The 288,358-nt window shown below is 46.7% G+C and overlaps 2 protein-coding genes and 3 long non-coding RNA genes across 9 annotated transcripts; 2 read left to right on the plus strand and 3 right to left on the minus strand.

Annotated features, from left to right (window-relative positions):
• Positions 1-35,208: 35,208 nt before the first annotated feature.
• Positions 35,209-36,672, minus strand: LOC144104453 (uncharacterized). Of its 2 annotated transcripts, XM_077637467.1 has the most exons (3): positions 36,289-36,672; positions 36,047-36,217; positions 35,209-35,963 (listed from the first exon to the last, which is right to left on the minus strand). In XM_077637467.1, the coding sequence occupies exons 2-3, from the start codon at positions 36,083-36,085 to the stop codon at positions 35,706-35,708; spliced, it is 297 nt and encodes a 98-aa protein (XP_077493593.1). In that variant the 5' UTR covers positions 36,086-36,217; positions 36,289-36,672; the 3' UTR covers positions 35,209-35,705. The 2 variants fall into 2 exon arrangements, with proteins under 2 accessions (XP_077493593.1, XP_077493584.1); XM_077637458.1 differs by having other exon boundaries at positions 36,047-36,672.
• Positions 36,673-46,653: 9,981 nt separating this feature from the next.
• Positions 46,654-56,350, minus strand: LOC144116016 (uncharacterized). Its single transcript, XR_013311679.1, has 3 exons — positions 56,261-56,350; positions 48,113-52,512; positions 46,654-47,063 (listed from the first exon to the last, which is right to left on the minus strand). It is a non-coding gene; the product is annotated as an uncharacterized LOC144116016 (long non-coding RNA).
• Positions 56,351-85,385: 29,035 nt separating this feature from the next.
• On the plus strand, positions 85,386-96,095 carry LOC144116018 (uncharacterized). The gene is made up of 2 exons (XR_013311680.1): positions 85,386-85,657; positions 95,838-96,095. It is a non-coding gene; the product is annotated as an uncharacterized LOC144116018 (long non-coding RNA).
• Positions 96,096-97,532: 1,437 nt separating this feature from the next.
• LOC144116017 (uncharacterized) lies at positions 97,533-240,302 on the minus strand. 4 transcript variants are annotated; one of them, XM_077650676.1, is made up of 15 exons: positions 240,177-240,300; positions 236,363-236,397; positions 235,786-235,920; positions 233,807-233,875; positions 213,497-213,696; positions 187,063-187,177; positions 184,642-184,734; positions 171,441-171,512; positions 162,718-162,824; positions 157,427-157,496; positions 145,587-145,675; positions 134,631-134,691; positions 112,142-112,224; positions 108,343-108,421; positions 97,533-98,410 (listed from the first exon to the last, which is right to left on the minus strand). In XM_077650676.1, the coding sequence occupies exons 2-15, from the start codon at positions 236,369-236,371 to the stop codon at positions 98,240-98,242; spliced, it is 1,353 nt and encodes a 450-aa protein (XP_077506802.1). In that variant the 5' UTR covers positions 236,372-236,397; positions 240,177-240,300; the 3' UTR covers positions 97,533-98,239. The 4 variants fall into 4 exon arrangements, with proteins under 4 accessions (XP_077506802.1, XP_077506804.1, XP_077506803.1 ...); XM_077650678.1 differs by lacking the exon at positions 108,343-108,421 and having other exon boundaries at positions 240,177-240,302; XM_077650677.1 differs by lacking the exons at positions 236,363-236,397; positions 240,177-240,300 and having other exon boundaries at positions 235,786-236,250.
• LOC144104460 (uncharacterized) lies at positions 120,284-121,752 on the plus strand. Its single transcript, XR_013308544.1, has 2 exons — positions 120,284-120,472; positions 121,343-121,752. It is a non-coding gene; the product is annotated as an uncharacterized LOC144104460 (long non-coding RNA).
• Positions 240,303-288,358: the final 48,056 nt, after the last annotated feature.

A 288,358-nucleotide genomic window follows, 5' to 3' on the forward strand; every position in this document is an offset into this window, starting at 1 on the left:
GCTGGTCAATACATGCTGCTTCTGCAGTGCACAGGCTTGAAGCAGCCGCCGGTAGCTGCGGCAGCTGCGGTAGGCACGGCATGCGGAACCTGTTTTGCCTACCATGCGAGCCCCGCCGCGGTGGCTCAGTGGTTAGGGCGCTCGACTACTGATCCGGAGTTCCCGGGTTCGAACCCGACCGCGGCGGCTGCGTTTTTATGGAGGAAAAACGCTAAGGCGCCCGTGTGCTGTGCGATGTCAGTGCACGTTAAAGATCCCCAGGTGGTCGAAATTATTCCGGAGCCCTCCACTACGGCACCTATTCTTCCTTTCTTTCAGTCCCTCCTTTATCCCTTCCCTTACGGCGCTGTTCAGGTGTCCAAAGATATATGAGACAGATACTGCGCCATTTCCTTTCCCCAAAAAACCAATTATTACTACCATGCGAAAGTCACTGCTAACATCAGCGCCACCGCATCTTCGTGACGTAGCGGGGTGAAGGAGGTCCATACTCTCAAGGCCTGCGCCCAAAGTGTCGTGACGTCAGCGACGTCACGGGGCGGCGGCCGAACCGCTCCCGCTCGCCCGAGCGCGGTGCGTGCCGAACCGCCGAATACGCGATAGTGCCCCGTTTCAGAAAGTGTCCTCTTGCTCTTTACACGCAATTCAGTTTCCTAGTTGCTAACATTTAATTAAAAGTATTGCACGCTAGCATTGAGGATGCCTGAACGGTCTGGAACATTAAATTATCAGAACTGCAAAGCACAATACGCACTACTTCCTTCAAAATCGACGCAGTAGACCTAGGCTTGTTTTCTTAGCGGTGGTCACTGAACTAGCGGAGATATCAACCCAAATGTTACAAAACATACAGAAACCGCAATGCGCAGCGTTTATTTGAAAAGATTCACAAAGCTTTAGTGACACAGCATTAACACATTGTAAGAGGGGCATACAAGAGGGTAGTTTGCAAAATAAGCACAAAAGAACAAGTACCGTGAACTGTAATGCCTCTGAAATTCAAATTATTGCAATGTGTAACCCATACATACAAGGCAGTTAAAATAGAGTGTGGGGATATCACCAAAGAATACTCACAAGTATGTACAGCATAAATTAGGTATGCAAAAGTTTTTTTATTGCAATATAGTCAATTATTGCTCTTCTTGTGATTAATTGAATTCACCAGATCTTTAAACACTACACTGACATTGAAATTCACAAGAAGCGTATAAATTTGGAGCAGAAAAAGAAAATAGTGTATACAAAGTTAAAATAAAAGGGTGCTCGTTTGCACAAAATAGGCCGGTTTATTTACAAGCAGCAGCTCACAATACACAATGTGCATGGCACATGAAAACAACTCAGAAGCAGTGCATACATAACATTCAGAATCATTCATTTTGAATAGCCAACAGAATGGAAAGACATCAGTGTAGTACTAAAGCACAAATGCTCATTTCTCAGTAAAGATACGAGGTTTCCTTTTTTTTCATTTTCTTTTGCAACACGTGCAAGGTCATTTTTCTGCTTGCAGAGGTTATTCAAAAGTATGTTTGTTGCACAGTTTGCTAGCAAACTGGTTAACTGTTCATATGTGTGCCCTTTCATGCATGTTATCATTTCCTCACTTTCCGGAAGAGATTCCACTATGAGTTTGCTGACCAGCTTCTTTTGGTTAGAACCACTCAGGAACTCTGCACAATTTTCTTTCTCAGCAAGCTTCTTCACTATGACTTCTGCATGCATTACAAGGGCGACAACAAATGGTGATGGAAATTTTAAACCACCTCGACCCAATTGTCTGATTAATGAATTAGTGTCATCATCATCATCCTCTGCTTGAGCCTGCTCTCTGGCAGTGACCAGATTTTCCCGGCGAGTGTCGCACTTGAGTGCTTTCAATGCAGCATGCGCACAGTATCCCGCAACGTAGGCAACAACAGGCATGCGAGAACTTAGAGCATTTAGGTCACTCCCAGTGACAGAAATAGAGAAAGTGCTCTCCACGCTGCTCGAAGTACTGCTTTCTATGTTCTGCAAGTCATCAGCAGTTATTACAGGCAGTGTGTTCTGCAGACGTATTCTCCCCTCACTTTCATAGAGCTGCCGCACTGATATATGATACTGGCTGCCTGCCAGCTGTCTATATTGCCCGAAGCGGCTCTCCAGCAGTCGGTCTGAATTTTGCCGAGCAACACATATCTGTTTTCAAGCTCCTGCAAACAGTACTTTGCAAACTCCGAAAGTAAGTACACGGATAACCTCAATGCACTGAGCGTTTCTTTGGTGAGAATTCCTGCGTCATGTTTAAGGAATTCCCAAACATCCAGCCATGTGATCATGGCATTCAGAAAAAGAATTTTTGGATCATTCTCAGTTCTTGAAATTGGCTCTTCAAAAATGTTGCGGTGGTGGATGCCCTTCAAAGGTGTCTTTACATTAACGATGCTCCACCACCGAACAATAATCGTGATGAAGTCTGCTGTTGATTCCGCGTGGTGTAAAGCTGGTTCACTCTTATTAGCCCTCAAGGCTTCCGCTACAAATGGGCTGAAAACCTGCAATGCCAACTTGACATTTTGGCGCTCCAAACTGCTGGGATTTAGTGCCCTAGAGGTTAATCCATATCCACACTTCAAAAGTTCTGCTGCTTCTTGTTTATACAGCTCTCTTACATCCTTAAATGATGCCCAATCGATACGATCAGGATGGATGCTGTTGTTGGACAGGTCAAAAGGGGGGTAAAAAAGACATGTGCCTGGGTTTTTTTTATTGATCCAATTATTCCGAATGCTTTTCAAAAGGTGTACCGAATCAACCACATAAAAAAGTGGTCGTGAAGGGTCTGCAGGATGTGGGTAAAGAATTCTTAATTTATATGGTTTTGAAAACATCATCATATTTTTTCTGTTCAGTGAATTGTTGTCAGAGACAACTGCCAAAACCTTGTAGCCTATATGCTCCAAGCGTAGAATAACCTTCTTTAGAATGTCATGCAGCTGGTCAGCAGTCATCGTTTTCACAGGAACAATGTGTGCCACTTCTTTAAAACAACTGAGAAGACTTTGAATCATGAATACATGAGCAGACGTTGCAGCATCACTAGAATGGACTGCAGCACCACAAATGTTTCCGCCTTTATAATCTAGCCAAGGTTTAATATGTATTTCGTCTAGCATCAAGATGACCTGGTGTTCATGGGGCTTCAGCTGCTTGAATCTCTGCGCCACATACTGTAGAAAAGTATTGTCTGATGACTAAGCTTCAGGAGACATTTGGAATGAGGAGCAAACCTTCCTTATGGTGCTCGGATGGGGCAATGTCAGTGCGCTTGTACTTCTGAAGAACTTATAAGCATGAGCTGATATTGTGTACAGAATGCACGCAGACACCATCAGCTGTGCATTGTACTGAATGCGACTTGTACTAAGCAGCAAAAACTGATCTTTTAAAACTTTTATAGTCTCTTTTTTTTATGTGCAATACTAATCTCCAGCTTCTCAAGAAGCGCACTTATAGCAGTGAATAAGTGCTCACAGCTTTGGTTTTCAGCGGCCTGGTTTTCAGCGGATAACAAGCAAAGATTTTCCAAAATCAACAGCAGTGAATGTACATCATGAACCTTTTCGGGTACAACACTGCTCCCAAGCCTCGAGATAGAAGCTCCTTGAAAACATGCGGAAACGCGGAGATCATCAAACACTGTCACAGAAGCTTTCAGGCACGGTTCACTTCTGTCCACTATGTTCAAAAACATTGCACACTTTCTCTCATAGATTACAGTCCAGGGTTCTGGCACTGATTGTGCTAGAAGGCATGTTTTCATTTCTTCAAGTGTTGAAAAACAAAACTTTTTCTTCTCGGCTGCGAACGAAGCAAGAGAGTCTTGAAGCTCACGAGAGAGATGATAAGCTTCCTCCCTGCTTCTTTTCACATCGGGCGCCTCTCTCTACGTCTGCTGCGCCTTCGAAAAATACGAAGGGCAGCCCGGAAATATAGTGGGTACAGAACCATGGCGTAAACGCGGCACCGGCAACGACACTTCAATCACCTTCCCAGTCGTTGAATCAGTGTACGCTGTCGTTTGCTCGATGCATTTCGAGTCGAAATGATCAGCGCACACCTGCATAGAAAAAATATGGTTTTCAGAAATACATTCGTCTTGGATAAATAAAAGCATCGGCTAGCTATTTTTAAGGCGATGTCAGCAATGCGATAAATTCACAGCACGTCCGACTGTTTGCAGACTGCACGCACAAGCATGACATTCTCCAACAAACAGTGCGTGTAGAAGAACAGCCGCATAAATACTAATGAAAGAGTTTTACCTTGGTGTACGTAGTTGGCGTGAAGTCTTTTCGAGGAATGGCACGCATCCACTTTTTCAGCGTGCACTCATCTTTGGGGAACGAAAAAACTTGCACTTTTTTCCCAGTAACGTAATTGCCGGTGCATCCCTGCACACAACACTTGTTCGGCATCGTACATGCAGTCGAGGACACAACAATGCGAACAATTATCCACCTCAGCTGCAGCCGACGAAGCACAAAACACAAAACAAGGAACCACGTTTTCAGCGACAGCGGCGAAGCCCAGGCAGGCAGGCAGGCAGGCAGGCAGGCAGGCAGGCAGGCAGGCAGGCAGGCAGGCAGGCAGGCAGGCAGGCAGGCAGGCAGGCAGGCAGGCAGGCAGGCAGGCAGGCAGGCAGGCAGGCAGGCAGGCAGGCAGGCAGGCAGGCAGGCAGGCAGGCAGGCAGGCAGGCAGGCAGGCAGGCAGGCAGGCAGGCAGGCAGGCAGGCAGGCAGGCAGGCAGGCAGGCAGGCAGGCAGGCAGGCAGGCAGGCAGGCAGGCAGGCAGGCAGGCAGGCAGGCAGGCAGGCAGGCAGGCAGGCAGGCAGGCAGGCAGGCAGGCAGGCAGGCAGGCAGGCAGGCAGGCAGGCAGGCAGGCAGGCAGGCAGGCAGGCAGGCAGGCAGGCAGGCAGGCAGGCAGGCAGGCAGGCAGGCAGGCAGGCAGGCAGGCAGGCAGGCAGGCAGGCAGGCAGGCAGGCAGGCAGGCAGGCAGGCAGGCAGGCAGGCAGGCAGGCAGGCAGGCAGGCAGGCAGGCAGGCAGGCAGGCAGGCAGGCAGGCAGGCAGGCAGGCAGGCAGGCAGGCAGGCAGGCAGGCAGGCAGGCAGGCAGGCAGGCAGGCAGGCAGGCAGGCAGGCAGGCAGGCAGGCAGGCAGGCAGGCAGGCAGGCAGGCAGGCAGGCAGGCAGGCAGGCAGGCAGGCAGGCAGGCAGGCAGGCAGGCAGGCAGGCAGGCAGGCAGGCAGGCAGGCAGGCAGGCAGGCAGGCAGGCAGGCAGGCAGGCAGGCAGGCAGGCAGGCAGGCAGGCAGGCAGGCAGGCAGGCAGGCAGGCAGGCAGGCAGGCAGGCAGGCAGGCAGGCAGGCAGGCAGGCAGGCAGGCAGGCAGGCAGGCAGGCAGGCAGGCAGGCAGGCAGGCAGGCAGGCAGGCAGGCAGGCAGGCAGGCAGGCAGGCAGGCAGGCAGGCAGGCAGGCAGGCAGGCAGGCAGGCAGGCAGGCAGGCAGGCAGGCAGGCAGGCAGGCAGGCAGGCAGGCAGGCAGGCAGGCAGGCAGGCAGGCAGGCAGGCAGGCAGGCAGGCAGGCAGGCAGGCAGGCAGGCAGGCAGGCAGGCAGGCAGGCAGGCAGGCAGGCAGGCAGGCAGGCAGGCAGGCAGGCAGGCAGGCAGGCAGGCAGGCAGGCAGGCAGGCAGGCAGGCAGGCAGGCAGGCAGGCAGGCAGGCAGGCAGGCAGGCAGGCAGGCAGGCAGGCAGGCAGGCAGGCAGGCAGGCAGGCAGGCAGGCAGGCAGGCAGGCAGGCAGGCAGGCAGGCAGGCAGGCAGGCAGGCAGGCAGGCAGGCAGGCAGGCAGGCAGGCAGATAGATAGATAGATAGATAGATAGATAGATAGATAGATAGATAGATAGATAGATAGATAGATAGATAGATAGATAGATAGATAGATAGATAGATAGATAGATAGATACTTGAGGCCTTGCCCTTTGTAACGGGTGGGCACCACTAGGTTGGGCACCCGGCCAAAAAAACAAAAAAAACAAGAAGATGGAAGCACACAAGGAGAGAGAGTGGTTTTTGCTGATTGTTTCTTGGTTAAATGTTATGAGCCAAAGCCAGGCAATAAAGAAAAAAAGATAAAACGCACAAAAAATGGAAAAAGAAGAAAAAAGAAAAAAACACGCAAAGGCTAAAGTCAGGAGGTGGGTGGGGGGGGGGGGGGGGGTTCGCTCATCGAGCTCGTTCACTTCCGACTCTGCGGCTTCGCGCTTTTAAACACAGTGCTCCACCAACTAACAGCCGGGGCCCTATTCTCGACATTTCGCCATTTTGTTCAAATTGTGACGTAGGCGTGACGTAACCATCAAGGCGGTGCCAGGTTACGTACCCAGAGAATCTGATTACGTGAAGAGAGAAAAAAAGTAAAAACTGATCTAGAAATAAATACCGTCGTCTGCTACTATTGGCGCCAAGTACGGAACAGAACGCCGCTTCGGGAGCTTGCGCTGAGCCTCTGCGTTGCAATCTTCGGTGCATACGCGTAGAGGGGCAGTGCGAAGAAGTGAAATATGTTGCGGCCTCTTGAGTATCATTGCGGATGTCCGGCAGCAGCTAAGGGCAGACAGGCTACTCAGTGCGAAAGACTCGCACGTCGGTTGTCAAAGGATTCATCGAGTTCGATGCGGTGGTGCGAGCGAGGTCGCAGCCTAGACGACTTTCCAGTCGAGGTGAACTGATGGCGTACCCGCGAGTCACGATCGAGCGGCGCCACACGCGTGCGTACTGTTGCCCAGAGAAGCTGGCGGACTTCAGGAACGGGGCCAGGGTATTCGTAATGGCGTACGTGCGGAATGGGAGCGGAAAGTGAAAGCTTTGGCCGGCATGATGCCTTTGTGGCATTGCTCCTTATAACGATCGACGACAGCTTCGCACATTTGCTTACCAGCCACAGTTGAATGCAGGAACTGAGACTAAGGCAGTCTTCTGGGGGAAAAGTCATCTCGTCCGGGCCAGGAAAGGAAGCAACGAGAGCTATATTTTTGGTACCGCCACTGCTGAAAAGGCGCCCGAAACGGCGCCTAAATACGCGCAGGCCAGCAGTCCCTGTCTGAGGACAACGCTCGCATACTTAGCGTTGTAAACTCTGCGGAAACCCACTGTTTCCTAGGCGATGCGTCAGCTACCATAAGGTCAGCAAAGGTGATAAAGCTTTTAATCGCTACGTATCGGCTTTAACAGAGAGCGGGGTGCAGCGGAGTTGTATCTGTGTGCGCTTGGAAGGCCTCCAAGATGTGTTTAGTGCTGAAATGCATGCTTGGCAAGGCAAGCCGATGTGCACATTTTAGGCAACGCGTTGCACCAGACTCTGTTGTTAGTCATGTTTACATGCACCCGCGCACGAAACGAAACTGCAAAGCGCGGAATATCGGAGTAAATCTCGTCAAGGAGAACACACCGAGTGCGCATCCCTTATTATCAACTTAAATGTGCAAAGCCGGGGAAAAAAGATTCTTTTCTGGCATTAATAACAAACAACATAAAACAAAGCAACCCCCCCCACACACACACACAACATAATTTGAATAGAGCGTACCCTCACAAAATTCAGTGATGTACTCATATTTTGCTTCGCAAGCCTGCACGCATGCACTTTTGTGATGTAAGTGGCACATATATTACTTCATAAAAATTACAAATGCTGTCAGCAATTTTGCTTGTTTTTCCCTTCCTAGAAAGGCATAAATTTTTTCTACTTGTTCAAGTGAATGCGTAACACTCACGACCACCACACAGAAGCAGCTACACTATATGTGCGATGCAAGTAAGCACAACATTCTGTGAGGTGGGCCAAATTATTTTCTTGAGCACTTACAGGCCGCCTCACCTCCCTTGCTGTCCACACAAGCAACACGAGTAAGGCAGCGTCTTGAAGTTTCTTCGTTGTAGAATAGCAGTTATGCACCTACCATAAAATCAAGCAGCTCCTTTAGATGCCTGATCAAGTACAGTACAGCAAGCTTCCAAGTAAGAGAGAAAGATATATGCCAGAAAAGGTGGAGAGGTCGGATAAGGAAAAGTTCCTTCACCTGTTATTCCACAAAGGGGGAGGGGAGGAACATAGAGGTAGAGAGTAAATATCGGTGACGACACCATATTACAGTAAGACACATGCAATGCGCACGATACATGCTTTATTTTCTTTGTTTTATGGGGTTTATGATCCCAAAGCGACTCAAGCTATGAGAGATGCTGTAGTAAAGAGCTCTCGATAATTTCGACCCCCTCGGGTTCTTTGCCGTGAACTGGCATCGCACAGTACACGGGCCTCTACCGCTGCGGCCGGGATTGAACCTGCGTCTTTCGGGTCAGCAGCCAACCACCATAACCACTGAGCCACCGCGGCAGCTTTATTTGTATGATGCAAGAAACTTAATTTAATGTTCATGTATGCACACTCATTGCCTAGTACATGTCACACAAAGCCCGAACATGTGTTTTGGGGCCAAGCATTCCGGTTGGTCTTGCACGCAGTATTTAAAGAGACAACTAAGTGGCACCATGAGCCGAAGAGCTGAAGGAGAACAAAAACATGACAGTAAACTTAAGAGCACTACAGACAAGGAGGAAATTAATTTATTTCCATACTCTGAAGGCCCGGAAGTATACAAAGATGAGTGGGGGAACACATAAAATTGGTAACCGCTTTTTTGAATTTAATACAGCCAAATATTGCAGCAATAGAGGCAGGAACATGGCAGGAAAAACAAAAGCGCAAGATTAGACAGAAAATAGGCAAGACATTCAATGTTGATGTCACCCTCAGGACAACATATGGGAGGCACCAATACAGACAGCGGTAGTGTTCTGGCTAGGGTACTATTAAGATAAAAGTCTCCAGGATGCACAAAAAGCAATCTAGCCAGTGCCGGCAGCCACTGGCTTATGGTAGGTTTTTTAATGTGTGCACCACCTAGGATGTATTCATGATAATTAATAAACCACAGGAGATTGTTCAACACGAAATAAATTATCCTCACAGCACCATACAATACACAGCTAAAAGGAGAAGTCAGCAGTAGGAATTGCACCGATACGGTGCATGTAGACCCCTACGTGAAGACTTCACGCCACAGGGTTCACTTTTTAGCTGTGTAGTGGAGTATTCAAGGCACCCATCATGCTATAAACTTCTGCAAGGTGAGGAAAACCCTTGTTTTAGCCTTTCAAGGCCCTTTAAGCTGCAAGAATACTGAGTTTTGCACTTCGGGGATCAAAAGCAGACCATGTGGCCTGAAGACTTGACTACAACCCTGCAATTCATTACAATTGAAGACAGCTGGCGCACCATTAAAAACCAAAACAGAAATGCCAAATAAAAAGCAGAACAAGCATTCCAATTTTTGATCTAGGCATTGTTTACAAACATACATACTGGAGCAGTTGCTAGGCTGTTGTATTCTGCCAGAAAAATATGTGCTGCAACCATAAAAAGCCCCCTATTTAGAGGACGATGGATGCTAAAAGGGATTGAAATGATTAAATCAGTAACAACTAAAGTAAACCACGAGAAAAATTATTTCGCAATGTACGCAGTTGTGTACAAAGTGCCCTAAAGGGTTGAATGCAATTTTCTCATGCATTTAGTCATTTGCATCTTTGTTTTGCCGAACATCAGCACAGCCACGCATGCATAGATAATTTTACATAGAGGTGGGATTAGACATTGGTGGCACTGACACAGTTAATCGCAAGGGAAGGCCTGAGTACTGGGTAAAGTAGACAATAAACTGGTGATCAGGATAGATGTAAGTGAAACTTGTGCATTTTATTGACTAAACAAATCAGCTGTGATACAAAGGCAGAGAAAACTGCAATATGTTAGTGGAAATTGAGTGCACTGGAAGATATATTGCACAAAATTTGAGCCCCCTGAAATATTAGCTTGTTTTAAAAAAATCAATTGCTTTGCTTCCAATTTTCTTTTGAAGCTCAAGCAAAATTTCGGAGCAAGGAACAAACTTCCTTTCTGCAAAGTATCACAACAAACACATTTGTTTTTGATACAAAAGAAAATTTCATGACTGCTGCAGGACATGTGATGGCAATGACAGTAATGAGCCGATTGCTGCTGCCACACAGCAAAAGTGGTAAAATCCCGCACACATCAGGGTCACAGAGGCAGATTTCTCCGGTAACAAGACAAGTTGCAATGTGTGAAAGAAGTGTGATGCGGTATATGTGCACATTGATAATGCCCATTTCACGAAGTGCCAAATCCAGCAGATTCCTGTGTTGAATCAAAAAATAGCAATGCGTCCATTGATGCCCCAGTTTTACCAAAGAAACATAGGTTGAACAGATTGTCTGAAATTTTTGTCAAATTCGCCTAACAGCATTAGCAGCAGCCAAGAAGCAAAGTGCCAGCAACAAGGTTGGTAAAAGCGGGGCGTTACACAGCGAAACTGGTCGAACTAGCAGACAGCTGCCTTGTCTTTCATTCATACAAGCTTGGCAGATGGCAAACATGAAAGAGTTGCCTCACTTTTTGCTCAGAGGAAAACTAGTGGATTGCTGTATCACTACACATAGCATTTAAAAGCAACAGTAGAAAACAGGCACAGAGGCAAAGAAATGTCGGGAGACAAAGCTTGCTTTGCTCTGTGAGCACACACAGATGACACATTAGGGACCTCCTATCGGACGAACAGTTGCCTACAAAATCAGACTGTGCCCTGAGCAAGATGTGATAAATGACTGCGTACATATCCCTATGTTTCGTGCATGTCAAGAAATTTCAGTGAAGCAGTAATCACGTCATGGAGCACAAACTTTTAACAGGAATCAAAGAGAAGTACTGGTTCAAAGCTCTGCTGGCAGGAGAAAAACATTTTGGTGACTTCCTCTGTTTCACTGCACTAAAGCACCAACATGCACATTCTGCATAAAGAGAGCACACAGCATTGCAGTACGTTAAGAATTAGCAACTGTTCAGTAGCGTTAAAGCATGTGTTTAAGCACACATCCGGCCAATTTGCAGGTGGTAGGATTAAAGTTTCTTCTACGCTTCCTGTCACGTGAAGAACTGCAGCATTAGAGAAAAGCCTAGTCTGCACATCAAACACACCTGTCATTACACACTCTAGTGACAAACTGAAAGCAAAATTTGGTCGTGTTTAAAGAGCAGCACAAAAATCACAGACTTGAACAGCTTTCTTGCTGTGTGCAATGAAACTTGAAGCACAAAAAATGTTTACATAGACTGATCATAGCATGACTACAGGTGAAAACTATGGCAGCGAGTCCTGCAGCTAAGTGCGGATGCATGCAATGTGTCGCACAGTGCAAGTTGTGATTGCCTTTGAAAAGAATCCTGTTCCATATTTACAGCACTTGACACCTGTGAAGACATCCAATGCAACCCTTCCAAAGAATGATTCTTTGCTTGAGAAGCACTCTAGCTGAGAGGTGAATGATGTTGAACCTTGCAGCAGCATTCCTCAGCACATGACGTCCTAGGATAGCAGTGATGCATCAAAGAGGCACATTATACACATGTCACCTGGAAGGCAATCAACACTGTCTTTAGTGCGTGAGCTTGAGTGCAATGCAAGTTTCATACACACAAGAGAAAAGACTTTCAAATACGAGACATCACAGGGCTGTAATTATTAAACTAAAGTTTCATGTATGACCGTAACTACTACTCAAATAAACTGCTTTTGTAACAGTTATATTTTATTGGTCATCTCTATCAAAATGATGGAGGAAGTAAAACAAAACTGTGAAAACAGCTTGACTACAGCCAGACTGATGGGTATAAATAATTATTACATATTTATTTTTATTGTGTTGCAGTGAAGGCAACTGCTACAAGGCACATTGTAGGGGAAGTCCAAGGTTAACTTTACCTCAGAATATTGAACTGCACTAAAATCTCACTACACGAATGCTTTTGCAACTGCATTTATCAAAATGCAGATGCCAAGCCATTGCGTTTGTGTGCAATGAAAGAAAACCATAGACATGCAGACGCCCTACGAGTCACCCACATCCGCATATTGTAGTAATCTGAAAACTCGTTGTGCGTTTTACTTTACAGACAAGACTATTTTGAAATGCTGTTTTTATTTGCGCAGGGCTTCCTCGCTTAATAGGCTACAAATAAATGTGCCATGAGATTCATAGCTGTTTGCATGCGACCAAAAAAGGGTAGGAACATAAGGGACTTGTTATTACACACCCGAAGAAAGCCACCAGCCATCAATATGAACTTTGCATGCAGCCATCTGAAGAAAGTCAACAGCAATTTTTCGTTCCTGTTTCCCTTACCTCATCGATGCTCGAGACGATGTACCCGGCACATGTACGCTGCCTTGCTGACACCGCTGTCTTCAGATACTGCCCTTATGCACAAAGACACTGATGCACACAAATTAAGCACACAGATGATGCACTGATGACCACAGTCCCGCCGACAAGCCGAGCACATTCTGGAAGCATGTTGCTCAGCCGGCAGACAACCCTTTGTGCCACCCTCTCATCACACACGCCGTTGAATATCAGGTCAGCGACAGTGTGTAAATAGAGGCAAACACTGAACTAATTGGTGTCCAGACGTTCACAGCTACCGATCGCGCCTTGAAACACAGGATCAGAGTAACGGCCGGAGCACCTACAATCCCATGTTTAAGGCAGACCAAGGTGCTCACGCGCTGCCTCTTGCCGCAAAGCTTCTTGCAAAGCCACCACACCATATATCACTGGCCAGGCCGTCAAACTCACGAACCGTGCAGTCCTTCGAAAACCCTGAGGCGCACTCACGAATCCTTCGCTTCTCGCAGCCCGTGACAACAAACGGCAGCTACGGACGCCGCCATATCCGCGCTGTAGCAACCGCGACCGCGCGGACCGATAATTTCTTAGCATGAGAGAACCGTTTGAAACGGGAGCGCAGCTAGAGTCCTCACGCGGGTGTAAAATTACGCTGTGATACTTAAGGCTCTAAAAGGCTGCTTAATTAAGAGGTACCATTATAACGCCGTTTCAATGCTTCTACATTCAAAACAACCATGTTTCTGAACAGTTTATTACTTGAAATAAGCGCCTACCAAACTACGGTGAGCTAACAGCCGTATAAATCAGTGTGGTCATAATTCGACTATGTCCACCATAATTCGACCATCTTGCGGCCGTCTCAAATTATGGCGGCCAAATGGGGCATTTTTCAACAATGGCATCATTTCTTTTGCGTCACTAAACGTCATTTTGACCTCACTGAATTATGCTTGAGTATCAAGTGAATCACGTGACATTCCTCCAGCCAATCACATTCTAGGAAGCAACCCTCACAGTACGAACTTGTTTTTCTCAAAATTGCTAAAACGAGCCAAGTGTTTTCTTCCATGCCAGCTCTAGCTTCGTTTCTCCTCCACAGACATTTAAATTTACCAACCCGGCACAAAATATAACTGTGCTAAAAATCAGTCTTCAATTACACGTCATTTTGACGTCACGGCAGAAAGCTATTTCGAAGCCTGATGGTTTCGCGCCCCAGATTTAAAACTCGTGACTTGCACGTGATCGCCCAATGAGCCAATCAGAGAGACAATATGGCGGCGAACGGCGGCCATGCGTGTCGAGAAACAAGCGTTTCGGTGCAGGCGGGCTGGAAACGCTGATTGGTCAAACAAAATGTGACGTCACGCATAAAACGTCACGTGACGTCATAATCACGTGACTTTTAATGACGTCGTGTCCGGTTGGGAAGAGACATATTTTCCCTAGGTTTTTCTCGGAATTCCCCACGTTTTTGACAGCGCGCGCGGGTTCAAAAAGCGCACCTGATGCGCCGCGCTTTCACACACTGCATGCGCGTTTCTGTCCAGAATGGCGTCAGTGTTTCCAAACCAGAGTGAACGTCAACCTGAGCACGGTGATCATGATCGACGTTGCGGCGTCTGCGACAAAGTCTTCACTCAGCGGAAAAACATGCTGCAGCATATGAGGATGGTGCACAAGTTGGAGACGAAAGGAGCCTTTCTCCACTGCGACCAGTGCAGCAGCCTGCTATCAACACTCGAAAATTTGGTTCATCACTACAACGTGGCGCACAAATTCCCAGCCGAAAATCTGCAACTGTCCTTTGGGAACGACAAAGGTAAGGAGACATGTTTGCAACGCGACGTGCATGAATTTTCCTGCGCTGCCTCTTTGGCTTTTTTTTTGTTTGTTTTGCTTTAACGTTCTTAGCAAGTCTGTGCGAATGCATCTATATATGTGTGCAGCGGGCGAATTTACAGCTTTTTGCAGCGAGCTAAATCCCGCATTTTATTTTTATTATATATGATATCCTTGAACTGCTGGTGTATTATTTTAGTGCGCTCGAACGGCGCGCTTCGTTGTGCATTTATTATAATCGCCACTGCCTGGCGGACCCGATACAGCTTTTGCAGACCTGAGAGGTTAAACACGTGCTATCCATGCAAAGCCACGCAAATGCGCCTACGGGTGACCACGCCCGTCTATCAGCGCTCCGTCGAGTGCCTGCATTTACAATCGAGTGCTGTAGGACTATGAACCTGACCTAGAGCATACATATTATAATTTTTCCTTGTATTCTACATTCTCTACATGCAGGAGACTACACTCATAGCTTTCGTTAGTGCAGAAATTTCGTACAACCGTGTCAAAATTTGGCGGTCCGGTTTTGTTCTACACGACGTTTTGGAGGAGAAAAGCATTGGGTTTTTGAAGGACGACAGTCTATATAAACTCCTATTCACTGTGTCGTCGTACCTATCGTAATTAATGACGACATAAAAGGCTTTTGATACAACTCTCGTGATTTAAAACAAAACTGTTCGTTTCACTAACCCGCGAAAAAATATTGCGCGCAATCATTCGCCACAGCCCGTTGCTGCGTAATTTTTGTTTTGTGCGGATTTTCTTTTATAATATGACAGCTGCACGCGATAGCTTATATATATAGTTGCGCAGCCGACCACTGCAGGTACCAGTAAACACGTACCCCGTTAAAAATGAATTTAAAAACGCGGTCGGGAGTTGGAATTATTTGTCCGGGACGCTGCGGTCAAAGTTCGCAGTTTTGAAAATTGAAACACGGAAATTTTTGCGCATAGCTAGTCACTCTTGCATAAGTAAATATCTTATTCCTACCCATCATCCCTTTGTCAGAACACATATATTAATGAGAAAAACGACCCATTTGATGCAATTAAGTTCACAGTCCTACAGGGTGGGTTCCACAACAAAGAGAGCAACGGGAGTCGTACTTTATTTACAAATTTGTAACAATTCCTCACGGCATTAATGAAAGTCCGGGTTTATTGACCTCCATCGCCCCTTTCAGAGCCAGTGCTGACCTTAGGAGTGCCGGCGCGTCAAACCTCGGTCGTCTGCCGCCAGCGGCATCTTTTTCAAGCTTCGCTGCCCGTCCGCTTACACAAAGCTCATAATTCATCCCCCACCCCTGTCTTCCCAGTTCGACGTACCACCTTGTCGAGCGGGGTGCAATTGAAGAACCAAGAACCCTTGATTAAATGCTCCTGCCATTCACCTTTACCCCCCCACAGGACACTTTCGCGAACTCGTATGTTTTGCCGCCTTTTTTTTTCTTTTGTGTGTGTGTTTCATGCACAGTGCACGTGTGTGTAGTTAAGCTAACTGCGCCGCTGATTCCGCCTTCACTATTCGTACCGAAGACGCTCCTGGAACGTCTCCTGCCCTGTCTGAATTTAATGTTTATTTGTTTGCTCGTTTTGGCCGGCGGCACGGGCAGTACATGCATCTATGATTCTTATCTGCTCCGGGACTCCGCCAAAGTCTGTCATTGTTGCTTTGAGGGCCCGGATGCCCTCCCTCCCCTCGTTATTCCTTTTTTCCCCCGTGCTGGCCTCCCGCGCAAGCTCGCTGGGCGGCAGGGGACAAAGCGTTTTTCTTTTTCTCTTTATTTCTTTCTCCTTTTTCTAGTATTTTTCTTTTGTGCCCATCAAGGGTTCTTGGTTCTTCAATTGCACCCCGCTCGGCAAGGTGGTGCGTCGAACTGGCAAGACAGGGGTGGGGGATGAATTCAGAGCTTTGTGTAAGCGGGCAGCGAAGCTTGAAAAAGATGCCGCTGGCGACAAACGACCGAGGTTTGTCCCGCCGGAATTCCTAAGGTCAGCATTGGCTCTGCAAGGGGCGATGGAGGTCAATACACCCGGACTTTCATTAATGCCGTGAGGAATTGTTATTAAATTTGTAAATAAAGTACGACTCGCGTTGCTCGAGATCTCTTTGTTGTGGAACCCACCCTGTAGGACTGTTAACTTAATTGCATCAAATGGGTCGTTTTTCTCATTAATATATGTGTTTTAACAAGGGGAGGTAGGGATAAAATATGCGCGCGGTGGTTATTAAAGCGAATTCGTATAAAGTTAACGGCCTGCCCAATGTACTGCGTACTGCACACACTGCATCCTAGGAGGTATATTACGTTGCAGAAATCCCAATCAGAGTTGTCATTCATTTTCCATTTGAATCCTGAAGCTGTCCTTATTTCACAGCTTGATGTTTGTAATGTGTTTGCAGACGTGGAATCTACTTTTTCCACAAGGTCGACACCCCAAAACCGGCTCTTTATGTGACTGAGTGTATTAGAATGTTTCGAATGTTTTTCGGTCGTCTGTAGACTGCATGAGGGAGAGCAGTGAAAATTTTGGCGAGGCGCTAGCTCGCTTTGTTTGAGAATGTTGAAATGTTTTTTTGAAGATTTTGTTTACGTACGTTAGGCGGCTGGGTTACTGGTGAAGGGAAGTACGAGATTTGCCTGATGGTCTGTTTGCTCGCTGTATCGACGTCACTCCAGTATTTGCTCTCGGTTGGGTTTAGATGTCCTTTGAATGGCATCGTCGGCAATGGCGACGGGTATCGCTGCTTAATGAGGACTTCTTGCATGCGTTTGGAATTTTTTACGAAGTCTTCATCTTGGGAACATGTTCCTTTAGATCGATGTGCCTGAGAGTATGGGATGCTTGTTTTAGAGTGACGAGGATGGCAGCTTTGGAAGTGTACGTATTGTTGACGGTCCGTCGGTTTTCTATATACACTGGTGGTGAGTGAGCTTTCGTTTACCAAAATCTCAACATCTAGGAAGTTAATTGTGGTGTGGGCGCACGTGTAAGTGAAAGATATGTTGGGGTGGACGAGGTGTGTCAGTCCAAATTAAAAAGATATCATCCAAGTAGCGTTTGTATAGGGTGGGCTTAATGGGACAATCTTTCAAAAATTTAGACTTATTACTATGCATGAAGATGTTGACGTAGGTGTGGGCCATCCTTGTACCCATGGCTGTGCCGTTAATTTGTGAATAGTGTTGATTGATGAATTCGAAGTTTTTATATTCGAGTACGATTTTCAACAGTGTTTATAAAACACGTGGAGCAGGGGAGCATCAAATCACTGATCGAAGCATATGAACAAAACAGAAAGGAGGAATCCCCTGCTGCACGTGTATTAGATATGTTGTTCACAGCAACATCTTGCATGAAGCTGCAGGGAAGAGAAAAGTCGATGAGACGTAGCCAGTTGTACTTGAGCCGTCTACATCGAAGGAATCACCACCGATCCTCTCACCAGGTTTCGTGAAGCTTGCGCTTTATCGTGCCGGTTTACCACTGTCCTTCTTGCTAATGAAGCGATTATTTTTTTAATGTTCTCTTTTTGCCCCATTTGCCATCTGCCATTTTTGATCGTGCCATCTTCTGGGCAAGTACTACGTTTGAGGTTCGAAAAAGGTGCATAAGCGATCACGACCTATGCAAACAATAACAAAGACGAAACACGCTACAAGAGCACCACTAGCTGCATATCTGCTATAAAAGTAAATATTTCCAACAATACATTATCTTTTAGTATGCACCGTTTACTTGCCATACATACACACACACAAGCAAAAAAAACACGCCATAATGAAGAAAACCACGAAAAACAACGATAAACAAACCGGCCTCCGAACTCCACTTGCCACTTTTACACGCCAGGGCACGTGGCACATTTCGGCGCGACATCTGAACCGCGCTGTGTGTGTCTTGTGTGTCCCTCCTGTGTCCGTGTCTTTTGCGCTGTTTAAAACAAGTATGCAGCACCAACTAGCCCGCACGTCTACCCTTGTAGCCTTCATTTAAACCGCTTTGAGCGGGCGCTCGAGGCCGCGCTTCCGCAGGACTGTTCCGCATAGTGTAGTCGATTTTTCTGTGCCAAAATTCCAAATTTGATTTTTGGTGGAGGGTTACCCTACCATACTCCCTTAAAAACGCACTGATATCATTGCCTTCAATACCTTTGATATTACTTTATTCATCGGGCGCACACGTCCACAAGACAATAACGATAACACGAGGGGATCGCATTCCAGGATTCCACCACGCAATTGCATGCTTCAGCGTTAAAGTGGGTATTACGAGATAGTAACTAGGGCCACATAGCAAACACGCGTGCAGATATTGAGCAAGGTGATGGCAACAGAAGCATATAGCGCAAGTATCGCAAACCTTCGTGATATTGTTGAATTGGGCATTTGAATGCTGTATTTTCTGCAAGGTACAAAGTTCCGCTTTTTGGTATGTACAGTGTATACATGAAATTATGGTGCACATAATCCTCCATGTTTTTCGAATATTTTTCAAGCATTGTTCATTCGTCACTGACAATGACAGTGCCTTCAGTTTTAACACCTTTCTACACAATATTTTCTAAAGTATTTTTATGCATTTTACAGAGTTCCATGATTGGAAAGGACAGGAGGAAGCGAGCCAGGTGTGCAAGTTCGTAATATCCACAGGTGAAAAAAGGCTCACCAACGGATGTACGAGGACCTACTACGCTTGCAACAGGTCAGGAGTGGCACGACCAGGTCGAGGCAACAAGACTCGTGCGATGAAAAGTCAGGGAAGCTGCAGGAGCGGCAGGACATGCCTTTCTTTTCTGATCGTTACTAGAGACGAGGGTACTGTCAAGGTATCGTACCAAAGGACGCATTATGGGCATGATGCAGATGTTGAACACCTGAGTATGACTGACCAGGAAAGGGCAAGCATTGCGGATGACCTTTCGAAAGGAGTGCCCATGAGGACAATATTGAAGAAAATAAGGGAATCGGTGACAAGCAAGCTAACTCCTCTGCATTTGACAAATCGCATGGACTTGCACAACATCAAGCGGCAATATAACCTCACAGTTCCTGAAAGATGTCATGATAATGATGCTGTGAGTGTAAGCATATGGGTGCAAAGCATGAGGAACAAGGGGCAACCTGTTGTTCGCTTGTACAAAGAGCAGGAAGTTGTTGACCCAACGAATACCTTTAGTACAAAAGACTTTGCTCTTGCCTTAATGACGGAGCCACAGGAAGAGCTGCTGAAAGTTCTAGGTACAGGAACAGTCTGTGTTGATTCCACACATGGAACAACAGGGTACCAATTTGAACTGGTGACTGTTCTGGTGCTGGATGAATATGGAGCAGGATTGCCTATGGCTTACTTCATCTGCAGCACGATTAATGAGAAAACCCTATCAGCATTCTTTGAATCCCTGAAGTCCTCCACAGGAGCCCTGTCAGCTAGAACTTTCATGACAGATGATGCATCCGAATACTTCAAGGCCTGGTCAACAGTCATGGGCCCACCTCAACATCGACTACTCTGCACATGGCATGTGGACAAAAACTGGAAGCGAAGGATTTCTGAGAAGATAAAAGGAAAAGAACTCGCAGTAGATGTTTACCATGCTGTTCGTACACTGCTAGAGTGCCCAAAAAAAGACGAAGTGGCTGAGCTTCTCGAGTCATTTCTTGCCAACAAAGATCCCAGGCTTCAGGAGTTTATTCAGTACTTCAGAGGAAATTATGCTCACCGCCTGGAGATGTGGGCCTACAGTTTTCGAACTGGACTTGGCATCAACACAAACATGTATCTTGAAAGGATGCACAGGACTTTAAAGCATAGTTTCCTGGAAGGTAAGAAGAATCATCGTGTTGACAGGCTCATCACTGCACTGATGGACATGACATACGAGTCTTTGATGAAGAGGGTACAACACATTGTGAAAGCAAAGAGAACGGGCAAGATGAGCCGGATCGAGAAGAACCACAGATCTGCTGTGGCAATTACTACGCCTGCCAAGAGGAATGAAGATGGAACATGGACTGTGCAATCCCAGTCCACAAGAGGCCTCACATACAGGATTTCAAAAGAGAAAGGTAGTGCCTGCTGCCCTCTGAAGTGCAGCGAGTGCATGGTGTGTGTGCATAGCTATTCATGTGATTGTGAGGAGCACCGAATGAGCTTGACGATCTGCAAACACATTCACTGTGTGGTCATCGCTGGCGCACCTGAAGGAAGAGATCAGAAGATCCTGAAAGCTACTGAAGCAGTGTCATCCAATTCAAAGGCAAGCGAGGCTTTCCACATTTTGGAAAGTGTTCAAACAGCAGAAGCCTCTACAAGCATGACAAAATCTGACTTGGTCTTGGCCAAGATGGAATTGCTCAAAGAGTATGTCGCAGAGCAAGAAATTCCTCAAGAAGTGCACAACAAGGCCAGCAAGCTTTTGGACCCTGTACTGAAGATTTATGAAGGCACTAAGAAGCAAGAAATGCCCCACACATCAAGGGAGCCTGCAAACAAGAAAATCGAACACCAAGTCAGGTTTCATTCCACTAAGAAGCAGAGGCTGTCCAGCTCAGGTACAAGTTTTTCAAAGCCAACTGAGCTTCAGAAGGAGAACATAAAAAAGCAAATCCTTAACAGCAATGATGAGGCAACTGTTATAATAACATCTCCAGGACACAACTACATATGAAAGATGAGATCGACTCTATGGCCCTCTCTTCTGGTTTACAACCCGTCTACAAGTTCATCTGTGTACTTATAGACCTCGCCTATGAGGTGTGCAGCTGTCTCGAACCAGATGGATGGTGTGTGCGTTAGAGCGCGAGAGGCACCTCCATACTGGCCATATATGCTGCAGGTAAGTATATTTTCCTTTCAGCAGCAGCTTTGTGGTACCAGTAGGATGGTGTGTGCGTTAGAGCGCGAGAGGCACCTCCATACTGGCCATATATGCTGCAGGTAAGTATATTTTCCTTTCAGCTCAGTGTGTTGCACACTTAAACAACTGAAGCGAAACCTACAGCACAATGGTTTCTCTGCATCTAGCTTAGCCAGACCATTTTTTTCTCTCGGCAGAACCTGACTGCTAGAGAGCGCGTCTCCCAGGTGGCGGATAGGGAGGCTCTTACCAAGCACCTGAAGTGTGCAGCTTGCAAAAGGCACAATAAGTTTGATTAAATGAGGGAACCTTCTGGCATGGTGTGTCTTATAAGTACAGAGTGCTCGGTAAGAGTGGTGCGTGCACCCGCGGACCAACAGGGGTTTCACTGCCTTGACACATTCCCCACCTGTACATGCTTCCTTTTTCCTCAGGTCCATGGCTACACATTGCTGGCAATTCACAAAGTTGCTGTTAGGGTGCAACTTGATGCAGACATTTTCTGAACAACTCTGCTAAGTGGCACATGGTACTATTATGCGCTGTCAAATAAGAGTTCGGTGTGTGCAGAGCTAAAAGCGACGACTGTTCTAATTTGCGCTGTTGTGATTGTCTTTCAGGTGACAAACAACCAAAGAGACGTGAAGACAACTTTGATGGTCTTTCATGATTGTACTGAAGATGTCATTAGCATCAGTTATTGAAATACTTGGAAGATCGCAACTTATACTATGCCTTACCTTTCCTTCAGATTCTAGTATATTGCAATCTGCCTGTCATAGCACAGAAATAAACCTATATTTATTTTGTTCCTGCAACTACGTTGTCGTCCAATCTCTTTGCAGGTACATGCATCCAGAGATTTGAATTCATTACCAGCATTGTCTGGCGTGCAGTGCAGAAATAAACAAAGCTGCAACACTTTTTAAAGATGCATTGTCACCACAAGCAATCGTAAATTATTTTTCCAATAAAAACAATCTATACATTGTAGATTGTTTACATATTTTCTTAAGCACCCACATAAATTAAAGTAGATAAACTGAGGTGTGACAACTGAACAGATGTGTGAATTGAGATATGGTTAAGTGAGTGCACAAAATAGACAAAGGGACCACAATAACACTGTTCATAACACTGCTCAAAATGCTATACTGTTGCAGTACTGTAGAATCTGCAGAAAGGGCCACACAGCATTTCACTGAGTTAATAGGTAAGATAGATTAGCCTGAATTCATAGTGACAGTCATTAGAACAGCTGCATGGCAAACTCTTTAAGAATGCATCCAAGTCATCAGAGCCTTTTTTTATTAAATAATTATTGCATTAGCACTGCACAAATATTTACTGTTTACATTACAATAGACTACATTGGTAACAATAGCTTGGATTATCATCTCCTGATATGCGTATACAGTTGAGCTTAAAGTGGTATAGACACAAAATTTTTGCTTACATCTTTTTTAAAATGATGCATCAAACATTAGTATAGACGGGTCATCACTTGACATTTGCCTACGGCCGCTAAATAATTTGTAACAATGTCACTAATTAGGTTACATTGTTCACGATACAAAATGTGTGATGCATGTTCTAGGTTTGGGCTAGGATTAGTGTAATGTATGCAAGTCATTTTTCATTTACAGGAGCTTATTCTAGATGTTCAATAAAGCCCAGGAAGGTGTTAGCAGAACACACAGTTATTCTTTTGATTACATGACAGGTATGACTTAAGATGAACACCAAGATATTTATATCTTGTGATAAGCACGCTAATAGCTGTTATCTGGAAACTATCTGGAGGATATTCGGGTACTCTGTGAATGATGAATTCAGCATTAGAGACATTAAGGAGCAAGAAATTGTTTCATCGAGATGTGACCTTTAATATTAGCAGTCCATATGAGCAATCACACTGAGGTAAATCAAAGCATCATCAGTGAATAATCTAGTCATGCAGACAATCTTATATTACGTGTCGATCAACGACTGGTTCCATGTGATGAGTATAGGGTAAACTGTGCTTGATGACCTGCTTCAATTCGAACTTCCTCCCCCATGAAAAGTAATGCTGATATTCATATGCCCATACACACGCCCATGCCAATATTCATATGCCCATACACAGAGTGTTTAGCGTGGGAGAGTTGAGATGCAAATATGCAGCAGTATGCAGGCCTCCATTACATTTCTGCTACAAAACAGCTCGAATGAGTTCTGCACCAATTGCGTGAATTAATTATCAACTCTTGCAGGAGAAAATATACAATTTAGATTTCAACAACATATATCATACAAATGCTCACACTGAATTCGAAAATTTTGCTGAGGCTCTTGAGTCTGCCATATCGAAATGCACATTATGCACTACCCGTAGGTACGAACAATTCTTTGTGCCTGTGGATGAATCAGAACATACTTGAGGCTATACAAGAGAAGGATCAATGGTATCGTAAGTGGAAACGTCAAAAAGAAAACATTTGTTATTCAAACAAGTTCAGATCCTCCAGAAACTATGGAGTGGCATTAATACAGATGAGAAAGAAAGAATACAACTGTATGCTAATACAGAAAGCAGAAGGAAACTCCTGAAAAATGTGGGATGTGGGAAATAGCGTAATCGGTAGACAGTTAAAACAGCGCGTAGTTCCTGAACACATTGATGAAAACACAGTTGATAGGTTTGATAATTCCTTCACAAACATTGGCCCTGAGTTTGTAGCTCATATCCCTAATCTACCATGCTCTGTTAATGACCCTTGTGTTCATGACACCTTCTTACCGCAAGCTGTTGCCGATTGTGACATCACAGCAATCAAGAAAACTCGTTGCAAACAAGGCAACCAGACATGACGGGATTACTTTGAGAGCATTAAAGAGAACATCCACCAACTTGCTCCACTCCTATCAATAATAATGGATCATGCAGTTTACGAAGGTATTTATGCAAATATTTTGAGGATCGCTGCAGCTATACCAGTTCACAAACAAGGATAGTAATGATTCAGGCAGTTACCGTCCAATCTCGGTTTTGAGTATCATTAACACTGTGTTCGAAAAACTTGTCGGAAAGCAACTAAATTACTACTTGGAGAGAACTAGAATCATATCTCACTGTCAACAAGGCTTCAGAAATAACAGGTCTACATCTACAGCAGTAATGGCATTGTCTCAAGAGTTATGTTCATCTTTGCATAATTATGAAATGTCTGCAGCCTTGTTCCTAGACTTAAAGAAAGCATTTGATACTGTTAATCATAACATTTTAATTCACAAGCTAATGAAATATCTGCAGCCTTGTTCCTAGACTTAAAGAAAGCATTTGATACTGTTAATCATAACATTTTAATTCACAAGCTAGAGCACTATGGTTTTAGGGATTCCACTCTTGATTTCTTTACAAGCTACATTACTAACAGAAAACAATTTTTCCACATAAAACACTTAAAATCATCTCGACAGCCTGTGTGTGCTGGAGTGCCTCCAGGGGTCAGTCTTAGGCCCTGTGCTGTTGAGTGTTGCTTGCTAATACTTTGTTCACTGATCATTTATAACCAAGTTTCATGTTGGCATCTTCTGTTGCTGTAATAACAAATGTGTACATTGGGCCTATACTAGCTTCGGCTATTGACCCAGCAGTTTTTGCAAACGTTTTGTAGTATCTGAAGTTAAAAGAAAGTACATGCTCTGAATTAAGCATCTGTGATCACGACCAGTGGTAGAGCCGGATCAAACAAGTGCATTACGTCACAAGTTGAAAGTAGTTACTTCACTTCATGAAAGCTTTGAACTGCCTCAGAGTCCCAAGCGAAAGCAACGTAGTGTCACAAGAGCCTGCGCAGAGGCTCAACAACACCTGCATAGTGAGACCACAATTGGGACCACTTGTTAAAACCACTTGTTTTGAGGTGGCACCACTTGAAAACAAGTGGGACCATTTGGAATCCCACTTCATATTTGGAATCATTGTCTATAAAGTGGGGACATTTGGAATCCCACTTCATAGACACCTCGAATTGCCATGAACTACTTAAGCGCACACTCCAAGGGAATGTTGAAAATCCGCTGCAGCACGAAGAGGCTCATGACTGAAAAAATGCAGATGCAGGAACCATTGGAAGCAAGCTGTTGTCAATGCACAGTGTTTAGAGTAAATGGTACCACAGGCCCACAAAGCGCAGATTTTGTTTAAAAAATCGGCCGTCTTGTTAGCATCAATGCCGCAGTGTCCAGGTATCCAGTGAAAGCGCATTTCTTTAACATGTAGTGGAATGAAAAATCTTAGAGAATGGCCCAGAAGAGCGTCCTTCGAGCCTTCGAGTGAGTCAGGACAGAAAGGCTGTCAGCAAGTATAATGACATCAGTAACGATGCAAGAGACCTTATCTATAGGGCCAACTGAACCCCTAGAAAATGAACAGCGAATATAGGTGTATAATCAGGGGCCCGAAACGAATAACTGCAATCTAGAGCCAATAGCTGCCTATAGGCGACTTCATGCAAACATTTAAAGCGAAAGCCTTTAATGGCTCTCGTTATCCATCCGTCCGCGAAATCTGTCACACTATGACGTCATCAATGGTATAATAATTGATATAACCCATATAGTCTTAGCAATTAAGAAGTAATTGGTGATTAGAAATTGCGCATTAGTTTGTAATTACACATTAATTTGTGAAGTAAATTAATAGCTCAACACGAAACGTTAAAAATAAAAATAAATAACAATTTTAAAGAAACAAAAATAAAAAGGAAAAATTAACTTATGTGACAATGCAGTTTCAGAAGCGAAAAATTAAAAATAATTAAATAAAAATTAAAAGAAGCAGCCACAGTGGGCGCAGAAAGGCTTTCGCCTCGCGCACTTTACATCGCCAAAGTGACCACTGAATTTTAAAAAAAAGTGCCTCTTCGTACAAGCGATTAATCGCCTTTTCCCGGTTCGCCCTGCACCTTCGAGCAACAATTCCATCCTATGAAGTTGTCCGACGCAACGCCAGAAACGAGCTGATCACGAACAACAGTGTTCACGGAATTGTCGAAGTCGCAGTTCTACGCAGGTTCGCGTAACTGAGCAATGTAAACCTGCAGCTGACAGGCTCGCCAGGGTTCTGTAAACATATCTTGAACCGCGGTAGCGTTCCGTCGTGGCTGAGGACAGACGGTTGCAAGTGCTGAGCGCGGTTTGAAACGTATCTTCGCCTTTCGTAACTTCACTTATGGCGAATTCCACTGCTGGATCTGAAGTGAGGCGCTCGAATCGCAAAAGAGCGCCCCAAACCGCCTCGGAGCAGATCCGCCACTGGTCGGCGTATCAACCTTGTGAGCTCCGTTGGAACGGAGTTGCTCCAATCGACCAGCGGAATTCGCGCGGTCGGTCCAGGTCGACCAGTTGAACTCGAATTCGTCGTCGCGGAGCAAGAAAAGCTGCTCCAGCACGACCAGTGGAAATCGCCATTAATTTAGGTCCCTGCTCCTTCATTTTGCGCTCGTGGCAGGAGGCGTTAATTGCGGAACGACGCTGACCTTCGACGCCGCGCGACTGCAAAGGCATGGCTTTGCGCCGGGTTGCAGCAAACTCAGGCCAGACGCCTCCTGAAAGTAGGTAGAAAACAGTGCCTTCCACTGGTTCCATGGTACTGGTGACTGGCCCGGTGTTTCTAGGAATGTACGAGGGGGCGTAAGATCCCGTGCAACTCATAGGTTTACCTCGTCGACACGTTGTTGTATTGTAGATGCAAGATCGAACGACACACCGGAGCGAGCGATGTCATGATGACGCCAAGTTTCCGCCGAACCCCCCCCCCCCTCTACTTTTCTTGCGTCACGTATACGTGGTGTCAAGAGACATGCATGTGACTGAAACTCTGAAGAAGCGAAACTGAAAGTAAGACAACCGAAACTGAAAATAAGAGAAGAGAAACTGAAACTGCCGCACAGTTCATTGCGTGATGGACACATGCAGTATCACGTATTATTTAACGTCTTCATAAAACCGCTGTTTGTTCTTCTATAGGATTAGCAGCATTAGTATATGTTTCCTATTAATGACACCCAGGTAATGAACATGATTTACCAACTTAAGTAGTGTTGGTTCTGGTGTAACGCACGAATAATTTATAGACATGCCTTTGTGTATACGCCAGAAATGAAATTGTGAAGCAAGCCTTGAAACTGCCTGTGCATTTCTCATAAAAAAAAAGAAAAACATTATCTTGTTTTCAAAGCATGCGTGTCATCTATATCAGATGTGACTAATGTTGAGCTATAACTTTAAATGGCTCATGCTGGCTGCCATCAAAAATCACTTTTTTTTATTCAACAAACCTCATAACTCATTTCTGTCACGAAAGCAACGAAATGCTTCACTTATATCTCATTGCTTTGGTGCAGTCATGGTTCATTATGCAATGTAAAATCTGATTCACGAATATTTTTGTTACTTGTAGCACGATACGTTTGTTCCTGAAATTCAGCACATCCACCAGTATTGCGTTCCCGCGCGGCTTTCTTTTTTTTAACTGAGTACAGGTGAATAGCCACCGGATTCTTGGCTGATCGCCCAGTGTAGGTATGTGCCATCTTTTGATAGGCTAACAACATCAACAAAATTCGTCTTTCACTTCCAATCATGTGTGCTGCGGTATACTTTTTCTTCGACTTTGTATTGATTCCATCCGTAGTAGGCATGGGAGGCATTGGCCACGCTATCAGCTTCCGCAAGTTAGGTTCACGCAGAATTTGTTAGCTCCGCTTCAAGTTGATCTGATCTCCTTGCAACGAGTTGCTGAAGAAAACGGGTGGACGGGGCAGTGCGGGAAGAAGAGTCGTCGAAGGAAGACATTTGTAATGTTTCTTGAATATAGCCAAAGTTTCTGTTACCGTTATTCAGTTTTTGTCCCCCTGTGATTTATCAGCTATTATTCGAACCCCCAAAGTTTAAAGTTCAAAGTAGTAGCATTACTTTTAAATTCAGAAGAAGCTACTAAACATTACAATTGGGATATATTCGCAGGATCTGGCTTGGAGCTATTCTGTTTGTATCCCTGATTATACTCCTATATTCTTCGTAGAGTTTTTGGTTATTTTGGCTCTTCTCTTAATTCCCAGGCATGTAGCTTGAGTTCTCATTCTTGCAGACTGCCTTTCAGTTCTAGTCTCCAAAATTCCGGAAAATCGTTATTGAATTGGTCGCTTAGGTTTTATGTTCCGTGCACAGTGCGTGAGATCCACTTGGTCTGAGTACCTGCCTATTCGGGTGTTTATTTTAACGAGGTGGCTGATTTATTGGCAAGGTCAGCTCTCAGCGCTCCTGTAATCTTTCCTGTCCTTCACCTCATTATGTTGGAAACTTCACGTTTCCAGCGGTTCCAACATATTTCAGCCAGCTTGAGTGATCCGTTGCTGAATACCGTGGATTTTCACCACTTAAATTACCCATGGAATGTCCAGTGGTGTAAATCAAGGCGTTGCGGGGTGTCAGTGACGCTTCTGCGATGCAAAATCCCTCACTTAAATTTATACTTGCGCCGATGCGGGTTCGCTGCGACAAACCTTTGTGTCTCATGTGGGCAAGTTGAAACAATAGGTCATTTTCTCCTCTCTCGCCGGCGGTTCGCAGTTCAAGGAAAGCAGTATTTGGAGGTCCCTCTTTCGAGGTTAGGACTCCCTCTGTCTCTTCCAGTTCTTCTCTCGTTCGGTGCGAGCGCCAAGGAATTCCCGTTAAGCAGTGTTTGTGGCTACCTTCATGATTACATAAGTGCGACTGATCGGTCACCTTGTCAGCTGCATACAAAATTCTGTTGCATGTCTAAAATGCTTGATTCTATTCTCGGTAATTCATATTTCTTAAATTTTATTGAATTTTCCAATTTTTATCCTGATTCAGTCTTCTACGCCGCCGCCTCACGTCTTTTTTTCCCCCGTGCAAATATTTCATTGGCAATCTCCACTGTACCTTGGCAAATCCCCCCGCGTGGGTATGTGCCATATATATTTACTGACGTGAAGAAGAAGAGTGTGGGCTACAAACACTGTCTGTACTTGTGCTCTTCCTTTTATTTGTTGTCTGTTTGCATTGTAAGGCATTAATAGGTAGAAAGGCATGCACGTAATGGGCATACCCTGTACGCATGAATGCGGAAGATGGTCATGGTTGTCCAAGCATTGCCATCAAAGCAACGGGACCTTCAAGAAACAGCTAGGATATGGTTGTGACCCCTCACATGCAGTGATGCTCACAAAATTTGAAAATGTTGCAAGTTACAGCAGTCCCGTGGTTATATTGCTGCAAAACAATTAAGCTAGCCCATTCATGCGGAAATATTTTTAGAGGCTGCCAAAAAGGAACATGTCAAAAAGTTACACGTCCTGTTTCATTGTGTTTGAAATGAGGCTTAAGATTAAATTAATGTTACAAATACGCGCTGAAGAAATGAAACGATTAAACTCTCATGTGAAGGAAATACAAAAGGGTATATTTACGAAAACTTATTTACAAGCTAAAATAGCATCGCACACACACTCTCACGGGTTCCTTGTCGTCTGTCACTTGACTGAGTCGCCTCCAAGCGCTGCAGGTTACCGCGCACCTGCAGTGCACCGGAAGCGCACACACACACAAACACACACACTCTCACCCGCACACGTGCATGGGTCCACTTGAAAGGAGACGCCGCACGGCTCTCCGGTTCGTACTTCTGGCAGCGGCGGCATTTCCCGCGGCCCTAACGACCACACCAATAAGCTAACGAAGCGGGCGCCCATCGGTCCGTTCGCAGAACGGAGGGTGCCGCCAAGGACGCCCTCCCGCACCGAAAGCACACATGCGGGCACAAAAGAACGCTCGCTGCGCAGAACGACACTCGCAGAGAAACACATGTATATGAGAAATGGCCCCTTCTTACAAATGATGGTGGTAAACGAAATGAACAAGCAACTGCTGTGCAATCCATGCACTGTCATGCAGTACTTACACAATCACAGTCCAGTGACTGCAGAGCGGTCTGCAACCAGTAACTTGCAAAAAAACTATACTATGCAGCGAGCTTGTTTGCACGGTATTTGTTACATTTATCGAACGATCACATGAAATTGGTATGGCTATTTCTACACAGTGCATTTCCTAAAGATTCCTTTCTGCCATACTGTACTTTTTACCCAAAATGCTTCTTACAGAGTCATAAATTGTTACGTACGCGTATAAAGATGTTTGTAGCAGGTGTGTGAGCGTGAACAAAAAAAAACTTTTTATTTTCCTTAATTCTTCAGTATTCCTGATTATGACGACATATGGGCATTTATAAGTTAGTACAATTTTTTTCACGCATCACAATTAACTGATGCACCGATGTGTTTGGTACACATTCATCTTCAGACATTTCATGTCTGTTTGGTCAAAAAAATACGAAATAATAGTTGACTGCATTAGTTTTGACTAGCATCACACAGCATGCTCTTGAAATTCCTCTAGCTGTTGTACAGAAGTCTGTAATTGGCTTCATTGCATAGCTTCATACTTGAACCATTTAAACTCTGCAAACTGTTCTTTTTACCGCACATGGCGACATGGCATGCGAAGCCGCGTGGGAACGGGCGAGGAGGATTCGGAGGTACAGCTGCAACTTCGCTGGAATCCAAAGACAGCTAGGCACTTGTCACGGTTAATTTCGGAAAGGCGGCTATGCCCCAGTAAAGTTGCGTAAGGTCTTTCCTTGCAGACCTTACTAAGTCCCTTGACTTCGCACCAGAAATGCTCACCGCCCGAGACGGTTACTTGGTTGGATGACCAAAGGCTTCTTGGCACCAAAGGTGCTCCGTCAGAGACGATATTGCGACTTTGCAGAATGCAGGTATTTCAGGGGAGTATAACTTGACTGTATTTACACAAATATTTACATTGCAAGCAGATTGATACACATGAAAGACAAGTTAAAAGTGGCAAAAAGGTTAGAAAGGTTAAACAGCAGAAAAGTGGAACTGGCTACCACTAGGGGAGGCCCCTACTCGGCATAGCCGAAGATGCATCACATCAGACCGTAGCCCAGAACCCTTTTCCATGGCTCCGGGCCCTGGTTTTAAAGACCTAAAGGCCCGGCCCATCCCTTGCATCACCCAATCACAATATACCACATGATTGGTTCATGAGCCGCGTGGCACGCCTTCAAGTTTCAGCAAATTTCCAAATCTGCTCTCAAAAATATATAGCATGAAAAAACATCAAAACTACTATGAGCAATTGAATTCCGAGAATGGACCCTCGGAATCATTGGCCCACCAGGTTTGCATGCCGTGCCCCCTACATCCACAGCATTGCGGGACTCTCTCCCCAGGTAGTACCGAACATTAGAATAGTGTTATAAAAATGTTATCCAAGTTGCAGTAACGTTACATGTTTCATTGTAATACGTTAAAAATTAACATATAACGTGTGTTATGCAGAAAACTCTATTTTAACGCTCTAAAGAAGCGTTTTAATATAGTCTTCAACAAAAATGTAACATTATTGCAACGTTTCGGTGCTACCTGGGTCCCTCAGGAGAAGGCAAGCAAATACCACCCGGCGTCGTGTCCGCATGTGCACTCGGTTAGCTCTCCTCTCGGAAGGAAAGCAAAAACAAGTGCGGTTGGTTTCGTCTTTCTCGGGAGACGAAAGCACCAACGCTTCGCGCGCGCACACGTGCGACTGATTTTCGCTGACGATCGGCCGCTCCCGCTGTATTCAATTAGCTGTGTCGCCAGATCGTCTGTCGCGAGGCGCTTTCGCTGTGCCCGCATGACCGCTTGTCTTGACCTTCCAGGGGAATTGCGCGTTGCTCGCGCGCGGCTTAGCCCGAAGCCGGTAAATCGGCTGGCCACCGCCACATCTGGACCTGGTTTGACTCAAATTGGTCTCAGCCGCGCGCCGCGTCTTGTTCGGTTCGGGCGCGAACAATACGCGAGATTCAAAGCGCTCGGCCGTCTCTGTCTCTATGGGGGGGCACTTGACCCCAAGGGCGCTCCTTTTCAACACCACCCCGCCGTCGCCCGCCTCCGATTGAACAGGCGGGGGGTGGTTCAAAGGGGAGCTGCCGCGGAGAGGCCGGGCAGCTCGTCCTAATGACAGCGCAGAACATGCGTCACTGACAGCCCCCTTCCTTTCGCCGTCTTGTCCATCGTGCGTCGCGCCGAGCCCGACAAAGAAAAGGCCGTCACCCCCCCCCTTCCCCTTCTGAATCGGGGGGCGGGGGGGGGGGGCGGAAATTCCGCAAATAGTTTCCCAGAGGCATCCCAGAGATAAACAAAGGCGCACTGGAGCTGGGTATGTGTCATGTTTAACTGCGCAAAGAAACGAAGACAGAGAACAAGAAGGCACGACACGAGCGCAGACTATCAACCGATTTTTTATTCAAGGAAAAAAGGTCTATATATGCATCTTCATCCCGCGAAAAACATGCTAAAAAACCCGAAAGCGCAAACCCTATCACACACCATCTTGGCACATGTAACGTGATGCCACTGATCACAACCTAAAAGCAATCTCCGCATCGTCAGAGACAAGATACAAAACAAACAGCGAACTCACAGGCACACTCCTGCCAAGCTAGCGCTCCACACCGCCTGCTTGCGCTAAAGAAACTGCGCAAAAAAGGCATCGCCCCATCAATGAGGCCTACAGATGGTGATGCTACACAGTCATCTGATTCCTTCTTGATCTGGTACGCTTCCACCAACTCCCTGCAAACCTGATCCCTGTGTTTAAACAAGACGCTGGTCATGTTCAATCGTGGGAAGCAATCTTTGCACTCTTTGCAGTGCAAGGCGAGATTAGAGGAAGGTGCGCCCTTCAACGACCTGCGATGCTCTGCTAACATCTCGTTAATACATCGACCCGTCTGGCCGATGTACTTCTTCCCACACGAGAGGGGGACTTCGTATACGACTCCAGTCTTACACTCTGTGAGCCTGGTTTTCTGTCTGTGCGCTATCGAGCACTCAGCTCCAGCACGATTGCTCTCAGGCTCGAGCTTCTTTCGCACAGCACTACAAGTCCTTGAAAGCTTATTCTTTGCCATGAAAATCACGTCCGCCCCGTATCTCGCCCCAACTTTTTTGAGCCGGTGTGAAATTCCATTCCCTGAACGTTCAGGACAATCATATCCGAGCGCAACACTTGGCAGCATGTTGTGTCGGGATTTCTACGGCGACATTTGAGCTCACTCAAGCTTTCGGATCCTTTCTTGGTGAACAATTCCGCAAGTGTGGTTAAGTACCTGTCTGGGCTGGATAAGAAAAAGTACTCTACCTTCAGCATCGATGTGGAGGACTTATTTTATTCGCTACCCCATGCTCAGCTCATGCAGAGAGTGAAAGACTGCATTGTAAAAGACAATGACGAGTTGGTGTTCGTGGCGGGGTGCGGGGGTTTCCATAGAAAGTTTCCTGGAGCTGCTATCATTTTACCTAGAGTCAACCGTTGTTGGGCGGGGCGAAAAGGTGTACGTCCAAAAATCGGGTGTGTGCATCGGCTCCCGTGTGGCACCCGTTTTGAGCGATATTTACTTGAGCAGGATGGATCAAGAACTGGCACAAAATCTTGCTGACCTCGCGCTAAAAGTGTTCCGTTACGTCGATGATTTTTTAATCATTCTTAAGTCGAACTCTCCCAGGGCAGTTCCGGACGTCGTCAAAATCTTCAAAGATACAGGTAGTGGCCTGCGATTCACCTTCGAACTACCCAGCTCAGCTACCCTACAGTTTTTAGACCGACCGCAGCGGTGGCCAAGTGGTTGAGCATCCGCCTCGCATGCGGGAGGTGCGGGGTTCGATCCCCAGTGCCGGGGATACAATGGGTACAAGCTTTTCTCTGGTCTGGTGCTCGGCTTATTTAGGGTGAAATGCTTGGGAAATGGGTCTTTGACCCCACCTTGAGAAAAAGAAAATACCTTGTGTCAAGGCGTATTTGGCCATAGATGCCCTTGCGCCATAAAAAAAATTTTATACCTCCGGATCCATTATCTAGAGAGCAGGGTCTGTTGCGAATATCACCATAGGACAAAAAAAAACCTCTCTTGAACGTCAGTTAGGGGCATTCCACACTCGTCAAGGCGGGTATAGCGACTTCATGCTTAAAAGAGCTCTTGGGAAATCCTGTACACACAGAGCGGAGGCTAGCTTCCTGGGGCAGGTAGAGAGGCTGAAAGAAGCCGGGTATCCTGATCTGAGTTGGCTCAGATCTCCGAAAGGATCCTGTTCAAAGGAGGGAGGCCCATGCTAGTAAAAAGAGGACGGTGGACGTAGACAAGTGGTGTGGGCATTCCATACATCCATTGAATTTCACACCGGCTCAAAAAAATTGGGGCGAGATACGGGGAGGACGTGATTTTCACGGCAATGAATAAGCTTGCAAGGAATGTTATCGGCGGTCGCACGTGCATGACAATCCTTTCGACATGCGTGACGATGCCCACCGAAGGCATTTCAGGCTGTCGAAGGGACTTGTACGCTGGCTAAGCGAAGAGCGCGGAACATGCGTCACTGACAGCCCCCTTCCTTTCGCCGTCTTGTCCATCGTGCGTCGCGCCGAGCCCGACAAAGAGGAGGCCGTCACCCCCCCCCCACCCACCCTTCCCTCCTGAATGGGGGGGGGGCGCGGAGATTCCGCAAATAGTTTCCCAGAGGCATCCTGTTTTTTTTTTTTTTCATGGGGTCAAGGAAGGTGGCCCAAGCAGTGTGAGGCAACGTTCTCTGTTCATTCTAGAGAAGCAAGCTTACACTGCAAAATTCAACCTTGTCTTTCTCTTCCAAATGCAATTAACTAGGAGTCCTGTCCAAAACCATTTCAGGTTGTTATGTGGGCACCCCCAACCTTTTTTATTTCCGTGTAACTCCAGCACTTCTTCACCTTTGTCATTGTAGCCGCTATTGTTCAAGTACCATGCAACATCTTGTTATTAAAGGACCTTTTTAATTGGAAATGAGAGCATGTGCACAGGGTGGAAAGCGCGTGATCTGCCAGGAAACACTAAAGCGGCCCCGAGAAGGGATCTTTATTAAGGATGCCAGCCATCTTGGGCCTCTCCACTTGGCAACGACGACAAAGCGTGTGCGGTCCCTATGGTTAGGCCCCAGCTGTGGAAGCCATCCTCGGACACGACCATGACCTTCGACATCTGATGTTTTTATTTAAAAACACAGGGACCAAAGTCGTGCTGTATGCAGTGCAATCGCCATGTGGTTCCATAATCATCCATTTAGCCCGGCTCTTTGGACGGATTCAGGAAACGACTGAAAAGAACAAAAGTAACGAGCAAACAAAGGTGCGCTGCATAAAAGTTAGAACGTAAAGAGACGAAGGCACGCTGCGCTAATGCTGTAGCGAGGTCTAACATGTAAAATTTCGCGGCTGGCGTCGATTTCTACAAAGCGCGAGTAGTGCCTACGGAAATAAACAAAGGCGCACTGGAGATGGGTAAGTCTGTATACAAGCACGAGTTTTTGTCTCTACCAGCGATTTACTAGCTCACACCACGCGATTTTGATGTCTGGCGTCGATTTCGACAGAGAGGGAATACGGGCACGAAACGGGACGCTCGCGATCTGCCAGGAAACAATGAGGTGGCCCTAAAAAGGGCCGTTTGCAGGAGCACTTCAACCGCGACCTGCAGCGGCGTGGCGGCGCGGTGAGCAGTAGGCCCAGCAGTGGTCCGTCTTGTGCCCTTTGGCTCCGCACCGACGACACCGGTGCACGACGTACACCTCTCCTGGTCTTGCCCTTGAATCCGACGCTATCCCTGGTCCGTAGATCTTGACGAGGGCCGCGACGATAATCTTTGACATCTGGTCGATGCCCCGGTCTGCGGCAAACAAGGACAGCATCGGCTCGCCAGAAGCATCCAGGAAACGATGCTGCAAAAAAAGTTACGTTACAAGCGCCGCAATTTGGCGAGTTCTGCACGAGAAAACTTGCGAAAACGTTGTTCAACCCTTACCTCGTGATTGAGAACGTGCACGCCCGACAAGCGCTTCATCGTGGCTGTCAGACGGCGGTTCAGATGGCGACGCCGGCGGTCCTCAAACCGCACCTTATGTGGGTCGTCGTAATGGAGTTGCAAAATTTTGAACACCAGCACGACGTGCTCCTGCAGCAGGAAAACGAGGTCCTGGAATGCGCAAGGCATGTAGGTAAGCGGTACAGCACTTCATGAAGCGAAATTTGAGATAAAATGCGTACCTTTATGTCGCTGGCGATTTCTCGCGGGTCAGCGCCTTTTGGGGGTCGTCGCAATGTCGTGGAAGCAAGAACTGTACAGAAATTTCAGCTGGCTGCGCCGACGAGCGCACCACGCAAAAAAAAAAAGCCATACCTGGACAGCTTCCGAAACGCGCGCGCCGCCGCCTACGCTCACGAAGAGAATGCCCGCAGACCACGCACGCCCGGCGGCCGGCCAGCCGGCCCTAGCGATTCCCTAGGCACTCTAGGGACAGGCCGAGAGAGGCGCGGCGAACCCACGTCCGGTTGAGAACGAGGGAGAAGCAGAAAAACGTCACGGAGAAGCGCATCCCATCGACCAATCAGCGTTTCCAGCCCACCTGCACCGAAACGCTTCTGTCGAGAATAGGGGCGTAGGGCTAAACGGAGGAACCTGATCCTCATGTCACGTGGTTTTTAATGACGTCATTTCAAAATGGCGTTTATCTCGGTACTTTTTTGGACACTTTTTGTCGCAAAATTAGGTAAAAATGGCGCTGAAAACTTTTGAAACGTCCCTAGCCACAGTTCCTAGGTCGCTGGCGTCTCCATGGTTGCCACGGGGACCATCGCTGCCATCCCCACGGTGGTTTGTTTACATGGTTGTTTAGCGCGCGGTGCATTGACGTGTGAAAGAAGTGGTGCCGTCAAAGGCATGGAAGGTTAGCGCAAAGGCGAGTGATATTGACCGCGCTAACGTCCGGACTTGTGCCCTAGTGCTGTCTTTATTATGTAAGCTTGCAGTGCGACCGGTTCCAGCTAGTGGTATGATATGGGAAGCTCGTAAAGACTACATTTTGCAAGGCGGTGCCTGCATTGAATGAGTGTGTCGAGAATTATGGTTTCCTTGGGTTCCGCGTAACTGATTCTGACCTGTACGTACTGATACGGCAACCTCGCATGCATAATGCCATCTCTATGCCCTGTGCGATGTCTGTATTCTGTCATCCCATTTGTCAGTTGTGGTATTTACCATGTTCCTATAGTCCTGCATATGTGCCCACCGGCGGCAAGCTATGCGCAAAAAAGGCACTTGTGTACCGAAGGAAGGCGGACAAGAAGTACTGCACTAGCCTGTGAAAGGACATATCTTCCGTCTTACATGTTTGATATGCCTGCAAAGTCTAACCACCAACTAGCCAAGCTGTAATGGATTACTTCGCATCACGACCGGCTTTAAAGCCGGTCGTGCTTCGCATTGACGCCCATGTTGCGCAAAGCACACGGTAGGCCACAGCTGCTTTGCACGACGCCGCAGCGTTTCCCGCGGAGAGACCTCACGCAACGCGACGCATCGTGCCACATATGAGCTGTGGTCCCTACGCCGCTTTCTTCACTGATAGGCTTTTAGCGAATTTTGTAGTATGGTCACACCACCTAACCTTGTAATATCTGTGAAAGCTGTTGGTGAAGTGTTTTTATAACCTATAAGTAGAACTTGTGAAAGTAACATGGTTCTTGGTGTATTTTTTCTAACGTTCAGCATTGGAATGAAGCCAGACAAGGCTAAAACTTGTTTTGCTGGCTCTGTCATTCCTGTAGTGGTTTGTGATAATGTGGGAGGCATGACAGGCTTTCAGAATCTGCGTAGCCAGAGTCAGTACAATGTGGCCTTAGGGTTCGCTTGGAAACGTTGGGTTATTGCATGGTAAGTAAAACATAATACAGAGAGAAAAGTAAACACTCTGAATGAGCAGTCTCTTGCACCTTCTGTGTGTAACATTTTCTGAGCTTAAATTCCTAGACACCATGAATGCATTCCAAATTTCACAGCTGTTGTTTCTGCTGCTGCAGTTAGTAAAAACGCCGACTGATAGGCTAGTTAGTATGGCATAATAAGGATAAAACAGCACACCTGTACAAGGACGAGACTGTGTCTTGTCTTATCTTCCTTTGTCCTTGTGGAGGTGCGCCGTTTTAGCCTTATTAGTAAAAGTATGCTGTACATATGGACGTTGGATGCCATGCATGCTGTAATCTGTTGCATGAACTTTGTGCTAGCATTTGTAGCTAGAAGGGTTTCTTTTTGACGTTAGCGCTGTATAAGTGAATATAATTTATGCACGTACGTGAACAACATGCTGGCTTGGCCTTATGTAGGTCAATGGATCATTACGATGTGCATGAGGTGTCACATTAATTGCATGCCTGGTATTACAGCATGTTGCCACCTTTGAGGGGAAAATCTGTTTTTTGGAATGGGTACACAGAAGTGACTAGGCAAGCTACCTTTAACTTCAAATGAGCTTGCACCTTAGATGGCAGCTCTATGGGGCAATGGACGCTAAAAAAAAGAGTAGCCATGATCTTTTAATATAAAGTGAAGAACCAGCATAAACCAATATCAACACATCATACATGTGACATGCTTCTGTGCACATAGTGAAGAGCTTAAAAATGCATGAAAATGTAAGCATGGCTTGTCTACTTATATTTGGTTATTCCTTGTAGAAGGAAGCATGTTGACAAATTTTTCTATGGTTTAAGGCAAACGTCTAGACTGGAGTGCAATTTCAATAAGGAAACAGTTACAATTGGCCACATATGAGTATGAAGTCTTCAACTTGGAAGGTCTGAAAAAACTGTGTGCCTTTCCTTTCTATCTGCATTCTATTTTTACTTCCTCACTTGACATGCTGCTGAATGGATGGACCTGCTGGTTTCTGAATTACTGGTTCTGTAACATGCACAGTCAGAACATATGCACACCACAAGTATGAGGCAACATGGTTAAAAGTGCAATGAGAAAAGAGCTTATCGATACATTTTTGAAGGTAGACAGCTCAGTTTGCTGATATGTTTAGGTGCGTTTTATATTGTTAAGGCCCAGTAGGTATTAAAGGAGCAGAGGCACCAAAATTTTAGTTGTTTTCTTTCAGTTAGAATGATTCGCAGTAGCTTGGAAAACCTAGACAACTGCATGGATTGCTCCAACAAGAGACAGTATATTTATAACTGTATTTTTCTCTCACACTGTTTAGCTTAAACAACCGAACGACGACTATGAAGTCAGCGGTCCGTTCAGGTCACGTGAGGCATGCAAAGACTGCAGTATTGTCACAACTTTGTTCGTTGTTATTTATATCAACTCGTACACAAACCTGCGAAGAGTTGGAATGACATAAAGTGAACTGGCAACGATTATATCTCAATTTTTTGCATGCCTCACGGGACCTGAACTGACGAAAAATTAAAAGGCTCAAGTGTGTAGCAAACCAAGAGCAATGGAAACCAAGGAGGGCTTTGGGCAATTGTAATAATTTAAATGAAGTGGGGAAATTGCCTTTTGTTAATTTTTACATTGCAGGTATAGTAAAAGTACACTATGTCGCCACCGTCGTGCCGCCACAGTGGCTGAATGGTTAGGGTGCCTGACAACTGAGCCCAAGGACACGGGCTCAATCCCAATTGCGGCAGCCGTGTTTCAGTGGAGGTGAAATGCAAGGCGCCTGTGTACTGAGTGATATCAGTGCACGATAAAGAGCCCCATGTGGTCAAAACTAATCCGTAACCCTGCACTATGGTATCCCTTATAACCCTGTTGCCTTGGGGCATTAAACCTCATATTCCATACCATACCATAACTTTGGTGTGTGTTCTGTGTGCTTGACCATTTAAGCTGCAGTAATTGCTAGCACTCTTGAATTTTGACGCCATCAGATGTGCGTACACGTACTCTCACCTCTCTTCTCACCAGATCGGCACCCATCAGGACCCTCTTTCTTCTCCTCCTCCCCTTCCTGAGTGCAGAGAAGCAGGCCAGATATCAATCTTTCTGGCTGACCTCTTTGCCCTCGTTTCATTAAATTTACCTATCTTAAATTTTCATGAGTATTTGTGTGTGGAAATGCACAATATGTGGTGTTGACGAGGTGCATATCAACTATTACATATGCATGCCACCCATGCTATGATTGGCATGCATGTGTGCATTCATGCCTGTCATGTAAATAAATGTAAGTAGCACAGGCTCCATACAGTGGCCAGAGAGCGCTGCGGAGCAGCACTGCTTTCAGCACTACCGTGGCAGGTATGACGATACTGGGAAGGCGAACACGCTGGCTGCACTACTTGCTCTCAAGTCCTTGCTGCGTTTTGTACATGACCGCCGGCCGTGTTCTTGCTGCATCATGCGCTGTGCTTTCCAATGTCGCAAGTGGCCTTTTCTGGTTTTATGCCTATTAAAGGCTTTTAACAATGCGTTGTTCCCACCGCTCTGAAGGGCTTAATTCAGTTGCGCTTTATTTTATTGCGGAAATTCACTCTTTGGCATCAGTGGAATGTAGGACTCCAATGAGTAGTGCATACCATGGTTGTTAAGGGACGATTATGGTGTATGAAACATGTCAGATACCTATCATCTCTTGAAGGTCTCTTGGTTGCATAGACTCGGCTAACTGTAGTAATTGGCATGCGTTCAAATTGCACTTTTTTGCATATTTTCACGAGGTGGTTAGTGTAGATGCTTGTTGACTAATTCGACACAAATTTGCAGCCATCGCTCTGAATATAAAATAAGATGAAATAAAGCGACAACAGCTAATTTGCACTATGGCGCGGTATGCGTAAGCCGCGCAACACAGGCAAACACTAAAGTTTATGGGACATACAGATTTAAAAAAAGCCCAATTGCTTGGCACTCGATCTAAGCATGCAGCCACAAACTGGAACATGTTCGTTACACTTCCCTGCACGAACTGCACAGTGCACCCCTCCTCCAGCAGGCGAGGAAATCCAGCTTTTTCGTGATTTCGATATTCAGAAAACTTGTGGGCGTCAGTACGTGCTATTGGCAGCAAAGGTTACAGGACGCAAGTTCTCGGATTTAAAAAGAAGTTGTAGCGCTACCTCTTACCCAGTCGCTAGGTAGTATTACCAGTGGAAGGAACGCCCCGTCATGCATTTGTACATTTCAGGTGATATGCTTGCGTGCTGAAATAATCCCACAGTGCTGAAATAATCCCACCCCCTCCTCGCATTACGTTAGCTTCTGATTCCGACAGCACGTACGTGTTTGATATGATCACAAACATCAAAGAAACTAAAGCACGGTGAGAAGCCACACAAACGCCGAAAGTGCGGTTAGATGCCCACAATTAGAAAGTAGCTCTAGCGCTATCAAAATTCTAAATGCATGTTGCAGGAGTTGTAACGTGTATGCAATTTGAAAATGTAGCTTTAAATGCGCGGCAGTATGACTGACGTTGAACTTGACAGAGGTTGTTGACTTGACTCTCCGTACTGCTACAGTCCACCTCTCGGTTGTGCAGCCTACCAGAAAACTTGCACATTTTGATGCCAAGCTTCCTGCCCGGCTGTAATAATTCTGGACGCTGCATAACCGGCAGTAGTGTATTTTGCTTCCTGAAATTTCTTAGGTCGTTTCCGCTAGTACTCGCAATAGTTGCAGTGCCGTGAAAGCATCTGAGAGAGTGCTGCAGCACACGGCGCTTCCGCTCCCCCGCCCCACAGTTTTGTGAAAGCTGCGCTAGTTGGCGCAGGGCTCGTGACCAAACTTTACTGTACGGAGCCTATAAGCAGTGAACTAGGCGTGGTGTCAAAATGTGTGTGAAGCAAAAAATTCTCGTGTTTACATGTGCTGATGAGTCATTTTCATTGTAATGGCAAGCATGATTATGTTGAAGATTGCAGCAATATATCAGCACACTATGATTTTGAATGGTCAAATCTTTTGACTTGCATCTGTTGCAGTGTAAAGTACACATTACTGCCAATTAACGTGATTAGTGTGAGTGGTTTTATTGTACACTGTTGGGAGTGAGGCTTCCAGTCCATCCGAAGTGCTCTGATGAAAAGTACCTTTTATAATGGTACTTGTGGTTGCTTCATGTCATTGAAACTAAACTCGAATAACAAATAATGTGATTTTGAGCCATATAAGTGAAAATTATGTGACCGCTTTGTTCATGACACTACATTTGGTTTGGTTCTATCCGCTACAATGATAGAAGACTGTGCTGCTTTGAAACAGCAAAGAGACATGCACTGAAGCCTTGGATGCGCAGCAAGAGACAAAGCGTGCATATTGTTGACCATGCAATGTTGACCCTTTTGTGTCGTACGTTTCCAGCTCCTATTACAGTTTTTTTGCTTAATTTTCTTATGCGCCGATTTAGAAATCTGCTAAACATGGTCGCACGTCTCAGCTTTAGTCTAACCAGGCAGCTTTGGAGAAAGCGCACATATTTATAATGTTTTGGTTTTATTTTCGTGAATGACACTGATGTATCAATTTTATTGGCGCTTCCTTTCAATGAGTGTGTTGATTATCGACAGCTGCATAAGTGACTATCTTATTTATAATGTAAATTCTAACTCAGTTTTTTTTTCTAGTTTATTCCCAATATAGGCTATTTTTATTTGCGCCTCTTTGAGGAAGATCGCGATGATGATGATGGTAGCGCTCTTAAAGCGCCCCCTACAGTCAGTGAGCTAAGAAGAAAAAAAAACAACATGGCGCTTGTTTACGTGCTTCGAATCGCGGTCGGCGGTCGTTGCGAGTGAAGAATTCGCCGGCGTCGCGTCTTTGTGGCCTGTGTAGATATTTAAATTTGCCCTTTTTGTTTGTGACCAGCAGACCGCCCGTAGAATGCGTGTTTACCTCCCATGCGCCCCTAAAGGTGAGTGAACAGGATGCAAGCGCGTGCCGTCCAGTATTGGCGTCCCAGATCTGGGTGTTTCAAGCTCATTGCGGAAAAGATCTGTACATATAGCTCTTGTTATAATCATCACGATGCAGTGTGTAGGCTGTGATACGTCATCGCCGTGACTATCTCATGGAGCAAGGGTTGGAGAACGTTGCAGCATGTCTTTTCTAGCCCGCCCTCTAACAGTCCAAGGCACTGATCTGGACACCAAATGGCGACAGTACCGATTGACGACTGTTGTGGGTGCTTGTGTGCGAAATTGCATTGATCTGCCAGATCGCAGAGTGAAGCAATTGTCGGCAGAACAATCGCAAGGCTTACCCGACTGTAGCTTGCAACCACCTCAGCGGTCCCAATGCTTGGGACAGAGCGAAGAAATAAAGCTGCACAGTGCGAACGCTGGATTATCGAAAACCGTGCTTACGTCTCGTATAGTAGCTATTGGAATTGAGTATTCTGGAATGCACTGGCAATGCGTACTTCTGCTCTTGGGGCCGAGTGACCCGTCTTCCTTCATGGCGCAGGCAGAGTGTACTGAACGCGTGTGCACACGCTGAGTGGCGCATCTGAAAAAGTGAAAAGTGTTTCCATGTTCACTGCACGCTTTCATCGACGTAGGAGTTCTAAGGTAATCCTGTGAGTTCACGTTCTGTTGGTATACAGTCATATTTGGTTTGTGCAATCAGTAACTGCCCACATACTGTTGAAAAGCGAGATTTTTATTGTCTGCCAAAGATGATGTGGTGGCATGTATAAATTAATATAGCATAGTAACAATGTGACACTGAACACTTTTGTTAAGATGTAATAGCAAGTAATTTCGATGTTTGTGTAAGCCAGTGTGTTTGCCTTCATTGCTAAAGAGACTGAAGCAAGTGTTTGGGTGTTTATGAGTGGGGACAGAACTGGTGTATCAAGTAGGTGATAGACAGGTGCCCAGACCATGCATACTCTGATGCTATGTACAAGTGTCGCATTTTGTCAGACTTCAGCTGCGAGTGATTCTTCGTGTCCTGCATCTTTTTGTTCAATGTAAAGAAAGTTGGTAATAACAAAGCAGAGTAGCTCAGAATGGAATAGGCTTGGGCAGGTTGGTAATTCATTGTAACACAGTGAGCATAGCACGGGAAGAACGAGAGGGGACAAGCACTATTCTTGTCCTGTTTCCTCTTCGTCCTGCGTTCTTTCCGCGCTATGCTTACTGCGTTAGAGCAGCTCAGTGCGGCCAGACTTCACGGGATACCAAGGAGGACACATTAGAGTTGGGTCATAGCGATGATAGGTTACGTCATTCTAATGAAAAGGGGCTGCTTTTGCTGAGGATGAAGCTTTTATAGGCTATAATAGGCCAAAAGGTGAAATGGAAGTGTCATCATCCTGGCCGTTTTTACAAGCAACCTGTGCCAAGTTTTTGAGCGCAGTGCACCAAAGCCAGACAACATTGCTATTCACTTTCTAACAGTAATCACGGAGCCCTTCTCTATGTTTATATCACGAGTTTGAATCGAGTGCTCGGAAAAATTTGTAAATCTGATTTTATTTTTGGTGAATGCAGCAAACATCAACATAACCAGAAGACCAGACGTTAGATGGAGTTGTGCTGGCATGGTCATACTTGCCAGCCTAATTTAGAAGACTCAAAAAATGGTCGCGCATCTTAGGGTTTAGTTGTAATCAAGCAGAGTAAGGAGGAAAAGAATCTGGAGTCGTTTTTGCTGTGAATTTCGTGACTAGAGGAAAGGGGAAAAGAGGGAAGGTAGTGCTGAAATTAACTAGTGTTCAGCGTTAGTAAGGCAAGTCAGGAGGCATGCTGCTGACGCATAGCACTGACCATCGAAGAGTTGAGTCAGTGCTGTGTGTTCGGTTCTCGTGTTTGTGCTGTCTTTATTCGTTGCAATGTGATCAACCTTAGCTTCAAAAGCAGTCTTCACACTCTGTACAGGGGGAGTGCACATGCAACTGCTGCACAAAAAAGGCCTTAATAAGGTAATAAACATTGTCCATTTCGCGCTCGTGTCTGTGTACAGCACCTGGTGCTAACTGCTCGCTACACTGCACATTTCAATTTAGGCGCCAAATGTACTTCCTTGTGATGCATGGTGTAGCGTGTACTTTTCTACTTGGCATGTAACAAACTGTAGCTGTGATTCAAAAATATCATTGTAATGCGTCAGCATCAGAACCCCCATGTTGGAATAATTCGTCCATCCATCCGTCTGAAGCCTCAGGGGGCAAAGTGGAGAGAGTGGAAAGAGAAGAGAGGGTAGGTGGAGATGGTTGGCAAGCGGTTGACAATCACAGTCGAGGGGTGGGGAGAGTGGATGTGTCACAGATAGCTGGATTTCATTAGGTGAGTGGAGTGGGCGTGTCACGTGGTGATTGATGGGACCCATTCGTAGTCTGAACCTGTCAGCAGCTGCTGCGCTCCGTCTGGCAGGAACATAATGCTGACGCATACTGTGCCGCATGAGTCACATTGATGGTCTGTGATTTATTTTTAGCCTTAATTGATCAGCATTTAACACATGTACCATTCGTGATTAAATTTTATCGGTTTTCATGCGGCACTGCAGGGACCAGCTTCGCGACATTCATGCGTATGCCATCTTCACGTTTGCTACAAGTAACAAGCTCATGCATTTTGTACTATATTTCATGATTAATTTCAAAAAAAACCTAATTAATGTAACAGTCCTTATTTTGACATCACCTTATACTGACACCACAGGCTGATTGTGACCATTTAGATTGAACTAGCGAGAAACTATTTTCTGCAAAAGATGTGAGATACTACTACACGTGAACAATATTGACAAAGGCTTTGACCCTACAGGCACGTTTTGTTCAAATGAAAGAAACTTTTCTAATCTTCAAGTATTCCCATCATTATTGTGTTCGGACAATAACTGGAAGTTGCAGCAAAAATGCTGTTAATGAACATGCATTGAACACCTTGTCAGTTATGCCCATGTGATGTGGGTATTGCAATTAATAGACAAGTTGGTTGTTTGGTTTATGAGGTTTAACGCCCCAAAGCGAATCAGGCTACGAGGGGCGTCGTAGTCGAGGGCTCCGGTAATGTCGACCACCAGTGGTTTCGCACAGCACACGGACCTTTAGCATTTTGCCACCATCAAAATTAAATCACCGCAGCTGGGATCGAAGCGGCGTCTAATGGAATCTATTGAATTTCAACGTTACACACACAGATTAGTTTTTGCTATGTGCAAGTTGTATTTAATGTCTGTACTAGGAAGGGTAGCTTTCTAAAGCCACAGATGGGCTTATAGGGCATCGTAAACATCCATTAGAATCAATGTTTTTGTACAGTGATCACACAATGGCAGCGTATCTATGACTGCAAATGTTTAAATCAAGCGTAGTATCTTGAAGCTTATTAAAAATAGATCATATGTAAAATTAACATTCGTGGAGAAATGCAATTGAAAATTGCCAAAATGCCTAGGAAAAGAAATTTTGGCAGCCAAGAAAGGAAAAGGAGCACTTTATGCGAGGACTGTGGAAGGATGAGTTGCACCCAATTGTGGAAAACGATGAACCCTAAGAAATGATATGTGAAGGTGTTGCAATTCACATTTCGTGCATACTGGGCTGCCTTGCATTACGACAACTTGTCCAGGTTGACTGCCACAAGTCAAGGAAAACCCCTGATACATACAACCGCAGCTTTCTGTTACATTTTATTTGCAACATTCGTTATCTAGCTGACAGGTTATCAATATCCCGAGGTGAATGTGAGGTGCAGGATGAAACGGGTGCCATGTCTGGATACTGGAGAAAATGTGGTGTGATGAGCCTTGGGAGCCTTCCTCTTCACGTGGCTCCAGGCAGTTTTGCGGCCACATATTACGGTTGACAGTGCTTCATTCTGTAACCTAATACCACAGTTACTTGCATAATGGATGCAGTCTGTGGGAAAAAATTTGAATGGTAATTTTGGTGCATTTATTACATGCTGTAAAACTTGGTGTGGTCAATTAAACTTCCCCAAATTTTGGCGACTGAAGTAGGCAAGGCATTTATTATGCAAGTGCATCCATTATGTAAGTAAATATGGTGTACGAAAGCCTGAAACAAAAATAGAAATAAGTATCTGCATGAGTGGAACAAATTCCTAGCAACTTTGCCACAGCACCATACCTATGACTGCCAAGCACATTCATTTATGAAGTGCTTTACTATTGTGAGGGAAGGCCATTCTCAACTAGTTCTACCACGGCAATATAAGTCCGTGTGACACATTGCACCAGCAATGTTCCGAAAAATGAGTAATACTGTTTGTCTGCTGCAGCAGTATTGTCTTTGTTAAATAAGATGAATGGTAGTTATGTGCTCCACGATAACTGCATATTCTCAACTGTCCTCTAAAAGGGCAGTTCACTGTGACATCACGACATGACAAAGAGGTATGTATGCAGCATGGAGTGCCACTTGATACTGCTTTTCCTGAAGTGCACCACATGCAAACAAAAATGATAGTGAATGCAAGGCAGGTATGAACAAGCAACAGAGTGCACTAATTGCCTAAAGATGAGAAATGCTTGCTAATTGTCAAGAGGTTCTCTGTTGAGCAGCACCAGAGAAAATTTACTCACACATGCAGATTCTGAGTGGGGAATGAGGGGCCTGAAATATCTTATTTTTAAACTGTGGGGTTTATATTTGAGAGCGACACATGGGCTATGAGGGACACCATAATGGAGGTCTCCGGATTAATTTGCACCCCCTGGGGCTTTTTAACGTGCGCTGACTTTGCACAACATATTGGCATTCTTGTATTTTTCCTCCACTGAAATACAGCCGCCACGGCCAGGATCAAACCCTGGGGTAAGCAGTCTAAAGACGCCAGAGCCACTGAGGTGCCATAGCGGGATGAGTTCTCCATTCCTAGGAGGAAAATGTCGGGAAGAAAGAATGACTAGAAAGGAATTACTTGAGGCCTGTAGTGTACCCTTACTGGTGCTGCTTGACATGGGATATCAGTTCCCTTGTTATGACCATGCGGGCTTCAAGAAAATTAGCAAATGGCACTCCTCTTCCCTGCTGTGTTTTGAGCTTGCTATGCTGAAGAACTTTGTCAAAGCAGCCCAGCAACTACCTCACAAAATAATCCTCACCTGAAATCTGCCATCTTCAGTTGGCAGGGTCTACAAACAGCCAGCACATTCAGGTGCTACTTTCTGCATTAAATATTTTCCCTCATCAAATCTGCAAAAAACAAACACAAGCAAGGCAAGCACACAACTTGTGAAAAAGCTACATTTTCTCTAGTCAAGGACAAGTGAGCACCTGTCCCTATGACCAGTGTGGTTCAGCCTAAAATTTGGATGGCTAGTCTGGTGTAAAAATTTAGTTCTCTATAAAAACGTTTTGCAGCCTATTCTGCTCTGCACACAAAGATACAGCAAGCTTCCTGCAATGCAAGCATGACAAGGACTATGTATTGCTGGACTGTATCAACAATGCCTAGGATTAGAATGCCTCCTTATAGTTAGTGGAGGTGCTGGCTTCCCTCAACCTGAACCCGCAGCTCTGCAGCTGTACATTGCCCCAGATGTTAGCATGGCTCAAGTCAGCAACCTGCAAGCCCGTAGCATTAAATGGAGTTGTACTCAGGATCATTGATATTGCCACTTGAATGACAAGGTAGGCTCACCATAATTCAGGGCACCAGGGTTCTTCCGTTACCTGACTGCACTTTATACAAACAGCCCGCTTTGGCCTGCTACATTAGAATTTTATAAGTTCCACCCAAATACTGTCTGGCATTGCACAAACCTTTTGCTTAAATAGTTTTTACCAAGTGAGAATGAAACATACAGTTAGGAAAGAGTTAGGCAAATACTTCAGTACATTACCAGCAATGCATTCATATGCACTTAGGCTAAGTCTTTACTGTAAGCTTGCCTATGCCACAGCAACTGGTCCATCAAAACAACAATATGGCATTTGCTGCACTTTCCTTGGAAATTGTTCAGTGCAGTCATGCTGCGAAAATAAAATTCAGACTCTTTGAGAACAGCCATACACATCACTGGTGCTCCCTCAGTAATGGCATCTCTGGTGTCCGAGTCATCATCGGCAGCTTGTGAGCATGTCTAATGGACATTTTCAGCCAGTTTTTTTTAATCTTAGTTCCCTTTGTGCTGTCCAAATCATCAACAGCTTGTGAGCTGAAAACAGTGATGAAACATGCTAACACTTCATTTGCTGCACTTTCCTTGGAAAGTGTTCAGTGCAGTCATGCTGCGAAAATAAAATTCAGACTCTTTGAGAACAGCTATACACATCACTGGTGCTCCCTCAGTAACGGCATCTCTGGTGTCTGAGTCATCATCGGCAGCTTGTGAGCATGTCTCATGGACATTTTCAGCCAGTTTTTTTTTAAATCTTAGTTCCCTTTGTGCTGTCCAAATCGTCAACAGCTTGTGAGCATGTTTCATCGCTGTTTTGAGCTAACACATCTGCTGTCCTGTGCTTTTTGACCTTAATGGCATGTTATACCTGGGCAGAAGTATTGCAACAATGTGTATTGTGAAAGTTCTGGTTAACAGAAAAGTGACAGCTGAGTTTAATTTGCACATGCTTCCTTAGACTGCATATATATGCAACCAAAAGACTGTTTTCTCACTTCAACATATTCTAGAATTTAACTGGGCTTGCATTGAGAGCTTGCTATATACTTTATGTCAGCTCCACCTGTGGCACTGTTGGAGATGCCTCTCATGCTCTTCAACACACACACCATCCAAGCCACTGCCACACCGCTGTACACTATGTTACACATCTATGTACACTCCATGCACACACTTACCAGCAGCACACGTGACAAGGTTGGAGGTGCCTCTCGCGCTCTAACGCACACACCATCCAAGCCACCGCCACGTGGCTGCACACCATAGCACACATCTATGTACACTCCATGCACACACTTACCAGCAGCACACGTGACAAGGTTGGAGGTGCCTCTCTCTCACACACCATCCAAGCCACCGCCACGTGGCTGCACACCATACCACACATCTATGTACACTCCATGCACACATACTTACCAGCAGCACACGTGACAAGGTTGGAGGTGCCTCTCGCGCTCTAACGCACACACCATCCAAGCCACCGCCACGTGGCTGCACACCATACCACACATCTATGTACGCTCCATGCACACATACTTACCAGCAGCACACGTGACAAGGTTGGAGGTGCCTCTCGCGCTCTAACGCACACACCATCCAAGCCACTGCCACATGGCTGCACACCATACCACATCTATGTACAAGTGCAGGCAGTACAAAAAGGAACATGTGGTCAAGAACAGTTATTCCAATTTATCAATTCAGTGAGCACTGCTGTTCCGCTTTTCATGGAAGACAACTGAAAAGCATGACATACTTGTTTTTTTAAGACATGTTGGGTAAAGCACTGGCTCGCTTTGGGGCATGCTTGCGTGTTCCCTTTCATAATGGTTGCACTTGTATGTTACACAAGCAACAGCACAAATTAAGTTCGAGATGCCTCTTATGTTATAACAGATGCACTATCTATGACTTCCCTTATTTATGCTTGCTATTTACTGTTTTCAGTCAATGCACTCCATGAACATTTTGCTACACAGGGATAAACTGCACATTTCTCAGCTTTGGACAAAGTTCAATCCGCAAGGAAGCATTATTTTACTTTTTTACTTTACAGTAATCGTGGTCATTTCCGGTATGAATAATCAAGACTTCTTCGTCCAGTCCATGAGAGAGAAGCTGCCGTTTTACTGTTTCCTGCTGCAGCATAGTGGGAGGACGGCCCAATGCAGGCTTGATTTTGCCATATTTCAGTGCTCCATACCGCGGCTGCTTTTCAACGTTCTTATTTGCAGGCACCAGCCGTGGTTTTTTTTCTGTTGGCTGCTTTGCGGTTGCAAGGCTATGCTTTGCATCAAACTTTGTCAGGTCTTCGTCTATCATCTTTTGCTCCTCGGCAGTTTTCTCTGGAAGCTGGTTAATCAGCATTTGGAAGGTAGACCCAGCTTTCAATTTCAGCACATTAGTTCTTTCTGGTGATATTTTTAGTGTGGAGCCTTGCTGAGTGCTCTGCATAATATGTTGAGCACTGGCCATTAAGGAGCCTGCATCATCGATAGCATAGTCTTGGATGCCATCTTTGGAAGGACAATTGGAACAGGTGGCCTGGCTGCTCTGCAACTTGCGCAACTGCAGCTCCATTAAAGCAACAGCATGTATGTGCTTGCACATGTGCGCATGCATTGCATGGTCAACACATGTGCATGTGAACATGTTGTGGCAAGCCTCACACTGCTTGCAATGAAGCTCACAGCCACTGCATGATTTGCTAGTCCTTTGCACTGTGTGCTTGAAGTTCACCAAGCTTTGTGACTTTACATGCCACTGGCCATCTCCCACTCTCTCAGTACTGGTCTTACAAAGCTCAATCCCCACTTTATGCCTCCCAAATAGGGCAGATTTGCGGTGGTCTGCTCCTCCTTTCATAAGTGCAATAGCCCTGTTGTAAAGCTTGTCAGACGTCAAATAAAAAAGTACTTGATTATCCAGTCGCCCATTTATCTTGCCACCAAAGTGAGAGTACTTCAGTGTCTTGTGCATTGACTCCAAGTGATTATTTGTTGTTAATCCAATGTACTGCCGATAGCAGTAAGCCCACTGACATGCCCTCTTTGCGTATGTTTTTTCAAAATATCTGATGAAGCCATCCAGCTCTTCCAGCTCCTTTGGAGCAAGGCGATTAAGCTGCTGCTCTTTGGAATAAATGCTAAGAAACGCAGGGAGCAACTGTTGAAACTCTGTCTCATCTGTGCACTTCATCAGAGTGTGTAGCATGTCCCTTATTGTATCCCTGCAGTCCTTGTTTGTGACCGTATTCAGGCGCGCGCCCCAGTTGTGCAGCACGTGCCAGCTGCAAAGCAGTCGACTCTTCAGGGTACCCATCACCTGCTCCCATGCATTGCCATAAACAGGGGCATCATCAGACATAAATGCCTGACACTGTACTGTGTTTGTTTTTTCTTTGATGGCCTCGAAAAACCTCACCATGGTGCCCATGTTCACCCTTTTTGAAATCACATAGGCACACGGGATACCAGATCCGTCTTCAGAAATTGTGAGCAGGGTTGTCAGTTGAAATTTGTACTTATTTGTGCCATGGGTGGAGTCAATGCACAGTTTCTCTGTCCCCAATTTAGAAAGTAACTCTCGTTGTGGGAATGTCATTAACGCTAGCTCAAAGTCACCATCATGACTGTTGGGGTCACCCTTCTTCATGTAATACAACAGTGGTGACTCGTTTTCCGCCCTCATTTCTTCGACCCATAAGTCAACACTTTTAAAATCGTCTGGATCTCTCTGCTCTTCTTTGCCAATCCTAAACTTATCTGCAATGTTGCGGAGGTCCTTAGTGGTCACAAGTTGCATCCGTGGGCTTGATCTACTTGTGCCTGCTCGGATGTTGTGCACAACGGTTTTTGCGGGCACTCCTTCTGCTAACCGACCTGAAAATTGTACAGAAAAAAAAACCTGTTAGCATCTCTGGTACATTTGCTTACTGCCATGTAATAAAGTGACAGATACTTCTTGTCAGATTCCTTTGTCTTCAGCCTTGTTCCTTTTTTACAGATGACACAAATTACATCATAACTTTAATTTCACTTTTGTGGCACTGCACAGCACACGACAAAATGCTTGTTTCACAGCCAGATGGTATTCATTTTATGTGCTTGAGTGTTTAAACATGCATAGAATGCAAAACAGGAAAGTTATATACAGCCTGTTATAAATGCAGGATATAAAAGCTCTGAAAATGTGGACAAGAAAAGAAGAAGGACATCTGGTTCTCATTCAGTCCCGTTTCATTCTACATATTCAGAAAGTGCACCAATTGACCTGACTGCACCTTTAAAGGAGTAGACAAACCAAATTTCTGAATGCGTTCTTTGTTTCTTTGGACTGGAGCACAATACTGTGCATGAGGCGCAATGTAAAATCCTGAATAATTTCTAAGTGAATATTTTTCTCAAGCTGTTTCGGCTTCAGCAACCGAATGACTGCTGCTAAGTAAGAGACTATTTAAGGGTGTGCAAGTTACGCATAAACTGCAATATAATCTGCTTGTTCTTTTTTTTGTGATTTGAACTCTTGTCCAGGCTTGTGTTTAGTGGTTTTTGAGGAATGGAAATGGCACTGTGGGCACCTGAACGTGCCATGAGGGAAGGCAGGAACGTGGGAGTGAACGAAGCAAGGGAAAGCCGTAGTGGAGGGCTCCGCAATAATTCCAACCATCTTGGAATCTTTGGGCACTGACAATGTGCAGCACATGGGCACCTCTTGCATTTCGCCTCCATCGAAACGCAGCTGTTGCGGCCGCGTTCGAACCCGGGTATTCCGGCTCAGTAGCATTCAAACCACTGAACCACTTCAGCGGGTTAGGCTTGCATAACAAATGCTGCGAATTAAAACGACGAAAGCAGTGACCATCAAATCATCTGTGACGTCACAGCCACCGTTCAGCTGTTGAAACCGTAACGGCATAAGAGAAAAACATTCAGTTATTGTCGCTTGTTGGCACAATTCACATGGTTGTCAATATCTTCTCATGTGCTGTGCATCGTTGCAAAGACTGAACGTACAGCTAAAATTTGGTATCTCTACTGCTTTAATGCAGCCTGTTATGAGTACTCTAAACGGCTTATTAACATGGGTTCACGAAACAAAAATTTTCTGCACGTAGTACAAAATTTGGAGAGGATAGAAATGCAGTTATGGTCACGCAAAGTAATACATGAAAAAACTAAACCTTTAACTGATACCATAATCTTTAACTATTTATGTGGCAACAGCGGACACTGGTGTCTCCCACCTGCACAACTTTACAATTTGTGTATAGCTCGTGAGATGGCCATTGCCACTCTAGGACCGGAAATTCCTCATATGAACACTGCACTGAACTATAAATGTATTATTTTTCTTTTGTGTCATGGTGAAAGCAATATCAGCAGTTAAACTTCGTGCTCATTTCTGACGAGTGATGTTTCCAGCTGGCATTTTTTGGAAGCGACACAATCTTGATCCGGGCTTCCAAGAACATTTTTGTTATATTCCGCATGTCAACAGGAATGTCGGGACCCTGTTTGTGAGTGGATTTCGTAACTGGATGCACACTACTCTGTTTTATGTTTGAAAGTGTGGGCGTCAGTGAGGAATTATTACGATTAGCATTGACTCTGTTCCAGGCATACATTTTTAATGCAACGAAACTCTGCAGCGGCGTTAACCAGCAGTGATCCCAAAAATCCCAGATGATGTCTCTGTGACATCAAATAAAAATAAAATTTCGAAGGTGCAGGGAATTGAGCCCAGGACTTCCAGATTGCAAAGCGAGCGGGGAACCCACAGGCCACAAAACCATGTTGCGTCTGGGCGAGCAGAGGTGAACCAAGTTTATGCGTTACCTTACAAATGTATGCTAATGAGTAGGTGTGTAAATAGAAAGAGAAAAATTTGAAATGAAAAGGAACTGAAATAAAAATGCTTTCACACTCATGTAAGTAGTTTAAGCGCCCTTAGTAATTTTTTTTGGTATTGCATTCACCTAGTGACCTAACAGGTTTTCATTGTTCATAGTTAAGGGGGATCCGATAACTGAGGAGACCTTAGAACTGTTCTTCAGCTTTCTAGACGATTAAAAGCAAGGCACTGAATGATTTGGGCAGTGGTTTTCGAGCACCCTCCACTTTGGTTCTCACGGAGACATTAGATTGTGCAAAGCCAACACCAAAGGAAGCTGCAGGATCTCTAAATGCATGCTCAACCAGTTGGCGATGGTAGGGAAAATGACAATGGGATGGGCTGCTGTAAAGCTTACTGACATTCCTGCGAGCATTAGTAATGAAGTGACAACACAGTGAAATAGTCCGAATTAATGAAAGTTCACTGCAGACGAACCTGTCTTGTGAGAAAAAACATGCCCCTTATACAACCGTTAGCCTGGTAGCGTTGTTGCTCTTAACAGAACAAAATGCCTACGCTTTCGACAGGCGGCCAAAATGGGGGCTAGCATTTAATTTTTTATTTGGCTCTTGATGCTGCAATTGTCATTCAAGACGCATTTCATGGAGCTCAAGCCAAATTCTTGTGGCTGAAGTTTAATGTCAGCCGTCTGAGAGACAAACCTAGGATAGTCAATGAAACCAGCAGAAAAAAATTGGCGGTGGTTTAGCTCTGGTTAAACCTGGTGTGACGCGATAGCTACAGCTGGCCGAGTGGAACTCGCTTAGTCGAATTGCAAAGTCAGTCTTTCGCCGCTCCGTTTTGCTGGGCGTTTCATCTTCACCTTCGTCCCACTTGACATGGCGCATGCGCACAAATGTTGCAGCTCGGTTTCGCCTGCTCTGCACCATGTGGCTGGTCACGTGACGAACCACGTGGCCATGTTGCGGTGGCCATGGTCACGTGCCACCACCACGCTAAAGGCTCGAAATGCTACCGTAATGTAGCTATCGCTACAAAAGAAAACAGACACTGCAGTGGTTCAGTTCTAGACGGCATTCCTAATCATGTTAAATTCGAAAGACTGGACCACTTCCACAAAGCATCTCTAAACTAAACAGCATGAAGTTCGTACGCGCAATGCGCCTGCAATGTGCCATTGTGGATCAATTGTTTTTCACCCTTCCATGCGACCAAGCAAGCTCAAGTGTATTGCACTATAGTCAGATACAGCTCAAGAACAAAGTGGCGCATGGCCCTCAAAGAAGACCCTCCATTCAATGGTATCAGCTGATTTTCATGACCCAGCAGTTAAGCCGCAACTAATCCCCGTTCATCTGCCACCATCCTGCAATGCTACTCCTTAGGATTAACGTGACATCATAAGAATTGGTCGACACCACTGCCTAGAAGGCTTCCTTTGAGGGGCATTGGTCACTTGGTTCTTAAGTTGTATCCTACTATAACTTATTCTGCCCCCTCGTTTTGTGGGACATACCTTTTCCCACTTTACAATAGGTGTTTTCATGTGTCGTACCACCTCTTTTGTGCCATGAGTGCATTGCAGGAGAATGAAAATTCATTGTAATGATCACTCTTCAGTTCAATGAACAAATTATTTCCCTAAATTTCTAGTAATGCACTTTTGTCTCACACCATATGAAGGGTTGATAGAGTGTAGCCTCTAAATGTTTTTACATTCTGGTACAGTGAACACTGCATGCACAAACGCTTTGTACAAGAGGAGTGGCTAACCTGCAAGCACTCTGGCCTCATCCTGGGACAGCCTCTGGTGGCAGACTTCATTGAAGTGTCCGTAGTGTTTCTTTTGAAACAGTACATATACTTTGCTGTCTTTCTCCGTAACCTCTAGAGTTGCAAAGCAATGCTTGCCAATTCTGCAGCTTCCTTGCCCCTTTTTCTGCCTTTGGCGCTGTTCTATAGGAAGCTCTTTGTGCGTGCCGGAACGGTGGCAATGCAGGTAGCGTTTGAAAACGCTTCATGCGCTTTCTTTCCTTCCTGTTGAAGCTATGAAATGACAGCAAGTTCTGCTTTCTTCTCCATCTTTCCAGGTGCAAAATTCTGAAATGAAAAAATTAAAAATATAACTAAGCACTCCACACAGTAGAAGTTAATTATTGGTGCAAGAGCACTATTCTGATGCGTAAACACCCGAGCAAGATTTTGTGAAGTATGTGGGTCTGTGCCAAGAGCATAGCAACGGCAACATAGCAACCACAGTGTCATAGCAGCATTACAGCATAGTTATGACGTGATCAAAGTCCATGACTAAAAAAGTAAAAGAAAAAACAGGCCTGAACATACATGTGCTTCATTTTGATAAAAATGTACACAATGACAGTGCATGAAAAACGGCATAAGGCAACATTAGAAAGCCAACAGTGAAGTAACAAGACAAGGCAACGTTCATGCAATTCTGCTTTTGCATGTTTATAGAATTTTGGCAAAAATTCTCTTTTTTTTGTGCATCACACCACTTTCATTTTTTTGAAAGGCAAGTGCAAAGTGAAGTTTGCTCTTTTTACATAGACTAACCCGACCGCGGCGGCTGCGTTTTTATGGAGGAAAAACGCTAAGGCGCCCGTGTGCTGTGCGATGTCAGTGCACGTTAAAGATCCCCAGGTGGTCGAAATTATTCCGGAGCCCTCCACTACGGTACCTATTCTTCCTTTCTTCTTTCACTCCCTCCTTTATCCCTTCCCTTACGGCGCGGTTCAGGTGTCCAACGATATATGAGACAGATACTGCGCCATTTCCTTTCCCCCAAAGAAACCAATTATTATTTTACATAGACTAATGAAAAATGCAAGCACTATGGATTGGGAACACGGGCAATACTCCCGCGCTACTACTGGCGCTCTGCTTGTGCCAAGTGCACATGACAATCACGGATTTAGTTGACCATTTTTTGCCTTTTGCCAGTAGTGCCGAACTGCGTTTCCCAGCTTATTTTTACTATTAAAAAATTGATCAGTCATTCACTTACGGTTTTTTCATGCTACTGGTGCATGAGCAACAATTTCTGGAGAATATTGTTTAATATACTAGGTTAACTGATTACACGAACTGTTACATAGTCTACTTCTGCAAAGCTCATTCCTGCATGGCAACCTTTTACGTGGCCCTGTCCTTGGACCACAAATTCAGGGCAGCTTTGTTGACTTCCAGAGGCTAGAATAACACTGGGCATTCCTCCTGCACACTTCTGTGTGTTGCAACTGCGATGGCTACAGCACTGCCAAGCCAGTGCATGCCGCGACAATGTCCTGTGTCCTGTATGTGTGTACCTCTGTCACATTGCGGTTGTGATGGAGATATGAAGTGCAGTTCGGTCAAGACATCGCAGGTGCAACAGAGCATAAGCAAGGCCTGTAGCACCGAGTCTTGCTGCTAGGATAGGCTGCACGAGCAGTTTTTTTTCCTGCAGTGGCTAATTTAAATATGAAAGAGAGCCCCTTATGGAGGACCTAGGATACCAAAAAAAAATCTGCAAACACACTTAAGCGAGAATGCGAAATCATTGAGTCACGGCTACGTAGCATGACTAAGCAAACTTTGTACAACCTCTGTACACATTGCATTACTTAAGTGCTGAGTCATGCTATGCTTCATAACCATTATGAGTCGCGGCTATGACTACGCATACTATGTAAATTTCATTACGTCGCTTGTATGATGATTATCGATTTTTATGGCGCAAAGGCATCTATGGCCAAGGAGCGCCATGACACAAGGAATTTTTGACTTCTCAGGGTGGGGTCAAAGACCCCGTTTCCAAGCAGTTCACCCCAGATAAGGCGAGCACCAGGCCAGGGGAAAACTTGTACCCATTGTATCACCGGTGAGTGCCCGGCGGCACTGGGGATCGAGCCCCGCACCTCCCGCATGCGAGGCGGATGCTCAACCACTTGGCCACCGCGGCGGTCATTACGTCGCTTGTAAAGTGCCGAGTCATGATACATTGCAGAATGACTGACTACAATCATGACTTCCATAGGTCATAGTACGCTGCGTTCCAAATTTGACTAAAACGCGCATGTCATCGCGAAGTTTTTATGCGCAAAACCACGTGCACGTTTCCCCGGGTGAGTGTAAGCCCGTAAATAAAAATAAAAAACGAACGGGCTTTGTATTAACACACTTCAAAAGCGCGCACTCGAAAGGTCAGTAAACTGCAACTTTTAAAACAGTAATCGAAGCTATAACGAGCGTCCGACTGCCTCCCGCTCTGCCCCTTTGTTGTCGTGACCACTGCGTGCATGCATGCAATAGCATCGACTTCGTTTCTTACCTGTATTAGAGTCGAAGACTAGATTCTCCACTTCTTCCTCGAAGTTGTGTTCGTCCACATGGTGCCGCCGCAGGTCACGAAGAATGACAAAATGCTTCGGACACAAGTCGCACGAGAACGACCGTACCTTCATCGTCAGCGCTTCCTCGTCTTTTACATGCTGCAAAGCTCCTTCCCCGTGAACGTTCTTTACGTGTTTTCTTAAATTACTAGTGTTGGAGAACGCCTTGTCGCAAAACTTGCACCACTTCCGTTCGGAATTCTTGCCGGTGGTCGCTGAAGCAGCACCAGCGCTCACGTCCGTCTGCATGCTTGAGGCGAAAGGAAATGGCAGGAGAGAGAGAGATGCACCTTGGGATATGGGCACCTATCGTACCAAGGAACGCGGCGCAAGCAAGGATTTTCGCAGAGTTGAAATTCTCCCTATCGGTTGAAGCACAATGCTCCCCAAAAGTCCCCACAGAGTGACGTAGCGCAGAGCAGTGACGTCTGTTTTCAGTTGGCCAATCGCAACGAGGATCATCTTCCTCTGAATAGCCGCTCCGAGAATAGGGCCCCCGGACGAACACAAGCGTTTGCGGGCAGGTGGGCTGGAAACGCTGATTGGTCAAACAAAATGTGACGTCAAACCTAAAACGTCACGTGACGTCATGGTCACGTGACTTTTATTGACGTCATGTTCGGTTGGGAAGAGACATATTTTCCCTAGATTTTTCTCGGAATTCCCCACGTTTTTGACAGCGCGCGCGGGTTCAAAAAGCGCACCTGATGCGCCGCGCTTTCACACACTGCATGCGCGTTTCTATATTTTTATTATATATGATATCCTTGAACTGCTGGTGTATTATTTTAGTGCGCTCGAACGGCGCGCTTCGTTGTGCATTTATTATAATCGCCACTGCCTGGCGGACCCGATACAGCTTTTGCAGACCTGAGAGGTTAAACACGTACTATCCATGCAAAGCCACGCAAATGCGCCTACAGGTGACCACGCCCGTCTATCAGCGCTCCGTCGAGTGCCTGCATTTACAATCGAGTGCTGTAGGACTATGAACCTGACCTAGAGCATACATATTATAATTTTTCCTTGTATTCTACATTCTCTACATGCAGGAGACTACACTCATAGCTTTCGTTAGTGCAGAAATTTCGTACAACCGTGTCAAAATTTGGCGGTCCGGTTTTTTTCTGCACGACGTTTTGGAGGAGAAAAGCATTGGGTCTTTGAAGGACGACAGTCTATATAAACTCCTATTCACTGTGTCGTCGTACCTATCGTAATTAATGACGACAATATAAAGGCTTTTGATACAACTCTCGTGATTTAAAACAAAACTGTTCGTTTCACTAACCCGCGAAAAAATATTGCGCGCAATCATTCGCCACAGCCCGTTGCTGCGTAATTTTTGTTGTGTGCGGATTTTCTTTTATAATATGACAGCTGCGCGCGATAGCTTATATATATAGTTGCGCAGCCGACCACTGCAGGTACCAGTAAACACGTACCCCCGTTTAGAATGAATTTAAAAACGCGGTCGGGAGTTGGAATTATTTGTCCGGGACGCTGCGGTCAAAGTTCGCAGTTTTGAAAATTGAAACTCGGAAATTTTTGCGCATAGCTAGTCACTCTTGCATAAGTAAATATCTTATTCCTACCCATCATCCCCTTGACAAAACACATATATTAATGAGAAAAACGACCCATTTGATGCAATTAAGTTCACAGTCCTACAGGGTGGGTTCCACAACAAAGAGAGCAACGGGAGTCGTACTTTATTTACAAATTTGTAACAATTCCTCGCGAAATTAATGAAAGTCCGGGTTTATTGACCTCCATCGCCCCTTTCAGAGCCAGTGCTGACCTTAGGAGTGCCGGCGCGTCAAACCTCGGTCGTTTGTCGCCAGCGGCATCTTTTTCAAGCTTCGCTGCCCGTCCGCTTACACAAAGCTCCTAATTCATCCCCCACCCCTGTCTTCCCAGTTCGACGTACCACCTTGTCGAGCGGGGTGCAATTGAAGAACCAAGAACCCTTGATTAAATGCTCCTGCCATTCACCTTTACCCCCCCACAGGACACTTTCGCGAACTCGTATGTTTTGCCGCCTTTTTTCTTTTTATTTTGTGTGTGTGTTTCATGCACAGTGCACGTGTGTGTAGTTAAGCTAACTGCGCCGCTGATTCCGCCTTCACTATTCGTACCGAAGACGCTCCTGGAACGTCTCCTGCCCTGTCTGAATTTATTGTTTATTTGTTTGCTCGGTTTGGCCGGCGGCACGGGCAGTACATGCATCTATGATTCTTATCTGCTCCGGGACTCCGCCAAAGTCTGTTATTGTTGCTTTGAGGGCCCGGATGCCCTCCCTCCCCTCGTTATTCCTTTTTTCCCCCGGGCTGGCCTCCCGCGCAAGCTCGCTGGGCGGCAGGGGACAAAGCGTTTTTCTTTTTCTCTTTATTTCTTTCTCCTTTTTCTAGTATTTTTCTTTTGTGCCCATCAAGGGTTCTTGGTTCTTCAATTGCACCCCGCTCGGCAAGGTGGTGCGTCGAACTGGCAAGACAGGGGTGGGGCATTATGATACATCGTTCTGGCGCACGAAAAACACGGACGAAGGAAGAACAGACACACAATCGCCGGACATCAACTGAAGTTTATTAACAGAAACCAGTCCTATATGTACACATGTGACCACCAGGTAACTGATATCAAAAGCACAAAATCGGGAAAACCAAAAGGCAATCAACCAGAGCCACAGGTTCCATATCGGGGGATGAATTCAGAGCTTTGTGTAAGCGGACGGGCAGCGAAGCTTGAAAAAGATGCCGCTGGCGACAAACGACCGAGGTTTGACGCGCCGGCACTCCTAAGGTCAGCACTGGCTCTGAAAGGGGCGATGGAGGTCAATAAACCCGGACTTTCATTAATTTCGTGAGGAATTGTTACAAATTTGTAAATAAAGTACGACTCCCGTTGCTCTCTTTGTTGTGGAACCCACCCTGTAGGACTGTGAACTTAATTGCATCAAATGGGTCGTTTTTCTCATTAATATATGTGTTTTGACAAGGGAAGGTAGAGATAAAATATGCGCGCGGTGGTTATTAAAGCGAATTCGTATAAAGTTAACGGTCTGCCCAATGTACTGCGTACTGCACACACTGCATCCTAGGAGGTATATTACGTTGCAGAAATCCCAATCAGAGTTGTCATTAATTTTCCATTTGAATCCTGAAGCTGTGCTTATTTCACAGCTTGATGTTTGTAATGTGTATGCAGACCTGGAATCTACTTTTTCCACAAGGTCGACACCCCAAAACCGGCTCTTTATGTGACTGAGTGTATTAGAATGTTTCGAATGTTTTTCGGTCGTCTGTAGACTACATGAGGCAGAGCAGTGAAAATTTTGGCGAGGCGCTAGCTCGCTTTGTTTGAGAATGTTGAAATGTTTTTTTGAAGATTTTGTTTACGTACGTTAGGCGGCTGGGTTACTGGTGAAGGGAAGTACGCGATTTGCCTGATGGTCTGTTTGCTCGCTGTATCGACGTCACTCCAGTATTTGCTCTCGGTTGGGTTTAGATGTCCTTTGAATGGCATCGTCGGCAATGGCGACGGGTATCGCTGCTTAATGAGGACTTCTTGCATGCGTTTGGAATTTTTTACGAAGTCTTCATCTTGGGAACATATTCCTTTAGATCGATGTGCCTGAGAGTATGGGATGCTTGTTTTAGAGTGACGAGGATGGCAGCTTTGGAAGTGTACGTATTGTTGACGGTCCGTCGGTTTTCTATATACACTGGTGGTGAGTGAGCTTTCGTTTACCAAAATCTCAACATCTAGGAAGTTAATTGTGGTGTGGGCGCACGTGTAAGTGAAAGATATGTTGGGGTGGACGAGGTGTGTCAGTCCAAATTAAAAAGATGTCATCCAAGTAGCGTTTGTATAGGGTGGGCTTAATAGGACAATCTCAAAAATTTACTTATTACTATGCATGAAGATGTTGACGTAGGTGTGGGCCATCCTTGTACCCATGGCTGTGCCGTTAATTTGTGAATAGTGTTGATTGATGAATTCGAAGTTGTTATATTCGAGTACGATTTTCGACAGTATTTATAAAACACGTGGAGCAGGGGAGCATCAAATCACTGATCGAAGCGTATGAACAAAACAGAAAGGAGGAATCCCCTGCTGCACGTGTATTAGATATGTTGTTCACAGCAACATCTTGCATGAAGCTGCAGGGAAGAGAAAAGTCGATGAGACGTGGCCAGTTGTACTTGAGCCGTCTACATCGAAGGATTCACCACCGATCCTCTCACCAGGTTTCGTGAAGCTTGCGCTTTATCGTGCCGGTTTACCACTGTCCTTCTTGCTAGTGAAGCGATTATTTTTTTAATGTTCTCTTTTTGCCCCATTTGCCATCTGCCATTTTTGATCGTGCCATCTTCTGGGCAAGTACTACGTTTGAGGTTCGAAAAAGATGCATAAGCGATCACGACCTATGCAAACAATAACAAAGACGAAAAACGCTACAAGAGCACCACTAGCTGCATATCTGCATATCGCGCGCACACGTGCGACTGATTTTCGCTGACGATCGGCCGCTCCCGCTGTATTCAATTAGCTGTGTCGCCAGATCGTCTGTCGCGAGGCGCTTTCGCTGTGCCCGCATGACCGCTTGTCTTGACCTTCCAGGGGAATTGCGCGTTGCTCGCGCGCGGCTTAGCCCGAAGTATAGTGAACTAGAATACTTTCTAGTGGCGCGACCGGTGGCTGCTGGGGCCAGCTCGGCTGAAGCGAGTTGACACTGACGGCCGCCAGGGGCGCTGCTGCGCCTTTTCCTAGCCTCCGGCGCGCGCGTTGGCAGCACATGGCAATGCGGTGTGTGATTTAGCTCGCTTCGCGCGCGCGCTGTAACGCAGTTAATTTTACTTTAGCGTTCGTATCTTGCTGTTAAGTAGGGATAGCAGTGAGCAGGAACTATGTAGCATCAGTGTCAGGGAATTTAACGAAGTTATGGCGAAAAGAAGAACTGATTCCCACTGTTTTGCGCCAGGCTGCCGCACCGGCTCTTGCAGGATCATTCATGGTGTTATACAAGTCATGACGTCACGCTTTCCAGCTGAAGCACTGCGTCCCAACTCTGCATCGGCCGACAAGATGAATTCTTTTCTGTCGTTTCTGTCAGAGTGGGAACGCCACGCAAATGGGCAGCGGGGCTTTCTAAGCCAGTCCACAGTAACTGGACTGCGTGTAACTCTATGCAGTACCTTGTCGCCGTTGAAGTACTTGACTCAACACATTGGTTTCAAGTAAGTAATGACAAGCAGGGTGAGCCAAGACCCCGTGGAACATCTTTTTGGCATCATCAGACAGTCATCGGGATGCAGTACTCATCCTACACCTCAGCAGTTCATTGCTACAGTGAACTGTCTCAGCTTCAGCAATCTTGCACACTCTGTGTCAAGAGGAAACTGCGAGCCTGCTGTTTTAAGTTCACTCTTGAATGCAGATGCTGGTGAGCAGGACACTTGCACTGGGAGGGAGAAACTCATTGACAGATTTCTCGATGCCGGAAACTTGGATGCAGCCGACGCCCTGCTCACAAAAGCTGTGCCTGACCATTCTTCCATTGTTGTGGCATCAAGCGACTGCAGGCTAACCTTTTACATTGCTGGTTACGTCGCGCGAAAATGCGTTCTAAAAACGGGTTGTGAAAGGTGTCTTAACCTTCTTTTGCTCACCAAGGAGGCAGCGGACAATTTAAACATGGCCGAGCTTGTCCGTTTAAAGGACAATGGTGGGTTACTTTACCCTTCAAGCAAGTTGTTTAAATTTGTGGCTGACCTCGAAGAGTCATTCACAACCTGCTTTAGCCTTTCAGAGCTGCACTCTGAAAGTGTGCTTGATGTTTTGGACCTTGCTAAGCAAAAGCAGCAAACTAAGCTTGGATGCCCTGAGCACGCTCATACCATAGCTGCAGAAATAACTGCATTTTACCTAACTACTCGTCTGCATTTTTTCACGAAGAGCATTAATCGAGCCAGCGACAGCAAGCGGCAGGCGTCAAAGCACCTTAAATTGAGTAGGTGCTGAACAAGGCAATGGCAGGGAAGTTGTGGATTTTTGCAAACAAGATTTTTTTCTGATCATTTCTGCACTGAAGTCAGTTGTAAATAAAAGCTTCATATGGTGTTCATGTGTACATAGCTGTGACATCAATTTTATAATTATTACTACATCAAAAACAACACCAAAACTCACACCATAGCGGCAAATCGATCATATTTACAAGGCCATTGACTTCTCTGAGCCATATATGAGCTCAAAATGCCGCATAATATTTAGCTTAAATGGTTTACTTCTGAAAGTGTGTGGACAATAAATGGCTGTGAGTCTTTCGGGTCTTGATCTTCAAACCACAGCAATGGTCGCGCAAATAATTTGCTCTGTATGTCATGCTGACCGCTTGTCATTCTGCGATGGTGTTTTGCGCCAAAAAATCACTCTGCAAGTCGGAGTTTAGCAGACGACGCGACAGTAGGAATATTGTATCCTTGCTTAGGTACGTGGTTTTCGGACGCGTTTCAATAATTAACAAGCCTAGTCACTGTAACTGACAGGCGGAGAACAGCAAGAAGTAATAAATGAGCGATTCTTATTAGTAAATGAGATGAAAAACGCAAGATGACAGACGACCTTTTCAAAACTACGCGAATTCCTGTGCCTATGAAAAGTTGCGGTGGCGCCATCTCATGGCGTCTGTTAGAAAACGGCTCGCCTGCGCCTCGCCGCTCGCGCCACTAGAGAGTATTCTAGTACACTATAGCCCGAAGCCGGTAAACCGGCTGGCCACCGCCACATCTGGACCTGGTTTGACTCAAATTGGTCTCAGCCGCGCGACGCGTCTTGTTCGGTTCGGGCGCGAACAATACGCGAGATTCAAAGCGCTCGGCCGTCTCTGTCTCTATGGAGGGGGGGGGGGGGGCACTTGACCCCAAGGGCGCTCCTTTTCAGCACCACCCCGCCGTCGCCCGCCTCCGATTGAACAGGCGGGGGGTTCAAAGGGGAGCTGCCGCGGAGAGGCCGGGCAGCTCGTCCTAATGACAGCGCAGAACATGCGTAACTGACAGCCCCCTTCCTTTCGCCGATTTGTCCATCGTGCGTCGCGCCGAGCCCGACAAAGAAAAGGCCGTCACCCCCCCCCCTTCCCCTTCTGAATCGGGGGGCGGGGGGGCGGAAATTCCGCAAATAGTTTCCCAGAGGCATCCTGTTTTTTTTTTCATGGGGTCAAAGAAGGTGGCCCAAACAGTGCGAGGCAACGTTCTCTGTTCATTCTAGAGAAGCAAGCTTACACTGCAAAATTAAACCTTGTCTTTCTCTTCCAAATGCAATTAACTAGGAGTCCTGTCCAAAACCATTTCAGGTTGTTATGTGGGCACCCCCCAACCTTTTTTATTTCCGTGTAACTCCAGCACTTCACCTTTGTCATTGTAGCCGCTATTGTTCAAGTACCATGCAACATCTTGTTATTAGCACTTGCTAATTCATGCCTTCTGCAGGGTTTAAAGGACCTTTTTAATTGGAAATGAGAGCATGTGCACAGGGTGGAAAGCGCGTGATCTGCCAGGAAACACTAAAGCGGCCCCGAGAAGGGATCTTTATTAAGGATGCCAGCCATCTTGGGCCTCTCCACTTGGCAACGACGACAAAGTGTGTGCGGTCCCTATGGTTAGGCCCCAGCTGTGGAAGCCATCCTCGGACACGACCATGACCTTCGACATCTGATGTTTTTATTTAAAAACACAGGGACCAAAGTCGTGCTGTATGCAGTGCAATCGCCATGTGGTTCCATAATCATCCATTTAGCCCGGCTCTTTGGACGGATTCAGGAAACGACTGAAAAGAACAAAAGTAACGAGCAAACAAAGGTGCGCTGCATAAAAGTTAGAACGTAAAGAGACGAAGGCACGCTGCGCTAATGCTGTAGCGAGGTCTAACATGTAAAATTTCGCGGCTGGCGTCGATTTCTACAAAGCGCGAGTAGTGCCTACGGAAATAAAGGCGCACTGGAGATGGGTAAGTCTGTATACAAGCACGAGTTTTTGTCTCTACCAGCGATTTACTAGCTCACACTGCGCGATTTTGATGTCTGGCGTCGATTTCGACAGAGAGGGAATACGGGCACGAAACGGGACGCTCGCGATCTGCCAGGAAACAATGAGGTGGCCCTAAAAAGGGCCGTTTGCAGGAGCACTTCAACCGCGACCTGCAGCGGCGTGGCGGCGCGGTGAGCAGTAGGCCCAGCAGTGGTCCGTCTTGTGCCCTTTGGCTCCGCACAGACGACACCGGTGCACGACGTACACCTCTCCTGGTCTTGCCCTTGAAGCCGACGCTATCCCTGGTCCGTAGATCTTGACGAGGGCCGCGACGATAATCTTTGACATCTGGTCGATGCCCCGGTCTCTCGCCACGTGATATCGGTCTGCGGCAAACAAGGACAGCATCGGCTTGCCAGAAGCATCCAGGAAACGATGCTGCAAAAAAAGTTACGTTACAAGCGCCGATATTTGGTGAGTTCTGCTCGAGAAAACTTGCGAAAATGTTGTTCAACCCTTACCTCGGGGTTGAGAATGCGCACGCTCGACAAGCGCTTCAGCGTGGCTGACAGACGGCGGTTCAGCTGGCGACGCCGGCGGTCCTCAAATTGCGCCTCACGTGGCTCATCGAAATGGCGTGGCAAGACTTTGAAGACCAGCACGACACTGGCCACGTTCTCCTGCAGCAGCAAACCGAGGTCCTGGAATGCGCAAGACATGTAGGTAAGCGGTACAGCACTTCATGAAGCGAAATTTGAGATAAAATGCCTACCTTTATGTGGCTGGAAGCGAAATTTGAGATAAAATGCGTACCTTTATGTGGCTGGCGATTTCTCGCGGGTCATCCCCTCTGTCGAGATCGTTGCCGCCAACATATAGGACAACAAAATCGGCGTGCCGAAAGCATGTCTCTCGAATCATTTCAGCTAGGCTGATTGCGTCGTGGCCGCTAAAGCTGAAAGTGCATGTTCTCACTAACGGCGAAAGCCGTAAGCGAGAACTGCACAGAAATTTCAGCTGGCTGTCGCCGACGAGCGCACCACGCAAAAAAGCCATACCTGGACAGCTCCCGAAACGCGCCCGCCGCCGCCTAGGTTCACGGAGCGAATGCCCGCGCACCACGCAAGCACGGCGGACGGCCGGACCTAGCGATTCCCTAGGCCGTCTAGGGACAGGCCGAGAGAGGCGCGGCGACCCCACATCCGGTTGAGAACGAGGGAGCAGAAAAACGTCACGGAGAAGCGCATCCCATCGACCAATCAGCGTTTCCAGCCCACCTGCACCCAAACGCTTCTGGACGAACACGCCGCGGCGGAAGCAAGCAGAGTGATGGCGCTGCCGCTGGGGCTGCGCTGCTGGGCAGGCAGGTCTAGGCCGGCGGCTAGTGACGTCAGAGGTGAAGGCGCAGGCCTTGACAAGTATATAGGAGGTGTTGCCTCCGCTCGCTTCACTGGAAAATATTCTAGTTCACTGTACCCTGGTGTGGGAAAGTCACGTGGACAGCGTGTTCGCGCCAAGTGATAAGGGCGGTTCACATGCAAGCGAATTGGCGAACAGCGGCGCGGCGCTGCGAAGCGGTTCGCGAGCTTTCGTTTCACATGCATCGCCGCTGCGCGTTTCCCACCGCTGCGAAAACCAACGTTGCTGGCAAAAGATATGCGCCTGCAACCGGTTTTGGTGGCCTACAAGCACAAAAAAGCGTAATATAAAAGCATTATTTTGTCAATTCTTTTCACAGTTTCTTTAAATAAATATAATTCTTTCGTTTTAAGCATTAAACAGCACTTTATACAATTTATTTTTAAACAAAAGTTCGCACGTGCGGCGTACAAACTCGCGTGGCAACGCCGGGCCGTCATTGGTTGAGATGCGGTGCTGCTGCGTCGCCGCCGCGAAAATTTCCAACTTGCCCGAACCGCTCCAGCCGCGAGCGGTTCGCTTGCATGTGAAACAGGCAATATGGTGTGGTCGCCAAATCCGGCAGGGCAACGTTTGTTATGTGTACTACGTGCGGAATAAAGTAATTCTCAGTACGTAACATTCGCGACGAGGCGGATCACCCGTGGCAGGGAAGCCCAAAGGGCATCGTGGAGCATCCAGTGAGTCATGGCTGAGCGCCAGCGTGATTTTTCTGCACGTTTGGAGGAGTTTGCTGGCTCCAACTGGGCATCGTGGTTCGGCCGGCTACAATTTTTCTTCGAGGTCAACGATGTGACTCCACCTGTCAAGCAACGAGCACACTTGCTTACACTGTGCGGTGCTCAAATTTACGACGTGGTTTGTGCGCTGCTTCAACCGAAGACGCCCGACCAAGTGAGCTATGCTGAGATCGTGGCCGCACTTCAGGCACACTACGACCCTCGTCCGTCCGAAGTCTACAATCGTGCGATGTTCCAAAGGCGAGACCAGCTCCCAGGTGGGTCGGTAAACTATGCTACGAGCTGCAATTTCGGCATGCTACCGACGGCAACAACAGCTACGGCGACGCCAGCTGAGGGAACGGCATCACCAACAGAGCAGGGAGCTACGGGCTGCAATCCAACGCTTCTGCTATTAGATGTGATGTTGCGCAATCGCTTCGTGTGTGGTCTCCGCGACCAGAATCTTCAACAGCGACTATTTGCAGAGAAGGACCTGACCTTTTCAAAGGCTTATGATTTCCCTATTCGAGCGGAAAGCGCCGTCCAGCAGCAACGACAAATATAAGCTGATCACGCGGAAGTCAACAAGGTGGCTACACGCGCCGGCGACAGCGTTTCGATTTCCAAGACGCATTCTCACCAAGGGCAACGCTGCTGGCGTTGCGACAGTTCGCACAGTCCCAAGACGTGTAAGTTCAGCACAACTATTTGCAATTACTGCCGGAAAAAAGGGCACATTGCCAAGGCTTGTAATTTCCAGGAAGAAGGCTGAGAAAAAGACATACCAGCGTAGCATCTCCTTAGAAACTTCACGGCCTGCGAAAGTGACTAACGAAACCAAACATGACGTTTCAACGTTGCATGACCTCTGTGCAGTGACAGACGGATTCAGCGCCCCGAAGTTTACTCTGACGCTTACAGTGCAGGGCAAACCTGTTACTTTTAAGGTCGACTCTGATGCAGCGTGCACCATGGTTAGCAGAGACACATTGCAAACCATATGGCGTGCACACCCACCCTCTCTGAGGCAACATACATCTGCGCACCAGGTCAGCAACTGCAGGTTGTCGGATCGGCGACAGTAATGGTTCGTCACAAGAACACAGCTTGCAAGCTACCACTTCTCGTTGTTGAGGGCACTGGATTCAGCTTGTTGGGACGCAACTGGTTTGACAGGCTGGGCATTGAGCTTCACGGCATTCACCAGACAACGGAGGAAGGCAGTTTGACCGAGTTGCTACAGAAGCATGACGACATTTTTCGTGAAGACACCACAGGACACACGGGTGCACCAGTAAATCTGGAACTGAAGGAGGGGGCAAGCCCCCAGTTTTTGAAGGCACTGCCTGTACCCTTTGCCATGCGTGCATCCTCAGAGGCGCAGATTGACAAGTACGTAGAAGACGGTATTTGGGAGCCGGTGCAACACTCAGACTGGGCTACACCATGGGTGCGGAAAAAAGACGGAAGCTTGAGCGCCTGCGGTGACTACCGCTGTACAGTAAATGAGGCTGCGAAAAAGGCTTCATACCCCCTGCCCACAACAGAGGAAGTGTTTAGCACTTTGAAAGGTGGCCGGGTTTTCAGCATCTTGGACTTGGCTCAAGCTTACACTCAAGTTCATGTGACTCCAGCGACAGCAGATTCTCACAGTAAACACTACAAAGGGGCTGTACAAGGTAAACAGTCTTCCATTTGGTGTTTCAGCCGCCCCAGCAATTTTCCAGCGGTTTATGGAGAACACCTTGAGCGGCTTGCCGGCAGTTTGTGTTTACCTGGACGATATCATCGTGAGTGGAGCAACATCAAAAGAGCACAAGGACCGCCTAGCGTCAGTTCTCCAGCGGCTGACTCAGGCAAACCTTCGATTGTGCAAATCCAAGTGTCAGTTTCGAGTAGCGGAGGTTAAATTCCTGGGTCACAAGATTGATGCAGCAGGGATTCACACATCTGAGGAAAAAGTGGAAGCTATCGTGAAGGCACCAGCGCCCACAAGTAAGCAGACACTGCAGTCATTTTTAGGCATGTTGGCCTTCTATGATCGCTTTCTGGAGCGCCGTGCTACAGTGGCAGCAACCCTGTATGAACTTCTGGGAAAGGATAAGACTTCGAAGTGAGAGCAACGGCATCAAAATGTGTTTGATGAGCTCAAACAGTGCTTGTTGTCGAGGGCTGTCCTGTCACACTATGACGAAAACAAGGCCCTCTTGATTTCATGTGATGCTTCACCTTATGGTGTAGGTGCCGTGCTTGCTCAGCTGGACAGCCAAGGCAGAGGCACCGATTGCGTTTGCATCCCGGACATAGGGTGCTGCCGAACGTAACTATGCACAACTTGACCGTGAAGGACTCGCTGTAGTTTTTGCAACCACCCACTTCCACAAGTACACTGTGGGTCGAGAAGTCACGTTCGTGACTGACCACCAGCCGTTACTGGGGATTCTCGGACCACGGAAGCCGGTACCGGAAATGCTATCGCCCCGAATGAAAAGGTGGTGCCTTAAACTGTCAGCATACAACTACAACCTCCAGTATCGTGCCGGTAGTCATCAGAATGCAGATGCGCTGAGTAGACCGTCTCTGTCAGACCGCATTGTAGAGCCTAACCCACCTGGAGTCGTGCTAACGTTCGAGGCGTTACCACGACCACAGTTGACAGCTGAGGTTGTGGCCACACTAATGCAAGAGGATCCAATTCTAGCAGAGGTCTTTTCAGCAATACAGAATGGCACCGTGCAGCGTCTGCAGGGAGACAGTTTCACCCCATACCGCAGAAGAGCCACCAAACTTGCTATCCATCGAGGATGCATCAGCTGGGGCTCAAGAATTGTCATACCGGCAGGAGCACGAGAACAGGCCATTTCATTAGTGCACGCAGGCCATTGCGGAATTATAGCCATGAAGGCTTGTGCACGCAGTTATCTTTGGTGGCCTGGCTTGGATTCCGAGATCGAAACAACTGTCCAGTCATGTGCCCAGTGCCAGTGCACCCAGAACGATCCAAAAAAGGCTCCAGTTCCAAATTGGACGCAGCCAACGACACCATGGAACACATAGCACGTGGACTTCGCAGGTCCAGTAGAGGGACATACCTTTTTGGTTGTCGAAGCTTTCACCAAGTGGGTGGAAGTGCAACCGATGAACAGCCCGACATCAACAGCAGTCATTAGTGTGCTGCGCTCTTTGCCACATTTGACATATCACGCAAGGTTGTGTCGGACAATGGGGCTGCATTTGTGTCTTTCGAGGTACAAGACTTCTACCAGAGAAATGGCATTCGAAGCGTAACGTCCGCCCCTTACCACCCTGCTACAAATAGGCAAGCAGAACGTTATGTTGGAGAACTGAAGAAGGCACTGGCCAGAGAACCGTCCGGTTCGCTCTGTGTTCGCTTGTCATATTTTCTGTTTCGGCAGCATACCACTGTGCATCAGTCAACCGGGCTAACACCGGCTAAAGCCATGTTTGGGCGGGAGCTGCCAAACCAGTTGGACCTCATCATTGCTTCGGAAGGACTGCACAACCTGACCCACCTAGGAGTCGTCAACTCATGCAAAGAGAAGCCGTATGGGTAAAACAATTCAGCAAGGGGCCAGATTGGACAGAAGAAACTGTGGTTAAGAGGATGGGCCACAGATCGTGGCTTATGAAATGCGCAGGAAGAATTGCGAGACGCCATCTAAACCAGCTCAGGAAGCGTACCGGCGAAGTTAAGGTGGACAGACAAGCCTCAGCAATGCTCACGAATGGCATGGACAGTATTCCAGCAGAAAGCACGCCAGCTATGCTGTCTTCACATCCACTCGAATCCGAATCGAGCATAGCGAAACGACCAGCACGTATCAGACGGCAGCCTACTTGGTACCAGGCATCCTTCTAAGGGGGAAAAGTGTTGTGTCCGTGATTAAGTCAACACCCTCTCAATGCTAAGGCCTCTCCACCGGCCGCGTGACGTCACGCCAAGGGACCGTGCAGGCCCCGCGCTCCGCGATTTCAGCGCGCCGCGCCCGTCTGCACTATTCGGGTACTGCCGTACGTAGCTGCCTTATAAGTGATTCCTTCATTTTCATTTTTGTCGTTGCTGCAGAAAAGAAATTCGCTAGTTTGTGCGCGCCTTAGGCTATCATTTTATCTGCTTTATATATTTTTTTTATTGCAGAACACCTTATTGTCAAGAAAGTTCGAGCTGCTAATACAGTTTTTTATAATAAACAATTTAGCATACGGCCGCCAATTTCGCATTATTGGTCATTATAATAAAAAATTGATTAGTTAATTTCAATTAATCATCTAATTATTAGGTTCTATCACGTACATGATGTCTGCCGTGCGGTAAAATCCATCCGCACAGACCGCACATGCGTATATCTAGTTGTTAAAGTAGAAGTTCGTGAACATTGAAAAAAAAAACACCGTCTACTGCGCATTGTGTTAGTTTTATTCTGTATTGTGTTTTGCTTAAAGCTTTCACACACAGCAATAATGACACTCACAATAATGTTGCGCTGTTGAGTATTTGTACAGCTAATCTGACCCTTACAATAAAAAACGACGAGACACCAGCAATGAAGTGTGCGCAAAGCATTTTTATTGCTTGGGAATAAAACTTACTTCTTCTTAAGCGTTGCTGCTTTCCGGGCTGCGGCCTTCTGCTGCGCATTGTCTTGTATGGCATCATTTCTTAGTTTGCAAAAGTTGTTTAGAACAACGTTGGTTGCAACGCGTACTACCAAGCGCAGGAGAGTTTGTGCAGTGTGGCCATTTTCACATGTCTCAATGTCGTGTTCGTCCAGGAGGGAAATCGTCTGTGAAATCACGACACCACGTTGATTTCTACAGGAGAGAAAATCTTCCGCGGTTGCTCCAAAAGACAACTTCTCTGCAACTAGTTTAGTCATCAGTACCATGTGAACTGTGCATGGCTGGGGAAACTTCAGCCCTCCTCTCGACAGGTTAGCTATCATGGCAGTATTTTCCGCTTCGATCTCTCGATTTTCAATCACCAATGTGCTGAAGCAAGCAGAACATGAAAGCTTCTTTAAAGCAGCATGAGCAGCGTATCCTGCAATGTAGACAATAGCATCCATGTCAGAGTGGGCGTGTGTAATATCGTCGTCGCTGACAGCCACAGAAAAGTTGCATGGGACAAGATCCTCACTTACGTCTTCAAACTCTGTTTCCTCGCGTGGAAATGTCAAAAGTTTTTGAAGACGAAGCTTCTTCTCACATTCGTAGAGCTGACGCACGGAAATGTGGTACTGTGATCCTGCCAGCTGGCGGTAACGGCCGAACCGGTCTTCTAGCGCATCCGTCTGAAATTTGCCCAGCAGTACGTACTTGAAGTGAAGTTCTTCTAAGCAGTAGCGCGAGAGTTCTACCAGAGAATAGCATGTCAGTCGCAAAGCACTGTGAGTCTCTTTCGTCAGCGAGCCACTGGTGATGTTTATTCTTGCCCAAGCGTCCAACCAGTCCACAACGCCGCTCAGGAAAGCTAACTGTGTGTCATCAACAGACCTTACAGGGTCTTGCATGCTGTCCCTTAGCCTCTGGCCTTTGCAAGGGGTCTTAACATTGACTATTTGCCACCATGTGAGGATAACGTCAATGAAAAGAGCAGTCGACTCAGCTTGAGGAATCTTGAACGCGGAACCATGTGTCCTGAGGGCATTTGAAACAAACTGATTAATGACGTCGAGAGCGAGCTTTACATTTTGCCGCTCCATTGAGGTTGGATTCACGGCTTTTGCGTTCAGTCTGTAAGCAGCCTTCACAAGCGACGTCTTCTCTGAAGAATAAAGCTGCCGCACAGCTGCGAAAGAAGCAGCTTTCATACGAGGAGGCCCTTCGGGCATTGCTCCACTCAAGTCCATTTCAGGGAAATAGAGGCATGTTCCAGGGTTTTTCTGGTTAATCCAATTGTTCCTAATGCACTTCAAGAGATGCACAGGATCGACCACGTAGAAAAGAGGGCGAGCGTTATCGGCTGGATGGGGATAGACAATGCTCACCTGAGGACTTGTAGCAAATAACGACATCATCTTGCGGTTCAGAGCATTGTTGTCCGTTATCACAGCGATAATTTTGAGCCCCATTTTCTCAACATTAATGATTATGTTCTTAGCATGCTCGTGCAAAATTTCTGCGCTCAGTTTGCTCACAGGTAATATGTGAATGACGTCCTTGTTTGCAGAAAGGAGTGATTGTACCATGAACACATGGGCTGTTGTTGCTGGTTCCGTTGAATGAACCGACGATCCTACTATTGTGCCCCCTTTGTAGTCGAAGTATGGTTTTATGTGGATCTCATCGATCATCAGGGTCACTGTCTTCTCGTGGTCTTTCATTGATTTGACTCGTTCTCGGATGTAGGAGAGACAGTGCGGTTGATTTTGCTCCACAAGAGGGTCAGCTTTGTAATTTGAGCAAACACGGCGCAGTGTGGAAGGATGGGGCAGAATGATTCTTGATGCAGCTCTTGTGAAGTGATATGCGTGAGGAGAAATTGAATTCAAAATACTGGCGAATACCAGCAGCTCTGCGCTATACACATGCTGTTTCGCGAGGAGAAGCTCTATCTGCTCAACCAGAAATTTCAGCAAAGAAGACTGTTCTTTCGTCGTATCACTGTCCTCAATGAGGTCTGCAAGCAGTGAACCGACAAACTGCAATACTTTAGTATGTTTCGACTCTTTCGTCACCTCAGGTATATTATGCAAGCCTATCTCGAGTTCTTCTAGCAGCAAGGACAGGCTGGAGGTGTCGCATACTTGAGCTGGCAGAATCCTGCCTGAAGGAAGCGACAGAAGCTTCACTCCATTCAAGAAAACAGAAAGTGACAGATCAGGGAGAACTACCAAGGCGCATTTCACATTAGGTGAAGGATCATTCTCGATGAGAAGGAACCTAACGCACTGCTCATCGACAGAAACGGTCCAGAATTTCGTGTTGCAGATTCCAGGCAACTTAGATTTGAACTCCTCGTAAGATGAAACTTTGTTTCTTTTCTGTTCAAGCTCATTAGACTGAAGTGACTTCCTCATAGCCTCCTGCAAAGCAGCGTTTTCCCTTCTTGCTTTTTTCGTCTCTGGCGATTCACTCCGTCCAGGCGTTGAGGACAAGTATTTTGGGCAGTTTGGAAAAACAGAAGGCGCAGCATCAATCTTCAACTGTAGCCTGTCACGCTTCACCTCTATTATTTTCCCTGTCAGTTCATCTTGGTGTGACAACGTCGTAATGAAGTCGCCTGCGTGGAAGTGCAGTTCACACACCTGCACGAGAAAATGAAGCAAGGCCATTCGCCATGACTCTCCATTGCCTAAAACACTAAGTAAAAAGAGTCTGAATAGTGAACAGCTTTTACATATTTACACAGCTTTTACACAAGCCTTATGCACATCCACAGAACTAAATGCTTCCTGGACAATTCATACATAAGTGTAAGAAGTGATATCATTGCCTACAAAGACAGCATGCCTTTCCGGGAGCGACAGCTCACAACTAAGATAATTACCAGCGCCTATTAAGCAATATTTCAGAGTCTTACCCTCGAATGCTCTGTAGGTGTGAAATCCTTCCGTGGAATGGCTCGCAACCAGGCTTTTCTTCGTACTTCGTCTCTTGGGAAGCAATAAACACGTACTTTGGGACCATTCTGGTAGTTCCCGCGGCACCCGGGAACACAGCACCGGCCCATGTTTCACGAAGTTGCACTCGCTACACGGCAGGCAATCAGTTTCCCATTCGTGCGCTAGCACAGGTACGCACGCCACACAAGAAACGGCCACACGAAACAGACACAGCCGTGCGAGGAGCGAACGGAAATGCACCCAACGCCAGGCTGAAAGACTCAAGCAGCAGCTAGACGCTCACTGCAAGACTGCGTTCGTGTCTGTGCTTGCCCGGGCAAGCGCGAGCACATCGAGGGAGACAACCGAGCGGAGCGGAGCCGCGCTTGGTGAGCAGCCTGACCGGACACTTGGCGTGACGTAGCGCGTGTGGAAAGGAGGGCCTGGAGAGGCCTGAAGAAAGTATTTAGAGGGTGTTGATTAAGTTCGGGTTTCGGTCTTCGGATGCGGACGGGTGCAGCCACGTAGTGGGAGTGTCTGGAACTACACGTGAACGCTCCCCACTGTGTCGATGGGTGGCGCCACATCCCTGGCAAGCCTAGGCAAGCCCTGGTGTGGGACAGTCACGTGGACAGCGTGTTCGCGCGAAGTGATATAGTGTGGTCGCCATTCCGGCAGGGCTACGTTCGTTATGTGTACTATGCGGAATAAAGTAATTCTCAGTACGTAACACTTTATAATCTGCATCATCACCATATAAACCACAGATGTCAATGTTATGGGACGGTATTCGCTTATGTCAGCCTTTTCCCCCTTTCCCTTATACATCATGTTCATTCTACTTGATCGCCATTCATTGGGGGCTTTGCCATCCACTACCATTTTGTTCACTACCTCTATTAATGTTTGCTTGGATTTTGGTCCAAGCTTCTCTATTAATATAATCGGAATACCATCTGGTCCTGTCGACATGTCACAAGCAACCTTCTCTTGTAACGCGAGCGCATGGTTGCGCTCTCTGGAGGGCCACTGCGTCCGACACGGCTGCGCATCGAAGCGAAGTGGCAGATAACGCGAAGCGCCACGCCCAGGCCCAACTTCTGCGCCACTCGGCTGCGATGAGTGGCCGTGTCGGACGCAGTGGCCCTGCAGAGAGTGCAGCCACGCACTCGCGTGTTCGGGGTGGACGACCCTGTACGTATGGGACCGCTGCTCGCTTCGACCGACGGAAGCCTGGGTGCTGCAGAACCACCGTGCCTGATCGTATTTCTGACCATTGCAACACGTTGTAAAGAATTCACATTACTAACTTGCCTATACTCTGCGCAAATCAAGATGAAAGTTCTAAACGGATGAGCGCACATATGCCCACTCGACCAACCCATAAATTACGCGAAATCAAAGCGTATTTTCATAAGGTCAATTAATTACGACAAGGCACAGGCACCACACAAGTGCGAGCACACAAGCGTCTTTTCACAACGAATGTGCCCACCCCACACGTCCAGAGCATCCAGAGGCCGATCAAACAAGCAAGTGATGCAAAACGCACGCACGACCGCGATCCACAAATCACAAATGACGCCAAGCAAATCCATATTCCATTGGTGAAAATAACGCTTTCGTTATTACGACCAGGTCGGAATAACGATTTGGCTTGGCTTTCAGATATTACGACCAGGTGGAAATAACGCCGGCCGTTTGGTTCGTTGTGAGCGGACACCATCTCAAAGGCTTTTAGAGTCACGGGGCTGTAAAACGCCATGGACGGCACAGAGGACGGCCAGCGTTGGGAGCACGCCAATGAGGCGGGCTCGTCCGACAGCGCTGGGAGTGCCGACGAGCTGAGGTCGTCCGACGGTGATTAGCACGAAAGTGGCGATGAGTGGTGAAATAAAATGTTCGTATCTCTTGCCAGCTTTTTAACTACCTGAGAAAGTAGCCGCAGTGGCACTACAGTGTGTTAATGTGTAGCTTGTGGGGATACACATGAATCCCTTGTCCCATAGTAACGGCCACACGTAATTATCACGCAGCGTTAAGCGCGCCGTTAGGGAGGTTTGCGAGGGAGGGCACTCACGTCGCCCCGTTCCTTTCGGGCCCCGCGGGGACGTTGCCGTGGAGACTATCCCTCTTTCCCCTTATAGAACGGTGAGACCTCCTCTCCACAGCCCTGGAGAATGCGCGTTTCTCCCGAGGCTCGCTCGTCTTCTCGCGGGAGCTGTGCACACGCACGGACGCAGATCTACGACGTAGACCGCTGCCATTATCGCCCGGCCACCGCGTGTGAACTGACCGCCGCGGGCCGTGAGCGAGGAGCCACGCGAGGTGAGCGGAACCTTCCTCGCCCACCATTTTGCGTGCGTTCCACCCTTCTGTGATTTTCACCCACGTACGCGAGCGGAACACTCCCTCGTTGTGGCGGTTGCTTTGTTGCTTGCTGCTACTTGTATTCCTCGGGAGCAATAAACGCTCATCCGAGTTGAATACTCGTGTTTGTCCCCTCTGGCCCGAACCGACCGTGGTGGCGACTTAACACACTGTGGTTTGGGGGTCACAGCTCTGACTGCTAGGTCTGGCTTGCTGGTGCTAGAGAGCGACTACTGCTTCTAGCCCTTTGACCGTTATTACAAGAATAACCTCCGTAAAATTGTCAATTAAAGCGACGACGGCGTCAAGCAGGCCACGTCGTCGCTTTCGAGAAAGAAAAATTGCAATGCAGAAAGCTCGTTTCTTTCAACAGTTTTATGCTTTTTTCCTTGTTTTTCGATACATGTATTTATTGGGAGGGTTGCAATAAAACGGTATTGTTCTTTGTTACTGCTCCACGTATTGCATTCTCTTTGTCTAGGATTTGATATTTTACGCTGCAGTATCGGAGGCTGAAGCTAACCAACAGCACGACTTATAATCCTCCATTAGTGTATATTTATCGGTTGTTGTTATTTACTTGCTGGCCCTAGCTTTCTTTCCGTCACTCTTCATGATCCTGAAAACCGTTCGGGAAATCCTTCTAACAACTATATATCTGCGTAAAAATCCTCCCTGCAAGGAGCCAAGGATGCATAGTCCCTGGGATTGCACCGAGAGCCCCCCAGCTGACACGAGACAAAGCATGCACCAGCTAGCTCGTGGTCCTCCAGCCCGAAAGCGAATCGGAAACGCATGTCCGGGAGGGGAGTGCTTTAGCAGGAATCGTCAGGAAACAAGCTCCCGTGAAAGCAGCCAGCCGAGTAAAGACGCATCTATATGTATGCATTTTTTATGATTTTTACCACACAAAAAAAAAAGATGAGAGGAGGCTTTAGCGCTGTTCTGAACTCTATCATGTTGGAGCTTGTGGGAACAAATAGAAATCGGAGGAGCAATAACCTTCATTTCAATGGCGGAAGGGAACCTGCCAACAATGCGAGCATCGTGGTGTAAAAGTAAACATCTCATCTGGAGAATATGAAACGAAACTTGTATCACCGCCAACACAAGACATGTTACATTACGTGTTGGTTTTTCCTCTTAATAAAATAAACTGAATATTTTAGGAGGCGTGCCTGATAACCTTTCGCCATACACACACGGACTCCACCAATTAATGTATGAAGAGTGCGATTTCCGTATATGAATGAGTCCTCAAGAAAGAAGAGCATGTTTTCAATCGTGACAATAATCATTTGTATTCATCTTCGCGCGTATCTAAAGAAGGCAATGTGAAAACCTAGGACGCAAACGAGGTCAAGTCATTTCAAGAGTTGTTTTTTAGCGCTTATAATTGCCAGCATACTGTGCACTGCCTCCGGTACAATCACAGCCGTCCTGCTGCCAACTAGAATGTACTGATGTTATAATAAATTAACGACAAATTAATGATGTATTGGTTGCTGAAACAGAGTAGGAAGCTTCTGTTCTGAAATGCGAAGCTGAAACTCTGATTGCCCGGTGCCCAAAGCTTTAGCTAAATTCTAAAGTACTTTTAGGTTGCTACTAGAATCGACGAATGCCGCTGATAATGGGGTGGTTGCCAGCCGAACTTCGGTGTTGGTGCGTGTAACACGGTCACATGATTACCCGGAGCGTTCCCCACGCGCATGTGCCCGCTTAGACTTCATTGCGGCTGCAAGCGTAGGAATACCTAACATGCTAACAATCTAGTTCGAATTGAAGAGCTTTGATGGAACGTTGCATGACAATTAGAGTAAATAAGCTTTCATTTCACAGACGACAAGGCGACTCTAAACTCTAAAGAATACTGCCAAAAACGAAGACATGCTTCAAGTCTTGCGAAAAAAATTGATAAGAAACAAAACATAAAACATGGGCATTGTGTGAATAAAATGTCCTAAATATATCTAGTCGCAATTGAAAACATAACAGAACTATTTCATTCACTGGCAGCATTCGAGAACAACATTTGTGTTTGATTTAAGTGAAAAATGAATGAACAATCAATTAAGTTCTTGTAGGATAAAACGACGTTTCGAAGCCTACTCTGTTCCTTCTTTAACGTGTAACTGCGGGCGAGTAGCAGCTTGGCCTTTTAGCCAAAGTATTTCCATCTGCCGGGTCATTGAACGCAAACCATGATTGTAAGAATTGGGAGCGATTAACGTTCCCATGCGTGTGCTGAATGTACCATAACTCATGTATACGAGCCTCCCACGCGAGTTTGGCTGGGTGTTCCGCACAGTGGTTCTGTCAAAGTCCGTCCTGTGGTTGCATGCATGCCTGGTAGTGCTCGGTCAGCGCGCTTCCTTTTCTGCTCTTTTGTCCGACATTAGCTTTTTTACTGCTTCATTCCTTCCGTCAAACTCCTAGTTTCCCCAACCAACCGCCTCAACATGCGACGGCGAGCGCTCGGCGCAGGCGATTTTGAGTGCCTCGCTTCAGGCCTTCCCTTTAAGGTGCCGGTATGTGGCGCGGGGGACGAGGCGGCGACGGTGGTTGTCGTCGTTTGTGTTGTTTCGTTGGGCTCTATTTCTCACTTCAAATTTTGCTTCCCCAACTAGACAGACTTCTGTCGAATGTTTTCCTATAGTCAACAGCTGTGCTGCAGTAACGCATTAGTGAGTATCATGTTCGTCCTGCGATTTTTTTTTGTCGCAGCCGGAGTGAAATCAGCGCTTCAGAAAATTTCTGATCATAAATGGTTGAGTAGTTGATGTTAGGATTCAGTTAATTACCGCGTTTACTCTCGTAATGAACGCAACCACTACATTGGCTGTCAAAAAGTAGTTTTTCTCCTCTCGCGTGATAAAAGCACCCCTGTCTTGTGCCGCGCTGATTGCCAATAATGATAGTGAATGCAAGCAGGTGCAATTTTTTAACACCGAAACAACTACGCCATATTATCAAGCACCATCTCTCGAAAGTTAAGCCTGTTATACGTCATCCTACAAGACTATAATGATAGTAAATTTTTATGGCGCAAGGGCGCCTGCGGCTATAGCATGGCACAAGGTGTTTTCGTCTGTTTATGGTGGGGCCAAATAATCATTTTCCAAGCATTCTAGCTTAAATAAGACGAGCACCAAGCCAGGGGAAGCTTGTATCCATTGTATCACCGCGCCGGGCGCCACTGGGGATCGAACCCCGCAGCTCCCGCATGTGAGACGGATGTTCAACCGCTAGGCCACCGCTGCGGTGTGTCCTACAAGACGAATAGATAAAAATGCTACACTCCCCGATCGGCTAAATTAAGGTGTAGCACACTCAGAGAACCGCCAATAAAATACACCAGTTTCAAGAGAGTAGACTTCACTTATATCAATTCTCAGCTAGAGAAGGTTTTTTAGTACTCCTGACTATCGTCTTCGAATCGAACATTGGAACGAAACTGGCTGCTCTATAAAAACAAAATACCCTCACTCGTTGACGCGTATGTTCCCCTCATACGTATTCGCACTGACGCTGGAGGAGCGTGGTATTCTAACGCGTGTGTTGCTTTCCAGCATGCACATACCAGCTGTACAAAATGCGCTGCAGAGGCTGGATTTGTTGAATTCAGTGCTTGCAGCTGTCCAATAGCTGGCACAACGCATCCTCCAGCCTCATCCTTCCGAGAGGAAGTCCGATGCTTACGTTGTCATCAACATTATCAGCCTCAACGGCAAGCAGCCTTTCTTGACACTAAAACGTCTGCGCTGCCTTGTGAGGGAGGGCCCTCGATCTGTTCCACTCAGGTCGCAGCAGTCGGCAGCCCTCAGGGTGTGCAGGCTACAGCTGCGGCGGCCTGTGACTTGCAGTGCTTGTGTCATTGCCTGTCGTGCTTGCTACGGAACGCATATCTCTACTGCTTATCCTTTTAGGCCCCCTCATCCCTCTCCCCCAGTGCAGGGTAGCCAACCGGAACATTTTACTGGTTAACCTCCCTGCCTCTACCACTTCTCTCTCTCTCTCTCTAAGGCGCTAAGGAGACTATCGCAACGAAAAAACTCCTCTATCCTTGGGCTAAAAATTCCGCTTTTGGTTGTAAATAGAAAAATTATTTATATTTCTTTAAGGACGCACAGGTTCAATAACGCGCGCTAAAAATAATTTCTTTCACCACGACTTGCCGAGTATTTCTCTCAGTAACCATAAGAAATGTTGGACCCTCTGACGCTGAGCATAAACCGTTCACACAAAACATTACCTGACCTATCAAGATGTTTCATCTGTTCACACCGAACAGTGTTCAGGCGTCATGAATTCATATTTTTCGCCAGTCTTCACTCAAAAACTCACCCCAAAACCTTCCATCATTTCCTCATTAATTTTTTTCTCGGATGCCCTCAATTTACATTGCAACGGAAGGTGTTATAAAAATAATTGATAATTTTAATAATCTAGCACGCCTGGGCCTGACGGATTAACTGCTAAATCACTAAAGAGCAGTCAGGACATTTCTCGTCAGTTCCTACAAGTAATTTTCGAAGTCTATATCGAATGCATCGCCACCAAAAGGATATAAAGTAAAGAAAGTTGTGCCAGTATTCAAGGCAGGCAAGCGATCAGACCCATCCAATTATCGCCCCATTTCCCTAATATACATTGCCTGCCTGCAAGTTTCTGGAGCACGTAATATATTCACAAATCACATCGCAGCACGATCATAACCATATCTTTTTTTACTAAGCAAGCAAGGCTTTCGTTGCGGTCTCTTCTGTGAAACTTACTTTATTTGCAGTAGTCGGCAGTAATTCTTTTGGTGCTGCTAAAGTAACCTTTCGTGTACACCACGGCTCAGTTCTTGGCCCGCTTCTTTTCCTCGTCTTCATTAAAGGGGCTCTGAAAGGGGCGCTCAATAATGTTGCAGCATGCCTAGGATGTCAAAAGACGCCTCTTCACACATATCCTCCGACAAGAATTTTTTTAATGTGTTTTGTGGAGGCTTAGTTATCTGAAGTTAAAATTTGAATTTCCGCGCTTTCGGGCCTTTCTGTCCTCTCTGATCACTTTTTCACAGAGAAATGTCGGCGCTCCCCGACATTTCTCGGTCGGTCGGTCGGTCGGTCGGATGGATGGATGGATGGATGGATGGATGGATGGATGGATGGATGGATGGATGGATGGATGGATGGATGGATGGATGGATGGATGGATGGTGGGTGGGTGGGTGGGTGGATGGATGGATGGATGGATGGGGTGGGTGGATGGATGGATGGATGGACGGACGGACGGACGGACGGACGGATGGATGGATGGAAGGTAGGAGCGTCCCCTTGGAAACAGGGCGGTGGTAGTTGCCACCATGCTGTTTTTTTCCTTTACTTTTGTTCAAATCTGGTGTAAGTTGTTAATAAAATTCGCCATTTTCTTTAAGATACGTCTTCCAACACTTTTAAACTTATGTCACCTCTCTGCTTTAGAGCCACCAACCCTCCAATCGCTTTTTGCCAATTTCCACCGCAGATTTATTTACATGACTATTGCTATCTCTAAACTCTAGGGCCTCAGGAAGAGTGACCGTGCCTGCATCGACATCGGAATGGATACAATCGCATTTTAGAATGAGGTGTTCTATTGTTTCTACAGATTTACCACACACAGCACATGTGTCATCTTCGTTAAATTTCTTTTTGTAGCTGAGCGTTTTAAGACACCCTGACCTAGCTTCAAAAAGGAGGCACTGCCTCTTGAGTTATAAAACGTTTCCTTCCTGATCTGCCTTTTCCAGTATCGATATGGTTCTACACTATGCTTCTCTTCCTTGAATCTATCCAATTTTTACCTTCGACGTTTTTAATCTGTCGTTTAATGCTCTTTCTTTTTCCTTCCTCGTGTCTGGCAAACTGACTGGGCAGCTTTCTAGTTCTTTTCCGCCAGTGTAAGTCAAGCTCTTTCTGTATAAGTATTTAAATATTTTAGCTGCCCACCTGTTATCGTTCAGTTTCCTCAGGCGTTCTTCGTATAGTATTTTACTCTGAGCTTCCCGTGCTTCGAACGATGCCCAGCCCATATCCCCATGTACTGCCTCGTTTGTGGTTTTCCCGTGGGCACCTAGTGCTAATCTTCCAACAACTCTTATTTACTTCGTCTCGACTGAACTTCTGCCCTTAAGCACAGAGCCGCATTCTCGAAAGTAAGCACCGGCACCATTATTATTTTCCAAATACCTCTCAGTACATCATACATGTACCCCCACAATGCCCTATGTTTCATTATCCCGGCATCTCTTCGGCCGTTTGCTGAGAGACTGCTCGTGCTTTTCCGGACCCACCCACTCGCCCCCTCGATCGGCTGCCGACGCACACGGGAGTATCCGGGGGGTGGGGGGGGGGGGGGAAGGTTTCGGCAGCGGCCATGGTAGCCGAGTGACGTCAGAAAGAGCTGGAACGGCGAACAAATGATAGCCCTCCGCTGCTGATGCAACGAGAGCTGCATGACGCGTTGCGCGCGGATTTGGGCAAAAGCCAGGAACCGATGCTCGCACTAAGGCATGGAGGCGCGAAAGCGCCTGCACAACTCCCGGTTCAACACCATTCGACCAGCCACGGATCAACGAGGCAGCGTGCGCCAGCCTGCGGGACGGCTCCGTCGTCATCCTCCAGTCGTCGGACTGCCGCAGTGCCGGGTAAACAAATTGTGTTTTGTTTTTATGTCTCGCTCTTGTGTTAGTGCACTTTAGGAGCGAGACTTTTTGGTTGTATTGTAGTCTCTCTCTAGTGTTACTTTGCACGATTTGAATTGTAATGAAGATCGCTTTGTATGTGCTCGTACAAGTGATTAGGAAATTCCTCTGTATCGTCTCTTCCCTGTATAAACTTTGTTTTGTTTTGTGAACCTTTGGCTCCGACCCACTCTCTGGCTTGCGACCGGCGAAAGCTGGGCACCAAACGATCAACCCCCTTGTAACTTGGTAGCTGGTCTCCGGATGAGCTTGCCACGCTGAGTCGAGGGCATCGCCTTTGTGACCGAGACCGGCGCGCAACACCCCCCCCCCCCCCCTCCCGCGCTCTAAGGATGCCTGGGAGTGCACGCATAAGTGCGCGAAAATGTGACAATGTTAAAGAACCCCAGGTAGTCGAAATTTCCGGTGCCCTTCAGTACGGCGTCCCTCACAGCCGGGTCGCTTTGGGACGTTAAACCCCCATAAACAAAACCAAACCTAACACCCCTCTCGTCACTCAGGCCATTTCTGTAAATTTGATCAGTGTTCTCAAAATTTTCCTCTAAGGTCATTCTAAGCTTTGTGCTGAAAAACGCGCCCGAAGTACGTAAATCCTTGTCGCATTGCTTCAACAAAGGGTAGCAAAATTCTTGGCTCGAGTTCACTTGCTACGATAGCAAGGCGGGCGAGTTGGTGATACATATTTGAAAAATTACAGCGCGGAAGACGCTTGTCCTGTGTTTTCTACCCTTGAAGTCCCCGTCTTCCGCGCTGCAATTTTTTACTTGCTACCACTGGGGTTACTTTTCGATTCGAATGCCTGCTGAAGTGGAACAGTCAACTCCACTCTGCGACAATGACGGCACCGAGCTATTAGAAGACCCACCAAGCAGAGCCTGTTCTCAGGCTTCAGCAGTCTCCCTGCACTTACCAGCATTCGCAGTCAGTGGGGGACAACGCGCTGCCTATGGACTAGACGAACCTGTTACTGAGCAGCACGCGATCATCATCAGTGTTTCTGAAGCCTCAGAAAGTGAAAGAGAAGAGGAGGAAGACAATGTTATCTTGTCAGACACCTCCTGAGAAGCGCTCTTTAAACTGCAGCCTACTCGCATGGAGAGCCCAGAGGCCAGCTGGTCGAGCAGCTATGGCACGAGAATCAGGAAATCTGAGACACCACTGGCCGAGCTCAGTAACATGCAGCCGTCGCCGTCAGTGGAACCACTGGAAGTGGCGCGTGAGCTCTCAGTAGGGTTGATGACGCCAGCAGCCGATGCAAAACACCTGCAGGTTGAGTGGTCTCTTCCCAACGATGCTCTCTACCCTGTGGAAGGGGAAGGCCTGTCCGCAAGATCTGACGGTCTCCACACAGAAGGTGCACTGATGATCCCAGCAACAGAAACACACTTCCAAGACAAATCTGTACCAGCCAACGACTCTTTGTGGACAGTCCTCTAGTTGAAGCTGGGGGAGGAGTCCTCGTCACGGCCGAAAAGGAGCCACCCTGGTGCTTCTGGTGTTTCTTTTCCTGTGATTCAGATCCCCCCCTTTGGATCGCTCCCCATCACCGGCTGATGCCAGAAGGATGCAGGAGATGCCTGCGAAGCCATCTCTGCCAGCAGCAAGCTCAGGACAGTCAGCTCCAAAACGCACTGCACCTGAAGCTAAGCATGATGAAAGCAGAGCGGAGAAGGCTGTAAAGATACCTGAGCGTTCAGGTGAGCCACTCTGGTGGCATAAAGTTGTGACCTCTTCCTACAACCTCAGGGAAATGCAGAAGACCGCTTCGAATCAGGAGTAACGCGGTTTGGCAACAGTGACAAGTGCATCACATAGGAAAAGTGGTTCTGTGCCACCATCTCACAGGTGGCCAGCTACTCTCTCAAGACTGGGCACAGCAGGGTTGTCGAAAGTAAGCCCCACAAACAAGGCGTCACCAGTGCTCAAGACAAGGGCTGCCAGCGAGGAACCAGTGTCAGCACAAAGCCGCACTGAGAGGGAGCCATCGCAGGGCTGTTAGAAGCACATGGGCAGCCAGCAAGAGGGCAGGTACACCCAGCACCAAGCATCCCAGACAGCCATTTCAGATCCAGATGCAAATGGCAGTGTTCCTACCAAAATATTTATTGTACTGACGATGTTTTTAACGTCCAGACTTTGCCCATTCTATGTTTAGATAATGTCCCTATTCCCTCGGTATGGACATCTACGAAATATAACCAAAAACTTTTCGCACAAGAAAATGTGTTAGCAGTTAGGCGGTGTCGTCCTCTTTGTATATTCTGCAAAGGTGAAGCGGAAAGGTTTTTGAAATGCAGTAAGCTGACCGCAAGGAAAATAAATGGTTCGCCGGTACAGGTGTTGATGTTTTCACAGTTGAATAATGTAATGCGTATAAAACATTAACTTGGCTATCCAGTCAAGTAATCAGTATACACGGAACTCTGCGTCACAGTTACTATGAGACAGAACGCCATGCAATATATCGACATGCTGCGCGCACATGCACCTGCTAGTTTAACAGGCTTATATATCCCCCACATAAAGCCCTTCTGTTAGAGCCAGTGGCGCTTGCAGTGAAGCGAAGTTATTTCAATCAATTACGAAGTTGTGATGGTAAAAACGAGAAATCCAAGTAAGAACATCATACTGCTAATACCTTTTGTTATAAAGCCCATAATAGTCTGCTCTGTTATCTTTGTGTGACATAACGCAAATGCAGTAGGTAGAAACAAACATACTTCTAAACAAGCTGCCTTTCCGAGCCCGATTCCAGGATCTTCTTTAGTACATATATTGCAGCATAAACCGTTTGAAAAGCTTTACGAGCCACATGAAGTTGAGTTCTTATTGATGGCAGAGCGAGCCTGTCTAATTTAAATGTCTACTTGTGAATGTTCACAAAACGTCACCTGTTGGAATCTCAGCAGTGTGTATAAAATGACATTCTGATCATATCACGAAACGGGAGTCAAGTGGTCACCAATTAACAGATGATCTCTTGCAAATACTCGCGTGGATGTTTCATGCATTCCCAAAATGATGTTTGATAGTGGGGTCATTTGTACAAATCCTCTAAATATTTCTGGTTCTTTGGGAGTAACATCAAGTCTAAGGCGGACTTCGGAGACGCCAAGTTTTAGACGAAGAAGCAACATGAAAGCCACCTTGGCCTCTCCACGGAGTGCAGGGAAGAGTTAGTTAGTTAGTTATATTGATTTTAATGGCGCAAAAGCAACTGAGGCTATGATGCGCCAAACACACGGTAAGAGCTTTTGTTAAAGGTTACGCTTTTTATATCTAAAGTTTGTATAAAACATTGGCTTCTCTGAGAAATTTAAAAATGCTTGAAAAATCAACCAGTGCTTGATCTCCTAAAAGTAACATGAGGTGTAGTGGGATGTATTCATTGTACAATGTTGTGAAATATTTTTTCCTCAGTTGTTCCAGTTTTTTGCATACAATTAAAATGTGGTTTACCGTGAGTTCATCGCCACACATTTCGCAGAGAGGTTTGTCTTTTTTTGTCAGTAAGAAGTTGTGAGTAAGGTGTGTGTGTCCAATGCGTAGTCGACACAAAATAACTTCTATGAAACGCTCCTAATGTGTACATGATCTCCATTCTCCCAAAACAGGTTTTATAGAATGTAGTTTGTTGTTTGTTTGTTCGTCCCATGCAATCTGCCACTTATTCCTGAGTTTACTGTGCAGTAATTTAGAAAAATCCCTCTGTGGTATGTTAACTTGTTTTATATGGCCAATTCTAGCTTGTGCTGCACAAGCATCTGCTCTCTCATTACCTATAATTCCAACATGACTAGGGACCCAGCAGAATATAATATGTTTTTGCTTTGTAATTTTAACTATGTTATGTATGATTTTTCCTATTATGGGTTCAGCAGCGTTTGTAGAATGCAGCGCTTTTAGCATACTCAGTGAATCAGTGTAAATGATGCTATTTTTTATGTTTTGTTTTACTATTTGTTCTACAGCTACAAAGATGGCATAACACTCCGCAGTAAATACCGATGCATACTGTGGCAATCGTATCATTTTTTCATTTGTTCCTTGAATTACTGCACTTCCGACATGACTTTCTGTTTTTGAGCCATCAGTGTAAAATTCAGTGTAGTGGCGTGTACAGGACCTCCCAATGGAAAAGGTTGCATGACTCATCGATGGCCCACCTCTGGAGCCAAGCAGGCCTTCCATGGCCCGAGCTTGGCAAACCAGCTCGGGCGGTGGTTGGGGATTGACAATGGCCTTACTAGAGCCGATCAGCTCTTGCAGACCCGGGCCATGCTCAGCCCAACGGCGGCCAAACAATAAATTACATGTTATACTAGAGAGTATACTAAAATGGCAGCTGCACAGAATACACAAAAACGTCTGCAAAGCCTAACTTGCATCTTCCGTATTTTAGACGTGAAAATGAAAGGTCAGCCGCTTATCACAATGAACGAGTCGTTTGGCCCAGTGCCGACATATCCAAAGGAGAAATCTGAGTTGTAATTTTATTACGCTGTCACAAAGACGAATGCCTAACGACAAGCAGACGCGACATGCAGATCAAGCTATAGGCCGTTTTCGCGGCGAGGAGGAAAATAGCCTCGAACTTGGCACGCGCACCACCGCTCCTCCTCACCGGTATGTGCTAGCGACAGGGGCACTAAAGCGTGGTGCACTCCAAATCTAAGACCCTGCTGCGAAGCCAGTGGCTCTTGCACGTTAAGCAATACTATTACATTCAGTTCTAATTCTGTGGTGACACCAACGAGAAATGCAAAAGTGCAGACTACATACGTTGAAAATACCTTCTATTAGAAAAATCTTAACAGCCCACTCTGCAATCGTCGTTGCGAACATTATGCAACAAATATGCAAACGTGATGACGCTAGATTTTCTCAGGCACCACGACTGCGTGACAGGTGCGTGTCATGGGCGTCATATTTTCGTACATTTCAAAAACTTCCTACCAGTTGTTACATGCACGATCAAGACATGTAGCGTTTGACCAGCAGCTGTGCCCTAATTACGCACAATTGTCTCATAAATTACCCCTAGTGGTTGGTGGCCAGCGGTGGCCCGATGTCGGCCTGTGTTTGCTTGCCTACGCGTCAGCGGCCAACTATTATCAGGCGCCTGCCAGAGGACAACTGCTTGCCTTTTGCCACCATAGGCCGACACAACAGTTGGCCAGCCGTTGCCCCACGCTGGCCTGAGCTAAGTCGGCCGAGCACATTAGCTATTAACTCGAGACCAGCGGGTTACCAACCATCGGCCATTGGCCAATTTCTCTTGGGAGCTGTCGGCAGAGCGTGTCTGCACGAAAATGACCATTGAAAAAAGAAAATCGCCTGCATTGCGGTTCAAACATATGCCCTCTGTGCGTCAGGCAGGCACGCAACGCATACGCCAGGAAGGGTCGATTGGTTCAAGCGTGTTAGATCTAGGGGCGCGAAGTGAATGCGTTGTGGTGTGTACGACGGTAAAGAGTGTCGAGGATGTGTACTAATGTTATCCAACGATGACTTGCAAAAAGTTGCTGACATCATCCAAAGGTCACGTGATACTTTCAAAAAGTTCCCAACATCACCCAAGGGTCACGTGGCAACGATGACTTGCAAAAAAAAGGTGCCGACGTTCTAATGAAAATGCTTTCGCATTTCTTCAATGCATCACACTGGAGTGCTCTCCAATTTTTTTATATAACTTCTCGCAATGCCAGTTATCATGTTTACAGCTGTAGCAGTCATTACTGTTCTGATCAGATTTTGAACAATGCAGCTGAAAAGGCCTGCCATCTATGCCCCCTCTGCTGAAACTGCCCAGGAAAACAAACGAAAGAACTCCTTCATAAGACATTAAAGAGGACTTCCTGATGCATGCGATACATATGGCACAAAGAGTGGCAGGAGACAAATCGTGTCTGCGACGTGCGACATTCTCTATTCTAAAAAAATGTGCTACTTACTAAAAAAGTAGTAACAACAGTAGTTACCTCTCCCTGTAGTTACTAGCTCGCTAACTGTTTATAACCGCAAATTCAGCGCAGGTAGCAAATGTGTTGCTTACTAATACAACCCAAGGGTTTTGCTCCTAAGCCGTATGTATAGCAAGGCTCTCAAGCACATTTGTCAGTCCTGAGCTTGGGAGAGTTGACGACGTGAGGTGAGAGATTATCGTCACTGAGGATGCAAAGTGAGCCGCTTTGCAGGACTCAGAAGCAAACCCCTTGAGCTGTATATTTTTGACAGACGCTGCACTCGACATACTAACAATTACTAATTCAACGAGAAAATAGCAAGTAGCTGCTTAGCCAGAACTCTGAAAAGGAATATTCAGTGCAGTAAATAATTTGGTTATAGAAGTCCTCCTTTGTTTTGGCACTTGATGAGTGAGTCTCATGACAGCACAAAGAGTTGGGCTTCCTAATAACTTGAAACTTTGCGCAAAGCACATGCTTTCGGAAAGAACTCTATTTTTTTCCGTACCCTTTCTGCGCTCAGCCACCTCATCCAAACAGCGCATACAGCACACCTCACCTGCCTTGCCGCCGCCATTTATCTTCAGCTTACACAAATTTCCTCTTCCTTGGGCTACATAAGGGTTAACGACGTCCTTCCCGCTCGTGTTGCTAAGATTGCAGACTACTGCCGTTCTAAACCGATTGTCAATGACGACCATGGCCATCCATAATCATGTGTTCTGAAGCCACGTCTTCAATACCTGCCCCTCGTGTATAGCCACGTGACGGGCCCATAGAGAAAACACATGCAGAGATAATTGCAGGGCAGTGAAAAAAAAGACTGTCATAGTTCAGCCAAATGTGAATTAGGTACGCTATCATTTCGGTTTCACTTCTGTTCCGGATTTCGGATCAATTGTTCACGGTTGGAAGTTGTTAGGATAGCGATAATGATTGCTTTATTGGTGTTTAACGTCCCAAAGCAACTCAGGCTATGAGGGACGGCATATAGTGAAGGGCTCCTGAAATTTTGACCACCTGAGGTTATTTAACGTGCACTGACATCGCACAGTACATGGGCGTCAAGAATTTCGCCTCCATCGAAATTCGACCGCCGCGGCCGGGATCAAACCCACGTCCTTCGGATCAGCAGCCGAGCGCCATAACCAATGAGCAGCGGCTTGATAGCGATAATGCGTTAATGCTCATATATGCAGACTTGGTCATTCTCTACTTTACATTCATAGGTCCCTGGGAGTCCTCATACCACTCCTGGCGCAGTGGTGCAGCGGTTAAGCGACATGCCATTCCTCTGCAATGGCAGGGGCTGCCATTGATGGGGCTCTTGAGCTCCATGTACTTCCCGGGCAACCTCTCGCGACCAGTCATTAAATGAACTGCCACCTGCCATGGTGGGCAGTTTGCCCACAACCTGGTGGGCATTGGCAAGTGGACAACCTGCCAGGTGTATATGCTTATGCACACACACACCTGTTCACGTTGGCCACAACCCGATGGGCAGGTGGGCAGCCACAAAGCAGGCTTCAGACACACAGGCGGACAAAAACACGCGATAGCTAAATGCAAGGAATAGCCACTATAAGTGCTAGCAAACTAAAAAAAATCTGAGGGGACACTGAAGGTCCACCTTAAGAGTATGACGCGATAGCACTTATTTAGAACAGGGTGGCCCTAAAGGTTACGGGAATAGCGGGGTGCCAGTGTGCAGGCGCAGGATAATGACGCCCCTCTAGTTATTGTCCTGCACATGCGCACTGGCACCCCACTATTCTAGAAGTTCCCGAGGCCCTTTGAGCAGTTTGAAGTCTTATTTGCATATCACTTCGCAGACATGGATACTGTTCTTTGGAGTATGCAATACGATATACTATTAGAGATCCCTCCTCTGTGACCTAGCATTCTGCCTACATGAAAGCAGAATGGGTAATTCTCTACATTCATGGGCCACGGGGAGTCCTCATACCACTCCTGGCGCAGAGGCGCAGCGGTTATGTGGTTCGTCACTGCCCTGGAAGGTGGCTGTTTCAAACACAGCTACCAGTGGAGCTAGAGAACCAGGTTGCTCTCCTCGAGCAACCTCTCGTGACCAATCATTAATTAACCTGCCACCTGTCAAAGCAGGCAGTTCGCTCACAATCCGGTGGACAGGTTGCCACCTGCCATATGGTGGGCTGGTTGTGATGTCACAAGATCACGTGACCTAAGTGTCAGCTTGGCCACATTCTTTTCTGCTGATGCCGCTGCTGTCAGATTTCATTAAGGCAAAAGCCTTCAATGGCTCATACTCGCTCGCGTACGTCCATTACATCCTAGGTCACGTGGCCGTGTCCTTCCGTTACATCTGTCCTTCCGTAAACTTGGGACCTTGGGACGTGCCGGAAGTCTTAACTAGGGAACTAAAAAAGTTAGGAGAAAAACCGCTGAAGAATGGTTGCTTCAGATAGAGGAGGACCGCCCCAACCCGCAACCCGGCGAGGGAGCCAGTGTCCAGTTACTGTCAGTCTTTCGGTAGGGTACGTGGAATGCCAACCTAGAGTGCATCGCATGTGGCACTGCACAGAATTCCAACACACCTGCTACCGCCCACGCATATGCCGACCTATCTTAATCACTACGACAAGCTCTGGTGCTGGTACAGGGTTTAGTTTTAATTAAGATTTATATACAGTAATGGTAATGACTTCTAGCGCGGCATATTCAAATCAGTGCAATGAGTCGCAAACAGCTTTCGCCTTCCAGCACTTAACAGATATCTGTGCCTCCAACGAATTTTTTTTTATTTATTTATGAACACCTTACAGGCCTCCACGGAAGCAATGAGCAAGGAAGGTAAAGACATATATATATATATATATATATATATATATATATATATATATATATATATATATATAATAGCAGTTCTTAGAAAAACAATGCCTAAATCTGTTAGTACAAACACTGTTAAGGTCAAATAACTGACTGCATTTATCACAACTGAACAAAAGGCATGCACAAAAAACAATGGATCATGAAAGAAAAGTAAAAATACAAGCATACAAAAAGGAACCGGGCACAAAAACACGAAGATATCTACAGAAAAAGCAATAAAGATGGTAGCCACACAGGAGAATGAAAAAAAAGAAAAGTCATGCCTCATTGGTACAGAAGTAATGTGCTAGGTGTTATAAATAAAATGTTCGACTAGATGATCATGACATGTACCATGGTTGTGCTCCAAGGCAATGGAGTTTGGAAGATCATTCGATCTCCCATTCTGCACAACGGGAGCCTTAATGCTTTCAATAAAAATGTTTTATTTATTCGGCCATTGTGATTCATGACGCCTTGTATACTATCGAAAAGCTACATTGCACTAATCTTAGTGAAAAGAAGAAATCTGAAGCAACTCCTGAATGCATTTAGTGCTTCAACTTACCAAAAATATGTGGCACTTCTTTTAACAAAGTTTTTCCTCCCAATACATATATTTTGCAATGCAGGCAACAGAACGACATGACGAAGATATTTAACGAGAAGCCATGAAAGCTCTTCCGAAAGTTGCTCAAGCTATGAGCAACCGTCTAGCAAACGAACACTAAATAATTTCCTACTGGCATCTGTAATGCTCTTGTTTTTAATTTATAAACTTTAATCAGAATTAATAGCTTATTCAGGTACTCATAGGTCATTTCTGACCAAATTTATTTGACCAATGTAATTATGCCTAGAAGACTGAATTGGGTGGCTGCTGAAGTACGGTAAGAATTTTCCCACCAGACTGCTTTATTTCTGAGGCCTGTGCAAGAGCAGCCCCTAAAATGGCCACAATCTAAGTCACAAGTTGCACTCGCATTCAGCTAGTTCCTCTGAAACAGCAATCTGCATGGACCATGCCCATGTCTGGCCCACAGGGAATTGAAACAAAAATCACCCATTACGGGCCTGTCTTATACTTCACCTCTTACACTGATAAGACCTTGCATTAGTTAATAAAGTCACACTGGAATCATTCGGTTTCTTTCTAAGAGTTCCTTTTTTGTGCTCACCCCGCAGTAAATGGTTCTTCCATATGCACTCCTTCCCTATGCACACACACATTCTATAATTTTGCAGTTTTCTCAATACTGCATGGTAGCAAAATGCGCCGTTATCTGCCATGTCTTCTTTTGCAGTTAACATCACTATCCTGTGCTACAAGTCCGGGCAAAACATATGGAATGTGAGCGAACCAGTACGCCTCCAGAGGAAAAAATCATCTGGGATGAGAATGCCCATTGGGCAGAGTTGCAAGGCTGGGAGAGCTTGTTGAACAGCTGCATCAGAGCACATGACAGCATATACTTCACCTCACAAGTGTTTGAAGCACAGTGAAAGCCAGAGCTCTCTCGTCCAGTCAGGCCCAAGGAAGACAATAAATAGTTCCTCAAACATTCGAGCAGCGTTGTGACTATTTTTCAAACAACTGCAGAAATTTAAAAGGTAGTTCAGGATGGTGTTCTGAAAGCACAACGGGCACTTCATTCACGGGTTAATTAGCAGAGAAAGTCTGCACGAACCCGGCACTGTGGAGGCCCTGCTGTGAGGCGACTCACCGCTGTTCGTAAACCCAGCGCCCGCTCAGTTGGCCAGGTCACCTGCATGCAGCAGCACACTGGTGCTTTCCTTCCCAGCGGTGTAGCCACTCGTCGCAGGATGCGAAACGCGGAGAAACCCATTTTGCAGCGCACGCCGTTCTGACTGGCTCGGATCGCCGCAGCCTTCCCAGCGCTGTAATTGACTTGTGTGATGGAGTATAGAAAAGATAGGAGGCTATGGCACAGGTCAGAAACTTATTGTGGGCACTGCTAGACAGCACGGGACGTATTAAGAGCCATGCATATTCCAGTGTTTGCATTTAATTCTGGCCCGATACTACTATCGTGCTCAATGTGACTTGCGATGCATCCAGAGTGAACCAGCTCAGGATTTCGCCTTATAGTAAAAATAATGCACCCTTACACAGAGCACCAAAGGAGCACAAACATTCAGTGTACTTTGTTCCTTGCATCAACGGCTGTGTACACACATTTCCAGCAGCCCTGACCTCGCACTACTTCAAGAAATGGCCTCTGACCACAGCTCATATGCTGCATCTCATATTGAGTGCAATAGGATTATCTACTTTGATGCCACTGCTCTACAACGCGCATGCGATCAGTAATGCCGAGGCCATGGAGGAGTGGACCGACACAGTGACAAAGCATCAACAACTTGCCTAAAAGCTAACACAGTTTCACACATTATGCAGTAAGTGGGAACGTTAATTCTTTTCTAGCCTTAGATACAGATGAAAAGTGAAAACAATGAGGTCGCCCCTTTCTGCACACAGTATTCTCGGGGCAATTAAGCGCACCGTAATGCTTTCAGTTTGTTCGCAAGTAGTGTATGGAAAGCATGCAGTGAATGCGAGGCCACTATGGAGGCCTGCAATTACAGAGGAAGTTCTGACGAAAAGACCACATTTGAAATGTGCCTGTCAGTAATGTGTGCTCAGCGATGTTCCCTAACAGCGCTGCATATTTACATAGCTACTTCTAGTCCAGGCAACTAATCTTTTATTTATTTATTACAGAGACCTGCAGTGCCCGAAGGCATTATTGCAGTATATAGGCTAGGCGTCTAATAAGAACTGTGCTGTTCCTGCAAATGTGCCACTACAACTTCAATAAATCCTCTTTGCATGCTCTCAGCATTGTTGGCACCAGACAAATGATGCAATGACACTTAGCAGTTCTTCTATCTCGTTAGCTTGCAGACATCCATGTAAGCAAAACTCAGACAATGCCTGAACAGGCCAGCAAACCCCTCAGGCAACAAAGCAAATGGCGTCATCTCCACAGCATGGCATTTATTTTGTGAATATTGCCAGTACTGTGAATGAAGGGCATTGTAAGGACCCATTATTTGAGCAACAATTCCGGTGGTTAGGTTTTGAAAATGAGCAAAAAAAGCATCACAGTGCTAATGGCATGATACTTTACATCCAGATCAACGTGGTCACTTTTTATCACAGCTGGAAGAGATGTTTGCTCGAGGAAGTGGAGGCAGCCAACACAGTTTTTCATTAAAATCCTGCATTCAGTGGATGACTGAAGAAGAATGTGATCTATGTGGCTATGTAGGCCAGAAAGTGGATGCTCTGGCAAAGGTACCCCCTGTGCTAGTGTGATCACAGCAGGTCTGCAAATAGGTGCACTCAAAGAATGGGTACAGCATAGATTACACTGCTACAGGGGTAAGCAGACAGTGGGAGCTTAAGAGCCTGGAGCTTGTACACTTTAACCCCACTGAGTGTGCCTGAAAAAAGATAGCGTTATGGTTGGAGTGAGTCATTACAAAATACTTTCATTAGGTACTTGCATATACTAACGCTCTATTAAGCACAATTTCAACATGCCAAATAAGCTTAGGAAAGACCAATCTTAGTCTCCACTGAGGTGCACAAGACTGATCACAGAGAAAACGTTATTCAATGCCATTACAAACTGGAACATCCCACAGAGGCTTACTCCACTTGCTAGCAGTCGTCTATAAGCTAGGCATCCTCATTCTCTAGTTTTATGGATGACTCCGGAGTATCCTTGAAGACAGCAGCATAGCTTTGACGCAGGCTAGCAATGTATGATGTCAAATTCCTGTTGCGGGCCTCGGCACGGTTCAGCTGCTCTTGAAGATCACTGATCTGCTTGCGTAGTTGCTCTTTCTCCTGGTCACAAAAAAACAAGAACAGCATGCACATGACTGATAAACACAGCTAAATTTTAGGCCTGCATGAGAGAAAAAAATTTTCTGTGCTCGCATATTCAAGTTAGTCCCGCAACGTTTTATTTTTGTAGCGTTTCTAGTATATCGCCATCTTTGGTCACTTACTTTTCGCCTATAAAAATAAATTACCTACATATCCTTGTACGAGAGATCAGGAGAGCACATTAACTAGTGTTTATTATAACAAGAAAGCACTAAAGACAAAGCACATAAATGCATCAGTAAAGACTAAGTTTGGGCAAGTCGATATTGCATCAGAAAGCAGTTGCGCTGTGGCACAGAAGAACTTAGACAGGAGGTACTAGGGAAGTCCAAATATAGGACATGGAGTGAAAACTAATGACTGATCATTATTCTGCCTAAAAACAATGCACACAAACTTATATGACAGTCACCTGGGGGGGAACATTATTAACAATGCACATAAAGGCATAAAGATAAGACCTAAAATAGACAAAGACAAGAGACCTAAAAACAAAATGAACGCACGCATCCATCAGCATTAGCACTTTTCTGCGTGCTATCAAAACAAGCAGGGAAGACTTGCCTGTCGCATTGGAATCCTATAATTGTGGGTACATTACAAGTGTTATCATGCAGAGAAATAGTATGTGCCAAAAAATAGCCATCTCCTTTTTACTCAGGGCCATTGATGACATACTGAAGCACGTACCATTTTTTCCCAGAACTGTGGGGCCCCTTTGAAGCAGGTTTCATGTTCACGTCTCACACACTCATAGCTGGTGGCAGGTGTTTCTATGCTCCCTCAGCCTCTCACTCAAGCAGTAACTCGTTTTCCCAACATACATCTGCCCGCTGGACAACGGAGTCTTGTAGATGACACCACCGAAGCATTACGAATTTTGCAAGATGCCTGACACAGCACCCTTGTGATTGAAGCTTTGTCTGACCATTCATTGCTTTGCATATCTTTGCAGCTTGCAAAGCCCAGACATTGCCACAGTGACACTGTATCTACTAGCCAATTTTATTTCTTTAGTGATTAAGGTCACAAAACTATAATAACACCACCACGGCTTTCTTTTCCTTACTTTCTGCTTGCTTGCTCTTTCTTTAGCTTAGTCTCCTCAGGCACTTTTTGGTAACTGAGGTAAGCAGTGTGTTCTGGCAACCACTCCTGTAGAGCTACATCCTCTAGAAAACCAAGCCCTTTTCAGCAGTGTGGCTGCAAGGGCTCTTAATCTGATGTGACATGAACTGTAAGTAGTATAGCCTTTCTATTCGCTGTTTTATACATCCCGTATACGTGGTTCTTGGAGAATTCTGGCTGCATGTAAACATTGTAGTCAACCTTCTGCTGGCAAATCATATGTGCAGCTTCGATCTTCATGTGCACTGTGGAAAACTAGCATTTACTGCATTGTGCCTTCCGAGTGCCTTTCTGCCAGAATGCAAACCCATATACCGGAAGAACTGAAAACAAATTTCTTTAAGAAATAGTGCAAGGATGCACTTGCTCGTTGTCAAGTACTATTCTGTTGACACTGGCTCAATGCAAAAGCCTATGCGTATTCTGCCTTTCTGTGCGACTATATGGCCATCAGACTGCCCAAAAATTGAATTATGGGTGTGTGCAATTCCAGAATGAATGCAGTGTGTTTATTCAAGACTCTAAGGACCTTTTAAAGTTTTGCAGTGATATAACTGCTCGAACTTGCAAATTCTCATGGGTGAAAACATTTGAAGGTGAAGCCATTTAGCTTTCTAGACAGCAGACAAAGTCAACACGTTCATGTTATGTATACACAAGAGAATGTGCTTCCTTTTTTACTTTCTCCATCTCTGCAAAACTGATTGAAAATTTTTACATACAACCATGTGGGACTGGCAAACAGAGTGACCTTTGCAGAGTAAAGTAAAAAAAAATTATTTATCCAAGCACAACAAATGAAGGCCATTTTCTGCCCAAGTGACCATTCAAAGAGCCCAGGCGTTCAGGATTACACAGTCTACCTTCAATCTGCACGGATGCTTCATGTGCTAAGTTGCATACCTTAGTCACACTTCCATGTGAAACAAGGACAGAATTGACCTTGACATACACAGCTTCACAACATGGGACGGTGAGGAATCGTAAAAAAACTTAAGACCCAACCTTAGCACTTCCAAAATCAAGTATCGTTACCTGAAGTCTGCAATAGTCTGGTGGAACAACTGTTTGTAGGTTTAACACTTCGGTGTTAAACAAGATAAGGGCACTTCACCTGCTAAGCTTTTCAACACTGATCTTTTTCTGTGAATAGCCCCGAAGTTACGAAAGCCAAACAAGGCATCTGTCCTATGCCCTCTATTTTTCTATGCTTGTAAAGTTTGCACCTACAAATTTCATCATGAACACCCTGCAACTTGCCCAGCTTTCTATCCTGCTAATTGGAAATGGTTGCATTCACGCACAATAAACTTCTATTACCTCTAAATTTTCATTCAGTCATTTTTTACGGCCCACGATGTATAGATATTAAAACTTCCTCAAAGCCAAGGCAATGACATTTTTTTTTTCATAACCATAATTTCGCAGGTTGAATTCATGAATACACTGGCCATGTTCCTATGGAAGCGAAAGCAAAAGCACCTATTGTATTTACTCACGTATAGCCCGCCCCTGCGTATAACCCACACCACTAACTTTAAACTCCACGAAAAAAAAGAACACATAACCCGCACATTTACCTGAAAAAAAATATGAGCGCTAGAAAGATACAACTGCACACTCAGTGATCATTTCATTTTCAGAACATTTATTCAAATGACAACCACCACATTACTGGTTATCCAATTCTCAATCATCGCCACTCTCACTGTTGCCATCCGAGGCTTCACCACCACTCTCAAAGACATAGTCGTCCTCAGAACCATCCAAGCTGTTACTGATGGCACATTTTTTAAAGCTTTTACGTAGCAAGCCGGCCGGTATCGCTTTCCATGCATACCCGATCCACTAGCACAGCAATAGAATATCGGGCCTTTGCATGCATCTCATTGGCGTGAGGGCCATCCACTGGGCACACGGCCGATTCACGTGTGCCTCTTTCAAGCACACGTCTTATTCAGGCTTATTCAGGCACACGCCGAGCGGCTGTAGCATGGACGTCATGCCACCAGGTACTATAACGATGTCGGTGCCGGTGTCGGTGAGGAGAGCCTTCACCGCATCAGTGCAGCGGCTTCGGAAAGAATCCAGTACGAGCATCGAGCATCCAGTACGAACAGCAACTTTATTGCCAATTTGTTCGGCAGTGGCTATAATATTTAGCTTCTCTTTCGCTGTGAAACACTGCCGCCGAGCCGCACTCATGACGCCAAAACCAAGCACGCAAACAGTGCAAACTGGGGTGTAGTGCACAAAACAGTGCCTGACTCTAGGCTGAACAATGCTGGCTGAAGAAAACGTGGCCAATGGCGTGGGGAAGAATAAACAGACTATGAATGTGGATTTGGCTATGCCTTTCATTGGCCCCTCATCGGCTTGGGAGGCCGATGAGTCTCCCTTGCAGTCTATACACAGCTTCCAACACCTGAGGTCCTGGAAGTGGTTTGAAAATGCTTCTTTTAACAGGGCTGTCAGCTTCTTTGTCGTGGCGCCTTGAATGGCCTCCACGCTCCCCATCCGGCGACTTTTTAGGGCTCTCTTCACACGAGGAAATAGGAAAAAATCGCATGGGGAAAGGTCAGCAGAGTATGGCGGATGGGGAAGTACAGTAATGCAGTGCTTGGCGAGAAATTTTGTCACGCTGAGAGCAGTGTGCGGCCTTGCGTTATCATGGAGAAGGCTCCATTGTCCAGATGCCCATAAGTCAGGGCGACGGCATCGCAGTGCATCATGCATGTGTTGGAGCACGCGGATATAAAACTCCTGATTCACAGTCTGCCCTTGTGGGACGAACTCGTGGTGTATGACACTTCTGGAATCGAAAAAACTATAAGCATAGTCTTTTCCTGGCGGTTGGCAAGCCTTGAGCCATCTCGGGGCTAGATGCTTCGTCTTCTTCATCTCTCGTGCGGCCTGCTGCCTTGTGCGTTCCAACGTCTTGCGCGTCTAATTAAAGCAAGTAAACCAGCCCTGCTTACGCCAACCGTTTCTCAGTGACATATTTGGTGGAGGTGCGGGGTAACGGCCCATGTACGCTGACCTCGAGGACACCTTTGACATCAGCTCTCAACGCGTGGCTACAACACCAGTCCACAAGGCGAGCTGCCGCCTGCGAGGCCTACAACCCGAGTTCGGCCAACTGACAGCGCCGGTAAGGGCCATGACATCCATCGCGGCTAGCCAGACAAGTCAGCACTCCGGGAGTGCCCCGCCATTTGTCCTTCACGCACCTCGATCGCCGCCACCGTTCCACGGGGACAGGTTCGAGGACGTCGAAGACTGGTTGGCCAGCTTTGACCGAGTGGCGGGTTTCAATGAGTGGGACAGCGAGCGCAAGCTGCGCAACGTCTACTTTGCGCTGCAGGACTCGGCCAAAACGTGGTTTGAGAACCACGAAGCTTCCTTTACCACCTGGGAGGCTTTTCGTCGAGAGCTGCTAGCGACATTTACCAGCAGCGAAAGAAAAGAGAAAGCTGAAATCGCCCTGCGCTCGAGATCACAGCAGCCGAACGAGGGCGTCGCGATGTTCATCGAGGACATGACCCGACTGTTCAATCGGGCCGACCCTGCTATGCCCGAAGCCCAGAAGGTACGCCACTTAATGCGTGGTGGCGTAAAAGAGCAGCTGTTTGCCGGGCTGGTCCGTGACTTGCCACGAACAGTGTTCGACTTCAGCAAGGAGGCAATGAGTATCGAGCGCTCTTTACAGGAACGGGGCGCCCACTACGGACGTCAGGCTACTCTAGCAGCCGCTTCCCAGTCCCAGTACACGCCTACGTTGCTGCCCGCCGAGGACCTTCGGGAGCTTTTAAGAAGCCTGGTGCGCGAGGAACTGGCGAAACTTCGCTTTGAAGCTCCACAGGTCAGCGTCGCTGCCGTTACGGACGTGGTCCGCGAAGAAATCCGACGAGTTGTGCAGCCACCCCCCGCTCCACACCCGGCGCCCTCTGTTATGACGTACAGCGAGGCACTACGAAGTCCCGGGCCAGCGATGCGAGCCTTTTCCCCCATCGCTCCTGTACCATACCTGCAGGAGCCAATCACAACAGCACCCTCCGTGCCGCAGGAGTTCAGGCCCCCCGTGAGCAAAGCGCACGTTTGGCGTACGCGAAACAATCGGCCGCTCTGTTACCACTGCGGAGAGCATGGCCACATCCTCCGCCACTGCCCCTACCGCAGGATGGGTTTAAAGGGGTTTTCACCTGACGCACCTCGACCACGCTACGGTGAAAGACCACGGGATATCGAACAGTACTTGGATGATAACGTGCAATCTTCGACCTCGCAGCGACGCCAGTCCCGATCGCCATCCCCAAGGCCCGGCCGCCCGTCATCCTCTGGCCAGTTCAGAGGTACGTCCCCACGTCGGGAAAACTGAAGACGGCGTCCTCCGGGGGTAGGGCTGCCGCTACTGGACCGAGTCAAGAGCCTCCACCCGACGATTCGCCGCGACGCTCCGACGACCTGACCCGACGACCTCGACGACGCGCTGCGACCGACTGGCCTCCGCCGAAATTCCGGTATCCGCCGACAACCACGACGTTACCACACTCGTGGATACCGGCGCCGATTTTTCGGTAATGAGCAGACGGTTAGCCACGGTCTTGAGGAAGGTTCTGACCCCTTGGTCTGGGTCGCAGATCCGGACAGCTGGTGGCCACGTGGTAATTCCGATCGGTGTCTGCACTTCGCGAATCCAGATCCGCGGTGTTACTTTCCCTGGCTGCTTTGCTGTTTTACCCGAGTGCTCCAAAGACCTCATACTCGGTTTGGATTTCCTTCAAGAGTACGGCGCCGTTATCAACCTCCAGGAGCTAATCGTGTCGTTTTCCACCCAAGGTCCTGTCGACGACGATACCGAGCCACGCAGGGCTAAGTTATGCGTCTGTGACGACCACGTTTTGATCCCATCAAGATCCAGCATGTTTGTTACTGTAGAGTGCGATAACAGCACCAAAATTCGTGGCATTGCTGAAACCAACATGTCACTGCTCCTTGGTCGGCAAGTCTGTGTTGCTCGAGGAATTGTTGAACTGGACAAGGGCCGAACCGAACTCTTGGTGGCCAATTTTGGTTGTGAACCTCAGTGTTTGCCTGGCAGAACAGCTATTGCGTATTTCGAGGAACTCAGCGAATTCGCGGGACAGCACGCTTTGTCCGGAGCCCCGGCATCAGTGGAGGAACCGACCACTCCCATAAACACTGACGTGAACCCAAACCTCCCAACTAACCAGAAATGCTGCTTGGAAAGCGTTATCCAGTCTTTCTGCGACTGCTTTGCCTCGACCTCCAAGGTTAGGCAGACACCGCTCACAAAGCACCGAATTATAGTTGACGCCAACCAACGGCCGTTATGTCAGCCGCCCTACGACATCTCTTCGAAGGAGCGCGATGCCATTCGCCGCCAAGTTCAAGAAATGCTCAAGGACGACGTGATACAGCCGTCGACGAGCCCGTGGGCGTCGCCTGTTGTTCTAGTGGCAAAGAAAGATGGAACCCTACGGTTCTGCGTTGATTACAGACGTTTAAACAAAGTCACTAAAAAGGATGTTTATCCTCTCCCGCGTATTGATGACTCCCTGGACCGGCTGCGCCACGCCAAGTACTTCTGATCGCTAGATTTACGAAGCGGCTATTGGCAAATCGAGGTGGACGAACGCGACCGGGAAAAGACCGCCTTTATTGCACCGGACGGTCTGTATGAATTACGGGTGCTCCCTTTCGGCCTGTGCTCGGCTCCAGCAACCTTCCAGAGGATGATGGGCACCGTTCTTGCCGATCTCAAATGGCAGTCCTGTCTCGTGTACTTGGATGACGTCATCTTTTCTGACACGTTCGAAGAGCACCTGAGACGCCTGCGCGCTGTGTTTGAAGCAATTTGGTCGGCCGGTCTTTCCCTGAAGCCCGAAAAGTGTCACTTCGCTTTCGAAGAGTTGAAGTTTCTGGGCCACATCGTGAGCGCTAAAGGGGTTAGCCCAGACCCCGATAAGGCTGCTGCCGTGGCTGCTTTTCCTGTGCCCACCGATAAGCGCAGTGTGCGCCGCTTTCTGGGTCTCTGCGCCTATTATCGGCGTTTTGTGCAGAACTTCTCCCAGATCGCTGAGCCCCTCACGCGACTCACGAAAGATTCCGAACCATTCTTCTGGGGCCTGGAGCAACAGCAAGCCCTTGAAGACCTCCGCACTCGTCTCCAAAGTACGCCCATCCTTGGACACTTCGACGAGTCAGCCGACGCTGAACTACACACAGACGCCAGCAACATCGGCCTCGGTGCGGTCCTTGTGCAGAGGCAGGATGGTCTCGAACGCGTAATCGCATACGCGAGCCACACATTGTCACGATCTGAGGCGAACTATTCCACCACCGAAAAAGAATGTCTGGCCATTGTGTGGGCAGTAACAAAATTTCGCCCGTACCTATATGGCCGCCCTTTCAGGGTCGTCAGCGACCACCACTCGCTGTGTTGGCTGGTGAACCTCAAAGATCCCTCGTGACGGTTTGCACGCTGGAGCCTTCGACTTCAGGAATTCGATGTCACCATCATCTATAAGTCTGGTAGGAAGCACAGTTATGCCGACTGTTTGTCTCGTGCTCCTATCGAGAACAACCGAGCTGACCCCGACGACGATTCTGTTTTTCTTGGTGCCATCTCCACGTCCATCCTCATTCAACACCAAAGGGACGACAGCGAACTCCGGCCCCTCATTGAGTATCTAGAAGGAAGCGCTCAGTCTCCCCCGCGAATCTTTTCGCGCGGGCTGTCGTCGTTCTGTTTACGTGACGGCGTCCTGTATAAGAAAAACTACAGTCCAACAGAAGCTGTCTATCTACTCGTCGTGCCTACGGCCCTTCGCGACGAAGTCCTGCAGGCGAGCCATGATAACCCATCTTCTGGTCACCTGGGTTTTTGTCGAACATTGGCACGAATACAGCAAAAATACTACTGGCCAAGGGTTGCTGCAGTTGTGAAATGTTACGTAAGAACTTGCCGCGAGTGCCAGCGTCGCAAGACGCCGCTGACTAAGCCAGCCGGCCTACTCCAGCCTATTGATCAGCCTCAGGTTCCCTTCCAGCAAGTTGGCATGGACATACTCGGCCCATTTCTGGAGTCCTCGCTGGGCAACCGCTACATTGTGGTCGCCACCGACTACCTCAGCCGATACTGTTTGACTAAAGTTCTTCCCCGTGGTACTGCTGACGAAATTGCGAACTTTTTCATTCAAAACATTGTGCTTCGTCACGGTGCACCCACCATCGTTTTAACTGACAGGGGAACAGCATTCACCTCGGCCCTTACGCAGGAGGTTATGCGCCTAAGCGGCACCAGTCACCGCAAAACAACCGCTTACCACCCTCAAACGGCCTCACCAAACGGCTCAACAAGATGATCGCCGACATGATTCCTATGTATGTCGACGCAGACCACCGGAACTGGGACGCCATACTCCCTTACGTCACCTTTGCTTATAATACTGCGGTCCAGGAAACGACACGCTTCACTCCATTTCGTTTAGTACATGGTCGCGAAGCCACAACCATGCTGGATGCAGTGCTGCTTCCAGCTAGCGCTACCCCCTCTGTTATGGGTGCTGCCCAATTTGTTCATTACGCTGAGGCCGCCCGCCAACTCGCTCGACAGCGCATCCGGCACCAGCAAGTTCACGACGCTCAGCGATACAACCTCCGCCACCGAAATGTGCGTTACCTGCCCGGCGAACAAGTCTGGGTGTGGAGCCCAATCCGCATGAGGGGACGCTCCGAGAAGCTTCTACGCAGATACTTTGGCCCCTACGAGGTGCTCCGCCAGCTCAGTCAAGTTACCTACGAAGTTCTCCCCCAAGGAACAGTTCGCTCTTCTAGACCGCCGACCTCCGAAGTTGTTCACGTCGCTCGGATGAAGCCGTACCACGCCCGCTAGCCCCTCGCGCGTGTCTGCACCACACGCCAGACACGTGCGACTACCCTTGTGGTCCTGCCTGCAATTGCTACCACACCGAGTCGGTGTCTTCAAGAGAGGGGGAGCAATGCTACGCTACTAACTACTCTAGTGGCGCCATAAAGCGGCTAAACTGCATTTCCTGGCAGTTGGCAAGCCTTCAGCCATCTCGGGGCTAGATGCTTCGTCTTCTTCATCTCTCGTGCGGCCTGCTGCCTTGCGCGTTCCAACGTCTTGCGCGTCTAATTAAAGCAAGTAAACCAGCCCTGCTTACGCCAACCGTTTCTCACTGACAATATGCACCAACATTTGTTTTGAGAAATCATTTCTAGGGAAGAAAATAAATCAGTCTCGAAACTTTATGGACAAAGGTTGTATTATATGGGAAGGTACTAATCAGAAGAAAAACAGTTTTTACTGCTCACGATTTTGAGCATATGAACCAGGAAATAAAATGAACAAGGAACATATTAACAAGGTTCTTCACACTGGAAACAGCCATAATAGTCCTACTTTACCAGTGTGTGAACGTCTTCAGTTACATAACAAATGTGCAAAGACTGTCACGAGCATAGCATTGTGAATTGAAGCAAGTCTAGTGTGCAAACATATTTCTGTAGCATACTTTTATACTAGGCTCACCTCCATTTACAACGCTACTTCACCACACCACTTCTCCACTTCAGCCACAAAGCAGTTTCCTGCCGTCTCTGTGCAGCTGTCAGTGAGAATTGATAAAGCTACCTGCTAAAGGGTTCTATCCCACTTTCGTGCAACATGCAAAGTCTGCTTGATGTGCAAGTACCAGCCAAATTCTTTTTCTTACTTTATCTGAGCCATCGCCAGCATTCCTTGGGTGAATACCAGAGGCCTCAATGTTCCATCCTTCTCCATCAAGCTGCTTTCTGAAAGGCAATGTCATTCTGAAAGGCCATGCCAGCAATGTACAGGCCATGCAGCCACCTCTCACTCCCGACAGAATTCATAAGAACATCGTAGTTGAAGAAAAATTCGTCCTGGTCCGAGGTTACAGCGAGCATGACCGAGAACGAGCTCCGTGAAATGGAGGTATCAGCTGTAACACATACAAAACCTTACTCGTGGGAAAACATTTACCCTACGGGAAAGGGGATGGTGCTGCGTCACCACTATGTAAGGATCTTCAAAAACACTTTTTTTTTGCATGTGCACTCACTGCGTTTGTTTCGAACAATGTTGGGCAGCATCGCTGAGGCAGATATGCAATGTGCATGCATGCCGTGCAAACAGTAGGCAGTAAAGGGCAAAAAGTGAAACGGGGGGCGGGCTTGGACTCTGTAGTTCATCTTTCCCATTATACGTTAAGAGAATAAACCAGACTCATGCCTGTGCATATTAAGCGGTTACCTGCGCCACCTCGGATTCGCCGAGGTTCTTGGTTGCTAGAATGGTATTGCAGTGCAGCATTAGCACAATTTCACCAAAAATCATTGATTTGTAGCAGCATGTAGCAGGTTTAATTAAATGGTGCAGGTTGGTGCAATCGGTACAGCATTCCCACCACTGAGCTTTAGAACAGGTTTTAGTTGAGAATTAGTGCTCATTGTGCAATCATTCCCTTCCCTACGTGCTCCCTGCTAGCTACTTTTATGGTAGAATTTGCAAACTTCATTGGCTGGAATTTGCATTTTGCCAACCCATTTATATTAACCAACGAATCAACATGGTCATCTAACAGTACTGCAAAGGCCCTTGACTCAATTGTCACCCCTTGAGCCATAATACTTCCTTGTTAATGATGTACCTGCCTGGTTAGAATGACCACCTGACGCTCTTTACAGATCAAACTTTCTGTACTGAAGTCCAAACCATAAGCTAAATTCCTTCAGTTACTTCAACAAGACTAACTTATAACCAATTATTGCTAGGCTCTCTAAATTTTTCCAACCAATTCTGATGAATTAGAATAAATTGAGCATTTTAAGAAAACAGGAAAACCTCATGTGTTAACCGATTAACACATTCAAAAAGAAAATTATTTCTAATCCACCAGTACCTCGGTAGACTATGAGTGAACAATACATAACCTAAAAAAGAAATAACTATAACAACATGAAGCAATGTCCCTCTTCACTCACAGGGGTGTGAGTGTGCCAAGTGTGACTGAAAAATGCCAGAAAAAAAAATTTTTACAGAACGCCTCATCATGTATGTTTCGCAAAAACAAAAAATTTCAGTGCACTGTTAATCCCTTCCATAAAGACACTATCCATTTAATTAATCACAACAATGGTTCTGTCATTCAAATAAATTAACCATCATTCTTCTCGACAACACTTTCTAAACCAATTTCAGTACTTCTTCCAATGCAAATTATCATTCACACGACCTTTTTGGTTACCTTCCCATAGATACTCTTTTCATTGACGGTATGGCACTGCAAAACTTGACCGACCTTTAAAGCCCTCTAGGAGTCCACAATTTGACCTAATGAATAAAAATTTTGCATTATTATTAGCACTTATTTTTCACTCATTTAAGTAAAATTTTTCACCAGTCCATAAATCGCTATTGTATTCCTTCCAGAATGGGCTGGTAACAGGCTGCTCACAAACACAATTAAATAGGGCTAGCTAAGTAGCATTCTGCATAAAATTCTTGAATTCAACTTGTACTTGCACATCCCTCATTTTCTAGAACCTATGCCTTTTTCCCCCCTTCACATATCTCGGCTTCAGCAAAAAGTTATCTTGCGAACCTAAGCCATTATCTCTCACTTATTAGTTTCACCTAATTCTCGACCATTACTCCATATACCATTGTATTTTTTTTAATTTTTGAAAACTTTTCAACAAAATGAAATTAAAAAACTTCTGAAGCTAAGCAGACTTAAACTTGATCCTAATCTTCCAACCTGGCACAGATGCTTTATTCGTTACTGCCCACAAATTTACACTGCATTCTAGTAAACCTGGGAGTGCCAAAAGGCTTGGTAATAGGTCCATCATTCTTCCCTATACAATTAGTGACTAACCTCCTTGCACATCACCTAGTATCCACCTTTCTACTGATGACTGTGTAGCATTCTTCGAGATCACCAATCATAGCAACATTAGAATTCTGCAAAACGTTCCTAAAGTTGCTTCTACATGAGGCATGTAATGGCTAATCAGAATACACTGGAGTATATGTTGTCTATTCCCTAAAATATTTGCTAAAAACTAACATTGAAGACATCACAGATACTTTCCATGTTATTTGTCAACACACTTTTCATTCTTTATTCCATAAAATATTCTGTAACCCTGAACTGCATAATTAAACCATTCCAGAGAAATCCTAAATTGCACCGCAAAATGAGCTCAGCCACAAAGTAAGCATTACTATATCGCACATTACAGCTTGTTTTCAGAGTTTTATCCCCAAATGGAACTGCCTTCCCAGACCAATCGCCACCATCCAAGACTGTCTGTACTTATATAATGCTATACAGTCATTACCCTTGGTAACACACATTTACTCCCACCGGCACTTGTTTTCTCCTGCTCTTATGTTACACTCCCTACCTGCAAAAATGCAAAGCGCTGCGTAAAGTCAGTGCACAATGAAGAACCCCAGAAGGCTTAACACATTCTGCAGCCCTCCACTACAACGTCCCTCCATAGCCAAAGTGTCGCTTAAATGAGAGTAAAACAAGTAGTCGTCTCAAACGTGTGGAGCCGTCAGAAAATTGTATGGCAGTACGCTAGTTCGATGCTGCTAAAAAGTGTGTCAAATACCAATACAAAGAGAAGTGGCAAGAGAGTCTTTTCGAGTGCAATAGCAAAACCAAGCTTTCCATGCACCCAAAGCGGGTTAATGCCGTTAGCGCGTGACATCGGCAGCATTGTGGGCGTCAAAGGTGTTTGTCAAAATTTAACAGTATGTATCAAAGTTGACAAAAGTCTATATGTCTCGGGTGTTCTATCGATACTTTTTCGAAATGAAGCGGTGAATTTGCACTTTGTGTGCAATGCACTATCTTCGATGAGGTGTTCTTTACTGCTCTGCTGCTACTGCAACATGTGATGCCTAGTGCTCATCGCCTTAATCCTTGCGTCGGAGCTTCCAATGGTTGACCTATAGGACATTCTTTTGTTTCCGTTTCCCTTTTCATTTCTCGAAGCTGGGGGCCGACTTGCATGGCACACGGCAGAGTGTTTTTGTCTCTGCATAATATGTGATTATTGTGCAAAAGGTGGCGGCTTTGATTCCATTTCTGGTTAAAAAAAATGCTACATTAGAGTAAATAAGGTATGCATTTATCTGTATAACGAATGAATGAACATTTTAAGTATTATTGTCTGCTAGCACAGGGACACCAGAGAGAAGAAATCGTAGACGCCACCATGCACTGAGATATCTTGGTGGAAAACGCCAGAATAACTGGCAGCGTGCTTCTGGCCCATGGCACTGAAAACAGCACTCAAAATATATACCATTCCTACCAAGTAGAGCTCACCTGTTAATGTCACAAAAAAAGCCAGCTTTTATTAGCAAAACCTGTTTATGTTTACCGTTTATTGGAGCAGAACTACACAAAACATCTTACATCCAATCAAATGGTACATATAAGCACAAAGGAACAACTCGACATCTGCACCTACCTTTCAAACTGCTGATGCAGACTCTGAGTGGCATCATGCTTGTCTGCCCTGCCACCACTGCACTGCTTCAAGTCTCTTTCAGCCTGTCAGTCAGCACAGATAAAAGAGTTATCACTTCTCTACTTAAGGACTTGAAAAACAATTTTGTCTTCTGCTGAAGTTTGTGAAAGAGCTGATGCTGATAAGGCTAAGTATAAGTTTCATTTTTATCTAGTCATCACAGTCACATTTAATGAGGAATTAAAACAGCAGCAAAAATAATACGGCAAATTCACTTTGCCAACCAGGCACTTGAATTATCTTCCAAAAATGCATTACATTGAAGAGTGGGGGTACCCTGACATGATCATCACAAATTAGTTAAAAATGCTGGTTTAAAATTAACTACACACAAGAGAAAAATTAAGCTCAGTACACACAGTAACACAAGAATCAAGGTAGATCCAGGGCCAGTTGGTGTCCCTCTTTCACACAGACACACACATGCACACACACACGCACGCTGAGAAAGTAGCTCTTGAATCAAAGAGGAGACAAGGACAGGGCAGGCGCTACACTTACAACTGAACAAAATAAAAATTCGCCTCAAGCATGTGCAATAACTGCACACGCACCAACACTAAAAGGTCAAAGGAACAGGCACAGTAATAAAGTCAAATAGAAACCACAGGTGAAACCGTACAAGGTTAAACAATGGATGCATGAAAAAGATGATTACTAGGCGACTTTAAGCTTCTTTCAAAACATGTTCCTTTTTCAAAAGGTAATGCATGTGCCACTATTGCATACCTCTACTACAGAAATGCAACTGGTGACCCTTTCTCCTTTTTCACTGATATTTTCGCATAAACAGTTATTCCTCATAAAAGGAGTGAATCCTGTTTTTATTCAGCTGTGTGGCAACCAATCTCTCCTTGACTCTTCTTTGTCTCATTTTAATGCTACTTTTTTCATTCAACATAAGTAGCAGTGCACATGCAAGAAGATAATAACAAAACTTACTAACAACGGCTATTTCACGATTTTATCACAAGACTAGTTTTTAGAGACACGAGGGTTCTGGGACAGAACAGGCTGAAACTAAAACAAAGAGAAGAAACAAACAAGTTTAATGTAGGGCAGTATTACCACCCAACCACTTAAAATATTGACCAATCATTCTCCAAATTTCTCATTGTTCTTTGCGGAAACTATGGTGATGGTAGCATGAGAAAAATGGCTGCCTGCTCACCACGAGGAAATTGTGCAAATTAAGGTTTTACCCTTCTTAAAACCAGTTTTCAGGCACACACTTTGACAGATGGACCAGCCATTTGGTCCTGCAGCTACTGCTGGCAACACATTTCCCATTTCGTGAAACTCCCAAGATAGCGAAATACCAACAGATGCCCACTGCGTCATGAAGCAGTTTAAAACCTTTTTTTTTTACAGATTCACTCATGTCACTAAGTGAAGCAAACATCCAATCAGCCGTGGGTTAGGATGTTTTTTTATGCCATATGCTAGAAAGCAATGGTTTCATGCAGAAAAAAGCATGAAAAAGCAAAACACTTGTTTTGTTATTTTGTTTCAGTGTTTATTTGGAAAATTGAAAATCTCTGCCTGTGTACTGTACTGCCAAGTTGATAAAGGGGGCAGGACCTCCGTCAAGCTTACGAGCTTTTAGTCCTGTCTCCTTCTCTGTCCAAGAGAAAAATAAAGACTGAATGAATCTAATACATCCAATATGAATGCCTGAATTACACTCATGAGACACTTACAAAGAGTGCCTGTTCAGGTATTGTGACAGATGTACACCGTTTTGCACACATACTGAAGGTACCTTGGCACGATGTGCACAATATATACTCTCTGAAAGCGTCTCTCACAGCCTGAGTCGCTTTGGGACGTTAAACCCCCATAAACCATAAACCAAACCTATACTCTCTGAACACGAGTTCAGCAAACCTTCCAGTCCTTACTGTACTGAGGGCACTCAGGATGTGAAGATGAATAGCGTCGACAAACCCCATAGACTGCCTTAAGCCAGCTAGACACCAGACCTCTCTTGAGGGCTAAGATAGAGGAAACCATTGTTAATGTGAACTTGTAAAATGTTTTTAAGGATGTGAAGATGAATAGCGTCGACAAACCCCATAGACTGCCTTAAGCCAGCTAGACACCAGACCTCTCTTGAGGGCTAAGATAGAGGAAACCATTGTTAATGTGAACTTGTAAAATGTTTTTAGATAAACAGAGTGGGACACATAGAAGTGAAGTACTGATATTGATTTAGCTCTACTTAGCAGTTTTGCATTACCTTTATTACAACGATAAAACAAGATGCATAAGACACCCTCTGTGCTGCCAGCCTTTAAATACAAGAATAAATAGTGTCATGAAGCCTAGCTTTTTCCCGATGTCCTGCTGCAGGTGTCTTGCGATGATCTGCTGGCTAGAACGCTTCAAATCATGCTTAAAGTCGTCCCCGTGTGTTCTTATATGAATAGTGGCTTGAAAAGAGTATGGTCTTTAGTCATTCCATGGCATCAATATATAATTCTTGGTGCACGGTGCCATGCACCTTTATCACTAGCTACTGTTTTGCAACAAACCTCATGACAAAATTGAGAATGTGGTCCAATGAACAGTAAAAAATTTTCTTAAAGTTGGAGAGGACACTTACACTCTGCCTTAATGGTATGGCGCAGTAGCGCAATCAGTTAATTCTCATATATGCAGAGGGTCATCCTCAACTTTACAATCCTAGATACCTGGGAGTCCTCATACCCCTCCTGGCACAGTGGTGCAATGATTAAGCAATGCAAAACTAGCCTGCAATGACAGGTGCTCCCAGCAGTGGGCCTTGTGAGGCCCAGGTTGCTTTTTTCAAGCGACCATTAATTTAACTGCCACCTGCCATGGTGGGGAGTTTGCTCACTATCCGGTGGGCAGGTTGTGATGACACCACAAGATCACATGACCTATGTGGCCTACCTGCCTCCTATGTTGCTCTCTGGGGACCACCTGACCACCTGCCAGAGCCACGCCCATGATTTTTTACTCGCAACACCGACAGCAGATTTCCAGGTGAACGCTCTCGCGTTAAAATAAGATGGTCGAAATAGAAAGTCTTTTCAGGAACAAGTGTCACCCATAGCAGATGGCAATAATTTTGAAAACCATGCTAATTATTGAATTTACCAAAATTAGCAAATTAACCTGTTAATCAGCACAGTCGGGTGGTTAGAACAAATGGCAAATTTGTAGCCATGGACGAGATGATACCATGATGATACCTGATACCAAGATCATACCAAGATGAGATGAGCTAGAGTCTGATACAAGTAAATAAAAAAGCAGATTTTTTCCGTCAAAGAACGCCCTTCCACCAAACAGCGTCGGCCAATTCTCATGAATCTGCTAGCAAGAGTAACATGACAATGCTGGGAGTGGTGTGACAATGCCACAAGGCGACTATCCCCAACCACACAGGGAGGGGACTATACCCTTTCATCTGCCCCTACCTGCATTGTCAAACTATCAGGTTCGTGAGAATCGGCCAACGCCATTGGCTGGAAGCGGGTCCTCTGATAAGGAAAAGCCACTTTTTATTACTTGTATCCGACTATATCCTACTTGTATCCAGAGATGAGAGAACAGGAAGTGGGCATGGAAGAGCTCCAATGATGAAACTAAAAGCAAAATAGACTTCATACTATGCGCTCACCCTAGCATTGTGCAGGACGTGGCCTCAGAAAGGTGCGTTTTTCAACCACGGAATGGTAAGGTCTCTAATTAGCTTAGACTTGTCGAGGGAATGGAAGAATCTAGAGAAGCGGAAGCCCATTAACGAGTCGGTGGTAACAGGGCAAAGTAGAGGAATCAGCATATCGCTGCAGAACAGATATTCGGCTCTATGATCTTAATGTTCAAGTAACGCACAACAATCTCACAGCTATCATTACAGAGTGTGCAGTAGAAGCAGGCGGCAGGATGGTTAAACAGAATACCAGTAAGCTCTCAGGAGACGAAAGATCTGATAAGAAATGCCAAAGCATGAAAGCCACTAACCCCACATACAGAATAGTACTGGCAGAGCAATCAAAGATAATCAATAAGTGCTAAGCCCATTTCTAATTTCAATTCATCAACCAAATCTTTCCCACAGCAAGACCTCACCACACACTAACACAATTAAACTTTTGCACATATCTCTTTTAGAACGACACAATCGTGCGGAGAAGCTATGTCGACACCCGTTGCTATTATGACGTCGAAGTGTAATTATCACGTTTAATTGATTCACTAATTACACCACATCGACCAAATTTTTCCCAAATCGAGTCTCATCGCACACTATCTAACATAACCAAACTTTTGCACATTTACCTTCACAGGATGACGTAATCGTGCTGAGAAAGTTTTGCTGACATGAAACTCGGGACATAGCCATCTAATGCTTTCGCATTAATAATTGTTATAACCAGGTTGTGCCGAAAAAAAGAGAAGATGACAAACTAGAGCATTTATTGAGAGAAGAGACCCACAGGGGTTTGATTGTTCTAATGCCTGTAAAAGCTCCTTAATTCAAATGTCAGAGGACCGGAAAATGTTCAAATTATCGAATGGTCCCGAAAAACTAACAAGAAACGATTGCATCATGGTATATTCGGTGAGACTCGACAATGGTTGCTTGCCTTCGAGGTAAGAACGGCGCAATGATTTTTTTTTTTCATTTTGATAAATGTTTTATTGCATGCATACTGTCGGGAGCGTGGAAGCAGAACTGCTCAACAGTGGTAAGGACCTCCTCGATAATGTTCACTATGCGACGAGCAAGCGCTGGAGCTCCACCGCTACTGCGTCACACCAATCAAGTGGCAGCGTCGAGTGTGTGGAGGCTTCACTGCACAAATGGCGAACGGCACGTGATAACGAGCGCAGTTTCGGCGCACTGGAAGAACCAGAGACAGAGCCATGTGGACGAATGCGATCGCGATAATCAGCGCCCGAAACGGCGCGCAGCAAGGCTCGGTTAGCTAGCTGCTACAGGCTTGACCGAAGGCTCAGAAAAAAACCGAAACTATGCGGTCTGATTTCGAGACGTCGTGCGTTTGTCATCATGCCTGTCGTAGTACGCATGTCTCATGAGCACGGATGACTGAAGCATAGAAGTCAGGTTTGAACAGGGCTATTTGGTCGATCGATTGCCGCGCCATTCATACCTAGACGCAGCCTCCATTCGGGAGCCCGTACGAATTAACTGGTGCAAGACCCTAATGTACGAATTAGCAAGCGTACGATGCCATAGACTTACATGGGCGTTGGCCAGGACTGTGCTGGGAGTTCGAATTATGCGGATTTCTGAATTAATATAGGTCGAATTACGAGCTTTTACTATTACAACTTGCAAAGATTCCTGTTCGTTGCTGTCCACGCCAGTGACAGCTGCTATGATTGCCTCGTCGGTGAGGTTTTCATTTGTCATGACAGCATCATAAGCATGCAAGAAATCTTCGACTGGACACGCCTCATTCATGATCGTTCGTCATCACGACACCGGCAGGAGCTTCGCGCGCCTCCGTGTCACTGGCATCAAGCCCGCTGTCCGGAAGAAATTTCTTATAGGAAATCTAAGGAGCAGAGCATGCAGAACCAAGGGTACGGTACAGTCGACAAGAGAAAATCCAAGCTGGCAACGTGTGTGCAACACAGACTGATTGGGAGCACGCATGGCGTGTGTGGTCAATGCAGCAATGCAGCAGCTTGCCTGATGCGGTGACACCTGCCCTTGGGACACGTGAAATCTGCGAAGCGGGGACAGTGGCCAAATTAGCGAAGAACAGGAAAAGATGGGACAACTCATATGATTCCGGTGCCAGCCCCAGCTCAGAATTGAAAAACAAAGAAAAATGTGCCGGTGCATTTCCTTTCTGTGAGCGGTGCATCCCTCAGAAACGTTAATAATGGACTGCTCCACCAATTGAGGCTCCCTACCATGCGTCCATGCTCCCTACTTCACTACATGGGCCTTTTGCACAGGAGAACGCATCCATCGTTCCGTCATTTCTCCCGCCTATATCACCACGATAAGCATCTTCGGTGCGCTCGGTGGCGGTGTCTCCAAGTGCTCCGAATGTGTGGTCACGGGTTCTTTCGCTTTCGCGCTGCCGCTGCACGGGCTCGGTCCGTCGGTCGGCTCCACACGTGCGCGCTTTTGTGTTGTAAGCGTGGTTTGCTGGTGCAGTTGTTGCATTTCCATGTTATTGTTTCTTTTATGGTGACACGTAATGACCAGATTTATTTGTTACAACCGATAATGTGCTATGGCAGCATTGCTATAAACGGTTTATTTTACCATAGAACACATGGTAAAGCTGACAGTGCAGTGACTGACCATTGTTATATCCGATATATTGTTACAACCGGTATTGTTATAAGTGGGTTTGACCGTATAAGCAAAAATCAAGTATGTGCATTCAAAGACAAAGAGGGCAATGTCATAAGCAATATGGATAAGATAGTTAAATTAGCTGGAGGGTTGTACGCAAACCTATACAGTAGCCAGTGTGATCAGAACGTTAATGAGGCAGTAGCGCACAGCAAGAGGGCATCCTGCCAGTAACGAAAGAGGAAGAAAGCCTTAGGAGCAATGCAAAGGGGAAAAGCAGCTGGTGAGGATCAGGTAAAAGCAGACCGGTTGAAGGACGGAAGGGAGATTGTGCTAGAAAAACTAGCCACCCTTTATACGCAATGCCTTATGACCTCGAGCGTGCCGGAAGCTTGGAAGAATGCTAAAATTAACTAAATTCGTAAGAAAGGAGATGTCAAGGACTTGAAAAATTACAGACGGATAAGCTTACTATCTGTTGCCTACAAGGTATTTGCTAAGGTAATCGCTAATAGAATCAGGACAACCTTAGACTTCGATCAACAAAATGATCAAGCAGGCTTCCGTAAAGGATACTCGCCAACAGACCATATTCACACTATCAATCAGGTGATAGAGAAACGTGCAAAATACAATCAACCCCAATATATAGCCCTCATTGATTATGACAAAGCATTCGACTCAGTGGAAACCTCAGCAGTCATACAGCCATTGCGGAATCAGGGTGTAGAAAAGTCTTATGCGAAAATACTGAAAGATATCTATAATGACTGCATAGCTGCCATAGTCCTCCATAAAGTCAGCTATAAAATTCCAATAAGGAAGAGTGTCAGGAAGGTATACACGATTTCGCCAATGCTATTCATTGCCTATTTACAGGAGGTGTTCAGAGGCCTGGATTGAAAACAGTTAGGGATAAGAATTAATAGAAAATATCTATCTAAATATCTGCGATTTGTTTATGCCATTGCCTTGCTAAGTCATTCAGGAGTTGAACTGCAAATCATGATCAATGAGTTATACAGGCAAAGGACGACGATGGGTTTAAAAATTAACATGCTGAAAACCAAAGTAATGTTCAACAGTCTTGCAAGAGAACAGTTCACAATTGGTAGCGAGGCGCTGGAAGTGGTAAGGGAATGTGTCTACTACTTAGGGCAGGTAGTCACCGCTGATCCGGATCATTAGAGGGAAATACATAGAAGAATAAGAATGGGGTGGAACCCATATAACAGGCTCTCTCAGATCATACCAGAAGCGGGCCGAGTGGGTGAGGGCACAAACGCGGTTTAATGACATCCTAGTCGAAATCAAGAGGAAGAAATGGGCTTAGGCAGGGCATGTAATGCAAGGGCAAGATTACTGACGGTCGTTAAGGTTAACGGACTAGATTCCAAAAGAAGGCAAGCGTAGCAGGAGGCGGCAGAAAGGTGGGCAGATGAGATTAAGAAGTTTGCATGGATACAGTGGCTGCAGCTGGCAAAGGACAGGGTTAGTTGGAGAGATATGGGAGAGGCCTTTGCCCTGCAGTGGGCATAGTCAGATCCGACTATAACTATGCTTGCTTATCTCACATTACACTCTTTCGGGTTCGGACTTCGGTGGTACTCCAGACTTCGGCAACCAACAAAAGAAGTGCAGAATGGTGAAGCAAAAAGAATGAAAAGAAATGCAGATGATGAAGCGAAGGCTGCCAACGACCAAGACTAGATAAGAAGGCCTCTTTATGGGCTGCTGCGGGTGAATTTATAGCAGAGAGCGCATCACAAGACACGTATCTGAGCACTTCAGGCTCCGCTGGTAGCATGTCTGCGGAAAGTGCCTTGATCAGCGATGAAAACTGCACGGCGGACATCATGGAAGCATAGCCGAGCTCTTCAGGCACCATTGCCACCACACGACAACCTACTACAAGCATGCTATGTGGAGAAAGAGTCATCAAAAGTGCATCCGGCCAAGTAAGCAAGCAATAGATAGCCAAGCAATGCTGCATTCAAAACGACACCAAGAACTACAACTCTGGTGCCCTCTGGAGAAGTAAATATAGTGCTAAACTTAGAATGCATTTTTCTCAAAACTGCTTCTCTGGGCTGCTGCTCATCTTGTGGAGCTAGTTTCTACACGAAGCTGGATCTATTTTGACCCCGCTTCTCTTGTTGCAATCTCAGAAACACACCAAAAGCAATGACAATCTTAGTTTTTGAGTCTGATGAATTATTAATTCTTGGCATGATAGTTTACTCACAGCCTAAATATGTCTACAGCAACCACCTCATGAAAGTGACTACTTGAAATTTGTATTGAAGGAGGAAAAATGTAAAATTGTCATGCAGGGTTCATGCTGGTTCAGAGCTCAGAAATTCAAGGTTTTCAAGAACTTTCAAGGAGTCGCCAATATTTCTTTCAAAAATAAACAAACACAGCGGCTTATCAAAACAATATTTTCCAAATATCACGAATGTAACTTTCATTGCACAAGACACTTGATGAAACCACACAAGCTAATTTGCTCTTCAGTTACAGCTTTCATGAAAGCTCAGCCTCCTCTTCCAGCTCAGCACTGATGCCGAGAATATCTTATCCCTTCTTTTAACAGCGTTCGTCAAACCCTTAGTTTTATCACTTACATCAGGTCACTAGTAACTTCTGCTTTCTTAACAGAAGCTGCTAAACCATGCAACTCAGAAAAGCTGCATTTAACATTCCTTTTCATTGTCAAATCAACTTCTTCACCTAGACAATGCTTTTTATACATGTGCTTCCTTGCACTTTGGGCCTCCTGGTTCTTTTCAAGCTTCCAAAAAACACAGTCTTGATATGCCTTGCAGAAGCCACGGATGGCCACAATTCCTTTGTGATCTGCAGAAAGGTTGTCATCTGTGCACAGCATACAGAAAACCTGTTTCCCCCTCCGTCTCGAAGCGGCCAACCGCCACCATCACCATGCACCGGAACAGCCCTGTTGTATGACTTCTGGTTCCAGGCAGCGAAGCAAGTGCAACAAATGCACACTCGTCACCTCCCTTTGCCCCAAGGATGGCTTTGCCCCAAGGATGAGGCATGCACAGGAAGACCCGCCCGCCGTTCTTGCAAGTCACGCCCCTGCCCCAGCCGATAAGTCAGAAGCCCTTCTTACATAGCCTCATACTTCTGAGGAATGCCCCACTGATGTGTAGCTAGCTGGCCTGCTCTATGTATTATTTGCAAGTTGCAATAAATAGCATATGAGTGATCATGATTTGTCGTCCCTCCCTTTGTTCCCTTGAGCACAAACCCCTCCAGTGGTTAGAGAGCAAAGACTCTGCAGCCACGGAGTGGGAATGCGGGGCGGAAGTTTGCCCCCATAAGCATCACGCACAATTTGCCGTGATATGCAAAAAAGTCCACAAATTTTCCAAACTGCTTATTTATGCTGAATCCCTGCAACATGTTCCCTTGACACTGGCTCAGAAAGAGTTTAACTATCCACAGTCCTCTGTACAGAGAACTTGTCTTCAGGAGTTCATAATCAATCGCTGAACAGAAGCGGATTTTGCTGCAAGTGATGCCACCACTTCCAGACTAGCAAAGCCAAGTTCACTGCTTTTAACGCAGTTTGAAAAATCGCTGGGTAACCCCGGAGATTTGTTTACATTGCTGCTTATAGCGTGTTGCCAGATCGGGTAGCTATATTCACTCTGATCAATTTGGATAGGGGCTGAAGTGCTGAGAGGGCAGCAGAAGCAACGGTGACGAAACTTAACTACCCTACGAGACATTTATTAAAAGAGTGCTTCCTGAATGGTCCCACAAGTAGATGAAAATCACTGGTTACACCAGCAACAAAGCACATAAATGTTCGTCTGAAAAAGTAAGAATACATATGCACGTGTGCATTCATTGCCAGTGTTGAGTCACTCAATGGTGAATTCAGTCACTGTTGCACAGATTCAACACCTAGCTTGGATCCAGCAGTGCAATTTTCTACTACAAATGTTTTTTACACACACAAAAAGGGTGGGCAGAAGTGACCTTTCGCAGCTGCTTTTTTTCATCATCACCAACCTTTAACGACCCTCGTAGACGATTTCCGCAAGAAAAAAAATGAGGGACACTTAATCTACCTCTTAAGGGTACGACATGATAGCGTTAATGAGTCCCTTTAGCGGCCTGAGGGTCCTCTTTGCACACCGCTTCGCAGACACGGATGGACACTGTTCTTTATTTTATTTTTGTTTCATTTTGAAAAGGTAATTGTCTTTGTTACTTTTTTCGTACTAATTTTTATTCACCACAATCCATCGAATGTGCTTCGATGGCCTAGGGGTAGCATACCTGACTCTTGACCAAACGGTCCTGGGTTTGAGTTCCATCCCATCTCAATTTGGTTTTCAGCTTAATTAATTTACTTCACACTCTTACATGTCATAATGATGCCTGAGTCATGATGTGACCTTATAATCACAATTTATCTGATGTTTTATTCAATTTCAATTCCATGTATCGTCGCGACCTTGTAGATCATCTATCAAGGGAAATTTCTCTCAAACAGCCCCGTGGTTTCCGCCGAACGTGCACTCTACTGCTATCGCATTATAAGTATGTGAAATGCATACAATGGTCTCTCTCCAATTCCTCCTAGTTAACACCACCTAAAGCCAGCCGCGGCCACTTTTATTGCCACAAACTTCCTACCATCACCTGCCAACCTGCTGCCCCCTGCTGAGCTTGCCTTCTCTTGAAATCCACTCCATTACCCTGAGAGAGCATTGGTTATCTGCTCTTCACATTACATGCCCTGTACATGCCTATTTCTCCTTGAATTCAGCTCATATACCATGAACTCACATTTGTTTCTAACCCGCTCCTGCTCTCTTCCTGCCTCTTAACGTTACACCTATCATTAAAAATAAATGACACACCCTTTAAGGGGAGACGCGCGCGGGTCTTGAAATTATAAAAAAATGTGAAAATTTTGATTTTGCAAAAATGGTGTATTCGGGACCAGTAAACACTAATGTTCTTGCCTAAAATAATTCAATGTCTAAATTCGACTTCCAACTACTAAAATATCTACATATTTCGTGCTTACGAAGCCCGGAAATGGCGATTTCAAAGTGAAATGCGACAGGACTTCGCACCCATCGCTTCCTAAGACCGCGCCCTTGATGGCCGCCATCTTGGTTTTGTTTCAAAACTGGGCCTCTTCTCCATTACTTGGTATTCCTGACTACTCTGAAAAATTTTTGGAACGTCCGCATTCCGTTGTTTTTTGATGCCTCTACAACAACCTCCAAATGGCTGATGCACGCACTTCAAAAGCAAATTTCTTAGCTTAGTGCTTGTTGCCAACATGACTAGCCTTACGGAAGTTTTTATTATGTTTTTATGGTGCAATTTTGATTAATCTTATACTGTTGAATTCAGAAAGAACTTAACTGTGGAGCTCCAGATGGCAGGTCTTTGGCTACAGCTTCATTTCAATCAAAACCAAAAAATATATAAAGGAAGTGTCTTAACCTGTAAAAATTTAAATAATTAGTCTTCAATTATTTTTCTATAATATGGGAACTGAGACATACTGAAACTAGTTATATTTTTAAAATAGGAGGAAACTCATATACATGTCTAATTTCATTATGTATCTTTAATATTAAAAATGTTTATTTCAAGATCCGCATCTCCCTTAAGGACTATAGACACTAAATTTTTGCATGCATGTTTTCTTCTTTCAAATGAAGCATTAGACATTCGTATACATGGAACACCCTGTGGCATTCGTGTACAGCCGCTAAATAATTTATAATTGAATTTCTTCTTGACGCTGTTTCGGTTCCGGATTCATCAACCGAATGACTGTGACATCAAGTTGATGTTTTGGTGACGTGATCCACTAGAATAACTAAAATATTTGCTGACAGGTCATTTACTGTCACTCGAGGTTTTGGAAGAGGCTGGATTAAATGTCGTAGTGAGTTAAAACTGCATATCAGTGATTATATTGCAGTTTTTCTGGTGGATCACATGACCAAAACATCAACTTGACGTCAGAGTGGTCGTTCGGTTGATGAAACCGAAACCGAAACAGCATATAAGAGAAGAAATTCTATTATAAATTATTGAGCGGCTGTAGTCAAATACCACCCGGTAATCCATGTATTCTAATGTCTAACGCATTGTTTGAAAGAAGGAAACGCATAATAAAATTAGGTGTCTACAGTCCTTTAACAGACTAGAAATTCAAAGGTTTTTAGGATACGCATGATCCCCGACTCATGACACGTAGCACACATAATGAAATCCTATGAAGGTTGAAGCAGTCTTTTGCCACATTTTGTCAAGCCTGCAGGCTTTCCGCAAGATGTAGAAGAGAAAAATTTGTTGAAAAAAAAGTTTTCAATATAATGCTGAAATTCTGTGCACTTAAGCATTACTAACACAAAAAAAATGTCATCAAAGTCCACCAAAAAAAAAAGCTTGTGTTGAAAGCCACATCCCCCTGATGACAAACTGAAGCTGGCCTGTATGGATAGAGTAGCACTGTGCTCTAATCACAAAGCGACTACGCTCACTGAAAACAGCTTTATAAGCTAGAAGAGAAGGAACGATGAAATACTACAAGTGTCGGCATCACTGGCCAATTTCACAAGTAAACTACGGTGTGTCCACACAGTTCTTTAGCACGAATCTCAGAGGGCACCACCCAGGAAGAGGAATGACAGCACCATTTCTTCCCACCCTCTGCAGGGGTGCTCTTCATAATAAAGTTTTTTTCCTCCTCCCTGAAGCTAAGCTGCACTGCCACTCACTGCAAAACGGTCCCTACAGAGTCCTTTTCGGTGAAGATGTCACGAGCTCAAATAGACTGAAGAGAAAATTCTTAAATGCAATTTTCTCAGCCAGACCGGGACAGAGCCACAGAATAGATTTTTACTAGGAATCAAAATTGGAAGGAGCTATCCTCAGTGTCCCTTTAATATTCTCACTACCACCTGGCTGCATCCTACACAGGATTAAAGAAACAAGCGACACTGATGAAACAGCCCTACCAGTGCAGACTGGAATCTGTACAGCGTATCTGCATGACACCAATTTTGCATGTGCCCAATGCGCAAACCCATGCTTTTACCAGATGCGGCAGAACCACAGACAACCAAGCCTGTGGTTATGTCTGGCTTGCACATGCTTAGGTCCAGGGTATCCGAACGAACAGAACACCAGCACCTCAGAAAAATTGGCACAAGGTGAGCACTGTACAGCATTGCTCAGAGCACTAAACCTGCACTGTTCAGGTTAGACTGAAAGTTATACATGAAAGGCACCTGCCACAGTGGCTCAGTGATTACTGCATTTGGCTCTTGAGCATAAGGACACGGGATCCCATCTAAGCTGCAGTAGTGGCATTTCGATGGAGGGAAAATGCAAGATTCTTGTGTGCTGTGCACACTAAAGGGGTAGAGAACAAATTTTTGTTGTATGTTCTTGCCTCGGAATAACGCACAAGACATTAGTAAACACGGATTACGACATGAAATTTGCCTGTGCTAGGTAAAAAAATTCATAACTGAATTTTTTCTCTGTAGTTTTGGTTCTGGTTTTGGTTTCAGCAGTCGAACAGCACGTCTGATGTCATGAGTAAGCATGACATCACATGAGACATACAGAAACTGCAATATAATCCTAAGCTGCTTATTCACTTGCTGTTATTCCAGCTTGTGGCACAGGCTAGCGTAACAGCTGGAGCAAATTAAAACGAGAAAGCAGCGACTACATTCCAGTTTGTGTATGCCTCACATGATTTCATATCTACTTGTGATGTAACAACCACAATTCAGCTACTGAAACTGAATTAAATTATAAATCATTTACTGAGTACAACTGTAATCTACATGACGGTTCAAGTTATTGATGCTTTTAGACATCATTCCAAACGAAAACACACTATAATAAAATTGGTGCAGCGACCCTTGACCACCGTTGACCCATTTATTACTAATGATGAATGCAGATGCCAATTTCAAATGCTTCTGCACCATTCTTGAACACGCTGACCTATCTCCCTTAAAGCTACAAAACTGCAGTTTAATTTTCTAGTTTGTCTTTTTTCGTGCAGCGGTGATTTTTCCTTGCGAAAATAGCGGAGCATAGAAACTGAGAATGGCCACCTCTGTCAGTGTGGCATGTGCTCTGAAATGGGGCAAATCTCATGATTCAGCAGAGTCCATGGTTGATTTTGTTGACGGTTTAGGTAGCAGTGACTCTGAGGATGCTGCCTTATCATCTTCAGAGGGAAAAGAAGACTGGAGGAACCAGCAACGAGCATTGGTGGCAGCACCTTGGTTAGTTTCTTATTTGGGCCTGTTTTGTTCAAATATGAGCCTGTTTTGAAAAAAAGGTTGATGTTACCAATTTCAATTGTCTCATTTGTAGGCTTTACACGTCATTTGGGCGGGACTTGATACTGCCTATGCTGGGAAGGTTTCGCCTAATGGTGTGCCCAACTATAGGACCTAAAGTGACTGAAAGTTTTCAAGCTGGAAAACTGTACAAGATAGAACTTTGTTTTTTTTCAAAAGACCCATATAAACACATGTAAGGGCCGCGCCCGTGTACAGGCCATACCCTTTTTTCCCCAGAAGGAAATATTTGAAGAAAAAAAAGAATCTGTGTAAGGGCCACATCCAAACTTTCCACGACCCACGCCAGAATAGCCTTCGAAATGCACGTGCCGCGTGGCCTCTGTGATCAGCTCCAGCCGCAAGCAATGGGGTGATTGATCGCGGAGGCCACGCACATGCACAGGAGCTTCCACGTGCCGCCCCCGGATGGCACCCGAGGCTGCGGGTCATCATCATCACCTTTTTCCTCCGCCACGAACTCCCGCTATCCATATCGGCATCAGTATCATCAGCTCCAGCTTTTTGTGGCAGTCAAAGGCACAGGAGTTGTGGTAGCGTGTTAGTTCACCATAGTTGCGGCTTTCGTGTGCTGCCGCCGAGCGAAGCAATTTTAGCACAATGGGCAAGCACCTTAATAGATACACGGCTGGGAGTTTGCTTTAGAACACGACAATCGTTCGGTCAGCAGGAAATTAGATGAGGCCGAGAAGTGCGTCTGACGATGGTGCAACCAAAAGGATGCATTGAGGAACACAAGATGTAAAAAGTGCGCTTTCCGAGGCAGGCCGTGCAAGTTTCCCGAACTGGGAGAAGAGCTGCTCTGCTACGTGTTGACAACGAACATGCTACGCGACTTCTTGAGGGATGAGCATACACAAAAGCACAGCACCAGCTCGGAGTCTGAACACTCCGCTAGTGATGATTGAACACATAATAAATGTCGCTCATTTCCTGATTAATGTGTTCTTACTTTAAAAATTTTTGCACACTGCGTGTATCAGCCGCACCCCGAAAATTGGCCCTCAAATCTGGAAAAAAAAGCAACGCCGGCTACTGCTCCGGTGATCTCGAGTTCTACGGCGTCGCACCGTGGATTTCCTGCCGTTCCTGAGCTCCTGAACTCATTCCAGGGAGTCAACGGATGACGCAACCACCTGCTACGGCCAGGGGAGCCTCCAGCGCTGTTGCCACCAAGCCGGGTGGTGCCCCCAACGCCAACCTCACCAGCATCACCTCCACAGGCACTTTGACCGGGAGCTTGTACGATGGAGCCAACGACGCCAGCCTGAGCACTTCGAACGCCACCTCGACGCCGGCTACTGGACCCAACCGTGACCACGAACGCCAACTGCTAATAGTAAAACGCTCGTAGTAGACGCTAGTAGTAGTGTTCCCGGGTCGTGTGTATTAGTAGTCTTTGTATTGGTTTTGTTACTTTTGTGTGTTAGTGTTTGTGTCACGCAGGGTGTATTAAATGTGCGTCTATGTGGGTACACCTGTCGCCTAGTCGATTCTTTCGGTTCGAGTGTTCTCCAGGGAGATCCGTGACAAAGTTAAGTGGCGAGCCCGGGCCAGGATTCATTTCCTTTTTTCTTTTTGCTTTGTCTGGGATCTTTCCGGTCTCTCGACGGCAGAAAGGATGGATTTGGCAAAAACATTAGAACTGGCGCTCATTCTAGGGTTAAGCAAAGAAGAGGCGACACGTCTCTATGAGGAGGAGGGAAAGAGGCAGAGAGAGGAGGCAGGTAGGCAGAGAGAGGAAAGGGCACAAACGCGCACAGACGCTCGCGAGGAAGAACAGGGGAAAAGAAGGATAGAACGGGAGAAGGAGTTTCTTTTGTGTAAACAGGCGCATGTCGCGGGAGGATATGAGGAGATCACAGACAGTGATCAGCGTTCCTTAGCGGGTAGAGAATCTCCTAGACCGGCCAGAGTTCGTCCAAGGAAGCTGATGGCTCCTTTCGATGACAAAAGTGATGATTTGGATGCATATCTGCAACGATTCAAGTGGATAGCTTTGGGCCAAGGCTGGAAGCACAGTGAATGGGCCATGGCATTGAACATGTGTTTAGTCGGAGAGGCGCTGAATGTGCTTGGGAGAATGCCTGCTGCTGATTCCATGGACTACGAAGATGTCAACAAGGCACTCCAAAGATTCAGGCTTACGGCAGAAGGTTTTCGTGAGAGATTTCGCACTGCGAAACCCGAGGATTCTGAAACCGCTAAGCAGTTTTCCTGCAGGCTGACCAACTATTTTGATAGGTGGCTTGATATGTCAAACACAGGAAAGAGTTTTGAAAGGGTGCGTGACAAGCTGGTGACAGAGCAGTTTTTAGCATGCTGAAGTCCAAAGCTAGCGCTATTCCTGAAAGAAAGAAAGAAAGAAAGAAAGTTGTGTTCATTGGAAGAGTTTGCCGACACTGCAGACCAATTTCTCGAGGCTCAAGGGCTGAGAAATACAAGTAAGGCAAGGGAGGAAACACAAAAGGTCCCAGAGGCAGATGCGACAAAACCAAGAGCCTATGGCAGTGCACCTAAGGCGCCAGTAAGGTGTTTTCTCTGTGGCAAGGTGGGACACCGTGCAGTTGACTGTCGGACTAGTAACGTTGCCCGAAAGACACAGGTTGTGTGTCAAGGTTGTAAGAGGAGAGGACACACTGTGGAGGAGTGCCGATATAGAATACAGGACCAAGCTGAATGCGTTGTCGACTCTCGGGTAGAACTTGTCACGCCACCTGAAGTTTCACAGCTAAGAGAAGAGCAAATGCCGCTGGAAAATGAGGTGGTGAGTGGAACACCCAAGTCGAAAGCAGCAATGCCGGTGGTGGTTGGGCAAATAGGGGACCGTCCTATATTGGTGCTTAGAAACAGCAGAGCCAACACAGTTTTGGCCCGGAGAAGCCTGTAAAAGACGAGGACCTTACAGGGGGAGCGTCGCCCGTCAATCTTGTATATAGCACAGTAAGGTACTTTCACGAAGCCAGGATTCTATTGTCCACGCCACATTATACTGGACAGGTAGTGGCAAATTGCGTAGAGCAACCCATCTATGATCTCATCTTGGGAAACATTACGGGTGCAAGAAGTGTCGAGGACCCTGATCCCGAGTGGAGGATGCTCGACGTTGAGGAACACCCAAAGGAGGAAAGGCCCACGACAGCTCAGGTGGGTGATGGGGCAGTCAGTTTCTCATCGCAGGGGAGACAAGAGCTCAAGTGACAGCCCGAGCAACACAGCGTCCGCTCTCTACTCCCGTTACGATGTGCCTCAGCGTAACACCAGGCGAAATTGCCATTAGGCAAAGAGAAGACCCGAGCTTGAAAGCCTGCTTCAAAAGAGTTGGGGAAAAAGTGAAAAGAGCAGTCGTACGTCACTCGAATATCAATTGGTAAACGGTCTTCTGCACAGGGAATGCATATTTAGCTCAGGAAGGTGGGTCCAACAGCTGGTGTTGCCGAAAGATATGAGAGAAACAGTGTTACGCTTAGGACATGACGCCATTATGGCCGGACACCAAGGTGTTCAGAAAACAGTGTCTAGAATCACTGAGGAGTTCTTCTGGCCAGGTGTCCAGAGCGACGTTAAACGCATTGTTTGCTCGTGTGACGTGTGCCAGTGCACAGTCCGAAGGGAAGAGTTGGTCCCGTACCTCTGGGCAAGATGTCAGCCATTGACCTACCGTTTCAAAGGGTGGCTATTGACACTGTGGGGCCAACCTCTCCAGTATCCACCAGAGGCAATAGATATGTGCTTACTCTGGTTGACGCGGCCACTCGTTATCCTGACGTTATTCCATTGAAGACTACTGACAGTACCCATGTGGCGGTGGGTCTTGTGGAGATGTTCTCGCGTTATGGGTTCCCGAGGAAAATTTTGAGTGAATGGGGCTTGAACTTCACGTCGGAACTAATGAAGGAGGTTAACCGCCTTTTGTCAGTAAGGCAGTTAGTAACAACGCCATACCATCCCATGTGTAATGGGCTTGTACAGCGGTTCAACGGCACCCTCAAAAATATGATCAGAAAAATGTGCCATGAGAGACCCATTGATTGGGATAGATATCTCCCAGCTCTTTTGTTCGCTTACCGTGAAGTACCACAAACGAGTCTTGGTTTCTAGCCCTTCGAGATGTTGTATGGGAGAACCGTTAGAGGTCCGCTTACAATACTCAAGGAGCTGTGGGCCAATAAAGAGATTGCGTCAGATCTCAAGACAACATACACATACGTTCTTAAGTTGCGGGACAAGTTGGAGGAAACATGCGGGCTTGCATATCAAGGCCTGGAAAGGGCGCGCAAATGCTGTAAGGGCTACTATGACAAGAAAGCCACTCACAAAAATCTGTATCCGGGCGACAGGGTTCTCATCCTGCTACCCACAGATCATAAGTTACTGACGCAATAGAAGGGCCCTTACCTTGTAATGCAGAAGAAAAATAACATGGATTATGAATTATTGATAAATAACACTAAGAAGGTTTTCCATGTAAATATGTTGCGAAAATATGAAGAAAGAGGTCCCGTACGGTATGTCCCCAAGGTAGCATGTTCGGTAGGGGTCGAGGAGACAGATGATGTTGCCGAGGTGCCCACGTGCAGTGGGAAGAAAAGTGTAGGATGGGATAAAGTACTAATAAACCCCAATTTGAATGAAGACCGAAGATCACAGATTAGGGCTCTACTCCAAAACAAGGAAGACGTGTTTTCGAATGTGCCAGGCAAAATGGAGGTCATATGTTGCAAATTAGATCTCTATACAGATAGAGCCAACTAAACAGCTTTAGCTATCTCTGCGATGTATCTTTTGTAGCGATAGCTACATTACGGTAGCATTTCCAGCCTTCGGCGTGGTTGGTCACGTGGTGCGGAGCAGCTGCCGGCGGCGCGGCGCCATGGCTGATCACATGGTTTGTCACGTGGTTGGTCAAGTGACCAAGTTCCGCTCAGCCAGCCGTAGGTATCGCATCACTCAAGGTTTAACCAGAGCTAAACCACTTCTAATTTTTGTTGTTGTGTGCTACTACTGAGTATGTTGTCGACATGAACATGTTTATTAAGGACACCGTACGAACAACGACAGTGGTGTGTTAATGTTCCGTAAATGCAATTTGGTGTGCTGTGTTAGTGGTGTGCTTTTGGTGCGTGCTTGACATTGTGGTGTGTTGTGTGCTAGATCCAGAATCGCCGCAGAAGATAGTCGGTTGGCTGGAAGACTTGAGGATGAGGATGATGTGAGCAGTTTTTCATAGAAAACCTCTTGAGAGTGGGGGCCCTTGTCACATATAATAGGGAGTTTGAAATAGAAGTATGAACGAAAGAGGCTTGAAGAAGACGACAAGGATGGCGATAAAAATGATGTGTATTAACCGAAGAATAGAGAAGATGAAGAAGTATTTTGTGAGGTGGGAGGAGATGATTGGTGGAGTAGAGAAGACGAAGACGACGACGACAAGGATGACGTGTACCTGACGTGTATTAACGCCAAGGTTATAAAAGCGCAAGGGAGAGCGTGGCATGGGGGGGAAGAACAGAGAAGCGGAGGTTCCGGCGGGTCAGCAACACCTCGGCTGGAAGAGAACAACGCCGGCTACTGCTCCGGTGATCTCAAGTTCTACAGCGTCGCACCGTGGACTTCTTGCTGTTCCTGATCCCGTTCCGGGGAGCCAACGGATGACTCAACCGCCTGCTACGGCCAGGGGTGTCTCCAGCGTTATTGCCACCCATCCGTGTGGTGCCCACAATGCCAACATCACCAACATCACCTCCAGGGACACTTGGACTGGGAGTTTGTACTACGTCGCCAACGACACCGCCAGCGACGCCACGCTGGCTACTAGACCCATAAAATGCTCCATCAACACCGAACCGTGAGCACGAACACCAAATGCTAGTAGTAGAACGCTGGTAGCAGTGTTCCCGGGTCGTGTGTATTGGTAGTCTTAGTGTTTTGTGTTGGTTTTGTTAGTTTTGTGTGCTAGTGTGTGTGTCACGCAGGGTGTATTAAATGTGCATCTGTGTGGGTACACTTGTCGCCTAGTCCATTCTTTCGGTCTGAGTGTTCTCCGGGGAGATCTGTGACAGCCTTGCATCACTTTGTCATGTTCCCTCATGCAAATCAATCTATCTGGGCTTCCATCGTATTCAGTCTTCCTACCCAAAACAGTAAAAATACAAACTTTCCACAGAGAGACGAGATACCGGTGTGGTAGCGAGCAGCTATCGCCATTCGTTTTACTTACGATTCTTCAGGATTCAATTTTGGCCACTCTACATCATTGCGGTTAAATGCGCAGAGACAACCAAAACAGAAAAGCTTCCCTTTTAGTTACAAGAATGCCATCACAACGCCACCAAGAGCACACACGAGCGAGAGCGCTTGTCACCAAGGCCACACTGCAGCGACTCATAACATTAGAGCCGAACAAAAAAAAAAGCATCGCGAAAAGTATAAGCGAGCACAGCCCGCAGCACTGACCCACCCTCACTCCCTCTCCCATCAAGACTGTCCTCAGTTGGATTAGACTGGAGCTCATCTGTCACCCTTTCATTCTTGAATGATGAAGAAATGCTGCGACCCCACTTCCCATTAGGCAGTCACTCCAGCCGCCTAGTGCTGGAAAATGCTTGCCTTGGCACAGCTTTGGCACAATTTCTCAAAAACCCCTGTTTGCGGCAGCATGCAGCAGCTTTATTGAAATGGAGCAAGCTGGCGCAAATGACGCACGTTTCCTACCACTGCAACGACCATGATAAGTGTGCAGCAAGAATGTGTTTGTACAGCTTGCAAATTCTAGGCATGAGGGAAATAAAGCGGAGGGCTGAGAGAGACACTGGGCCAGTCCTGACTTCGGTATGGGGACAACTATAGAGTACCTACACTCTTCCGGTGTGATGCCAGAGCACAACATGGACTTGCACATGAACCACATTTGCCCTGTCAAAGCCACTGGAACAATGTCATTTGCAATCAGTTGGCATTCACACCCAGACGGGCAAGCCACAAAAGGCAACCATGAAATTTGACTACTGATACAGCTTTGCTCAACATTCTCATTCGACACAGCCAACTAATATCTGCTGTCTTGCAAATTTTGCAAAGCTCATTTCAAGCTGCACTTTGCATATTCCCCTGAACTTGTACTGTGCGGTCCATTTCAGCCAAAACATCTTTAATAAACAAGCTCTTGTCCTTGTCACATAGCTCCTTTTAACGCGACAGGGTTAAAGGCCCCATTACGCAAAAAATTCAGTGTCAGTATTGTGAGTGAAAAATCTCGAGCAAGACTCTGGCAGGTGGTGCCCAGAACAACCTAGGAGGCAGGTGGGTCACCTAGGCCACGCAACCTTGCGGCGTCATCACAACCTGGCCACCGCGGCAGGTGGCAGTTAAATTAAAGATTGGTCACTCGGGAAGAGCGACCTCAGCTGCACAATGCCCACTGCTGAGAGCAACTGCTATCGCAGGGCAGTGGCACATTGCTTAACCGCTGCACCAATGCGCCAGGAGGGGTATGAGGACTGCCGGGCATCTACGAATGTTATGTAGAGAATGACCTTCTACATATATGAGAATTAACCCATTACGCTATCGCGTCATACCCTCCAGGCGGGGCTTAAGTGTCCCCTCCAATTTTTTCACCGTTTTACACATCCATGCTGCACAGACCTCTCTCTACATGCTACTGAAATCAGACATTAAAAACTACCAAGAAAGAAACGAAAGGAAAGCAGATGCTCACTGCATGGTTCTTGCACTCATCCACTGCAGCCCTATCCGTGGCTTGCAGCACAGTCAGTTTCCTGTAACGAAACGACAAACTGTAAAAGCGAAAGCATTTCTCTTACTGAAAGAAAACCGAAAGGCTGCTGACATTACATTAAAGCACATGTGCAAAAAACACCACAGTGCGGCAAGCACCATATGAGCTAAACACTTGCACTGAATGCCAAGTACCGCCTATTCTCTGAGACAACTTTGCTTGGCAATGGAGCAGAAGTCACAGAGTCGAAACACTCCCTCTCTTCCTACACACTGGAATATAGTCACCTGTTTCAGTTGACAGCTTTCTCTTGACACACAGTATATTGGCAACACTCATTACTGAAGGCATACTTCTAGCAGAACCGCCAATATTCAACGTTAGAGAGTCACGGCAAAAACAGTTTCTCTGATTTTAACCACAGGTTGGCGGACTCAGTCTAGTTCTCTCAGACGTATTCAATCATGACCCCAGTCGTGCATGAGTCCAGACTCTCATTCAGATCATGATCTGAATGTGACCTGAATTCAGGCTCCGGCTCAGATCATGATCGTGTTTTTGCCATGATAGTGTGCACTCGGAGATTTTTATCTTTTCATTTGCTGACAGCGGAAAGGAAGAAAGATTTACTGTTGCGACCAAGGATGCTTGAGGCGGCTTCTCGATGTCTGTGGGTGAGCAACAAAGAAGAGGATTTCGTGGAAACAAGGAAGACAGCATTTTGTCCCTTTAGTTTATGCAGGTGCAGTGTGGGGACGTGTTGGAAGCTTTGACAGAGTTTCACAGTAATTCGTGCCAGAGGCGGGTGGGTCCCCTGTCGAGCACCTGCATTCCCATGCTTATACGAGTCGAAATGAGTGAGTGATTCGTCATGAGTCAAAGTGAGTGAGTGACCCCAATGAGACGCGACTTGAAGTGAGTCGTGAGTCATTACAAGTGGTTGACCCCAGATGACTCACGAGTCTAAGTGAGCCCAAGTGAGCTGACAGCCTAAATGAGTGAGTCGAGCGAGTCCGGGCCCCTGCAAATGTGAGTTTGAGTGAGTTTGTAGGTTGGCCAAAGTTTCGTCAGTGAGCCTGAGTGAGCACTTGCGATTTTGCTGAGGCATGATAATATCAAATTTTTTAGTAATGCTTGGTTACAAAAAGCTTCCTTAGGTGGCATCAGCTAGACCAGTGACACAGTGAAGCCACAACACAGTATGCAGCCTACCAGGCAGCCAGGCACAATGTGCTGCGGCCAAACTATTTGGCGGAGTGACACAATTACAGGTGCTCTGCCCCCGTAGCTTTCCCTCCACTGCCAAGAAAAAATTACGTAATTTTTTAGATGATTTTTTTTCCCTGCCTTTCAAATGAGACACCTACTCGTTAGCATACAGTCGTAAGACAACACACTACTTCACCTTTATTCACCAAGAAGCAGCGCAGTTTTGTGGCCTATGGGTTGCGTGCTCGCCTCACAATCTTAAGGTCCTTGATTCAATTCCCCACCCCTTCGGAAGAAATTTTTTCTTTGCTGATGACGTCATTAAGGGTTTTGTGGACCACTTTTCCTGGGCGCCAACGACGACGCCAGGCTTCTTGTTAATAATGTACCATATGAGGCTTCTGCCTTCAAATTTGCCTCTGAACTTTCGCACAATGAGTAGCAATGTACAAGCAAGAAAGATAAACCTTTTTAAGTATGGCTCTCACATCTTAATATGTGGAAAGAGATGACTCCTTTCATTTACTGACTGCTGCAGCAGTTTAATTAAATAAAATTACTGGAGTGCAAATAGAAGCACTTACAACCTGGATTGCTCCCACTGAATCCAACAGTTATTGTACAATACATTTAAGCAGGTGCACAGTGAACAACCCGAGCAAAGAGATAGAGAGAAAAACGGGAGGTACAGGAGGACAGGCGAGGAGGATGAGAAAGAAGCATTCCATGCCAAAGTGCACCCACAGCAGTCCCTGAGCAATCACTCCAATGAGTACTGAGCAAAGTCAAATAAAGAGGATAAAGTGAGTGCGTTGCACCATTTAACTATTACCACCTCGCCCCATGTAGGCCATCAAATAAATCTAAATGCAACTAACGATTGATCAACTGCATCATTAGATAGCGATAAGAGTGAACTTGGAGAGACCAATTACAGGTTACTCTTTCATCACTAGGGGTGTGCGAATATTCAAAACTTCGAATAGTTTTTGGATAGTAATTCTCACCACAACTCCACTATTCAAACCTCCTAAACGTTCAGAAGTTACGAATTTCTTGTCAATCTAAACTTGCAGCGAAACATCGCAACATTCCAAAATGGCAGTATCTTGCACTTGTCACACGAGTGAACTAGTTCTTTCCTCATGGAATCAACTGCCAGCACGCGGCAAAAGCCCGCGCGCAGTAGCGCTAGGCTTTGCATAAAATCAATGTGCTGAGGGCCAGCGAGAGCCACAGGAGTGTGCTCGCGGGTCAGGAAACGAAGAGCAGCATCATGCGGCACATCAGTGCATCTGTCCACGATGCAGTAACAGCTGACTGTGAACCTGACTGGCAGAGAGCCTCTCGGTTTAGATCATGACCATAGATACTTCTAGCATAGCGCGTACCGCAACCGCTTACTGCGTACCGTGTACTGCCACTGCACGCATGCTGATTGGCCCCAACACAGCAGACGGGCACACTGTTGAAAGGAATGTGGTGCCATCTGGCGGCCTCAAGACGACCTGTGCGTGAGCCGTGGCAGGGCACGATACGCAGTGGTGGTATTGGCACGCACTATGCTAAATGTGGGGAGTTACCGCACAGTGCTATCGTGATCCACTTCCACGAGACACCGCTGCGTGTGCACACACGTTACTGGAGGGCACCAGATGGTGCCACGTGCCACACGTTAAGCTTCCCTTCGGTGCCATTTTAAAGTCAAATTCTCAACAAAGAATGCATAGCCTATCTCTTGCTCTTCCTCCAAAAACCTTCAGACATTCAAGGCATTTCCTGTGAAAAACTTGGTCTGCCGCACACAGGAAAATTTATTGTCGTTCAACCTGAATAACATTAGGATGCAATGTCATTACAGTCGCCGACGGATTTTTCGGACTCGAAGGGACCCGAAAAATGGTCCGAATAATCAAACAGTCCGAAAAATCCGCGAAGTACAAAAAAATCACTTTATTGAGATGAAATCGGCTCAAAAATGTCACTGATTTTACCTTGCGGAAAATTTCTCTTGCTGACGACGATTTGCGCCTATACTGGCGCCAAAGTTGTACGTTACAGCAAGGTCACCAAATTTAGTTGGAATACTTCCCACGTTTCTTTGACGGACCCGGCGGGGCCATGTTGTCCACAACCCAAGTATGCACAACACCACTCGTCAAACACACGCAAAGATAAGGCACTTTTCGGTCAAAGCAGCGGAACCGCCGGACGCAATCACAAAACGGCGAATGGATGTAACTTCGTGAAGACTGAGCGCCAGTCGGTCGACACGGTCAGAGAAACCCGAGTGACGAAACGGCGAAGGGCGAACGTATGAGACCCGCCGCGGTGCCTCAGTGGTTAGGGCGCTGATCCGGAGTACCCGGGTTGGAACCCAGCCGCAGTGGCCGCTTTTCGATGGAGGTGAAACGCAAAGGCACCCGTGTGCTGTGCGATGTCAGTGCACGTTAAAGATCCCCAGGTGGTCGAAATTATTCCGGAGCCCTCCATTACGGCACCTCTTTCTTTTCTTCTCTCAGTCCCTCCTTTATCCCTTCCCGCTGAGGTGCGAGATAGCTCCTGCACAATTTCCTTCCCCCAACAACCAATTTTCAATGTATGGGACAAGCGATAACTGCCCACAACAATGTCAGCAACAAAAGCAAGTTGACGGCGATGACAATCCAGCTGCCACCTCGAAGTGTCAGAGATCGCAGGGACCTCTACTGGCAAAAATGAGGTACCGAAAGCATGTCAAGCCAATCCAACTGCAGCGTAAATCCACCTCAATCCAAGATAGCGCCTTTTGCGCCAGTGAAAAGCCGATAAGATGGCCGATTTTGGCCCGCAGGCGACTGAAATTAGTCCGAAAAATCGAACTTTCGGACTACTGAAGTTCGAAATATCCGTCGCGAATATGTATGCGCTTCTATGGAGTGACTGACGGTGCCTCATCGAGGTCCGAAATATCCTACAAGTCCGAATTACCCATCGGCTACTGTAATAGGCTCCTTCATTGGGTTACTAATGTCATTAGGTTCGAATACGATTTGTGAACAGATGAGTTTGATTAACTCATTCAGTCCCCAATGGGCACTGAAACTCCATTAGACGTACACAGTGCATCCCAAACGTCTCCAGGACATCTAAGAGAGTTTCAGTGCCCACTAGGTTTTGATGTCAAGCTGAATGTTCATGCATTCAAAACAAATACCATCAATGATAACCTGTGCACGCCACTGAAGAACTTGTGCTTTGTAACACTAAAGTTAACTTTAGCCAGCCATAATGTTGGGAATAGCTATTCATATTGCTGGTTGTCAGAAAGAGCTGCTACTCTTGATCTCAGCAGCATCATTGCCTGTAAGTAGGCTCACAGTCATCGCTCTGCGAGTTACCTATATATTGTTACGGTGTGGGATGCCACGGGGTGGCCACGGGCCCGCCCAGAGAAATATAGCAGCAGTACGGAGGAGAGCCGGCGAAGCACGACCGGCGGCGGCCGTGCTTTGATGCAGGGTTTCCTGGGGCGATGCAATGTGGGCTCGCAGATAGGAAACGGTCACACTCTTCGTTGAATTCGAAGTGTGTGAGCTGGGCTAAGGTGTCTGCAGTCGCCAAAGAAGGTCCCACACCGGTTAGACTAACTTCAGGGAGTTTTATGCATATTGAGCGGCGATCCGTTTATGGGACTGCATTGCGTGGGGAAGGCATGGAGCCAGCAGGCGACGACGGCACTGATGAGGACCCGGTAGCTAAGTCGGAGTCACCGCAGGCGCCGTAGACACATCGCTTCATGTTTAAAACATGCTCTGGGAAAATGTGGTGCACACCGCATGGTCGATGCTCTGGCAGGTCTTCGAGGCGGTATGTCACGGGGCCGAGTCGGGCAACGACACGGTAAGGGCCGCGGTATCGGGGCAAGAGCTTTGCGGCACGGCCAGTCGCACGGATGGTGCGGCGAACGAGGACCAAGTCACCGGGCCGGAAGGGGGGATGTGGTGGTGCTGCCGCGTTGGCCGCTTGCACACGCGCGTGAGCCGTGAGGAGGTTGCGCTGGGCGTCGAGGCGGGCGGAATGAAGTCGTTGAGCAGATTCAGTTGGTGACGCAGTAGGATGGGGAAGGCCCAACTGCGCGTCGAGAGGGATGGAGGGCGTTCTGCCATAGACGACTGAGAACGGCGTCACATGCGTTGTTTCTTGCGCTGCAGTGTTGACTGCAAAAGCTGCAGCAGAAACAAAACAATCCCAGTTTGTGTGGGACGGAGCGACGTAGGATGCGAGTATATCCGTGAGGGTACGGTTAACACGCTCCACGAGGCCATTGCACTGCGGATGATTGACGGATGTAGTGGAATGCGCAATGCCGAAGGAGCGGAGGGCTCGCTCGAATTCATGGGACATAAAGCAGCTCCCATGGTCCATGATGAGGCGCCGGGGAACACCGTGCCGAAGAACGAGATGCTGTTCCACAAACGCAACGGCATGAGCGGACGACGTGTCTGGAACGGGCAGTGCTTCGACCCACTTGGAGAAGTAGTCGATCGCAACCAGAACATACCGGTTGCCGGCACGCGTTTTCGGAAACGGGCCCAAATGATCCAGTCCAACCAGCTCGAAAGGTGAACTTGGTGGCGAAAAAGCCTGCGGGGGTGGCTTGGTTACACCTGTGGACGGTTTTCTGGACTGGCATGTCTGGCAGGACGCCACGTGTTCCTTGACATCTCTGGACATATTAGGCCACCAAAACCGCTCCGACACTCGTGCGTAGGTCTTGCCGCGACCAAGGTGACCAGCCGTGGGAGCGTCGTGTAAGCCGCGCAAGATTTGCGACCGCAGTGTTGCCGGCACAACTGGCAACCAGACGGGTGGTCGACCACGGAGCCGCTTCACATGACACAAGAGGTCGTCCTTCATTCGATAGACCCGGCGTAGTTGGCGGAGGCCTGCGCCGGCGGCGGTGCCAAGGGAGTGGATTATGGCAGCAATGGCGGGATCTTGCGTTTGTGCAGTCCTCAGGTCCGTCAAAGCCGTCACGGAACAAGGGTGGCGAGAAAGGAAATCGGCATCTTGATGGGCAGAGCCGCGCCGATGCACTATTGTGAAATTGTACTCTTGAAGTTGCAGGGACCAGCGTGCAATCTTGGCATTCAAATGTTTGGCGGACTGCAGCCAAGTGAGAGCGCTATTGTCCGTGACTATGGTGAAGTGACGGCCGTACAGGTAGGGACGGAACTTCTCGACGGCCCAGACAACGGCGAGGCACTCGAGTTCTGAAGAGTGGCGGCGGCGCTCAACGTCGGAAAGCTGGCGGCTGGCATAAGCTAGGACTTTGTGGTCACCAGACTCGTCTTCTTGCAGGAGGACAGCGCCGAGCCCATCTTGGCTGGCATCCGTGTGGAGGACGATGGGGGCCGATTCGTCGTAATGGGCCAATGTAGGAGGCTCGAGGAGGGCGTGCTTGACGTCAAGAAACGCGAGCTGTTGGGCCTGCGTCCAACTCCACGGTGCATTCTTCTTCAGCAGGGCGGTCAATGGAGTGCTGCGCTTGGCAAAGTCCGGAATGAAACGACGGAAATACGAAGCAAATCCAAGGAAACTTTTAAGCTCCTTGGCGGTGGTGGGAGCTTCGTAAGCTGTAAGCGCTTTTAGCTTTTCAGGGTCGGGACTGATGCCATGCCGGCTCACAACGTGACCCAAGTACGTCACCTCTGCGAAACCGAAGAAACATTTTTTTGGTTTTAAGCGAAGCCCAGCAGAGGTAAGGGCTTCGAGGACGAGTTTGAGGCGTCTCTGGTGTTCTTCAAATGTAGCCGCGTAGACAATTACGTCATCCAGGTAGACCAACGCCATAGTCCACTTCAAATGGCCTAAGACTCGGTCCATGAGACGCTGGAAGGTGGCTGGAGCGTTCGAGAGACCGAAGGGTATACGGTTGAACTGGTAAAGGCCGTCGGGAGTCACGAAAGCCGTCTTTTCCGCATCATCGGGGTGAACAGGCACCTGCCAGTAGCCCGAGAGCAGATCTAGCGTGGAAAAATAACGGGCCCCCTTCAGGCGGTCAAGCGCATCGTCGAGGCGAGGCAGCGGGTACACGTCGCAATTAGTAATAGCATTTAGCTTCCGATAGTCAACGCAGAAGCGGAGTGTTCCATCCTTCTTGCGCACAAGGACGACAGGGGAGGACCAAGGGCTACAAGAAGGGGCAATGATTCCCTGGTCAAGCATGTCGCACACGTGCTGCTGGATGACTCTCCGTTCGGCTGGCGCTACACGGCGAGGTTGGTGATGAACGGGCCCGCGGTTTTCGGTGTTGATTCGGTGTTGAGCCCAGGAAGTGCACCCGAGTTCACCGGCGCTGAGAGCAAGGCAACTGCGATGCTCGAGCAGCAAGGTCTTCAGAGAGGCGAGCTCCGCGCAGGTCAGGCTGGGTCCAAAGTTAAATTCTTCCCATGATAGGATCGCCGGCGCTGGAGGGTGGCGAGGCGGGGCTTCAGGTTGCAGAGACGCCACTGGTGACCCGGGGTCCAAAACTGAGGCTGTACCCAATTGCGTGCCGGGAGTCAGCGCGAGAGGTACGCTGCTGATGTTGAGTATAAATACGTGGGCCTCTCCTTTGAGCACAGGCAGAAGGCTTCGAGGGGAGGTCATCTGACGGGCTGGAGCTGAACACCGGATGGGTTCGAACAGCACGTCTGCTGTGACCGGACTGTCAAGCTTGGCATACACCCACGTTGCCGCACCCGGTGGCAGGGTCACGGCGGACGCCACAGTCACGGTAGTGACGTCGAACGGCTTGACTCGACACGGCCACTTCGTCGCGAGGTCACGCAGAGATGCTGAGGCACGCTTGGTCGCCGACACCAGGGACTGCCACTAGGCGACACCGAGGCTGGAAACCCGGCTAAGCCAGCCCGGCCCACAGAGAGTTCGGCTCGCCCATGGCTTGGTTCTAGTAAAATTAAGGACGACTCCGGCTTGCTGGCACCACCCGCACCCGAGGACCACTGGCCAAATAGGGCTGTCTGCGACAACAAACTCGGTGGAGATGGTATTTCCGAGTGCTGTCAGGTTGACGACAACACGTCCGACTTGCTCCACAGGGGTGCCGTTAAAAGCTAAGAGCCGGGTTTTGGCGGCTGGCAGAAGCAGGTGGGGCGCGTTAGCAACAAACGATTTGTGCAGTACATTGACAGCCGCTCCAGGGTCAACCAAGGCCTTTACGTGCCAGTCAAGCAGGGCGACGTCGACGAGCACGTAAGGAGCATCAGTGGTAATCAGAGCCGACGAAAGGAGGGGACGCGGAGAACGAAGGAGTGTGGGGACGGACTTTATTCGGCGGAACGGTGCCCCCGGAGTTCCGCCAAATCGTTTCCCGACGTTGGAGGGCCGGCACAGTCCCTCGCGTAGTGTCCCCGCAGGCCGCAGCGGAAGCAGGTCATGCGGACGTCGTTACGCAGGCGTCGGATAGAGGCCGCAGTTGGGGCTGCGGACCGAGGAGCCTGCACCCGGACGCTGCGCTCGGCAGACGGTGGCGACCCCCGCGTGGCCAGCAAAGTCAATTCCGCCTCGATGGCGAGCGCCATGGCGGCGCGGACGGAATCAGGACGGCCAGAGCGGACCAAGCGCTGCACCTCGGGGAGTCGGATGGCGTCGACAAACGCCTCGGTGCCGACCAGGGTCACGGCGTTCTGAGGCGCTCCCGGCAGCGACTGCAGAGCCAGGCGCTCAATGGCGGCGGCGAGGTCCTGGTACGTCTCCCCGGGCTCTTGACGGCGGGCTCGCAGGCGGTGGTACTGCACACGGGGTTGACCTGAGGCACCATAGTGGTCGGCGAGGAGGCCCGCCAGAACAGTGTAAGAGCCCAGCTGGTCGGGCGGCACGTTCTGCAGCAGCTCGGTGGCGCGGCCCCTCAGTTTTGCAACGAGCATCCATGCCTTCATTTGCTCGTCCCAGCCTCTCGCCGCCGCAATACCGTCCAGCTGGATGCGGTAAGCATCCCACGAGATGGTGCCGTCAAATGTGGGCAATTCCACAACGTCCAACGAACACTGCGGCGAGGACGCACCCGCGCCGAGCACGCCATAGGCGGCCACGACCGCAGGCCCAGCGACGGCAGAGCCGTAAACAGCGGCGGCGGGGACGCCCAAAGGCACCTGACCTGTGCTCGGCTCGGCTGGCACCAGGCGACGGAGTTCGCGCCGGAGAGCTTCCATCTCCCCAGCCTGGGCAGTCAGACGGGCCTCCCATGCGTCCATCCGTTGGGTGAATGTATCCAGGAGGCGCTCAACATCGGCGTCCGGCTGCTGCGAAGAGCCGAGCCTCTCCGAGCGCCTAGGTCTAGCGGCGCCGGCCGCCGCGCCGTCGGCGCTATCGGCTGGTGGTGGACTCCTGTCGTCTGGCACGTCGGGTGCTTGATTCTGGGAGCGGGTGAGCGGCATGATCCCACCGCTGCCACCAAAATGTTACGGTGTGGGATGCCACGGGGTGGCCACGGGCCCGCCCAGAGAAATATAGCAGCAGTACGGAGGAGAGCCGGCGAAGCACGACCGGCGGCGGCCAAGCTTTCTCGTTCTATCTCCCTCGTGCTAGAGCCGCGCGCTCGCCGCTCGCGCTCGCTCTCCGCCTCTTCTTTTATTCCCGTATCAATATTCGACTCTCTTATACCACCGCAGTGGTGGCCTAAATTGGTCTGAGCATCCGCCTCACATGCGGGAGGTGCGGGTTTTGATCTCCAGTGCCGCCGGGTACCCACCAGTGAAACAATGGGTACTAGCTTTCCCCTGGTCTCATGCTCGGCTCATTTAGGGTGAAATGCTGGGGAAATGGGTCTTTGACCCCACCTTGAGTAGAAGAGTACCTTGTGCCGTGGCACTCTTTGGCCATAGATGCCCTAGCATCCTTAAAAATCCATCACCATCATCATTCTCTTATACCACCTGCTTCAACATAGCTGTCACACTCGCTCTATATTCCACAGGTTCATAAAGGCTCTGCATGTTTCTTTTCTTTGGAATGATGCATAGGGCATAAGTAAACAAGGAACACCAAGGGAGTAATTCACCTGGACCAAATATGTAATTTGCACTGAATTTCTTCTATCGCACAATTTCAGTTTCAGCAGCAGCCGAAAGGCGGCTGTGACATCCCAAGTAGGTTTTGAGGACATGTAAGACATATAAAAGCTGTACTGGCTGCTGCCCCATATAACTTGCTCGAATTCATACACTAGGTTGGCTTAGGCACATAAATGACAGTGACTGAACAAACAGATAATGCACTGCATTTTGTACTCCTCGCATTACCTTGGACCTACTTGCGACATCGCAGCCACCTACTGAAGCCGAAACCACATCATAAAAGAAATTCAATTATCAATTATTTACCAGCAATCGGCTAATTTCATGTGGTTATCCATGTTTACTCCTGTTTTGCACCACAGCAAAGAAAAAACAAGGAATAAAAAATTTCGCATCTTCACCATTTTAAAAGCAGAGGGCTTCACTGCATGAACCTCACTTGCAAATTTCGCATCGCTTAGCGCTGCCGTCCTGCTCAGCCTTATCAGTTTACATTTATCGAACTAAAATTTTACTTAAGCCTCATCTTGATGTCCAGTGAATAGGTACCAGAAAGTGGTGGTGGTGATGAATTTTTATGGTGCAAGGGCAGCAAGAAAGGTCCCAACGGTCTGAGCAGTTGGCCAATGTTATTAGGGCAGGGCGGAGACGCCACAGCACTCACCTCGTCACCAAGTCCAGGGTTTCTTGCAAATGTTCCCTCAACGTGACTGATTCCTGCTCGTACTTCTTCGCATTTGCCAGTTCCACCTCCTGCAAGGCGAGTGATAAATAAACCGAACGGTTGAGCAGGTTCACTTGTGGCACCCTCTTGGACTTTTGAAAACTTAATGCAAGCCATCCTCAGAAAGTATGTTTTCCCTCTAGATGATGCAATGCACAAAGTTTGCGGGGAAAGAGAAAAATAAACTAGCTACTCAGACCGGCAACAGCAGTTTTGCCCACCACGAATTCACGCCAGAGATAAAGAAGCCACACCCCCATTCCTGGCGAGCTGCTGCAACACATCCTCATTTCATACCACTGTTGCCCCTTGCCTCGCATCAGGTTCCCTCCTTTTTCCAGTGTTGTGCTTTTGGCACAGAGTGCTCCCTTTCAATATAAGCACAGTCCCTCGCTCTACAAAACTAAAGCACAAATGCACTGAGCAAACTTTTCAACTAGAAAGTATGTAAGAGCAATATATTAACTCCAAATACAGTGGACTCTCGTTAAACGGAACCTCAAGGGACCGGGAAAATATGTTCCGTTTATCAGGAATTTCATTTAGCGAGAGAAGGTTCAGGATTTCGCAATCCGTTCCACGCTGCTTGGTCCCGACGAGGCAGGTGTGCGCACAGTTGGCAGTCACCGCAGAAGCGGATCTCAAATGCAAAATTTAGATAATAAAGAGAACGGTACACTATGGGCACAAACGTTATTGCACAAAGTAGTAAGCACTGAACTTTTTTTTTTCAAAGCACTACTGAAATTTTTTAAAAAATGTCAATAGTCCAGTTATTCCTTGGAAATCAGTGGGAACTGCAATTTATTGGCTTGTGAAAAAGGACTTTATGTTTGCTTGTTTTAGCGCTCGCAACCGTTTTCTTTGGATGGCACCACCCATACTAGACAGGCTGCTCACTTCTGCAAAATTTTAGGGAGCCGTCTTGCTCGCCATTCCCCGCATGCTGTCATGCCTGCAGCGGCAGCCTCCCCTGAAGCGGCATGACACACTATGCCAATCCGATCTTTAAATCTCGTCAACCACCATTCGCTGCACAAGAAACCTTTGATGCCGAGCTGCAGAACAAATTCTTCTGCTTGCGCGTGAATGAGTGGCCCGCTGATCGGAATGTTTTAACTGCAGACTCTCCGCAGCCAAATCACCATGCACTTCTCCAGATCTTCGTGGTTGGCCACCCGCAGTTGTTTTCTTTGAGGGCCAAAGCGTGATGTCCCGAAAGCCTGCCGCAGCTTATCCTTGTCCTGAAGTATCCTCGTGAGGCTGCTCTTGGGGACAGCGTAGTTCGTCGCAAGCGCTGTTTTTGTGAAGCGACCACTCTCGAAGTCGTTGCTTATCTCCACCTTCCTTTCTAACGTAAGGGCACTGTGAGGTCGCTTCTGTGCTGCCATCGGATGCTGACTTCGCGACGAAATGTCGCAGACAACACTCAAAAGCGGATGTAAGGCTTAAGCCTAGCAGAACACAACTGCAAGCACACCGCGACAGAAAGCAAGCGATGTGGTGGCAGTGTGCGAGAAAACCGAAAACAACGTCCAGACGGAAATCGGAAAGAGAGGGGGGGGGGGGGGGTGCAGTGATGCGTACCGCGATGGGGCTGCGCGTTTACGTCAAGTTGCAGTTTCGAGCCTATTTTCGGTTCCGTTTATACAGTGGTTGGAAAATTTTTGCTCCGATTAACGGGATTTTTTTTACATTGCCTCAATACAAAACCAACCAGCTGCGAGGCGTTTGTTCCATTTAAGCGTTGGTTCCATTTAACCGACTTCTGTTTATCGAGATTCTACTGTATGTCACACTGGCTAGTGGTCTAATGCAGTATCATTCACTTTCTCAGGATGAAAAAATCAGGAAATGCTGCCTTGTTTGCAGGCAATGCTTCTTGCAAGTATTTTGAGATAAACAAACTTGTCATTTGTACACTGCCCAGCTGGAAAGGTAGCCTGACAGAGGTTAGTGTGTATGTGAAAATGCACGCCCTTAGAGAAAAACGTGTTTTTGCCAAAGGGCTTGCGAAGGCTTCTTGTTGTGGTTCACAGAGTAAGACCGGGGCATTCTCCACTGATAAAAGGGGATCAATTTTGCTACATCAGAGGAAGCTTGGTTGGGTATATGAAAGGTGGCGTTCAGATCTCGTTTCGACGCAAGCAGAATGTTCCTGCCGCGCCTCCACTCTGGCAGTTCAGGGGTCTTTGGTGTCGGACAATTTTCTCCCTTATTCTGCAAGTGCGCGCATGCACCATGGCATTCATTGCGGTTGTTGTTTGCTTCATTTTGTGGCGCTATAATGGTGCATCACCTGCATCTCCTGCACGGCTGGTTGCCACACTACAGTATAAACGCGTGCAAAGGCCACACTCTGTATTAAAAAATAATATCTGTGTAAGGGCCGCACTAAAATTTTCCACGAACCACGCGGGAATAGCCATCAAAATGCACGCGCCGTGGCCTCCATGATCAGCTCCGGCTGCGAGCAATGGCATGGTTGATCGCGGAGGCAATGCATGCGCAAAGGAGCTTCCAGGTGCAGCCCACGGATGGCGCTCGAGGCCGCGGCTCATCATCATCAACTTTTTTCCTCCGCCGCGACTTGCGAGCACCCGCAATCCATATCAGCATCAGTAGCTGCATTCGATTCAGTGCTGGTTCACGGCACCAATTCTGAAAAAGTGCCTCTGGTGCCAGTGCGGTGCAGAAGCAGTTCTGCGGTGCAGGTGCAGTGCGTCAGCAGCGCCACACCCCAAAGGTGCGACAATTTTCAATCGAGCGCGTGCAGGCAGGTTTTGTCGTCTGCGGGCCATGAAGGTGTTGAGCTCTCGCGCATATTTTTTGTGTGCAGTCACTTCCGTGCCTAACGAGACTCGAGTCGGCCATGGAGTTGGCCATGGTCGACGACGACATCGCTTAGTTCTTGTTATGGAGTAGTTCTAATCTTCCCATAGTGAATACAAGGAAGCAGACTCCATGCATGCTGTCATGCTGCAGCTCACTTGCTTGGACCAACGGCAGTCGAATTCCGAAGTGCTATAAAAGCGTGGTCGCTAACTATGTCAATTACAAATTCACAAGGCTTTTCAGACACTCAGACACACGTTCAAAGGACTTTCGGAGCGCTTGAATTCAAGGCCCCTGAATATTTTCCGACGCCTATGGGAGGGCGCCCGGAAATCACCGCCGAGAACCCACCTCGCTAATTTAGCTTTTTATAAGCAGTGATAAACAAAAAAGTCCTTCAGCAGCACCAGAGGACTTCACCGCTACTTACTGCTGGCCCCGGCGTCCCCGTAGCCACAGCAGATTGGCCAGGCAGTGTCGAATCAGCAGCAACTGCCTGCATGCTTAAGCAGCAGGCACAAGTACCGGCGCCGATTGTATCAAAACACGCTCGGATTCGCCCTGCCCGCAGCTTGCCAACAGCCCACATTGTGTATTCGCGCCGTAAGTTTCGTGTGAACTTGCAAGCACACAGACGGCCTATCACAATTAACATGCCAGCTACAGCACAAAACACAGAAAGTTGCCTGCTGTAGCGTAGGTTTCAGCGCCATTTTCTCGCAGAATGACATCGAACCCGTCAACGACAGCGAAAGCGTCCTTCAATTCATGTTCAATATTTACGAGCTGACATGCGTCGTCTGCACGTCGTCTGCTGAAAGCCGTCTGCATGTGCACTTCTTTTTTGCACCTCCTTGAAGGCTGGTGCCGCGGTTCCTTGCACCAAAGCGGCACCAAGGCTGCACCCAAATCAATCGCGGACGGCAGTGCAGAAGGCGCTGGGAATCGAGGGCTTTTGTGCAATCCACCATGAACCATTGCAGGCGGGGCGGTGCAGTGCTCCAGCCTTCTGTGGCTGTCAAAGGCGCGGGAGTTGTAGTAACGTGTTAGTTCACCGTAGTTGTGACTTTCACATGCTGCCGCAAAGCGTTGCAGTTTTAGCACGATGGACGAGCGCCTTAATAGCTTCACGGCTGGGAGTTCGCTGTCTAACATGGCAAGCGTGCGGCGGGCAAGAAATACGACGTGGCCAAGCAGTGTGTCCGACGATGGTGCAAGCAAAGAGGGCGCATTGAGGAACACAAGCTGCAAAAAGCACGCTTTCCAAGGCAAGCCGTGCAAGTTTTCCAAACTGGAAGAAGAGCTGCTCTGCTAAGTGATAGAAGCGCAGAACAACGGCTATGCATTGAAAGTGGACATGCTGCGCAACTGCTTGTGTGATCGCCACCAGAGCACAGCACCAGCTCACAGTCGGAATACTCCACGAGTGACGATTTAACGTAGAATAAATACCGCTCATTCCCTGATTGGTGTGTTTCTACTTTTTTTTTTTTGCACATCACGTGTATGAGCCGCCCCCCAAAAATTGGCCCTCAAATCTGGAAAAAAAAAGCGCGGCCCTTACACGTGTTTATACAGTATTTTGTTCAGAGGCAGTGTCGCCAGGTGGCGCGTTGGTGTTGCTATTTCTGCAAGGTGGAAAGCGTGCACAAAGCCACATCGGTAAGTGAACATGCGCGGAAGGAGAGAGTACAGGGTAATGCTGAGCACCGGATGCACGCTTGGCATTTGTGTAGCAAGATCACGCCAACCAAATGCAATGCGGCACATCAGAGTCAGCGCTTTTGTCTATCTTACTCCATGTTGTGGTCATTAATTTGAAGCTTGTACTATGCAAGAACATACACCACGCTTCCAAATGAGAATAGTCTTGCCATGGGCCAAAAAAAAATGCCAGGCGCCTTCTTAGACATCTTGCAATTTCATGCACGATTCTATCAACTTCCAGCAGAAATTTCTACAGCTGAACAGCAAATGCCTCATCTCATGCAAAACTCCCAAGAATGCCTCAGCGTGTTCTGACTTGTGTCATTTTCGTGGACTGATTATGTTGTTCTGCAAAACATTTTGTCAGCAGCAATTAAGCTGAGGTCTCATGCTTCAGCACTTGTCCAAGGTTCAAAGAACATAGCGCCTTGCATTTCAAAGCATTTAAGGCTAAAGAAACTCAAGAACACGGCTGCTGAGTGACCTAAATTAAAATCCTTTTACATGCGTACACAAGAAAGACAGCCGCTGTACACGGGCTTGTAATTTTTTTCAGCAAATCAAATTTTTACTCCGAGTCAGTTTAGCAGATAACTCTTAGTTCAGCACAGTAAGGGCAGACAGGTTCTGTAGCAGCTTAAAACATCCCCGTTATGCATTTACAATCCTCGAGACACAGAGTTACATGTACTGCATAAGGCTGCTCAAGATATCAACACAGTCCTTTGACTAAAGAGCACTGCAATAAGGCTGTATCTTCTACTGATGTCATTTCGCTTAGCATCATCATGTAAACATGTTCCTTACGCTGATGTCACGTGTGGAGAAAATATGTGCACTATCGTTTACAGTGTTTCCCAGCTAAGCTTTCTATGGAACATCAAAAGCATGTAGCACAGAGGCAATGGTAGACCAAACATAATGCTACTTCCAACAAAAAAAATAACAGGTTTTTTTCAGATGCTACGACCAATTGGGCATCAAAGGCTGCCCTTGTCCCGGCTAATGTGAATGAAGGGCACAAAAGAAAACTGGCCCTTATTGTGGGAAAAAAAAAAAAACACAGCACTGTTGTCTGTAGCCTACAGCACGTGGAAATATATAGTTTACTTTCTGTAAATTGTGAATTGTGAGGATTAATCCTGAAGCGAAACATGAGCTATGAGAAGCGCCGTAGTGAAGGGTTCTGGATTAACTCAGACCACCTGCAGTTCCTTAAAGGGTCCCTGACCAGTTTTGAGCATTTTAAATAAACAAGCACAGTGCACAGATCAGGGGTCTGTGCAAAATACTGGAGCCATGCGAATGGGCAAAATCATGTTCCCTTTGGAAGTTTTGCGCATTCTTTTCACAGGCTTTTTGAAAAGAACTTATGAACAAAGCTGTGTTTTCAGAAAGTATGTCATTTGTGCTTCCTTTTGGCCCTTAACAGCTAGCTGACTGAAATTTGAAAAATTGAATAATCAAAGAAAGAAAAATTCTCCATGCAGTCTGGGCTGTTGGCACTCACTCATTCATGTAGGTGGCATGTAGCCTAGTGTTTAACTAGGCCCGCAGTTTCTCAATCATCTCGGCAGCAGACGCAGAAAGCTAGTGCCTTGTTGCTCTTGAACCAGTGTTTAAAACTCGCGATTCTGCCGCAGAACGTCATAGAACTAATCTCAATCTCAACACTTCCTTGCAGCACTGTGAATGCCACAGATCTCCTCAACTACCGTATTTACTTGCATAATAGGCGCACTCGTGTAATAGGCGCACCCCCAGTTTGGTCGCGAAAAATCAGATTTTTTTATTTTCGCGTATAATAGGCGCACCCCGAACTTGGCAATGTGATCAGTACCGTATTTATAGTGCAACACACAGCTGCCGAAAAAGAAAAAAAAGGGGCGCATCAACGGGCAACAAACAGTCCTTCCATTAAGTACCGATACGCCCCGAACTGCCGCGCTGAAAATGCACGCTTTTCGCTACCTTCACTGTGGCAGCTCGGAAAGGGACGAGACTCTCGGAGGCCACGTATAGGTACAAGGTCGGAGGCGAATCGACACAAGCGACTGTGCCATCGTCATCAACAGGCCGCTATCCAATCCAATCCAATCACCACCACGGAAAGAAGCCACCGCAAAGGAACCCCACTTTCCGCCATTTTGCAAGCGGCGTGCAGTTCGTGCGGTTCTGTTGTTCAAAATGGGGAAGTACGCGAGCTACACGGCTGCATTCGAACTAAAAGCTGTGCAGTATGCACTTGAAAACGGAAACCGTGTTGCAAGCAGACATTTCAGTGTCAGGGAAACCAGCATTCGCTACTGGCGAGATCAGCGGGAAAAAACTTCAGGCCACCAACAAGTCACGACGGGCCTTCCGCGGTGCAAAATCCGGAAAGTATCCTAAGTGGAGCAGCAACTCGTTCTGCACATACGGGAACTGCGACAGGACTTTTGTGCTGTGTCCCTCGAAATAGTGCAGACCGAGGCGCGCAGAATTGCCCGAGCACAGGGCATCGAGGCCAAGGATTTCAAGGCAAGCTCCGGATGGACAACGCGCTTCTTGCGACGCCATGGACTCACCCTGAGAAGGCGGACATCGTTGTGCCAGCGCTTGTCCTCGGCATACGAGGACAAGGTAGTGGAGTTTCACCGTTTTGTTATACGGCTCCGGCAGCAGAAAAACTTCATTTTATCACAGATTGGGAACACAGACCAGACCCCGCTCTGTTTCGACATGCCGAGAAACACGACTGTGGAGGAGAAAGGTGCACGAAGTGTGCTTATTAGAACATCTGGCGCAGAAAAGCTAAGAGGTACTGTAATGTTGGCAGTGACTGCGGACGGTCGCAAACTGCCGCTTTACGTTATTTTTAACCGTAAGACTCTTCCAAAAGGAAATTTCGGTGGACAAATCCATGTCAGGGTCCAGGAGAAAGGCTGGATGAATGAAGAATTGATGGTTGATTAGATCCAGACAGTCTGGGGCCGGCGGCCTGGTGCTCTGCTGTATCCGGCCATGCTCGTTTTGGACAGTTTTCGCGGGCACCTCATGGAAGGTGTACGAGAGAAGTTGAAGGAGCTGCGCACGGATATTGCCGTGATTCCGGGCGGCCTCATGTCGGTACTGCAGCCTTTGGACGTATCCTAAATAAGCCTTTCAAGGACAACGTTCGAAGGCTGTACACTAACTGGATGGCTGGGGGACAGCATCAACTAACTCCAGGTGGCAAAATTAAGAGGCCGACTATGAAAATGTTGTGCGGATGGATCACGGAAGCCTGGCGAGAGATCTCCGATGACGTCATCAGGAAGATCTCCAACGCACTGGACACGAGTGAAGACGACATGCTGTGGCATTCGGATAAAGAAAACGATAGCGAGTCCCCACTCAGCGGTGATGAGAGTGTGCTCTCGGACTCCGAATAACGGAAGGAGAGGACAGTGACATGTCTGTAAATAAATATTACGTGTGTGTGCAGTCAACGTCTCTTGCCTGTTCAATGAAAGTAGGTACCTTTGTTTTACTTTTATGCTGCATTTATTAGTAAATGATGTGGAAGTAGCCATTTTCTTGATTTATGTTCAAATTTAAAGCGCGAGAATGCGAGTTGAAAAATTTTCGGAAAGTTTACCCCGCATAATAGGCGCACCCCGAACTTCAAGCCACATTTTCCGAGAAAAAAGTGCGCCTATTATGCGAGTAAATACGGTAATCAGGAGAGTGCAGAGATATTTAATGCATTCCTGTGCATTGCATCATCTGCTCAGAAGCAGACTCGTTTCTGCAAACACTGTGGCATTTGCAGAAATGTCGCGAGCGGAAATGCAGACACAACAACAGCGCAACACTGCCAGTCTTCTAACAAGAGTGTCTTCCAATGCTGAGAAACTGCAGCAAAGATAAGGAAATGCAAAAGCAGGGGCAGAAGTCTGTAGCAGCAGTGTGCGAGCAGCAATGCGGTGAGGAAACTGAATGGTATGGTCATGTTTGTCAATAAACACTGGTGTTTTAATGCAAGTATGGATTCTTTTTCACTCATCCACTCCCAAAGGTGTATGCCTCCCGCACTCCAAAACCTGCCAAATCATTTTCGACAGCTGGCCTTGTGGCGCTATCTACATTGTAAGCTATAAACTACTCGTACCACTAAAGCCATTGCTGCCAGCTTCACCATGCATGACAGTGGATGCCATTTATGTCTAAGGCCAGAGCACTACCCTTACGCAATCCAGAGCAGTGCTCCAAGTATTTGCTGGCCCTTTCAGTTGAAATGTGCAAAATTTTTTTCGGTTATGATGCCTAAACACAGAACATATATTAAAACAAAACATATATTAGATGTAGTTTTTATGAAATTGTTTACTAGGATATACAGAAGACAGTAGTGAACTATTTCAATTTTGTTGTTCTTGAATTAAAAATTAGCTTGAAAAATATTATGTCATACTGCATAAAATGTCTTCTTTGCAAACAGAGAAGCTTACCGCTGCCACTACAAATGCCACTTGTACATACTGTGAATCTACAATCAAGGAGGGGAGTTTTTTATTGGTTGTGTATTCCACAAATGCCACCTCTGTATGCTTCACAGGTTTTCCAGTGCTGCAAGGAACTAGTGAGATGCAGTACAGTGCAGCAAGTGGAGCAACAGGCCTATTAACATTAGCACAGCATGACCAGGGAGGTTTTCCATGCTGTCAACCTCCCAATATCTGCCGCCACGTTGGCAAGTCAATGGGCTGCAATACTATAAATAAGCGTGGTACAACTATACTTTGAAAAGATTATTTATCTGGAAGAAAAACCACCAAAATGAAATAGCAAGAGCCCGCCGTTGAATTCCTCATACAATTTTGGCCAGAAAGCGTGTAAATTACGGTGTCCAACATTTACTACTGGAATAATAGTTTTCCTAAAACAGCAGTTTGGTGCAATGACGCAAACTAAGAAAAACAGACTCAAAAGTTTGAAGAGCCTGCAGTTTTATTTTAAGAACTGATATTTTTGAAAAAAGCTTTAAATTTCCTTCAAAATTAATTGTTATTCAAGATTTGCCTTGAAACTTTCAAAACTTTATTAGGTGAAAGTTTTCTCTTCCATAAACTTTGATGTACTGGAAAGTGCATTATATACGATACACATTTTCCATAAATATGCTGCAACAGCTGCTGAGCACTGACTGATGTTAGGTTACCTGGCCAGGCAAAGCACTGTTCAAGTATATTTGCAAATAATGATTGCTCACTATCAAAATGTTTTGTCTAATTAGTTATCTTTAATCAGTCTGTATTCAATTAAATGAAACACCCTGTATTATCTGCAGTAGTGCTTATGTGCATTAGAAAGTCTGAAAAATTACACTTCTAAAGACAGTATTCACACCCTGATCAGTTGCTGCCCAGTGCATTAGAGGTGCTTCAATGCACTCGACTTTCTTGCTTACTAAAATATAGGTCATAATGAAGGTTTGCGGAGAAGTTTTTGAATGGCTGGGGAATCGATGGCAATTAAAATACAAAAGGGCATTTTCTAGTCGAAAATAGGAACTTTTGCCCAGAATCTCCCCTTAAAGCATGCGTGCCACAGTTTGGTTCAACACAGTCAATGATACCCTTCAAGCTTTTTTGGGGGCAAGGGCCATGAGATTCTTTGTGCTGCAAGGGCTGCCATATTACCGTATTTATTTGCGCCATTTGCACACTTTATTTAAGTTAAGGCTTTAAAAAATGGGGAGCACAAATTACGTGGATATTTTGCAAATACATCCTAAAAAATTCTTCCAAGGTCATAACGCATAATATATACCATATATTGTCGCCTATACGTTGACTCCCCAACTCGGACCCCTCACTGGCCAAAAAAAAGTTGAAGCCCACCCCACATTAAGTGGTTCCCCGCGGAACGACACGACGGCGCATGTGCAGCTCAAAGCAATAAACATACAACAATACAATTGCAAAGCCAGCAGTGGCCAAATGGAGACAAAACGATAAAATGGCTCCCTCACATGTGCGGCACGACCGACTGGTAGCAAACTGAATAGCAAACAGTTCGGTGGTTTCGAAATTTGGTGATTCCACCGTGTGGCGGAGGTTACCAGAAGTTTGCATGCTCTTGCAACTGTTTGTCTGCGAAAGCAACCGCCAGTGTGAGTGAGCTGGGTAAACGGCGCACAACTTGATTTTTTTTTTTACCGGAACCAATTTACCAGCAAATTAACTACTTTCTTTCGCACGTGCCGCTCCATGTATATCCTGCCAGGAATAGGCACCGGCACGGGACACATACTACCCATGGCTCGGGCGAAACTATGTTAGACCCCGCACATAGGTCGGTGCCATGTATACACTGAGCCCCTGATTAGAATAGTCGTTTCTGTAAACTGTATACTTATATGCAGCATTATGATCTTTGAATACCTGAGGGAAGCATGCGCTTCGGTGCGGCTCTTGCAGCCCCAATTTCTTTCCATTACATCGTCGTACCTCTGTATCTCTTTCATGGCTTTTTTGCTGACCAGTTTCCACTCATGTGTTGGTGCCTCAGGAAGGGGGTTGCTATCAATGTGATCGAAGCACGCTAGTTCTGATGCGCCCTAATCTTGCACTCTCCCCCCAAAAAGCCTGTCATGATTGCCCCTTGCATGCAGCAGGCATGTCTTCCCTTTGGCTTTGCCTTGACAGCAACATCCTCATGACAGCGGTATCCCCTCACCACTCACACCTTTCTCAAGCCTGCCTTGCGTGAAGCTGCATGCATGCTGGTGGTCTGGGGCAGAAGGGAGCGTAAAATGTGCGAGTGAAACTATTTTTTTTATAAACCCAGGTAATAAATTAGGGGTGAGTAAAATACACAACAGCGCAAATTACGCGAGTAAATGTGGTAATTCTGATAGCAGCATGGCATGGCAAAGAAACTCCCATGGCTCAGAATGGCATAAACAACATAGAAATTCCATGTTCAAGAAGAACAGCGCGAAAAGACAAGGACCACAGGATGATACACAAAGACAAGCGCTGTATCATCCTGTGGTCCTTGTCTTTTCGCGCTGTTCTTCTTGAACATGGCATACCAACTCGCCCAAGCATCAGTAGAAATTCCACCCCTCAATATCGATCCAGAGCCCTTTTTTGCAGCAGCAAGATCGCAGAGCACAGCAGCACCACAGCTGACTCACAATGGGAGTTGAAGAGTGCATGAATGATATTTCCTCAGAAACTCGAAATAATGCTTTGGCAATGCAGACTGACCTTATCATAGAGTAGGACTGCAGTGTGGTCCAGCTCCTTGCGGCTCTTTTGCATCTTGAGATTTGCGCTCCTGTGAAAAGACAAGAAAAATCTTGAGAGGAAGCTTAACTATAATATTACTATCATTGCAATGAGTAATTCCAATGCACCAGGCATCATATATCAGGGTGGCTTAGCTGTGCCCATGGAAACAGTGACCCTGTTGGTTGAGCTGACAAGTGCTCAGACATTCAAAGTGCCTCTGCAGAGCCAGCACACCACTTTGGCCCCACCATTATGAAGCCATACCCTTTGACACCCCGATTTTTGATTCTATTGAAATTAAATATTTTTCCACCTAATACAGGGTGCAGCAGGTATTTGAGAACACATATTATAGGTGACGCTCCATCCTCTACAATATAGTTACAAATTCTCTTACAGCAATAGCTGTAAGGTGGCCGTCCCTGGCTGGCGCGTCATAGTCATCCGGCGTCGGCGCTGTCGGTGTCATTGCCGTAGGCGTAATCAGTGGGTGTGTGACATCCAACCGGTGGGTGGATGTCATTAATGCACCCGCCAGTCATTAACGCACTCACATTATATCACGGTCAACCTGGGTCACATAAGCATATGGGTGGCTCTGTTTGGAACAGTCACATGCCAGTGCAGGGGTGCATCGCTACCAGTACGACATGAGGTCACTATCTTTTCTACCTCAAAACATCCCCATAACTAAATGCCTAAACAGCTATTGCTGAATCTCGTGTTACATAGTCGTAACCCTCCTGTGAGTTTTTCGCTGCAGGTAACCATGGCAGAACTTCTGCTAACTCAAGAAAAGAAGAGGTATGCAGTTATGTCCTTGGCTGCAGGACACCCGGATTCAGAGATCGCAACATTCTTCAAAGTTGCCCGATCGTTAAGTTCGCAAAAGATTGCAGGCTACCAGGGGTGATGTGGGCTATATTTCTCATAGGAAACAATGTTTTCGGTGTTCTGACGCTCTTAGGACGCTGGAATTCTTCAGTCGCGTTTTAGGTATCACAAATGAAAACCCTGGCAAGTCTATAAGGGTCCTTGCCAAGGAGGTGGAGGTTGAGGGCACTGTCAGACGTGTAGTCCATGAGGACCTTCGCTACAAGTAATATGTTACGTGGCGAGGACGGTTCTTGTCTGAAAAAGCCAAAGAGAACCACCTGACCAAAGCCAAGCGCTTTCTGAACAAACTGAAGCACCCAGAGGAGCCTGGAGTGCTGTGGTTTTTCTCCGATGAAAAAAACTTCGTCCAGGACCAGGCCAAGAGATTTATCATTGGCTGTGTAAAAGCCCCGAGGATGTCCCAACTGTCATGTGCACAAAATTTCCAGCATCACTGATAGTCCTGGGCGTCACGAGAAGTGAAGGCAACAAGACACCTCCACGTTTTTTTTTTTTCTTCAAGGTGCCAGAGTCAATGCTGTTGCCTACACCGAGGTACTGAACACAGTTGTGAAGCCCTGGATTACTGCTGTAGCACGTGGGAGGCTTTATGTTTTCCAGAAAAACTTCTGACCATCCCACACAGGCCGTACAACCCAAGAATGGATGGCTGAAAATCTCCACGGCCGTGTTACTCCAAACATGTGGCCTCCCAGCAGCTCTCCAGATCTCAACCCAGTGGACTACTAAATATGGGGTGTGGTTGAGAGGGAGTCCAATAGGCACCCACCCAACACCATTGCGACTTTCAGAGGAGCTGTTGTTGATGCAATGGCTAATGTTCTGAAGACACATCTCATCACTGCCTGCGACATCGTGTGGAGTCTGTGATTGCAGCTGACGGCAGTTTCAATGAATGATGACATTCACTGCATGCATCGCCACTTGTACACAGTGTTATATGATCATAAATGATCTGTCTCTGGTCTGCGTGTCTGTTTGCGTGTGGGCACAACTTTGTTCTCAAATACCTGCCACACCGTCTAGTATATTCAGGTCTCTTAAAAACAATTTGTTAGTTTTCCAGAACAAAATACTAGCGTTAGATTTTTTTTTTGCACGGATGTGCAAAATTTTGTTACAAAGTGCCATAACTGATGAAAACAGCAACACCGAAATGCCAAGACTTATGAAGTAAACACCCGAAGGATTGCAGAAATAATTTGTATTTCGAAGGTGCACATTATGCTTGAAACTGTGAAAAAAAGGAAGAAAAATGATGTTACTACTGCTGGCAAAAAATGTCTGCACAAAAATGACGGACGACGTGCTACCCCTTTCACTGTTCCGCAAAATATTATTTCCTGTGTTCGGTATATGGCATAAAAAACCAGCTCATTTGCAAGATGAAGAGTGGGAAATTCACCTGAAACACAGAAATCACTGCTAGGTGAGCCCACTCTCAGAAAAAGCTGTGAGTTTGCTGTGTACACAGTTGTGTGCATATACGAAGACAGCCAACAGTCACTCAAACTAAGCAAAGCATAGGCGAAGGTCTCTAACGTAATGAGCCCCTCAATTCCCTATCCTTGTCTGTTAATTGTGTACATATTATACGCAGCGTGTCAATTAAAAACTCAAGGTAACTCAACCAGTTGCCGTTTCCTAGCCTCCTCCCTTCCTCTCAGCTCCAGACTTTTCCTATTTTTTGGGTGGTTCAGATATACCCTGTGTGGAGCAGTCATGATTCATTACCTCATATTTGCTTGTGTAGGGTGTCACATTTTTTTGGAATTGGTGGTGGGCAGCGCGCACCTTTCAGAAAAATCACATGGCTTCCTCAAGTGCGCTTTTGTTCAACAATGTGCATTCATATTGTCCCCGCCATACTCTCACTGCACTTGAAGATTCGATAAACTACCCGTCACTAATAAGACAAAATTTAAATGCACCCCCTTTTTTTCTGTTTGGCTGCTAAACCCAAAGCCACCGAATCGAATCCCGGCTACAGTGGACACAATTCAATGAAGGCCAAACGCAAACACGCCCACATGCTGCGCAATGTCAGTGCGCATCAAAGAAACCAAGGTGGTTAAAACTTATCTTCAGCCATCCACTAATGGCATCTCTCACAGCCCATGTGCAGCTCTGGGACATTAAATCCCACGCACCACACTCCACAAATGCTGAACCTCCATACTATACCTTTTTACAGCGTGAAGCACAGAGCGCAGTGGAAGAAGAAAGGCTGCGACAGTGAAGAGAGCGCGAGGAGGAAAGCGGAGTTGGAGCCGGTAGCAGCGGCACTAGGCGCAAGCTCCATAGTTGCCGAGTGACTCCTAGAGGCGCCATCTGTCGTTGCGCGCCTGTACCTCTACACTCCTTTTCACGCCAGATGGCGCAGGTGACATCGAGGAGAGGCAATATAGAAGAAAGCATGAACAGGAAGATGATATGACTGTAGCATGCGGGAGCAGTGTAGAAAACATCAAACATGTTTTGGTAGACTGTAAAGCTATAAAACCAGATGTCGAAAAGGACATATTCAGCCTTCCAATAGCTCCAGGTTCTAGGGATAGTGAAAGCAAAATTAACACACACCTGTAGAAACAAGCCAGAGAACACTGGAGTATTGGTGGCACGAAAGCAGAATAGAGAAATTGCACCAAACGGCACAGAAATCGAAGCAGTACAGCTTACAAAATAAAAAATAGCCTTGAATAATGGAGATTGAAAAATGAACAGAACAGGATTCAAAGTTTAAAAAAGGAGGTGGACACCTACAAAAGAAATAAAATAATTAAGCACTTTACTTAAGATGGCACTCGTTACCACTTCGATACAAAGGGTATGCCAATATTTATCTAACATTTATCTTAAAAACTGAGGAACTACAACGTTTGTGCATTTATCTTGCTCTCAACTTCTTTGTACTGAACAGGTATTCGATATTCGAAGACATTTTACGGCATGAGCCATTTTACGGAGCCCACCATCAGCCGTCGCGTGGATGAAGTCCGTGCAAGGTCGCCGATCAAAGCGACCAGGAGAGAAAGATGAGAGGAGTGACGATAGCAAGAAGAAGGAAAGAAGTAGAGAGAAAAAATGAAGGGAGGCTGTCACAAATGGAAGCAGAAAGAAGAGTCAGTGGTGGCCTGCTGCCTCGCGACACTCACAGTCGAAGCCAAGAAGGCCACTGGCCACGTGAGCCGGTCTAATGTTTCTCTCTCTCCCCTGGCTACCTGCAGCTCGAAAGCAAAAGTACTTAGGGAACAGGGAGCCAAGTCAAGATTCTCTCTGCGGGTGGCCAGGGAAACAAAATAACAAATATAAAAACCAGCGCGCTGCAGTGCTATGGGTGGTGCACAGGACACTCGTCGCACTCGTGAGGCTTGACGTCGGCGCAAACAAGACCTAGTTGTGCTCACCACCAAGCGAGAAGACTACTAGTGGTGTGGAATGGCGAGGAATTGTGGGCAATGAAGGCATCACAGCAGCGAGAGCAGCGCCGCTGACAACATGTAGAGGGCAGACTTTCAACTTTACGGAAATGTCGCCTCAGACGAGGTCTAACCGGCTCATCGAGTTTGTGTGAAGCTTGAACTTGAGAGCGACATTGGCCAAACTATAAATAAATAAAATAAATATTGCCACGACCAGGATTCGAACCCGCAGCGGCGTAAACAGATCACCTTCGCTGATCACTGCATGAGAACACTATGCTATCACCGCAGCCGATTGCACCTCGTGTTAAACTGCAATACACTCTCGCGCTGTGCATTGCACATAGTCATCTTCAACTAATACTACTATCGAACTAATATCGACGCAAGACATGCCGATGACCCAGCAAGGCAAAAATGAGCTAATCAGGCTAAACACATGCTTTCGCACATCTACTCGGCTTGACTATGTTAAAACCCTACCACTTTTTTTCTTCATGTTTGTATTTGGTTCGCATTTGAAAATTTCAATATTAGCACAACCCTACTCAAAACAATGGTCTCAAAAGTAGCTGAAGGCGGAGGAAGGGTGAGGTGGATGCAGAAACGACAACGTAATGCTAGAGGCTAGCTTATGTTGTAAGCTTGTAATGCCATGGGATGTCAGCAATACACAAGAGCAGCAACCTCGTTTGCAATGCGTAAGAAGCATCACTCATATTCCTCTGCAATGGTGGAAGAGAAATTGTAGACTGCAAAACAGCACCCATCAATGTACAATAAAGATCAGAAGAAAAGCTCTTGGCAATGACATTTAAATATGCCATTTGCTGCACACTATTTTAGCAACAAAAAATGTAACGATTTCAGTGGCAATTTTATCCTCAATGTTTTTCCGACTGCCAGTCAAAGTGAAAACAATGCAGTTTTTTCCCGCAATGGCCTCACCTCAAGCGGTTTTGCAAGACGATGTTCTCATTATGGTATTGGCGGTGTGCTTCCTCGAGGGCTTTGAAACAGCGCTTGTGCCGCATCTGCTCACGCTGTGCAGACTCCTGCAAAAGACAGTGCAGCTGCTGCACTCACCCTTGCCTTCGCCCCTGAGGTCATATGAGTGCTACCCTCACTCAGAAGCCCATGGGGGTAAAATTTCAAGGCTGCAGAAAAAGAAAAAAGCAGCCAATATTCGACGTGCACAGTAAGGGTACACCTACAACTGGCTGCTCAGATTCGTAGCTACGCATTTCACTTATTGCAGGTCCAACCTTTCTTCTCAAGCCAATCTAGGCTCGATGCAATGAACTTTTTCCAATAATATCCTGCACATTCTCCAAGCCCCCTGTGTCCACCATTTTTGTGGGGCATCCTTGTGGAAATGGCAATGAGTTCACTGCATCTGTTCTTTCACAAAGGGCACTTGCATGACCAACAACACAGTGAACTGAGGGGTCAATATTTAGGTGCACCTATTAGGCCCACACAGAGGTGCACATGGCCCCTGCATGCACTGGCCTCAAGCGAGAAGGCCTAGTCTGGTTTGCAAGCTTCCTTGGGTCGGGGTCTAAGCGCACTACTGAAAAAGCACTGCTGGGCAGGTGTGTCCACATATGAATCACGCACACCTGCTCTGGCTAGACAAAGCCAGCATGCTCTTAGCTACTGCCCTAAGTGTGAGCCCAAGAAGCCTTTATTGAGGCATTTATAATGGCGACACCTTCTTGCCTCCCTTTGTCACAGAGCAAATCTGTATCTGCTACAAGTGGCCTCTAGATGGGTGTGCTGCTAGAAGAAGGCCCACTGATGGAACAGGCTCCTTCTCATCCAATTATTTTTAAAAGCAAAGCCAGCTTCCCAGAATGACACATGAAGTTGTCATAACAATCTCAACCAGTTTTGCGGTTATGATTACAGGTGTGCAAATATCAAGTTCTTGGTTGCAAACTGAATTAAATATGTGTTAACAGTTTCAGATATCATCACAGGTTACCTATATTCGAAGAGTTTCAAATATTAGCTGAGGTAGTTTTAAAGCAAAAACAAACACTTTTCCAGAAAGCGCAGCTATGAAAAGAAACAGATGTACTGAAAATTTTTGTTTTCACCCTTTATGAAACATAATTTAGTATACCTGTAAGGGCCCACCACTCATCGATTAACACCCTAGCCAATTTGAACAAGCCATGCTTGTCATATGCTGACCATCATTTCTGGCTCATGACGAGCCCGGCTTGTGTGTTTTCTGGCACTCTGGGTTCGGTTTAAGGCGAGTTGGGCTCGTCCAAGCATATTCTTGGTTTGCCGACTGATGGCAGCGCGAGTACTAAATGACGACTTTGGAACCATTTTTTTTTTTAATGTGTCCGTTACAAATTAAGGAAGAGAGAATCATGTAGTAACAACAGTAATAGGTTCATTGTGGACTAGCTAATACTTTGTTTACAATTTGTTGAACACCATAATTTGTTTGGTGACTTAATGCCTACATGACAAAGGAGCTTACTGAGTGGTATCATGAAGCACCGTAAGAAGGCCTGATACATTTTTACTGGAAAAGTGACGTCAGCATTTGATTATTGGAGAAGCAAGGTGCAGAGCAATGCTGGCAAAGTGCAGTAAGACCGTTCGCAATGTGTCTGTTTCGTGAACAGTCTTATTGCAGTCTGAGCTACAATGCTAGCTCAGGCTAATGGAAAGGCTTGAAACTAAGTTGAGGACAGTGCAGTGAGCTATGGAAAGGAAAATAATGGCTGTAACGTTGGAACCGAGCAGAGTGGGTCAGGGAACCAATGCAAGTTAATGATGTCATAGCCAAAATCAAGAAGAAGAAATGGGCTTGGGGAGGGCATGTAATGGGAAAGCAAGATAACTAATGGTTCCTTAGTGGTCGGGGAACAAATGCAAGTTAAAGGTATGCTAGCTGAAACCAAGGAGAGGAAATGGACAAGGGCAGGGCATGTAATGGGAAAGCAAGATAACGAATGGTTCCTTAGCGGTCGGGGAACAAATGCAAGTTAAAGGTATGCTAGCTGAAACCAAGGAGAGGAAATGGACAAGGGCAGGGCATGTAATGGGAAAGCAAGATAACGAATGGTTCCTTAGCGGTCGGGGAACAAATGCAAGTTAAAGGTATGCTAGCTGAAACCAAGGAGAGGAAATGGACAAGGGCAGGGCATGTAATGGGAAAGCAAGATAACGAATGGTTCCTTAGCGGTCGGGGAACAAATGCAAGTTAAAGGTATGCTAGCTGAAACCAAGGAGAGGAAATGGACAAGGGCAGGGCATGTAATGGGAAAGCAAGATAACGAATGGTTCCTTAGCGGTCGGGGAACAAATGCAAGTTAAAGGTATGCTAGCTGAAACCAAGGAGAGGAAATGGACAAGGGCAGGGCATGTAATGGGAAAGCAAGATAACGAATGGTTCCTTAGCGGTCGGGGAACAAATGCAAGTTAAAGGTATGCTAGCTGAAACCAAGGAGAGGAAATGGACAAGGGCAGGGCATGTAATGGGAAAGCAAGATAACGAATGGTTCCTTAGCGGTCGGGGAACAAATGCAAGTTAAAGGTATGCTAGCTGAAACCAAGGAGAGGAAATGGACAAGGGCAGGGCATGTAATGGGAAAGCAAGATAACGAATGGTTCCTTAGCGGTCGGGGAACAAATGCAAGTTAAAGGTATGCTAGCTGAAACCAAGGAGAGGAAATGGACAAGGGCAGGGCATGTAATGGGAAAGCAAGATAACGAATGGTTCCTTAGCGGTCGGGGAACAAATGCAAGTTAAAGGTATGCTAGCTGAAACCAAGGAGAGGAAATGGACAAGGGCAGGGCATGTAATGGGAAAGCAAGATAACGAATGGTTCCTTAGCGGTCGGGGAACAAATGCAAGTTAAAGGTATGCTAGCTGAAACCAAGGAGAGGAAATGGACAAGGGCAGGGCATGTGATGGGAAAGCAAGATAACGAATGGTTCCTTAGCGGTCGGGGAACAAATGCAAGTTAAAGGTATGCTAGCTGAAACCAAGGAGAGGAAATGGACAAGGGCAGGGCATGTAATGGGAAAGCAAGATAACGAATGGTTCCTTAGCGGTCGGGGAACAAATGCAAGTTAAAGGTATGCTAGCTGAAACCAAGGAGAGGAAATGGACAAGGGCAGGGCATGTAATGGGAAAGCAAGATAACGAATGGTTCCTTAGCGGTCGGGGAACAAATGCAAGTTAAAGGTATGCTAGCTGAAACCAAGGAGAGGAAATGGACAAGGGCAGGGCATGTAATGGGAAAGCAAGATAACGAATGGTTCCTTAGCGGTCGGGGAACAAATGCAAGTTAAAGGTATGCTAGCTGAAACCAAGGAGAGGAAATGGACAAGGGCAGGGCATGTAATGGGAAAGCAAGATAACGAATGGTTCCTTAGCGGTCGGGGAACAAATGCAAGTTAAAGGTATGCTAGCTGAAACCAAGGAGAGGAAATGGACAAGGGCAGGGCATGTAATGGGAAAGCAAGATAACGAATGGTTCCTTAGCGGTCGGGGAACAAATGCAAGTTAAAGGTATGCTAGCTGAAACCAAGGAGAGGAAATGGACAAGGGCAGGGCATGTGATGGGAAAGCAAGATAACGAATGGTTCCTTAGCGGTCGGGGAACAAATGCAAGTTAAAGGTATGCTAGCTGAAACCAAGGAGAGGAAATGGACAAGGGCAGGGCATGTAATGGGAAAGCAAGATAACGAATGGTTCCTTAGCGGTCGGGGAACAAATGCAAGTTAAAGGTATGCTAGCTGAAACCAAGGAGAGGAAATGGACAAGGGCAGGGCATGTGATGGGAAAGCAAGATAACGAATGGTTCCTTAGCGGTCGGGGAACAAATGCAAGTTAAAGGTATGCTAGCTGAAACCAAGGAGAGGAAATGGACAAGGGCAGGGCATGTAATGGGAAAGCAAGATAACGAATGGTTCCTTAGCGGTCGGGGAACAAATGCAAGTTAAAGGTATGCTAGCTGAAACCAAGGAGAGGAAATGGACAAGGGCAGGGCATGTAATGGGAAAGCAAGATAACGAATGGTTCCTTAGCGGTCGGGGAACAAATGCAAGTTAAAGGTATGCTAGCTGAAACCAAGGAGAGGAAATGGACAAGGGCAGGGCATGTAATGGGAAAGCAAGATAACGAATGGTTCCTTAGCGGTCGGGGAACAAATGCAAGTTAAAGGTATGCTAGCTGAAACCAAGGAGAGGAAATGGACAAGGGCAGGGCATGTAATGGGAAAGCAAGATAACGAATGGTTCCTTAGCGGTCGGGGAACAAATGCAAGTTAAAGGTATGCTAGCTGAAACCAAGGAGAGGAAATGGACAAGGGCAGGGCATGTGATGCAAAAAGAAGATAACCAAGAGCCCCTTTGAGTAAGAGAGTGGATTCCAGGGAAATGTAGACATAGCAGGGGGCAGCGAGAGTCTGGTGGGTAGATGAGATTAGAAAGTTTGGGGGGGATAAGGTGGCCGCAGCTAGCACATGACAGGATTAATTAAAGATAAAAGGGAGAGCCCTCTGTCCTGCAGTAGATCTGAGCAGGCTGGTTATGTTGATGGTACCAACAGGCTAAAAAATTTAGCCACATTTTAAATTACACCATTCCAGAGTATGTTTATGCATATTCCCCAAAACACTTCTGAACATGGTAAGTAAACTCTCCTAATTGTCAGATGATGTGCTAATAACACATTAATGACATATACATAGCTGGTCTACACTGTGTAGATCCTTTGAACCTTGATTATCTGGTCACACGTGGTAAGGCCCACCCTAATATAGTCCCTGGAGGCTGCCATCTTGGGTATGTGATACCCCGCGCTGGCTCACATTGCCCATGTGGCACACCTGTCTTTGCCCCCTGACCCCTGTGCAAACTGCGCTGAAGGAACAGGCTCTTATGCCCTTACAATGCATTCCCTCATCCAATGAGGGTGAACCCCTTTCAGCCTTATGGCACAATGTGCTGCACTGCCTGCATCTAATCTGTCTTTTTCTCTACTGCCTGTGAAAAGGCCCACAGCATGCAGTTCAGGGGCCTTTCTATGTGCGTCCCCCAAAAACCATGACAACCCCCAAGTGCTCGTATGTACTATGCATGTTTGGGTATTAAACCCGTTTTGCTAACTGTTCCTGCCTGGAGCCTTCTCTGCACCATTCTGATGAGTCAACAAACCCACTGCGGTGTTTCTTGTATGCTGCGGAGTGGGGAAGCTACACATTTGCGGGGGCCTTAGCTAGCTCAGTGTCGGCATCGCACAGCGCAAATCCCTGCAACAGTGAAAAATCTCAAAACTTGGCCTGATAACTGTTTGCCATTTCTTGTGCATTTTTCAAATCCCACATCATGACAGAAGAATGGCATCTGTCAGCCAGATGGGTTCTGTCAGCATCACTAACAGCATGTGCTGCTGAAGAGAGACAGCAAGCTGAGCAAGCATGGTGACACTACATATCATTTAGTTGCACGCATAAGCTGGCAATATTCAGGCAATGCACCAGGAAAAAAAAATGTATACTGAAGCACTATCATGAGCAACTTGCAGTGCTGGCAATGATGTGTAGTGTCCAATTTAGTAGGAGCAGCTAAAGGAGAAGGAAGGGTTTGGAAGCACTGAAGGGAAATTTTTTTATTTGCTGAAAACTTCAACGACACAGACTGCCTTTGAAAAATTCCTGTGATAGGTGATTTCACAAAGTGTGGCCCATCAAGCTAAACATATTTTGCAAATTTGGTTAAATATACTTCCAACCACCTTCAGAACTCTCTGCAAAAAATACGGCCCACAATCTATTCCTGTAATAAGGGAGTACTTACTCATTGGCATCTACCCAAGTGCAGCAATACAGCTACAAAGGAAAGCTATACAGCTTCCACAGGGTGGGCGCCAATAAGGAATTACTCTCTTATTACAAATCTACTCCACCATTGGGAATTCCCCTAAACCATTTGACCAATCTATTCCTAATATTATATAACGATGTTCCTGCACTGAGTAATGTCTCATGTTGCTGGTGTATTTTGTTGCTGCGTGTCTGGGTGCTGTTGGCTCTCAATTTGCTTTTGCTTGATGCTGTAGAATAGGCCTATAAGACATTTAAAACCCATAAAAGTGAGCATGTAATGCAAAGTTCGGTAATCAGTTGTCTGTTAGAATGACAGAGCAGATATCAAGAAAGAAAAATGAAACCAATACCAGCAGAGAATGCGCTGAAATGTGTTTAGAAAATTCCCTAGCATAGAAAAGCAATGGCAGATGCTACTGGAGGGAAGGGCCTTTGTCTAGCATTGGACTCTGCAGATCACGACAACATTATTGTGCGCCTGCACTTTCTCAGCCTTCCTCCGAGTTTTCCTTTGTCAACGAAGATATAATGCTGAAGGCTACAGCTAGAGCAAATGCACCAAAAGTGCACTGACGCGCACAGATGTAACCAGTAGCAGTGATGGGCGTGCCTGGCTGTGTTCAAAGCTGGGCCACAGCAGCACTTCGCTACCACATACGTAATGTGCGGATTCCACATCACACATTCATCTTTTTCCAGAGTGCAGAGCAATGCTTTATGTCATATATATATATATATATATATATATATATATATATATATATATATATATATATATATATATATATATATATATATATATATATATATATATATATATATATATATATATATATATATATATATATATATATATATATATATATATATATATATATATATATATATATATATATATATATACAAAAAAAGCAGTCAAGTAAAAGCCAAGCAATGAGCCAACTGTACACAGCATTTGCCACTGCATGACTGCAGCTTTTGATGCAAGATCTGAACAGTCTGCAGCAAAGCTGAAACTTCTTGCCAAATGACGGGGTGGGGGTCATCATCGAGTGCTTCGGGCAGTCCACACGGGAAGCCATGAACCAATGGCCAAGCCTGCACTGGTATGCTCAAATGCTCACCACCATTCTGTCCTGCGTTGTACTCTGTGCGATTCCAGCACCAACAGCCAACCCTGACATGCACTGCCTCCGCTGATGGCTTTGATGACAGAAGGCAAGGATAGATTCTGTTTCCCAGCGGGTACATATTGTCACCGATAAACGAAGCACACAAACCCAGTTTAATTAGACGTGCTGGGCGTGCAAGACAGCAGGGAACTCGAGCGAGGAAGATGACAAAACCTCTAGCCCCTCAAGTGCGCAAGGCATGACAAGTCCCATCTAAAACAGTTTGGCCGCGGTATGGCGCCACTGGATTGATTGGTACTGTGGCAATATACAGTGTGCCTCCAACCCCCGCCAATCCCACTCCCTATGAAGAGAATGTGATAGTGCTCCCCAGGCTCACATGCTGAGCTTTGTTGGCCATGTTTATTGCATTAACGCGCCGTTGCGTAGAACCTCTTTTATAATAACTAGGTTCTCAACCTGTGTATTGGAGTTCACATTGCAAATAAAAAAAAGCTAAGTAAAAGGCTTGAAATATTACACTGCACATTTAGTACCCCGAAAATTTCAGCACTTGGTCTCACAACTTGGTTTACCTCAAAATCCTGTGCAGTTTTTACGACTTCCAGTTTACGAGCGCTTGCTGTAAATTAATTTTAGGTAAGTGCAGCTTAGGGGGAAGCTAGCTGGTTTGACACTTCAGGTTAGATTCCTGCACATGCACAGATTTACACAAGACAGGACAAGAAAACTGATATGCGTTCACATGGCGGAGCAACTACTAACTTGCAACTAGTAGTTAGATGTACCTACACGTGAATGTGGTGCCTCTTTCCTAGTCATGGCCTATGTATATTTGTACATGCACAAGAACCTAACGAGATAACTAAATTTTTTTGTTTGTCCCTGCTGTGACCTGCTTCCTTAGCTAAGCAGAGTGATTACTTGATATACCTACAGAAACCTTTATACATTGCACACTTCTTGGTAGCCACCAATAGAAGCCAAACAGCAGGAGAGTGAGACAGCCTGCTCACATACATTTACCAACTACGTAAGTCACAACAGAAGTGGAGAGCCAATACACCTACCTCGACCACACCAGCATGGGTGCCTCGAAGACTAAAAGGCGACTCAGGAATACACAAGCTGAGGCTGGTGTGAGCTATGAGTCATCGTCAGCAGCATAACTACATCCACTGAAGGGCAAAGGCCTCTCTTACATCCCGCCAATTGGCTCTGTCCTGTGCCAGAGCTATGAGTCAATGACAGCCTATTCCACCTATGCGTGTTTGCCTTCTTGTTGGCCGCAGCAGGTGGGGATTGTGGCCCGATGACCAGTTATAAGCAAATCAGGCATGCCCAAAATGCACTGCATGACGACGATGGTGTAAAAGAGGCAGAGCGCAAACACACACTCAAGGCACTTACTGTGTACGCATTGTTTGTTTATTTTGTGCTAACTCCCTAGGCAAATGCCACAAGTCCCATCCTTTTGTCCTAGAAGAGGTCTGTCCTAATGCACCCATGACAGGACTTTCTAGCATTGAAAGGCTGATAATAAAAACCACACTGCATGACAGCTGAAACAGTATGGCAGCTGCACAACACTGCCATGCAGACTGCCTTGTGTGCCCACACACAAGGGAGCCACCAGCTCAAACAGCACAGAGCAAGAACAGCATGCACTGCTCACCTCTTTCAATCTCAGCTCCTTTTCCAGATTGGCCACCATTGCCTCTTTCTCCTTCAGGCATTTATTCAGGTGCTGTAGGAAAATATGATACTTCCATTAAGACGACAAACAATGTGAGAATATTTAGTTGAGTTCCATAATGTAAAAATGCCTGCCTCATACAGTAAAACTTCACTGATACGTTCCCGATTCATATGATTTCCCAGTTTGGACGCTCAAAATCGCGGACATTAAAATTGTCCCATAGAATTATACTATATTTCTCCCAGTTAATATGTTCCTGAGTAACACGATTTCCCTGCTACTACATTTAAAATTTCAACAAATTGTGGTTGTACAATACATTTATTGCCCAACCGCACATGTGCAAACATGCAAGTGGGCCGAACGTGAGGGCACGCGACGTAAAGGGCATGGAAAACAGCGGCAGTCACCCACCGTGCTGGCTTCTCTGCAGCGCCTAGGTGTAAGAAGGCGAAGCATAACTGCTGCTGCTGCTGCTCCCGATACTACTACTACTGCTACTACTACTACTAACTACCACCACCACCACCATCATAAACAAAATGGCGCACCAGCATAGCAGAGAGCCGCTTTTATGGGGACGCGCCATGAAGAGAAGAAACGCTGATGTTTCTTCACAGTGCATAAGGGAGCGGAGATGAAGCATGTATGAACTACAGCTATGTGCTTACATACAGCAGGCTGCGTGGGGGGAGGTGCCATGGTGGCTTCCTCACATTACTTAAGTGCAAAGGGGTGAAGCATTAAAAAAAAATGACAAGGAAGAGATTTTGGTTACTTTCATCATTGTCGTTGACGGACCGGATGTGTTATGAAAGTTCTTCCTCCCACACTTAAGACAGCGCAGACAAATACTGAAATACTGAATACAATTTTGCAAGTCAAAGCGTCAATAAATGTCTTTGTACTTCATTCAACAGTTACACTTTTCAAAATTAGGTGTTTTGCATATCTCCCGGATATGTTTTTTCTGCAATTTTTTTTAAATGTATCAACGCGGTTTTACTGCACAAACCACTTCGCATGTCCCTCTGTTAAAGCGAACTATTGCATCGACCATGAATCACAGCAACTCAGTACACCTGAAGCATCCGCGTGGCGGTCTCGAGGAATAAAAAGAATGCTTCCCGCAGAAAGTTCGCCTCCGCAAGAAAACTTCCCTGAACATTCAAGCAAAGGTGTGGGGATACTTTCTTGCAGTGTTGCATTTTTTGTAGGGAAGTGTTTCTGCAGGGAAGTGTTTTTGCAAAGCGTTTTTGCGGGTGAGGGGCAGGCAAGGCACCACCACGCCTGCTTGAGCATTGCCCCCGCAGACGAGAAGGCAAATTCCTATGGGGATTGTGAAGAAATTAGCTCAAAAATAGAAACAAAGAACCAGGAAGAAAACACATATGATGATTAACAAGCCCTACCTACACTACCAGGAGTCACTCCTTTCCTGAGGCAGAAGGCGTACTGTCAAGTTTGGCATGTTGCGTTGACAATGTGCCGCACTAGATGGTCTAACAGGGAAGGTTGAGGAGGTAACACGCCAAAGGAAGGACCTGCTGTACTTCGAAGCATGTTCAGAAGGGCTTGCTGACGGGCTAATTGGTGTTGCATATTGTAAAGAAATAGCGCAAAAACAGAGACAAAGAACCAGGAAGCAGGCACATATGACGATGAACAAGTGCTACCTACACCAGTAGGAATCAATGATTCCTACGAAAATAAACGGACCAATGCCATTTTCAAGCAGGATGATGTGAGCTTGTTTTGTGCCCTCACTATTGAGCTCGCTTCATGCAAAGTACAGTAAATACTCTCCTTGCAATTATCCTTTCATTGCAAGGTAATTTCATTCACTGTTCTCATGTAACAGGTATTTATACACACCCTCCACGCTCACGTTTCGGAAGGTGGGGGGGCACTTGTGATAAGATGAAGAAATTCTCATGGTCCGTTCAAGCTCATCTTAAACAGAGTCTATTGCATTTAATTTATTCATACCGTCAAAGCATACAGCACACAGAAAGAAGTGGATTACCTATTAAGTACATCATATTTGCAGCAGGCAGAGTCTAACAAACAATTTGCATGCACAAGAAAAATAATAAAAACCAAATCACTCTTTGGCCCAAGTATTTCGATATTGTGGCATGTTAACCTGGTACGCTGTATACAGTGCTTTGAAATAAGTAAAACGTCAGTAACGAAGGCAGAGTGAAAGTGGTTCTGGTTTCTCAACATACATGGGACGAATGGATCAGAAATGCACTTGTACGACGCAGAATTACGCCAACTTTATGCATGTGGTCTAACCACAATGATTCATATGAAGATCAATGGTATGCAAATGATGGCAAGCCAAAGTTGAAATCAGCCATGCTTGAAACACTGGGTGTACGATAACAGAAAAAATGAAATGTGATCACTTCTAGTTGTCTAATAAAAACCACTCCCAGATCCCGTACCAGTGATGCACACTCTAGTGTGAACAAAAAACAATTTTGTAAATGTAAGGTTAATGTAACAAGAGCTGTGGATAAATATTAGTACTATTAATTAACACTAATAGCATGCAAAATAACATGCTCTAAAATCTTGAAGAGGATGCTGGAGATAGACATCAACCTGCAATTATGAGGGGAATGTTCAGATATGTGCACTGGGAGCACCTTGCCTATTTTCCTATTGGCTGGATGGTCATCACTACACAGAAAGACACTACACAGAATGGTTGAGGAATATAAACCAGTGTTTTTCAGAAACTTCATGCTAATGTAGACAACAGTACGAACAGAAAACATTTTTAGAGTGTCAATAATTTTAGCAATTCCTTCGCAGTCAACTGCCACATGGTGCATCGATAAGTTGTTAGGGTTCAAATACAGGTATGTCAGCAAGTCAAACACTGGAAAAACAACTCTGGAAACACTGTTAAAAACACTCGCACAGTCACGACCTACAATTTGCTCGCCAGGATTTTTTTATTACAATTCGCAAATTGTGCACTGGATAAACTACTTTCCAGAATTGTCTGGGTCATTTTAAAACACATTTAGTAAGGCCTCAGTAAGAAAATGTGTCTAAGCAGTTCTGAGAGCTGTATTATGCACAGATGTTTTCCACTAAGCGAAATAATGAGCAGGAATAAGGACTGTGAGAAGTTGTCGCATATCAGTGTGCATTCCTCTTTCTCAATTTTCACAGGTGCCTCAAATGCACTCTGTACCAGGGTGCCCGTGAGTTACAACAAAATACACAGGATTGCATTAAACAGCAAGTTCAGAAGGTTTGTTTCTAAACAGCATCCAATTCAGTCCTATCAACAGAGTCTCAAATCGATTAAGTAACGATGTCAGAAATGACTAGTTTCCAGGTAATTTAATTACAATCAGGACAGTGATAATTGTGCCATACTTTAGTACTCTCAATTGATTTCTGTACACGAGCTGCAATGGAGAAATCTAATATGAGTTGATTACTTAATTTTCAAGTTATTTTTGAACAGGGTTTCTCTAGCCATGTCAGCACTAAATCTTTTATGTCAGTGGCTGCTTCTGTGATCCTACTAGTAGGGTGAATTAGGTTAATCGTGCGAGGTTAAAAGACTGATCACAGTTCAGCAAACTCTTGGCACACGAAAAATGGATTGATTCCAGGATGTGTGGAAAGAGACCAATCAAGTCCTCCCAGTAGAATCAACCTGGTAGAAAGACTGCAGGCATTGAGAAAAGTGTTATTATAGTGTTTATGGCGTCATGAAGCTCAGTGGAAAATGTGGGTGTTGCATTAGGAGAGCGTTAACAGGTGCTTGGTATAATAATGAGGTACGCTAATTTTGACAACACTGCCCATATAATTTCAAGCTGTGTCATTAGTGAACAGCAACTGACTCAACGTGTTACAGATGTAAAGCACCTTGCATTATCTTCCGGTCGTATTTGAAGAAATGAAATTGACTTGATGAGTAAAAAATTTCGTCACAAATGCTTCAAGAAGTCTGGTTTCAGTTAAAATGACCTCTGACGTGCATGAATCAGTGACCAGTGAAAGTTTTGAATGCTTGTTGATAATGCTTCTAACGTTATGGAACAAAATGGACGCATGTTAAAACAAGGCTGTGTGGCCACCGCCCCTCATTAATTGTTAACAGAATGATTCAGGACACTGCGAAGAGGGAGGTGCTGACGAATGAATCAAACTAAGACGCTGGCAGGTAGCGGTGAATTTGGAAGTGCTGTCTTTAATGTGGTTGCACATACAGATATTACCTTTGAAATACAGCTTAGAGAATGCAATAAGCATATGGCAAGCTTAGTGCACGGCCAGTGAGTGAGTGACGGCCAGTGAGTCAGTTACTCGGACACTGTTATCTTTCAATTTAATCTTAGACTGGAGCACTTCCAGTTTTATCTTGAAGCTGGAAACTACTGGCCAGCATTTAGAACCTGCAAATATTCCCAGCCAAGCACACACTTCATATCACTAGATGAAGGCTTGCTACCTAAATATGCAGATATCAGAGAACTTTCCATGCCCCAACACTCCAATAGTATCTTCAATATTCTGAAAGATTAGGTTATCACATCAGCTCTTGTCCTCAGATTTGTCCACACAAGCCTGAGGCTGGTGGCTTCCCTTATGAAGATAATGAATAGTATTGTCACACCTTCTTGTATGTTGTCTGCTCAACAGTGACAAGCCTGCTGCCTACATCTCCCAGAGCCAATTCAATTTTTTCTGCCACATAAAAAATAGCCTGGAATAGGGGCAGAAGGCAATGGTTACTATCGCACCATCTGCAGGAGAATGAAGAAAGTGTGGACCGAAGTTTAATATCTTGGGAGGCATCACCACACTGCCTAAAATACTTCTAGCACCATGCTACACAACGGTTCTGCTATAGCCCTGTTTATGCACCTCTGCATGGCGCATGACACTTCATAAACTAGACACTTCACAATGTTGAATTACAGCTTGCTTCCAGCGCCTTCCTCACATACCCTGCAGAAAGCCTTCATGCAAACTGGTTAGAGCCTTCACCAGAAAAGCATCGAGTGCTTAAAGGGTCCCTGAAAAGGTGTTTGAGTTTGCTTATGTAGAGTTTGCTTGCATTACGTAGAGAACAGGCCGCCGAGTGTTCATGCCGTGTGCAGTACTTCAAAAGCAAACCGATCATTTGCAATATATTTAAAAAATTCGCACTTCCGCGCCTCGCACTGACCTGCGGTGCCGAGCGTACGCCCGAAATATGCGCTCATTACGTAATGCAGCGCTTGTTACGTCAGCAGCGAAGGGCTTTCATTGGTTTGCCTTGACATCTCTGACGTCACGCACCTCCCATGGCCGTGGCCAGAAGCTCTGCCCCCTCCCCCCCTTCCTCCTACGCGTTGGAGGCCGGCGGAGGTACCGAGTGGGTGGGGCCGGCCCAGGAGCGCTGACATTTCAGCAAGTAAAAAGTGACTGGAGGAGACAAATGCACCATGACTCGTAAATTCAAATTTTGACTACAGATAACTCAGCTTCCCCAAAATGCTTTAAAAAAAATTCCTGCTGGAGGATATTTATGAAGCGGCGTCCTTTAACATCGTAGTCATAACGCAACTTTATTCGGAGCCCCTTTCAGAGCGCCTTTAAGGCCCCTCCAATTCCATCCGTGCACTCCTGACCTACTGAACAGCTGTGATAATCATCCACTTAAATGATATACTTTCGAAAATCTCTATCACTACACACCTCCTTTATCACTGGGGCTTTGGCACATCTCACTGTTAATGGGCTGGTTGGCCCAAAATCTGCAGCCATACAAACTGGACGCTGGCTGCCTTGCCAAGGCTATCACTCCTTAGGAGCCCCCTTTCATTTAATACTGACGCAATACAGCATATGATGCAAACAACAATGGCTACTACAAAATACCCAGTGCCAGAAATTTGATGCAGCACTGCAGAATACTGTACGCAACCAATTTTTTGGACTCCAATAATTCGGGCACGTGCAATAATTCCAACCTGCGCAGTAGTTTGGACTCTGGTTAAATCCCTGCCTCCCCTCTTCGCCTTTATGTCTCTCTCTCACAATTCATATTTCGAACTCTTTAGAGCCCAAATGTTCAAATATTTTTTGAACTGATTAGGTTGCCAATGTGAATTGCTGCTGCACTCAAGCCGACTCTCTGCCAGCAAGGAATGCGCTACCATATTTATTCGAGTAAAGAACAAGCTCACATAACCAACGCACCCCACCCTCCCCTCTACTTTGGCAGTCATAAAGTACTTTTTTTTTCCTTGCGTAATAAATGCACTCCTTTCATTTAGCACACAATCTGCTAATGGTGATAATATTCAGTACTAATAGGCCCCCTTTTCGGAAAGCCGAAAGAACTATGCAATACTGTAAAGTGCTATCTGTCGAATGCCAAGACAACTTATAGCTATATACCTCACCTACAGGACAAAGAGCCAAATAGAATGTTCTGCATGGAATCTGAGAACCAAACAGAAACCATGCCTGGTCACTAAGGGTACTCTGTTCAATCCACAGTACCATAAAAGCTCATTAATTTGACCCCCATTAAATCAGAAATCTGGATAATTCAAACTGCCAGCTGTCCTGGCCCGCATCCATGGAAGTCTACAGCATAACACGCTCTCTAATCCGCCTTTTTCATGACGCGACTGCGCATGCGCCCATCCCCTGGCGGCGGTGTCGCGAAACATATTGGAAGGGTCGCTCGCTCCACTCGAGACCGGTCGTGGAAGTGTAAATAAACCGGCTTCCTACGCGGGGTGCATTGCTGCAGCCGTCGGGCGTTCAGCGCGACGCATTTGGCGATACCTACGAAATGTGTTGCATACGGCAGCAATGCCCAATATGTAAAGGGAAGTAAACTCGGATTTTTTCGCTTTCCGAGCGCTTCCCGGGACAGCCTTCGACGCGAAGCGTGGATAAAAGCAGTTCGCCGGCTCGGCGATCGTGCCGCCCTTGGGCACCGTCAAGCACGTCAAGACTGTGCGGGAATCACTTTGTGACAGGTACGGACGAGGTACTGTGTTTAAATGTGCGTGCAGTCTATCACGAAGTGTTTTATTCATGGGCAGGAAGGCCTCGAATATCACCGCGGCACCCAGACTTCTTCGTTCCGACGCTTTTTGCTTTCTCAAGCAAGAAGGCCCAATGGGCAAGTGCTGTGAGCCGTTTTCAACGCGCGATGGAGCGGGCAACGAAAAAGAAGCTACGAGAGCATTCACGCATGGTGCTAAAATTTTGTCATAATCTCCTATGGAAATTTCCTTGTTTATGCCACTACACCCTGGCCAATCCCCCCGTGTGGGTATGTGCCATGTATTAAGAGGCAGAAGAAGAAGAAGGTGCGTTATGCGTGTGTTCGAATCATATCCATGATGAAGAGCTCTGCGCAGTATCGCCGGAATGGATTAATGTGCGCCTCTCGCGCTTGTCTTTATGGACGCGCATGCTTGTTTAACCTATGCAGCGGTGTGTTGTGGGAAAATACAGTGAAATTCTAGCAGAGCTGCTTTGTTGCGAGTACGCTTGTGCTTTTATAGCTCGTGTAGCTATTCTGCAGCGCTTGAGCACAACGATTGCTTGTGAAAACTGTTGTCCCCAGTCGTTTTCTGTACTACGGCGTGCACGATGTAGTATCCACCTTTCATGAATGGCAGGCAATACAGCGGAAAACGCCAACCTCACTGATCGGGGATATTTCATTGAACATTATGTTCCGAATGTAGCCGTCATCTCTGAAGCGGCGACCCTTGCTAGCTGGTGTTCGCATCGCATGCCGGATGATCGGAGATACTGAAGAATTTGCTTTTCGGTGGGCACTACAGCCTGCCTCGGACTTCGCACCAAGCCATCAGTCAACCCTAGAAATCCTCCAGGTACCAGGTGCTGCCCAGGACACGCCATCGTTGACAGATTCCAACAAAACGTGCTCCGCAGCGGCACTCAGTCCGGCCGGGTTGGGCGCGCAGTACCCTACCAGTGAGCTTCCAACGTTGTACGCGAGGTGGCAGCACAGGAAAATGAAAAAGGCAGATTAGGACGCTACGGGTCTCACACTGGTTAACTCAAACAAGCTCCCAAAGGGAGGCCACGTCCAGGTATGACTGGCACGGCAAGGGAATGTCGAAATAGCCCTACTCAAAACCTTAATTTCATGCTTCAGAATCACTCACACACCACTGACATGTGCGCGACGGCAGTCGCGAGGATGGGAAAACGGCCCCACCTCCGAAAACAGTCTGAATGCATAGTTTCGTGCATCAAACCAGCCCACAAAGACTGCGGCTTCAGGTGCTGGTTGGCACATGGCTGGTGTTTTTTCTCCCATTTCTTTTTCTCACAAATTCGGCGTCGCTCAGCCGTTTCCTTTGCTTCCGCTCGAGTCATTTCATTCTTTCAGAGTGCCGAACCTGTACGCTTGTCATGTACCGTTTGCAGTTTGTGCGCCGAATTCTCCTCACACGCAACGGTGCTCCTTGTGAAGGGTGTGACACGGTAGTGGTGGAGGACCAACCATGCTGCACCCTGAAGGATGCCAGGGATGCCGATAACATTTTGTAGCAGTTCTGCTTTGATGCTCTTAACAGTATGCACGCAATAAAGCAGTGATGGAAACGTGAAAAATAGTCACTGCTGCACTATTCTCATTGCACTATTCTCATCTCAGAAGCAAGCAACCATTGCCCTCTCATGGTCAATAAGAAGTTTCATGCCCAACTACAAAGAAGACGAATGAAACAAGTGGTCAAGGTAATAGGCAGGCATGAAGCACTGCTCATCCATCTCGCTTGCAAGTGCATTGCAACACTCAGACCCGAAGTCATTACTACGGTCATGTGCTGTAGACTGCGCTATATAAAATCCTGTGAGGCAGGTACAGTAAAAGCTCGTTAATTCAAACTCAGTTAATTCAAATTTACGGCTAATTCAAACTGATGGCCTGGTCCCCGCACAGGCCCGCGTATTTCAATGGGTGAAAACTTCCGATAATTCGAACAAGTCGGCATCCGCTACGGTTAATTCGAACTAGGAGCCACTGGCTGACACCGCTCCTTGTAGATAGCATAGCAACTAAAACATGCTCCAAATTTACTAGAAATGTAAAACAACGGAAAAGAAAAAAAAAGCCGAGTGCACGAGGCTCACGGAGCCCACGTTCCGGTGCATGCTGTAGCACGTTTTCTCTGCTGGAGCACTCGCCCACACCGCTGATGCTTCACCGTGAGCCGTTCCAGGTTTTTGTTGTGCCGTGGTCGCTGGGTCACGATCACATGGTGTCCGTGCGCTGGTATCCGTGCGCTGCTAACATTGTATAAGTTTATTCTTTTGGTTTTATTCTTTGGTTTCCGTGTGCTGCTAATATTGAATAACTTTATTCTTTTGGTTATGTAACATTATATGTTCACTCCTGCTTGGGCCAAGCAGTGGCCTGCAGTATTATGAAATAAATAAAATAAACAACGTAGCGTGGAGACGGAGCCCTTGAGTGACGCCAATATAATTGAGGCTGCATGCTCCCAGCAGACGTTGCAGGGCTCAGGTGCGGTGAGAACAGCCGACAGTGATGAGTCCGGCGGCGATAAGACTATGCCACCGGCAAGTGCACGTGAAGTAATATCGGCGCTCGATGTTGCAGCACCCCACTTCTCTGTCAATGAGAACTCTGACGTTGCGCAGGAGCTTTGGGCAAGCTGCAGATGATGCTGATGGAGTCTCGGCAGAAGAAACGCCAGAAAATGCACTACGCTGATTACTTTTAATTTTGAAAACCCTTCGTAAATAAACATGTTTTGGAGCATAAATAGCGTCATATATTCCAGCACTAAAGGTCGCTGCTCACGCGAATGCATTCCAGTACTTGTTACTGGCGCATAACTGGCCGATCAATTTATTTCATTTGCCAACAGAACCGGATGCATTTAATTCTCAGAATATGCCTGCCACAAGCAAGCGTGTAGTAGCGCCTAGCTTGCGATAACGAGTCTAGATGTGCCTGCTTCGGGTTCTGCTTCGGGGCACTATAAATGCTCATTCTAGCGGCCATTTGATAATTCAAACAATTTTCCGGTCCCCTTCGAGTTCGAATTCACGAGGTTTTACTGTATAACACTGCGGTTTGGAGCTACAGTATGTTCACCAATAAGGCTCAGCACTATGCAAAGCAAAGTTGGAAACGTTCATGCAAAACCAACATTCATGAAACCTCTTTATACACTCACATCGCAATGCTCTATAGTCCGTTTCATACATCAGGTGCAACGTTGTCAACGCTAGCGTTCTTGTTTGTACTGCCTGCATTCGCAACGAAAAAGTAGTGCGTTCCTTGTGGTGAGCGACATATAGTAAATGCTTTGCCTGCAAGTTTACTACATTACACATTCGTCATGAACTTGATTAAATACACTCTTATTACTGACGACACGCTGTCACTTTCTCATGACTCGGGCCACAGAACAAGAGCGGAGTAACAAGCCTCCCTTTATTTTTCAGTGCGGACTACTTCCGTACCTTTCACAGCATTGCACCTGAAGTATGAAACGGAATATACATGCGGATAAGCTCCTCTGTCTAGCAGCAGACCTGTTTCTACATGCAGGAATGAACTCAAGACCATAAAACCGATTCACTCTTCAATACTGCAGTGTTTTCATAACTGAAGGTGTGCTTCTTTTGCTGCTTCTGAATACTCGCTCCTTTGTAGCACATGTCTTTCACTTACCATTTCACTAAGTTACCAGCAATTTGCATCTACTGCTGCCTAGGACATGAAATACAGGCCAGCAGAGCTTCATGAGTAAAAATGAGCCAAATTTTTACTAGGAAAAGAACCACATAATGTCAAAGGAGCACAAGTAAAATGTTAGGGACTACAAATTCATGGTGCAAAGTTTGATGCAAAATTTTTGGTAGCAGCACTGTTGCCTCTACAAAATTCTGGACTCTGCTCCTTGGTGACTACCAACTTTGGAGCTGTCACACCCAAATGCATGCATTAGTATCAATGTGTTGGCAACGTTTGAAACCCATCCTAGCAATCCCATTTTAAGAGACCTGGATTCAATGGTGACTCAGAATAGGGACCTCTAAGAAAAGAGGCCGAAACAATGTTACGGTTATACAGTGAAACTTCGTTATAGCGAACCAGTAAAAGATCGTAAAATTGTTCGATATAGCCAGAATTCGTAATACAAAATGTTGCCAAAAAACTCACAATAGAGAAAAATTTAGTGAGCGAAAGAACAGCAACTGGTAGATACCTTTTTCGTAGTTTTAGCACCGTTTCGAAGCAGCTCGCGGCGACTGCAGTTGCTCCGGAAAAACGAGCGGCAAACGCTAGTTAAAATGGCTTCGCCACACAGTACCACAGCACGCGACGGCAGATCAAACGCAAACCAAGGTGGCCTCCTCGCATTACAGAGAAAGCTATAACAGCCGACCGAAAGGGTGCAGACTACCTGGCTACCAGCTTTTCTCGCCACTATAATATCTTCTGTGGCGCTGATGGCAAAGAGACGTAAAACTTGAACCATAGCGTGAACGCTTGCTCCTCCACCACCAGTCACCCATGTAGTGAGGCAAAGCCAACCGCCAGCCATGCGACCGGGCACAGATTGGCGCTTGGCAATTCGATATATCCACTTTATGGCAAACCGCGTTCGATATATAGAGTAAGAAAATGCACGTGTTTGCTGAAAACATTCAGGAACAGTTCGATATAGCCAATAATTCGTAATATCCATGTTCGTTGTAATCAGGTTTTACTGTAGTACAGTCGAGCCCACTTATAACGGCCGCAGTTATAACGACCACTCGCTTATTACAAAAGAAGACGGTGCCACGATCAAAATATGCATTGGGGCGATGGCCCCACATCTCAGATACCACGAACACCTGTGGCCCCACAACTCGGTTATAGCGACTGAGGAGGGGCTGTCAACTCGTCCCCACAGTCGATTAACTCTCGCTTCTCGCAAGCCCGGACACAGAAGAGCGTCGCTAAGCCACATTGACACCACCAAAAAATGATAATGGCGACCCAGAAAAGCAATAAAAAGAGCGGCATTAAAACTGTTGATAGCTACTGGCCAAGCAAGCGCCAACGGGCCAGAAGGCCTACTCCGCATCGGCAAATTGTCTGAAATAAAACGAGAAACGCGGCAGGTGGTAGGGGGTGGCAGCGTTGAAGCCGAAACTACTGGGCTCGGTCGGTAATCAATCAACTGCAGCAATGTCAGAACTTCGGTTACAAGACGCGTGGGGTGCCATGCTGGCCCACATGGCCTCCACCATGGCTCTCCACCATGCGTTACTTCTTGGTCACTGTATGGGCGCAGGAAACTCGCATGACATAGTCTAAAACACATGCATATGGTGAGACAAACAAAGACTTGTCGCAAGGCATTGTTGATGCACAACTGGTCAGAGCTGACACCGCCGGCTAGGATCACTTCGTTGGTGCATATGATAACGCTGGCATCACAGAGCCATGAATAACAAAGTCACTGTGTGCGAAGTGTGAGCACCGAACTGCTGAAATCTGAAGAATGCGATGACAAGCAGGCCGACCTAGCACTAGCTGCTGTGTACACTACAACGGCAGTTAATAACATCACGTGTCTAACAGCACGTCGTTGGCAGCAAGTATCTGGATGAGATACACGTGGCTGTGTTGAAAAGCTTAGAAAGCACTGTCATGTATCTCCAGTGAAGCAGCAGGCATGATGATGGCGGGCATTATAACGGCATAGCAGATGGGGATGATGCAATGCTCAAAGAATGTACGCCAGCTTTGTATGAATTAGCATTTTTGGTCGTAATATGGAAAGTCCATTTACTATGAACCTCAGATACAATGAACGTAATCCGCACAACCGTCAGGTTCGCTATAAGTTGGCTCCACTGTACTGTGCACATGAAAACAAGCGCAGAAGCACTGAGCCCACGGTGACAAATTTTCGCCGCTAAAGTACAAAGTAATCAACAAAGTGCACTATAACTGGCGCCAATGAATAAGCAAGAAAGAGAAGGCAATTGTTGCAAATCAAAATCAAGTTCACTCTGTATATTTAGCTCGTGTTCCCTTCCACTGCTGTCTTTCCCTGCCCAAGATTAACACCTGGTACAACATGGCTGCAAATTGGACAAAAAAAAAAAGCCACCACACCTTTACAAGATCATGTCTGGCTGGGCAAGAGTGCGGCTCTTTAGAGATGATGTGATGCACTTCTTCGCAAACGTGATGAATCACATCGGAGGTCTGCCAAAAAAAAAAAGAACTCCAATAAGTACACGAACACCTCCACAGCCACAAATCACTTCCATCGCACTGCAGTGCTAGGCCTGGGGGTTAAACAGAACTACTTCTGAAAGCAATACTGCTGCTTTCACCTCCTTGTTTAGTGAAGATCAGCATGGACCATGAAGGCATCATATGCTTCGTGTTCCTGCTAGTAGTAGTGAGCACTATAACATGTAGTGATAAAGGCATGCTGTGCTAATGCACAAAAACAAAAAAGTGTTTTCCATTTCATCCTGCAGCGCCACCAGAAGTGCAGGCATCTGAAAGAAGACAAGGTTTCGGGCATGCCCAGCATGATAACATCTATGGCTCTCAGGCAGAGCCTATGTCTCCATCAGATGGCCACAGCTTCGCATCAAACTTATATAGGCGCTGCTCATGAATGCGGGAAGTCGGCCACATTTATTGAAGGCAGCTTGCAGTACGACGAGGAGTGACAGCCAACCGACGGACTCGTCAGCTTTGCTCAAGAGCCATGGACAATCTCATGCCATGCGTACTCAACACGTCGTCTTCTTTCAAATGCAAGCACTTGTTGTGGCACTACAATCCCTACAGAATATAGGCAGGCTGGAATGGAACCTGAACGGCACCCGCAAACAAAACAAAACATTTTGCTTGCGTACTTTCAGCTGCAGTACACACTAGCCTGATTCACGTCTTAGGGTAAAGGGTCTAGCGAGGTGCATATTCATAAACCAATTATAAAGAATACTTCACTGCAAAGTAGAAACGTACGGCATATGCATGTTCGTGTTTCATTCGAGCCTGACTATACAACAACCAGCCACTTTTGTAGGTAAGCTAAGTTATGGTGCTCACGTTAGTTCAGTACAATCCATGCATATATGGGCTGCTGATGGTGCTACTTTAAAATAAAGCTCACAAGTCTGGCAGCAGCATTTGCAGCAATCATGTCATTGTCATCGTGCAAAACAGCTAAAAAATCACCATGGACAACACATCTCTCTGTGCATGATAGGCAAAAAGCACCAATGGGTGCAAACCACACTCCAGACACTTGAATGCAAGCCGTGCAACCCACCCTAGCTAGGTTTCTACAGTGGGCAGCAATAGGAGCATACAGTCAAAACAATTTTCAAGCACCGTGAAATCTCGCAGGACAGAACAAAAATACTATGTGCAAAGTGGCAGTGCACCCTAAGTGAGACCAGCTTGAACATATCCGCTGACTGGTGGTGGTGGCGTACCCCTTGTGCAATTGAAATGGAACAAGGTATAAGCATTCAGTTATTGGTTACTTTATAATTATGGGTACAGGAAGAGTATTTTATTTTCCAACTAGTTTTCATCTTGGCGTATCCAATAGTCATTCTCAGCTTCAGAATAGAAATAACCAGAAAATTCACACTTTTTTGCTAATGGCCGTTTCCTTCCATTGCACAAGGTTAACGTTGGCACCTCTGGCCACCGGGGAACCGGAGGGGGGAATGTATTCTGCAAGTTCGCAAGGGTGCTGCCTCTCCTGGCATGTCAGCAGCTGCAAGTGTGCTTGTCGCATGCTGCACAGTATCAGTATCAAGGCATCGCTGCAATCTATGCGTTAGGAGCACCAGTGAAGCTTCCTTGCGATGTCCAACATGGTTCTTGGATGCTCTACGAGCAACCACTTCGGTCTCAAAAATAAAATGTGGCTTTCATGACCACCTTGCTAGACCATTGTCAGTGCATCTCCTGTGAGACTGGTACTTTTTCCAATTCAAGTCTTTGTACCATAAAAACAAACTGCCATCCTCGTGTTAATGGTAAAGAATTTGTCAGTGTTACCAGCTATATCCCAAATGATCCCAAATCCTACACCTACTTGTCGCCTCTCCAGTAAACTGCAACCACATAGTATGTGCCCCCCCACCTTTCAATGCTTTAGGTGACTAATTTCTTCTCTTACCCCACTAAGCCCCATAAGATTACATTTAATGCTTTCAGTTAGCACACCTAGGAAAGCCTTACTCGAAAAAGTTCCAGTGTTAACCACTGCCAGATTCAGTTTCCAATGGTGGCCTGGCCAGAACCACAGACTCCTAGCACCCTATGTACCACCACAGGTCTGCCCATCACCATGGTCAGTTGCTCTACAACTGCTGGGGATGGAGCAACAGAGGTTAATTCGTAGATTCACATGGGAGGTCCTGATTCTATCCGAGGCCTTGACACAACTTTGGTTTGTACTATGTGAGCATTCATTGCATGTGGGCTTGGCTGTAGCAACAGGCCTTGAGCAGAATTCTCTGCTGAGGCCCAAGCTTTCACCACTTGTACACATACCCTGTCCACACAGTCTTGCCAATTGTACAGTACAGGGTCTGTCACCATACTATGCAGCCTGTCCACCTGGCCCTCAAAGTAGGCACTCCGACTATCTGGATCTCCCGAGTGCTGCCTAGAAAGAGCAAGCAAACAGGCACCATGAACAAAATATATACCCTTGACCCTCAGAGTATTAGAAAGCAGAAACTTATAAAGAGACAGGACTGAAAATGAGAGAAATGAAGAAGAAGGGCCCCCGCCTGCATATATAGCTGGAAATTTCGTTACGAATAAAGACACACCTGCTGTTCAGGGGGCAATCAGAGTCGCATCCAAGTTCAAGAGGGCACCATTTGCACGCATTTGTTAGGACTATCCCTGCAGCTAATGTACCCAGTGCCAGAGTCAGCAGCTTGATGCATGTAAGCCAGCAGTGGGCTCACAGGTGGGGCCCACCCTTTAGCAGCCACACAGACTAGTTGCCCCTCAAAGCATCGCAACTTTTCCGTAGCAGTTGCATGATAAGCTGTGCCAGTTTGTTAGCAGCGAGCTGAAATACTATTTTTACTCGCCACAGTGAGCTGAAGAAAAAAAATACATAGCACTGCGCCAGCACAAGTGATGCCCTTGTCAATACTAATACTGCAACTCCTTGGTACATTCGTGGTACACATATTACACCATACTTGTGGCAGGGATGGGACGGCCAAAATGTGTTTTTAAGCAGCTCTAGGGGCAGAAGAATACGCATTCCAGAGTAACTATGCAGCAGAATATGTGCATTCTGGAGTAGCTCTGGAGTAGAAATATAATCATTTTAAAGGCAGATGTGGATTTTCAAATGGTAAAAAAATGGGAAAAGTTTTATTTTTCAAAACTGGCATATTCAGATTCAAGAGACTAGAGCACCTACCTGCAAAGTTTCAAGTTCTTATTCAGCCTCTCACTACTACAAAATCAATATATTTGATGCCTCCTAAGCCCTGAAATAACAAGTTCGTAGCAAAATGTGGCACTTCGCGCACTTCACTTCCTGCAATCGCACCCCCAATGGCTGCCATCTTAGTCTTATTCGAAAGCTGGATCCCTTCCCTACATGCTGGTATTACTAACTATTAAGAAATCCTCTTGTAACACCTGTATTTCACTCTTTTCTGAGGCCTCTACATTGACCTCTGAATGGCTGGCACATGCATTTCAAATGCAGAAAGAAAACCAGCGCAAAGGACGGAGATACAGAACAGGAACACAGGACAACGCTGGACTATCGACTGCATTTTTTTTCAGAAACGATCACATTTATACCCTTCAGTATCGAACCACGCTTGTGCACACATGACAGGTTTGCAAGAAAAGGTAGATTGCAGCATCACAGACAACCATCAGGACCGCAATCATTGTGCAACATGTTACATTAAGGAGTTCAAAAATCTAATTTTTTTATCGAATAGACTAACCGTCGTGTCACACATTGATCTGCTTGTTTAAAGATATGGTACGCCTCTAGAATTTCGCGTTGACTCTTAGTTTTCCGCGTCCAAAAATTGTAGTCTTCTTGAAGAGCGGAATGCATTTGTGCTTCCTGCAATGTTTAGGCAAATTTGCCCTATCATCTGTGCAAAGCGACCATTCATGTTCTCTGAGCCGGGTGTTAAGACAGCGGCCAGTCTGCCCGATGTACACCTTCCCGCAGGATAAAGGTATGTAGTACACTATCTGTGTGGCACAGGTGACGTATTTGAATTCATGATTGATCGTGCACTGTGAAATTTTACTCTTCCTATCATCAATTCTTCTGCACAAACTGGCCAGTTTGCACGGGGCTGAGAAGACTACATCGACACCATGCCTACCCGCGACCTTCTTGATGTTCTGTGAAAGTGCGTGCAAGTAAGGCATAATTCACACTTTCTTTTGTCCTTCCTTTCTTCCATCACCTTAGGTTTGGCTTTCATTTTTGAGAAGCTTTTCAGAAACACCTTTGATAACATGCGTAAGAAAGCCTGCTTCTATTAGTCTTTGCTCTTGCTGCAGAAAGCTTTCTTGTACAGTATAGAAGCAGCTTTTCTCTAGTGCGTTACCATACAAGAAAGCTTTCTGCAGCAAGAGCAAAGACTAATAGAAGCAGGCTTTCTTACGCATGTTATCAAAGGTGTTTCTGAAAAGCTTTTCAAAAAAATGAAAGAGAAACATAAGGTGACGGAAGAAAGGAAGGATAAAAGAAAGTGTGAAGTTATGCTTTACTTGCACGCACTTTCACACAACAAAAAGAAGGTGGGGCTACAGCGCATGAGAGACCATTCCTTCCATGCTCCCTCGCAGCGCCTGGACGCAGAGTGCCAGCTGTGGAATATAACCCGAAATGCAAGCCGTTCTCGACGGGACATTAGCCCCCCTAGCCCTTGTGTATCAGTCTCATCGCACTTATAGCTGTGCAAAGGAAACCAAAGGCGCTAAAATGAAACTATGCCACAAGATGCAGCATGCGAGTTATGCTGTACGAGATGCTACTATTTCGTGGGGTTGTCTCCAAAGCTTTTTTTATCCTCTACTCTTCTCTTGTCCCCTGTGGCTTAAAGCACACAGTTCATGGATTCTAATACCGCATAAACGGTAATAATACCGCATAGATTTGAGGGCCAATTTTCGGGGTGCGGCTCATACACGCAATGTCCGAAAAAAAAATTTAAAGTAAAAACATACCAATCAGGAAATGGGCAGCATTTATTCTACGTTCAATCATCACTCATAGAGTATTCCGACTCCAAGCTGGCGCTGTGCTCTGGCGCACGCTCATCCCACAAGAAGTCATGCAGCACGTCCACTGTCAATGCGTAGCCATTGTTCCATGCTCCCATCACATAGCAGAGCAGCTCTCCTTCCAGTTTGGAAAACTTGCACGGCTTGCCTCGGAAAGTGCACTTTTTGCAGCTCGTGTTCCTCAATGCATTCTTTTCATTGCACCATCATCGGACACACTTCCCAGCCTCATCGAATTTCCTGCCCGCTGCGTGCTTGCCATGTTCGACAGCAAACTCCCAGCCCAGCCATGCAGCTACAGTCGAACCCACTTATAACAATACCAGTTTTAACAATATATCCGTTATAACAATGAAAAGCTGCTGTACTGTCCCTTTTGTATGTTTTCTATGATAAAATAACCCGCTTACTACAATGTCCCCATGCCGCATTATCGCTTATAACAATGAAGTCTGGCTCCCGAGTGCTCGTGCCAAAAGGTAGTGGAATGCGAAATCCTTGAAAAGAAAAAAAAAATTCCAGCTGCTGCACCCTCCCCGCCTCACTCTCATACAATACAATACAATAGAACCTGTTTTCCGGCCTTCTCCACCTCTCCAGCCTCGCGCGCCTCTCTCCCGCTGCCCATCCACCCTTCTGAACACAAATGAGCTGCGCCCACAGCTCTAAGCCGCGCCACCCTCCGAAACACGAATGGACCTCGCCAACACACCGACAGCGCTGATCTGCTCAGTTTTCCCTCATTCTGAGCAGTTCTGACAACGGATTTGGTTGTTTGTGTTGATTGCGTCGAAGTCGTTCCTGGCCACGTGGTTTCTCCGTCTCGTTTGAATCGCCGCCGAAACGGAAGATGGCTGATCTGCCCGCTGATTATCGAACGACATTGCCGGTGAAAAGAAAGTGCACGGCTATCATGTGGAGACGAAGTGCAGTATCGTGAAGGACTACAAACACGATAGGAAATTGTGCGACTTGGTTAACAAGTATGCACTATTGCAACCGACGGCGTCGACGATCATCTGCTCCGCTGAGAAGTTTGACAAAGAAAAGTGCTCGCTTCACATTGGGTGCAAACATGTTCGACAAGGTGCCAGGCGAAGCTATGCATTCTGGGTAGTGTGCCATCTTGTCGTCCTAGGCAGCAGACGACACAGCCACCGCACGTGCAACACAGCCAAGTTTACACAGTCACGCAGTGCATGCCAAAGGTGCTGGCGTGATGGTATGCTATTGTGTCGTGGGCTGTAACAGCCGAATTGTAGAAACTAAAGAGAGGACAGGCCGACTGCGGGTTCTTCAGGAATCAGAACACCGAAGATACGCTTGCACGAGGGCGGGAATTCAGCTGAGCTCTCAGGGCGACGCCTATGCGAATGGCTGACTCGAATGCAAGATCGACATCAATCTGGACAAGTACAAAGTGTGTCCACGCCACTTCGTGTCAGGTGCGTAAACGACCTGCGCAGTATTACGAGTCTGATAGCCGATTTATTTACTGCAGCCCATGCGTTCTACGCTTCTAAACGCAGGTACCTGGTGATGCGTGTATGTAGTTTTTTTGCCTCCTGCACCTCGAATGTACACAAGTTGAGAATTGCTGCCGACATTGACTATCCTTGGTTACACGCGTACCTTTCCCAAGTCAGCGTCCAAACTTTTCGATGACTGCAACCCTGACTGGGCCCCATCGCTGCACCTGTGTTATGCCTTCAAATCTCTAAATCAGTTGCGCAGTCATCGTTGCAAAGCACGACCGCATCGGTGACCGGCAGCGGGTGTTAGGGCTGTCAATGAACGACTGTTTTTGACGTGCGCGCGTATCATACTCTACATAAAACAGCAGGACAGCAAAATGCGAGCAGGCTTCGCTGTTGCCGGCCTTGCGAATGCAGTGTGCTAAGGGAATGTCGCCGTCACTTTTCGCAAGGACCCACACATGCATGGGTTGCTTGTTCAGACTTTGTGTTCACCGGGCATAAATCCCAACGGCAAAAAACAAAGAATTTGTGTCTCAGTATTAGTATCCTTGTTTGTGTTTTGATGATCATGGTGTCGTCCATGACAGTTTTCACGCATGGCTTGCGTGCACATCCACTTGTGAGAATACTATGCACATCCAAAGCTTCTCTGCTCTCGATTTTCTGTCGAGTGACAAAACTAGTTCTCTGAGCTAGAAATTAATGAATGCCAACGACGACAACGGCCGGCCACATGTCCAAATCCGTAGTGCAGTTGTCCGCGCGTAGCGTGAATGTGTCAGCGCTGTGAGGAAAAGACAAAGCAGTGCAGGGTGGACTGCACTGCTTTGTCACAGCGCTCCCGATCTCTGGGGCAAAGTGTCGACGTATACGTTCCTGAAGAAACTGCTGACATCTTCCATACACGTATGGGTGGCGCATGAGCAACCCCATGTTTGCTAGGTTAACTGTCGAAGACAATGCGGCACTCGGTCAGTTCACTGAAGCCTGGCTGCTCGGTGTCGACTGCTACCTAGGACAGCCAGATGGCGGACTACCCAGAATGCATAGCATCGCCAGCCTTCGTGCAAGCTCCCTATAAGGAGGTGGAGGAGGCCCTCTATGAGTGGTTTCTTGGTGGCCGTGCCAAGAACTTGCCTATCACCAGGCCGATTCTGGCCACAAAGGCAAAGCAGCCTTGCTCATTAACAATGTGGACTTCCAGCCAGGCAGCAGCTGGATACAGCTCTTCAAAGAGAGGCACGGCATTGTCTACAAAGTCGTCACCGGCAAGGGAGCTTCGCTTGACGTGGAGGCGAAGGAGAAGCGGCTGCAGGAAACACTGCCCCGCATCCTCGACAACTACGTTGACGCCGACACATACAATGACGACAAAATGGGGCTGTTTTTCCAGATGCTGCCCTCCAAGAAGCATGCACTAAAAGGAGACATATGCAAGGGCGGTAAAAACAGCAAGCTGTGCCTCACTGTTTTTGTGCGCCAACATGGATGGGAGCGACAAGTGCCCCGCATCTGTCATTGGGAAGTAAAAAAAATCCCCGCTGCTTCTGCGGTGCTGCCAGGATACCAGTACGCTGCCGTAACAATTGCAAGGCATGGATGACACGAGAACTTTTTCGCGAGTGGCTGGTGGAGTTTGATCAGTGCATCGATCGATTGAAGAGGAAGGTGGCACTTGTTCTGGATAATTGTAGTGCCCACCACTCCATGCCCAAGCTCTCAAACGTGTAAGTTTTTTTCCTGCCTCCGAACACAACGGCAGACCTGCAGCCCATGGACGCCGGCGTGATCGGCAATTTTAAGGTGATGCATCGTCATCGCGTCCTGAGCAAGTTAGTCTTGTTGATAGACATGATCGCGCGGACAAGAAGCAGGGAGCAGGAGCAACCAGACTTGAAAATCAATCTGCTGATGGCCGTACAGTTTATATTTGGTGCATGGTCTGAAGTTGGTGCTTCTACGATGCACAACTACTTTAGGAAAGCGTGCTTTGTCCGAGCATAACCTCCTTTATACTATTCTGTGCCTGGCAACGGCGGACTCCGTGGCCATCGTTGTTTTGTGCAGAAAAAGCACAAACACTTGGAAAAAATTGCTAAGAGTCGGAATATTCAATTTACAGATCGCAATGGCATACTGCTGTGTGCCATTGTGCCAATCAGGCGGGAAGAAGGAGGAGCCTGGCGTCTCCTTCCACGAGATTCCTGACGAAGCTTCGCTACGCGAGCAGTAGCTAAAAAAGATAAGAAGAGATGACTGGGCCCCGAACTGCACCTCAAACTATTCGAGGGTGTGTAGTAAACATTTCACAGACTCGGACTTCTTAGAGGGCAAACGGCGCCGTCTGAAGAAGGGTGTTGTGCCTTCTGTTTTCGCCAACTACCCGCCGTACATGCAGCCCCATAAACTGAAAGAAAGAAATAGCGAAAGCATTAGAGAAAGATCAGCTTTGGAGAACTAGCACAGCCAAGATGAGCCCACACAGAAACGCAAGAGGAGTAATGAAAATTCAATTCCTGGAGTGTCAGCATCTGATGAGAGTCATGTAGCTGGGTGCCCTCCAATGCCAAGTGACAACTTCTTTAATGTGACACAAGAGCATTTAAGCTGCATTAGTGCAAATCAGGATGAAGCACTGATGACAAAACAACGTGCTGACAAAACAACACAAGCTGACTTCAGATCTGCCAACCTTCTGGCAGTGGAAAGAATAAAATGGAAGAGAAAGGAGAGGGAGTTGAAGAAGCAAATAGAGAGGCTCCGCACCCATCACAGTTGTTCAATACAAAACAGAGCTCAAAAGACTTAAAGAAGACTCTGGATTTGGCGATATTGCATACAACAAGGAAAAGGCAAATCAAAAGGATACTGGTGCAGTATTCCTGCTAAACCAAATTGTGAGCTACAAGAGAATGATGCCAACGTGGCCGGAACATGTAGTACACCATTGCATTGTGTTTAGGCACCTTTCCACCAAGGCGTATGAACACATCAGGAAAGAAACACTTCTGAAGATGCCAAGCAGAAACACTCTTCAAAACTTTATCGGGAACACCTTTGGAGAGACAGGCTTTAGTGGTCTTAAGGCGGAACCGCATGGCGCGTTTTCCGCGAGCGAAAAACGCGACGCGCGGTGGACGCCTGCGTTGCTGTCAACGCGCGAGCCAGACAACGTAACTCCCAACGACATGAATTGTCCCTGCTACCCCATATGTAATATGCCCTTAAACTTACACAACACTGCAATAGAAATAATCTCAGTGTAATTACACAACGACATTTTTTTTCCGAAGTATATTTATCAAGCTTAATTTCAAGCAGGAAGAGTGTGTGCGAAACTGCGACTATGTACTTTCTGCATGCCAAGAGGCCGCTGCTTGTTTACAACTCGACATAGAAAATGGAGTGTCGGGCGCTTACTACAGAGCAGAAGAGGCGGTCGCGTATATCCCACAGGACGCGGCGCCTCTCCACTTCCGTGATAAGGGCCTCGTTGAAGACTGCTTTCTCCATTTTCGATGAACACGATGCGCGCACGAAATAGTAGCACGTGTTTTTCACGTGCGCGCCGGTTCTGCAGAGCGAAAAAAAAATGCGCCGAAGAGGTTCCGTCGAGATGCGCAGAGAGTAGGGCCATCTAGTGGCAAAACCAAAAACCAAAACTGCCACGTGACCAAATACCACGTGACTTACTTCAAATCTGATTGGCGGACGCGCCTCCGACGCGCCGCGCGAGGCGTTTTTTTCTACTCCGAGCAGCAGCACGCGGCGGCGCGATTTCGTGCTGGGCACGCGTCAAAACGATGCACGCGTCCCAGTATCCGCGTGTCAATCGCGCCTGAATCGCGCCATGCGGTTCCGCCTTTATAGAAGCTCGACTAAAATCTGAACTGGAGAAGCTTAACTCTCAACAGTCTAGAGTTTGTTCCCTGATTGTCGATGAAATGAGGATAAAAGCATAGTTGCAAACAATAAGCAACAAGATTGCTTTGTTGGCCATGTATACATGGGTGTAGCCAGTGACACTGATGACACTGATAGCAAGTCTGTACTGGCAAATTCTTTGCTTTGTTCCATCATTAATGGCCTGTCCACCTCGTACAGGATACCTGTGTCATATTTTTTTACAAAAGGACTGAATGGCAAGCAATTGTCAAAACTGATGCACTATATTCTGGACAAGGTTGAGGAGGCTGGCTTCAATGTGCTGTGCCTTGTCAGCGACAATCGCAAAGTAAACGTCAATGCTATGAGAGAACTCTGCGGTGAATTCCTCACCAACAGAGCAGAGCATCCATGTGATCCAGAGAGGTTGCTTTTTTTCAGCTTTGACTATTGTCACACACTGAAGAACATTCGCTTGCAGTTTCTTGCTCAGGACCTTGGAAACAAGGGAGAGATATTTTCTCACTTGAAGAAGCTCGATGAAATGCAAAACGAATGGATTGTCAAGCCAGTGAGGAACTTAACCAGGAAGCATGTGTTCCCCAACCACATTAAAAAAATGAATGCGAGGCGAGCTGTTGAGGTGCTTTCACCCGGCTTGACATCTACTCTCGAATTTTTAAAAGATCAAGCAGGACAGTTTGCCATCCTTCGTTTGGGTATGCGGGACCAACGGTAGTGTTCATGAAAGACATCGATCGTTGGTTCCTTCTACATGACACAAGCAGCAACATATTAAGCAAAGGTTCCCTGATGTCAGGTACTTCGATGATCCAAACGATAACAGGCTTGAATGGCTGGAGGTTACCTTCCCATTGTATATCGATAAATGCCACGTATTCAGATGCCATGTATTCATGTGGCTTTTTCACACCTTAAACTAAGATTCCTTCTTATCTGCTGTCGTGTCGCTGTTACAGACGCAGTGTGTTTGTTCATGCTCTTACTTTTGCATTTTTGTATTCTTAAGAAGCGCAGAGTGTTTGTTATTGCTTCTCTGCTCGCTTTTTATTTTGTGTGTGCTTGCTTTGTTGCATCGCATTATATCAACGATGTATGTTTCTTCCACTCCTTCCTTGGCTACCAAATGGCGGCTGGCAGTACTGAATAAAATAAAATAAAAATAAAAATAAATATGAAGCCCTCATTCTGACAACATATTCAACTGCTGCCTGCATTCAGTACTTACTAGTTGAGCAGAAGTTTTTTGTTCTCACTAGAAAATTCAGGAGTGGCCCTATTGAATCTTTATTTGGAACTTTGAGGCGGTCACTGGGCTGCAATGATCAACTGGACGTGCCTCGGTACTGTTGGGACTACAGAAAATCTTGAAGACTGGCATAGCAGCGGCCTCAGAATACAGCAATGTGCTGTATCGTGAAGAAGATGAGGAGCACAGCAAAGCACTTACGGCTGCAATGCCACAGGCATCTGAAAGCACTGATAAGCTGCCAGCGGCAGCTGTGCAAGTATTGGGGCACCTAAATGTGCAGAATGTCCCTGCGGCTCTCCCTACATTGCAGTTGTCTGCTACGGTGTATGTAGGTGGCTACATAGCTCGTGTAGTAAATGAGCATATAGATTGTGAAAAATGCTGTGCATTTACTACAAAGCCACCCACTAATCAGCCACTACAGCAGTTTACTCGGCTGTAGGACAGAAGTGGACTACTTTATCCGTCGGATCAGCTGCTGTACATTTTAGACACCCTGCGTCTGTTTGTGGAAGCAGCTTTAGAAGAGAAACCACAACTTCAGAAGCCATTGAAAACCCTAGCAGAGGCAGCAGTGCATGCTCTCTCCAGATCAAGCCTCCTGAAGTGTCCTGTAAAAGGACACCATGAAACTTTGGCTCAACTCATAACCACCAGGTTCATCAGGCCACTGCTAGTGAATTATGCCAGGGCAGTAACAGACGAAAATGACTTGTGCAAACCATTCAGCCAGAATCCACTTTCGCGGAAAAGGATGAAACTGTCAAGCAGCTGCTTTTGACTTTAAACATGTTAATTGTACTGCTACCTGTGCTTCCGAATTTCGTTTCGAAGACCCTCGGAGGATATGTGAACGCGGTGCGTCGACAGTGGAGCACTGCACGTGCCAGCCCAGCGTTGCGCGTGTGTGTGTGCAAAGGGTGTGTGCGAGGCGACGGCGACAAAGAGCGGGGCAAGCATGAGGAGCGGAGAGCTGACGTGTCAGAAAACCGAGGTGTTAAAGGGACTATGGAATAAATGAATTGAGATTACGTAAAGCAGACGAGAGATAGGCATTTCATGACTCGTCACCCCAACGCAAGAATTTTTAAGCTAGCATCAATAAAGCCGAAGATATAAACGATTAAAAATTACGCTCCTACGCTCCCCCCTGAAGTCGCACACGCGGGGCACCAGGCAAAAAAAAAAAAAAAAGCTCTGGGAGTGGGCCCTGCCCATGAATACCCCATGAATGCGTCATCCGCTGACATTGCTTTTGCACCTTCCAGTTGTCGCTCCTAGCACCCCAGTAGCAGCGTCGGTGGCGTGATTGTGGCGCGCGTCGGGCTTCTTTGCTTGTCGTCTGTTGTAGTTAGCAGTAATGGACCCGGACCTCGAGGCGCGACTGCTCGCTCTTACGGCCGCGATGGGCATCGAGCCCTATGCGTTCACGCCGTACCGGCCCAACGCCAGCGACGACAGTAGCGACTCAGCAAGCCACTGCGAGTGGCTCCGGAACTCCCGACAGAAGGAGGCGGCAGAGGAAAATTGAAACCATATGCGTGAATGTAATGCCCTGGCTCGCGCTTGCCCAAGAGGGTCGCACGGCGGCACAAGCAGACGATTTTCACGGCTACCGGAAGTGAGCCCATGACATCGTGGCTGCCGTGGCTCCAGCAAATGAGAGCGTGTGGTGGCCTGGCAACATCATGGGTACAGTGACGTCTTTTTTCACGATTTTAGTTTCAACATCGGTCACTACGAGCACACCAATTGGCCCGCGAATTTTAAAAAACACTTTTTAAAAATTCATAATCAATTGCCGGCTCAGTTCCGAAGACTCATACTTGGTGTGAATGCTTCTTAGCATCATTTCTAAGCATTGAAAACATTTACAAGCGACTTTTTATTCATTGCATAGTCCCTTTAAGGAAGACAGCGCAGCGGAGATCATGTCATTCAAGCGTGGAGGTGGCAGCCGCCGGATGTTCGGTCCGTGCTGCCATGGACCTCCCTTGGATCACCGATGTAAGCCTCCTGCGTTCTTTGCAAGTGTGAAGGTGGCAGCCGATGGACTGAGGGTCCGTGCTGCCGAAAGGCACTCTTGGATAGCCTGCTTTAAGCTTCCGGCATTTCGAGCCGCCGTCGACGGAATCTGGCTACGATTCTCCTGCTGCTGCCAAGTTCTTCAGGTTGTTGACGGGAGGCCACCGGCGTCTCCTTGTGTTCCTCTCTGCTCCTACCACCACCTGGCTCCCTTCCCCCCCTTTCTTCAATGCAACCCCAGCCAACCGCGTCCGCCCTGTCTGCAAGGCATCCCCGCTTCACCTGGGACGCTCAGTACCCGCTCAGTACCCGTGAACACTTTCCTTTTATTCTGTAGTGTTGTACACTTGTTGGGTGTGTGTTTTTCTTTTTGGTGTGTGCGTTTCTTATAGGCCCCTTTTCCTTTAAATTATAAATACGGCTTCGTTTTGTTTTGTTTCATCATTGTGTTCTCTTGTTCGAACCTGCACGTGATAGCGTTCCCCTTCTGAAACTCGGGGACGCGCAATCAATTCGCGACATTCTTACTGAAAGGACAGTAAAGTGAAGGACCTCTACAGAGCTTCCATGATCCGTGAAGTACCTCATACATGTACGCTTCACCCATCGTATCCGGTGAGCTCCTCGAGCAGTACCAGCGCTCCTTCCTTCCTCGACTGTCAGGCCTGCCTACGTTCTATGCCAGGGACCCAGTTTTATGGCTGGCACTGCTGGATTCGCGCTTTCACATCAACCACATGTCTAGCTAGTTTCTGCACTACCAGCATGCCAGCCGTGAGCTCCAGCCCAGTCTCCTGGCAAAACTGAGGTTGCCGCCTCCTGGCCCCAACATTTACGCCGACTTCAAGAGGGCCCTGAGCGCGTACTTCGACTTGGAGCTCTCACGGCCTTCCTGCGCTCCTGTTCCAGACTCTGAAGCTGCGCCGCCACTCCATTCGCCACCCCTGCCCAAATTCCCTAACCGAGCTGCTTTGGCTTTCCTCTGCAAGCCCCTACATTGGAGCCTCTCCCCACACCAGTCTCTCCACCATCGCCACCACCCACGGTTCGGCAAGTGCCATGCGAGCACGCGTCGGTCTCTCGCCAACCTTCTCAACCAGCTGCCTCATACTATACCGCGGCCTCTCGCAAGCTTGCTCCACCCGCCCCTTCAAACACCTCTTCTACCAATGCCTCCAGGGAAGCTCCATGCCCCGTGTACCACCGCGTCGACTCAGACTCTTCAATTTTATCCCACGGCTCCGAACTCATAGGCACCGATCATACCATTGGCAGGCACCGGTGTCCGGCCATTGCCAGGAGTGCTGTGTCCACCTCAGGTGCCCAGACCACCAGTGTTGTGAACTCCATAAAACCACTCTTCAGCCACCTCCTTGTAAACTTGACCCCCAGTGCGCCTTCGCCCTTGGACCCACATTTGCCTTCCCAGAAATTGGACACCTCAGCAGCCGCAGTCGCGCAATTCCACACTCTGGCCTCCAGCAAGCCCAGATGCTTCCACTTCAACCGAGCTCTGCCTCCCATGACCCGCGCTCTGTGCCTCAGTCCAGCTCAGTGCCACCCCTTTCACCTGCAACTTTCGCGCACAACAGTGCCTATTTCCAGTCTCCAAACATCCCCTGCCACCCAGACACTTCGGGTTTTCAGCAGTTCTTTCTGCACTTCTCAGCGCGCCATTGTCTAAGTGAGCAGCGCCCTTTGCCTGTGCATATATATTAGGACACCCCCATTCTGATTTCGTCCCAATGTCCTGTGGCCATTGCTTAGCCACCGCCCTTCAGCCTTGTCCGCCCTCCCGAGGCCTGAACGCGACGCCGGCATCCCCGCTTGTATCTCCGACTTTAGCTTCTCCCTGCACATTTTGTACTCAACCAGATTTTCCCAGGCCATCCATGGGCCTTGTACAGACCTATCTCCATTTTTTTTTCCTTTATCGTGCACTGCGCCAGGGGGGGAGGACGTGCAGCAGCGCTGGTACCGCCAGCGGCGCTGACGACGAAGATGAAGCTTGAAGTGCTACCTCGCTTGTGCAGAAAAGACATTCGGCAACGGGCCTGGCCAGCAGTGTCGGCAGCCCGCTGCACCTGCTCACCAGCCAGCCTACTGTGCCTCCTTCAATAAATGTGGATCACCTTCCACAGCAAGGGACTTGAGAGTTCTGTTCATGACACTGTGGGCAAAATAAGGTCTTGAACTTCGTATTCTGACCAACCTGATCAGTTGAGAAGATACTTGGACTGGGTCATGCCGACTGCAGCGGCACACGTTTTCCCTTTTTCTTTTAGAAGGTACCTTGCTGTACCAGCACAGACATTTCCCTTACTTTTGTCTACAGTCGAACCAACATACATAGAACTCACATAAGAATGCCTACGAGTTCAATACAACACGTAATTCGATAAAAAAGTGGCAGTAAATTTAACAACATACAAACACACTGGGATGGAAAAAATGTAGCACTCCTATGATAGCCACTAACTGCGCACAGATTACCGAGCAAAATAGTCGTGAATTTTTTATGTTTCTTCACCTTCATTGCCTCGGAGAGAACATATTTTTCAATGTTATCGATGAACTCTGAACAGCTGAGACGGCAGCTTTCTATCGACGCGCAATAGCGAGGAACCATGCCGAGCGCACAGGGCACGTTGAAGCAAGTGGGCATAGGTTCTCTCAAGTCCTCATCACAATTAGCACCAGTGGTGTCCTGGTTATCTGTAACATCTTTGTCTGCCAGCTATCTCTCCCATAGTCTCAACGTCGTCATCCGTGGAAAGTCACTCACAGCTTCCCCATCACAAATAGCACGAGGAATTTCGGACAACTGGTTCCACAAATCATCAAGACCCACGGTGGCTTCGTCGAGCTCACCCTACAAAGAATTTGCTCAGTCTTCTCTGGGAAAGCAGACACCAGAATGTTGGAAGCAGTTCTGTATAGTTTCATTTTTGAGATCATTCCACAACCCACTCAGCACAGACACGGTGACTTAATGGTGGATTTTTAGGTCTCTTCCAGTCCTCAGGTTCTACCAGGTCATCATTCCAAGATTTCAGCCACTTGGAAAAGAGTTTGTAGGTCATTCGCACTCTTCGACTGAACCTGTAGGTCATCGGAACCAAAAGTGCGTACCACAATCATCGCAGAGACTTGGTTTTTCCACAGGGTTTCTTCTCCTCTTTAGTCCGAATGTCAGCCTTGTCTTCAAAATGGTGCTCAGCGTGCTTCTCGGGAATCTTGTATGCAGCGACAACTTTGGATTTTTTCCAAACTCGTTCAACTCGCTTGGTAATTTCCAGTTTCACAGAAAAAAGGAGGTTCTGCCATTTCGCGGCTGCCATCGAGCACACACAGAGACAACGAAAACCATGTGGAATGGCAGCACGACACATCGTACGTGCGAACTACGTGACAACATGGGCATAACTGGTGCAACGCGCTAAAAAATGCATATTCTGGTTGGCTGGGTACGTGCCCGCCGCCTACTTCACGGACAATCCGCGTCATCATTGGTCTGTGCGCACTTGTCAGCACACTAGCCCCAATAGCACCCACAGGCCCATGCGGAAAAGCTAACCTCCAAAGGTGTGCTCAGGGAAAGCCGGCTTCCTAAGTCGACCAGAGTTGTCCGAAGTTCGATTGGACCTGCAGGCAAGCCAACCTCCGGAGATGTGTTGAGGGAAAGCCAGCTTCTTGAGTCGTCCAGTGTTGCCCGAAGTTTGATCTATCTGATGCAATGGCTAATTTTTCTACGATGTAACTGTACATTTTTCTATATATTCACGTTGCAGCTTTACGGCACTCAGAAATTCAATATAAAAGATAATTAGACCAAAAGAGTCTGATACAATCGGGTTCGACAGTACAGTAAAAGCTCGTTAATTCGAACTCGAAGGGGACCAGAAAATTGTTCGAATTAAGCGAAGTTCGAATTATCGAATGGGTGCTAGAATGAGCGATCATAGCACCCCGTCGATTGGGCATAATCCGAAGCAGTCACATCTAGACTCGTTATCGCAAGCTAGGCAATACTACACGTTTGTGGCAGGCGATTCTGAGAATTAAATTCATCAGGTCCTAATGGCAAATGAAATAAATCGATCGGCCTGTTATGCACCAGAAACAAGTACTGGAATACATTAGCGTGAGCATCAAGCTTTAGTGCTGGAATATAGGATGCTATTTATGCTCCAAAACATGTTTATTTACAGGGAAGGGTTGTCAAAATGAAAAGTAATCAGTGATGTCAATTTGCTTGTGTTTCTTCTGTTGAGACTCCATCAGCATCATTTGCAGCTTGCCCAAGAGCTCCAGCGCAACGTCAGAGTTCTCACTAGCAGAGAAGTAGCATGCTGCAACATCGAGCATTGATGCTACTTCACGTGCACTACATGCACTTGGCAATGGCATAGGCTTGTCGCCACAGTTGGTCTCATCACTGTCGGTTATGCTCACTGCCTACGAGCCCTGTGGCGTCTGCTGACAGCATGCTGCCTCAATTATATCGGCGTCACTCGAGGGCTTCAACGTCTTCACACTGCTGTCCACGTAGCTCGCGGCACAAACAAAAAGCACGACGCTGGCACCCTAACCGCCATATTGCGTTGTGTACACCACGTGATTGCGACCCAGCGACCACGGCACAACGAAAACCTGCTTCGGCATGCACCGGAGCGTGAGCTCAGCTTTTCTCTTTTCCGTTTTGTTTTCATCAAAAGTTCTTCTATCGTAGATAGAAGTTGAACGAGGAGCAGTGTCAGCCAGGGCCTCCTATTTCGAATTAACTGTAGCGGATGCCGACTTGTTCGAATTATCGGGAGTTTTCCTCCATTGAAATACACAGGGTTGTGGCGGGGCCCGGGCGTCAGTTCGAATTGATCGAGTTCGAATTAATGAGCTTTTACTGTAATTCAAACTTTCGGATAGTTGGAACGTTTACCAGTCCCAAGTGCAAATTGGCCAGCTTTTACTGTATCGGCTATATGAATTTTCTCATCAACTGGACATGGGCAAAGCACATGCAATGAAATCGAAGACCTCCCAAAGCACTAGGCGACACTGCATAATCTCCAAGGGCCTACCACATCTGTCTACCATATCTATCATCATGTCAGCGTGATAAGTGATAAACCTAAACATTCTTAATAGGCACACAAGCCAGGAAATAACCCTTGGCAGTGCTGAAAGCATTCTAGGTTGTTTTAAGCTAGATAATGAATGTAAATAAAATGCTGGATCATTTGTTACCAATAACTGAGCACATGCATTTCATTTCACTGTTTCTGCACAGAGCTATACAAAATGAAAACAAAATGAAATTAAGGCACATTTACTGCACATCACTCAGCCGTTAGTGCATTTAAATAGCCTCATGATACAAGTGCATAACCTTAAGGGGGAACACAGCAAATAAAATGAACTATTTGGTCAAAATTTCCTATTTTTGGTTCATTGTTTTTTTCGTAACCCTCGGCTCTTCATCTGTCTCAAGACGAAAAATTACACCAAAATATGGAGTAACAAACTGAAAAAAAAATTTGTGTGTGGTGGTTAAAAATCGTGAGCACATCTGAGACTGAACACCACCGTCTTAGTATCACCATGAAGAGGAGGAAAATAGAGCTTCCACTTGTTGAAATTCTACATTTCACTGAGCAAGAGAAAAAGTATAAGAAGCGATTAACGAGGCAAACAACGAAATAAATTTGAGTTGATTTTCTCAGCTTTCACTTTTGTGCGATTGCTATCACTCATGCCTTTGGCATTTCGCAACAAAGGAAAGTCGAATGATTCTGTTTCTAGCGTATAATCCTGAGACATTGAGTGCAATAAAGCTCTCGATTTTTCTATGTACACATGCAATGCTTTTTGAAAGGTATTTTTGTAAGAAACGTTTTCAAGTAAATACACATGATTAAGTATAACTTTTATTTCCATGAGTACGGGGCACCTAAAACAAAACCTACTAACAGCTTTAATGCACAGAGCAGGGCTTTTTGAACATGCTGATGCAAAATATTGTGCACTTTCTCTTTAATTACTTAACCACCCGACTGTGACCTTAAAAGGGTGTTCACTGTAATTACTCAGCAAATGTAACAGCTAGCCTATATTAAAATAAAGTTTTGCAATCAATACAAGTTACATATATGCACCAAATTTCATTACATGCCATGCATAAGTAATTAAAACAATTTTAATTGCCACATACCCCTTTAGCAACTGTCATGTGGGTCATTCCACCACGAATTTTGTTGAAAAAACCTTGTTTCCCACACTTAAAGACTACACTTGACAGCTTAATTTCCTCGGTGAAAGTTATTTTCATATCTTAAGCCCTTTCATTTTCTGATATATACCACTGAGGTTGGAGTGAAGAATATTTTTTGTATAGAAGTACAGTAATCCCTCGTTATAACAAAATCGCTTTACTCGAAATATCACTTTATTCTAAATTTCTTCCGGTCCTGACCCAAACGCATGCATTTTAAGCCGCATTACTCGAAGCGCACGAAAAGCTTGACCCGCTTCGAGCGAAGTGGCGAGCGGAGGCATCGTGCTGCTTGGCGGCGGCGACCCTTTTGCGCATGCAGTATCAAATTAATACCGCAGACTAATTAGTCTCATGCAGGAACTAATCAGGATACAAAAGTAGCAAACCCACGACCGATGACCTGCCTAGCAACGGGTACCAAGCGAGTGCCGAGTGCCCCCAGCTGTTTACAGCAGAGTGAACAAATTCCAAGGTGAAGCGCAACCGAACCGTTAATCTCGGTCACAATCGCATCGCTGATGTCCCCCGTGATAGAATCCACATGAAAATAAAGTTTTTCTAATGCTTTGCGATGCCGGAAAACAGCAGCCTCTTGGATGCCGAAAAGTGGTCAAAAGACCGCGGGTAGACTTGCGCCCCAGCATTACATGGGGTGCACTCCATGAGCCAAGTTTTACTGCTCTAAAGAGCACTTCTGGGCCAAAAAGCACAAAAGAAGTGTCCCTCCGATTATCGGCCCCTTCACATTTGCGAGTCGCAGAGGTTGTGCAATTGTTTTGGTCAAAAAGCGACAGTCGCAAACGGTTGCACTGGCCGAAAAGCAATAGTCGCAGGCCAGTCGCTTCATGCTCGAATTTCCAGCATTACGACTGCGAGTCGCAAACCGCTGAACCAAACAGCAAGCGAGCCGAGCTTTCGGCAACGACGCCGACCGCGGACGTGCCGGGCAACGAACTGAGCTGTCCCTGGCTGCCGTAGTCGTCGCGAAGCCTAACCGTTTCACATCGGCCAAAGCAGACGAAACTTTCGAAAGCGCGCGAATAACGTCATTCCCGAGAGTTTTCGCTTCAAATGAGAAGGCGACCCGCAGGTCGCGCTTGCAAGTGTGAACAACAGTGTTGTCGAGCTGCTGCCTTGTCGCAAGCAACTGCTGGTCGCATGCCCTTTGCCACGTTCGACGCGAGGAGCTACGTTAAATCAGGAAGACGACTTAGAGGAAGCCGGTCTGGAAATTTGCTCCCCGCTTGCCATAATCGGCCTGCATCGCAATAAAACACTGCTCCTAGCTTCGTTGACGGTGCAAATCGACCGATGGCAACACTAAAAATCCGAGCATCACCAGCGGCGAGTCAGGCTGTCAACATGGTTGGTCAACACAACCACGGTGTTTCCCGGCGATTTTCTCGAACCGGTCATGCTCGATTCGTGCCACCCAACTAGACAAACGGTCTAAATGCAGGGTAGGGTCACTGAATTTTGTTCCTAAACATTAGTCAACGGTGCGTATGCGATGGTGCACAAGCACCGACACTCGAACCGTAGAATTAGTACAGTGTCGTCGACGACGGTGCGCCAAATCGTTTTGCAAACTTCATGGCTGCACACGTCAGGAAAAAATTTCCCAGTAGTCATGCAAAGCCCTTACTGCAAAACAGTTTAGTTTTCACGATTGCGCTACGTACCCACAATGAGCTGCTAGTCGTTGTTGAGCACAACAAACACAACCTCAGACTCGAGCCACAGCATTTGCAGCGCTTTCCAGGGCGATACTCTTGCCCCCTCTCCCCCCCCCCCCTTAAAAGCGGCCACTGCCTTCGAAATACCCCCATAAAAGTGGCCACTGCCTTCGCGATTCGAAGTACCCTGAAGGTTGAACACATGGGCGGCGACCACGGCCTCATGAGGTGCTTGGTTAGATTAGAGCAGGGGCTGCACGCGCCCGGTAAGAACTTGAAACAGCCAAAGCTTACTGACTTTTTTGCACCTGAATAAAGTTTTGCTTCACTGAATGCATTGTATTTTGACATCCTCGCAGCTGCGGCGCAATTAAAGCTCAACTACTTTAGATTTTCTCGGGTGGTCGCTTATATCGAATTACCGCTTATAACGAAATTTTTTGCCGTCCCGCTGACTTCATTATAACGAGGGATTACTGTATTATAAAAGGTTAAAAGCTTTTAAACGTGCTTATGGAACGTCAAAATATTGCGTTGACTGTCAGAAAACATTTCATTTAGAGTTCACTCATATTTTGCTCACATTGGAAGTATTTAACCATCCATAATACTTAAGTATATTGAAAAATGAAAGCACCATCAATATGTGCAGACAATTATCTGGTAAGTGTAATATTTCAGTCTGGGGAACACACCAGATTTCTTTCAACGAAATCCATGGTGGTCAAGAAAGCACTGGATCACTTGGCATGAAATCGCCCATATTCTAGTGACAACCCGCTACCCAGCAGAGGCATTTTTCCCAGGGCTTTAAATTTACTTAGTTATTTATTCATTTCCAACACCCGAGACTCCAGGGGAGCGGGGTTTACAACAAAGGTGATGCGGCCGGCCTAGCCAGTCGGTGTCTACATTTACCTAGTGCACTTCACATACTGTTTGGTTGTGACAGCAACGCTATACTCGCCCTTCGCATTCTTGTATTCTGTGCCACAGTTACCACAGGCTCATGACAATGGATCTTGCCAACCCTACACTACAACAAGCACCGTGTGGATTCAAGTTTTTTGTTTGCATCCCTTATCACAGGCTGGGCGCCATGCTTGCTTCCATCATCCAAATATGCGCTACAACCTGCACTTATACTTGAATCACCTTTCCTGGCTTTCCCAAATGCATGCTCTAAAGATAGGTACTACCCCAAGACAGTGCATTACTTTGGCTTTAACCCATTAATTCACTTCGTACACAATTGTGTATCTTGCAAGCTTGCAGCTTTTTCTCGGAGTGTGCTCTAGCCTGCAACAATTTCGTCACTTCAGGCGAATTAACCATCCTTCATTTTGCAAATAGGACACTTATTTATGCCAACTAGTGGGCAGAGTAAAAAATATTTCAAAAAACAGTGAGCTTGGTAGCACATCATCTGCCATTTTCTTGCCGACCGAATTTGCCACCAGTACTAGTCTTTTATTTTTCTGGATTTGTTGCATCATGTGCATCTTGAAAGCAAAAAATGATTCCATGACCCCGAATGTTCACTGCAAAAATTCTGGTTTCCAACTATTCTGAATGTTTCCAATAAATATTGTGAGTGCAAGTGAAAATATTAACTACATACTGGCATTTTCCATTAAAAAAATAATATGGCTTTTATGAATCCTGGGTATGCTACAAAGGACAAATATATATATAGCGCCAGACTCGATATTCACCAGACACGATATTCAGAGATCGTGAATTCGGATCCCACTGGCGGCATGGTTGTTTTTTCTGGTGCCTCATAAGTTTTTCTTTAAAAATGACAGATTAATTGAAGTATAATGCTCCCACTGAAAAGCACTACAAATTAAAAAAAATTGAAACATTCCCCTATGCACCTTGGTTTCGGTGACTGTTGGCTTCCTTCACATTATATATATATATATATATATATATATATATATATATATATATATATATATATATATATATATATATATATATATATATATATATATATGGGCATGTTCAGATAAGAACGGTAATCGAGGTCCCATGACCATTTTTTGTTTTCAATTATATTTTTATATGTGATGGGTAAATGTGTCCACACAAAGGAATGAACCTTAGTTTTGCAAGGAACTTTGTAGTTTTCTCGGAAAAAAATCGTATGTCACAAGAGGTGGAGAATGTCGTTTTTGCCACTTCTCAAAGTTGCAAGTTTGGAGCATCACTGCATGCACAATAAGTTGTTTTCGCGCATAATTATTTTTTCAGTACTTTATTACAACTTGTACTATACGAAGAAATAAAAAAACGTTTTCTTTCTCTGTCAATCTTCTGAGTAAAAAATCGCAAATTTCGCTTCCGGAGCTGTGCGGTGCCAAAAAGGCACTTTTCAGGGCTTAGGGCAAGATGCGTAAAGATCTCCCGGCTGAATCTTTTTCTCTGTATTTTTCAGCTACTTTTAATCACTTCAGGCAAGTTTTGTAGCTCTACACTTGACCTATGTTTTTCAATATGGCCTCAAAATTGGCACAAGTTCAAAAACGTCAAAAAAGTGACAACTTAGACGAATTTAAAAAAAAACATCATCGAATTTTATTAAAATTTGCCCTAATAATACTCAACATTTCATAATTCTAAGGCTTTAAAAAAGTATTGCATTATATTGTTTTAAAGTATGGAAATAAATACAAAACGGACTTTATGATTTCAATCCCTACGACTGCTCAGTATTCCCTCTTAGAATGCGCAATCGTCAGAAGCTGGTTTTAGTATTGGTATTTTGTAAGTAAATTTTAAACGCTACAGTTGCTGAGTTCATAAGTGTAATTTGTAAGCATTTTTTTCTATTACAATCAAAGGTCTAAAGCTCCTATTCGCTTTCGTACTGTTCTAACGGTGGGACCTAAATTACTGTAAGCATATTCCAACACGTTATTTTGGAGTGACGTGTGTGTAGGAGTAGTTTATGCAAACAATTAATGCACCCGTCGCACTTTCAAGGTGACTTTAACTGCTACCGCCGCTCCAGGGATGAACCGCGCTTTGCAGCCGCTCCTATAGCTATATAACGCCCGGCGCGACCCTGAAATTCACAGCATCATGTGTGCCGCCGTCGCACCGAGGCTTTAGCCGCCGCTATCATCTTTTCATCGCAACGCACCGAACGCCTAGCAGTTATGCCTCAGCCTTCGACCTTCGACCGAGATAACCCTTGTGAGCGGATGTTGTTCGGATCTCGAATTTTGTGTGTCGTTTTCCAGGCCTGGTAGACCCGGTGGGGTCGTTTTCTGTACTCACGTGTTTTCTCTGCGCTGGAGCGCTCCCTCGACAAGCATACTTGGTATATCAGTCTCAGCTCGTACGCCAGACCGAAAGAACATCAGTGTCGACGGTGGGCAGCCTGTGTTAAAAATCCATTCATCTGTCCATCTCCTCTTTTTGGAAAAGCAGCTCTGGGCCCTGCATCCGTCACCTGCTCTTCTGTCTCGCGATAATCTCCGGAAGCGGTGAGCTTTTGCATTCATGAAGAGATTTCCGCGGCGAACGTTTTGTGCAGACTACTCAAAAAGGCACAAACAGAGAATTGAAAAAAAAGGACGTAATTTTCGCAGTGTAAAGACACTCAATGTCGCTGCTCTCAAAAAAGTCCTACTTCCCGAAGAAGCTCTCCGAGTACGAGAAAGTGACTTCATCTGTCAGAATTGTTACCGTCGGTTCAAGGAAGACATAGATAATATGCAGGCAGAGTCAACCGAAACATTAGAAGAATTCCGCCCTGGGGAAGAAATCGTAGAAAATTTAAATTCAAGTGTCAGCCTTACCTCCGAAATCTTGCCCCTAAAGCCACCGAGCGCTCTAAAAAAACGCCTCAGACTTTCCTATGCAAAGCGAAAGCAGGAAGAGGTGGCAAGAGCTATGGTGACGAAAATACGATCGGGGATACAGGCAGCATATAATGTCCCAGAGACTTCGCGTGCGTCAGAAGAAAAGTGTGCGCAATGCAGCAGTTGGGAGGACAACCTACATGCTGCCTACAATAGGTGCACGTCCTTTCAAGAGCGTTGCCAGCTGCTGACACTGCTACCACGCAACCTAACCGTGAAATATGTGCAGGAAGTTATTCCAGAGGCAACGAGGTACGTTATCCAAAAATCGAAGAAGATGGTGGATGAGGAAGGCGTATGGTCAACACAGGAGAGATATACAAGATGTAAACTACAACAGGAAGACATTACCACCGTTTTAGAATATATTACACCATGGATGAACTCGATTGCTCTAGACAGACTCCGAACAAAAAGGATGTTGTGAGAATCGAGAAGGAAGGAAAGAAAGAATGGATACCTAAACGCTTCATGACGCGGTCCTTGCGAGAAGCATTCCGCCTCTACAAGCAAGCTCACCCTGCCTCCCAGGTTGGCCTCACAAAATTCATATCCTTGCGTCCTAAGTGGGTGAAATGCTCGCCACAGTGGCAAGTGTGTGTTTGTGTGTGCTGTGCAAACTTTCAGTTGTGCCTCGTGGGACTGCAGAACACGTCCGGAAGGTCGCTTTCTCCCGAAGATATGCAGAGCCTCTGCGTATGCCAGGAACACCTACTGCGTCGTGTTTCCTTAGGAATTGTGAGCACTGTCCACAAGATGGCATTTTCACTTCGGAAAATTTTGAAATGAGCAGCGAGGACGAGGTGTTGATTGCTTCATGGGAATACGGTGAGCTCGTTAAAAAGACTGACCGCTTCATCATTTATGAGAGAATGTCTAAGAATGACCATGAAATGGATTCCCCACAACTATATTAGATCTGTGCAAGCAAGAGCAATACATGAAGAAAAACACAGCTGCAAGAGAGGTGCAATTGTTTTGCATTTTGATTTCGCCGAAAACTGGACAGTTGTGCTTCCAGACGCAGTACAAGCTTACCATTGGCAGAAAAAGCAGGTGACCGTGTTTACCTGCGTTGTCACGTCAAGAAAATCGACTCGGAACTACGCCGTAATTTCCGACGATATGTCTCATGATTCAGCTCATGCATGCTTGGCTCTGTCAAAAATCAAAGCACACCTCGAAGACAACGCGCCAATCTACACCAAGATAACATATGTGAGCGACGGGGCTCCCGCTCACTTCAAGAATAAATATCAGTTTCAGGAGCTACAACGCAGTGAATGTCGAGAGACGAAATGGATGTTTTCGGCCACTGGACACGGCAAAAATGCTTGCGACGGCGTTGGTGGGCTTGTCAAACATCGAGCATCACACCACAACTTGCGGAAGCCTGCAAGTGAGTCCATACAAACAGCCAGCGGCTTCGTAGACGCAATTAAAGGAACGCTAAAGAACATCACCATTCTGGAGCTCCCACAGAGGGAGCTTGCAGACTTTCGCGAAACGAAGAAGGAAGAATGGAAAATGGCAAAGAAAGTGCCTGGAGTTCAGACGCTCCATATGTGGAAGTACGTTCAAACAAATGAAGGCAGTGCATCCTACGTGGCCTCCACCGCTGCTTCGGAATGGAAGAGACTGTGATCTGGTTTGTGCTTCGTGCTGGACAATATACTGTGCGCATACCGACTTCAACTGCTGCCGTTAATTTCTTGTTACGATTTTCTGAATTGCAATCTGCATATAAAGCGGCATCCCATTTGTAAATTGCGTTCCTATTAAAACTCCTCCTGATTAAAAATCTCGCAGATAAATTGTTCCTCTCAGAAGACGACGTTCTGTCTCCTGACATTGCCCTGTAGAACCTTTGAACACAGAGGTAAACAGATGTAGGTACGGAAACGTCGGCTTCAGAAATACATTAATATAAATTTTTATATATGAAATTTTTTCTAGGAACCCACAAATTATCTAATATTTTTAAAAAATCGATTACATACCAATGTACCTTACGATGATAAATTAGAGAATACAAAAAAAAAAACGTTTGACCGCCAGCAGTCAGTTCATCAGGTGAAATAACGAATTTATTCCCATTTTGACGCATTAAGAACGCCGCTAACAAGCGAGTAGAAGCTGTACAAACATTCAGGATGGTTCGCATATTGTGGTAATTGAAATGTAACCACGTTCAGTGAGTGCTAAATCAAATTTCTGACAGTTACTATTTCTAAGAGGCAGTAATAAGCAATTCTAGGTAACAAAAACATGAACTCAGTTTTGCATTTATTTTTATACTTTAAAACAAAATAATGCAACACTTTTTTGGTGTTTTAAAATTATCGAGTATTGAGTATTATTAGGGCATTTTTTAATAAAATTCGATGATGATGTTTTTTTTTAAATTCAAGTCAAAGTTGTCACTTTTTTGAAGTTTTTGAACTTCCGCCAATTTTGAGGCCATATTGAAAAATATAGGTCAAGTGTACAGCTACAAAACTTGCCTGAAGTGATTAAAAGTAGCTGAAAAATACAGAGAAAAAGATTCAGTCGGGAGATCTTTACGCATCTTGCCCTAAGGCTGCCCTGAAAAGTGCCTTTTTGGCACCGCACAGCTCCGGACGCGAAGTTTGCGATTTTTTACTCAGAAGACTGACACAGCAAGAAAACGTTTTTTATTTTAATCGTATAGTGCAAGTTGTAATAAAGTGCTGAAAAAATACTTATGCGCGAAAACAACTTATTGTGCATGCAGTGATGCTCCAAACTTGCAACTTTGCGAAGTGGCAAAAACGACATACTCCACCTCTTGTGACATACAATTTTTTTCCGAGAAAACCATGAAGTTCCTTGCAAAACTAAGGTTCATTCCTTTGTGTGGACACATTTACCCATCACATATAAAAATTTAATTGAAAACAAAAAATGGTCATGGGACCTCGATTACCGTTCTTATCTGAACATGCCCATATTATATATATATATATATATATATATATATATATATATATATATATATATATATATATATATATATATATATATATATATATATATATATATATATATAAAGCACATAGTACTTTCTCTGGGATAGGCAGAGGTCACATAGCCCCCAAAGGAGGGCAAAATGTCTTCACTAGGCTACCCAAGCACCAAAGGGCATGGGCACACAAAAAGGGGTCGCCCACAGGGGCAGTGCCTACTTTGACGCAGCATAGGAAGCCAGCATAGTTTGCAAGGATTCCGAGTGAATTCTGAAGAGCTTCAGTGCGTGCCGTGCATATGCACTGGCCTCCTCCAGCTGCGTCACCAGGCCGGCCAGATCTTGACACCAACAATTAAGCTCCTGCTTAATTTTAAATAGCTTGCTTGATGACAGCTGGCTGGGTGTAGAGGGCCCTGCCTGCAAAGTAAAGAGGACACAATCTCATTCTAGCAGTGGGCTAAATTGCAACTTTGAGGGCACAGCCACAGTGACTCCTTCACAGAATGTGCTCACAGCCAGCAGCAAAAGAACCACACAGGCAAACTCCCTGCCAAAGGAAAACAGTACACAGGGACAACCCTAGAAACAGTCATAGCAAGCTATAGGGCAATTTCACTCGCGCACCGCAGTGGTGGCCTAATGGTTTGAGCACCTGTCTCGCATGCAGAAAGTGCAGGGTTCGATACTCAGCACTGCCGGGTACCCACAGGTGACTTATTTATTTACAGAATACTGCAGGCTAGGTGCCCAAGCAGGAGTGGCTTACAGATACATATAATATAAAAAACATGAAAAACACAATTGTACAAAACACATCAACACATTTGGTGCACCGGAAGGAAACTGCAGTCACAACACATCAGTGATACAAGCATGAATCAAACCATCACTCAAAAAACACACAAAAGAATACACATTCTCCAGTCACTATATACTTGATACCAGCATCTCCAAGGGCAGGAGAGAACAAGCAGGTAGACTGTTCCGATCAGTTATTGTGACAGGAAAAAAGAATTTGTAGAAGTTAGTCTGTGAAGTAAGGAGCTCTCCCTTGGCCTGGTGCTCAGCTTATCTGGGGTGAAATGCTTGGGAAATGGGTCTCTGACCCCACCTTGTGTAGAGAAAAATACCTCGCGCCCTGGCGCTCTTTGCCCGAAGCTGCTTTTGTGCCATATGAAATTCACCATCATAATCAATTTCACTCACAAGTCTCTGCAGCAAATTGTCGGAGCACATAATATGTCACATAGTACTAATAAGCCCTCTAAAATGTAACTTAAGAAACACCTTTCAAAATTCGAGCATGGTTTTGGGACCAGCCACTCTTGTATAACAATGCTCAGAATACAGCAGTACTTTGTTGAGCTAATTGGTACGTGTTTTTAGTTTGTGGGGGCTTAACGTCTCAAAGCGACTCACGCTATAAGGCATGCTGTAAGGGCTCCAAAAAATTTCGAGCATCTGGGGCTCTTCAACATACACTGACATCGCACAGTACACGGGTCTCAAGCATTTCACCCCCATTGAAAGACCACCGCCGCGGCCGAGATCGAACCCGCGTCTTTCGGGTCAGCAGCGAAGCACCATAACCTCTAAGCCACAGTGGCAGCCTAATTGGTGAATGCTCAAACAAGGAAAGAAACAGCATAACCAAGAGAGGACCATGGTAAAGGTTGTCTTTGTTCGTAGAATTTAGTCATGACAATTTTTCTTTCGTTTGGCCACCACAAACAGGCAGAATAGTGTATTTTCAGATTTCATAACTTTTCTCTAAATACACAAAGCTGTAGTCAAGCATTGGAAGTGGAAAGAAAGGATGGTCTGCATCTTTGATCTAAGTAAGGCAAGTAGTGGCCACAAATCCACACCACAAGGGTGAAATACAGCAAAACCTCACTGATACATTTAAAAGGTGTAAAAAAACATTATCCAGGAAAATGTAGGATTTTGAAAAATGTAAACGCTGAATGCAGTACAAAGACATTTATTGATGATTGCACAACATAAAAATGTCAATTAGCATTTCAGGGCCAAAGGTGTCAACAGCTACTCCTTTCCTAGTGCTCGCAAAATTCAGTCAGCATTTCAACGATCTTAAGTGCAGATGTAACTTGGGAACACATCCAGTGATGCGATTGGCCAAAGTCACTTTGGAGCAGTTTTTGGAGCAGCCAAAAGTGCCTTTTGGCGCAGAAAAAGAAGAGCACTTGGCGCAGATATATACCGTATTTTCCAGTATATAAGTCACATTTTTTTAAATACTTTCTGTTGGTGCATAAGGGCGAAAAATAACATGCCACCATGCACCATCATTTGCCGTTTTTAGAAACTGTTTGCAAAGGTAATCGATGAGTAAAAGAGGAAAAAGAATCGACTTAGTCTTAGCACAGCATGATCCGCTACCGTGAGTGCTTCCACGGGGACCTAATTAAGCTTGCGCAGAAGCAGCTAGGTATGCACTCCTCAGGGCCATCTTCGCAATGCGTCCACCACATATACACATCACGGCAATGGAACGTGGATCTCGTTATGACAAAACTATTTTAAAATGCTATCCTACGGCTACAATCGGCACGAACTGCGCGTCGCTGCCGCACCCACTCCACGTCATATTATCGAATGTATCGTTATCAGCGTCGCATCCATATGGATCCCATCATGCTTTCTTATCCAAAATGATGCTTCCTGCGTGGCGAAAAAGCTATTATGCAAAACTGAAGTTCCGTGCCATTGAATATGCACAGGAGAACGTGAACCACGCAGGCAGGGAGACAGTTTGACATGAGTGAAAAAAATTGTCCAGGACTACCTGCTTCTTTTTGACAGGGCAACGAAGCGAACCCCAAAATCAACACCCACTGAGATCTTCGCAGTAGCGTGCAGCTTCTCCACTTCGAACAGGCAAGGACGCGGAAGTCAACATAGGCGCCGTTTGTAAATGTTTGTGCCATGCACATTTCCAATGTGCTCTCCACGCCAAGGGATGCCCTGAGTAAATCCCCACGTGCTGCACGTCTATTTCGCTTCTGTTTTTATTATTCACTTGTTTTTGTTACGCTGGGTGAAAACGCACCCGGCCAGTATGATGCTTGCCCTCATACACTAAGGACTGATTCAAGGTTTCTTGGAAGAATTGAGTTTTCTGCTAGTGCTGCCTAACGCAGAGGTATAAGAGAACACGCGGCTCCCGAGAATTATGTTCATAAGAAAATACGGAGTTTTGGTGCAGGCTTGGCGCAGATTACTCGTAATTTGTCATAATGGAGCAGCACGTAGCAGGCTTTGCCTTTTGGCACAGTTTGGCACAACTGGCACAGCAATCACATTGTTGCACATCTAGTCCATCTACAGCAATGGCAAAAGGAGCCGAAATCTCTTGCTCGTCATTTCCAGATGCTTCCCCCGCCCTTGACATCTATAAACTGCTACCTGACGCTGCATTTTTACTTTTCATGCTGCATTCCCCTGAACCGCCCACTTGTAAGCACATTGCTGCAGTCCTCAGATGCCTCACCCCCTTGGCCCTAGGCACCGCAAAGATGTCACATTCCCACAGGAACGATATGTTAGCATACACTCTTTTTTGGTGCTCTTCCCCCCTGCACATAGGTACTGCAGAGAACCCACCACAGACAGGTGCTGCACTCCAGCTCTCCACATCACATGCTCCCAGGTCCTGCCCACTTGTATGTTTGCGCATGTACAGTTGGTCACTAAACGTGTTATATGACCAGATTTGCAGCAACTCTCAACACAGTAGTCAGGAAAACGAGTTATTCAGGAGCGTATTAATTGGAAGAAAAATAGTGTAACTATAGGTCATTTTCAATGCTCCATTTTCCAGCTCTATAACTGATATTGCAGCATGGACCCAGGGCCTCTGTGACACCCATCAGTCGCGCATGCAAGCCCTCCAACAAACCGCTGACAACCCCACCGTCGACCCCCATCTCCTCCCAGGGTGTCTACCAAGTCGACATTTCCAAATTCCCCGAGTTTTCCAGGTTTCCAAGCTGAGAGTGCATTTGTGAAATTCTCTGAGTGACACAGCACTTTGTTTTATGCGAAAACAAGCCGACACAAAGCCGCCTGATGGTATCACTCTCCAGTAAGCATGTTAAAAATAAAAATGATTTAATCCTATTTGAATAGTAAGGTGTAGTCTTTATTTCATTTAAAAAAAGGGGAGAGATTATCAAAATGCATAACAAGTTGAATATCTTCGAAAAAATGCTAAAACAAACTGTGAATCGAATTGAACATTTTCAAATACGAACTAAAAAGAAGTTGCACACGGAAACAAACATTTTCAAATGTGAGATATTTCTATCTACTGATAGTAACCGCAATGGTTTGTGACCTGAACTTTAGCGTCACAAGTGCGATTCTCTCTCAGCAAGTCTACTCGGACAAACTGCAGATTATAGAACCTTAGTTTGTAGAAGTGAATGAGCTATGAAGTGAAAAACTTCATAGGGTAAATGTTGCTCCCGGTTATGCGTGCGTAATCAGCGCGTCGGGCAGGAACACATTTGAATAAGTTGTACAAAGCACGAAGAAATTCCACGAGTTGCCAACCTGTTGCAGTGTGTCTGGTTTTGAAAGCACCGTTCACAACATGAAGGTCACAGCTACCAACTTCGAGAATACGACGGCCGTCACTGGATTCACAAAGTTCTTGTTTGATCTCACGGAGAAATTTTATATTTACATTTGGCCCATCAATTGAGATCTGAAGAATCTTTGATCGGGAGAGTCCATCTGTGGAAGTTTTAAAAGCGGACACCAATTCTTCCGCCCACGTGCGCCCCAGAAAGCATGGCGTCAAGTAGCGAGTTTTCACGCTCTGCTCTGCATCCGACCAAAAGCGAACCAACACGTCAATTTGCTCTTTTTGTGCAACTTTGTTTAATGATTCCTCAAACGCCACGACGAGGTGGGAGGCTTGGCTTACTTCCGACATGAGGTTCTCCTTGAAGAAAGGTGCGAGGCCATAGAAAATAGTATATCCTACCTTCTCTTTCCCAAGCTGCATTTTCTTGGCTGTAGCTGATGATGGGAACATCAAAGGGAACAAAGAAGCCGATGCCGCGGCAGCACGGAGTGATGTGTGCATCGTAACTGCGTTGAGGCACCACATCACTTCAGCATTTATGACCTCTAAGTCACGCTGCAAGATATCCTTAGCTGTACGATCGAGTAGGACGTCCGTCGCAGTAGTTGAAGCACTTGAAGGATGCGCAGAAACTGACGGCACTGGCCCGGCATTGGTCACAACGGCGGTCGGCGGTGTTAAAAATGAGGCTACGGAGGGTGTCCTGGCATTGGTCACAACGGTGGCCGGCGGTGTCAAAAATGAGGCTACAGAGTGTGTCCCGGCTCCGGTAATGGCCAGTCGGTGCTTCTTACTTTCAGCACGACTTGTCACCGCTCTTCTTCCCATGTTGCTGAGTGAAAACTGCTTTCTGCACAGCGCACAGTACACTACGTTCGGGTTACTTTCGACAAGCCTAATCCAGCCTGCAAACTTAGAATGTTTCACATATGTCCAGTCCTGGACGAAAGTGCACTTGAAGGCAGTCATGCTTGACACGTCGCACACAGCTTGCCTGCGGCCCCACAGCAGTCAATAAAACTAAGTCGGTTCAAAACAATGCAGCTAAGTATGGACATAATTCGTCGCTTTGCTAACGTCAACAGATCGCGAAAAGGCACGAAAATATTTCCCTTTGTGTGTGCACCCCCTGCGGCAGAAATGGACGCTTCCGTCAAGATGCGCAGGGAGAAAGAGTTCATTTGGGACCATCACAATTTCGCGCTAGGTCTTGGTTCTCACAACATTTTCTGCCACCTTGTTGGAGCTGTCCACTCGGAAACACAGGAAAACGAGGGAAGGCCGCTGGCCGTCGAATAGCGCACGTGCAAACCGTAGGAAGCGCACACTCTGCCGTCGGCCACAGCACCGGGGAAGCGCGAGAAAGTGTCCGCTTTCGACGTAGTACACTTCGAAATTGGATGGACCGCTGGCGGCGCAAAGCTTTTTGCCGCCTTGCTGGGATGCTCCACTTGACAGAACAGCGTTGGAGGCCAGCGATCACTGAGGAGAGGACACGTAACGCCGCACTGGACAATCCGTGCAATGCCAGCCCGCACTATTTACACGAGGCAGCATTATCGCGATTTTGGTTCCTTTTATGTAGAACTGAAGCTAATTTTCCCTGATATAAGCTCAAATCCCCTGAGTTTTCCCTGAGCTTTTCCAGATTATCCAAATTCCCTGAGAATTCCAGGTTTTTCACGGTTTTCCCGGTTCGTAGACGCCCCGCCTCCACCTCTGGGAGGCCCATCATGGCCTGCTGAAGAGATGGCACCGACAACGACATAATCGCACCCTCAAAAAGCACATAGCACAGCTTACCTTACAAGCACAGGAGTACGCAACGCAACTCTCCACCCAAAACTGGCATCAATTTTGCTACTCCTTCCATGGCACCCTGAGTACTTCCAAAACATGAGCCGTACTGTAAAGCCTTCTACATCCAGAAGCAACAAAGACGTCTACCAACAGAACCTTGCAAGCAGAAGCCCATCAATTCATCGGCACTGACCAAGAACTTCTGGACACCTTCTGCTCCTAATATTTTGGTGCTCGAGAGTCAGCTCAACTAGCAACCAGTTACACCGGCCACACCAACCCCGAACTCGACGCGCCCATCACTTATGAAGAGGTCTTTGCAGCTGCCCACACTTGTAGCTGATGTGCCCTAGGTGACGATAAAATCACTAACGCAATGATGTGCAACCGCTCCAATGATTCCCTTCAAGCTCTTACCCAATACATCAATGATGAACTGTGGGCCCATAGCAAAATACCCCCTCAATGAAAACATGCATTAGCGATACTCATCCCCAAACCGAACAAGCTGTCCTCCCTCTGCTCTCTCAGGCCCATATCGCTCACCTCCTGCTTAGGCAAGCTATACGAGCGAATCATCCAAACAAGCCTGCAAAACTATATTGAAGATCAAAATCTCTTTTCCCCTTTTATGCTCGGTTTTCGTCCAGGTCTTTCCACGCAAGACGCCTTTCTTCTCCTCAAACACGACGGGGATACCTCCCAGCAGAGAGCACCTTCTTGTAACACTTGACATTATGGGCGCCTTTGACATTTCCCACTCTGCAATCCTAGACGGTCCAAATCAGATATACAGCGGATCTTGTATGTTCCAATATTTCTCCACCTTCCTCACTGCCCGCACATCCACGGTAGGTATTGGATCTACTAGATCGTTTCCCTTTCAAACACCAGACAAGGGCACTCCACAAGGGGCTGTCTTATCACCATTGCTATTCAATATAGCCATGGCCCCTTTCTCCAACAAGCTCTCTATACTCTCCGACATCCGGTATAGCATCTATGCGGATGACATCACCATCTGGTCCAACCCAAGAATCCCTCGCCAAAAAAGAGCAAGCCCTACAGACAGCCATCACTGTGGTCGAGCAGTTTGTTCAGACCAGTGGTATAAAATGTGCACCGGACGAATTGAAAATCATCCGTATGCATGGTCCCTCCTATCGCTCCCCTGGTCCAATCATGCTCGAAATTCACAACCATCCTATAGATGAAAAATCACTCATCAGAATGCTTGGCCTCTGGGTCCAGCATGATGGCAAGCCCCACGCCACTGCCACTCTAAGCAAGTCCATGCTCAATATCGCCCGCATGGTACAACGTATCACTGGACATCGCAAGAGCATGCGCAAGGATGACACTATCCACCTCATTACGGCCCTGGCAATGAGTCGAATCCAATATAATCTCCCATACCACAATACTGATTGCATCACTGAGAGTAGGATCAATATCCTTATCCGTACACTCTTTAAAAAGGCTCTGGGCCTCCCCATGTGTATGTCCATCTCTAATTGCTTGCACTCAGGGTTCACAACACGTTTGCAGAAATCTAGAAGGCTGTCCTGAACTTCCAACAGACAATAGTCCCCACCACCACGGCGGATAGGGCCATCCTTTCAAGAATAGGTGGCAAGCCACCAGGACCCTGGCCCTCACCGGAATTCTTCAAAACGCTATCTGATCCTGCCTTTACATGGGCCCTATCCCTCACCACATGAACCACGAGTCACAGGCCCCCCGCTGTCAGGTCCGTCTTCGCAGCCTCCGCAGGCAACATGGCCAAGACACCTCGGCTATGTATGTGGATGTGGCTTCGTATGCACTGCCCCACAGATATGCCTGCGCTGCTGTCAATCCTGCCAACACCCCTTATCTTGGAGCGTCCTTCACGGCAGTGGATCCGGTGGCCACAGAAGCCATTGCAATAGCCATCACCAACACCACAGCACCCACATCATGCAGACTCCCAAGCTGCCTGCAGAGCCTATACGAGTGGATGTGTCCCGTGTACAGCTCTTCGCATTCTCGGCAGCCATCTCCAATATGATCATGTCATCACCTAGGTCCCACGACATGAGGTCTCAAAGGCAATATTAGGACAGATGCCCTAGCTCGAGATAATAGCAACCGAGCAGGGCACACTAACTCTACTCTCTACCCTCTCGCATTTTTCAACCCGCCTAGAGACCCTCTGCCTAAATAGGGGTCTCTACACCCGCCACATAGGAAACTTTCCCCGGCGGACTCCTACCACCTAAGACGCATCCAAACACTCACTTTCCCCCATCTCCACCACCTACTCCACATTCACCCACCATTACACGCAGATACATGTCCTTGGTGTGGCGATATTCCCACATTCACGCACATTACATGGACATGCTCAGCTAAACCAAACCATTTAAAGCCGCACAACGTAGCTCTGGAGCAGTGGGAGGTGGCGTTTGTCAGTGGCACCCTGAAAGACCAGGAGGCACTAGTCACCATCGCCAAAGTGTCGACGGAAGCAGCTTGTCTTGGACTGAGGACCCCACCCACAATCCGCTCCGGTCTCCTTTTTAGAAGTAAATGTTTATTCTCTCTCTCAATGCCCACAATATTGGGCATATGAACCAGGAATGTATCAACGAGGTTTTATCGTAGCTAGGAGGGCAAGAATGGTATGGAGTGGATTTAGTACGTACACCTGGCCCATTATTTAAGAGCATCATCGGAGTGTCAAACAAATGGCTGTATAATGCTCTGTGACAAAGCAGAGCAGTACAAAAGGCTGAAAAAGGCATAAATTTTTGTGCATGTACGTATTCTTGCCTGTTTCGCTGCCTCACTTCGTCATGAGCTGCTTTACGGCTGTTTATTTGTTACCAGGGCGATACTGTTAAAGAACTGGCCGAGTTTACACTGCGGTCACAAATAGGAGCTTACCGGTATTCGTCAAGAAGTTAGTATACAGCAGTTGTATCTTGTCAGTACCCCCCTATGGGGAAGAAACTTGGAGGCTAACAAAAAGGCTTGAAATTAAATTGGACAGTGTAAGCATATGAAAATGAAAATGACAGGGGTAACGTTAAAAGACAGGAAGAGAGAAGACTGGGCCGGGAAACATATGCAAGCTAACACGTTAACTGCAGCAGCGATTTTCGGAGCCCTGATCTTCGAGCGCCTTGGCCCACCAGTGGATCACCCTAAAATCATATTCGATGCAGCTTGACCCTCCAGTGAGGCACTTGCGAAGCCAGCTTCTTTGAGCTGCCCACAGATGGCAATAGGGATCTTGCATGTATGTATATTACAGCTCTTTGAAGCTGCGCAAGCTGTTTCGCGGCTTCAACATGTGACTCGAGTATTTGTTGTGTTGTGTTGTGTTTGGTTTTATGGCACATAGGCAGCTAAGGCCATCATGTGCCAAGCTCAAAGTATAGAATTGGATTTCTGTAGAATGTTTAGGAATATGAAAAATCATCGATGGTGTAGATGGCCTAAAGATATTTAACTGCCCAGTAATAACAAAGAATAAACCTGGAAATAGCTAATGGTAAAAGCACCAGAGAAGGTCAGGTAGCCTCAGCGGCCATCCTTGGCTGGGCAAGGATCCTGAGGTTCCCAAACACTCAAATGAAAAAGCCTCAGCCTTCTTCTCAGGAATGAGAAAGTAGCTGAGGTGTATCATGTATTAAAGCGAAGCAGTGGTTTAAAATTTAGTTTTTCAAGTACCCCTGCTTCTTTCAAAAACCTAAAGATGGAAGATATGTTAACAATGGCATTATCACCTAAGAGCAGGGCTGGATGAAAAGGAATGCATTCATTATAAAATTGAGTAAAATACTTTTTTCTTAGTGTTTCCAGTTTCATACATGAAAATAAATTGCGATTAACCGTAAGATCATCGCCGCATTCGCAAATAGGTTTGTCTTGTTTTGTTATTTGTTAGCAAGAAGTTGTGTGTAAGGTGCATGCGGCCTATACGGAGACGGCATAAAATCACTTCCTTAAAATGTTCCTGGTGCACACGATTTAAATTCTCCTAAAACCGGCTTCACTAAGTGTAGTTTATTATTAACTTCGCCGTTCCATGCCGACTGCCATTTTTTCGTGAACATTTCGCTTATCTCATCGATGTTGAGGTTTTCTAAAACTATATCTTCTAAATTGGCTTGTGCTCTAAAAATTTCCCAGTCTGCTAAACGCAGCTTCCAACGTCGCGGTTTAGTTGGGATGATTTCTGGCGCAGATGTCAAACTTATTAATACAGGAAGGTGATCGCTGCCATATGGGTTGTCGATAACATCCCATTTAAAATTGTTAAAAACAGATGGTGAACTAAAAGACAAATCTAAACAGCTCATACTGCCCGAGGTTGGAGAGCAGTATGTGGCCTTTTCCGTGTTTAAAAGACACATATTGTTTGTGAGAATAAAATCTTCTATTGTTTTCCCCCTAGAGTCGCAGCGCTCGCTTTACCAAAAGGGGGAGTGAGCGTTAAAATCCCCAACTAACAGATATGGCTCTGGAAGTTCATCTATCAGTTCTTGTATATCAAGGACTGTTAATGTAAAATGTGGAGGAATGTATACAAAACAGATTGTTAGTGTTTTGTAGCTGACGATGCTGACTTCAACTGCCTCAAGTTTTGTTTTGAGCTTGATTTCTTGAGCAGGGACGCCGCTTTGGACGACAATCGCGACCTCCCGAGAGTCGATTTGCCTGCTCTCGATCGCGTCTAAAGCTTTTATAATGTTTCAGAATATGCACATGTTGTGGACCAAGATTGGTCTCCTGAAGACATAAAACTATGGGTAATATTGACCCTAAAATATGTGTTATGTCACTAATTCTACATAAGTCCTCTGCAATTCCACTGAATTAAAAAAGCCATGTTTGTTTTTGAGAGGAAATGAAAAGGGATTTATTTATGTGGTGGGCCCGTTATGAGGGGGCCTGTCTTTTTTTCGCTCAAGAGAGCTGTTCCGCCGCTGAAAAGCGGGCGGACTGGGAGTTATATCTATCACCTCGCCAGAGGTTCTGGAGGACAGCGCAGCCGCGGTTGTGTTAGTTTCAGGCCTCTCCCGACGGGGGAGGTCCTGCGGGATGCCGACCCATGGACTGGCGCTCCCTGCTTTGGCAATGACAGGGCAGCTTTCGCTGACCCTGCCTGGGGCGTGGATGGCCCTGCCATAGGCTCTGTGAAAGCGGCCTTGGCAGGTGGCGGAGTGCTGTGTGGTGCTTACGCCCCTGCGCAGCACATCAGCGAAGTTTTGTTTTGCTGTGAAGGAGAATGTGTTTGTAAGTGCAAAACGCCTTCTCGCTTCTTTAAATGAAATGTTTTCCTTTGTCTTTATGGTGGTTATCTCTTTTTCTTTCTTCCAGGACGGACATGCCCTGGAGTATGCAGCATGTTCTCCTTCACAGTTTGCACAGCGCAGGACTGCGTCACATACATCAGACGGTGATCATTCGAAGCACATTTTGCACAAGTTTTGAAACCACGGAAACTCTGTGAGCCATGGCGAACTTTGACAATTGAAACATCGGCGAGGGTTGGGTATGTATGGTCTTACATTGACTCAAATATCCCACGTCGATTGTGTCGGGCAGTGTGCTGGTGTTGAACATGAGGATCAAGTGTTTTGTGTCTATTTCCTTATTTTCCTTTCGGATTTTGACTCGGTGGAAATCTATGACGTCTTGGTCGGTGAGCCCTTCAACCATTTCTTTTTCGGTGATGTGAACAAAATCATTTTCAGATATTACGCCTCGGACAGTGTTAAGTAATCGATGAGAGGTCACGGAGACAGGGATTTCCCCTATGGACGTTAGGTTAGAGAGCTTAGAGTGTTGGACATTGTCACACAGTTCGAGCAATAAATCATCGCTGGCCATTTCTGAGAGCTTATAGGCAATGCCTAAGGTTTCTGTCAAGCACTTTGACACAAGGAAGGGGGATATTATTCTTGCCTGCTTATCTTGTTCTTCACTGTGGATCACGTGATATTTGGGAAAAGTTACTTTTCTTTTTTTGAAAGAAGTCGTCTACCTCGTTCCACCTTCATTTGAGAGAGCGATCTGGTTTTGAAGGTAGGGAAGCCATAAAAAAATTTAGTTTTTCGATCATGGTGCCAGCCACCCACCACGGAGTCCAACAAGGGGACGGGACAGGAACTTGAAAGCAAGTCCTGCCCACGCCAGTTGTACACATCAACTATAACCTAATATGACGCAACTCAGGGTAGTTGGTCACACAAGGTTAACCCTCGCCGCCAGGAAAAAAGGAAAAACCAAAAAGTGAATAGGAGATAGGAGAGTTGTGAGAAAGAGATAGGAAAGTGAAAGATGGAGGGGAGGATAGGAAAAGGCGACTGCCGATTTCCACCGGTCGGGTCAGTCCGAGGTGCCGTCTACAGGAAGCTGGGGCCAAAGTGGTGTGTTGCCTCCGCCGAGGGGCCTTAAAGGTCCAAATGCTCGGCATCGGCTCAACCACCAGAATCCCCTTTTCCCCGGACACGGCGATGCCACACCCGGCTAGGCGCGGGTGCTCAGGTCCATGGTGATGCACTTTTCACCATCCTCCCCCTGCGGGGATGTCCCTGCGGGTGCTCGAGAACCCGTGGTGTCGCCACTCACCAACACCTGCAAGCTGCAGACGGCCCTCTGCGGGGCTCGAGTATTTGTGGCCGCATAGCTTGCATACACAACGTGAACCACTGATGACCCATGACACAGAGAACATGTCAGTGACATCCTGGTGGAAGTCAAGAAGCGGAAATGGGCATGGGCAGGGCAAGTAAAGTAGAGCGTAGACAACCAATGGTCCCTTGGGGTAACAGAGTTTATACAAAAGGAAAGCAAATGCAGAGAGGGCTTCAAAGTGTCAGGTGGGGGGGATGAGATTACAACGTTTGCAGGGAGAAGGTGGCCGAAGCTCGCACAGAACAGAGTTAACTAAAGGTGAATGAGAGAAGTCTTTGTCCTACAATGGACATAGTTAAAGGACCTCTGAAACGGCTTCTGAGGAGAGCACATCAACTCGCGCAATCACTGCACAGGGCTGTCATGAACATTTGAGCCAAAAACAACACTTCTAAACACAGCAGAGAACCAACAAAAACGCGCAAAAGTTGGAAAGTTGGTGACCCCTTCCCGGTGACTTTTTCATGCTCATACCCTGCTCTGTCGCTCGCACCTTCGTATACAACTTGAGAGATAGCTACTGGTTAGATTCTTTAAGATGTCAGGCAGCTACCATGGTCCCGGCCAATACGCCGCATAGCTCCAGGGGGTCAGGAAGCTCTGCCCCCGGAGGTGGGGCTTGCAGAGAAGCGCTGACCTTCAGCGTGCAAAAAGTGATGAGAGGAGAGGGAAAGGCACGCAGACGCTGAAATTCAAATTTTGACTACAGATAACTCAGCTTCTACAAAGCGCATTGAAAAAAAATTCTTGCTGGACAATATTCGTGAAGCGGCGTGCTTTAACACCCCAAACATACCGCAACTTTATTAGAGCCGCCTTCAGAGGCCCTTTAAGCTGATGATAACGATGACAATGATGATTATTCCACTGTGCAACTGACGCTGCTCGCCTTTGGCATGATTTAAACTGTGTTTAGTTTAGTTTAGTTTATGGGGGTTTAACGTCCCAAAGCGACTCAGGCTATGAGAGATGGCATAGTGGAGGGCTCCGGAAATTTCGACCAACTGGGGTTCTTTAACGTGCACTGACATTGCATAATACACGGGCCTCTAGAATTTCGCCTCCATCAAAATTCAACCGCCGCAGCCGGGATCGAACCCGCATCTTTTGGGTCAGCAGCCGAGCGCCATAACCACTGAGCCACCGTAGCGGCTTTTAAATTGCGTTTTTAGAAGGTGCATTTAAATGGAGTTCACCTGCAGGACATTGACCTCTCTTTTCTGAGCAAGTCTACTTCTATCAGTGATTACCTTTCTAAATACGTAGTGAGCAATGAACAGTAAGGCAAGTGAATGTTAGCATTCTTCCGTGTTTCCAGTATGCTTAACTGAGATCATGAGACATTGCATATACAGAGTGGAAGGTGTTTCTAGTGCAATGACTGCAACCTCCTTGCTTGAGGGGACCCTGGTCTTGAAAAAAACATTTTATTAATGAAATCACAGTTAAGCAATCTTTAGGAAATGTATTTTACATGCTGACTCAAAATATGTAATTTAATTTCATGTAAAATAAGTCCTTGTGCACTTACGCGAGATGTCATGCAATTTTCTGCAGAGAGCTTTCAAGAAAGTTTGCTGCAGGGAACTTGCTGAAATGCATGTCACTGGCTTGTCTTGACATCAAGGAGGGCAATAAGGGTAAAATTACCATTCCGCCTCTCATAGAACTTGAGTTATAAGGTTTTTAAGTTGCCACTCCAGAAACAGGGATACCAACTTCCCATTTCTGAAGCGGCGACTTCAAAACCCCATAAGTCAACTTCTACAACATACAGGATGATAATTTTACCCTTACTGCACTCCTTAATGTCAAGACAAATCAAATGGCATACATTTCAGCAAGGTCCCTGCAGCAAACTTTCTTAAGACCGCTCCCAAAAAATTACATAACATATTGCACAAGTGCACAAGGATGCCTTTCACATGAAATTAAATGACATATTTAGAACCAGCACACAAAAATACATGTTCCCTGAAGATTGCACAATTATGACTTCATTATTAAAAAAAATTTTTTCAAAGACCAGGGTCCCCCCTTGAAGGGCAATTGAAGAGGTTTTAGAATTCAATGAGCTTTAACGAGCCGAATATGTGAAACATGCAGGTAAAGCGTACAAAATCCTTTAGCGCTAGCATTTGAAATGGTACTGTAATCGCCGACTAAAACGGCGTCGGCATTCAGGCTTCTCTGCAGTGCACAGCGAAAGGCAGAGGCTGCAATGATGACGTCGCAAACGGAGGCTGAATGTTTCCAGCGAAGAAGCGATTGTTCCAAGGAAGAAAACGAATGCCGTCTAAGGTGAAGCTCACAAAGCACTGTTTGGACATTTGAAGACACACGGCAGCATGTAGACGAAGGTAGAGGCAACAACGATGCCACCGCGAGTCTTCCAGCACTCCTCCAGCGTAACGAGGGGAAGCCTGAGCATCATTGCAGTTTTAATCAGTGATTACATCACCAATTTAAATGCTAGCGCAAAACTACTTTGCATGCTTTACCTGGAAGGCTTATAGATTCGTATTCTCGAATGACCTCGATTTCTCAAAAACCCATTTCATCTTCCCTTTAAGGGAAGTGCCTGCTCTTGAAAACAAAACTTTCTTCCTCTAGTCAATTATGAAATCTTCAGGGAACATAGATTTTTGCACGCTGATTCTAAATATGTAATTTAATTTCATGTAAAACAATTTCTTGCGCACTTATGTAATTTATGCAAGTATCTTGCAAAGAGCTTTGAAAAAAATTTGCTGTGGGAAACTCGCTGAAATGTGAACCATTGGGTTCTCTTGTTACCAAAGAATGCAATAAAGGTAAAATTATCATCATGGCTAACATAGAACTTGAGTTATAGGGCATTGAAGCTGCCACTTCAGGAACTAGAATGCACACTTTTCTGTACATTTCTGAAGTGACAACTTCAAAACCCTATTACTTAAGTTCTATGATAGGCAGGAGGACAATTTTACCCTTATTGCATTCCTTGGTATCAAGAGAATCCAATGACATACATATCAGCAAGTTTCCTACAGCAAATTTTTTTCAAAGCTCTTCACAAAATGCATGCATTTTTGTCTAGATGGCCTCCACATTAGTATTCAGCATGTGGCAGCATCAGCCGCACCTCCACTTACAGTACCTACTGTCTCTGTGATCGCCACTCAGGTCATGCCTTTGCCTGCCAGTCAGTCTAACGCTCTCTCCCCCGCCACCGTCCGCCAACAGTAAACACAAGTTGTGCAGTTCAAATAAGTCAAAGCTCGAAATTATCAGGCAACTCTTCTGCTGTAACTGCCAGACAATGGCACACTTTTCTGATAGCATGGCGACAGCCTGAACCACACACACAAACTGCCAAAGGTTTCACGTAACAGTCTGATTAATAGCTTGCTGAAACCAAAGTCCAAGTGTTGTTACCTCTCCAAAAGTATTTATTGACTCAGGGACGGTAGACACGCGCCACTTCGCACAACACAACAAAAAGTGCAAAGTCAAATTCCTCACCAGTGTCGAAATTTACAAGCTTCATGACTGCCATGAGATACGCCACTTCGATCAAATGCACAGCATTCAGTACAACTAGCACAATCCCTGCACATGTCAAAGCACGTTACAAACAATAACACATGGCCGCAGCAGATGAACCTTTCTGTTTTTGCTCGATATGGCCGCTGCACCAGCTGCACCGAGAGTGCTACTGTCAAGTTACACTCACATTACAAGAAATGGTGCTACACTGCCACGGCACTTTTGTGAACTAGTGCAGAAAGTGCAGCCAAATTGAGGAGACCATTGATTGCCAGCATCGATAAACACGTTAACTTGATGTCTCAAGACAAATTCACAATTTCATGACAAGTGCAACTTTTCTGCATACTACCCCACAAATACCTTGAGGAACACATGCATAGATTTAGTCTTCACTAGATCATGCAGTCTACTGGACATTTAGCACATGAGAAAGCATTTATAAAATCACAAAACAATAATCATCACGCTCTAACAAATGTGTTATGTTGTGTTGGGTTTTATGGCACATAGGCGGCTAAGGCCATCATGCGCCAAACGTAAGGTATAAAAAATTGTCTTGCGCCGGATTTTATATGACAGAAATGAAGCGGTGGTGTAAAGGACCTAAAATGTTAGTTCACACCATCTAGTGAAGGTAAAAGGCATAATTTTTTGAAATGGCCAATGGTAAAAGATTTAAAAAAGGTCAGGTAACCTCAGCGGCCATCCTTTGCAGAGGAAGGATGTCGAGGCCCCCCACCATTGAAATACACACCTCAGCATTCTTCTCAGGAATGAGAAGTGGCTGCGGGTGTATCACATAAAAGTAAGGCATTCAAAGTTCATTAAGACAACCAACCTCTCGTAAAAAGTTAAAAACATAAGAAATGTCAACAATTGCATTATCATTCAAGAATAGTGCTGGGTGAAATGCAATGCATTGATTATAAAATTGACTAAAATACTTCTTTCTTAGCTTTTCTAGGTTTGAACATGTAAATAAGATATGGTTTAGTGTGAACTCGTCGCCGCATCTTCCACAAACGGGTTTGGCTTCTTTTGTAAGTAAGCAGTTGTGTGTCAAGTGTGTGTGTCCTATGCGAAGGCGACATAAGATTACTTCAGTGAAGCGTTTCTGGTGTCTGCATGACTTCCACTCCCCCAAGGTGGGCTTTATGAAGTGTAGTTTGTTTTTCAGTTCACTATCCCACTCTTCCTGCCATTTGTTCTTTAATTTGTTATGTATGAAATTCACGCAGCTCTAACAAATGAGTGAAGTATGCGCAGTCTTGGTGCAGTACCTTCATTGGACCTGGGCCAGTCAATACTAAGAAAGCAAACAAAATATTACCGGACAATAACCCAAGATGACGAGCACTTCAACATCAGCTGTACAATTTTACCAGGGCTGCACTTTTATCATTTACCATGGTAGGCAGCGGTAAAGCATACCGCTGCAAAATCTGGATCAGCCTTGATAGCATGGCAATTTTTGTCACTAGTCATTGAAAAGCTGATTCAAACATAGCTCGAACTACTTCACGAAATTAAATGAGAGAACACAACAGCTGGTATTTTCTTTGCACAGGAGGCAGTCACTCCTCACAGTACACCCAGAACTTGCCAGCACAGTACGTGGAATTTAACATCCCGAAGCTGCACCAGAGCCATGAGGAGCGTCGTAGTGGAGGGCTCTAGATTATTTTCCATCACCTGTGGTTTTTTAACATGCATGAGTGCTGTGCAACACACGGGCACAGTTGCATTTTGCACCCATCAAAATGCAGCTACCATGGCCGGGATGTAATCTCACGACTTCATGACTATGGGCTCAGCAGACAAGCACTACAGCCAACGAGCTACGATACTGGGTCGCCTCAAACAAACTCATAGCTGCCAATCTGTGGCTTCCAATCACGACAAGAAATAAGCTGCTGGCAAAGCATGCTATAGTCTAATACTACTAAAGAAAGAAGCAGCTTTTCCCCATCAAGGGACCCCCTTCCATCCAATGGTGTTCGCTGATTCTCGTGAGCCTGCTACCGTGAAAATGCAGGGAGTGGCAGTTAAAAGGTGTACTCCTCTCACTCCATAGTCCCCTCCCTGCATTCTCGCGCTGCTACCTGCATTGAAACACTAGCAGCTTCATGACAATCGGCCGACGCCATTGGCTGGAAGGGGAGTCCTTTGGCAGAGAAAAGCAGTTTCATTCTTGAGTGGTATCCGACTATAGGCTCCGTACAGTGGCCGAAGTGCGCTGTGGAGCTGCACCGCTGTGGCAGGTACGACAATACTGGGAAAGCGAACGCGCTGGCCGTGCTACCTACTCTGAAGACGTCGTCGTGTTTTGTATACGACCGCCGGTCGTGTTCTTGTGTAGCATCATGCGCTGCACTTTTCAATGTCACTAGTGGCTTTTTCTGGTTTTATGCCCATTAAAGGCTAGTAGCAATACATCATTCCCGCCGCTCTGAACGGCTTAATTCAGTTGTGTTATATCATCTTATGGAAATTCACTCTTTGGCATCAGTAGAACGTAGGACTCCAGTGAGTAGTGCTAACCATGGTTGTTATGGGACAATTATGGCGTATTAAGCACGTCAGATACCTTGCATCTCTTGAAGGCCTCTTGGTTGCATAGACTCGGCTAACTAGAGTAATTTGCATGCGTTTCAACTGCAGTTTTTTGTATAGGTTTGCGAAGTGTTTAGTGTAGATGCTTGTTGACTAATTAAGCACAAATTTGCAGCCATCACTCTGAATATAATATAAGATAAAATAAATTGACAACAGCTAAATTGCACTATGGCAAGGTATACGCATACCACAGAACACAGGCAAACACAAAAGTTTATGGGACATGGAGATCGTAAAGAAAGACTGATTCTTTGGCACTCGATCTAAGCATGCAGGCACATACTGGAGCACGTTCTTTGCATTTCCCTGCACGACGTGCACAGTGTAGCCCTCAATGCCTGGCCGCTCCTCCAGCAGCCGAGGAAATCCAGCTTTTTCATGATTTCAATGTCCAGAAAAATTTTGTGGACATTAGTACGTGCTACTGGCTGCAAAGCTTACGGGATGAGAATTCACGAATAAAAAAAAAAGTTGTAGAGCTACCTCTCAACCAAGCCACTTTACCAGTGGAAGTACATATAGCATCATAGATTCATTCATTTCAGGCTTGCGTGACAATGCCGAAATAATTCCCACCCCCCTCACATTCCCTTAACTTCTTATTCCAACAGTATGTACTTGTTTCAGATGATCACAAACGTCAAAAAACTAAAGCGCGGCGAGAAGCCGCACAAACGCCAAACGTGCGGTAAGATGCAATTAGAAAGTAGATCTAGCGCTATCAAAATTCTAAATGCACGCCGCAGGAGCTGTAACGTGTACGTAATTTGAAAATGTAGCTTTAAATGCACGCCACTACAACTGACGTTGAACGTGACAGAGGATTTTGACTCTCCGGACTGCTACAATCCTCTTCTCAGTCGTGCAGCCTACCCAAAAACTTGCACATTTTGAAGCCAAGCTTCCTACCTGGCTGTGATAATTCTGGACACAGCACAACCGGCAGTTGTGTATTTTGCTTCCAGGAATTTCTTAGGTCATTTCCGCTAGTACTCGCCATCGTTGCATTGCCGTGAGAGCATCTGAAAGCGTGCTACAGCACGCTGCACTTCCGCTCCCCCCCCACCCCACAGCTTCGTGAAAGCTGTGATAGGTGGCGCTGAACGAGCCCAAACTTGACTGTACGGAACCTACAGCAAGCCTTGTTTCAGAAAGAAACTTGCTCAGGGGCACACTATGTCAAGACGTTTGTATGCAGCGACAAAAACTGTATGGTGAGGTGAAACCACAAAGTGGTTAATGTGCAAATGATACAAAGGCACAGCTGCCACCTACCAGTGCTTGGTCCCCAGATGAGGTGCTCAATGAAGGCACATCCTCGGCAGGACATGACGCCACTCTGGGCTGCATGAGAACATTGTATAGCAGCAACACTGCAGTTGGTGAGAGTGCCTTTCTGGTACTGCTGCATTCAGATTACCCAGTTGCTAGCAGCCAGAAGTGGTTGCTGTAACCCTTTTACGCTCATGGTCACGATTTCACGACAAGCCAAATGTACAGAGTCTACTCATTTACACACAGAGCTTGTGTACAACTTCTTGTGCCAGAATGTTCCTGGTAGTCAGCACTTTTTGATGAAAATGTATGGTGCCAACAATGAAATCAGACAACAAGACAACAATGAAATCACTCTTCCGCCTGGTTTTCAATAACGAGTGTGACTGCTGACATTATAAGCCCATTGACTCGGGTTATTCGAAGAATGCCAGGAGGGCACTTGTCAGCATGACCTTGAAATCGCAGCTTAGGAGATCATGCTCACACCAAATGGAAATGAGTTACACGCATAAAATGACAAGATCACAGGACCGCTGCTAACCCCAGGAAATTCTGATATTGGCAAGTGACACTTCGCAGCATGAAATACAAGAAAGCTGAAACAACGAAAGAAGCCTACACCAGCGAGAACACTGCGGTCGTGCCTTACATTCATGACTAACCTACAATGGATTTCAGACCGCACCGAGAAAGAGTGAAATTATCAAGCTCAACTCCAGAAAAGATTACCAAACATGTTTACAAGTGAACAATAAGTAGATACAGATCAGCTGTGCAAAGAATCACAAGATGAGATATGCAGCCTGCAGGCATGTCATCTATACTAATCGATTAACACGAGGCAAATCTCATATAGACGGTTCGCATATGACATCACGGGGGCCATGATAGGGAACCATATACTTTCCTCCATGCATGCTGGAGCTGGTGGTGATAACTGTATTAAAGAAATGTGCACCTTCTCACAACTTTCCTGGTTCGCCAGCACGGCGTGTGCTGCAACGACAGTGCAAGGTACGTATGGACAAACTGGCAAGAGGTATCAGAGAAAGAGCCAGGGAATATGTAACCCCATCATAGACAACAGCCACATCAGGCTGCTTGGCTTTCCACTGTCACCAATAAATGTGTTCTGCCCGCTTGGACATCCTCGAGAAGAAAGAAGACAGCCTTTCAGAAAGGTTTGTCTTGTCAGGAGACCAGACAGATTATTTGAGACAGTTGTCATCCACAAAAAGAAGGAGATACTTGCATCAATCAACCCAGCACCTCTTCCCTGCTCAGCAAGAGAAAAGCTGTTCCTCAGCTAAGCTTGTCTTGGCCATGAGCGTGTGTAAAGATTATGTTCACCAGGGTAGCCAGAACACTGTAGACGCACTTACACTTCAAGTTTTATCTTGTGCTTTTATTCTTTTATTGAACTATTGCCTGACCATGTCTATTGTTCACACTTGCTCACTGTCGCCCATTACTTCCACCATTCCAAGAGTGCTGTTCGTTGGCCTCGCCTATCTTCATTTAAGCTGAAAATCAGCAACGTGTCATGTCCTACCCTCTGTGCCATCCATGTGAAATGTTTCAGGCTGGCCTCTCCATGTGGAAACCCATACTACGTGCCTAGCAACTGAGCTGGCTTGTTCAAAAGCCGTAAAGCATTCTGTGGTTTTCACGCCTCCCTCCGAGTTTGGCCCACCGCTTCTGGAGTTGCCAAATTGCGCGAGAAGGCCCCGTCCGCTCGCGGCCGATTTCACTCGCAGCCGACTCCAGGCTGAACCTCATGCGATTACTGCCGAATAAAAGCTGACGACAGGAGCTGTGCACCCTAACGCAATCCATACTGCTAATTAGCAGTTGTGCAGGTTGACCACTCTTAATTGTGAGCAAGTGCCCCACAGACTGTGACCGTGCATGATCTAGCGTCTTGGCAAAAATTACACGAAAAGGGGCACGAGTTTGACCCGCGTGCAAAGACTCACGCCTGCTCTGGTTGGTCGCCTGCTGGTCTCGCGTGGTAGTACATCCTCCTCCGTCGTCCGTGCGGGCCATGGTATTCCCGGCTTCACTTTGACACCAGGCTCATTTTCTCCGGCCTCTGGCGCACTCATCGCGGCCTTCCTCGGCGCGTTGACGGCAGCATGCGCGTGGCAAGCAGCGAAATGGAACAAAAGCACGTGAGGAGGATCGAGGTAGAGGACTCAGCGCAAACAAGTAGTCACGGAAACACGAAAATAAACAGGCCGCCACAGCATACAGCACCAAAGAGGATTCAAAAATCTCCCGCAGATCTGAGGAGGCTTCTGGGATGGGCCACGGTTTTTCGTTTTCCCCGGTCGATTTCCCCTGCCTTTTCCCTCCTCACGTAGTCGCGACGTCACATGCGACGTCACACGGGGTGCGATTTTAGAAAGACTCTGTGCGCACGACGTCGTGATCTTGAACCGAGAAAGGTATGCGCACGACGCGACCTTAGCGCCCTCAGCGGTGGTGCCCCGAAACGACAGAAAAATCATTTACCGGCACTTAAGAGGAAAATAACGATGCCTTCATGCCTACCTGGTACATTCATGCAGCACCCACAGAACGAAATACCAGGGGCGCGATTACGGATCAGTCTCAAAAAACTGTCTCAATATTGAGACAGTGACGTCAAAATGACGACACCGAGAAATGCCGACCGCCGAATCGGCCAATGCGGAGCAAGGAGGCGGTGGGCTCCGCCCCGAAACCACTAATCGCACGACAAGGGACCGTAGACTAATGTTTTGCAGTTAAAACGCAGTGAATAAAAACGAGTAATGTTTTATTTTGCTAAGTAACTGTATTTCAAACCCAATAGCACCAAGCAAAAAAAGCAGTGTTTTCATTTTTGCAATTAAGTTTGCTGTTCAGTCACTTTTTTTGCCGCGAAGGTGTGCTGTCAGCGGTATAGCGTGAACATGTTAGTCTGAAAATGAACAAAAACGCAATGAAGAATACAAGCAACGTTTTATTTTGGTAGTAAACTGTGTTGCAATCTCCAGAACACGAGGGAAAATTAGAAGCATTCTCAGTTTTGCAATGAAATTTGCTGCAGGTTAACTTCTTTTGCCATGAGGGCGCGCTGGCAGTGGTATCGCGTGAACATGGCGGCGTGCAAGAAAACAGCTGATTCCACGGCTAGTTCCCGATTTTTCGCGTGTCGTCTAAAATCAAGGCACTTCGCGGATGTCTGAGGTGTGCAGAAAAATCTGATTGAAGGCAGTGAATGCTACGGGCCTGCTGAGATCAACTTACAAGCAGCGCTCGGCTCGAAAATCGACGAAGACAACTTTAGTCTGTGTTCTCGGTCGGCGCCTATCGATCGCCGAGTGACGTGTGGTTCTGTTTATTTTGTTTAGAAAATACCAGAAAACCATGAATCATCACATAGAAGCAACTGCCGACAGACAGGTGCAGCTGCTGATAGCTTGCAATCTCGGTGCGGGAAATGAGAGCCGACACGGCCTGCCTCTGTGGCGGCCCTGCGGCCGAGGCAAGGCTGGCGTTGCATATGTCTCCTCGCCCACCGTCGCCTCTCCTCCTCTCCACTCCTCTCCTTCGTTTCACTCACCCCTTGGCCAGACAGCACCTCTCCTCCTCTACATCGTTTCGGGGGGACAGCGGCGCTTCCTACCCTTCCGTCCTCCTCTCCACCACCCATCCCCTCGGGACCCGCCATACCCCATCGTATCTCCAGCTGCATGCTAGTTCGGCTGCCGCTTTCAGGGTGAAGAAACCGCTACCGGCGGGGACATGTTGGGTCTCACCCTCCCGTTCAGTTGCATTGAACCTGATCGCAAAGGCGTTTCGCAATAAGGCAGCCGTGTTATTTATGCGCTCTTGTGGGTAAGCGCGTATGTGAAGCTCTCGTCGCAGCTTTTTGTTGAGCTCATTTGTTCAGTCACGATATTGATTTTTCGCTCTTTCTCTCTTGTGGTGCGATGTTGTTGCATCCAGATGTTGATGTGGAGTGGTAGAGGGCGGGTCTCGTGAGTGACCCGGGGGACGTACATAGCGACCGGTGAGTTTGAGACAGGCGTGCAGGTCTTCTGATGTTGGCACTTGGACAGCCTTTCTTCAAAAAGTTATTTATTACTGTAAATACAAAACTGATTTACATATGCCGAAATGTTTCGGCCTCTTCGCTTTAACAAACAAACAAAAAAACTAAACTCCAAACTCTCGCGACTCCGGGCCACCGTCGGCCACTACACAGCCAACTCGCCCGGCCGCCGCTCAAGCAACTCGTTTCTCCAACTCCGTGACCCCGGGACCACCACCGGCCGCACACGACCGATCTGTCCGGCTACCACCAACCAACTTCCCCGCACACACTAACTAGGCCAAGTCTGCCGACTTGGTCTGCGAAAACCATGTCGCCGTGATGTCTGGCTCTATGTCACACTGCGCCGACTAAAACAGTCGGCCGACTGTCGGCGCCAGGTCTCCCGCAAGACCAAATAAATTTCACCATAGTAAAACAAACTCATTAACAATCGTGATTATGAACCTAGATTGAGTGCAGCCCAGTACTGAGCGGCACTTAATGCTGGGTCAGAAAGGACGACGCCGCTCTGAGAGCCTGTCCCCTTTGTCGGCGCGTTCCCCTGCTCCCCTTCGGCGGCCCTCCTCACTCTTTACCACGACGTACGCAAAACCTGGAAGTGTTCCCACCGGAGTCACTTTAGGCTGTTTCGTGTTGGTCGGCTTTCTTTCGCGAGCGCGTGTCCTTCCGAAGAATTCGTGAAAGACACCAACAAGCCCAGTTGCAAGTACTTCTTCCGAAGGATGTCTGCCATCCGCAAGGACCCGAAGTTCGCCGACATGGGCCGTATCACAGAGCCTGTCTGGCGTTGCATATGACGGTGGCCCGGAGTCGCGAGAGTTTGGAGTTAAGTTTTTTTGTTTGTTTGTTAAAGCGAAGAGGCCGAAACATTTCGGCATATGTAAATCAGTTTTGTATTTACAGTAATAAATAACTTTTTGAAGAAAGGCTGTCCAAGTGCCAACATCAGAAGACCTGCACGCCTGTCTCAAACTCACCGGTCGCTATGTACGTCCCCCGGGTCACTCACGAGACCCGCCCTCTACCACTCCACATCAACATCTGGATGCAACAACATCGCACCACAAGAGAGAAAGAGCGAAAAATCAATATCGTGACTGAACAAATGAGCTCAACAAAAAGCTGCGACGAGAGCTTCACATACGCGCTTACCCACAAGAGCGCATAAATAACACGGCTGCCTTATTGCGAAACGCCTTTGCGATCAGGTTCAATGCAACTGAACGGGAGGGTGAGACCCAACATGTCCCCGCCGGTAGCGGTTTCTTCACCCTGAAAGCGGCAGCCGAACTAGCATGCAGCTGGAGATACGATGGGGTATGGCGGGTCCCGAGGGGATGGGTGGTGGAGAGGAGGACGGAAGGGTAGGAAGCGCCGCTGTCCCCCCGAAACGATGTAGAGGAGGAGAGGTGCTGTCTGGCCAAGGGGTGAGTGAAACGAAGGAGAGGAGTGGAGAGGAGGAGAGGCGACGGTGGGCGAGGAGACATATGCAACGCCAGCCTTGCCTCGGCCCTTGAACTCATGCGGTCAAAAACAGTGGCCGAGGTATACTCACTATTACGTCCGCAGCGTAGAACCGCTTGCGGCTCGTTCGCAGCACTGCCCCCAGACTCCTTGATAGTGATGAGTGCCCAATCGACACACCCGACGACGCCGGAGATGCTGCCGCGGCGAACGTTTAGGCAAAGGACGCCCTCCTTCGCCGCCGCCTTCCCCTCGGGTCTCCTCGGAAAGCGAACACCCCCCTTCTGTTACCCAACGTTGGCATTGGTCTCCGCTGCCCGCCGCAAAGGCTTGTTCACAGTCGGTTGGGCTGCGCCGACGTTTTCTTCATTTCCAACGGCGCCTTGAAACCCACCGGAGGCGAAGAAGCGCAGCGCGCACAGCACTGCCGCTCCACTGACAGCGCACTCACCCGCGCACCTCCCAGTTCAACGGCGAGTTCGTCGCACAGACACTGCGCAGTCTCCTCGAAATAACTCTCCCGCGCGTCAAAGTCGTCTTCATGCACCCTCCGACACCGTTGCTCGCGCGGTCACCCGCGTATACGACGATGTAAACAGCCGCCATTTTCTGTCTCAAACGTGTTGATACTACTTTTTCCAGTCTCAAAAAATCGTCTCAATCTGCTCGCATAATTAGATGGCCAACGTCACCACTTCTGCGCCATTTACGACGTCAGTCAGTGACGAAAAAAATCAAAATGGCCGCCGACCAATAGGAGAGAGCCAAATGATATACTTTTTGAGACAATTTCGATTGAGACTGATCCGTAATCGCGCCCCAGGCGTTCGTCGCAGCAGCACCGCGTCTAGTTGTTGTTGTTGTTGTCTGAAAAGATGATGGCACATACCCACAGTGGGGGATATAGTGAACTAGAATACTTTCTAGTGGCGCGACCGGTGGCTGCTGGGGCCAGCTCGGCTGAAGCGAGTTGACACTGACGGCCGCCAGGGGCGCTGCTGCGCCTTTTCCTGAATCAAGATAAACAATCAGGGGGAAATTTTTACTCAGAAAAACAATTGGAAGTAGCAGCCAAACAAATCGAGAAAGTAATTTTTGAGGATAGTGAAACAGAATGGACTTATACCAGATTAACTCGATTACTGGAGCTAGAGCTAGCTAAGGTGGGAGTAAAGCTAAAAGGGAAAAGATGCAAACCCAAGATAAGGTGTCTAGATTGGAAAGGTGTGAAAAGCGACCGGGGAAACATGGCCCCGCAGCGCGCCGATGCCGTGCGGCGGCGCGAACGGCATAGGCGCGGTAAGGAGCGCAACCAAAATGAGCGCATCGCGTAGGCTAACTTTTGCCACTGGAGCGAAAATGAGCCCGTTTTGCTTATCGTGCGTTTTCCACTAGTGTCAAGGAATAGATCTTTATCATAAACTAGTGTTTCACCAACTCGCATCATTATTCTCATGAAATGTGCTGCTTCATAAGCCGAATTTGCATTGCATAGCTGGACTGAAGCACGTTTTGTGCGTGCACATTTCGAGACGCTGCGCAGGATGTGAGGGACGCTGTTAATGCCGAAGCGGAAGGTTTCGGAATAATTTAAATAATAATAATAATAATAATAATAATAATAATCGGTTTTTGGGGAAAGGAAAAGGCGCGCGGTATCTGTCTCATATATCGTTGGACACCTGAACCGCGCCGTAAGGGAAGGGATTCCTATTCCGCCTCAAGAGGCGGCAAAGCAAGACATACGTTCCGCTGAATTTCGTTCACAAATCACTATCATAATAAACACTATAGCTGCTGAACAACACGGAGCGATGCACCAACAGCTCATAGAAGTCCAGGCACAGCTGATACAGTCCATGACGGACAGGATAGAAGCTATGATCAACACACGCTTGGAAAAACATTAAGCCGGCATCAGTAAGCTTTTCGAACTTGTACCTCATGAGGAATTGCCTCGCAAACTGCGCGCAGTTCAACACGCTGCCTGTCCTGATCCAGTATCTCCAGACCAGCAACATGGCACATAAAAATAGCACGCAAAAAAGATGGCGGCGACGCCAGTCCCCTAATTCCCCCCCATGTCACCTCTCTGCAAGTGACGGAAACAAATCGCATTCATATCCGCAGTTATCGCACGGCAGTCCTTACGCCACGTACGGCAATCTTGACACTCGCATCCATGCCGGTGCTAGACCGCACACCGACAAACACGCCAGAAAGCACGGACACTCAGTATAGCGCGATAGAGCTCAGCTCACCCGAGCACACATATGGCCTCACTATTCTTAACATATACAGCAATCCCAAAGATAAAGGCAGAGTTATTCCGGGCATCCTGGGCTCCTTTCGTTCCTCAAAGCTCCTTGTGGTGGGTGATTTTAATGCACGCCACACACACTGGGGATACACCTCGGGTACCCACGAAGGTAACGTCATTTCTACCGCAATGGCTGATTACAACCTTGGCCTGATCACAAACCCCACCGCACCCACTCGCATTGGCAAGAGTATCACCCGCGACACCACACCCGATCTCACATGGGCCACACCGAACATAATCGTTAAATCTCACATGGTGCTCCAAGAAAGCCTTGGTAGTGACCACTTTCCAGTCTCCACTACTATTGCTTACGATGCCAAGATTTTCAGCCCTCGTTCACAGCTCCTCACTGACTGGGATAAATTGCGCTCATACTTGGCAGCTGATTCTACCGAACCCCGTGCTGTCACCGACTGGACAGACCGTCTGGTGGAGGCTATCCAGGCGAACAGCAAACGCATTAAAAACACCCCTGCGGCACCGCAGGTTGATCCGCATCTGGCTCATCTATGGGAGGCCCGACAGGGACTTCCCAAGCGCTGGCGTCACCAGCGACACAATCGTAAATTGAGACTCAGCATAGCCGCTCTCACTCGTGAGGCAGAAGAATACGCGAACAACCTAGCCCGCGCGAACTGGGCAACCTTTTGTAACGACCTCAAGGGTACATTAAGCACTAAACGCACGTGGTCACCCCTACACGCTCTCTTATATCCAGAAACCACCAAATCTGAGACACAAGCAAGCACACAACGTCTATACAACTAGATCTTCAAAAGGACACAGGCGTAATTGCCCAACTACGGAACACTTATATACCGCCATCCCTTCAGTCAGCACATCCACCCAATCTACCTCCACTTAACCCGGAACTTGATGCCGACATTACCTTAACCGAAGTCCGCCGAGCACTCTTTAGTATTCACCGCTCTACGGCGCCGGGGCCGTATGGCATAACGTACAAGGCACTACTCAATCTGGACGGTCTCGCTTCAGGAACTCACGGAGATATTTAATAACAACTAGCACGCTGAGACGCTCCCGTAAGCCTGGACTCATGCCAGCATGCGATTTATACCCAAACCGGGCAAACCCTTCACCCTTCAAAATTTGCGCCCCATCTCCTTAATGAGCTGTGTCGGCAAGCTCTTCGAGCATGTCATTCTCAATCGCCTGCAACCGTTCCTAGAAACAACATGCTTTCTCTCCAACGTTCAATTTGGCTTCCGTCCAAACATCTCGGCGCAAGACGTACTTCTCGCCCTTAAAGAGTCTCTCTTTTACACTAAGCGCCGTACAGCCGCTACGCGAGCAGTACTGGCCCTGGATATTCATAAGGCATTCGATACACTAAGCCATGGCCATATCCTGACAACATTAGCCACCACCGGCTGTGGCACCCGCATATGGCATTATCTTCGGGCTTTCCTTCAGGGACGCACGGCAAAACTCTATCTTGGGGATGTCGCCTCCCAGCCATTCCCCCTGCCTAACCGGGGAACACCACAACGGGCGGTCCTATCACATTTACTGTTTAACTTTGCCCTAGCGCCACTGGCAAAGGCCCTTGCTGCTATCCCAGGGCTCCACACAGCCATATACGCCGATGATATAACCCTCTGGACAACGGGAGGATCTATTGGAACAGCCCAGGATATCCTCCAATCTGCCATAGACATCACCACCACCCAATTATCCAACACAGGCCTCCGTTGCTCTCCAAAAAAATCGGAACTCATGCAACTGAAACCCCTGCCCAGTGACCCCCCATTGAACTGCACATGTAAGGGAATCTAGTGCCCATTGTGTCTCAGGTGAAGATTCTCGGCCTTCTCATTAACAACAAACTCGATGCTACCGCCACCCTTCAGCTCTTGCAAAGACAGACTAAACAGGTGGCTGCACTAATCAAGCGGGTGGCAGTACGCAATCATGAGCTGTCCGAACGCGAGACCCTCAATATGACCAATGCATTAATCATCAGCCGCATTGCATACCGCCTCCCATACCACATACTCACTCAGCGCCAAACACAACAGGCAGACATCCTAATACGCACGGCTGTCACCTCCACCCTACGTCTTCCACAGACGGTTAGCACGAAACGCCTCCTGGCCACTGGTACCCACAATACCATGATCGAATTTATAGAGGCTCAACGCGCCAACCAATTAGTCCGCCTGAGTCGCACGGAAACAGGACAACGCCTACTGCGACAGCTCCGTCTCAATCCACTCATTCCCACCCCAACAAGTCCTACACCTTACATTATTTCTCTGCGCACGCAGGATCACATATATCAGAAGGTTCTACCGCGCAATATGAAAGTTAGCCTCCATCAGGGTAGGCGGCAGGCTCGAGCTAACTGTTACACCAAAACATACAGCAACCACTCCGATATCCTTTATGTCGACGTGGCAGAAAATTCTAAAGTAGGATTCTTCACGGCAGTCGCAGCCTATGAAGACCGCACTGGGGGGTGGGGGGGGGGGGGGGAAGGGGGGGCACCGCCACTATCCGGAATAATTCTCCTGCAGAGGCGGAAGGAGCCGCCACAGCACTTGCGCTGGCCCACTCCATCATTGACAAAAACATAACCGAAATTTGCACAGATTCCCAGGCCGCATACCACCACTACCTAAAGGGCGTGGCGACGCCGGCCGCACAACGTATTCTTGCCACAGCCACCTCTCTCGACCGAACGGTTACTCCGTCGTGGATCCCTGGGCATGCCTCGACCCGAGCGCGTTCATGCGCTGGCCCGAGAACTCTCCTCCCGGACGCCGGACGATCAGGCACCCAACCCTGAGCAAGAGGCCCCATCGGTCCTTAACACATATCATCAAATCACCGCATTCTACAAACTGAGCCGCATGAAATTACCACCACCGCACGGTACTTTGTCTCCCTTATCCAGCGCCACATGGCGACAATCCGCTTTTTTCACGACGCGACTGCGAATGCACCCATCCCCTGGCGGCGGTGTCGCGAAACATATTGGAAGGGTCGCGCGCCACTCGAGACCGGCCGTGGAAGTGTAAACAAACCGGCTTCCTACGCGGGGTGCGTTGCTGCAGCCGTCGGGCGTTCAGTGCGACGCATTTGACAATGCCTACGACATGTGTTGCATACGACTGCATTGCCCAATATGTAAAGGGAAGCAAACTCGGATTTTTTCGCTTTCCGAACGCTTCCCGGGACCGCCTTCGACGCGAAGCGTGGATAAAAGCCGTTCGCCGGCTCGGCGATCGTGGCCGCCATTGGGCACCGTCAAGACTGTGCGGGAATCACTTTGTGACAGGTGCGGACGAGGTACTGTGGTTAAATGCGTGTGCAGTCCATCACGAAATGTTTTATTGATGGGCAGGAAGGCCTCGAATGTCACCGCGGCACCCAGACTTCATTCCGATGCTTTTTGCTTTCTCAAGCAAGAAGGCCAAATGGGCAAGTGCTGTGAGCCGCTTTCAACGCGCGGTGGAGCGGACAACGAAAAAGAAGCTACGAGAGCATTCACGCATGGTGCTACAATTTTGTCGTAATCTCCTAAGGAAATTTACTTGTTTATGCCACTACATCTTGGCCAATACCCCCATGTGGGTATGTGCCATGTATTAAGAGGCAGAAGCAGAAGGTGCGTTATGCGTGTGTTCGCATCATATCCATGATGAAAAGTTCTGCGTGGTTTCGTCGGAATGACTCAATGTGCGCTTCTCGCGCACGTCATTATGGACGCGCATGCTTGTTTAACCTATGCAGCGGTGTGCTGTAGGAAAATAAAGTAAAATGCTAGCAGAGCTGCCATGTTGCGAGTACGCTTGTGCTTTTATCGCTCGTGTAGCTATTCTGAAGCACTTGAGCACAACGATTGCTTGTGAAAAGTTGGTTTGGTTTAGTGGGGTCTAACGTCCCAAAGCGACTCAGGCTATGACGGACGCAGTAGTGATGGGCTCCGGAGATTTCGACCACCTGGGATTCTTTAACGTGCACTGACATCGCATAGTACACGGGCCTCTAGAATTTTGCCTCCATCAAAATTCTGCCGCCGCGGCAGGGATCGAACCCGCGTCTTTCGGGCCAGCAGCCGAGCACCATAACCACTCAGCCACCGCGGCGGGATTGTGAAAACTGTTGTCCCCACTTGTTTTCTGTGCTACGGCGTGCACGATGTAGTATCCACCTTTCATGGATGGCAGGCATATACAGCGGAAAACACCATTTTCACTGATCGCGGATATTTCATTGAACATTATGTTCCGAATGTAGCCTTCATCTTTGAAGCGGCGGCCCTTGCTCAGCTGGCGTTCGCATCGCATGCCGGATGACCGGAGATACTGAAGAATTTGCTCTTCAGTGGGCTCAGCAGCCTGCCTCGGACTTCGCACACAGCCACCAGTCAATCCTAGAAATCCTCCAGGCACCAGGTGCTGCCCAGGACACGCAATCGTTGACAGATTCCTGCAAAACGTGCTCCGCAGCGGCACTCACTCCGGCCGGGTTGGGCGCACAGTACCCTCCCAATGAACTTCCAGCGCTGTACGTGAGGTGGCAGCACAGGAACATGAAAAAGGCGGATTACAGACGGGCTGCTTTGTTTCACCCTACCGTCTCTCATGCTTTCACCCCACCTTTCCCCCTCATTGTAATACCTGTGGTGAGCCCAGATCCACTTAGTGACCTTTGGGAATGTTCTTCCCCACAGGCAGTACCCCCATCCCCAATCCCACTCATTCTTCCTTGGAGGCTGCTTTACGGACCGCTCAGCCTAGCGGCCAGAAATGGCTGGTGGATCGGGCCTTATGTGAGGCACAAGCCCGTGGACTCCTGGCCCAGTAGGAGACCACTCTGGAAGATTTTTTCTTTCTTTTTTTTCGTCAAATAAATGTTGTTGCCATCCATCCTTCCGTTGTGGTTTATTACTTAAAACATTCGGACGTAATAACAACCACCGTCCACCCTTAATGTCTGCCTATATTCAACTCAGGAACCGCTGATAGATCAGTTCATTGCGCATCCGTTATCTTATGCCTTCGCGGTCAGCGCTACAAGGTGTGAAGGCTGAGTTGGCACTCTAGTTATTTTATTTTAGTCTGGCTGCAACAAAATCATTTTTGATGCCATAGGCAGCATGCACTTCATGCATTGTATAAAAGTGCAAGAATAAATATAAATAAGGTGCATAAATTTAAGGCATAATTGGAAATAAACTCTGCATGTTTGCTGACTTTAAGGCATAATGGGAAATAAACTCTGCATTCTTGCTGACAATGGCGGCCGCCAATAATAATAATAATAATTGGTTTTTGAGGAAAGGAAATGGCGCATTATCTGTCTCATATATCGGCGGACACCTGAATCGCGCCGTAAGGGAAGGTATAAAGGAGGGAGTGAAAGAAGAAATAAAGAAAGAGGTGCCGTAGTGGAGGGCCCCGGAATAATTTCGACCACCTGGGGATCTTTAACGTGCACTGACATCGCACAGCACACGGGCACCTTAGCGTTTTGCCTACATAAAAACGCAGCCGCCGCGGTCGGGTTCGAACCCGGGAACTCCGGATAAGTAGCCGAGCGCCCTAGCCACTGAGCCACCGCGGCAGGTCGGAATAATTTAAACGACCCGGGTTTTAACGTGCACTGACACTATGCGTTGCGCCGCCACCGAAACGCAGCCACTACACGTACGTACGGCGAGAAAAGCAGGTTGTAATGCGTGCTGCAGGACCTCAAAACTGCAGTCGCATTCGCTGAGGGCGAAACTGAAAACTCGGTTTTAGGGAAAGGAAATATCGCAGTATCTGTCTCACATATATATCGGTGGACACCTGAACCGCGCCGTAAGGAGGGACTAAGAGAAGACAGGAAGAAAGAGATGCCGTAGTGGAGGGCTCCGGAATAATTTCGACCGCCTGGGGATCTTTAACGTGCACTGACATCGCACAGCACACGGGTGCCTTAGTGTTTTTCCTCCATAAAAACGCAGCCGCCGTGGTCGGGTTCGAACCCGGGATCAGCAGCCGAGCGCTCTAACCACTAGTAGCCACCGCGGCGGGTAGGATGAAGGCGCCCCAAAGCACAAACCAGGCGCCCCAACGCACAAACCGGTTTTTGTTGCCGCTTGCGAACCTGTAGCATGTATGCCATCTTGACGCTCATGTTAGCAATGAAGCAGCACATCTGGCAATGAAATCGTTTATTAGCAAGTGAGGGGGAAAATTTTTCAGAATTTGATCTACAACACACAAAGCTTAAGTGTTTTCCGTTTCTTCTCACTATCCTCCTGATTTATGCCCTGAAGGAAAAAAAATAATCCTTCTGAGACAATAAAAACGTGCAGCTATGCTGTCAGCGCAACAGAATGCTCAAAACGACTAATTTTTGGCACATATCACTAATTTACTGTAGAATACCTCTTCCGCAACTTCGATATGCAAGCGCGTTCGGCTGAACGCATGTGCAAGTTCATTTTCAAGGATGGTGACAATACTGTAACCTGATACTGACGGCCTTGTCGGCACTTGGGATCGCTCGAGACCACTTGGCAAACATTCCCTGGCAGGCAGGGGCACGGAACAGAGAGTTTTTTTTTTGTTTTTCTGTATCCCATTCCGCACCCAGGCGCAAAGCACAAACGCTCCGTCTTCTTTTTTGTTGTCGAAGGCATCTCGCCCTCGGATGAGAAAACGCTGCTACAGACACTCCAATACAGGCGACGAAACGAACTGAACTGACTAACTGCTACGGGGTGCGCAAGGCCGACGCGGCTGAGCTTACCGCGCCGCTACTAGCAGCGCCACATTCCTCCTGTCGGCATCGGTGCGCAGAGGGGCCACGCGCGGCCGACAGAAAGCGCCGCGGTCTTCACACCTTCCCAATCTAGCCACCTTACCCAAGAGTTGGTGGGATGAGGAGGTCAAGAGGGCAATAGAAAAGCGCAAGGAAGCATCCAGGGAACACAGATATTCCAAGAAGAGGGGGGAACCAAAACCCGAAGTAGACAGAAAATGGGATACCTTCATAAAGTGTAGAAGGGACGCATCCTATTTGATTAATGAGAAAATTAGAAGGAAGGGTGCCCAATGGATGTCAAAAGTAAATAAAAAGGATAGAAAAGCAGCCCAAAAATTCTGGAAACATCTAAATGCAATGAGTAATAAAACTAGGCTAGAACAAAGGTTTATTGTTACAGATGAGGGTATTCGACTAGAAGGGGATGAAGCAATAAAACACATAGGAACAAGGATGACGGAAAAATTTTCAGCAAAGCACGTGGTACATAATTTATCGAAGGAGGATAGACCGGTTACAGCAATAGCTTCACTTGAGCAAGGAGAGTGGGAAAGGGCAGAGAAGAAGGTTCCTAGTGGCACATCAACAGGACCAGATGGTATCCCGATTATGTTGATAAAGAAGTTAGGACCAAAATCCAAGCAAACATTAATACAGGTAGTGAACAAAATGATTGTGGATGAGAAAGTCCCCGATGAATGGCGATTAAGTAGAATGAACATGATATATAAGGGAAAGGGGGACAAAGCAGACGTAAGTAACTATCGCCCCATAACAGTGACGTCTGTGGTTTACAGGGTGGTGATGCAAATTATAAAGGATAGACTGCAGGCTTGGGTGGAGAACGAGGGGGTGCTAGGGGAACTACAGAATGGGTTCCGGAAACAAAGGAAGTTGGAGGACAATCTATTTTCATTGACACAGTGTATAGAAATTGCGGAAAAGGAACATAGGCCCTTATTGCTAGCATTTCTGGATATTAGGGGAGCCTATGACAACGTTACTCAGGAGCATTTGTGGGACATATTGGGCACATTGGATGTGGAAAATGGAGTAATTAATCTTTTAAAAGATATATATAGAGGTAACAGAGTGCTCATAAAATGGGAAAAAAATGTATCAGGGCCTGTAGAGATACAGCGGGGGCTTAGACAAGGATGTCCTCTGTCCCCTTTGTTGTTCATGTTGTACCTGCAAGGTTTGGAGGCCAAGCTAGAGGGGAGCGGACTAGGTTTCAACCTATCTTTTTTCAAGCAAGGGGAATTGATTAAACAGACATTACCGGGACTAATATATGCGGACGATATAGTGATAATGGCTGACAACAAGGAAGACCTGCAGAAGTTGTTAGACATATGCAGTACAGAGGGAGATAGATTAGGCTTCAAGTATAGTAAGGAAAAATCTGCAGTCATGACATTTAGTGAAGAGGGCGGCGAGCATAGAATACAGGAGTTCGTGCTAAAGGTAGTGAATGAGTACAAGTATCTTGGGGTGTGGATAAATAACAGTGTTGAGTATCTGACAGAGCATGAAAAATATGTAATGAATAAAGCTAGTAGGAATGCAGCTGTCATGAAAAATAGGGCACTGTGGAATTACAATAGGTATGAGGTGGTAAGAGGGATCTGGAAAGGGGTGATGGTCCCTAGCCTGACCTTCGGGAATGCGGTCCTGTGTATGAGGCCAGATGTTCAAGCAAGGCTGGAAATTAGGCAACGGGGAGTAGGGAGGTTAGCTTTGGGAGCACATGGCAATACACCAAATCAGGGGGTACAGGGTGATATGGGATGGGCGTCTTTCGAGAGCAGAGAGGCTAGCAGTAAGATAGCATTTGAGGAACGATTGAGAAGGATGGAGGAAAAGCGGTGGGCTAGGAAAGTTTTCAGATACCTGTATATAAAGAATGTTGACACGAAATGGAGAAAGCGAACTAGAAAATTGACAAGCAAATATCTGGACAGCAGTAAGGGGGCAGATCAGCAATTATCGGTTAAGAAAAAGGTTAAAGGAACAGAGAGAGCTTTGTGGAAAACAGGGATGCTGACGAAATCGGCACTAGAAACATACCGGACCTTTAAACAGGAAATTGTCAAAGAAAATATCTATGATAATTGTAGGGGAAGTTCTTTGTTGTTTGAGGCCAGGACTGGAGTTTTGCGGACTAAGAAGTATAGAGTCAGGTACCAGGAGATAGACACTTTGTGCATTGCGTGCGGAGAGGAGGAGGAAACGGCTGAACACTTGATACTTTTCTGTAAAGGGCTTCACCCTACAGTGGAAGGCAGCGGGGCTGACTTACCCAAGGCATTGGGGTTTAGGGATAGTGAAGGGAAAGTGGATTTTAAGAGGTTAGAAGTAACCAAGCGAAGGTTATCTGATTGGTGGCTAAAAGCAAGACAGGAGTAAAATTTCACAAGACATGGCTAGGTGGCTTGAGCCACCGCCCGATGTAAAGGGTTCAGCCGTATCCATCCATCCATCCATCCATCCTAGCCTCCAGCACGCGCGTTGGCAGCACATGGCAATGCGGTGTGTGATTTAGCTCGCTTCGCGCGCGCGCTGTAACGCAGTTAATTTTACTTTTGCGTTCGTATCTTGCTGTTAAGTAGGGATAGCAGTGAGCAGGAACTATGTAGCATCAGTGTCAGGGAATTTAACGAAGTTATGGCGAAAAGAAGAACTGATTCCCACTGTTTTGCGCCAGGCTGCCGCACCGGCTACCCGGGCGCGCCTAAAGCACTGTTGTTGGCCGCAACAAGAGACGACGAGTTGCGAGGGAAGTGGGAGCGGAACATGCGAAGGGACGACAAGAGCCTCACGGAACTATCAGCAGTGTGTGAGCACCATTTTGAAGCCCACCTCATATTGCGCGACTACGTTCACGTAATCGACGGCGTTGAAGTGCGTATACCCAGAGGCAAGCCGTCGTTAGCTCCCGGTGCCATTCCGACGCTGCTGCCTGGGTGTCCAGCCTACCTCTCTGTTAAAACCCCTAAACAGAGGTCTGAAAGGAAAAGATCTGCTTGTCAAACAATTCCACCACGAAGCAAGAAGCCGTGTCAGGACGTGAACAGCGCTGAATACGAACATCAAGAGCCGGGAGAGCTGGCTGCTACAGAATCCTCGCCTTTCTCGTTTCAGGCGCTCCGTGGACTCGCTCCTTCGACGAGCTGGTGCCGCTTCGAGGACGAACGTTTCGACGTCACGCTTTCTAGCTGAAGCACTGCGTTCCAACTCTGCATCGGCCGACAAGTTGAATTCTTTTCTGTCGTTTCTGTCAGAGTGGGAACGCCACACAAATGGGCAGCGGGGCTTTCTAAGCCAATCCACAGTAACTGGACTGCGTGTAACTCTATGCAGTACCTTGTCGCTGTTGAAGTACTTGACTCAACACATTGGTTTCAAGTATGTAATGACAAGCAGGGTGAGCCAAGACCCCGTGGAACATCTTTTTGGCATCGTCAGACAGTCATAGGGATGCAATACTCATCCTACACCTCAGCAGTTCATTATTTTGCTACAGTGAACTGTCTCAGTTTCAGCAATCTTGCACACTCTGTGTCAAGAGGAAACTGCGAGCCTGCTGTTTTAAGTTCACTCTTGAATGCAGATGCTGGTGAGCAGGACACTTGCACTGGGAGGGAGAAACTCACTGACAGATTTCTCGATGCCGGAAACTTGGTTGCAGCCGACGCCCTGCTCACAAAAGCTGTGCCTGACCATTCTTCCATTGTTGTGGCATCAAGCGACTGCAGGCTAACCTTTTACATTGCTGGTTACGTCGCGCGAAAATGCGTTCTAAAAACGGGTTGTGGAAGGTGTCTTAACCTTCTTTTGCTCACCAAGGAGGCAGCGGACAATTTAAACATGGCCGAGCTTGTCCGTTTAGAGTACAATGGTGGGTTACTTTACCCTTCAAGCAAGTTGTTTAAATTTGTGGCTGACCTCGAAGAGTCATTCACAACCTGCTTTAGTCTTTCAGAGCTGCACTCTGAAAGTGTGCTTGATGTTTTGGACCTTGCTAAGCAAAAGCAGCAAACTGAGCTTGGATGCCCTGAGCACGCTCATACCATAGCTGCAGAAATAACTGCATTTTACCTAACTACTCGTCTGCATTTTTTCACGAAGAGCATTAATCGAGCCAGCGACAGCAAGCAGCAGGCGTCAAAGCACCTTAAATTGAGTAGGTGCTGAACAAGGCAATGGCAGTAGGAATGTTGTATCCTTGCTTAGGTACGTGGTTTTCGGACGCGTTTCAATAATTAACAAGCCTAGTCACTGTAACTGACAGGCGGAGAACAGCAAGAAGTAATAAATGAGCGATTCTTATTAGTAAATGAGATGAAAAACGCAAGATGACAGACGACCTTTTCAAAACTACGCGAATTCCTGTGCCTATGAAAAGTTGCGGTGGCGCCATCTCATGGCGTCTGTTAGAAAACGGCTCGCCTGCGCCTCGCCGCTCGCGCCACTAGAGAGTATTCTAGTACACTATAGTGGGGGATTGGCCAGGGTTTGGTACAGGTCCAAACCAAGGCGGATTTAAAGTGGTGGCTACAGTGAACTAGAATACGTGGTGGCGAAGGCTGGGCCGAAAAGTGGTTTAGCGCGACTGCAGCACAACCAGAGGATGGGGGCAAAACACTCATATAAAGAAATAATAAAGCTACAAAATTGGAATGTAATCTGCCAATAAAAAAAAATATATTAGCACCTTGTTTTATGAAAGAGGTAAGTCATTTTATTAAAACCTGGCAAATTTTGTATTTTTGCAACACTCTTGACCTGCCCCCTAATCATGAGTGTGCGGTGCATTACAGCGCGTCTTTGCAGGCCTTGTTTCGATACCCGGCTAACCCGGCCACAGTGGCGGGAGCTTACGAAGCGATTTCTTATCGCCAGCTGTCTGCGATGGCGCGCCTGGTAAAGCGTATAAATTTAGCTCGCTGGTCTCAAATGCTCCTTTTGCGAAGTTTTCGTCGTCCTTGCACGTCGCTTCTTTGTCACCGTTCGGTAAGATTTGCACCCCGCTGCACCGCTGCGGCAGTTTTCTCGGTTTTGTCGTTTCCTTCGGCGTGGGGCCAGTGCGAAGTCTTTTCCCGTCTTTGCACGCTTCGCGCTCTTCTTTTGAAGCGCTTAGCGCTTCATTTCAAGATGAGCTTGCGGCATGTGAAGAAACGATGCTCTGTGGTACACTGCGACAGCGTGGATAGTACCATTGGTGTCACGCTACACCGATTCCCGCTGGACTTTCACAGGTGAGCTCTTGACAGTGTCGTCTGCTCTAGGTATGCGCGATAGCTTCGATATGGTTTCGCCGGGCTGTTCGCTCGTGTTTCATACAAGCTGTAACCCGTTCGTGCGTACTTGGCTTCATGTTTTCGGGGATTTTTATGTACTACACTGCAGGGCACACACTTTCAGTGCTGAGGTGTGCGAAAGAGGCCCACATTTTTCTAATTTATAGTGAGTTTCATGCAGCTGACTATCACCAACGTGAACTTCACACCGGGCTCTCAGGAGCAACCACGTGCACGCTACTGACCGGGAGGCCCATTTAGAACAAAGTTTGCTACCTGACAGCTCTGAGTACGACATTGTTTAGTTTTGCAAAACCATGAAGCCAATTTGAGGATCCCCTCGCAGCTGGGAGTATCGAAACTCAGCCTCGTGTATGTGCGCGGCTTTGAGGAGGCTTTAACTGGATTCGCTCAGCAGGAGTTATTGCCTGCCTTGGTATTGCTGTCCTACATATACATGACTGTCAGGGTAATTTTAAACGCACTTCACTCTCGTCACTCGTTGAGCTTAGAAAAGCAGCTAGCCGCGTGGCATGAGGATGAGCGTTGCCGCACTCTGGGGCGCAGAGAGCTTGGCGCGAGCATTTACTACCATAGTTCAGATGTAATGCAAGTATAATTTACTGCAGTTAGCAGTGACAGGAATAATGACGCATTGGCGTTTCGAGTATGCGTATTCCTTTTGGCGCAGTTGTATCTAACGTGCATGTTGCATCACGTCCAGGTGCCGAGCGTGGGCGCAGTTCTGCCGCAACGTCAGCCTGGAGAAGAAGGCGCCGTCGCAGCTACGAGAACTCAGGATTTGCTCGAGGCACTTCGAACCATCTGTGTGTCTGCCGTCAGGAAGGCTGCGACACGATGCTTTGCCTACTCGAGCAAGCATTGCCGGTAATTTTTGTTATCAAACTTTTAAGGCATTCGCCGCTCTTGAAATGTCAGGTTTTGTGAAAAAATGAAATTTTTTCTTTTTGTCGTAACCGTAAACAGTCTAGCGTCTTTTGCAAAACGAATTATGTATCTGTCTTGTGGCTTTAAAAATTACAGTAAATTTTTACCTTCACCCTGCTAAGCGAAAACGAAAATGGAAGTATCGCTTTCACGTGAGCACATATAATTATATACATATCGTGGATATATATATATATATATATATATATATATATATATATATATATATATATATATATATATATATATATATATATATATATATATATATATATATATATATATATATATATATATATATATATATATAAATATTCGTTTTACGTCTCTTGTATGCACTGTACACTGTATGTGAGGTTCGTGACAAATGTCCAACATAGCATAGAATTAGGTTTGTGCTTGTCGTAAGCTAATGGCACAAGCTTAGTAGGCGAAGGGTGCTCAAGCGAATTTCTAGGCACGGGTGCGGAAAAAGTACACTGACGGTGTGAATACTCTTGCCTGATATTTCCGGTAAAAAAAAAGGATAATGGAAGTGGGATATTCGGTAGTCTGGTATGGCAAAGGGCTCCAAAGGATCTTAACGTGAGTCTGTCAGTCTTCCGGTTCAGGCTGTTTGATGCCGCTAGCCACTTCAGCAACGGAAACCAGGCGACTCTACATGTTTTGCAGCAAGTGGGAGTTGAATCTTTCATATTCACCGTGAAACCGTCTCATGAACGGTCCCTGTCGTGTCCAGAGGGCATTCTCGTCCTTCCTTTGATAGCTCAAAAGAAGTGAGGGGGAAAAAAGGGTGAGCCTTCCTAAATGTTTGATGAATTTTAGTACTCCAGAACTTTGCTTTCTTGTATGCAGAGCTTCTTTTTTCATCTTCAGTCTTATCAGGATGCAATCTTATGCCGACTTGGGCAAGGTACGCTTGGTGAAAAGCTTCTCGAGATATTGTGTGCTCATGTGTTATGTATCAAAGCATGCACTGAACGATTATAGAAATGCACTAATAATTGTTTGTGTTGTTGCCTTTTACCTCAATATTCATGCTAGCGAAAGCCAATGTTTGTACAGGTTTTTATTTTTTGCGATAATTGCTTACAAATTCATTCTTGTTGCATCTCATTGCGTAGGCCATAGGCTGACCTGCATAAATCTGTAAACAATATGGGGCACATTACTTGATTTGCGAGCTATCGTTGTTTGTGGCGAATTTCGCACTCTTCAAAGTAAAACATAGCATATGAAAATTGCAAATGATTTACTGGTGCTCCACAGCTGCTGATGACATCAAACTAATGTGCCTAACAATTAAGGGTGGTAAACAGAATTTTATTTCATTGGATAAGCATTTTTCTTTCTAGAGTGATGACAATGTGAACCGCATGCTTTGGAAGCTATAGTTCTTTGGAAATTATTTACTATAAAGGTACTGAATTCTCTTTTCTCTCCGCAATAATGTTGCCATTTCAGACACCTCAAGCGAATGCAGCAGCGACATGGACTGTTCACAATCTCTGAGCGAAACTTCGGCATCAGTGCGCCGGGCTGGAGAACCAGGTGAGCAGGGTTGTATGCATAACTGACATAAATCTTTTGAAAATGGTGACGACTGAAAGCTCATTGGACTGCTTCCTATGATAGCTGCTGTCTCCGGTGAACCTGTTTCCAAGGGGTACGTCCAGAGTCGGTCGTCCCAGTCGCTGCTACTCTTCCAAGAAGGTGATTGTTATTTCGTATCTGCTCGAACAGCCTGAGGAGGTATGGCTCAGAAATATGCTACAATTCCTTGTCTGTGCGCTGTGCAGATGCAGATGGTGCCAGCCCTACTGGTTCTACGTTGAACCAAGCTTGTTCCCACGCCAGTGGCTTCATAATGGTTCAGTGTAAGTGTTAATTCCGCCTGTGGCGCTTAGTTATTATTTGTGCATTGTTGGGTTGCTGGCTTCCCTGTCAGAACTGTGCTGTCACTATATTTTGTTCTTTATATTCTGTGGGCGCAGCTGACCACACATATGCAGGACCAAGCACTGAAGCAAGCGCTTCATCTCTGGAACCTGGCACGGCAGGGGTGGCCGCAACACTGTCAGCGAGTGCTGATCTGTCACCAGGAGCTCCGTTCAGCAGTTCGCCTCTTTCTTATGAAGGTTAGCAATTTTACAACGCTTTCGCAATATTGCCCACTTTTTGGTGCTACAGGACTACATGCAGCTATGACTAAACCCGACGTAGCAACTTATTGCTCTTCCGTCGACTCTGTACGTTGCAGGATCTTTCACCAGCCCCATCAATGAAAGGCGGCCACTGCAGAAACTTCGAGCCAAGCTCAGGCAGCTGCGTAACCGCAACAAGAGGCTGCAAGGACTGCTGCTTCAGCGCCGTCGCATGAAGACCACTGCCGAATTGGTAGATAGTCTGCGTGAGCATTTAACACCAGCTGTTGCTGCTTTTGTTGAAGCTCAGTTAAAGATGCACAATGTCAGCAGGTTTGGCCGTCGATGGTGCAGCCAAAACAAAACCTTTGCTTTAGGTTTATACTTCCACAGCCCAAAAGGTTGCAGATATTGCAGGAAACTCCTGAAACTTCCATCTGTTAGGTCACTGCAGCTGTGGCTTGCACGCGTACCATTGAGGGTTGGATTTTATCCTGAAGTTTTTGATTTGATCGAGAAACGGGCAGCGTCTTTTCCACGGCAAGACAGGGCTTGCACCATAATTTTTGATGAAATGCATGTTTCAAAGGAGCTGTCGTACAATCCAGTGTCGGACAGATTTGAAGGCCTTGACGAGTACAGTGCAGCACAAGGTCCAAATCTTGCAAACAAGGCGCTTGTGTTCATGGCCAAAGGAATATGTACGCCGTGGAAGCAGCCTCTTGGCTACTTCTTTGCAGATAAGGCAGCGCCTGCAACTGTTCTGTATGACCTCCTCTTCAAATGCCACAAAATGTTGGTTGGAGCTGAATTGCAGCCTGTGGCTGTGGTTTGTGATCAGGGGAACCAAAATGTTTCTCTGTTTTCGAAACTTGTGACCCCTGAAAAGCCGTACTTAAGTGTGAACGGTGAACCGCTTTTCTTTATTTTTGATCCACCGCATTTGCTCAAGTGCTTGCGCAATATGCTCTTCAAGTATGACTTCAGGGTAGGCAGTGACACAATTAAAAGCTCGTACATACGACAGGCTTATGAGAAGGATCGAGAAATGCAAATTCGGTCCATCCCAAAGTTGAGTGCCCGGCACTTTAATTTAACTTTTGCTTCGAAGATGTCTGTGAAACTCGCAGCACAGGTATTCAGCAATCATTGCGCTGCTGCATTGTGCACATTGGTAACATTCCAACAGTTGCCATCAGAGGCTATCCACACAGCCAGATTTGTTGAGAGGATCGATAGACTCTTTGACAGTCTAAATACTTCACAGAAGCGGGGAAAGTCTCCGTATGCATCTGCAATTTGTGCAGGATCTGTGCATGAAGAGTTTTTGGAAGAGTGTATTGCAGTTTTCGAAAACATCGAAGTTCTAGGCTGTGCGCGGCAGCCTCTTTGCATCCGTGGCTTCTGCCAAACTATGAGGGCTGTGCTGCTGTTATGGAGCCACCTGGCCTCTCGCTATGGTTTGACATACCTCCTTACCAGGCACCTGAACCAGGATGCACTTGAAAACACCTTTGCTATTGTTAGGTCGAAATCTGGATCGAACAGCAACTCGTCTTGCCGGCAGTTTCAAGCAGCATTTAGGCATCTTTTAGTTAGCAACCTTTTCAAACTGTCGGAAAGCAGCAACTGTGCTGAAGACATGTCTAGCCTTCTAGCCACTCTCCCAGTTTGTTTATCTAAGTCTGCTCCTTCTCTCTGTACAGCTGCCACATCTTTGCCAGTTGCAGTAGAAGTTTTGCCATATGATTATCAGTCTCCAATACTAGAGAACAACATTGTCTATTTTGCTGGCTGGCTTGCCTACAAGTTTATGAATGATCACAGGTGTGTTACAGGGCCACATACGTGCGAGGTGAGGCTAGAAAATGCCGCCTTTGCCGATCAGAGCCAAGTTCTCTTGTACTTAAGTGTCAAAAATCCTGGAGAAGGTGACTTTGGGAGCCTGTCAGTTCCTACACCCTCGTTTGTAGCTTTCATCAATGCTTGCGAACAGGTTTTTGTCGCATAGTTCCAATATTGTGGGAAAAGAACAAGTAGGGCATGATCTGTGCATGTTGCTTCATGCCAAGGTAGAAAAATCGCTGACTGTGTGTGGTGATGACGTTTATGATGGTGTGTTTGCCCTGTTCGTCAGGGTGAGGCTGCATTGGCTTGCACGCAGAAAAAATCTTGAACTGCACAGTCAAACTACTAAACGGAAAGCCACGAAGCAAGCACTGAGGCTAAGCAAATGAAAAGGATGCAATTCCCGAGCTGTTGGCTGAATATTTTGTGAAGTTGCAGGCTATTATGCAGCCTGTGCAACAAATCAGCTTAGTCTGGTTTAACGGTTGCAAAGGGTTTTTTTTTCTGGTTCACAGCCTGGTTTTATTCTTTTATTTTTTACTTGTGTATTTTGATTTGCTAGGATGTGACGTGGTTGCTCACAGGGGCAATGGTTTAACAATGTAGCATCTTTCATCGTTCATTCCACTATGTCACTCTTTTAGGGTACTTTTATGCCATGTACAGGCTGTTCAAGTGTCACCTATGTACTTGTGCAATATTGTCACATAAAACGCCATACCGATAAAGCGAATGCCTCTGAAAGGAGACTTTCTAGGCAATGGATTAACCTAGTTTCCGTGGCGCTGGGATTAATTTTTCCACCTGCTCGCCCCCCCTGCAGTTCCGTGCTGGCAGGTATAATGAAATCAACCATTGTCATCATAACTACCACTCGGCACCACTGGCTACCAGGCCACCTTTTAGCAGGCTAGTTGCATCTCAGAGTTTTTAGTAGTATCTTTGTCAGCGCAACGAACAGAACAGCGCTGGACTTTTATCTGGCTATATTGTAGCGTACAGTACACTGATTACATGCTTTACTGCCCCGCGAATGTCCTTGCACTTCACTGTACGCTGTACTTCATGTGTACTTTTGTTGACGTAAAATTACTTCAAATTGATCCGGCTAACGACTAGAAGTACTCTGGAGATGGTACGCCGGCTCAATGTATGGTATTTGCTCCTACGTTGAGCACGTTTGAGGGTGCTAAAGCTGGCTTAACATTGCCTTGCAGATGTAAACGCACCTGCTATATTCTTTCAGCTGAAGAAATTAAATGTGAAGAATAATCCCAGTGTGCTCTATGGTCTGTGTTGATGCGCCTACTTATGTCATGTTATGTTTGCTTCAATTGAAGCTGTCGTAGCATTGTTTTCTATACTTTTCAATTTCCTAACTGACAACGTTCGTGGCACTTCAGGGCTTTTTCCTATCTGCACTGTGACTATTGAGATGATTAGCCAACTTAAACAATACTGCTTGTGCTGCCTGTGACATGTATTTTTTGTTTGTGTGCCAAGGGTGTGCTTTGTGACTGTATTTGTTTGGTTGCTGCAAAGCTCTCAAAAGTACTAGCACCAGTATTTGCACTACGAATCATGCATGCTTCGCCAGTGTCTGGAAGTGTTGCTGCCTTTCTATGCTGCCCCTCCTTTACCAGTCACTTTCATTGCGTTCCCAATTGCACATTAACAAGGCCATAACTAGCAGGAACTCGAGCACATTTGACTGGCAAAGGTTGGGGCGCGCTGAAAGGCAGCAACCTTCGAGACGTACGGGCTCGAAAACGCGGATTCTACAGAAAGACCGCTTTATAATTCGCGCCAAAAGCATACGTATGCGTGACGTCATTCTACGTCACGTTTGCGTAGTTTTCCCCCCAAAATCCAGGGGGCGCTGGAGTGCCCACGAGTCGCCATTTTTTGGACCAATGGGTGTCTATGGAGCCTTCGCTACCAGTGTACATCTACCTTGGCGGATATGGCGGCGTCCGTAGCCTGCTGTTTGTTGTCATGGGCTGCGAAAAGCGAGGCATTCGTGAGTGCGCCTGTGTTTTCGAAGGACTGCACGGTTCGTGAGTTTGACGGCCTGGCCAGTGTTATATGGTGTGGTGGCTGTGCAAGAAGCTTTGCGGCAAGAGGCAGCGCGTGAGCACACTGGTCTGCCTTAAACATGGGATTGTAGGTGCTCCGGCCGTTACTCTGATCCTGTGTTTCAAGGCGCGATCGGTAGCTGTGAACGTGCTGAGCACCAATTAGTTCAGTGTTTGCCTCTATTTACGCGCTGTCGCTGACCTGATATTCAACTGCGTGAGTGATGAGAGGGTGGCACAAAAGGTTGTCTGCCGGCTGAGCAACATGCTTCCAGAATGTGTTTGGCTTGTCGGCGGGACTGTACTCATCAGTGCATCATCTGTGTGCATCAGTGTCTGTGTGCATAAGGGCAGTTTCTGAAGACAGCGGTGTCAGCAAGGCAGCGTGCATGTGCCGAGTACATCGTCTCGAGCATCGATGAGGTAAGGGAAACGGCAACGAAAAATTGCTGTTGACTTTCTACAGATGGCTGCATGCAAGGTTATTCATATTGATGGCTTGTGGCTTTCTTCGGGTGTGTAATAACAAGTTCCTTATGTTCCTATCCTTTTTTGGTCACATGCAAACAGCTATGAATCTCATGGCACATTTGTTTGTAGCCTATTAAGCGAGGAAGCCTTGTGCAAAGTTCCTATCCTTTTTTGGTCACATGCAAACAGCTATGAATCTCATGGCACATTTGTTTGTAGCCTATTAAGCGAGGAAGCCTTGTGCAAATAAAAACAGCATTTCAAAATAATCTTGTCTGTAAAGTAAAACACACGAGTTTTCAGATTACTACAATATGCGGATGTGGGTGACTCGTAGGGCGTCTGCATGCCTATGGTTTTCTTTCGTTGCACATAAACAATGGCTTGGCATCTGCATTTTGATAAATGCAGTTGCAAAAGCATTCGTGTACTGAGATTTTAGTGCAGTTAAATATTCTGAAGTAAAGTTAACCTTGGACTTCCCCTACAATGTGCCTTGTAGCAGTTGCCTTCACTGCAACACAATAAAAATAAATATGTAATAATTATTTATACCCATCAGTCTGGCTGTAGTCAAGCTGTTTTCACAGTTGTTTTACTTCCTCCATCATTTTGATAGAGATGACCAATAAAATATAACTGTTACAAAAGTGGTTTATTTTGAGGAGTAGTTACAGTCATACATGAAACTTTAGTTTGATAATTACAGCCCTGTGATGTCTCGTATTTGAGTCTTTTCTCTTGTGTGTATGAAACTTGCATTGCACTCAAGCTCACGCACTAAAGACAGTGTTGATTGCCTTCCAGGTGACATGTGTATATTGTGCCTCTTCGATACATCACTGCTGTCCTAGGAAGTCATGTGCTGAGCAATGCTGCTGCAAGGTTCAACATCGTTCACCTCTCAGCTAGAGTGCTTCTGGAGTTGCATTGGATGTCTTCACAGGTGTCAAGTGCTGTACATATGGAACAGGATTCTTTTCAAAGGCGATCACAACTTGCACTGTGCGACACATTGCATGCATCCGCACTTAGCTGCAGGACTCACTGCCATAGTTTTCACCTGTAGTCATGCTATGATCAGTCTATTTTAACATTTTTTATGCTTCAAGTTTCATTGCACACAGCAAGAAAGCTGTTCAAGTCTGTGATTTTTGTGCTGCTCTTTAAACAGGACCAAATTTTACTTTCAGTTTGTCACTAGAGTGTGTAATGACAGGTGTGTTTGATGTGTAGACTAGGCTTTTCTCTAGTGCTGCAGTTCTTCACGTGACAGGAAGCGTAGAAGAAACTTTTCTCCTACCATCTGCAAATTGGCTGGATGTGTGCTTAAACACATGCTTTAACGCTACTAACAGTTGCTAATTCTTAATGTACTGCATTGCTGTGTGTTCTCTTTATGCAGAATGTGCATGTTGGTGCTTTAGTGCAGCGAAAACAGAGGAAGTCACCAAAACGTTTTTCTCCTGCCAGCAGAGCTTTGAACCAGTACTTCTCTTTGATTTCTGTTAAAAGTTTGTGCTCCATGACGTGATTACTGCTTCACTGAAATTTTTTGACATGCACAAAACATAGGGATGTGTATGCAGTCATTTATCACATCTTGCTCAGGGCGCAGTCTGGTTTTGTAGGCAACTGTTCGTCCGATAGGAGGTCCCTAATGTGTCATCTGTGTGTGCTCACAGAGCAAAGCAAGCTTTGTCTCCTGACATTTCTTTGCCTCTGTGCCTGTTTTCTACTGTTGCTTTTAAATGCTATGTGTAATGATACAGCAATCCACTAGTTCTCCTCTGAGCAAAAAGTGAGGCAACTCTTTCATATTTGCCATCTGCCAAGCTTGTACGAATGAAAGACAAGGCAGCTGTCTGCTAGTTCAACCAGTTTCGCTGTGTAAGGCCCTGCTTTTACCAACCTTGTTGCTGGCACTTTGCTTCTTGGCTGCTGCTAATGCTGTTAGGCAAATTTGACAAAAATTTCAGACAATCTGTTCAGCCTATGTTTCTTTGGTAGAACTGGGGTATCAATGGACGCATTGCTATTTTTTTATTCAACACAGGAATCTACTGGATTTGGAACTTCGTGAAATGGGCATTATCAATGCGCACATATACCGCATCACACTTCTTTCACACATTGCAACTTGTCTTGTTACCGGAGAAATCTGCCTCTGTGACCCTGATGTGTGCGGGATTTTGCCACTTTTGCTGTGTGGCAGCAGCAATCGGCTCATTACTGTCATTGCCATCACATGTCCTGCAGCGGTCACGAAATTTTCTTTTGTATCAAAAACAATTGTGTTTGTTGTGATACTTTGCAGAAGGGAAGTTTGTTGTACAGCTGACTTGCTCCGAAATTTTGCTTGAGCTTCAAAAGAAAATTGGAAGCACAGCAATTATTTTTTTTTAAAGCAAGCTAATATTTCAGGGGGCTCAAATTTTGTGCAATATATCTTCCAGTGCACTCAATGTCCACTAACATATTGCAGTTTTCTCTGCCTTTGTATTACAGCTGATTTGTTTAGTCAATAAAATACACCAGTTTCACTTACATCTAACCTGATCACCAGTTTATCGTCTACATTACCCAGTACTCAGGCCTTCCCTTGCGATTAACTGTGCCAGTGCCACCAATGTCTAATCCCACCTCTGTGTAAAATTATCTGTGCATGTGTGGCTGTGCTGATGTTCGGCAAAAAAAGATGCAAATGACTAAATGCATGAGAAAATTGCATTCAACCCTTTAGGGCACTTTGTGCACAACTGCGTACATTGCGAACTCATTTTTCTCGGGGTTTTCTTCAGTTGTCACTGATTTATTCATTTTAATCCCATTTAGCATCCATCGTCCTCTAAACAGGGTGCTTTTTATGGTTGCAGCACATATTTTTCTGGCAGAATACAACAGCATAGCAACTGTTCCAGTATGTATGTTTGTAAACAATACCTAGATCAAAAATTGGAATGCTTGTTCTTCTTCGTATTTGGCATTTCTGTTTTGGTATCTAATGGTGCGCAGCTGTCTTCAATTGTAATGAATTGCAGGGTTGTAGTCAAGTCTTCAGGCCACATGGTCTGCTTTTGATCCCCGAAGTGCAACACTCAGTGTTCTTGAAGCTTAAAGGGCCTTGAAAGGCTAAAACAAGGGTTTTCCTCACCTTGCAGAAGTTTACAGCATGATGGGTGCCTTGAATACTTCACTACACAGCTAAAAAGTGAACCCTGTGGCATGAAGTCTTCACGTAGGGGTGTACATGCACCGTATCGTTTCAATTCCTACTGCTGACTTCTCCTTTTAGCGGTGTATTGTATGGTGCTGTGAGGATAATTTATTTCGTGTTGAACAATCTCCTGTGGTTTATTAATTATCATGAATACATCCTACGTGGTGCACACATTAAAAAACCTATCGAAAGCCAGTGGCTACCGTCGCTGGCTAGATTGCTTTTTGTGCATCCTGGAGACTTTTACCTTAATAGTACCCTAACCAGAACACTACCGCTGTCTGTATTGGTGCCTCCCATATGTTGTCCTGTGAGCGACATCAACATTGAATGTCTTGCTTATTTTCTGTCTAATCTTATGCTTTTGTTTTTCCTGCCATGTTCCTGCCTCTATTGCTGCAATATCTGGCTGTATTAAATTCGAAAAAGCAGTTACCAATTTTATGTGTTCCCCCACTCTTCTTTGTATGCCTCCGGGCCTTCAGAGTATGGAAATAAATTAATTTCCTCCTTGTCTGTAGTGCTCTTAAGTTTACTGTCATGTTTTTGTTCTCCTTCGGCTCATGGTGCCACTTAGTTGTCACTTTAAATACTGCTTGCAAGATCAACTGGAATGCTTGGCCCAAAAACACATGTTCGGGCTTTGTGTGACGTGTACTAGGCAATGAATGTGCATACATGAACATTAATTTAAGTTTCTTGCATCATACAAATAAAGCTGCCGCGGTGGCTCAGTGGTTATGGTGGTTGGCTGCTGACCCGAAAGACGCAGGTTCAATCCCGGCCGCAGCGGTAGAGGCCCGTGTACTGTGCGATGCCAGTTCACGGCAAAGAACCCGAGGGGATTGAAATTATCGAGAGCTCTCTACTACAGCATCTCTCATAGCTTGAGTCGCTTTGGGATCATAAACCCCATAAAACAAAGCAAATAAAGCAAGTATCTTGCACATTGCATGTGTCTTACTGTAATATGGTGTCCACCACCGATATTTACTCTCTACCTCTATGTTCCTCCCCTGCCCCTTTGTGGAATAACAGGTGAAGGAACTTTTCCTTATCCGACCTCTCCACCATTTCTGGCATATATCTTTCTCTCTTACTTGGAAGCTTGCTGTACTGTACTTGATCAGGCATCTAAAGGAGCTGCTTGATTTTATGGTAGGTGCATAACTGTTATTCTACAACGAAGAAACTTCAAGACGCTGCCTGACTCGTGTTGCTTGTGTGGACAGCAAGGGAGGTGAGGCAGCCTGTAAGTGCTCAAGGAAATAATTTTGCCCCACCTCCCAGAATGTTGTGCTTACTTGCATCGCACATATAGTGTAGCTGCTTCTGTGTGGTGGTCGTGAGTGTTACGCATTCACTTGAACAAGTAGAAAAGATTTATGTCTTTCTAGGAAGGGAAAAACAAGCAAAATTGCTGACAGCATTTGTAATTTTTATGAAGTAATATATGTGCCACTTACATCACAAAAGTGCATGCATACAGGCTTACGAAGCAAAATATGAGTACATCACTGAATTTTGTGAGGGTACGCTCTATTCAAATTATGTTGTGCGCGGGGGGGGGGGGAGTTTTTGCTTTGTTTTATCTTGTTTGTTATTAATGCCAGAAAAGAATCTTTTCTTTTTTCCCCCGGCTTTGCACATTTAAGTTGATAATAAGGAATGCGCACTCGGTGCGTTCTCCTTGAAGAGATTTACTCCGATATTCCGCGCTTTGCAGTTTCGTTTCGTGCGCGGGTGCATGCAAACATGACAAACAACAGAGTCTGGTGCAACGCGTTGCCTAAAATGTGCACATCGGCTTGCCTTGCCAAGCATGCATTTCAGCACTAAACACATCTTGGAGGCCTTCCAAGCGCACACAGATACAACTCCGCTGCACCCCGCTCTCTGTTAAAGCCAATACGTAGCGATTAAAAGCTTTAGCACCCTGGCTGACCTGACGGACGCGGCGCCTAGGAAACAGTGGGTTTCCGCAGAGTTTACAACGCTAAGAAGTATGCGAGCGTTGTCCTCGGGCAGGGACTGCTGGCCTGCGCGGATTTAGGCGCCGCTTCGGGCGCCTTTTCAGCAGTGGCGGCACCACTCTAAAAATATAGCTCTCGTTGCTTCCTTTCCTGTCCCGGACGAGATGACTTTTCCCCCAGAAAACTCCTGCATTCAACTGTGGCTGGTAAGCGAATGTGCGAAGCTGTCGTCGATTGATATGAGGAGCAATGCCACAAAGGCATCATGCCGGCCAAAGCTTTCACTTTCCGCTCCCATTCGGCACGTACGCCATTACGAATACCCTGGCCCCGTTCCTGATGTTCGCCAGCTTCTCTGCGCAACAGTACGCACGCGTGTGGCGCCGCTCGTGACTCGCGGGAACGCCATCAGTTCACCTCGACTGCAAAGTCGTCTAGGCTGCGCCCTCGCTCGCACCGCCGCATCGAACTCGATGAATCCTTTGACAACCGACGTGCGAGTCTTTCGCACTGAGTAGCCCCAGTCGGTCTGCCCATAGCTGCTGCCGGACATCCGACATGATACGCAAGAGGCCGCAACATATTTCACTCCTTCGCACTGCCCCTCGACGCGTATGCACCGAAGATTGCAACGCAGAGGCTCAGCGCAAGCTCCCGGAGCGGCGTTCTGTTCCGTACTTGGCGCCAATAGTAGCAGACGACGGTATTTATTTCCATAATATAATTCAGTTTTTACTTTTTTTCTCTCTTCACGTAATCATATTCTGTGGGTACGTAACCTGGCACCGCCTTGATGGTTACGTTACGCCTACGTCACAATTTGAACAAAATGGCGAATTGTCGAGAATAGGCCCCCAGGTGAAAATAACGGAAAGCCAAGCCAAATCGTTATTCATAATAATAATAATTGGTTTTTGGTGGAAAGGAAATGGCGCAGTATCTGTCTCATATATCGTTGGACACCTGAACCGCTCCGTAAGGGAAGGGATAAAGGAGGGAGTGAAAGAAAGGAAGAATAGGTGCCGTAGTGGAGGGCTCCGGAATAATTTCGACCACCTGGGGATCTTTAACGTGCACTGACACCACACAGCACACGGGCGTCTTAGCGTTTTTCCTCCAGCCGCCGCGGTCGGGATCGAACCCGGGAACTCCGGATCAGTAGTCGAGCGCCCTAACCACTGAGCCACCGCGGCGGGTCAAATCATTATCTGGTCGTAATAATAATAATAATAATTGGTTTCTGGGGAAAGGAAATGGCGCAGTATCTGTCTCATATATCTTTGGACACCTGAACCGCGCCGTAAGGGAAGGGATAGAGGGAGTGGAAGAAAGGAAGAATAGGTGCCGTAGTGGAGGGCTCCGGAATAATTTCGACCACCTGGGGATCTTTAACGTGCACTGACATCGCACAGCACACGGGCGCCTTAGCGTTTTTCCTCCATAAAAACGCAGCCGCCGCGGTCGGGTTCGAACCCGGGAACTCCGGATCAGTAGTCGAGCGCCCTAACCACTGAGCCATCGCGACGGGGCTGGTCGTAATAACGAAAGCGTTATTTTCACCCGTGGATTATAGATTGGCTTGGCGTCATTTGTGATTTGTGGATCGCGGTCGTGCGGGCGCGGGCGTTTTGCATCACTTGCTTGTTTGGTCGGCCTCTGGATGCTCTGGACGTGTGGTGTGGTACATTCGTTGCGAAAGGACGCTTGTGTGGTTTGTGTGCTCGCACTTGTGTAGTGCCTGTGCCATCGAAGGCGCTCCAGAAAAATGAAAGTCTTTTCGAAGCTTTCTCAGGAAAATCTTGTCGTAATTGACCGTATGAAAATACGGTTTCATTTCGCGTAATTTATGGGTTGTTCGAGTGGCCATATGTGCGTTCCGAGCTTTCGTCCTGATTTGCGCAGAGTATAGGCAAGTTAGTAATGTGAATTCTTTACAACGTGTGGCAATGGTCAGAAATACGATACGGTGGTTCTGCAGTCCCCGAGGCATCCGTCGGTCGAAGCGAGCAGCGGTCCCATACGTACAGGGTCGTCCACCCTGAACACGCGAGTGCGTGGCTGCACTCTCTGGAGGGCCACTGCGTCCGACACGGCCACTCATCGCAGTCGAATGGCGCAGGGCAAGTTGGACCTGGGCGTGGCGCTTCGCGTCAACTGCCACTTCGTTTCGATGCGCGGCCGTGTCGGACGCAGTGGCCCTCCAGAGAGCGCAACCATGCGCTCGCGTTACGACAAGAAGGCTGCTAGTGGCACGTCGACAGGACCAGATGGTATTCCGATTATGTTAATAAAGAAGCTAGGACCGAAATCCAAGCAAACATTAATAGAGGTAGTGAACAAAATGATAGTGGATGAATGGCGATCAAGTAGAATAAACATGATACATAGGGGAAAGGGGGACAAAGCTGACATAAGCAAATACCGTCCCATAACAGGGAGGTGTGTGGTTTATAGGGTAGTGATGCAGATTATAAAGAACAGACTGCAGGCTTGGGTGGAGAACGAGGGGGTGCTAGGGGAGCTACACAATGGGTTCCGGAAACAGAGGAGGTTGGAGCTATCGACAATCTGTTTTCATTGACGCATTATATAGAGATTGCTGAAAAGGAACACAGGCCCCTATGGTTAGCATTTCTGGATATCAGGCGAGCCTACGGCAACGTTATTCGAGGATTTGTGGGACATACTGGGCACATTGGATGTGCCTAGTATGGCACATCCAATGGCAATCAAGTAGAATGAACACGATATATAAGGGAAAGGGGAACAAAGCTGACATAAGCAAATACCGTCCTTCAGAAACGCACTGCGATGAGTCTCGGTTAGCCTGAGCAGCTGTTTGTGGAAGGTATTTAGCAATGAAGAGGGAGCACGCCTGGCGCGTGCGAAGATGCGGAACGCGCGCGCTTCTTCGCTGCTATCGCGGTGGCCGCATTAAAAATCCCATAGAATCATCGCTATATTGGAATCTAGAAATTCTGTATTTTAAGGTGCAGGCGAGAAGAATAAAGCGGATGGCAGAAACAAAATTGTCGGAGTGAACCCACGCAAGCGCATTTCGTGCAGCGCTGTTTGTGCCATCTGCCGCGGCATAGTTTCGTTTTTGTGCTATCGTCGCAGCGTCGATGTAACTGTGCCAACAGACGCACAAAAATAACATGGTCTGTGTATGTTGGCGTTGGCCTGGGTGCTTCCAGACGTCGCCGAACGCAGCGGCGAACAAGTGCCTATATAGAGTACGTGTATAGTATCGCTTCTTCTGGCCGGCGTCGCCATTACGCGCGCATTCAACGAATTCCGGGACGGTGTAAATTGTCATCGTGAGATGACTTTCGCGACGTACGACAAGAGAATTATGCAACAATTGCATTATGTAACAGATATAGGCGATCGAGTTTCAGTTGTAGGGGCTTCTGTTGCAGCTGGACTATCTGGCTCATATGGAAAAAAAAAACGTACCGGGAAAAACGCAGCAACCGCGAACGTAACAGCGGGTTCTACTGGATGTTTGTTTTGAAAAGGGAAAAATTAATCCTGCCTCTTTTCATTGCGAGGCCTAGAAGCGCCAGATGCGGAATTCCATCTCATCGATATCACAGTTTCGCTGTGCCGGCTGCAAGCACTATGATCAGTGCGTTTAGTGGTAAAACCTTTTATGCGCGATCCTTCCTCAAACACACGCTCACACAGTGAATTCTCGTTGTTTCGTGCTCGCTTTTATAGTTCAAACTTTCGGTCAATCTATTGGAGCTAAATTAAGAGCGCCAAGAGTGAACGCGTGTGTGCGGCGATTTTGTAGTCGTGCTCCCTTTAAGCAGTCTTCTATATAAATTTGTCGCTATAATAAACTTTTGAGATTTTCGACAAGTATTTTGAAGATAAAGAGAATATATCCAACGATCATTACGTTCAGGGACAAATTGTGCGCGCGCCATGGGTGAAAATATATATATGGCCACGTACCAATGGTCACGCATTCGACGCCTCGATATTTCAAACTATTAAGTGACCGAAAATTTGTTCAAACTATGCTGATTAGAAACAAAGGGTAAGGGGACCGAAAAATAGTTCTTTACGCAGAGTTCGGAATAAAGAGAGCCCGACCACAGGGGTTGGTACGGGTCTTTTCATTCTTATGCGACCGCTCATCAGCACTGTCAGCGGCGCCTCAGATTCCACTCGATAGGCCCCGCATACGGTAAAGTAAACTGGTCCCACGTCGTGGCAGGAACAGGAGCGCAGCTGGGGAGAGAAACTGCACTTCGAAAGCACCGTGTGACGGGGGTAGTGGACGAGTGGTTCTCCACGATGGCCGCATGCAGCACGCTGCATTGCCATGCTTCATCGGTCAGGACAGGTAAGCTGTACAGCCGTTGCGTATGCTTATATTACCGGCAGCTTTGTCGCACTGAAATGCGCCATTTTTGACGGGAGCGAAGTGCCAGTTTGTAAATACCGTCGGTTTGAATTAAGTGATTTTCCTGTCTACAGTACACACCTTACATACCCCTCTGGCAATAATGGCCCTCAGCAGCTGAGAAAAGAAGAAAGTAATGACATTAACAGGTGATGTGAATTCACTCAGCCACCATTCGGCTTGAGGAAAGATAGGTTACAACAGCAAGAGAAGACTATAAATCAAATTTAGCAAATATTTAGGGCCTCTTGTTAGCAGTTAAAGCCTGATATTGCCCAGTTTGTGCACCCAAAACATAGATCACGAAAACCAGGGTAAACCCAATTCCTGCTCAAAAAGTGCCTTCAAGAGAAATGTAATTTTCCAGTGCAACAGTCTCAAGCTACCGTATAGGAACTGGCAGATGTCTTGAACCTGAAGGCAATGGATAAACTGGCCATGTGATGGTTTCTGTGTCATGTTGCATGGCATGAATTACCAAGGAAGACATTGTTTTCTTTATGCTTTTACAGTGCAGTTTAGGGTAACGCGAATTTCAGACTGCCAGCAAGAGCCCAGTGCTACAGAATCCGCCTCGTTTGCAGCGAGTAGCAATCCCAGTAGCACTGCTAGGACGGTTATCTTGCCTTTGTAAAATACCTACAAAGAACAATCAATTAAAAGGGCCTCAATTACAATATTCAGTGGGCTTCAGCACCCGTTTAGCAGTTGTCTCAAAGCAGTATGTTGGCGAAATTTGTTTTTTTCATTAGCTTTGTGGAGCATTTTCTGCTGCAATGACAAACAGGAAGGCAATATGCAGTTCTGCAGCAACACTTCAGACTGTGATGCGACACATGGCAAGCACTTACCTCAAAGATGAGTAGGTTGCTCAGAGGAAACAATGTGGTGGCTGGGTATGGCCTCAAAAAAAAACTGCTTTGTAACACGGTTTTTCTACACGGCCAACGAAGTTGTTACTCATTTATTCACACGCTTCATCAATTACTGACAAGGCGTGTCGGTAGGAACAATTTATTTGGCAAGGAAGTCCTGGCCGACGTGGGCACAATCTTGAGCCAGTAGCCTGGAACGGGGAACAGGTGCCTTGGACCAGAGAATGCCGCGCCATGCAAGGTCGGCTGCTGCAGTCCCTCCACTAGTGTCAGTCATACACAGGGTTGGATGCCATGAAAAGAGCAAAAAGTATGCAAGCTCACAACAATAAAATGCAATAATAAACCACTAAGAGAAACCCACAAACAAATACACAAAAAATGGAATGCATATGAGAAAAAAAAGATAAGGACATCTCCCAACAGGCTACAGCAGCAGCCCACGCACTACTGTAGTGGCTCTGCGTATGGACATTAGAAAGATCCTTAAAAAAAGGATAAAAGGAACATTGTTCAAGATGTGCCAGAGAAACCACACACAAAAAGAAGTGCGTACAAGGCAGAGACCAGGAATGAATAAAAATAGTCAAGACAAACAACGAAAGTGTTTCTGAAAGGCTTCTGACGCTGGCACACAGGAGGTCACAAGCTCCATATGCTAAACCAAAAACCTTAAAGGGGCGGAGACATCAAATGTTTGGTTGGAGTGTTCTTAGTTTCAAACATTGCATACTACCACCCGGTGCGTGATACGTACTCCGCAATTCAAATATGCACATTAAATATCGCATTATTTATACTGAGCGATTTCGGTTTCCGAGTGTCGGAGTGCATTATGACGTCACTCCCCTGGTCATGTGGGCTCCAAAAGTAGTGACACAGGGACCGCTGCATCGTCTGCTCTCGTACACATGCTGTGCATATCAGGGCCTTTCGAAATGCCGGCCAGTACTGCGATATGCTTTATTTTCGAGTAGTTCAAATTATAAAACAGATATTTGAAATTACAATACAAACATGTTTCCACAAAATGCAGTGATGAAAAGAAACATTTCATTCCTCTTCATAATTTATCGCATCCTAAAGCTTATTGAGCATCTCAATGAATGAGGGGAAATCATGTAGAATGGTACAAATTGTCTGAGCCATAACCGTGTTCAGGAAAAAACATGACAGCTTGACTTTGTAAGCTGCCGAACGACAATCTTTCGGCTTTTCATTTCTCAGCCTTTTGGCGAAGATCATAGCGCCGAAGCGCGGCCTTGTGGTAGAGCATCCGCCTCACATTCGGGAGGTGCTGTGTTCGATTCCCAGTGCCGCCGGGTACCCACCGGTTTTAAGATTTCCCCGCCATGGTGCTCGGCTCATCTAGGGTGAGATGCTTGGGAGAAGGGTCTTCAACCAAACCATTGCCTTGACGGATCAGAGATAAGTTCCGCCGCCAAGCAACCCTAAACCACCGTGTGCGGTAGAAGCCCATCTTTTTTTAATCCGTCATGCACATCTGCCGATGTGTATGAGCCAGCCACAACAGTAGCAAGCAAATACCTCTGCACTTTGCTCGAAGGCGGTTTGTGAGCGGAGAGAGCTATGGCACATCTCTCTTGAGGCTAGAGAAGTGAACGTTGTAAGTTTTGTAACTGGCACAAGGCGAGAGTTTTGGACTGCGGGTTTTAACCTCGTGGAGACGTTTTTGTGCCCGCATTTGTTGGGAATTTTTGAGGCGCAGGCTATTCCCACGCAGTGCACCCCTGGAGAGCCGAGCACTAGGCCGGGGGACCACCTGTTCCTATTGGATTAATTGGCTGGTGGACCGAAGGCCGCGGGAATTGTACCCACGACCTCCCGTAGCCGAGGCGAGCACTTAAGCACGAGGCCATGGCTGCGGTGGAGATGCTCTTGTCACAGTTCAGACACTGAAAAGGCGCATGACGTGATGACCCGCCGCGGTGGCTCAGTGGTTAGGCGCTCGACTACTGATCCGGAGTTCCCGGGTTCGAACCCGACCGCGGCGGCTGCGTTTTTATGGAGGAAAAACACTCAGGCGCCTGTGTGCTGTGCGATGTCAATGCACGTTAAAGATCGCCAGGTGGTCGAAATTATTCCGGAGCCCTCCACTACGGCATCTCTTCCTTCCTTTCTTCTTTCATTCCCTCCTTTACCCTTCCCTTACGGCGCGGTTCAGGTGTCCAACGATATATGAGACAGATACTGCGCCATTTCCTTTCCCCCAAAAAACAATTATTATTATTATTATGACGTGATGTGGCATTGTTGAGAAACATTAATGACAAAAAATCCATGAACAGCAGCTTAAGCTACAACAAAAGTGAGAGCATTAACAAGACGACCTCTTCCACACTCCCTTGTGACACCTCCAGCTGTGGAATGCTGCCCCAGATGCAGCATTCTTGATAGGACATGGCCCGCTTAACTCTTGTGTATGGGTTTCACCACACTGGAATCCCTGGCCATAACGGACCCACAGATGCTGGCACATCTCAACTAGGGATCTGTGCAGGAATTTCAGCAGCTGTTTCCCTTCTCACTAGATGAAAAGTGCCTGGGTGATCCGGAGTCTTAGATTTGGAAGTTTGTTAAAATTATGCTCACAAGTTTTTGCTTTCTTTTAATGGTTCATAAGAGTGGTGGCCATATGTGCTGACATCATGTGCTTTCACAAACGAAGCAAACAACTCTACTTTGAGAAAATTCTGGAAAATTTCTAAACGGAACACTCAGCATGCTTTCAGGGGCTCCATACACTACTCATTGTACTGCAAAAGAATATTTCAGGCTTTCAAGAAGGAACCCTTGAACAAGAGGGCTGACAAAGGTTGGTTTGCTCATCACTGAGAAGCACTGCCTTTTACTGCCTTTCCAATGAAGGCACACTCTGGGATCCCTTTCGATAGCAGCAATGCCACAGGACAAGCACCAAGCGATTTCCACAAAAAGTAACAGCTTTTTACGACCTTGTCATCACAGCTCAAGCCGCAGAGAAACTAGCCTCTATTTGTTTGTTTCTGCAATAGCCTACAAGATTGACGAGGCCTGAGAGCAAGATTTACAGATCGATTTTGATGCCACACTGGGGTGGCGTGGCACCTTGCATCAGTATACTGAAAGTGCATGAATTCTGCACATTACTATGACTACGGCTTACTCCATTGAAAATACTTTTGAACGTAGCTGTGTCTATTCATATGCACCAGACCAAATTTAATGAGGAGTGTGGCAACCTGTACAGAACCAACCAGCTAAAACAGAAGGCTGCCATGCCTGATACTCATTGGAAGCAAAAATATGTCATGCCAATAAGAACGGACCGTGTGCTGGACACTCACAGTATCGTTAAAACTCGCAGCAGACCTCTGCGTTAATTTCAGTCCGTCCTTTTCCGAGACTTGACCACTTTCTTGATGGTATCCCTCACAACTGCCAGATTTTTCCAGGTAAACGAAATTCCTCTTGACAATTCTAGGTTGCTAGACACCCTTTAAAACCGTCACAGCCCTTCAAAGAAATACAGTAGAACCTTGCTGTTCTGTTCTTGGTTCGTGTAATCTGCAGTATCACAAAACGAAAAATTATGCGTGTTGTGCTATTTTTCTTCACAATACAAATCCTGGATAACTTTTTGAAACGATTCTCTGGTATACATGTCCATAATTTTGCCAAATTCTGACCACATGATGCATTCAGAGACCAAGAGAAAATTCCAGCCAAGCTAGTCATCATTTTTGGATGCTTTGCCCACATGCAACTGAGCACTGCGGAGAAGACGCCGCTGCTGCCCAGCACAAAGGCAAGGACACAAAGCATCTTAAGAGCAGCTGTGGCTCTTCCACAAGTGTAACGGGACAAAGTATCCGAGAACGGTAAGAAATAGTTGACGGACTGGACATGCCATGAAACTTCACCCCCCATGGAAAACAAAAATATGGAAACAACTTGCAAGCGCTAGAAAAGGAACTTTTCAAAATTTGTGCCAGCACATTCACAAAGGTTTTAATGAAGTGAAAGTGCCAATAAATGCCAGAGACTAGGAAATGGCGCAAAACCTGGACATAGAGAGTCACGTGCAGACCAGCAAAAAAATTTTTCATAGGAGCTAATTCAAGCTTGTTGCTAAAGCATTACATTCATAACATCCAAAAAAAATATGAAGGGGGAAAAAAGGGGGGGAGACTAAAAAATGAAAGGGAAGGTGGCACAAACCTTTGCCTTAAAAATGCAAAAGGCATTGTTTCGTACCATTTGCAGAAGCTATCATGTCAGGATTTCGCATTAACTGAAAAGCAGTGTGCAATCACCTTGAAATCAGCGTGTGGCAGATTAGCCAGCAAATAAATTACTGTAATATATTTACAGTAATTAAATTACTTTTTCAGTAATTTATAATGTAATTCATTACTTTTGTGGCCTCGTAATTTAGTAATGTAATGAACTACTTTCAAGCAGTAATTTCACGGAAAAGTAATCAATTACTAGCAATACTACTTTTGCTGCATACAGAGTCCATGCTTCTCCTCGTATCTGCCATGTTTTGGCCTCGCGTTTGGGAGATGAGCATATACAAAGCAAAGATGCAGTTTATGGGGGTTTAACGTCCCAAAGCAATCGACTATGGCTATGAGGGACGCCATAGTGAAGGGCTCCGGGAATTTTGACCACCTGGGGTTCTTTAACGTGCACTGACATCGCACAGTACACGGGCCTATAGCATTTCGCCTCCACCGAAATGAGACTGCCGCAGACGGGATCAAACCAGAGTGTGCAACTTAAGGCTTGTGTCTTAAAAGCGCGCAAGCAGTAATAGCCAGCACCCCAGGGAAGTGGCGCACGCGGACGAGAGGTGATGTGTGCGCAGGCGTCAGCACTGCCTTGGTGAAGAGTCTGCTTATCAGTCACAGGACTGCTACGCATCTCCTGCACTGCATAAGGTCTCACACACAAACGCACTGCATGGCCACCAGGAGAGCTCGATGACCAAGGCATGCCATATGGCACCTTCGCGCAGACGCACCGCGAGTGCTTGAGCAAGTACTTTGACGTCGCCACACTGACAAGAAGTCTCAATTGACATGCATAAGAAAGTTGGCCATGAGTTGTCGGGTTTTTGTGGCCTAATCTGACGCCCTATTTCTAACTCAAGGGCAAGATAGGCAACAGCGTCCCAGCGACATGCAATGTATTTCCACCAACTTGCCTCCAGAACAAATCAATTGAACAGCAGAATTAGCAGCTTCTCGCACACCTGTGCACTTCTGGGATGATGCGTGCATAAGCAGTCAATGAACTCCCGCTGTTTACGTGGATGACAAATTCTTCAAAATCAGGATGGTGGGACCATGTTACACATTGAACGATGTACTTCTGATTGAAGAGTGATATGATAAAGACCTCATCTACATCAGCAAAGTTTGGTTTGGTTTGGTTTATGGAAGTTTAACGTCCCAAAGCGACTCAGGCTACGAGAGACGCCGTAGTGAAGGGCTCCGGAAATTTCGACCACCTGGGGTTCTTTTACGTGCACTGAAATCGCACAGCACACGGGCCTCTAGAATTTCGCCTCCATCGAAATTCGACCGCCGCGGCCGGGATCGAACCCGCGTCTTTCGGGCCGGCAGCCGAGCGCCATAACCACTCAGCCACCGTGGTGGCACATCAGCAAAGTTGCTGTTCAAATTGACTAAAGAGGGGCAAAATTTCTGACGCCCATTTTCAAGCTCAGTGGCGGTGCAAACAAAAAACTCGAAATTTTGCACAAACTATGACCAATGTGCAACATTTTAGCATTGAAACGAAGTAATTTTCATAACTTAAGGCAGGTAATTGTAATGTAATGGCATTACCTTTTGAGACCAGTAATTTGTAATGTAATTTAATTACTTCGTGATTTCAAGGAAAGTAATTAGTAATGGAATTTAATTACTTTTCAAAAGTAATTTTGCCACGTATGGTGTGTGGTCAGCGGCTGCCTAGGGAACTTCTCAGTGTCCTTAAGTTCTTATGCAAACAATGACACACCACCCAGTTTCCTATATGTGACAATGTCCATGAGAAAAAGGAATATTCTGACAAAGACGACAAAGCTGGCTGTGGTGCGTTACACAGCACATGCGCTAGGCCAACGGCCATTAAATTATATCTCTGCCATCGTTAATCGCGCCTCACTCTTTGGACGGCCACCACGTAACAATATTATACACCAGACAGCATTTGCATTGGAGGGATTGGCCAAGAGCATTTTCCATTTGGTTTTCTGTGTGCTAAAGGAATATAGACACGTAATTTTGGTGGCATGTTTTCTTCTCTACAACGATGCAGAAAATACTAATACGCATGAATCACCATGTGATATTGGCCCATGGCCGCTAAATAATTTATAATTGAATTTTTTCTGTCACGCTGTTTGAGTTTCAACAGCCGAACAATTGCTGTGACGTCAAAGAGTGCTTTTGCGTCACGTGAGGCATGGAAAAACGCCCATATAATCGCCGCTCTATCGTTATGATTTACTGCACTGCTGAAGCAAGCCTTCCTAAAGAGCCGGAATGACAACTAATGTGGAAGCAGCGATCATATTGCAGTCTTTTCATGCCTCACGTGACCTGTAAGCACACGTTGGCGTCACAGTCCTCATTCGGCTGTTGAAACTGAGACCGAAACAGCACGAGAAAAAAATGACTTTAAATTATTCAGTGGTCATAGGAGAATACCAGGTGGTAATTCATGTATAACAACGCCTTACGCATCATTACAAACAAAAAACACGCACCCAAAAGTTAGGTGTCTATACTGCTTTAATTCTTTAGACCCACCATTCTGCTTACTGATCTTGCTTTGCAGTTCATCTGCTGAGCCACTTAGCCATATCACCTGAGAACTGCAGCTTACTAAAATATTCTCCATTAACTCTTATCCCAACTGTTCCCAATCCAGACCTCTGAATAGAGCAGGTATTCCTAAATACCTTCTGTTTACAGGCGGTATTTTGTTGCAGAGGACGCATTGCGGAGACTCATTTTTTTGCATGATTGGTGATGTATTAGACACTGCAGTCCAAGCCTTCTTCAGCACAGTTTGGTATTGACACTGTTGCTTCCATCATTGGCAAAATGCCATCCAATGAAAGTAATGCCTACATGGAAGCTGAAGACAGATAAACTTGTACTGTTGGAAAAAACTATGCATGCTAGACACTTGCTTCTTCACTCAAATACGGCCTAACAGAGCAGCTGGGACACGGGACCTGGCTTACATACGTTCGAGGCTGCACTCGTAGCTATGTGATTAAAAGGTTTCACCTGCGCATTCTTTGAAATGCCTCAGGTATCATCTTTTACCAGGTCAACAGATATACTCAGGCTGCTTTCAGTTTGGGCATATTGTTATGTGGCGACCAGCCGAATAATAAGCGGCGATGAACGATGGCGGTGAGATCATTCTAATAGCCGCTCGCCTATAGCGCGACCTTTCTGTTCCCGCGCCACTGCCAGCTTCGTGGTCTTCGTGACAATATTGCCGCTTTTCACACAGTTTTTCCACAGTGCCGCGAGGTATGCCTTAACGAGGTTTTACTGTACCTGTGAGTACTAACGTTGCTGAATTTGATGCGTCTCAATGTGAAATCTGAACCGATTCATACACCTCCTGCAGTAAGGCCCATGATCCAACTATAAAATTGAAGCTCTGCATGATCTATTGCTATGCGATGCATTCAGAGCAGGTGCTGCCCTTGATGGTCTCACAGATAACTTTGACCACAATGGCAACACAGGCATCAAAGGTTGCCTCCAAACTATACTTCTCCACCATTCGTGGCATGTTTTCCGCTGCTCTACTGTCTTTTTCCACAGTGGCCCACTCATAACTCACCTCAGTTCTGACTGCGGGGCCAATCCAGCAAACAAGACTTACGCAGTGCTGTTCGGATGGACCTTATGGCCATGCCACTGCTCTAATTACACCCCACCACTTTCGCTCGGCCCCATGGCGACATTCCTAACAGAAGGGAAGGAGGAAGTTGGAGCACCATGAAAGCCAAATGTGCAACAAGGATGTAGTGCAGTGGCCTCGCTCAAACCTCTTGCCCTGAGCTAAAACAGCACAGGTACTTCAGGTTGAGCTTACAACTTCATCATGCCAGAGCTGACAGCTCACCAGCCACACACATCGAAACAAAATTTTAATTACACATGCCAACAATGCCACATCTATTAAGATATGGAAGATGGTGTTAAGCCATCTATGCTCAAACCAACCCAAAATTCTTACCACTGTCAAGCAGATGACCTCGGTTCTCTCCGGCAATACATCCAGCTCATTACTGTTCACAGCTATGGTAAATTGTCATTTTGACCTCTCAGATTTTCTCACCAAGAGACACAAGGGTAATTGGTTAACAGTACGGTTCTTGGAAGCAAGCGCCATTAAGCAATCACTACAAGCTCTGGGCAAACACTCCCTGAAGTGGCCACCGAAAATCTTGCACCAAAGCTGCAAATTATACTGTTTGAAAGGGCATTACTTTTTTATTTATTTATTTGTACCTCAAAGGCCCATAAGAGAGTATTACATGAGGGGTGGGCTGACATGTATTAAAACCTCCTGCCACAGAATTTTTCAGAAAAAGCAAACTGAAGAACTAAACTATTCATCTACATCCTTGAGGCTTTTTTTCCTCCCGTAATTCCTATTGCATTAGAAGCTGTGTGCTGGTGCTTGAATCTGAATGCCACACACCCATATGCATGCAGCAGACATCCTTTTACCAGCATAGCACCACGTAAGATCATGTCAATGCCTCATTTGGGGACAAGGGGTGCAAGCACACAGAACAGTAGGAACAAAACGCAAACACTAATGTTGTGTGAGTCACTCCTGTGCTCTGTCTTTTGGGCTACATGTCTCAAGATGAACAACCCCCTTCCCATTTTCTTCAAAAAGTGAAACTACAACAAACATCTACCCCTAACTTGTGAAAACAAAATGACAAACATAGAAGGAAGAACATAAACATGTCTCGTCCTTGTCTTTCCATGTATTCAATTATGGGAACTACTTCCTCGTTCATCTCCCTGTCCTACATACATTCGTCTGCGGCTTCTCGCCTCTCGCCACTGCTTGACTCTAGGGGCACAAACGTTGCCCGTTTCACAGCAGGAGGCCCACTTTCAAAATTATAATTTGCTAGATCCGTGACAGCCTAGTTGTTTTGTTCACTCTACAGGCCGGCTTTGTTCATTTGGGGTCTGCAGGTGAAAGCTGTTGTCTTAATAGTGAATGTTTCCACGTTTCCTTTTTTTTTCTTCTTTCTATGTAATGGCTAGGACTAAAACTGTCGCCCACCCAATGCAAAGGAAATAGCCACATAATCATAAGGTCTCTTCCATTTGGCGGCACTTTCTGCACTAGTTCAAGAAGTGCAGCACGAGTTCTAGGCTGGCTTGCACTTGACGAAATGGAAGCGCAGCTGCGGTGCAGCAATACGGCGGTGCCCATGTGTAGGTCGAAGAAGCGGAAAAGGTAGGGCACTAGTTATTTAATGAAATGATGACAGTTCTTTGTTGAAAGGTTTATGGGGGTTTAACGTCCCAAAGTGACTCAGGCTATGAGGGATGCCATAGCGAAGGGCTCTGGAAATTTCTACCACCTGGGGTTCTTTACCATGCACTGACATCACAGTTCACGGGCCTCTAGAATTTCGCCTCCATCGAAATTCGACCGCCGCGGCCAGCATCGAACCCGCGTCTTTCGGGTCACGGGTTTCATCCTGGCCGCAGCGGTCGAATTTCGATGGAGGCGAAATTCTAGAGGCCCGTGTACTGTGCGATGCCAGTGCAAGTTAAGGGAGCATAGAGACCTAATTTTGGTGGCATATTTTCTTCTTTATAATGATGCGGAAGACACTAGTATGCAAGAATCACCATGTGGTATTTGCCTACAACCGCTAAATAATTTATAATCGAATATTTCTGTCATGCTGTTTCGGTTTCAACAGCCGAATGAGAGCTGTGACGTCAAAGAGAGGTTTTAGGTCATATGAGGCATAGAAAAACTGCGATATAATTGCTGCTTTATCGTTTTAATTTACTGCAGTGCTGAAGCCAGCCTTCAAGAGCAGGAATGACAACAAATGCAGAAGCATTAATTATATTGCAGTTTTTCACGCCTCACATGGCCTACAACCTCTGTTTGAGGTCACAGTCATCGTTCAGCTAGTAAAACTGAAACAGCACAAGAAAGAAATTCAGTTATAAATTACTTAGCAGTCATAGGAGCATAGCACGTGGTAATCCGTGTATAATAATGCCTTACACCTCATTACAAAAAAAAGATTGCTTTGGTTTATGGGGGTTTAACGTCCCAAAGCGACTCAGGCTATGAGGGACACTGTAGTGAAGGGCTCCAGAAATTTCGACCACCTGGGGTCACACAGTACATGGGCCTCTAGAATTTCGCCTCCATAAAAATTCGACCCCCGCGGCCGGGATCGAACCAACGTCTTTCGGGTCAGCAGCCAAGCCCCATAACCACTGAGCCACCGCAGTGGCGTCATTACATTAAAAAGAAGAAACCACGCACCCAAAATTTAGGTGTCTATGCTCCCTTAAAGAACACCAGGAGGTCAAAATTTCCGGAGCCCTTCACTACGGTGTCCCTCATAGCCTGAGTCGATTTGGGACATTAAACCCCCATAAGCCATAACCTTCCAGCAAATAACTGTCACCATTTCAATAAATTTCGTGCCATACCTTCTCTGCTTCTTCGACCTACACATAGAGGATGTGAGTGACTGTTTGAGGAGTCATAATGAAAACCTAAACGGTCAGGTCGAGTCGCATGGGCAGCATTTCAGCGCTAATTCGTAAGTCGCCTGTGTGTATATATCCAACAATTTTTTTTTCTATCTGTGAAACGACCATTTCCTAGAGCAAGTTCATGGTAAAACTTCACTGCGATTTGCTGCTTGAAAATTCTTCCAAGTGTTTCAGGATTTTGGTGGTTGTTGGTGTCGGCGGCATGCAGTTGGTTGCAATTTCGTGACGACAGCAAGGTTATTGGACAATCGGGCCTGCACTCGACCATTCGTTTTGGAAGCGGCCAGTGCCAAGCTGCATTTGAACTGCCTGAGTTGATGTTGCACGCTGCCGGCACCACCGCGGAACTTCACAGAACTAGTGCAGCCAAATCAAAGAAACCTATCATGACCACAATCTTAACAAAGTTGTAGTTTGGGCTTGTTTGTATAGCAGATTAGAAGACAGCGCAGCACAATGGGACAGAGAAAAGGAGCCCACAGGTCGAGCGCTCATCCTGTGTGCTCCTTTTCTCTGTCCCATTGTGCTGCGCTGTCTTCTTCTAATATCACCCCAATGACCTGTCACACACTGCAACAGTGCCTTGTGAGCTTTATGCACCTCACAAGCTTCCAAACAGTCAAAGGACATCAAGCACATTGCCCACAATGTTCATCTCTTTAAGGACTCTTTACACCATCAGCTGTAGAAAGGTCTTAAGCTTAGAGGCCTTAAAACTAAGCTTGCTTCTCCAGCTGCCTCATGCACTCCATTCTAGTTGGCTACCTGGGTCCAAGCACCTTTCCCATGTAAAGACGATGCTCGGCGCAGGTGGCACAGCCCTCATTTTAAAATTCTCACAGAAGGTTGAGGGCTTACCTTGTGGCGCCTCAGAGCCTTTGCTGCCTCAGCATTTTAACGTCCCATTTGTTCAGCCTCTGCGCCAGCAAGCCAACGCCGGACTCGAAGCAGGAATCGGGAAGGTCCGTGCATACAACAAAACTGTCAGTCAGTTTTTAAACTAATGTTTTCTGAAATAAATATGAATTTAAAAGAACATGTCTCGCGCTGCAGACACCAAAGCGTAATCGCTTATCTCGCCGCAATTTTTGCACCTGTTTTAGAAAGCGAATTGTAACAGCAGCACACAATTGTAAAGTGTGTGGGGACCTGCCCTGCAGCCCCCTGAGTTTGCTTTCCCGCGAGGCACCGTGCAGCGGCGGTCTCACCTCGAGGCTGAGCGCAATCCCTTGTGAGTTACATTAACTGGCAAGAGAGGGCGCCAGCATCGCTGCGCGGAGACTGCCAAAGCGCGCGCGCGGGAGAGGGTCTTCGGCTGGGATAATCGCCGCGAGCGGACGCGTCGCTCGCGGCTCCGCTCTTCGCCGGAGGGGCGAAGAAGCGACGGGGAGACAGGCTCCCGTTCTCGACCCGTCCGGCCTGCGGAGTTTATATCCCTTGCCCTAGCGCGGGCGAACATTCGCTCGGAACCTTGCTGGTGAGTCGGGCGACCTCGATTCATTAGCGTACCTTGTTGCTAGCTGGTGTTATTGTTTCTGCAGCAATAAATGCCTGTTTGTGTCAGCCAATGTGTCGTTCCTTTGTTCCCTCAGAGCAAGGTCCGCCGTGGTCGGCGAGCGCTCGGTAGCGTACGCGATCACGGGGTGGGGTCCGGGCGGCTTTGAACCGTGTCAGCCGCGATTGATTGGGGAGAACGTACTTATCTCCCCAATTCAACCCCACATCTGGCAGCCCAACGTGGGGCCTGCTCTTGGAACATTGGACGACTGTCGGTTCGGTTCGGGGAACGTTCCTTGTCCGGACTTGACAAGTGCTAGGCCTAGAGTGAATTTTGATCGCTAGGACCTGCGGCATGCTTTCTTGAGTGCGAGTATTGCGCTGCAGCATGTTTGAACTTTTCGACATGCTCAGCACATTTTTCCCTGGAGTTTCTTCGTGAGAATCACTTGGTCCGCATCGAGGGAGCACGAGGCCTAGCGCCCGCGGAGTCGCCGAGCCCGAAGCGAGTGAGTACGGAAGCCGCGTGGGTGGTCCGAGTTTCTGTATATATGTTCTCTGTCTCTTTTTGGACTCTGTGAGTCGCGGCTCCGGGAGCCGGGTGGCCTGGGGCCACGGGTGCCGCTACGAGCTCGCTGGTATTGCAGCTCGGCACCGGGCGCTCCGACACCGTCCGATACGGTGGGCGCCGACCGCTCAGAAGCTGCTTTGTGCAGTGAGCGGGGTAGGACCACCCCACAAAGCTGACGTCTCCTCGCGGCTGCGCGCACATAACCCGTTTCGGGTCTTTGTTGTGCTCACGGTCGTTGTCGGAGATGTCGTTAGGCCTGAGGTTTTTCAGAGCTGCCTGCACCACGTTAAAAGAGACGCGACCACCGGACCGTGTCGTTGAGTGGGGGCGCACTTTACTGCCCGCCCGTTTTTTTGTTTGTTTGTAACCTCGCACGAACTGAGCAGTCTCGTTCAACTCAAGAAAGGGCTTTGTTCACTCGATCTTTGCGTTTGCACAGCCGCCGACACGTTTTGCTAGCGAGTTAGGCATTGTGCCACGAGGCCCTTGCGGATGCCGTTTCCCCTCCGTGACCTACGTTAAAGGCACGCCGAGCGCGTTTCGGCAATTTTGCAGATCCGGTGGAGCCACCCAGGCTTGCTGTCCGGTGCACATCGTCTCGCTGCTACCTGCTGCGACGGAGCGGCCTGTATCCTGTTCGCCGCATCCATCTGGGGCAGCTGTGGCGAGACCAGTCAGCAGTCACCTCCGGCTGCTGCTGCCCTGGCGACTACTGCAGGATCCTGGCCTGCAGTTTTCCCACCGGCCTTCGATTCGCGGGCCTGCGGACACGGTAGTCCGCGGGCCATGCGAGTCGTCCCAGCGGAGACCTTCACGCCGCCTTCGGAATACCGCGGAAGTCTGCGTGGACGCTGTCGGCGTGACCTCCATTGCAAGACGTGCCTCAAGGACATGAAGACCAGGAGACTCCTCCATAGCATGTACCTTCAGGCGCGTGGGTCTATTTAAGGTTGAGGGGATGTGGGGACCTGTCCTGCAGCCCCCTGAGTTTGCTTTCCCGCGAGGCACCGTGCAGCGGCGGTCTCACCTCGAGGCTGAGCGCAATCCTTTGTGAGTTACATTAACTGGCAAGAGAGGGCGCCAGCATCGCTGCGCGGAGACTGCCAAAGCGCGCGCGCGGGAGAGGGTCTTCGGCTGGGATAATCGCCGCGAGCGGACGCGTCGCTCGCGGCTCCGCTCTTCGCCGGAGGGGCGAAGAAGCGACGGGGAGACAGGCTCCCGTTTTCGACCCGTCCGGCCTGCGGAGTTTATATCCCTTGCCCTAGCGCGGGCGAACATTCGCTCGGAACCTTGCTGGTGAGTCGGGCGACCTCGATTCATTAGCGTACCTTGTTGCTAGCTGGTGTTATTGTTTCTGCAGCAATAAATGCCTGTTTGTGTCAGCCAATGTGTCGTTCCTTTGTTCCCTCAGAGCAAGGCGCGCCGTGGTTGGCGAGCGCTCGGTAGCGTACGCGATCACGGGGTGGGGTCCGGGCGGCTTTGAACCGTGTCAGCCACGATTGAGTGGGGAGAACGTACTTATCTCCCAATTCAACCACCCACAAGTGCAGCATTAAGTCAACACTGTACAGACTTTCCCAGCCGCGGGGCCACAAAAAATCGGACCGCGTACAAAACTCATCGCACAAACGGTTAGTTCAACTCTGGACTGTTGTCAGAAGTTCCCGCCTTTTTTCGGGAGTACGCAATAGCTGGTAATTATGCGTGTTTTACATGACCATGAGTTACGTTGGGCTGGGTTGACAAAAGATATAAAAAACGCTCAGCGCAAGCTCTTTTCTGTTGGACTGCACAGAGCTTTTGAGCAGAACTTAAGAAAAAACAGATGTCTTTCCCTCCGGGCCTTTGGTCCACTGCCGGGCAAGTGGGCTCAGCGCTAGTCCTGGGTTATCTGCTAACACAAAATATTCGGGCGCAAGGAAGTTGACAACGGAATGCCGAGTGTCAGATAACGGGCAAGAACTCAGTATGTGCATACCAAAAGATAGCAAGAACAAATTACTCACGTGCAACACGATCGCGCGCTCTTTCTGTCGACCCGCCATAGTGCTACTGAAAGCAATGCTCGGCTCAGCTCAAACATGGCTCAAACAGCAAAAAAATTGCCGGACGTGACGTCTTTTCTTCAAACCGGATGCGACGTCATGGGTTGAAATAACTTGCGTTATTTTGACCTGGTTGTAGCAGTCACTGCCATACGGCTGAACCCTTTAAATCGGGCGGTGGCTCAAGCCACCTAGCCATGTCTTGTGAAATTTTACTCCTGTCTTGCTTTTAGCCACCAATCAGATAACCTTCGCTTGGTTACTTCTAACCTCTTAAAATCCACTTTCCCTTCACTATCCCTAAACCCAAATGCCTTGGGTAAGTCAGCCCCGTTGCCTTCCACTGTAGGGTGAAGCCCTTTACAGGAGAGTATCAAGTGTTCAGCCGTTTCCTCCTCCTCTCCGCACGCAATCCACAAGGTGTCTATCTCCTGGTACCTGACTCTATACGTCCTAGTCCGCAAAACTCCAGTCCTTGCCTCAAACAACAAAGAACTTCTCCTACAATTAACATAGATATTTTCATTGACAATTTCATGTTTAAAGGTCCGGTATGTTTCCAGTGCCGATTTCGTCAGCATCCCTGTTTTCCACAAAGCTCTCTCTGTTTCTTTAACCTTTTTCTTAACCGATAATTGCTGATTTGCCCCCTTACTGCTGTCCAGATATTTGCTTGTCAATTTTCTAGTTCGCTTTCTCCATTTCGTGTCAACATTCTTTATTTACAGGTATCTGAAAACTTTCCTAGCCCACCGCTTTTCCTCCATCTTTCACAATCGTTCCTCAAATGCTATCTTACTGCTAGCCTCTCTGCTCTCGAAAGACGCCCATCCCATATCACCCTGTACCCCCTGATTTGGTGTATTGCCATGTGCTCCCAATGCTAACCTCCCTACTCCCCGTTGCCTAATTTCCAGCCTTGCTTGAACATCTGGCCTCATACACAGGACCGCATTACCGAAGGTCAGGCTAGGGACCATCACCCCTTTCCAGATCCCTCTTACCACCTCACACCTATTGTAATTCCACAGTGCCCTATTTTTCATGACAGCTGCATTCCTACTAGTTTTATTCATTACATATTTTTCATGCTCTGTCAGATACTCAACACTGTTATTTATCCACACCCCAAGATACTTGTACTCATTCAATACTTTTAGCACGAACTCCTGTATTCTATGCTCGCCGCCCTCTTCATTAAATATCATGACTGCAGATTTTTCCTTACTATACTTGAAGCCTAATCTATCTCCCTCTGTACTGCATATGTCTAACAACTTCTGCAGGTCTTCCGTGTTGTCAGCCATTATCACTGTATCGTCCGCGTATATTAGTCCCGGTAATGTCTGTTTAATCAATTCCCCTTGCTTGAAAAAAGATAGGTTGAAGCCTAGTCCGCTCCCCTCTAGCTTGGTCTCCAACCCTTGCAGGTACAACATGAACAACAAAGGGGACAGAGGACATCCTTGTCTAAGCCCCCGCTGTATCTCTACAGGCCCTGATACATTTTTTTCCCATTTTATGAGCACTCTGTTACCTCTATATATATATATCTTTTAAAAGATTAATTACTCCATTTTCCACATCCATTGTGCCCAGTATGTCCCACAAATGCTCCTGAGTAACGTTGTCATAGGCTCCCCTAATATCCAGAAATGCTAGCCATAAGGGCCTATGTT

The sequence above is a fragment of the Amblyomma americanum genome, chromosome 1 (genome assembly GCF_052857255.1).
Source record: "Amblyomma americanum isolate KBUSLIRL-KWMA chromosome 1, ASM5285725v1, whole genome shotgun sequence".
Classification (NCBI taxonomy): domain Eukaryota; kingdom Metazoa; phylum Arthropoda; class Arachnida; order Ixodida; family Ixodidae; genus Amblyomma; species Amblyomma americanum.

Coding starts and splice junctions, on each gene's coding strand:
- LOC144116017 (XM_077650676.1), bottom strand. Junction 187,178..213,496: donor GCTTCCTATGCTGCGTCAAA/GTAGGCACTGCC, acceptor TGCTCTTTCTAG/GCAGCACTCGGGAGATCCAG. Junction 98,411..108,342: donor CTGGCGATGGCTCAGATAAA/GTAAGAAAAAGA, acceptor TTTTGTGACCAG/GAGAAAGAGCAACTACGCAA.
- LOC144104453 (XM_077637458.1), bottom strand. CDS start 36,235: ATGCCTTGCGCATTCCAGGACCTCGTTTTCCTGCTGCAGGAGCACGTC. Junction 35,964..36,046: donor TGCACGTTCTCAATCACGAG/GTAAGGGTTGAA, acceptor CTTTTTTTGCAG/CATCGTTTCCTGGATGCTTC.